This window comes from Phacochoerus africanus, chromosome 9 (assembly GCF_016906955.1).
Source record: "Phacochoerus africanus isolate WHEZ1 chromosome 9, ROS_Pafr_v1, whole genome shotgun sequence".
Classification (NCBI taxonomy): Eukaryota; Metazoa; Chordata; class Mammalia; order Artiodactyla; family Suidae; genus Phacochoerus; species Phacochoerus africanus.
In genome coordinates this window covers 32842742-33098960 of record NC_062552.1, presented here as the reverse complement: position 1 = coordinate 33098960, position 256219 = coordinate 32842742, and the positions used below count along the sequence as shown (strand labels likewise).

Genomic DNA, 256219 nt, shown 5'->3' with positions numbered 1-256219 from the left:
ACGACGGGAACTCCAGCATGACAAGTATATTTGAAGAGTCCTGGGGCTGCGTTATCTCCGGTGCAGACTACCAACAGCCCAGTGAGGTAGGGACTGTTGGTGCTTCCAGCCAAAGAGCCCCAGACACAGCTGTGGGTGAGCAAGCTGGGTTTGTCACTCTTGGCACCGAGGAAGAACAGGCATGTGGGGAGACATCTCAGGAAGAGGGTATTGAAAGGACCTAGTGTAAGGTTTGCAAGGTTCGGTGATTTGGTGGAGGGTATAAGGAAGCTGGACTTTGTTGTGCATTTAGTGCCATTGGCAAGTGGAGATGATTCTGTGATTAGGTATCTTCGTAAATCTTACCCGGAAGGAGGGCCAGCGAGAATGGGGAGAGGGCAGCTGTCTTCACGCAGAGTAGCTTTCAGATGGGGGTGTTTGGTCATGCTTGTGGTTAGGACGATATTTGTGTTTTATCTGTGCTCAGATGTGATTACAGAGTGTCTTGTTTTTGTCTTGATCCATTGTGGTCACAGATGGCCTTGTCTGCGTTCAACAGAGCACATCCAGATAAGCTGTGCCAGGCCAGCTTGGAGTGACGCCAAGGCCTGGCTGATGGGAGGTCCCAGATGTCAGGATAGCCTTATTCCATGAGTACAGCTGGAGAAACTGAGGCCCAGAGGCATTAAATAATTTGCCCAAGGTCGTATGACCGAGAAGGTGGTGGATGTGGTCTTGGAACCTGGTGTCCTGCTCCAGAATCTGCTCGTTTACCCACCACCCAGACTGCCCGGTGCCCAGCAAGTACCCGAGAAGTGCCTGTTCTTGTAGAGCTGTCTTCCTAGCAAGCCTGAGCCTCTGCGGGGCAGGGGCATAGGGTTTAGGAGCTTGCTGACTGGCTTCTTAGAAGCTGAGACAAAGCCCCATGTGATTAGGAGGCTGGCTGCCCATGTCGCCATCCTGGCCACCCAGGCGGCATCTTGCCTCAGAGATATGGCAGCTCCTTGAACGCTGAAGTCCTCTCTGTCCCAAATGGCAGAGCCAGCATTTCAAATTCTTGCTATGATTGGCTCTGAGATCTCTCCAAAAAGAGAGATCCCGACCTGCCTGGGGTCCCACAGGCATGAAACGGCAAGGGGGCCCTGAGCTCTGGCCCCAATTCTGAGAGGTTCTCGTGCTGCTTAGGGGCTTTCAAAATTCCACAGAAAATTTGAATTGCAAGGAGGTGGGACGGTGCCAAAGGAAGCCCTGCTGCACGTGGGGGCTGCTCTGTAGCTTAAGTTAGTTAACCACAGACAAGTTAGCCTAAGTCTTAGTTTCCTCATCTGTAAAATGGGAGTAACAATACCTACCCACCTCCTGGGGCCGTCATGAGGACTAAAAGAGATGACAGGAGAAGTGTCTAATCAGGTGTCTGGCACATAGTTCGTGCTTACCACTTGCTCCTTTCTCAGTGCTGTCCAGCTGGGCTCCCCAGCCCAGGTACCCCTGCTGCTTCACCCTCAGCCCAGCCCCTTTGCTGTGCAGCCCCTGTCACAGAAGCAGCTCCCTACTCGGCTCCAACTCACATCTCCTTTATCAAGTTTTCTGCCAAATACCAAGCCCGAGGATTCATTCACCCACTCATTCACCATTTACTGTGTGCCAGGGACAGACATAGGTGCTGGGGATGTAGCAGAAACACAACAGTGAAAAATCCCTGCCATGTGGAGCTGACGTTCTAGTGGGGGAGGCAGACGAGAAACCAATGAACAAATCGATGGTACTGGGTTGAACCACATGAAATGGCTGATATTTGACAATTTAATATGGTTCAACCAAATGTAAGGGCAGTTAGTGTTAAGCGCCAGGAAGAAGTGAGTGCCAAGTGAGGACTTAAAGAAGGATGGAGGGTCGGGGCGGCAGGGACACGACCTTGGGCAGCAGCCCAACGGGCAAGGGAGTGAGCCATGCGGATCTCTGGGGGAGGAGCCGGTGTCTGCCTTCCAGACTTTTCCACTCGGTTCTCACATCTGACCTGTGTCCAGCCTCATTCCCCCTGTGCCACCCCCATCCTAACAATCTCTGCTAGGACCTCCAGCTCAGAACACCTGGGACAGCTTACTGGCCTCCAGCTTACTGGGCCATCTTTCCCCAGTACCACTTCCCCGTTCAGGGGACTTAGGGCCTGAACAGAACATCCAACCCAAGAGCAGATTATCAGACACCTCTTTCTCACAGGCTCTCCTTAACTGTACCAGCTGTTCCCTCAGGCTCCCCGCCTCCACTGTGCTGCCCCAGCCTCACTCCCGCCTTCAGTGTTAGCTCCCCCTGGTGGATGACAGGGGTAGAGACCACTCTGCTGGAGAGGCTGCTCCCAGCCACAAAGTGGGCTTCCCCTCCTCACACCCTAAAGCGCCCGCGCCCTCAAGCCCCCCCTCTATTCCCCTCTATTCTCCCCCTCTATTCCCCCCCAAGACCCACCGCCCTTCACCCTACCTACAGGATGGGCCCTCCTGTGCTTGACTCTTTGAATACGTGGCCTGGGGTCTGTCTGGTGATATTCCAGGGACATTGAGGTCTCTGCTTTGAGCTCTGCATTGTCCTTTGTAGCCTTCATCACACTTCCCCCCCCCCCCACCAGCAGTTTGTGGAAGTTTGTGACCCAGGGATTGAGCCCATACTACAGATGTAACCAGAGCCACAGCAATGACAATGCTGGATCTTTAACCTGCTGAGCCACCAGGGAACTCCCATCACACTCTTAATTAATCTGCATTGTCCTCTGTGAGGTGTCCGTCTCCACCACTTGTCTATGAGGGCAATGACAGTGTCTTGGTCACTGCTGAGCCCTTGTGACCATGCTGGTCCCCCTGGGTACTCAGTAAATAATGAATGAATGAATGAATGAATGAACCAAAGATTTTTGGGTCTCTTGTGTGTACAAGAGGCAGTGAAAGGATATGGTTTGAAGACCTGGGTGGTGGGGCTGAGGGGGCATCAGTAGAGGGGCGTCCTTGGAATCCATGCACTGTGGGGCATCTGGGTGTGTAGTCGCTGTCAGCTGGGCCCCATCTGTCCTCGAAGTCTAGTTTTCACTGTTCTCTCCTTGTCCCCTGAGGCAAATGTGTTATGCTGTGTGTGCAGTGGTAAAAAGACTCTTAAAACCCGGGTATGCAAACTGAATATGGGGACTTCCTCTGTCCCCAAGAATTTGCATCAAACTTTATTCCAAAGCAGCACATCCCTGTTTCTAGCCCTCACTGCTCCCATTGAGCTTCTAGGTAAGCCAGACCCTCCACCCTCTGGAATTGCCCTTCCCTCCTGGTCTTTAAAGTTAGACTGTGAACTCATCTCTTCACTCCTGAGTGAACTGCATACCCACCCACCCCAAGACCCCACTCACCCTGTACACACCTTCCCGAACCCATGACCCTGGCTGCCCCTTGCCACGTACCCCAGGCTTCATGACACCCACATTCTTGGGTGAACTTGTACTCTTCTGAGCCAGTGGAGAGTAGCTGGGGACTGGGAGGCACAGCTGGATTTGAATCTCATGCCAACACAAAGAGCTGTGTGACCTTGAGCAGGTGAATGCTTGTCTCTGAGCCTCCTCCTCAGTACAATGGGAGAGCAACACCCACCTGAGAGGGGAATTTTTTTTTTTTTTTTTTTTCAGGTTTGCAGGCATGGCATATGGACGTTTCCAGGCTAGGGGGTGAATCAGAGCTGCAGCTGCCGGCCCAAGCCACAGCCACAGCCACACCAGATCCAAGCCAAGTCTGCAAACTACACCACAGCTCACAACAATGCCAGATCCTTAACCCACTGAGTGAGGCCAGGGATCAAACCCACGTCCTCATGGATGCTAGTTGAGCTCGTTACTGCTGAGCCACGAGAGGAACTTCCCTCCTTTCCCACTTTCCTTCAAGCCCTTATACATCCCTTATGTATATCATGTCTATGAAGGGAGGTGTTTTGTTTTGTTTGTTGCTGAATCTCAAGTTCCTGGCATACACTGGCTAAATGGCAGGTACACAGTAGGGGCTTTAGAAATGGGAGCTACTGTGATTACCAAACTTTTTTTTTTTTGGTCTTTTTGTCTTTTTAGGGCCGCACCCGCGGCACATGGAGGTTCCCAGGCTAGGAGTCCAGTCGGAGCTGTGGCTGCCGGCCTACACCACAGCCACAGCAACGCTGGATCCAAGCTGCGTCTGCGATCCAGCTGCGTCTGTAAGCTGGATCCACGACAGCTTACAGAAATGCTGGATCCTTTACCCACTGAGCAAGGCTAGGGTTCAGTGTCCTCATGCATGCTAGTCAGGTTTGTTAACTGCTGAACCATGATGGGAACTCTGACATTTGTTTTTTGTTTTGTCTTTAAGGGCTGCTCCCATGGCATATGGAGGTTTCCAGATTAGGGGTTAAATTGGAGATGCCAGCCTACACCACAACCACAGCAATGCAGGATCTGAGCCACCAATACCACAGCTCAAGGCAACGTCAGATCCTTAACCCACTCAGGGATCAAACCCGAATCTTCGTGGATATTAGTCAGGTTCATTACTGCTGAGCCACGATGGGAACTCCTATCTTATTTGTTTGCACGTTCACGCCTGGGGCAGCCCTGGCTCCAATGACCTGCCAAACTGCGGTAACAGTGCCACTGTGCTTCCTGGGCTGCTGTGTGACCTGCTCCAGGCAGAGGAGGCTGAGCACCTGAGGACACCTCAGCAGCCTGCCTTCTAGGCCAGAGGTCACTCCATAGGCCTGTTCCACCACTGCTGTATAAACAGCCAGGACAAGTGGATCATCCCCAAACTCCTCGTCAGCTAAAAAGAAAAAAAAAAAAAAAAGAATTCCAGAACAGACTAGGAGGGCTACTGCCTTGGCAAAGGCTTGGGCTCCGATTCCAACTCTGCCTCTAACTTGCCGTGTGACCTTAAGTAAGTCACACAGCCTCTCTGGGCACTTGGTTTCCTATTTCATGTATTTAACACATTCTGAAAGAACACTAATTTCTTGCTGAAAATTGTACTAAGAGTTTATGTACCTGTAACTCATTTAATTCTCTCAAGAACCCTATGGGATACGTTAATAACCTCCTCCATTTTGTGTACGACATAAGGCACAGAGAGATGAAGGTCGCATAGCTAATGAAAAAATAGCAGAGCCAGGATTCAAGCCCAGAAGTTTCACTGCAGAGTCCATGCTGGTACCCGCTCTGCTCAGCTGCACTGATGGTGCCTGTAAAGGGCCAGCCTTTGCCTGTTAGGAATCTGAATTCACTTCTGATGGTGCCTCTATTGTGTGACACACATTCATTTTCCTAAAGGCTCCATTTGCCATCCTTAAACAAGAATCTCCCTTCCTGCTCTTCTCCAAATCGAATAACTGCATCCCCCTTATTTCCAGAAGGAAACCGTCTGTGGTGGGTGGGGTAGGGGCCCCGAGGCCTTAGTGTTTGTTGATCTTCATGGTGTATATACCTCACCACAGCCAAGTTCACGTTACCAACCTGATGTCACTGAAAGAGTTGAGAGGAGGTGCACAATTTCAGCTCCCAAGAGCCACTGTGAGCAGCGCCAGGGCACCACTGTCAGCCCAAGCCAACGTGTGGTAACCGGGGTAAGGGACCTCTCACCTGCTTCCCAGGCTCTGCCTGGCCTCCACTCCCTCACACTTCCTAACCCAGAGGGCACTGGGGCTCCAACTCAGCGAGAAGGTGCACCAGCTGAGTAGGTGTGACTGGCGGACCAGCTGGGATTAACCATCCTGGCTAGAGCAGCCTTGCCTCCCTGTCACTCCCCACCCCTGGGACTCCCTGATGCCTTTGGGATTGAGTTTAAACATGTTTTTGTTTGTTTGTTGTTCTTGGGTTTTTGATTTTTTCTTTTTTTGCTTTTTGGGGCCATACCCATGCCATATGGAGGTTCCCAGGCTAGAGGTCCAATCGGAGCTGTAGCTGCCAGCCTACACCACAACCACAGCAATGTGGAATCTGAGGCTCATCTGTGTCCTACCCCACAGCTCATGGCAATGCTGGATCCTTAACCCACTGAGTGAGGCCAGGGATTGAACTCGCAACCTCATGGTTTATAGTTGGACTCCTTTCTGCTATACCGTGACAGGAATTCCTTGTTTTCGTTTTTGTTTTTGTTTTTCTTTTTAGGGCCACACCTGCAGGATATGGAAGTTCCCAGGCTAGGGGTCAAATCGGAGCTGCAGCCACCACGGCCACATTGATGCTGGATCCGGACCAGGTCTGTGACTTAGACCACAGATCACAGCAACTCCAGATCCTTAACCCACTGAGCGAGGCTGGGAATCAAACCAGCATCCTCATGGATACTAGTCAGGTTCTTAACCTGTTGAGCCATAACAGGAACTCCAAAACGTCTTAGCCTGTTGGATAAGGCTTGGCCCCATCTGAGTCCTGCCCTTCCTGTTAACTGGATCCTCCAAAGCGTCTATGCAGAAACGACCCCCCCCCCTTCTGATCCTGTCATGAGCATCTCCTTACTTGGCCCCATCACCACATCTTTGCTTGAGCTGTTGCCTGTTTGGAATGCCATTCCTCTGCTTTGCTAAGGAGGAGAGGACCTTCCTGCCTGGAGGCCTGGCTCAGCAGCACTTCCTGGGGCTGGCTTTGTAGCCACTCCACCCCATGGGCCCCTCAAGCCTTTGATTCCTGCAGGCTCCAGACTCAGTGGCCTCAGATCTGAGGTGACAGTTACCTTTCAGACACAACTAAACTGTACATATCTTGAGGGCTTAAGTGTCCTACTTCTTTCTGTCCTTGGTACCTGCTCAGCAGTGCGTTGTAAAGCCCTAATCCATCTGACCAGATTTTGCTGAACATTTGTCAGGACACTGAGGGTACATGGACAGATGTCCCATACCCCATCCTCGGGAAGCCCATTCCCTTGTGAGGGAGGCAAACAAGGAAGTGGCAATATGCTGTCACCTGCAGGTGGGGGCATAAACTGGCTACCAACTTATAGGAGATTTGGCAATTTGTTAGCAAAATGGTAAAAATACACATTTCTTTTTTCTTTTTCTTTTTTGCAACTGCACCTGCAGCATATGGAAGTTCCTGGGCCAGGGGTTGAATCCAAGCTGCAGCTGCGACCTACACCACAGCTCAGCAATGCCGAGCTCACTTTAACTCACTGTGCTGGGCGGGGGACTGAACCCATGCCTCTGCAGTGATTTGAGCTGCTGCAGCCAGTTTCTTAACCCAAGGGAGCACACACTATTGTTTATCTTCTATATCACTAAAGAGGTGTTTCCAGCATCCTGAGAAGAGTACAGAGAAAAAAAAAAAAAGCCTGGATGGCTTGTTCCAGATTTGGAAAGTTGGTGCTTATTATTCCCATATGTGCTTCTTACTTGTGCTATAGGTCCATGTATCTATAAATACATCAAACTAGATAATTCTGCAATTTCCTTTTTCTTTTGTTTTTTTTTGCTATTTCTTTGGGCTGCTCCCACGGCATATGGAGGTTCCCAGGCTAGGGGTCGAATTGGAGCTGTAGCCACTGGCCTACGCCAGAGCCACAGCAACGCAGGATCCGAGCTGCATCTGCAACCTACACCACAGCTCACGGCAACACCGGATCCTTAACCCACTGAGCAAGGGCAGGGACCGAACCCACAACCTCATGGTTCCTAGTCGGATTCGTTAACCACTGAGCCACGACAGGAACTCCGCAATTTCCTTTTTCATTCAAGATGGTTGGTGAGATCCGCCCATGTTGATTTACTCTAGGCCAGAATTCTCAACCTTGGCACCAGTGACTTACATTTGGGGCCTGATAATGCTAAGTTGTCATGGGGGTGAGGGGCTGTCCTGTGCATCATAGAAGCATCGCTGGTCTCTGCCCACTAGATGCCAGGAGCTCACTGTTCACTCTTCAGTGTCTCCAGACACTGCCAACTGTCCCTGGGCCACAGACAAAATCTGGTGGGTGGAGGGGGGCAAAGTCATGCTAGTTCATTTGTTCTCACTGCTGTGTGTCCTATTTCATCACAGGAATGCCTACAATTTGTTTTCCTATTCTCCCACTGATGGATTTTGAGGTTTGTTACAGTTTTTGTTTTTCGATTTTTTTTTTTCTCTGTTGAGTGAAAAGTCCCCACACCCATTTCCTTGAGCCCTAGGAGTTCCCAGGTGGTCTAAGTTAGGATTCAGTGCTTTCACTGCTGTGGCCCGGGTTCAATCCCTGGTCTGGGAACTGAGATCCCACATCAAGCTGCTGCACAACATGGCCACAAAAAACAAACAAACAAACAAACAAAAAAACATCCTCACTTCCTTGAGCCCATATGGGAAAGTTTCTCTGGAATAATTAACAAGAAGAAGCAGGGTCACAGGAATGTGTAGCATCCACTCTTACAAAATCCAGCCAAGGTGCTTCCAGTGTATGAAGTTTTGCAGTTTTTGTGTCATCAGAGTCATTAGCCTTTCCCTGATGATATCTGGGCTTTGTGATATGCTCCCAACACCTTCTCCATTTAAGTCTCTGATTTGCCTGGAAGTGAATGTGGCTAAAGGGAGGAAAGGGGTCCAGTTGTTTCAACACCATTTCTTGACACAGATGACTGAATACTATGCCTTTGTTTTATAAAAGTTACATATTTTTACAGATTCAGGACATTTTCTAAACCAACCTGCCAATTTTCTTTTACACCCACCTGCCATTTCTAGGTAGTGGGATAGCTAGTTAACATTAAAAATTTTTCAAAAATAAACATTTTACCTGTCATGAAAGATTAATAACTATATATAAAATAATGGGAGTTCCCGTCGTGGCGCAGTGGTTAACGAATCCGACTAGGAACCATGAGGTTGCGGGTTCGGTCCCTGCCCTTGCTCAGTGGGTTAAGGGTCCGGCGTTGCCGTGAGCTGTGGTGTAGGTCGCAGACGCGGCTCGGATCCCTCGTTGCTGTGGGTCTGGCATAGGCCAGTGGCTACAGTTCCGATTCGACCCCTAGTCTGGGAACCTCCATATGCCGCGGGAGCGGCCCAAGAAATGGCAAAAAAAAGACAAAAAAATAAAAAAAATAAAAAAATAATAAAATAATGAACAAGGACCTACTGTGTAGCACTGGGAACTCTACTCAATATTCTGTAGTAATCTATATGGGAAAATAATGAAAAAGAATGGCGATATATATATATATCTGACTCACTTTGCTATACATCCGAAAATAATACAAAAAAAAGAATAATAATATGTTGTTAGAAATATGTAGTAAAAATAATAATACGTAGTTAGAAAAAGTAACATGATTAGTGCTTTGACACCAGTAAGCCTAGTGCAAATCGCAAAAACCCATGGAGGGGGCCCCTGACTGCGGCTGAGGCTGGGTGGGGCTCATGGGGGTGTGGGTAGGACAGCCTCCAGACGGGGACACTCCCTACCACAGCACTTTGTCAGCAGCAAAAAGTCACCTCCTCTGGGCAGGGCCCAGACCATCAGCTGGCCACGCCTGCGCGAGGGCCAGGCGGAAATGGGCCTTCACGTAATGGCAGTGGACGGTGACTTCACACCTCCCACCAGGAAGCAGATGGCTCAGTCGGCAGCCCTGCAGGTGGAGCCGGCTGATCAGGAAGACACAGGCTTTGGAGTCCCACCAAGAAATCTCAGTCCCTGTCCCTGAGTGTGAGGGAGGTGAGTCAAAGATCCACCTGGCTCAGAAATGGCCACAAGCAACACGATCAGAGGCTCTGCTTTGTGGTATCGGCGGCGGGTGTTGGTGGGGCGGGGAGTGGTACCGTCATCATCTACAGCGTCTTCCCCCATTAGAACGTCAACGCTGACTTATTTTTTCCCATGTTCACAGTGCCTGAAGGTTCTCCAGTAGCTGTTTGTGGGATGGCTGAATGAGGTGCCTGTTACCTCAAGGACTTCCAATTCCACTGATATTTTCTTTTTTTGTCTTTTTTTTGGTCTTTTTTTGCTATTTCTTGGGCTGCTCCCTCGGCATATGGAGGTTCCCAGACTAGGGGTCGAATCGGAGCCGTAGCCACCAGCCTACGCCAGAGCCACAGCAACGCGGGATCCGAGCCGCATCTGCAACCTACACTACAGCTCACGGCAACGCTGGATCGTTAACCCACTGAGCAAGGGCAGGGACCGAACCCGCAACCTCATGGTTCCTAGTCGGATTTGTTAACCACTGCGCCACGATGGGAACTCCTCCACTGATATTTTCACTTTATTATTATTATTTTTTAGGGCCACACCTGCAGCATATGGAAGTTTCCAGGCTAGAGGTCAAATCAGAGTTGCACCTGCCAGCCTATACCACAGCCACAGCAACGAGGGATCTGGGTCACATCTGCATCCTAAGCCACAGCTCATGGCAATGCTGGATCCTTAGTTAACCCACTGAGTGAGGCCAGGGATTAAACTCAAATCCTCATGGATCCTAATCTGGTTCAAAACCCACTGAGCCATAATGGGAACTCTGGATATTTTCACTTTAAAGTGGCAGATGGTTGGGGAAACAAATTATCGGGATCATGGCCCTCAGCCACCTTCAATAATCTTTTTGATCTTGTTCCAACTCATTAAATTGCTGTGCATCCAGCTTGAATTACACAGCAAGATGGAGCCAAGAGAAGCAGAAACTAATTTTAACACTTATCTCTTTTTAAACTGGGAACTGCCACACAGAACTATTTCTTAGCTCGGGCAGATAATCTGTACGTATTTGGTTTCTTTCTTTAGATGGTCTCTGCTCTTAAAGATTGTCAATTGTGAAAACAGGAAGCAGAGAACAAGATGCTTTGCAAGTGATTAAAAGATGATGGATCCAATCTCAGTCAAAGATTGGATGCCTACTGTGTACAAGGTAGCTTGCTAGGTGATAGGGACACCGAGGTACACAAGCCTGTGCCCTTGAGGATATACACCCCTGAGCTAACATTTATCAATCACTTACTGTATGCCAAGCATTTTACATACTCATTTAATCCTGACAATGACCTGCGAAGTAAGTTCAAAGAGATAAATAAATTACCCAAGATTATACCACTAGGAGACAGACAGGCTGGTATTTGAACTTAGGCAGCCTGGCTCCAGACGGTGTTCATGTGTTTTTTCTCTTGAGCAAACACCAGACAGTGACAGAGCAATGTTATCAGTGCCACCACTGATCAATGTAGATAAGTACAAAAAAACTGCATAAAAGCCACGCCAAACCCAAGCTTGGGGAGGCTCCAGAAAGGTTTACAGAAGTTAGCCCAGAGGAGTGGGAAGGAGAGGGTGGGGTCCTAGGCGGAGGGAACATGGTGCACAAAGATCTGGATAGAGAGAAAATGTCGTGCATTTAGAACAGAGCCACCGTGGAGGAGAGGAGGTGACAGAGAAGCTGGGGAGTGAAGCACTGAAGGGAGGGAAGAAGGACGCAGCAGCCCCTCATTGCCTGCTTCTCTTCAGATGGGTGGAGGGGCATTTCTATCCCAGATGATAAGGAAGTGGGGCGGAGGCCGGGATGGGATGTGGGTGAATGAGATAAGGTACCACGTGCCCAGCAGCCAGCTGCCTCGGACGTTGGTGTCCTTTTGACTCCTCTCTTTCTCTGACAGCAGCAGCCAGCAAGCCCTTGGGGAAATGATGCAGAAAGAATATATTTTCCTTCAAAAACAAAGACAGGCATGTCTAGTGTCGATGCTATAAAACTCTCTGGAACTAGGGGTCCTGCAATGTTGGTACCAAGACAATGATTCCAGCCTCCATTGTAGCTGATGCTCGGTGAGACTTTGGAGATGTTACTTGTACAGCATATACAAGGATATAAGTCACCTAACATATAGTTGGGGCTCAATAAAATAACTCCTTTTTGACAAGGAAGGAGAGGAAGTCAAATGTGTCCTCCAAGGTGGAAGTGTCATATCTGAGGGCTCCATAGGCCTTGAGTCATTTTGTCCACGTCAGCCATTCTCAAAGGCTGTACGTGGCAAACCTGTGGGTCATTTCCAGTTGTCACATTGACCGGGGCTTTACTGATACTTAGCATGAAGGAGCCATCGTGCAGAGTGGGACTCTCAACAAAAACTGCTTCATTTCACAAACACACATCCCCCTGGACATTCATGTAGGTGGGAAAACCCATTTTCTTTTCCTTTTTTCTTTTTATGGCTGCACCTGCAGCATATGGAAATTCCCGGGCCAAGGGTCCATTGGAGCTGCAGCTGCTGGCCTACGCCATAGCTTATGACAATGCCAGATCCTTAACCCACTGAGCAAGGTCAGGGATCAAACCTGCATCCTCATGGATACTAGTCAGGTTCTTAACCTGCTGAGCCACAACGGGAACTCCTATGCCTGAGTCTTTAAAAAGACCTTTCATATTTGTACTTCCCCTTGAGATACCAAGGCACTTCTTTTGTAGGCATTAAACGTTAATTATTTCCTCAAGAAATGAGGCTTTGGTATTCTGCAAGATGGATGTCTCAAGATGGATGACCAGTGGTTATGAGCTGAGGATAAGCCCCCACCCTGTTGCCTCCTAAAGAATGTCAATGTCTGGAGATATTTGTGTCTGTCATAACTGGGAGAAGGGGTATGTGTGCTACTGCCGTCTTGTGAGTAGCAGTCAGGGATGCTGCTGAACATCCTACAATGCACAGGACACAGCAAAGAATTATCTGATCCAAGATGTCAACAGTGCCAAAGTGGAAAAATCCTGCTTCTGATCCTTAAAATACACTACTACTGGGGTACGGGAGTGGGGGGGACTACTAAGCCATCCCAGCAGCAGAGGGTTGGGAGAGAGAATCCTGCTACAAAATAGTGTGATACTGGGCTTGCCAGAGACCAACAGCTGGATGCAGCCCATTTCCAGCAAATGTTCTGTCTTGAAAAGTTGGGCTCTGGCAAAACAAACTGGGGAATGGTCCCTCAGGTCACACAGACTTTAAAAAGCTTTCTCATCAGTTTTATTTAATTAATTAATTTATTTATTTTTTGGTCTTCTAAGGGCTGCACCCCTGGTATATGGAGGTTCCAAGGCTAGGGGTTGAATTGCATCTGTAACCTATACTGCAGCTTGCGGCAATGCTGGATTCTTAACCCACCAAGCAAGGCCAGGGATCGAACCCCCGTTCTCATGGATATTAGTCAGGTTCTTAACCTGCTGAGCCACAATGGGAACTCCCAAAACTTTTTTTGAAAATGTCCTGATCACAAAAGAAATAGTGCAGTGTTTGAAAAAGAAAAAAAGGAAACCTACCAGAAATGGCACAAAAACTTCAGGCCTCTTGTAATCTCACTACCATGTACTATTACTTTTTTTTTTTTAAAGGACCACACCTGTGGCATATAGAAGTTCCCAGGCTAGTTATACATTCTACTCTATACAGTTTAATCATAAGATTTTAAACTCTTTCTCTTTCCTTTTTTTCTCCCTCCCTCCCTCCCTCTTTCCTTAGGGGTCAAACTGGAGCTGCAGCTAAGGTCTTGCCACAGCCACAGTAATGTGGGATCCGAACCACATCTGCAAGCTACACCACAGCTCCAGATCCTTAACCCACTGAGTGAGGCCAGGGATCGAACCTGCACCCTCACAGACACTGTCAGGTTTTTAACTTGTTGAGCCACAGAGGGAAATCCTGTACTATTTTTCTATCACTACAAGAAGGGTAGATAGATTGCCACTTACTTTTTCTCCTTTGCACACGTGTCCACGCCTAGCTGTTGGTATTCCCCTGTACAGGCGGCCACCTTATTCAATAAAGTCCTTGTTGACGAAGTTATGAGCTACTTCCAATGTTCCGTCATTACCAAGAACATGATACCAAATAATCTTTTGCTTTTTCATCTGTGCACTTGTGAGGCCTCTAAGTTCTGAGAAGTATAAATGCTAAGTTCAAAGGGTATGCATATTAAAACATATCTTAATTATAAGTAAGTCTTCACTACTTTCATATTCATTAGCCAAGTCCTATAGCTACCAGGCTGTATTAAGAAGTCGTCACATGAAATCCTTCATTAATAAACAGACTACTTATAAAATCAGCCCTCCTTGTTTAGTAAGTATCTGAACCCAGAATGTCTATCCTACCCCTTTTTCAGTCTCAAATTGATTCTCTGTAAGCATAGGACAAATGACACAAATATATAGCAGATTAACTGCAATAACTGCAAATCTTGCAAATGATAGTGGATTTAATGACCTTGACAAATAATGCTAGAGAACCTCAAATCTCAAGCAAAGCCACTGAGAAACGTGAATCTGGCAAACACTGACAACAAAGGGAGAGGTGGTAAGATGATCAGATCGCTTACAAGAAAGAACAATGTGAAAATCGAGAAATTGAGGTGCATAGGAAGATGTCAAATTTTTTTTGCAAAAATTCCCTTTATGATTACTCTGCAAAAATCAAATGGGAAGGATACTGTAGGATACTAAACATGGTTTCACTTGAAAAATAAACACTTGTTTCTTTGTTCATTATAAGACTACATTTGAAATTACTAGCTTTTATAATTTTTAGTTTCCACATTGAAAGTGTTCCCCCTCCACTGCCATTAGACTTCCTCTCTCCCCTAATCCCAATGAAATTTTAGTCCCCTTTTTTTTCCTTTGGCCACCCTGCAGCATATGGAGTTCCCAGGCCAGGGATCAGATCTAAGCTAGTTTCGACCTATGCAGCAGCGATGCCCGATCCTTAACTCACTGTGCTGGGATGGAACCTGGGTCCTGGTGCTGCAGAGATGCTGCTGATCCTGTTGTGCCATAGCAACAACTCCTTGGTCCCCACTTCAAGTGGGTTCACTTAAGGTGACCTTTTTTCTGGTGTCCACTTGCTCCTTGAGCTAAGCAGGCCCACTGCTCTTAGAAGCCTAGGAGGAAGTCTGCGTCCCACTGCTGATTCTGGAATGGAAGGCAAAGTATTTCCTACTACTGCCTGATCCTTACAAGGCTGATGCATCACATGGGACAATTGGGTCCCTTTTCTCTTACCCCCTTAAGAAGTCACTGAGGAGGGATCAAAGAAGGCTGTGCTTGGTTTGCCTTCCACCCCGGCCTTCATTCCCAGCTGCCAGCCAGGGACCAGACCCCAGCCGCACACTCCTGATACCCTGGCCGGCGGGGCCTCACAACCCACCCTGGGATACCTGTCAGCATTCCTGGACCAGCGGGAGAGGATGCACACCAACAAGGGCCCTGAAAACAGCTGGGAGATCTGTGGCTCGTCAATCTTGTGATGCAATGTGGTCATTCTGAAACATACTGTCAAGGGCCGTATAGCAAGAGTCATCAAATATATCTGCTCCAAAGTCTATAAACAATATACACATTCAACCTTCTCCCTACAATTTTAAAATAAAGTATACAACTTTCTACAGATAGTCTCAGACTGTCAAAGCTGAAAAGAACCCAAACATGTTTAAACAAATTTCATTTTTCAGATGAGGAAATTGAAACCCTAGGCCGGGGGTCAGCAAACTTTTTTCTGTACAAGCTCAGAGAGTATAGTTTAAGCTTGGAGGCCATAGGGTCTCTGTTGTAACCATTCAAGTCTGTTATAGCACAAAAGCAGCCACAGACAACACATAAACAAATGTGTGGTTGTGTTCTGATAAAACTTTATTTATGGACACTGAAATCTGAATTGTACATTACTCTTCACATGCTACAAAAACACTGTGCTTGATTTCAGCCACTTAAAAATGTGGAAACCACTTTTAGTGGGCTACACAAACAGGTGGCTAGCTGGATTTGGTTCCTGGGCCACAGAGTATGCTGACCCCTGTCTTAGGCCACTCTGATACCCAAGTGTAGAAACACCAGAGCCTATACTGTCATACCTTTTTTATTTGCTCCTTGCTCTTCTGCCTGTCCACATCAAAGACTCTGATCTGCTTCACCACAAAGTGTACTATTAAGGAGCTCTATAAATGTTTTGCACATTTTAGGAGCAATAGTAAGATCTATCAGAAACGTATGCCAGGCCACAGTTGAAAGATATATAATTTTATACAATATTATGATATATAATGCTATGTTGTGCATTACATAAAAACAACCAAGAGAAAACAGAATAAACTTGAGAAACTCACTAAATTTGAAAAATAGGTTTTATTTTAACCAGTGGTATTGTATGACATCCTATATGGCATAACTGATTACAGCCAAGATCATGAATACAAATAAAATAGCATATTCCCTCATTCTCTCTTTTGCTTTCTGTTCAGAGAAATCAGGAGATGGAGCATTATGCTCGGAAACCAAGGAGCTCTGGCGCAGGCTCCAGCTGAGTCCGGACTCCTGGAGCATTCAGCCTCTTAGCATGGATACGGTCCCCTGTGCAAAGACCTTTATGAAAAAATATTCAGAGTGGTATTTCTGTAGGAAATCACACTAGCATTTACAGCAGAACATGGCTGATAAAATTCATCTTGCTGTGTGGACTGTGAAGATCTGAAGTGCATACAGAGGAGATGAGGCCTTTGCATTCACTTTCCTTTAACGAGGGGGCAAATGCCAGGTGAGGCGCGATGGCCACTGGCTGCCTCCTTCCTTCTCGCTCCAGTTGACTTGGGGGTTCTACCCTGTCCTTCTGGAGTTCATGTATCACTGCACTGTGACAGAAATGGAGACACCTTGGCCCAAACACAAGATTCTGTCACCTGGTCAACACTGGAAATGGCTCTGCACTTCCTTCTTTCACAAAAGGTTTAAATACATGGGCCCTTATGTAGCACAAGATGCCTGAAATTCAGAAAATTATGAAAACAACTCTTCTCCACCCCTGAGGATATTTCATCTTTATAAAGTTGAAAATACAAAATATTAAAATAATTTTCCCTCTCTCCCCATCAAAAGGAATCACATTCTCAAAGGATTCCTGCAATATACAAAATTCTGAAACAAAATTTATTTCTCCTCAAACCAAGACCAAGAAGTCAATGTTAAGCTGCCAAGAAGACCCTTTTTCCAAAGGAGGGTGGAAAAGACACCTCATTACTTTTTTAAAAAATAACCATATTTAGACAAAGACAGGAAAAGGAGTTTCTGGCCTCATGAGCTTTTATTTTTCACGTTGATTTTCAGAATTTCTTAGCATTGGTTAATGGGAGTGAAGAGAACAACCTGTTTTCCAAAGTCCAAGATATTCCTGGGACAAGCCCTGATCTTTCCTGGTTGATGGCTCCCTCAAAGTCATTTGTTGAAAACCAGATGGCAAGAATGAAAATGCTATACATCCACCTGTTCTGTTTCTTCATAGTTTTCACATCAAAAGCACCTGGAGTATCAATTGTGTTCAACACAAAATAGCACTGGGGGCTGAAGAGAGGATGACATCACCTGCCCACAGCATCAGCTGAGGTGACACGTGTTCTGAACTACCCACAAAGTCTTCACTGGCAAATTGCCTGGCACCAAGGCCTCCCAAAGAGAACAGGACAAGCAGCAGTGCATGCTCAAAGCAAGACGTGCAAAACACATCACTCTGCTAGGAATAAAGAGCACACGGGAAGTACACGGACAGCAAGAACCAGCTTCTCACTACCCAGAACGGTACTTAAGAAACCTCTGCACTGAAGGTGGGGAAAGCAGAGCATGGCAACGACACCTGGTGGGGAGGTGGGGGAGGAGAGGGAAGCACACACACGCATGCTCACACATGCACACACGGTGCCTCTGAAGGCTCCCTTGTTACTTCGGGTTCACAACTGGCTGTCTGACAATCTGACTACTTGCCTGGCTCAGAACTTCATCCGTGGCACTCTTAACTACACGTTCTTCTCTCCTTTTAAGGCACAAACACATTTATAGTTTTAGGTACACCTGCTGAGTTCTGAGAATCATGCTAAGCAAGTTAGTCATAAATGAGCGCAGAGAAGCCAGGTGGTCCTTTTGGCTGATGTTTTGAAGGGACGGCTTCAGATGTGAAACGAACAGACGGTGCGAGCCTTCTCTCTGTGCCTCTGCGGGGTGTGGTCAAGCCAAACCCCTACCAACAAGGGTGGCCGCAGGAGAGGCCAAAATGGCAAAAGCATGACTGGGGGCTGGGATGTTTAACATTTTTCACTTTGCTTTTAAGAAGCCCTAACAAGATGGCAGCTCCTGCTGCCCAGCTGACTTTCACAAAGAACAAGCAGAGACTGCCACGGAGCAGGGGTCACTCCACGTAAAGTCACTGTGATCATAGTTAGCTCATAATCTCTTACCCTCCCACAAAGTCAGACAGACAGACAGACACACACACATGGGCACGCACACCCCCCCCTTCCACCACGGAGGAAATCTTTGCAACAAGAGGCACTTGAATGATATTCGGAGAGTTCCCATGAAAAGGCCTTCCCCTCACAGTGAAGTGGGATCAGCAGAACAGAAACCGGATTCTCAAGACTCCATCTCTTCTTGGTCGAGGGGTGGCGGCACAAAGCTGATGACTTCATCGTAGGTCAGGCCTAGAAATCAGGAAGGAAAAGGAGGACATGAAAGTTCGGACTATTCATTTTGTTGGCAAGCACCCTAACTTCTAAGCTCAAGATCCTTCCTCCCTGTCCAGACTAGTGGTTCCATGGGCCATTTCAAATAACTGCCTCACCGCTTGTGTGTGATATCCTGATGGAACATGTGATTCCACAGAAGTTCAAGGATACATACAAGAGAAGCATGCTTTATTGCTTCTTTAACCATCCAGTGCCTCCTCTTTAAAACTCTCTGAAGATGCTTGAGAATAACATAGTGATCCCATTTGCTGTAGCAACAGATAGTCCTGGCTTTTGAAATTTCACTGGAGTTTTCTGAATGTGTGTTTTATGGAGAGACTATGAAACTGAGCACAGGAGACCCGGGTTCTATTTCTGGCTGTGTCCCTAATTAGATCTAAGGTAACAGTTAAGATGTTAACTTTCTTCACCCAAGTTCTATCAATTATAAAACTGTAAATGCACCCTATCCCCTACTTAGCTGGGAAAGATGGTATAAATGCAAAAATTCTGAGAACCTCAAAGCTCTATGCAGACGTGAGGGGCTGTGCACAAAATCAGACCAGACAGAAGCATCTCAAAGGTCCAGAGTGTCATCATCTACAACAGACAGTTTCCATCAGAGGAACGTACTCATTCTACATTAGAGACCTAACGACAAGGTTTAACGAGTTGGATTTAACCAGGAGTCCACACCTCCACCCCCCACCCCCCTGCCCTCCCCCACTGACAGCTTTTGGTTTGTGGTTCACCTGGCAAAGATTTTTAAAGCTACGTGTTCATCATGCTCAGACTTACTTTTCCATTCATCTATAAGGAGGTCCCTGCTTTCAAAAGACTGATCGTAAGGATCAGCCACTGGTTCATCATCAGGATCATGGTACTGAGCAAAGTAGGCATGTGCAAGGGCTTGGGCTGCCGTAATTCTCTTATCTGAGTCCAAAACAAGCATCTTCTCCAGCAAGTCAACAGCTATCAGTGATGCAGATTGGAAGGAAAAAAGAGTTTTTAACACACTGCCAAAAATGTATGCTTTATTAAGCAAAACACAGTTTTGACCTTTTACACCAAAACAAAGAATTCTCCTTCAATTCTGGGATGTTATTCCTTTCCTCTTTTATTTATTTATTTATTTATTTTTTTGGTCTTTTTAGGGACACACCTGCAACACATGGAAGTTCCCAGGCTAGGAGTTGAATGGGAGCTGTAGCTGTCAGCCTAGGCCACAGCCACAGCAACGAGGGATCTGAGCTGGGTCTACAACCTACACCACGGCTCATGGCAACACTGGATCCTTAACCCACTGAGCAAGGCCAGGGATGGAACCTCGAACCTCGTGGATACTAGTCGGGTCCATTATCACTGAGCCACAATGAGAACTCCCCTTTCCTCTTTTATGTTTGTTTGTTTTTGTCTTTTTTGTCTTTTCTAGGGCTGCACCCGCAGCACATAGAGGTTCCCAGGCTAGGGGTCTAATCGGAGCTGTAGCCACTGGCCTACACCAGAGCCACGGCAACTCGGGATCTGAGCCGTGTCTGTGACTTATACCACAGCTCATCGCAATGCCCGATCCTTAACACACTGAGCAAGGCCAGGGATTGAACCCGTAACCTCATGGTTCCTAGTTGGATTCGTTAACCACTGAGCCATGACAAGAACTCCCCCTTTCCTCTTTTAAATATATGTGTGCATGTGCATGGATGGATGTTGTATTTTTTCTTTCTTTTCTTTTTTGGCTGCCCTGCAGCATGAGGAGTTCCTGGGCCAGGGATTGAATCTGAGCCAGAGTTGTGACCTATGCCACAGCTGCAGCAATGCTGGATCCCTAACCCACTGAGCCAGCCCAGGGATCACACCCATGTCCTCAGTGTGGCAGAGGCACCATCAATCCCATTGCATCACAGTGGGAACTCCGGATTTTATATTTTTTAAGAATACATTACTAGGAGTTCCTGTTGTAGTACATTGGAAATGAATCCAACTAGGAGCCATGAGGTTGCGGGTTCGATCCCTGGCCTTGTTCAGTGGGTTAAGGATCCGGCGTTTCTGTGAGCTGTGTGTAGGTTGCAGATGTGGCTCAGATCCTGCGTTGCTGTGGCTGTGGTGTAGGCCAGTGGCTATAGCTCCAATTGGACCCCTAGCATGGGTACCTCCATATGCTGAGCGTGTGGCCCTAAACAAACAAAAAAAAAGAATACATTACTAAAGAAGAATTTAAAAAAACAACAGATTATGTATGAGCAAACGTTTGTGGAATGTCAGTGTCGAACTGCTCCCACTGCCGTCAAACTATCAGAATGACAGTCTGTAACTGAAGTAATCCACAAGAGGTGAGTGGGGCTAGTATCACACTTTTTTGTCCCCTTTCACTGTTTATTTACTAACCTAAGGCAAATGAATATACATCAAATGGACTGCCAAATAATGAACAAACTGAGGATTTTATGTGGGTGTGTGGGTGAGACGTGGTATTTGGATAAAAGAAAATTTTGTTTTTAAAATTTTCACTATGAAAAATTTCAGTATACAAAATAATAGGACAGCCAGTACTCATATGCTCACACCCATATCCAACAATTATCCTTCTATATTTATCTATGTACACACATATTTTTTGCTGAACCATTTTAAAATAAAATTACAGACATGACATTCTACTTCTAAATATTTCAGCATACAGTTTCCTGTATAATCATAAAACTGTTATTATATCTGACAAATATATAATTCTCAAGTATCATCTAAAATCCAGTTCATGTTAAAGTTTCTCCAATTATCCCAAAGTTGTTTTTTATACCTAGTCTGTTCAAACCAGGATCCAATTAAGGGCCACGGATCACATCTGAGTGAGTTTCCTTAGTCCCTCTTAATTCTGGAACAATCCCTATTTTTCCCAGTTTTGACCTAAAAGACCCCACCCCATCTCACCCGTTTTCTTGTGCTATCATGTACTTACACCTTGTTTTTCTCTATCCCTTCTATTTCCTAAAAACCATGTTAGATCTAAAAATTTGCTAAGAATTGCTTACACGCTTTTGGCAAGAGTACTTCATGGGTGATGCTGTCTACTTGATGGCACATTAAGGTCATCCGTCCCATTAAAAATTAAATTTGATCACTAAGTTAAGAGATTTATTTTTTGCCCCAAGCAAGTAAATTGTGTGTAGGCAGCACCATGTGAATATTTTTTTCTTTCACTCACAGCTTTTAGCATCCACTGATTTTCCTTCCAAGCAACTATTTCATAAGGGGTTATACAATGGTGGACTTTTTCTAATTTTGTTTTACAAATGAGGATGTTTTGAGTTTCAGAAAGGTGGCACTTGGGAGGATAAATACTGACATAACCACAGTTGTCACTTTGGTGGAACAAAGGCATATGAGGAAAGGGGCAGGGACGGGCTATAAAGGGGATGGACCATTTCCTGAAGAGGTCTACACTGTGTACACTGGACGCTGTAAAGACCCCTGTCCTGCAGCCTGAATTCCAGGGTAGTCTAAAGGAGAAGTGTGGGTTTCAGAGGAAAACAGAAGCAAAGTGAATATTTATGTGTCACATTCATAGGTTTACACGTTTAAGCACTGGGAAAACTGCCTAGATATATATTCTTCTCACAAAAAAATAACTTATCAGGTGTTGTTTGGATCTTATGATGAGTCTTTGCCACCCAGGATGAAAAGTAACACATCATTATAACCAATACCTTGATAAGAAATAAGATCAAGGTTAAGAAAGATTCCTCTAAGATCTCGACAGATACAAATACACACCTTACATCAAAGGGCAATTTAAGTTCTGTTTCATGTTTTGAGAATAATGCTGAAACATGAAGTCAGTACAGACAGAAGAGAGTGGTCAGTGTTTACACTGTTGGTGCATTCCTACTCGGTTAACACGCTGGGCACAATTAAGTTCCTGGTCAGTAACATGCTCTGCCTGCAAGAAGAGACTATGACATCACTATTTGGCAGTGGGCTGACAGGTCTGTTCAAATTTGAGAAATGCAGTGCTGAGCAAGGGGTAGCCCACAGCCTCCCTCAATTTGCTCACACCTGTACTGCTGAGTGGTATCCAGTTCTCTTGAATGCTTCAGTGTCACAATTCCAGAAGAGGGGGACACACCTATAAGATTGGATGTGACCTAAATAAGCTTCGGGGACACACACATATCCCCTCTTCCCCCAAAAAATGAATTAAAAAATCTCAGTTGGCCATCAGGAAGTCAAGTGGTGAGCACTGCCATGTCTAACACATGAGCTGATGTGAAGAAAAAAATTCATAACAGAATGAAGCTACCAGGACACAGCATAATTTCCAACATCCTACCATACTTATGACTTAAAGGATCTCACAGATCCATGAACTAGATAACACGGTACAAATAAATCATACAAAGCCAGTGAGAGCACACCAGGGCAGAGGCAAACCCAACCAACCCTGGTAGAATTCTGTACACCCCTAATGAGTCTGCGGATTTCTTCTTCTTTTTTGGCTGTGCCTGTGGCATATGGAAGTTCCTGGGCCAGGGAGCGAACCTGAGCTGCTGCAGTGACAACACTGGATCCTTAACCTGCTGAGCCACCAGGCGCTCCCTGTGGATTTATTTATTCCTAGACACGAGAGTGCCCCAGCTGAGACCTGGCAGACTTGCCACCTCCAAGGTCAACATGGACACATCTCTAACTGCTGAACACTTCAAAGAGCACAAGCATCTCCGCCACTGTAAGAATTATCACAGTAACACTAAGCCACTCTCAAGCAACCACCATGGATGAAGTACTTAAAAAAGTAAAACCACTCAGCCTTCACTCCAACTTCTGAAGAGGCTGTCATGGCTGTCAGCTCTCAGAAGGATAAAACTAAGCCTGAGGCACAGCTGCTGGGACCTTTAAGCAGAGGGGTGACCCAAACTAAGATTTATAAATAGTGCTAAGATACAATCTTCAGAAAAGGATGAGGGTTGACTGTACTATTATCACAGCATTGCCCCACTCCCATCAGAGGGAGATCTTAGTCTGATTTTTGTGTGTCTGCCATTAAACAGCACTGTCTACTGGCTTCCGCTAGAGTCAGGAATTAAGGCCTCAGCAATATCACTCTGTGGGACCAAAAGAAGTATACATCAGCCCCCAGTTTTAAGGAATAAAGCAACTCCTCTTTTCAGCCAAGGCAGTACACGTCCTGCAGCTGCCACTGTCCTGCCCCTTTGCCAAAGATCCTGGAAGTGATGGTGGCAGGAATGCTATGGAGACATTCCTTACAGTCTTGGGTGGCAAACTACCTCCACAAGGAAGAGAGACTGGTTAAGTCTCTGAAGGGCAAAAGGAGAAGAGGACAAGGGAAGCAGGACCTAAAGCACTGGGAAGCTGTGGGCAGAGCAGGGACTGCAGGGAGCTCCTGGGCGGGTCTGCCAAACACCCTTGTGTTTCTGTTGTTTATATCCTCAGTGTGGACACCATAAAATGATGACAGCAGTGAAGGAGCCGCAGGCTTTCCTCCGTACCCTTTTCTGTCTGTGTCCCTCAACCTTTTCTCCTGACATTTTCATGACTTTCTCTTTTGTCACTGAACCAGCCTATTTCCCCATCAAATTCTGTGATCATATAAACACATAAGCATGGCGTGAGATTAAAAAAAAAAAAAAAACGAAACCTGACAATACAAACATGGATAACAGATGGCATTATTTACCACCTACCAGGTTTAATTAATGGTACTATATGTGGTCAAAAGGAAACCCTCTTCTTCAAATCCCTAGTTTATGTCATAACCAATATCCATGAGATGAGGATGTAGTCAACTTACCCAAGGGATTGGCACCAATAAATACATTTGCAAAGTTCATCTTCGGCATCTGGGTCAAAGACTGAATGTAGTTTCTTGCCTGCAAAACAGAGGTTTTCGAAATGGCTTTGTTCAGTATTGTTACCACTCTCAGAGTCCTGGTCCTGTCAAGTGTTAACTGACAAAGCCCTCGGTGTTGAGGAATGTGTCTGCTAATCATTAAAGACTTTCGGAGTTACCCATTGTGGCTCAGTGGAAGCAAACCTGACTAGTATCCAGGAAGATACAGGTTCGATCCCTAGACTCACTCACTGGGTCAAGGATCTGGTGTTGCCATGAGCTGTGGTGTAGGTTGTAGACTCGGCTCGGATCCTGCATTGCTGTGGCTCTGGCATAGGCTGGCAGCTACAGCTCTGATTTGACCCCTAGCCTGGGAACCTCCATATGCCGCGAGAGCGGCCCTAGAAAAGGCAAAAACAAACGAAAAAAACTTCTCTGAATCTATCTCTCTAAAAATTCCTGTTTTTTTTTTTTTTTTTTCTCTTCCAGCCACACTCACGGCCTATGGAAGTTCCCAGGCCAGGGATCAAATCTGAACTGTATTTGTGACCTACGCCACAGCTGCAGAAATGCTGGATCCTTAACCAACTGTGCCAGGCTGGGGATTGAACTGGCAACACCACAGAGACAAGCCAGATCATTAACCACTGCGCCACAATGGAACTCCTAAAATTCCTGTTTTTAACACAGCTCAACAGTAAGGGTATGTATGTATATATATTTATGTACATACGTATACACACACACACATAAGGTTAGAAAAAGCTCTAGCTGCTAAAATAACTTCACCTTCTTTTAAAAATTTATATATAATTTAAATTGACACAGCTGATTTATAATATTAGTTTCAGGTATAACAGTGATTCATTATTTGTACAGATTAAATTCCATTTAGAGTTATTTTTAAAATATTGGCTACATTTCCTGTGCTGTATAAACTATCCTTGTAGTTTATACATGGTAGCTTGTAGCTCTTATTAGCTTCACCTCCTTAGTCACTGCATGCAGAGGGAGCAGGGGAGGCCCACTTTGAAAATCAGCTGAGAATCTTTCTGATTTGAAAAGAAAGCTTTAGGAGTTGAGTATCGACATGCCTGTAATCCCTTCCTACTTGAGGGTGCAGACAAGAGACATAAGTGGTAAGAGAGACCCGTCTCATTCACAGAACAGCCTTCCCTCTAACAAGATAAATAAAGACTACTTGCATATAGCTGAAGTAGAAACAAAGCTGCTAAGAAGGGCCTCTGTGTTGCCAACATGATCCCCCATATGATTAAGGGCACTGTAGAAAGAAGTGCCCAATCATCTCTGATGATAAAACTAGAGTAAAGATTAAATAGCTAAGCACTGTTTTTTCTTTTTTTGCTTTTTTTTTTGTTGTTGTTTGTCTTTTTGCCATTTCTAGGGCTGCTCCTGAGGCATATGGAGGTTCCCAGGCAAGGGGTCTAATCAGAGCTGTAGCCGCCGGCCTACACCAGAGGCCACAGCAATATGGGATCTGAGCCGCGTCTGCAACCTACACCACAGCTCACTGCAACGCCGGATCTTTAACCCACTGAGCAAGGTCAGGGATTGAACCTGCAACCTCATGGTTCCTAGTCGGATTCGTTAACCACTGAGCCACAAAGGGAATTCAGCACCGTTTGTTTTTTTGTTTGTTTTTTTAAAAGCACTTAACCCTAACTGTTCATATTTATTTTATATTATTTGTATATTTTCTTTTAAATATAGTACTTATTAGCATTAGATATTTTGTTTATCTATTTACTTTCGGCTGTGCCATTGACATGCATAAGTTACTGGGTCAGGGATTGAACCTGCACCACAGGAGCAACCCGAGCTGCTGCAGTGACCTCGCTGGATCCTTAACACAGTGCACCACAAGGGAACTCCAAGATTTTTTGTTTCCTGTTTTTGTTTTTAATAATGAACTCTTCTTTTGGTCATTAAAAAAAATGAATGAACAGGAAAGCATACTAATGGCCTTCAGTTAATACACCTCCAGCTGAAAACCTTAGATGGCAGCGTACCCTAACTGCAGGCACAGAACCTTAGGAAAACACAAACCTCCTGAGCACTAAATTCACAAAACCCCAATATAAAAGTAACAGCATTTTCCATGTACCAGCCTATAAATTATATTCTCAATCCATAAGGACTGGATGACATTTTATCCCAAATGTCAACATCGGGCGATAGAATATAGGCAGTTACTGCCTTAGTAGCCCTCAAGGCACATGCAAGCATTCGGTGACATTAAAACTGTGCTGGTTATCCAGTGGCAATAAAGTGAGAAAGTGGCCTTCTCAATGAGATATCCTCGGATAGTCTATTTGCTCTCACCTCATGGCTTGGCATCCTGTTAATGAGATAAGCTGGGGGAGTCCCCGTCAGACGCATAATCTGCTGAAGCTGGTTAATATCTTAGATGCCGAGTCAAGGGCATTGTTAAACATCCAGTGTGAAAAATAATTTTCAACTCAAGTTTTTAAAAAGGCCAAAAAGCCGCCCCCCAAAGATAAAACCTACTCCCACCCATTCCACCCACCCCAGGCCAGCGCCTGAGGCTGCGTGTTAAAGCATGCTTCCATGAATGGCATGAGGGTTAGTGGGCATAGAGCCAGTGATGGGCCATGTGGAAAAGAGAAACTTCCTTTGGTTTTAGCATCATCTTTGACATTCAATATTTAGGCTCCCTGGAAAGAGACTGCCCCTCGATCCAGGATGCCAGCCAGAGAACTGTTTTTAAGTACCAATGGCCAAAACCTGTTTGCTTGTAGGATAAATGGAGATGACTTTGAGATAGATGGAGAAAATTCTGACTTGACTTTGGACAAAATAAAATGTCCGAGATATACATTTAAGGTAGAGGTTAAATTTTTGTGGCACAGGTTCTGGTGATTCTCCAAAACACCACCCCTTTTAATCTAAGACCAGGGTGGCTGTGTGGGGTGATAAGCAACGCCAAGTTTCAAAGACATTAGTAGTGATACATGTAAAATACATGCCACAAACACACAATGGTCAGTGAAGGGGAGATGGGAATAAAGTTAGAAGCTAAGGCAAAGTTACAAGCTGCTGACAGTATTACAGCACGCCACACGATTTCCCCACAAGTCTCTTTAACAGGTGAACAGACTGACTTCACTCACGAACAGTGGGAAGGAAGCTGGTCAACACTATGCAAGCATCTGACAAAGGTAGAACTATGAGGTTTTCCAAAGGTACAAGCCCATAGGTAAGTTGTAATCTAAACTTCCCTCTTTCAACTGTCCCATCGATTTTTTTTTTTTTTTGCTTTTTTTAGGGCCACACCCTCGGCATATGGAGGCTCCCAGGCTAGGGGTCGAATCGGAGCTACAGCTGCCAGACACCAGAGCCTCAGCAAAGCCAGATCCAAGCCGAGTCTGTGACCTACACCACAGCTCATGGCAACACCAGATCCTTAACCCAGGGATCAAAACCAGGGATCAAACTTGCATCCTCATGGATCCTAGTTGGGCCCGTTAACTGCTGAGCCACCTAGGGAACTCCAAGCTGTCTCATCAATCTTAACATTACAAGAATGCTTAGTTTACCACATGTTCCTAGAGCAGGGTGATGGGATTTTTAAAATCCTCAACACAATTCAATAAAAACCTTTTCATATTCCCTAACATCCCTTCTCTGTGGCTTCCCTCAATAATCTTTCCACTTTAGCTCATCCTCTGAACTAAATTCCCTAGTGGTTAGATTACTACGAACACATGTTTAAAGCTGGCTATTAGCAAGGAGCTGGGGCTGTGTGTTCCACCCTGCATTTAATGCTCCCTGGCCTGAAGAAGGGGCCGGCATTCTCACAATCAAGTTTAGATTTACCTCTAAATAAATTACATAACAAACAGTATCTCAGGTGCCAAGAGAAAGAACAAAAGGAGGTCCCTGAGTAGTAGTAGAATACCAGCTGAGTTTAAAATGTTAAAATCCTACCACTTCTCTCTTCTTTCCTATAAGCAATAACTTGGCCTATACATTTTCTGGTTTTGTCTCCTTGAGTTAAATAGGTTTTATATTCCTCCCTTTTTGTTGGGAGGTTAGGAAGACTATATTTCCAAAGAAAAATGTGAGAGTGAGCCAGTGAAAGGGCTTTTGCTTTTTTCATATGACTTTTTTTGTCCTTTCACTGATGACTGTAGGTACCAGGTCACTGACCAGAACAACCCTCTCTCCTTAGCCAACCACCATGACCCATTTATCCCCCTTCTCAAGACACATGCTAACTTGTTCTCAGTCAGCCATCTATCACTGCACTCTCTTACTCAGGATGTCCTATCATTTAGGGACTGAATTTCTATCAACCAATAAGTAATGGCATCACTTCTTCATTACTTTTCAGGAATAACAAAAATAGCTATTGCTTTTCTCTGTTTATTACATTCCTTCACTAATATATATATATATGTGTATATATATATATATACATATATATATATATATGTATATATATATATATATATCTTTTTTTTTTCTCTTTCCTAGGGCCACATCTGCGGCATATGGAGATTCCCAGGCTAGGGGTCTAATCAGAGCTGTAGCCACCAGCCTACGCCAGAGCCACAGCAACGTGGGATCTGAGCCATGTCTGCGACTTATACCACAGCTCATGGCAACGCCCGATCCTTAACCCACTGAGCAAGGCCAGGGATCGAACCCGCAACCTCATGGTTCCTAGCTGGATTTGTTAACCACTGAGTGACGGGAATTCCTAATATTTTTAAATTATGAAAATCTATAAACAATTTTACTCACTGGGCTTTGTTATTTATACATCGTGTGTTCCACACATCATGTGCTTCTATTTTTCTCTTTTTCTTTTTTTTTTTTTTGGCCTTTTCTGGGGCCGCTCCCGTGGTACATGGAGGTTCCCAGGTCTAATCGGAGCTGTAGCTGCTGGCCTTCACCACAGCCACAGCAATGTGGGATTCGAGCTGCGCCTGCGACCTATACCACAGCAACACCGGATCCTTAACCCACTGAGCAAGGTCAGGGATCGAACCCACAACCTCACGATTCCTAGTCAGATCCGTTAACCACTGAGCCACGACGGGAACTCCACATCATGTGCTTCTAAGATAAACTGCTACTTTGGCAATATCACTAATATCAAATTAATCTTGTCTACCCTTTGCAATGTTTAAGTTACTTTTATGCACTTGCCATAACTATGTAGGAGAAAAATTTTTTTCTTATTCCTATACTCAATATGATAATTATTTAAGTTCCCTATTCTGATACTCAATTTTATTACGACCAATTCTATACTAAAGTTGTTGAAAAGTAGGATGTGTGGTATTTCACACAAAATAAAGACATTACATTATTAGGCCAGGTACTTAGTGTTGTTTTTCTTTAAAAAAAAAAAAAAAAGGATTAATGATGGCTATAAGCTATCATTTTACCCACGCTTTTTCTTTTAGATATTCCTGTGACTAACAGCACATATCTACAGGGCATATTGTTGAGGGTGGGTGACAAGACTGAGCAAGAGCTGCTAGTAGCTATCCCCAGACAGGGAATTAATTTGCTCTCTCAGTCTCATTAGCACTAGTCATTAAAAAACCAAGCTCCTTCTCGACCCCACTCCCTTGCCCCTGAGTCCTCTCTATTGGCCAATCTTTCTAAGCAAATGCATTTTAAACAAAAAGCACCCCCCTCTCCAAGCATCCTTCCATATCTTCTTTGATTGACTCCAGGACGGCTTCTGCATTTGATAAAGCAAAAGAAAACACTCCTTCAGTGTGTTTTCTTCAGACACTGTGGCTGATAACTCTGACAATGACTTTTATTTTTTTAATTTTTATTGTTTTGTCTTTTTAGGATCGTACCCGAAGCATATGGAGATTCCCAGGCTAGGGGTCGAATCAGAGCTGTAGCCGACGGCCTATGCCACAGCCACAGCATCGCCAGATACAAGCCACGTCTGTGACCTATACCACGGCTCATGGCAACACCGGATCCTTAATCCACTGAACAAGGCCAGGGATCAAACCTGCATCCTCATGGATACTAGTCAGATTTGTTTCCAATGAGCCGTGATGGGAACTCCTGACAATGACTTTTAAAACAGCGTGCAACCACATGAGATTAAAGTTTAGATCATGTTATCAGAACATCTGGGATCTATGCTCAGTTCTGTCAAGTGACTCAGTGCGTGACTTCAGCAAGGCTCAGCCTTTCTGTGCTTTTGCTTCCTTCTCTTAAATAAATGAATGAAACAAATTAAAAGCCTGCATCTGGTACTCAGCAGTCTTTCCAAATGGGCAAAAGGACCCCTTCGGTCAGAAATGCTGGGAGGAGAATCCAGGAAGGCACAGCTGGATCTTGGCTCCAAGGCTCTTTTCTCCTTTTATCCAACTGCCTGGCAGCAGACAGAAGGGAAAAGGGAGAGAGACTGAGCTTACATGATTTCTCTCATGTCTATGGCCCAAGAAAATGACCACCAGTAGGAAGTCAGAACCAAAGTAAGCCAGAGTCACATTCCCATGGCTTCTCCTTGCTTAGAAGGAAAACATTAGTGCCAAAGCTTTTTCTCAGGTTAGTCAAACTTGTAATTACAAAGGCAGGTGGTGGGAGGAAAGATTTACAACCTATTCCTGTGAATCTGAGGTTTTAGGAGCAGGGCTGTTACCTCCGACAGTCTGGAGACAGGGGAGAGAGGGACCCCTGTTGGGAATAGACCTCCTTACACAGGAGGTGTGAGCTCTCTATTCTAAAACAAAGCAAGTAACTTCCGTAAAAGGGCAAGTCAGTGCAGATGATGCACATTTCATTCTTTTGGTGATAAAACTAGACTAATACATGGCAAAGCTCATGCTCTAAGAATAAACACTAACCAAAAGATGAAAAGAGCCCTTGAGTATATGTAAAACTTTGAGGAAGAGAAAGTCATGACTGGAGAATAGAAATAACACATTTTTCATTAATCTCTTGGAATGAATTAGAATCTCAAATCTCATTTACTGGGTGGGATACAACCGCCCAATACAAGCTCCCATGATCTAGAATTATATACCCAGATAGTGAGAAAATGAAACACACTCATGCATGTGCACAGCCAGGTACATGTATGTACACACACACACCACACACACACACACACCCACCCCAGAAATCAGCACACAAAGGGCACATGTGCTTACAAACACACCCGGGTCAAAGTACAGACTGATGGAAGGCAAGTGGCAGAGGCTCCCCACAGGGCAGATAATCACAATCAAAGCATCAACTCACAGACTCTGAGGAGATTTTCTTCAAAAGCTCAGCCCCTGGGGTTCCAACGAGTCTTAAAATGAGCTTCAACTGATCAATATCTAATGGTGGACTATAAAGGAAAATGTTGGGACAAAATAAAAATGAAAACAAACAAACAAACAACAAATAAAACAAACAAAATAACCCAATAACAAAAATTTAAACCCCAAACCAAGCCAAAACGGTGAATTCACTTAGGTCAAGGCTTCTGCAGGACGGTCACTTCAAGTAGAACATGCTCCTCCTGTACAAAGACTCAAAACACTACCACACCCGTATCCAACTTATATTCCTTTTGTGCATCTGTCAACATCCCCTATCAGGAAAGTGAGGCGACTTTAGCTGGGTACTTAGCTGCCAAAGGTAGCAAGTGAAAACACAAAAGCTGCACTTAGTCCACATGCTCAGACCACACCTGTCTCCTTACCTTCCACCAAAGCATCAGTGGCCAGTCAAGCATAGAGTGGTGGTCAGCAAAGCCACAGAGGAGAAGTAGAGAGCAGAGGAGCGAGGGATGCACGAGCCTACCTGGGAATGTTCCCCTAAGGCTTGACCTATGGAGCTTGTAATATGACAGGGGCCTGACCACTGGAGCACGTCCTCCAGAAAACCTCTCTGCGCATACTGGCTGTGGAGGCAGAGAACTGGGTGACAGGTGGCCAGCAGAGGGCTCCACGTTAATGCAGTACGCAGAGGCTTCACCCTTCTCAATGCATCAATAAACCTCACACCCCACAAAAGCTCCAAATGAGAGGTCACAATGCCCAAACCTTTATTGTGGCAGCCAACTCTTCTACGTATACTCACTACGTGTGTGCATGTATTAACCAGAAGACAAAACCCTTCCATGTGTTATTGCTTTTAGCCTTGCCTAAAAAGCTAAAAGGAGAGAAAAAAAAATCTTATAAAAATAGCTTTCAATATTCCCTATGAAACTAACACAACACATAAATCAACTCTAATGAAAAAAAAATAATATTCCCTATGAAAATGTGAGCAGTTTATCCACAGTCTATACTGGCATGAGGGGAAAAGAGGGAGAGGATGACTGTCCTCTTCTGTCAGGCTTTTCTGCATGATTAGCGCATTCTTAACTTCAGGCCTCGGCTTAAACTTCCTCTCCTCAGAGAGGCTTCCCCCAACACTCTATACAAAGAAACTCTGCCCACCCCCTTCCCTGTTGCCCCCCAGCACAACCTTGAGAACAGCACTGTGCTCAGCACAATCTGTTACTGTGTTTGCCTCCTGTGTCTGTCACCTCTAGGATCTGCAGCTCTGTGAGAGGGGCTGCCCTACCCGTTCACCTGCTGCATGGTGGGTCCTCAAAATAGATGAGAAGGTACAGCAGGATGGAGAGGAGAGAGAATGGAAGAAAATATTCCTGTTTATGACTATACATACTAAAACAGTATAGTGTGACTTAAAACCAATGACCTCTGCGAGCCACAGATGCCTGAGTTACAGGAATTAGTTATGCAATAATATCTTGCCCTGTTCTCCCCTTCACCCACCCACCCCCCGATATGAAACTGGCCTAAATGCAAGAAAATTCTAGACAGGAGTTAGCAAAGCCTAACCTGTTGCCTGCTTTGAAAATAAAGCTGTGTTGGAATACAGCTGGGCCATGGGTTCACATACTGTCTATGGCTTCTTTCACCATACACAGCAGAACAGACTGGTTACAACAGAAACTGTATAAAATATTTACCATCTGGTCCTTCAAGAAAGGTTTGCAGAACCCCATCCTAGACCCAAACAACTTACATTCTATAGGAAACAAGGATAATTAAAAGCAAGTCCACTCACAGAAGTTATTTCTGAATTAAGAATGGAGAACTTTGTTATCTGCGAACGGCAAAAATCAATGTGTTCTTAATGTTAAAATTTCAGTATTTCTTCAAGGTGTTGTCAAGAAAACAATCTTTTTTTTTCTTTTTGGCTTTTTAGGGCCATACCTGCGGCATATGGAGGAGGTTCCCAGGCTAGGCGATGAATCAGAGCTGCAGCCACCAGCCTACGCCAGAGCCACAGCAATGCAGGATCCGAGCCGCATCTGCAACCTATACCACAGCTCATGGCAGCATCGGATCCTTAACTCACTGAGCGAGGCCAGGGATCAAACCCACAACCTCACAGTTCCTAGTCAGATTTGTTTCCACTGTGCCACAATGAGAACTCCCAGAAAACAATCTTAAAGCGTACATTAACAGAGACTGAGCAGGGAACAGGGACAGATAACATCAAATTAACTGTACTACAATAATCTTAGTACAGGATCATCTTTGCTTATTTAAAATGATTCAGTTTATGAAAATTTAGTTCCCTCACATTCTTAAGGAACAAATTTAACTTGGTAGCTATCCCACAAAATAAAGTATATCACATAACGTGAAAAAAAATGGACTACTTAAATTCTCAAACAGGTAGTTTTACAATATACGCATCAAAATTAATCTCTAGAAATAACGCTGTGGAGACTGACACTCTTGTTTTAGACTTCTGACTACTGAAAATGAGTCAGGTTTCGCACTCCCTCTGAGGAAGACAGAAGACTCTGGGCTGTGTTTCTCAACTGCCTTAACTTCACCCCAACATACTTGAGACATATGCCACTCCCACTGGTCACATGGGACACTACAGCAATGACTTCAGGGACCCCATGTGTTTCTCTCACCTCAGCCAGTACAAAACAATCTCAGGCCTGAAAAATAACACTCTAGTTCCTAAGCCTCACATTCATGGCCTTCCCTAATTTGGCATCCAGCCTCTTTTCTGACTCTCTCTCAAATATTATTCCTAATGCACTCAATGTTTCAACTCATACCACATATTCCAGGCACGTTAAAGCTTCCAACTTCTTATTTATCCACATCATAAACATTCTCGCCTCCTACCCTACTTTTTCTCTCCCTATTTACTCTTCAAAAGTCCAAGAGTCCAAGAGCTCTGCCATAAAGTCTTTCTGGCTACCCTGAGTTTGAGTTAATCTCTGCTTCTTCTCAATAACTTATTTATACTTCTATTAAAGCATTTTTATCACTCTGTCTTGATTAGAGAGCAGACACTTGTTCAAGTGACTCCTGTCATTCACTTCCCGCTGACTATGATCATTCTGGCTTGGAAGACAGTGCCGTCTGCCATCTTATCTCCAGCACTTTCTGCTGAATAGCTCAATAAATACTAACTTGAAAAGATTTCCTGTAATGTGCTTTTCAACTCAGCTTCACCCCTCTGCCTTGCCCTCAAAAATCAAGAATGACCATACTCTAACGGACAGTCTATGTACAAAAAAGAAGTCAAGAAAAGTTGCTTCAGTTCATATGCAAACACTCCACCTGAAGTATTTACAACATAAAGAGTACACAAACAGAGTGCATGAAAGTTTAAGGGTGATGGAAAGGAGGGCTGGTACAGTATGACTGCCAATACTTAGGAGATTAGTAAACCCACAATGGAAAGTTAAAATCTACTTAGGAGCTAAAAGCACTTGCACAAAGGAAGTCAAAGCACGCAAACCTCAGAAGAAGCCACCATAGGTGCTCCAAGAGCTGGCAAATCCACTGAAATACAAGTCAGTCTTCCAATAATACCAGCTCCTGTATGATCACTACAATTTGTCCAGGCAATTAAGACCAAGGAGCTTCAAGTAGCTATATAAGCAGAGCAAAGCAAAATTTACCATATTATGACAATTAGTTATTTCCACAGCAAGCCATCCTTACTGATTAACAGGTTTGACACTCTCCCCCCAGATAGCAGATATTCTTACTGTTAGTGAAAAATGTGCTTTAATAGTAATGATCACAATGGCTAAATTTAAATCATAAGTCTTCCTAAATCAACAACTTAGGTCTAAGATTACGCTTTAGGAGTTCCTGTTGTGGCTCAGTGGTTAACGAACCTGACTAGCATCCATGAGGACGCAGGTTCAATCCCTGGCCTCGCTCAGTGCGTTAAGGATCTGGCGTTGCCGTGAGCTGTGGTGTAGATTGCAGACACGGCTCAGATCCAGAGTTGCTGTGGCTGTGGTGTAGGCCAGCAACTAGAGCTCCGATTGGACCCCTAGCTTGGGAACCTCCATGTGCTACAGGTGTGCCCCCCCCCCAAAATATTACTCTTTAAACTAGGTCCTTTGTAACAAAAGTAAAAGTCATCGAGAATGAATAGGTGTGGGAAAAAAAATAAAGGTAACAGGGTATTTAGAGGGAAAGTAAAAGAGGGATATTCTTTTCACTTCTAAGTGTTCTAGGCAACTCCTCAGAAACCTCTGCAGGTTGGAGAGTTGAAAATGAATAAAAGGACTATTTGTAGAACCTACCTGTGACTAAAAAAATTCAAATGGGGCAAAGCTGGAACGCTGACCAGTGGAGGGTAGGAACTCCTCCTAACCACAGGCGGGATGGACTAGAGTGGGACTTAGCCTGCTTCCTTCTCTGTGTGGGCATCAGAACAATCATTTACACTGTCACACAAAGACAATTTCTTAAGGTATTTAAGGTTGGTGGACAAACCTGAGAATTCTAGTCTTTTCTGGGGAAATAAAGTCTTAAGTTACAGAAGAAAAGGCAAATAACCTAATAAAATACTTTTCTTCTTCAACATTTATTAGGACCCTTGCTTTTAGTGTCTGAAGTACAACTTCTTTTAACATGAGAGGAGTTCCCTAGTGGCTCAGCAGGTTAAAGGATCTGATGTCACTGCTGTGGCTTGGGTTACAGATGTGAGATGGGTTCAATTCTTGACCTGGGGAATTTCCACATGCCATGGGCACAGCCAAGAAAAAAAAAAAAAAAAGAAAAAAAAAAGAAAGCTAGAATCTGAAACCAATGTTTGGAAGCGAGAGGTAGATGTGACAACAAGGGGTATACCAGAAGTTTTAACTCTACTGGCAAGCTTTTATCTCATAATCTGCGTCATATGAACATAGGTGTTCATTTACCATTCCTTATCCTTTTGTATGTCTGCAGTAGTTCATAAAATGTTTAAAGTAATCAAAAGAAGAAATAAATAAATTAGAATTAAGGAGCAAATATAATATACTAAGAAAATTCAGATAGAGTAGGGCAGCAAGCTGATGACAAGAGCCAGTTAATGGCTTAAGAGTAACATTTCTATTAAAATGAAAACGGGGAAAAAGTTTTACAGGTGAAGGGAGTTCATTTGATTACCTAGAAAGGGAAAACAACAGTAAGCCAAGGCCGTGATCTCTGGAAGAGAAAAGAGTGTTTAACATGTAATTGGGCTACAAAACTCATTTTCTCTCTTCCTTAGGTTGCAGACTGTTTAGCAATAGTAATAATGTTTTCTGACTGACTCACTCTTTTCAGAACCAATGGTTTTTGAAGTAACTTAGCCCTACACAGACCTGAAAAGACAGTGTGTATACTCACTTGCCTCTAATATAAAGTTGCCTCAGGTGCGTCCACCTGATATTTATACCCAATCAAGTAGACTTAGGAGGAAGGGGTCCATTCTTAAAAACAAAACAAAACAAAAATCCAATTTTTGAGCTAGGTAGAAGAGTTTTTGCAAAGTCGCAAACAAGAATAATTTCTAACCTAAAGATATAATTAGCTTTAACATAAAAATTAGTGTATCTTCTATCTTTAGGGGAACTCTAGGGATTAACAACTAGGAACAAAAGATTCTCTCAAGAAGATTAAATCACACAAAAAAATGAGATACAGAATAGGAGAATGCCTCAAAGAGATCTAAACCTGCACAGTCCAATACCAGTAATCACATGTGATTAAATTTATTTTTATTTATTTTTTTTGTCTTTTTTTGGGGGGGGCTGCCCCCGTGGCATATGGAGGTTTCCAGGCTAGGGGTCAAATTGGAGCTGCAGCTGCCAACCTACACCACAGACACAACAACACTCGATCCTTCACCCAACTGAGCAAGGCCAGGGATCGAACCTGTGTCCTCATGGATACCAGTCAGATCTATTTCCGCTGAGCCATGATGGGAACTCCCACATATGATTAAATTTAAATGCAATCTAATAAAATTTAAAATTCAGATAAACACACTTTTTTATAAAACTATGAACAGAAGAGAACTCCTTGACATGATAAAGAATATTTACAAAAAAGCAGAGCTAAAATTATACTCAATGGTGAAAGACAAAACTGCCTGCTTTCACCACTGCTATTCAACGCTGTACTGCAAGTTCTAGCCAGAGCAATCAGATAAGAGAAAAAAAAAAAAATAAAAGCATCTAACTGGAAAGGAAAACGTAAAATTATCTCTATTTGCAGATGGCATGACCCTATAGAAACAAAGAATCCCACAAGAAAGCTACTAGAGCCAATAAACAAACTGAGCAAAGTTGCAGGATCAACAAACAAAAAATCAACATATCAACAATGAACAAACTGAAAAGGAAATTAAGAAAGCATTTAAAATAGCATCTTAAGGGGAGTAGGGGAAGGATGGATTGGGAGTTTGGGATTAGCCAAAAAGAAGCTAGGAAAATTCCTAGAAATACATTCAATGAAGGAGGTGAAAAACTCATCTCCTAAAAGAAATTAAAGGAGACCCAAATAAAGGGAGAGATAGCTCATATTCAAGGGTACGGAGATGTCAACACTACCCAAAATATCTAAAAATTCAACAGAATCTTGATCAAAATTTGAATAGATTTCTTTGCAGAAATGGAAAACCCCATCCCCAAATTCACATGGAATTATAGAAGGGAGCCCAAAGGGCCAAAAAAAGCAAAGCAAAGCAAAGCAAACCAAAACTTGAAAATGAGAACAAAACTGAAGGACTTACATTTCATTATTTCAAACTTACTATAAAGCTACAGTATGGTACTGTTATAAAGATATATATATAGACCAAGGGAACAGAACTGATTTTTGACAAGAGTGCCAAGCTCACTCAATGTGAAAAGGATAGTCTCGCGCTCTCTCTCTCTTTTTTTTTTAGCACAAATAATATATTTTTATTTAAAATAACTATAATCTCAAAAGAAATTACAAGAAGAGCGGTATTGTTTTAGATTTTTGGTAAAATTTAAAAATGTGTGGCTGAAAAAAAAAAACCAAAAACCAAAAACCAAAAACACACCTAAGGAGTTTTAAAAGACTAGTATGAAAATTTTGAATCTTTTTTTTTTTTTTTTTTGCTTTTTAGGGTCGGATCCATGGCATACGGAGATTCCCAGGCTAGGGGTCAAATTGGAGTTGTAGCTGCTGGCCTACACCACAGCCACAGCAATCCAGGATCCGAGCCATGTCTGAGACCTACACCAGATCCTTAACCCACTGAGCAAGGTCAGGGATCAAACCTGCGTCCTCATGGATGCTAGTCAGATTCGTTAACCACTGAGTCAAGATGGGAGCTCCTGAAAAATTTTAAGAGAGAATGAAGGTGACACAAGCAGATGGAAAGATATACCATATTCATGGTTGGAACAATCAATATTGTTAAATGAGAATACTACTCAAGAAAATCTAGACTCATTGCAATCCCTATCAAAATACCAAGGGCATTTCTCACAGAACAAAAAGTTTAAAGTAAAATAAAATGTATGGCTCAAAAATCTATTTTGTGGCATAAGCCAGCAGCTGTAGTTCCAATTCGACCCTTAGCCTGGTTCAGCCCTAAAGAAAAGCAAAAAAAGAAAAAGAAAAAAGAGAATAGGACTCTGAGATATGTACCTGAAAAAAAGGAAAATCACAAACTTTCCCTAATTCTCTTTGTTTGGACTACAGGGCATAGACCACATTGCTAAGAAACAGGTATAAGGATAAAGGAGAAACACTAGGTATTAAACATTAGAGTCTGGGAACAAGGAGCAACATGGTGAGCTATAGAAAGAGATTATACCCGATATCAATTTAGTAATACTGAGGGAAATAAACAGCTTTACCTGAGGGGAGAGTTTTTTTTCAGTTCTCTAGGAAAGCACATTTTCTCTAGCAGAAGACACAATAAGTGGAGAGGTAACATGAATATCACAGTCGCCACATAAGTCATGTCCCAACTGCAAGCGAGTATGCCATTCTGGTTTAAAAACTCAGTGCATGTGCTTAGACAAAGGGCTGAAACAGCTTTTAGGGCTCCAACCATCACAGAACATAGCCCAACCAAACCTAGTGAGGGCTACTCAAATTTTACAAAAATCCTCAAACCTAATTCTACACAGGTATTTCAAAATTCGTTCTTGCTTAAACATATTGCCCAAGTGGAACTGACAGGAGTTACAACAACTCACAGGTGAAATGGGCATGCAGCAGATAGGAAAGGGCCTAAAATAAAGGGGCCATGATAAACCATAAACTAGACAATAAGTCTAGAAGTAAATTAAGGTTCAGCTACAATCTGAGATAAAAATAAAGTCGTGTTGAGGGGAAAAAAGGCACAAGGCAGGGTGACCTTATCACTTCTTGCTTTTATTATTTGTTGCTAAACAACAAAACAAGTCAGCAGGCGTATCATTACAAGGAGCCAATACAGCCTTTTTAATATGTAAACCAAACATAAAAGCAAGATACCCCTGACTTATAAATGGGTATCTTGTACTAACTGAGTGTTGGTGAAGTAGACTAAACTAGCCACTGAGTCTAGAACTTCTCACCAATACCCTCAGGTTGCAGGATGGCTGTGGGAAGATTAATATCATAAGGGACTTGCTGCAAAAGAGATGACATATGGAAGATTTAAAGCGTTTTCCAGATTATGAGGAATTTTTCCAACTCACAGAAGTAAACTGAAGCTTCTTTCTTGGCAAGGCAAGAATGTCAACAAGAGGGCAGATCTCACAAAGGACTATAAAAGCAAGTATGTGGAAGTCTTTCTTAGAGATAGGTAAAAACAATACACTTCTGTGATCACTAAAATACAGACAAGAAACAAGAACCCAAAACTTTTGAAAGGATACGGTCTGTACCAGGAAACAATGTTCTTCCAGTCAACAGCTCGGCCATTATGCATCCCACTGACCAAATATCAACTGGCAAAATTAAAGAGAAATAAAAGTGTGTACAATGTCACTATCATATACTTGGCTACAAATGGAACTATAACCAAGGGTGACATACTATAATTAATATTTAAGACATCTGAGGTTCAACAATCATACTGATTTTTATATAAATAAATAAGCCTATTTACTTATTAATTAATGACTTTCACAGCATTAAAAGGCTTCATAGGTGGACTATGTCAAAACATAATTATGGCAAGAAAAATAAGCTGTTCATAAAGGAGCAAAGGTTTCCTATTGGTATAAATGGTGAATTCTCAAAAGTAATAATACTTGGCAGTAATATTCTCCCAGGTAAAGGGGTTAAAATTATGAACCCAGTGTCTTCAGGTAGAATTACTCAGAGAATATGAGAGAAGATGTTGCAAATATAAATAAGCAAAAAGCTAACTGTTAAATCACCAAGTTTGAGAGCTGTACATAAAAACCCTCACTGTATCTGAGCAAGTGAAATATAGTTCTATCCATGGACTTTAAAGGATCGCTGAGGGAAGAATAAAAGTATCTCCTTCCACTCCTCTTGTTGATTTTAAAAACCCCAATACAACCAGCATGGTATTAACAAGGCCCTAAATAACCAATGCAAATTATACCTGTCTGGTTGTAATGCATCCAGTTCAGCATGATCTCAGGAGCCCTGTACCACCTAGTGGCCACATAGCCTGTCATTTCATCATCTGTGTGCCGGGCCAGTCCGAAATCCAAGATCTAAGGGAAAGAAGAGAAGTCAGGCACTGCAACAGTCTAACTCATAAGACTGGTAAAGCAGGACAAAAAAAAACCTGTAGTGCCTTATAAATAGCGAGAACAATACAGCACTTTCATAAACACATTTCCTGGCCCATGCTTAGCATGCATGGGGAACACAGCAAAAACTTAAAAAAATGAAATTACTAAAAGCAAAACAAAAATGCCACTAGGCATTTACTGAAGATCAATGAAAATATATGTTCCACACAAAGGTTTGCACATGAATATTCATAGTAGCTTCCCGTATCCCTGAATTGGAATTGAAGCACATGTCTACCAACAGGTGGATGGATAAACAAACTGTGGTATAGTCACAAAATGGGTCTACTCAGCAACAAAAAGGAATGAACTCTTGATACACATGATACAGATGGATCTCAGTAACAGTAAGCAAAAGTCATACACACACAAATACTGCATGATTCCACTTATATGGAAGTCCAGGAAAGACAAATCTACTCTATAGTGTCAGAAAGCAGATCAGTGGTTGTCTTAAGCCAGAGTCAGGGGTAGAGGGGTGGGGACTGGATAGGAAAGGGCACAAGGGGACTGTCGGGAGCGATGGAAATGTTCTTCACCATCATGTGGTGGTTACACAGATATATAAATTTGTCAAATATACACTTAAAATGATGCATTTTATTGTATGTAAGTTATGCTGCCAAAAAATTGAGTTAAAAAAAGAAATGGGAGTTCCCGTAGTGGCGCAGTGGTTAACGAATCCGATTAGGAACCATGAGGTTGCGGGTTCGGTCCCTGCCCTTGCTCAGTGGGTTAACGATCCAGCATTGCCGTGAGCTGTGGTGTAGGTTGCAGACGCGGCTCGGATCCCGCGTTGCTGTGGCTCTGGCGTAGGCCGGTGGCTACAGCTCCGATTCAACCCCTAGCCTGGGAACCTCCATATGCCGCGGGAGCGGCCCAAGAAATAGCAGCAACAACAACAACAACAAAAAAGACAAAAGACAAAAAAAATAAAAAATAAAAAATAAAAAATAAAAAGAAATGAAACAAAAAATTCCAGAGTTTCTTGCTCTTTATTGACAATTTATCTCTTATTTGAATTATTTTGAAATAGCTGGGTTTCTGCCATTTTTTCCTCTCAGAAATCGATTTAATCTAATAATTATCTCTTTCAGAGAATTGCTTACTTGATAGTCATACTATAATTTTCCTCTATTATAATGAATGTATTATTAAATTTCTAATTTAATTATTTTAGAATGAAAACAAGACACCTGATGCCACCTCCAATGTCACTTAAACTAAAGCTTATCAAATCTATGGTTTAAATTTCAAAGTCTGATGATGACATGCCTAAGGACAACATGAATTTTCAGATAAAGTCATGGATTTATAAACCCATTCCCTATATAAATTTGCCTGGTTGGTCACACATATAATTACAAGGTGAAACAAACAATTGCCACTGTCACTTCATCTTACCTTCAGCTCACAGTCTTCATTCACAGCTAGATTACTAGGTTTTAGGTCCTAGGAAGCAAGTTCAGAGAGGACAGGATCAACTCTATGACACAGAGTAAATTCTTTGCCTAAAGATGATGAAGATCTAAACATGAAAGTAAGACTTGATCCCACTCTCAAGACACAATCTCCATTCTATAGTCACTATCCAGTCATGATTAGCTTCAAGTAAGGAAAAATTATACATCTTTAATTTGTTTAAACCTAGGGCAAAGTTGCAATCAAAGTAAGCTTAGAGCAGGATCTTGCCAGTCTCCCCATGGCACTTCCCCCAAATAATTTAATCAAAACGTAATACATACCCTGTGAATTATGTCGGCTGAATGTATATACTGTGAAAAAGCAAAAGAAAAAAAAATGAGTTAGAGTTATCGTCAACCTTCTACTATTTGAAGTACATTTTCACGAGTCAGTAAGAAATGCTATTAACAGCAGAATTAGAAATCAGAACAGGTAATTGCTGTAGTCTGTACATTTTTTTTTGTCTTTTGTCTTTTTAGGGCCACGCCTGTGGCATGTGGACGTTGCCAGGCTAGGGGTCAAATCGGAGCTACAAGCTGCCAGCCTACACCACAGCCACAGCAACGCCGGATCCTTAACCCACTGAGCGAGGCCAGGGATCAAACCTGCAACCTCATGGTTCCTAGTTAGATTTGTTTCCGCTGCGCCACGATGGGAACTCCAGTAGTCTGTACATTTATGAAAACTATGATTTCCATACCATCAGCTCTATTCACAGAGCTGGAGCATGAGTGAAACAGAGCTCTCAACCTCCTCTCTGGTTGAGACAAGGACTCAAAGCTGCTAAATGTTAAAGGTGGCTTAACCTAAAAACACTGTTTATTCGCCCCAGCCACAAATAAATTGGCTCCTTTGAGGATGTTTTTAAAGTTTTACCATGACACTGACCAGATACTGGATTATACCAAGAACTTATCACTACTGTTTAGATGCGATAATGAAGAATCCTTAACTCTCAGACATGCCTACAGAAGTATCGATGGGTGGAATGATAGGATGTCTAGACTTTCCTTAAAATAATCCAGAGTTTAGGGGAATAAGATTAGCCATATATTGGTAATTGTGGTCACTTAGTAAACAAAGGGGTTCATTATACCATGATTGCACTTGTGATTTTATAAGTATTTGAAATTTTCTGTAAGAAAGGTTTTGTCTTCCCTTTAGCCCAAAACAGAAAGGAGAGGGGAAAGGGAGAATTCATTCTTCAAAATTACTACTAATTACTAGTTGTACCTTGAGACCTCGGAGAATCTGGTAGATAAGGAACTGAACGTGGTCATCCGTAAGCTTCTGACATTTCACAATGTTGTTCAGATCTGCCCCCATGAGATGGGTCACCAGGTACCTAGAAATTAATGGAGAGTTACACAATAATCCAGAACCCCTAAGAAAGCTCTGACCTTCATAAAGATTAGAAGTCCACTCAAAGTACCATACTGGCAGCTAAAAGCTTAACACCTACTGGGGGGGGGGTCATTTTCAACATCACTATTCTTTCTTTTTCTTGGCTGCCCTTGTAGCATGTGAAATTTCCCAGGCCAGGGATCGAACCCATGCTACAGCAGTGACAGTACTGGATCCTTAACCCTCTGAACCACCAAGGGAACTTCCTCAACATCACTATTCTAATTTTACCACCTATAGTGCATTTCTCTAAAAATTTTTATACTTGTTCCCACTTGACATTTTTTCCTAGGTTCTCTAAAGGGAAAAAGAGCAAAGACAGAGATTAGAATGATAGATGCATTAGTATCAGTTTTCTTAATTTTGTTATTACTGTATGAGAAATACACAGTATAACTAAATGTATGGGCATATTTTTAAATCCACCACTAATATTTTCACCTTACCCTCCAAGATGTAGATTCTAAACTAGGAGTATCTTCAAATGAACTTATTTACAAAACAGAAACATACTCACAAACATATAAAACAAGCTTATGGTTATCAAAGGAGAAAGGGAGGAGGGATAAATTAGGAGTCTGGGATTAGCAGATGCAAACTACTATATGTAGAATAGACAAACAACAAGAACAGGGAATTCTATTCAATATTCTATAATAAAGCATAATTGAAAAGAATACATATATGTATTTGTGTATATGTGTATATACATGTGTATATATGTATGTATATATATAAAACCGAATCACTTTGAAGTACACCAGAAACTTACACAACATTGTAAATCAACTTAAAATAGGAGTATCTTTAAATTTCCAAATTATAGCTCTCCTTCTTTTTCACAAATGACTGTTAAAAGGATATTGTTCACTGCAACATTCCTGCATTTACTTTAAAGCCCGGAGGAACACATTTTATCTGCAAGATGGGGCATTCTAGAACTCCTCCTCACAGATGTGCTGCTGGGTGTTTATACTGTCCTCACATTGCAAGATCAGGGAACGATTACATTCAAGTCCAAAAGGTTCACCACAAATATTCTAGATGCAATGCCTTACCCACTCATTACTGTATTACACGGCTATGGGAACATAAAAACCACAATCAAAGAGGCTGAAGTTTAAAAATTAGGTTAGGTTTTATCTACTGTGAGAATCATTATCCATTCCTAAAGCTGAATAATACTGTATATCAGTTGAGCTATAAAAAAATGCTGCTTTTACTTCACTTCTATTTTTACTTTTTTATAAATCTGGAAGAAACCAGGCCGGTAAATTTAAATATACTATTAGTGCCTTATATGACTATATATGTATATGACCTCTTTCTACACAGATACAGACACACACACACACAATTATATTTATTACTTTTCTCAAAAAAGAATTAAGTTTTTTGTTTCTTAATTTCTCTGTTTGACTGCTATGGTCAGTTCTCAGTTTCATGAAAAGCAACAGGACTTAGCATAGATGTAAACTTAAGTAAGACTTTAGCACTTCATATTTTTAAAACTTGCATGTTTATATTGCCTTGAGGAAAGGGTGGACTCTAAATGTCATTTAAAGAGTATATTGGACTTTTTGAAATGTTCTCATAAAGGTTCTGATTTAAGAGATGTTCCAAGCTCTGCATAATATAACCAAAGGCACTAGTGCTTATTCCGTGCCAAGCACCATTTATTATGCCATGTCTCATATACTCTTCCCAACAACTCTATAAGGTAAGTTCCACCAGTATTTCCATTTCGCTGAGGAGGAAACAGACAGAGCAAATATACATAACCTGCTCAAGGTTAAGAGTGGAAATGTCAGGGGCTGAATCCAAAACTTTTTGATCTCAGAGACCATGATTGTAAATCACAGCCCATACTGCCTCCAAATTCTTCCAGTTGACAGAATTTAAGTCAAGAGAATGACTGATTTTAAGTGTTATAAATGTTACAATATTCCATCCCAATCACAGTCACTGTATTTTCTAAACCCAAATTGATACATAATCTCATAAATATGAGGATGTTATGAATAACAGGTTAATATCATGAAATCAGGGCTTCCCCCACAGAAAATGGGATAATGGTTACCATATCCATAATACCAATTAAGACAATTTGTGAGGCTCAGGTTAAGGAAGAGGGAATCCAATTTTGTTTTCTAAGACTGCTTTGCAAATATATTTTATGACAATGAATAGTAAAAGGATTATCCCCTAAACTCTCAAAATTATTTTATTTATTTATTTATTTATTTATTTTAGGGCTGCATCACGGCACATGGAGGTTCCCAGACTAGGGAATAAATTGGAGCTGTAGCCCCCGGCCTATGCCACAGCCACAGCAATGCAGGATCCAAGACGAGTCTGCCACCTACACCACAGTTCACGGCAATGCCAAATCCTTAACCCACTAAGAGAGGCCAGGGATTGAACCTGCATCCTCATGGATGCTACTCAGATTCGTCATGAGCCATGACAGGAATTCCTCAAAATGATTTTTAAGGGGAAAAGATAAACAAAGGAAACATTGCTCTGGATGATTCCTACCTAAAAATCTATCTTAATCCATCTTGAAATAAAACAAAAAAATCTTAACTCTCTAATGTCTGTGCTCATTCACAAAGGTTTTAAGCAGTATCACCAAAGCAAACACAGTACTTTCAAGTCTAAGTTTTATGCCCAGTAACTTAAGAAATCCTATACGGCCATAAGACCACTGATTGCACAGCCTGAGAGAGAGCATGCTTACAGTTAGAACAGTCCACCACTGCGTAATTCCCTTCAAATCCCCTCTAAATCAGAGACCACAACCATTCTATCAGTAAGACTTCCAGACGTACAGAGAGACTGTCAAGACATTATGTAAGCATGTAAGATTAATCAGTCTACATAGTAATAACTATCAAGCATTGCTGCTAGGCTCCAATTAAATCAACTGAACCACATTGTTCACGGCAGATCTGTCTTGCAGGAACTAACCTAATCACTACATGTTGTATCCACAAAGCCCAAAGACCAATCTATGGCAGTCAATTGTCAAATTCCAACTCATCACATATGGAAAGGAAACGTTTTTCAAAATAAATCTTGCAACAGTGGACAAAAAGCAAGTGTCATGCAAAGTTACTGAATGCTTATGAAAGACATAGCAACTTTTAAAAGTAGTGAACAGGGGGTGGGAGGAAAATGTAGATGTGCACGTATTTTAAATAAGCCAGTCCCCAAAGGAAACATTAATAGATAGCCCCATATTAAGTCTCTAGAAAGTAATTCCATTTTAGTAAAGACATGCCTATTTGTCAGGGTTCATAACATCTCAAATAATCAAATCTGACCAACAGTTGGGAAGCTACCTAGTTCCCCCATCGTTAAAAAGGAATTAAGTAGGTAGGACTTTATTAGGCTGAAGGCTGAAAAGATGATTTCATAGCCTGGCAATGCAAATCTTTTCGTTTTTCTTTTTTTGGTCACATGGAAGTTCTCGGGCCAGGGACTGAATCCGAGCTACAGCTGTGGCTGTACCCACTGCACCAGGATGGGGATGGAACCTGCACCACCAGAGACAAGGTGAGATCCTTAACCCACTGTACCACAGTGGGAACTCCTGATGATATAAATTTTGTTTTTCACTTTTCTTGTGAATACGGGTCTCCTTTAAAATTAAATAAACTGGAGTTCCCATCGTGGCACAGCAGAAACGAATCTGACTAGGAACCATGAGGTTTCGGATTTGATTCCCTGGCCTTGCTCAGTGGATTAAGGATCCGGTGTTGCCATGAGCTGTGGTGTAGGTCTCAGACACGGCTCGGATCCTGGATTGCTGTGGCTTAGGTGTAGGCCGGCAGTTGTGGCTCCAATTAGACCCCTAGCCTGGGAACCTCCATATGCTGCAGGTGCGGCCCTAAAAAAAAGGACAAAAGACAAAAAAAAATTAAATTAAATTAAACATACTATAAAGAGCATAAATCATTTCTCAAAGTAAAATGTACTGTACCAGAAAAAAGGCAGTACTCTACAAGGGTTTTCAGTACTCTAGACAGCACCCTATTTAGAGCTTCATTTATTAAGTGCTTCTTGGGTAACAATTGTCAAAACTCCTACCTTACTGCCTTTTTTTCCCCCTAAAAAGCATAATACAATCAGAAAAAAACCTATGTAGAAAAAATCTCTATCTACAGCTTGTTGTCTCTATACCGTCATCCATATTTTATAAATCAATCATCAAAAAGGGCAAAAAAAATTTCCATATTTAAACAAAGCATTTTAAAACAATCACAGGGATGGACAATTTGTAACCACACACTTCTGAAATACATCCAATGATCCTTGGGACTCACTACAGCCTATTCTGAAAACACCAGTGATTCTGTAAAAATGAAAAACGGATCATGTTATTCCTTGTCAAAAGCCTTCTCATTTCACTTAAGACAAAAATCCCTCCAGGGCAGATAAAGCCCTAGGTAATCCAATACCCTGTCTCCAATCAGCTCTCTCACTTCTACTTCTCTCTTTGCTCTCACTTGGCTCTACACTAGCTTCCTTACTCCAGCCAGACAGCCCCGCCTTGCTGCAATTCCAACATAGGATGCAGTCTTCTGCCTCGGGACCTTTGCATTAGCTGTTCCTTCTGCCTGGAATGCTTTTCCCCCAGATAAGCACAAGTCCAATTCTTCTACTTCTTCAAATTTTTGCTCAAAATTCACCTTCTCAATAAGAGCTATCCTTACCACCCCATTTAAAATTGTATGTCTCAAAAAAAAAAAAAAAAGGGAGTTCCCATCGTGGCTCAGTGGTTAACGAATTCGACTAGGAACCATGAAGTTGTGGGTTCAATCCCTGCCCTCACTCAGTGGGTTGAGGATCCGGCATTGCCGTGAGCTGTGGTGCAGGTCGCAGACGCGGCCACAGCTCCGATTGGACCCCTAGCCTGGGAACCTCGATATGCGGCGGATACAGTCCTAAAAAGACACACACAAAAAAGATAAATAAAATAAAATTGTATCTCTCACACTCCCCATTCCCCTTCCCTGCTCTATCTTTTCTTCTTGTCCATAGCATTATTGCCTGCTAACATACTATCAGATTTCCTTTTTATATGCTCATTGTTTAATTGCTATCCATCTGTACAATGTTTAAGGAGGACGAGATTCCTTTTTGTTCTCTATAGTATTTAAAGTACCTAAAACACTGTTGAGGAAATACTAGGCACACAATTACCAGTGAATTGAATTGAATGACCCAGGACAACTCATATAGCATTACTAGTTAAGACCAGGCAATGGCATATCTTATGAAAATACTCATGCCAAAGATCTTATCTGGTAAGCAGATCACACTATTCTAATGTAAGTGGCAAAAGCATCATTCAGCAGCCAGGTAGGCAGTTTAGCCAGCTTATTTCACCACAAACTATTCACCTCATTTGAAATAAAGACTACTGAAAGGTGCCCTCTACATTACCAGCATCAAACAAACCAGATTCAGTATTCTACCGTATGATCTACATTACAGAATAAAAACAAAAAAACTAGTCAAAAGAGAATGCACTGGGCAAGCTATCAGACAACTAGATTGCTAACCAGTCATAAACAAGACAGCGCAAGGTTATTCATTCATTCAATCATTCCATCAACAAATATTTATTGTTGAGCACTGGGAGTACAATAATGGAAAAAAAGAGACACGGATTTTTTTTTTTTTGCCGCACCTACGGCATATGGATGTTCCCTGGGCAAGGATCGAATCTGAGCTGCAGTTGCAACCTATGCCACAGCTGCAGCAACATCAGATGCTTAATCAACTGCACTGGGCCAGGGATTGAATCCACACCTCAGTAACCCGAGCTGCTGCAGAGACAATGCCAGATCCCTAACCTGATATGCCATAGCGGGAACTCCAATAGATAAAGAATTTAGATGAGAGGAAGGCATATATAAACATATAACCATAACAGAGCATGATTAGAGCTATAAAAGGGAATGTCAAGGTGCTGGAGAACACATAGGAGAGGCTCCAACCCAGACTTAGGAAGGATTTAATCAGGGAAAGATTTCTTGAGGGACTCAAACTCAAAGCTAGATCTTGAAGCTTCTTTACCTTTTTTTTTACAATAGCTAATCTGAGAAAAAAGAGGGCATCTTATTGATGATGTCAGACAAAAAGGAATGCTATTTTCTTAAAGGATGTGTAATTTGCTTAGCTTTTGTATATGAGTCAGTGACAACATCTGTATGCTTTACCAACTCTCTATCCTCATTTCAGGAGACCTCTCTGATAAGGAAATAAACTACATTTATTAATACAGTTAACTCATTCATCTTTCTCTGAGACTTACTGCTTCTCTTCCTTATTACCTACCTTGAGCACTTGACTTATTTTTAAAGAATAAGTCTAAACAATGAGACTGGGAATTTCTTTCAGTGATGGAGAAAAGCATTATTTCCAAATAGATAATGCCTTTTAGCTATATCAGGAAAACAACTGTCCTCCGACACCCAAAAATAAATAAATAAATAAATAAAATCAGAATTTACTAACAAGTTTTATCCAGGTACAAAAGAAAAATCAAGTTATTCTCCATTCCATACAGATCTCTTTTTCTGTATACCTTTCAAATTTCCTTCATTTCTTTGACTATCTGGAATAGGTTTCAACCTCTACACTTCATCCTTATTTATTTGTTTCTTCAGAAACAGTCAATACCTTCTTTAGAGGCTTTCTCCACTAAGCTTCTCTCATATTTTTAATCACTTAATACCCTGCAGATTTGAGTTGGACCTTTAAGCTGTTTTAGGTAAGCATTTATACTTCATTTCATTAGTGAGACCGTGTGCAACTGAAGGCTCTTACAGTTCTGACATCTTATATAGAACCTATCACAGTATTTACCCTATAAGAAGGGTGAGCAAACTGAAATAATACTCACAGCTCTGTATCAATAAAAATGTGATTAGGAAGAAACTTAGAGCCCAAAAGACCTAAGATGTGTGCAATTTTATCTGTGGTATCATACAATTCAGTTCATCTCTCTCAAATTCTGAAAATCTCTAATTATTAAAGACTCAACAAGGAAGAAAAACTCCCTGCTGTAACAGGGCTTACAAACTAGAGAGGACAGACAACAGCAAATACACTTGCTGAATGAAGAAATAAATGCAACTTTAGTTCAGTGGGTATGTAATCAATGGGCTTTCAAATGGAAAAGGAGCCAAAGGCACTACAACAGGATAAAACCTAACCTCTGAAAGACACTTGCACATAGGAAAAACAGGTTCATAATCCAGTTCCATATGCCTGATTAAAACAAAATACAGGAGTTCCCGTCGTGGCTCAGTGGTTAACGAATCTGACTAGGAACCATGAGGTTGCGGGTTCGATCCCTGCCCTTGCTCAGTGGGTTAACGATCCGGCGTTGCCATGAGCTGTGGTGTAGGTTGCAGAAGGGGCTCGGATCCTGCGTTGCTGTGACTGTGGTGTAGGTTTGTGGCTACAGCTCTGATTAGACCCCTAGCCTGGGAACCTCCATATGCCACAGGAGCAGCCCAAGAAATGGCAAAAAAAACAAAACAAAACAAAACAAAATACAGTCCATGCCCAGGTCAGCAAATCATCAATCCCTTTCTTCAGTCAATCCTCATCACACCTGAAATTCCAAAGCTTAATTCTGATTCAAATATTTTCCAAAGTAATTCACAAACATTACTTCAGTATTTTTCCCTACATTTAGACAAAATATCAAAACCCGTCATTCTTACTGCAGTGAAAGTACACTGTACAATATTATAATGATATGTCATTACACATTTGTGTAAATCCATAGAATGTACAACACTAAGAGTGTATCCTAAAGTAAACTATGGGTGATTATGGTATGTCAATATAGGTTCATTCTTGGTTAAAAAAAAATATATAGCACTCTTGGTGACTGATGTTGATAATGAGGGAAGTTATGTGTGTGTAGGAGGTGGGGGCAGAGGGGCAAGAAGGAAACCTCTGTACTTCCCTCTCAATTTTGTTGTAAACCTAAGATGCTCAAAAAACAAAAAAACAAAAACAAAAAAAAAACCTCAAAAAAGTAAACAATAAATGAACTAAATTTAAGGGAAAAAGCCATCACTCTGCAGTACTCTCTTTCTAAGCACAGCCTACAGCAGGGCTCAACAACTTGCAAAAAACATAGCCCTGCCTGGGTGGCATCCAGGCAGTAATCTCTGGAAGCCTCCACGTCCTAATGCCAAGCAGGGCTCAAGAACCACAGCTGTTCTTAGTTATTGCTTTTTTTTCCTTTGCTTGATTCTTAAACTTTCATTAGCAGGAACAAGGTTAATGGGGGTGGGAGTTCTTACACTTAGATCCTTCCTCTCCCATCTTCTACTCTGTCATATTGTGTTTCAACTAAGTGCAGAGGGTGGGAAAAATTTTGCTACTTATCCTCCTTCCTTTTCCATTTGATATTTTTTTCTCCCATTTTTTTTCTTTTCCCCTTTCACTAGGCAGAGCACAGAAGCTCAAACATATCCCCCTGCTGTTCTCTGAGAAGTGAGCAAATGGTGCTTGTGCTCAGTCGAGGATAAGGATAGGAGACACTGAGCCCATGACAAGGTTGGGGAGAAACTGGTTAAGTTCAGCATTGGGGACAAAGGAGCATAGAGGTTAACGAAGAGCAGCCAAGATCTGCAATTTTGTTTGGACTTTCACAAGAGTAATCCTTCCACAACAGTCATCCTTTCCAGTTGGGAATGCCAAAATTTCAACAGGACAAAATGTAGAACTCTGAATTGATGGTGGTCTTTCTCCTTCACGGTATAGAATCTGTGAATTGGGGATGGAAGGCAGCTATGCTAATTCAGATACTGGGAAATTACATATGTGCAAGCTGGGCATACGAGGGCATTAACGCCCCATAGGGCAACCTTGCCAATGGAGTCAGGATAAATGCCAGTGGATAAAATGCTCCCCATCTCAGGTGCATCTGAACAGCCTCCTAGAAGATCCTGACAGTTTTCAGCCCAGCTGCCCAAATGGTGACCAACTCAATAATGTATCATCATCGCAACTTTCTCTCCCTTCCTGTTTCATTTTCCCTAGCCCCCAACTGCTGGTTCCTAAGAATCTCAGGCCCTGCCTTCTGGGAGGGTGGGGGTGTCACAGGCTAAAACACTAGAGATGGCCACAAAACTGGAAGAATTAGTACCAGTCATCAACTTTCTAAACATGTGAGGCCCGCCCCTTGCCCCAGTACAGAAATCCAGTGTTTCAAGGATCAGCACGCACTTCTAGCACTACTTCGTACACACAAGTGGGATGAAAGAAATGGAAGAACCTATATGCAACCAGGGCTCCATTTCCTTTCTTGATGTAAAGATGTCCCTTTAAAAGCTGGGGCAGACAATTTGATCTTTTTGCCTTTTCTTTTTTTTTTTTTCTTTTTTGGCTTTTTGCCATTTCTTGGGCTGCTCCTGTGGCATATGGAGGTTCCCAGGCTAGGGGTGTAATCGGAGCTGTAGCTGCCAGCCTATGCTAGAGCCAGAGCCACGCAGGATCCGAGCCATGTCTGCGACCTACACCACAGCTCAGGGCAATGCCAGTTCATTAACACACTGAGCGAGGCCAGGGATTGAACCCGCAACCTCATGGTTCCTAGTCGGATTCATTAACCACTGCGCCACGACGGGAACTCCTGGGGCAGACAATTTGAGAATAAAAAATCATGGTCAAAAATCCCTACGTTCTGAAGGCAAACAAAAGATTTACTCACACATCACTGAATTCCTCCAGAGACCTTGCAGGTGTGAAAACATCCAACAGACCAATCACCTATAAGAGAACATAAAAGTCCAACAGTAAGTAGGTACTGAACTAACCCATCAGGCCTTAGTCATTTTAATAGGAACTAATTCCAAACCCTGCTATCTCAGTTCAATAACATTATATCATCGTACACTTAACAACTCCAACTTAATTCCTACCCAAATTATGCTTTTGTTTTTTTTAACTTGATAAATATCACTTTTCATAATAACCTATTTTACTAGTAAAGTCTTCATGTCTTTAGAATTTGGTCACATATAGCCATTAGTTTATCAGGAAGCAAAAAGATTTAGGACTCTTGACTTAAAGAGGCACCAACAGTCAAAGGATTACAAAGAGAAAAAAATCATACTTCTATTGCTATTGTTAGAATACGACTTTTCTTTTTAAAACATATTATTACTCAATAAAAATTACTATGCAGTCTTCAAAACTGACATTTTAAAAGCCCCAGTATAGTCTCTCAGTAGGCTCTTATATACTATTCTTAATATTAAGATAATTTTCTTAATTATCAGATATTTAAATCAGACTATAAAAATGTGGGGAAAAGCTATCTTTATACAAGGATAAAGCAAAGAGCTAGTTAATACTCAGTAATCCATGGTCTTTAAGCAATTTTTCTGGCCATGGATTTACACTGATTAATCCACATTTACCACCCCCCTCTTCCCCAGTTCCTCCTAAAACCCAGACCACTCATTTCTACAAAGCTAGGCACTAAGAAGGCAAACAAGATATACAATTCCTGTGTAATATGCACAGTGAGATTTAAGGTTATCTTGAAATGCAACAAATGAAAGCAAATGACCTTCATGAAAACTGACCCACAACTGTGGCTTCATTAGCATGTTGCTCTAATAAATAAACAGCTCTACAAGTAAAATAAAACAACACTCAAAATATTATCATGAAAAAGAGCACTTCTAATTAGAATGTTACTCCACTCATCCAAATATCAACTTTTAAAAGTGAATTTCAATTAGACAGCCTGAACCCAAAAGGGAAACAAACTAAAAAATGGCCTTGGAATTCAAGGAGAATGGCTTTTAATAGCCTTTGCATCTTACTCCAAAGGAAAGGTACAGTCATCTACCACTTCTTTACCCAGACAACTGTATACAAGAAAACCAAAATTACCTAAAATTTTACACGTTATAATTATCGTTAACATTTTGAGATACTTCTCTTGATTTTTCTGATGTAAATAAATTAAATTGGAGTTATACAATGCCTTGTCCTTTATGATTATTTTCATATCCTTAAATGTTTTTCAATAGTACATTCTATCATCTGTATATACCATATTGTAACCAATTTCCATTTAAGGAACACTGCAAGCATATGTGCATATGCAAAATATGTGTGAGTGTGTTTTTCCCCACATCTTATTTTCTTCCAGAGAATAAACTTCAAGAAACAGAATTTATAGGTTCAAAGGACATCAGTTTATTTAAAGATCATAGTACTTGTCTGTCAAACTGTTCTCCATAAAGGTGAGGCCAACTTACATCCCATCAGTAGTGTATCTGTGACCTTATAATGGCTCTGAACAGTGCTTTAAATTAAGTCAAAGCATTTTCTTTTTCCTTTCCCATCTAAATCACAATTGTTTTCCTTGAGTTTGATACAGTCCTGGCAACCCAGGACGGTAATCCAGGAATTAAATATTTAGAAAAGATATTTATCATACAAATAATTAGCAAATATCTCTGATGACTGTTCCACAATGATCTAAAAGCTGACCCAAGTAATACATCTTTATTTAATTGGTACACACTCAAAAAAAAAAAAAAAAACCCAACACTTTAACTCAGTAACTAGAAGCAATATTTAGTGTATTTAACACAAGCACACCAAAATTACCATTTGTTCTATCATGGTAAGATTAAATCTAACGCTCCCCAATAAAATTTATGAAAGGATTCTCTTAATCATTTTTTTCCTTTAATAATTTTTTTTTCTTTTGTTTTTAGGGCCGCACCTAAGGCATATGGAAATTCCTGCGCTAGGGGTAGAATAAGAGCTGCATCTGCCAGCCTGTATCATAGCCACAGCAACATGGGATCCAAGCCACATCTGCGTCCTAGGCCACAGCTTGTGGCAATGCCAGATCCTTAACCCACTGAGCAAGGTGAGGGATCGAACCCACAACCTCATGGATACTGGTTGGGTTCTTAAGCCACTGAGCCACAATGGGAACTCCTCCCTTAATCATTTTTAAATTCTAAAATGGAGAGATCTCCAGACCCCTAACTGGGCAATCTTTATAGTACTGATCCAGACAGCAAAAGGATGCAACTGGCAAGCTGCTTCCCTTTAATCTCTTCTTAAGCCAGGTGTTAATGAGACCAAGCTCAAAAAGTTCAGTCAGGAATGGGCCAACTAACTTTGTTCAGAGAATAACTCATACAGAATATTTCCCAGCTCCTGTAACCCACATGAAAATTATATTCAGCCATTCACTAATAAAAGATGTAAGATGAACTATGGATTGAGAGCCAGAGGTATTTTTCTGTAAAAGATCACATGTACATTCTGGTATCTAAAAATTCTATGTGTTACTTAAGAGGTTTAAAGTGCTGCTGCTGTCTTTGGAGGCCTGGCAGCTGGCTAAAAATTAGTGGCCCAAAACAGTCATTTTAAAAAAAGAAAGGAAGGAAAAGGAAGATAAAGAAGAGAAATTCCTCTTAAAATCCCTGATTAAACTTATTTGGAAGTCTTGATTGTTCACTTGGTAAAAATAGTTTTACACTGTACATACCTAACAAGTGTTTGCAGAATAGACTGAAATTCCGGAATTTTTCCACATTAAGTCAAAGTCTTTTGGCCCCTTTCCATTCCCTCTTCAAACATGTGCCAACAGAATAGAGAACCATGAAACATTCAGCCATGTGCCTTCTTTTGTTCAAACGAATCACCAATATCTAAGTATAGGTGACCCTCTACATTGATAAAACCCAAACATCTTAATATAAAAAAGAAGGTCTGCTATTAAGGAAGCAGCTTATAAAACAAATTATATAAATTAAAATCTGATTTTTCTAATACTGTCAACCCTCTTTTTTTTTTTCTTTTTTCTTTTTCTTTTAGGTCTTATAGCCTTTTCTAAATTTGTTTGTTTGTTTGTTTTTTAGGGCCACTCCTGTGGCATATGGAGGTTCCTAGGCTAGGGGTTGAATCAGAGCTGCAGCTGCCGGGCTTCACCACAGCCACAGCAATGCAGGATCTGAGCCGCGTCTGTGACCTACACCACAGCTCATGGCAATGCTGGATCCTTAACCCACTGAGCAAGGCCAGGGATCAAACCTGCGTTCTCATGGATGCTAGTCAGATTTGTTAACCAGTGAGCCACAACAGGAACAGCCTTTCCTAAATTAAAACAATTGTACCCCATCATTCTGGGACTGTATAGCCTCTTCATTTCTACAAATACAGAATGGCCCAAATGTAACCAAGCCCAATATCATATAAGACATATTTCAAAGTATCACACTTCAGAAAATTAAAACTTAAAATACTAAATAAGGTTATTTCTTATGAGCACTAGAAAAGCTAAGGCATGGATTTAGATAACCCCAAATAATTTGTGCCCTAAATGTTGGCTTATACTTATGAAATAAAGCAGAACAATAAATTATAATGCTGGTAATCTTCTAAACTAGATGTTCTTAAATTAGCACAGACAACATCAGTGGGATCCTGGGGCCTCCTGGAGGTGCTTTGGGGTTCCATAAATGTTTGGCTTGCATCCCATTTTCAAAGTATTCTTTACATCTAAAAACCAGTGACAGGAGTTCCCATCATGGTGCGGTGGAAACGAATCTGACTAGGAACCATGAGGTTTCAGGTTCGATCCCTGGCGTTGCTCAGTGGGTTAAGGATCCGGCGTTGCCATGAGCTGTGGTGTAGGTTGCAGACTCGGCTCGGATCTGCCCTTGCTGTGGCTCTAGCGTAGGCCGGCAGCTGTGGCCCCGATTAGACCCCTAGCCTGGGAACCTCCATATACAGCGAGTGCAGCCCTAAAAAGACAAAAAAAAAATTAAAAAATAAATAAAAAGCTGTGACAATGTCTCTGTCATATGTATTAATGCATAATGAAAAACAGCCACACATTCAACTGTGTTAAAAACCAAATGTAAATGCATCAGTTAGTCTGCCAGGCCGCCTTGATTTTATGCAGACTTTGGAATAAAGCTTCTCCTGCCAGCTTTCTCCACATATCTCAACTTCTTATAAACATGTCACTGCTCTAAACTTTTAACTCAGATTTGCACATGTAAATAAAATTACACCTAGAAAACGGGACTTGCTCAATAGTGTGCAATTAAAACAGGAAAAGAAGAAGCTCCAGCTGTGATCGCAACAGCATCTATAATCCAATTCCAAATTTAAGCCAAAAGGATCTCAATTTAGAAGAAATTTGTACTTGTGAAACAAATTATAATAATACATTATTTTCTTACTATGAAGAAAAAAAATCAATTATTAAAACAGGAAATAGTCTGAATAGTAAGGTAATAAATTTACAGATTTTGCATTTTTTTTCTACACAGTAACCATCAACAGGGTAAAATGACTAAACTCTCCATGGCCTTGTTTGTAGAATGCTACGAATTTTACAGTTCCTTTCATACATACAAAATCACATGCATCCTTTTTAACTTGATCTTGAAATTAGGAAAAGAAGTGTCCTCAATCAATTGTTTTTTCACTCTCAGTTAACATTCCAACTACATCCATGTATTTATGCTTTTAGGATTTTTTAGCACTCCTTTGCAGAACAAGATTATTCTCAAATTTCCAAATTGATAGAAAAAAAAAAGCCATTATATTTAACTTAAACTATATCTTTGTCATATTTATTAGACTATCTGAATCTGGAAAAGCTGTCTTTTGAAGATTAAGAAGAAAAACTATAACATTAAATCAAACTCCAGGAAGATAATAGCTGTCTTTATTAAGACATTCAGCGAACCTATGGCACCCTTCCTCAAACTTCTCCACTGAAATAACCCATAACACAAAATGCCATGGATTCCCACATTCTGAGAGTATAGCCTTAAGTAAACCAGGTACAAAACAAAATTTCTTCATAATATTTTTGGCTAAAAATCCTTGTGAATTTTGTGTTTTATCTCCTAATATTTATTTTTATTTAAAAAAAATTTTATATGCTTTCAGTCTAAAAATGTAAAAATCAAACTCCAGGAAGATGCACCAATTTCATCCCAAGGCTTTAAGTAGTTATCTGACAAAACACAGAGGCCACTAACACCGCAGGATAAGAAGGATGGTCCAAAGTTGGATTTACTCTAATGCATTTCCATTTGCAGTGACTGAAACGCAATTCTTTCCAGTCCATTAAAGAGCAGAATTTATTCTTCCTTAAATTAATAACTTACATTTTCATGTTTCATATGTTTAAGTAACCGCAGTTCTCTGTAGGTCCTTTTGGCATGAATAATGGATTGAAATGGTCTGGATAGCTTCTTCACTGCGACACGTAACCCAGTTTTTGTGTCAAAGGCAGAACTAAGAAAAAAAAAAACACAAATAACTCATCATTAAATGTGCTCTAAATATATCAAAATTAGTACTTACAAGGCTATTTCTTTTCCAAATTAAATGGGTCTATAACAAAATACAAAAAAGTATAAAGATAACAAATAAAATGACCTATAATCCCATTCCCAAAGTAATCTGTTAATTATTTTTGGTGTTTTCCTTCTTATCTTTTTTTCTATGCATCTAAAACAAGGATCAGCAAACTTTTGCCAAGAAGGACTGGATAATATGCTTTTTAGATATTCTGGGGCTTAGAGTGTCTGTCTCAACTACTCAACTCTGTAGTTGGAACTGGAAAGCAGTGATATTACATTTTATTTTTATTTCTTATTTGGCGGCACCTGCAGCATGTGGAAGTTCCCAGGTCAGGGATCAAATCCGTGCCACGGCAGTGACAACGCCAGATCTTTAACTCACTGAGCCACCAGGGAACTCTGATAATAAATTTTTAAATGGGTGTGGCTATGACCCCATAACACAAGAACAGGAGCCACCTAATCCAGATGAGCGAATAGACTGGGACACAAAGAGCTGGATTCCGTCTGTCTTCTCAGACTAAGCCTCACTGCACCTCACCACCAAATGCTGCCTGATCAGAGCAGAGGCCTTAGACACCACCATGTTTTCAGGAGCAAAAATGAGCTGGAGCAAAAATTTCTTGAGCATCTACAAAGTATTTGTCACTGTCCAGAAGCTGAGATACAGCAGGAAATAAGTCAACATCCCCTGCCCTCAGGGGACTGGGGCAGAGGGGAAGAGCAGAATAATAAATAAATCTCAAATAGTGATTTTGATGAATGCTAGGACTAAATACAACAGAATAATGGGACAGAAAGCTGGTGGAGTAAAGCCACCTTAGTCAGGATGTCCAAGGAAGTGTATTTGAGCTGAGACAGCTGAAAGATAAAGTAGCGACCATCTAAAGATACTGGGGAAAAGAGCCTCAAGCAGAAGAAAAAATAGTATTAACATTTATTAAGTCTTTACTGTATACCAGGAACTGTTCTAAGCCCTTTATATTATTTTTTTAATTAACTTTTTCTCTCCAACACTCCTATGAAGTAATAAGTAATAATTACCATCCCCCTCATTTACAGATAAGGAAACGGAAACACAGTAACTTGCCCATGGTCGCAAAGCCAGAAAGTGACACAGCAGGAAGTCTGGATCCAGAGCTCATACTATCAACCACTTTGCTATGCTGTCTCTTAGAAGAGCAAGGGCAAACAAAGGAAGAAAGAAACAGACGTAGAAAAAACATTGCACGCTAGAGAAACAGAAGAAACACAGCCCGTGGAGGAAGAGCATGGAGAGCAAGGGGAGAGGAGAAAAGAATGAAGTTAGAGATACAGGCAGAGGCTGGATCACACAGGACATCTACAGCAAGAAACTTGATGTGAAAATTCCCCAGTGGCACAGTGGTCAAGGATCTGGCATTGTCACTGCTGTGGCATGGGTTCGATCCCTGGCCCAGGAACTTCCGCATGCCATGGGCATAGCCCCCGCAAAAAGGACACGATGTGCATTTAAATTATATTTAGAGACTGTTTGGGCTAATTCCATCCTACGTCATCCTATTTAGCCGTGTTTCTAGTTGGCACATCCAAGATTTTCTGGGCTATCTATTATAACCAAACTCTCTTTGCCATGTAACTCTGTACTTGCCCCAGATGTTCCCCTCAAATCCTTACACTACGTCTTTGCTTTCCAACTCCCAATTTGTAATAAACTGCTGGAAATCTTCAACTTCTGAACCTTTCATCCATCTCCTTGCTTTAACTGAAACTAGGTTGTACCTTGAAGACACTACTTCTCTTACAGTCCTGCCACTGGAGGGATTCTCTCTCATATCCCAGGTAGCTCACACTAGCAGCTGGAATAAACGTCCTCCATGGCAACTATTCCCACTTCCAGACCACAGCTTTCCCTTTGATTTACAAAAGCTCCTTGGAGTTCCCATCGTGGCGCAGTGGTTAACGAATCCGACTAGGAACCATGAGGTTGCAGGTTCAGTCCCTGCCCTCGCTCAGTGGGCTAACGATCTGGCGTTGCCATGAGCTGTGGTCTAGGTCACAGACGCGGCTCGGATCCCGCGTTGCTGTGGCTCTGGCGTAGGCCAGTGGCTACGGCTCCGATCGGACCCCTAGCCTGGGAATCTCCAAATGCCGAGGGAGCGGCCCAAGAAATAGCAAAAAGACAAAAAAATAATAATAATAATACAAAAGCTCCTGCTCACGACCATCTCTTGCTCTCTGTTGCTATTATCCACCATCTTGGAATAATAGTCCATTGTTCACCAAAAAGTTAGTTTATACCTCAAAGTTCTCTCTCCCCTTCCAACTTCTGTCATCATTCTTGGCAACTTCAGCATCCAGGTGGAGAGCACATTCAATTCCCTGGCCTCTCAGTTTTCTGACCTTTCCAGGAAACTCCACCTTATCCAACCACCTCCACGGTCTTACCCTGGGCCTCTATCACCACCAAAGCTGCCTGCCTGCCTGCCTATAAAATTGTGAATGCCATCATAGACCTCCTACGCCTAAAACTAGTTTACCCCTAATTACCTGTACCCTGACCACAACAATTCATTGACTGTTTCTATTCCTTTAGCCCCCGCCCCCCTCCCATCTTCATTCTCTTCTTGCCTGGCTTTGACTACATGCTCCCTTGTAATCCCACCTCCACCCCCCTCTGATGTTCTCACCCAGATAAGGTCTAACTTCAGATGATTTCAACTATTTATTCTCCTGGCCTAAATCCAAGAATTAACTGTGGTTGAAGGAAAAAGAATGCACAATCATACTGACTGGTTTCATTCTCAATCTCTGAACTTAACCTCAAATAAGGCTTTCAATACTGCCACTTTTTTTTTCTAGTCAATTCATTTTCCTACTCAAAGTCATCATTTGACATCATCTCTCTTCAACCTCCACTCACACTCCTCCCTTAGGAGCTGTCCTCGCCTTCACTGAGAAAACAGAAACCATCAAAAGGGAGCTCCATCTGCCCACCACTCTGTCTACAAACCCATCTGGCACTCGGACCCATCTTTTCTGCTTTCGATTTTGTTGTAACTAAAGACACACGCCCTGCCGCCCTTTTTTGCTTTTTAGGGCCAAACCCGTGGCATATGGAGGTTCCCAGCTAGGGGTCTAATCTGAGCCACAGCTGCCGGCCTACACCACAGCCACAGCAACACCAGATCCAAGCCGAGTCTGAGACCTACACCACAGCTCACAGCAATGCCGGATCCTTAACCCACTGAGCGAGGCCAAGGATCGAACCCACAACCTCCCGGTTCCTAGTTGGATTTATGTCTGCTGCGCCACAGCGGAAACTCCCACAGGCCCTTTCTTATAAAAATCTAAGACACAATACATGCCTCAGTGCCGTCCTTCCTCATCTTTTCAAGAACTTCACTCCTTCCTTTCCTTTCTCTCTTGTTTTCAGCTTCTCCCTATCTCCTGGATCACTCTGATCAGTGTAAGTATTCTCTAAATATTTCCCATTCTCTCTCTCTCTCTCTTTTTTTTTTGTCTTTTTGCCTTTTTCTAGGGCCACTCCTGAGGCATATGTAGGTTCCCAGGCTAGGGGTCCAATTGGAGCTGTAGCTGCCGGCCTGCACCAGAGCCACAGCAACGTGGGATCAGAGCCAGGTCTGAGACCCACACCACAGCTCATGGCAACGCCAGATCCCTAACCCACTGAGCAAGGCCAGGGATCAAACCTGCAACCTCATGGTTCCTAGTCAGATTCGTTAACCACCGAGCCATGACAGGAACTCCTCCCATTCTCAATAAACAAAATATTTCCCTTGAAAGCTCCCCATCACAGTTAAAATTCTCCAGTGGTTCGCACAGTGTGGTTCCTAGATCAGCAGCATCAATGTCACCGGGGAACTTATAAGAAATGCAAATTCTAAAGTGCCATCCTGGAGGTTTGAGAACAGAAACTCTTAACTCTGTATTTTATCAAGCCCACTACATAATTCCAACACACAGTGAAGTTTGAGGACCACTAATCTACATCTCTGCTACTCCATGGACCAGCAGCCTTGGCATTATCTGGGGGCTGTTTCGAAACAGACAATTTCAGGCTCTAAAGTAGACTCTACATTTTGACAAGATTTCCAGGCAATTCACACACACCTTAAGGTTTGAGAAGCACAGATCTACAAGATCTATACAACTGACTCACTTGTTCTGCTCCCATTCTTTCTTCAATTCAATCCATTGAAACTACTCATCTCAGGTTGTCACTGACCTCTATTACCAAATCTAGTGGGTACTTTTCTGGATTAGCAAGTGACAAGGTTAACACTTCTCCTTTCTCTAAACACCCTCCAACCTGGTGTCCCTATGCGCACATTCTATGAGTTTGCTATGACTTCCATGGCGGCTCCTTCTCTGTCCTGTACTCAAACTCTGTATGCTGGAGTTCTTCAGGACATGGTACTGGGCCCTCTTCTCTTCTCTCTCTTACATTCTTCTAGATGTTCTCATCTATACCCATGACTATTTACTTCTGTCTTTTTCAGCTGCAAATGGCATACATAAGTTTCCAGGCAAGGGATCAAATATAAACCACAGCTGCAACCGACAACACAATTGCAGCAACACCAGATTCTTAACCCACTGTGCCACTCCAGGAACTTCCACATGACTTTAAATTAAACACCATCTAGGAGTTCCCGCTCTGGCGCAGTGGATTAAGAATTTGACTGCAATGGCTTGGACTGCAGCAGAAGCACCGGTTCGATCTCTGGTCTGGCGCAGTGGGTTAAAAGGATCCTGTGTTGGAGTTCCCGTCGTGGCGCAGTGGTTAACAAATCCGACTAGGAACCATGAGGTTGCAGGTTCGGTCCCTGCCCTTGCTCAGTGGGTTAACGATCCGGCGTTGCCGTGAGCTGTGGTGTAGGTTGCAGACTCGGCTCGGATCCCGCGTTGCTGTGGCTCTGGCATAGGCCGGTGGCTACAGCTCCGATTCAACCCCTAGCCTGGGAACCTCCATATGCCATGGGAGCGGCCCAAGAAATAGCAACAACAACAACAAAAAGACAAAAGACAAAAAAAAAAAAAAAAGGATCCTGTGTTGCTACAGCTGTGGTTGGCTGGTTTTACTCCCTGGCCTGGGACCTTCTATATGCCGTGGATGTGGCCATAAAATTAAAAAAAAATTATGCACCATCTATATGTTGAAAACTCCCAAATCTATGTCTCTCACTGAAATCTCTCCTCAGAACCTGACTGCCTACTTGATATCTCCACATCAAAAATATATACGCAGCTTAAACTTAGCACCCAGAACTAATCTTCTCCCTGTCTTCTTTGTCTTAATAAGTGGACTTTCCATTGAGTTGCTCAAGCTAGAGACAATTGTCATCCTTTATTTCTCCTTTTCCTTCAACCTCCTGGTCCCCATCCAAATCTTCAGAAAGTCTTATGGTTTCCACCTCCAAAATACATCCCAAATTCAACTTCTCTTCACTTCACTGCTACCATAATAGTCCAGGCCACCCTCTTCACTAGCCTGTCTTCTAACACTTGTCTCCCTGCCTCTTGTTTTGTTCCCTTCTCATATACTCCCCACCATCATCCAATACAATCTTTTAAAAATATAAAGTAGATGACACTACTCCCCTGCTTCAAATCCTTCAAGAAATTTCCTCGGCATATAAAAATACACAGAATGTACATCTTCTATCACAGCCTACAAAAGCTCAGGTGATCTGACCACAATGACCCCTCCATCTTGCTCCTATGATACACTTTCCTTCCATTCAGCCACTATGTTCTGGACATGCTGGCTTCTTTCAGTTCCTTAAACTCTTCCAACAGGCTATCCCTGGTTCCTGAGATGCTCTTCTCCCAGACTTTCATCTCTACTCTACCTCACAGCTGAATCCTTATTCTTCAAGTCTTATCTCACATGTATCCAAGAGATGGAGCTAAGAGTTATCTTAACTGCCTCCGGCAGTCATCCTCTGTCACAACACCCTGTTTGTCTCCTTCCTTATTCTACATAAGGGGGGTGGGTAATCTTCTCTCCCGCACCCCTTGTTCCTACAAACCCATGAAAGAATAACTTCTCCCTTCTTGCAAATACCAAGTAAGCTTATACTCCTCTCTGAACCCCTCACTTGGCTCTAGAGAGGTTGGGACAGTGGTCATTGCTCCTGTGTGACCCATCCTCTTCGGCATTCCACCTCAGTCTGCCTGCCTACCTGCAGGCCGAGCACTTTCTCCTCTCCTCCACTGGCAAGCCTGCAGGAGCCTCCAGGAGCAAGGAATGCCATTGGGTTTCTAGCTGACCTGCCTGTGACTGAGTGTGCAGGCTCAAATCAGTGGGAAAGAAAGAAGTCCACTTGAGCCACCTGTCCAAGTTATTCTCCACACCAGCTTTACAGTAATAAAGTACATATTTCTCATCTCCATTTGACTGCTGTATCTATTCAGCAAAAGGCAGGCTAGAATTAATCAGTATCCTACAAACCCCAATAAACACAATTACCACCTGAAAGAGTGGTTAAATAAGGACTAGGGCTTTGATATTAGACTATCTGGATTTTACTTCCAGTTCTGCCTTTTTGTAGCTGTATAATCTTGAGGAAGTTAATTAAATTCTCTCAGCCTCATATATAAAATGAGGATAATATTTTTATCTAATCTGTAGGATGTTTGTTAGGACTAAATGTGATAACTTTTGTAGTAGGTTTAGCAAAGGGTCTGGCCCATGGTAAATATTAGATGTAATAATGTCTGGTTTTCCACTGATCATAAGCACCTTGAGGCAGGAAGTGTCTTCTGGGTTTTTTGTTTGGTTCCCAGGCCAGGGGTTGAATTGGAGCTGCAGCTGCTGGCCTACGCCACAGTCACCGCAACGCCAGATCTGAGCCGCACCTGTGACCTACACCACAGCTCAAGGCAACACCGGATCCTTAACCCACTGAGTAGGGCCGGGAATCAAACCCACATCCTCATGAATACTAGTTGCGTTGGTTCCTGCTAAGCCACAATGGGAACTGCCCCCTTAGTGTTTTATTTTTGTGTGTTTTGTTTTTGGGTGCACCTGTGACATACAGAAGTTCCTGGGGCCAGCCCCTCTGCCTAATTTAAATGCTCACTCTTTTTCCAGGTTGCCAAACTGCCTGGGATAAGGACAAGGCTGAGGTCAGCTACTGGCTTTGCCTTTATTATTATACTTATTAGTATTACTAGTTGGTAAGATTCCTTTTAATCACATTTTAAAAACTATAACTACAAGTAAAATTGTGTTTTCATGAACAACACCATAAAATACAATTATCTTTACGATGATCTTTATGATTCTCCAAATTAAAATCCAGGTCACATGGCTTAAGTTTTTCCCCCAATTGTAAATTCACAAAGTTATGAAATTAATTTGTGCTTTATAAAAACATTCCTATGATTTAAATTTTTTATTTATTTTTATTTTTAGGGCTGCACCTTTTGCGTATGGAAGTTCCCAGTCTAGGGGTTGATTTAAAAAATTAAACGGAGGAGTTCCCATCATGGCTCAGTGGTTAACGAATCTCACTAGGAACCATGAGGTTGTGGGTTCGATCCCTGGCCTTGCTCAGTGGGTTAAGGATCCAGCGTTGCTATGAGCTGTGGTGTAGGTCACAGATGCGGCTTGGATCTGGCATTGCCGTGGTTCTGGCATAAGCAGGTGGCTACAGCTCCGATTAGACCCCTAGCCTGGGAACCTCCACATGCCAGGGGTGCAGCCCTAGAAAAAGAAAAACCAAAAAAAAAAAAAAAAATTTAAAGGGAGAAATACAAAATTCATTAAAAGCCGATAGCACAATATCACACTGTCAGTGTCACTCATTTACAGCCAACTGTGAATCCAGGGTTTAGGATACAACAATATTCATTAAATAAAATTAAATGTTTTGTTACACATTCAATATTGCCTCTCCTCTCAGGGTGGGTGGGGGGGAGGGCGGGGGCTTTCTAGATTCTTAAATTTGAATTTTTCTAACTGTGTCTAATTTCTAAATTTACTTACATTTACCCTGCTTTATTTCACAATTGATTTTTTTTTTTTTTGGTCTTTTCTAGGGCCGCACCCACGGCATATGGAGGTTCCCAGGCTAGGGGTCGAATTGGAGCTGTAGCCGCTGGCCTATGCCACAGCCACAGCAATGCAAGATCAGAGCCCTGTCTGCAACCTACAGCATAGCTCACAGCAACACCAGATCCTTAACCCACTGAGAGAGGCCAGGGATTGAACTCACGTCCTCATGGATGCTAGTCAGGTTCGTTAACCACTGAGCCACAACGGGAACTCCTATTTCACAATGGATTTAAAGCAGCCGTGTGTTTGTGCATGTATGTGTGTGTGTGTGTGTGTGTGTGTGTGTGTAAAAGTAGGTGATTAGGGAAAAATAAACAAGATAAATAAGAAATTATGTATGAGTGAGGTTAGTACAAATGCACATCATGAGGTCCTTTCTAAATGCCCATTAGTGGTGGGCCTCAAATTTGGCTGTGAGCCCACTAAAGTCATCACAAAGAAAATATAATCAGTTAAGACATGAGTCACAGGAACCATATAATAAAAGCAAACCAGGTAGTCATAGAACTGAAGAGAAGCATAATTATTCCTGTAATAAAACCAGAGAAGAGTCCCTCCTGTGTATGTTTATGAAGGAGACACTAAATAATGTAGTAAAAATGTCCTAATCAACATCCTTACACAATGATAATAGTGGGTTTCAGACGGTTCTTTTCTTAGAGCATCCATCAGTGGAGACTGCTTTCATAAGGCCAAAATACAGTTGATTATTAGCAAAGGTAAGGAGGAGGAGACAAAAGAGCACGGCCTGCTGCTCTCCGACAGACTTAATCCAAGAGGAAATCTTAAGCATTTATTAGAAAAATTGGTAATAAGTTCCAAACTCCTCAGACAATCCTCCAAAGATGATGTCCATCAACTGAGGTTTTGAAAGGTAGAGACGTAGGAACTGTGTTTATACTCCATGACTGGCACCTGGCTTGGAGAGTGTCTATATTGCAAGGTAAAAGCAGATCAATAGGCTGAGTCAGCTCAGTAGAGGAAGAGTGACAACCTCTTAAGAAAGGTAAGGTGCTGCCTAACCAGGACTACAGCCCACATCCACAAAGCATGAGTACAAATGACTGCACCAGGATTTCCTCAAAAACCAATTTGGGTTTTCCCCCAAGAGAAGGAAGAATGAGCAATCATCTGGCAAGTATCTGAGTAATTTGTGGGGATCATAAGGATTTTACAATTTCTTTTAATGGTCACAGGTGACATCTCTAACCCCTGAATGATGTTAAGGAAAAATGAACCTTCAATAATGGTTAAGAAGACAACACAATTTTCTTTATTTTTGGAAATTAATGGAAATATTTAAAAATATTCAAATCTGTAGTTATGCTGAGTTGAATTCTCACTAATACATCAAATTCATTACAATACCTACATGGAGAGAAATAACTTGCAGAAAGATGACATCTCCATATAATTTGAGAATTTTTTCCAATTGAATTCAGGTTAGTCAATAAGTTTTCAAAATGTGCTATTTCAATAAGTAATTCAGATGACTAACTTGGAACTTTCTCTTCACATGTAACATTTGATATAAATTTCAATAAATGCCATATTGGAAATATTTTTTGGCATCTCTCTATCCACCCCCCAACTAAGAAACCTACTCTTTCTGCCTTCTAAATTCAGGCAAATGTGTAAGTATCACTGTAGTTTTCTTTTTCTTTCTTTCTTTCTTTTTTTTTTGTCTTTTTAGGGCTGCACCTGTGGCAAATGGAAGTTCCCAGGCTAGGGGGGTGAATCAGAGCTGTAGCTGTGGGCCTATGCCACAGCCACAGCAATACCAGAACCGAGCCATGTCTGCAACCTACATCACAGCTCACAGCAACACAGGATCCTTAACCCACTGGGCAAAGCCAGGGATTGAACCTGCATCCTCATGGATACTAGTTAGATTTGTTTCCACTGAGCCATGACGAGAACCCTGCTTTTTTTGTTGTTGTTTTCGACTGGACCCATGGCATGCGGAAGTTCCCAGGCCAGGGACTGATCCCAAGCCACAGCAGTAACAACTTGGAATCCTTAACCTGCTGAACTCCTGAGTATCACTGTAGTTTTTGTTTGTTTTGCTTTTTTTTTAGGGCCACGTGGCGGGATATGGAAGTTCCCAGGCTAGGGGTCTAACTGGAGCTACAGCTGTCAGCCTACACCACAGCCACATCAACACCACATATGAGCCATGTCTGTGACCTACACCACAGCTCATGGCAACACAGGATCCTTAACCCACTGAGAGAGGCCAGGGATCGAACCTGCAGCCTCATGGTTCCTAGTCAGATTCGTTTCCGTTGCACCACTACAGGAACTCCTCACTGTAGTGTTAATGCTTATGTTCTACCCCTCTGTTTTGAAAGTAATGTCATGAAAATAAATGCAACTTTATGCAAAAACTTGAACTCAAGTTTTGATTTGGGAATTTCAAAAAATATTCTTCAGAGTAGCAGGGGACTTAAAACTGACTTTAAAAAGCTTTTGACATTTGAAACATTGTTAGCTTTTCCCTTTTTGTTAGCTTTTCATCTTGTCTCTCTCTCTCCCTCTCTCTCTCTCTATATATATATTTTATACATCTCTTCACTAACTCTCCAATATCTTAATGCCTAACAGTTTGATTTTAAAGTAAATCATAAAATTATCTATTTGTACTACATATATAGTTTTTAAATGTAATTGTTTCTTACAACATTTTCATATTGATGAGAAGAATATCAGATGTTCTTAATACAACTACTACAAATATGTGCAATATGACTAATCTCCAGTTTTTCAGTTTCTAAAAATTCCTCTGAAAGAGGTTGAAACATACATGACACATGAAAAACCTTATCAACAGAAAAGTAGCCCAGGATGGAAAAAAACAGTCATTTAATTGATCACTCTTATCTTGCCTTGCAGAACTTAACAGTTCAAGAACTTTTAGGCAAATTCACTATTTTCATGCAAATCTCATTCAGAGAGAAAAATATATTTGTGATAGGATTTAGCAGGGACCTTAGTCTTAGGGCTGGGACTAAAGGAATGGCAACATATATGCTAATACTTGCCATTCCTAATCTGGTCCAATTCCTGCTGCAAAAGCTTCTAAACTATTGGAACAAAAATGTTTTTCACAACTGCTTCAATTTCAATATTACTACGCTGATAAAAACTAACATTCAAATAATGTATAGATTCACTTAGGCATGCAATCTAAAAATCCAAAACCACTTGTGATTAAATTGAATTTAACCTTCATTTGCTGAAAGCTCTGTCTGAAAAAAAAATGATTTTGCAAGATCATTATAGATTTAAAAGCTAGAGGTGTCAGTTAACATATACCTTTGATTGCAAATGTGTTGAATGTCGTATATATCTGAATCAAGAGCTAATAGTTATCCCATACTGAATGCAAAAATATTGCAGATTATTTTATTTCTTTTATCTTTATTTATTTATTTTATTTTTGTCTTTTTGCCTTTTCTAGGGCCGCTCCTGCGGCAATATGGAGGTTCCCAGGCTAGCGTCCAATCAGAGCTGTAGCCACCGGTCTACACCAGAGCCACAACACGGGATCCAAGCCTCGTCTGCAACCTACACCACAGCTCACGGCAATGCTGGATCCTTAACCCACTGAGCAAGGCCAGGAATCGAACCCACAACCTCATGGTTCCTAGTCGGATTTGTTAACCACTGAGCCACGACGGGAACTCCTATTTTATTTTTTTTAAAGGGGATTATTTTCCAAAGCCTCATTAGAATCTGCCACCATGGGTGTATCTTCTCTACTTTTGGAAGTTATCATTAGATAATTTCTATTTTCTTTCAGGCAAATCTGAATTATTAGACTAATCAGATATTACATTGTAATTACTTAGTATTACCATCAACTTTGCCTTGCTGCTACAATTAATAGCCTTGTACAACATGATGAAAAATAATGAGAAAAAGTATATATATGTATGATTGCATCACTTTGTTGTACAGTAGAAATTGGCACAACACTGTAAATCAACTATACTTTAATAAAAAATAAAAGTCTTATACAGTAATAATGTTCACAGGCTTCATAGCCACAAAAGCACCCTAGAAATATATGCTATGAATATTCCTACAGATGTACATAACAGGCATTAACATATTTTCACAACATTTGGGTTTTGCTCTGTTTGTGACTCCCCATTACAAAGACATACATAATTTATAGTAACACTTAGGAGTATTAGTTATCTATCACTAGATAATAAATTGCCCCCAAATTTGGTGGCTTAAATAAGATTTAGCATCTCAGTTGCTGCGAATCAGGAATTGGGGTGCAATTTAGCTGGGTGGTCCTGGCTCATGGCCTCTTGCAAAGTGGCAGTTAAGATGTTGGTTGCAGGGAGTTCCCGTCATGGCGCAGTGGAAACAAATCCGACTAGGAACCATGAGGTTGCAGGTTCCATCCCTGGCCTCGCTCAGTAGGTTAAGGATCTGGTGTTGCTGTGAGCTGTGGTGTAGGTTGCAGACATGGCTTGGGTCCTGCATCGCTGTGGCTGTGGCATAGGCTGGCAGCTGTAGCTCCGATTAGACCCCTAGCCTGGGAACCTTCGTATGCCGCAAGTGCAGCCCTAAAGAGACAAAAGACAAAAAAAAAAAAAAAAGATGTTGGCTGCAGCTAGAGTTATCTGAAGGCTTGACTGAGGCTGGAGAATCCACTTCCAAGATGATTTACTCACTTGGTGTTGGCAGGTCTCAGTTCTTTGCAATGTGGACCTCTCCACTGGACTGTGTCAGTGTCTTCTCAACGTAACAGCTGGCTTCCCCTAAAGCAGTGGTTCTCAACAGAGGGCAATTTTACCCCCCAGGGGACATCTGACAACGTCTAAGACATTTCTGGCTGTCACAGTGGAAAGTGTGTCTTGGGGAAGGGGCATGTACTACTGGAATTTAGTGGGTAAAGGCCAGGGATACTGCTAAATATCCTCCACAACAAATAATTATCTGGCCTAAAATGTCAAAATGAGGTTGAGAAACTGCCCTAGAGCAGAGAAAGACCAAGAGAGGAGCCACAATGTCTTTTATGACCTACCCTCAGAAGTCAACTCTATCACTCCTGCCACATTCCATACTCGAGAGAAGTGAGTCACTAAGCACAGTCTTTACTCGAGAGGAGGTGAATTAAGCACCACCTCTTCAAGGGAGGAGTATCAGATAACTGTTTCATCATTCACTCAGCAACTAGATTTTTTTAATCAAGATAACAGAATTTTCAAAATATCTTGCTTGCTTTTGGTAATACTAAGTTAAAAACCTATTTATTGCTGGGGGGGGGGGGGATCACTGAAATGCCATCCAACAAAGCTGCTTTTGGATCCTAGAGAATGGTCTCTGTTTGAAATATTTCAATGATCTGATCTCAAAAAATCCTGTTAAGCATAATCATAGGCAGTTTGATACAGAGAAGAGTTAACTAGTAGATAAAAGATTTCAGTTCTAGTTTAGGTCCCTGAAACTTCCTAGCAAGCAATCTTGGCCAAAGCTTTCTATGATCCTGTTTCCAAATCTATAAAATGGGGGTGTCACTAGCCCTGCTTATCTCACAATGCTGTTTGATGCTCACTTTAAGATAATTACACGTAGGAGTTCCCGTTGTGGCACAGTGGTTAACGAATCTGACTGGGAACCATGAGGTTGCGGGTTCGGTCCCTGCCCTTGCTCGGTGGGTTAACAATCTGGTGTTGCCGTGAGCTGTGGTGTAGGCCGCAGACGCGGCTTGCATCTGGTGTTGCTGTGGCTCTGGCGTAGGCCGGTGGCTGCAGCTCCGATTAGACCCCTAGCCTGGGAACCTCCATATGCCGTGAGAGCGGCCCAAGAAAACGGCAAAAAGGCAAAAAAAAAAAAAAAGATAATTACATGTAAGTGCTCGATGAACTATAAAAGACAGGCAGTAAGTGCTCCAAGTGGAAATGAACGTGCTATTATATAATAATTTCGTGATAAGCTTCCAGCATGGGGTTTATCACACAGAACTCTCAATATGTATCTTTAGATCTCTTACTCTCAAATTTGAGGTTAAGCATATCTCTGAAATAACAGTAAATTTGAGGGCAAATTATTAAAATATAACTGAGAGCCCAAATCCTTGACTGTTTTTTGTCATGCCACGGAAAACTAAAATATAGTTTCTGCAAGTTAAAATGCACATTTATTCAGCAATTATCGAATAGGATCTAAGAACTACCTATGTAGCCAATAATTAGATGCTAAACTGAAAAAAAAAAAAAAGGTATTCCTTCATATATTTTTTTCCCAATTTAGACTTTGACAGAGAGAAGATGCTATAGTTTATTTATCTATCTATCTTCAAAATCTAGCCCTGGAACATAATGCAAGATTACTAAATACATACCAAAGCAAATAGTTCCTGACCACAAAGAACTGAGAATCTAGCTAGAGAGTCAGATGAACACATATGCACATAAATTACTAAAGACTTTTATAAAGCAACATATTTGCTTCCTCCAATCCATCCTGTAACACTCCAGACAGAATAACTTTAAAATACTTTTCCTCCCTACTTTACAATTCAAGAAACTATAAGTAGCTCTCTATTGCCTAGAAAAATGCAGTTGCCTTAACCCTACTCCAGAACTAATTCTAAATTTCTGGGGGTAGGATAGAGACACTTGCATGTTGACAGTGTTTCTGAAGCACAACCAGAATGAAAACTACAATTGAGTTCACCCTATCTGAGCTATTCCTCCTGTCAGGCCAGTTCATTTCATATCTTAATTATTTTTGTCATGTTTTCTCCTGTTACTTAAAATGTTCTTTCTAAAAATGTTTCAAATACTACCCATCCTTCAAAATGATCTTCAAATCCTTCTTCCTCCATGAAACAATCCAACTATTCTAGCCCACAAGACACCCACATCTCTCTATATATATCAATACTTTTTATGTATTCACTAATATTTTATGTTTATTTCTCTTTGGGGGGGCTGCACCTGCAGCATATGTAAGTTCCCAGGCCAGGGATCAAAACTGAGCTACAACTGTGAACTACACCATAGCCATGGCAACACTGGATCCTTAACCCACTGCGCCACACCAGGGATGGAACCCATGCCTCAGCTGCAATCTGACTGGCTGCAGAGGCAATATCAGATCCTTAACTGGCTGTGCCACAGCAGGAATTCCTATGTCTGTTTCTTTTATACACTGTCTGACGGATGACCAACAGATGTTTTTCCCTTGATTCTTTCAACAAATCTAAAACATAAATATAAAAATACACACACATTTCAAACTTCCAAAATTATGTTGCCTTAATACCCAGAGTTATGGAAATCTTCACACAGTTGGCTCATTCCCTGATTGTCATTTTCATGATGACTGCCATTCATCAGTGCCAATGATAAGCTTCCTTCAAGTATCACCTCCATATAGCTAAGGCTGAACCACACAAGCTTATGACATGAATCCATTCCTAGGGTAGTTAGTGTGACATCTCTGAGATCGTTCTCAAGAAGTGCCCAGAAAAATAATTAAGGGAAAGTATGAAACATTACATTTCGACAGACTTGAAATCCAAAGAGTTAGACATTCTTGAGGTTAAATTTGTAAGTATAAATCCAGATGTACAGTTTAAGAACAAGGCCACTACTGCAACTGTATCAGATAATGAATTCAAAGGAAATATCCATAGAAAGTATAGTGTATCTTTTTACAGGTTCAAGTTATCCTATCTAGTTTTTACTCAGGACCAATCAATTCAATTTTACAGTTACCTAAGCAGTTCTCAACCAAAGGTGACTTTTCTACCAGGGGACATGTAGCAATGTCTAAAGACATTTTTGGGTGTCACAACTGAGGGCTGTGACTGGCATCTAGTGGGCAGGGTTTAGGGATGCTGCTAAATATCCTACAATGCACAAGACAGTCCCTACAATAAAACGTCCATAGGATGAGTACCCCAGTGTTTTATGACACTTGTACATTTAAACACAACTTGGTAGATGCTCACAATACTTACTGAATGTTCTCTTAATTTGCTATTTTTCCTTTTGTTTCCTTTAGCATCAATATCATTTAATTTATTGAGATTGCTAATTTCAAAGCAGATCATTCAAAGCATAAGGTATTTAGGACATTAACCTAAGAATCAGAAAATGAAGCAAGTCAAATGGGAAAATTTTTAAAAGTGTATCAGTATAAGATACCAACATCAATATTTCACTTCAATATAATACTAAAATCATTAAGGAGTTATAGTTTATTATAACCAGTGAGAAAGATAACTAAGATTTTCACCAGCATTTGGTAGCCTGGAGAAGAAAACACAAATACAAACTATTATTCAAAAGTCAAAGTTTAAGAAAGTTTTAGCCAGATAAAACCCTACATGCAGGATTTGATAGAAGGGAGAACAAAGACATAGCTACTAGAGTTCCCATTGTGGCTTGGTGGGTTAAGAATCTGACTAGTATCCATGAGGATGTAGGTTTGATCCCTGGCCTCACTCAGTGGGTTAAGGATCCAGTATTGCCACAAGCTGCAGTATAGGTCGCAAATCGGCTTGGGTCTGATGTTACTATGTTTGTGGTGTAGGCCGGTGGCTGTGGCTCCAATTCAACCCCTAGCCTGGGAACTTCCATATGCTAAGGGTGTGTCCCTAAAAAGAAAAAAAAGAAAGAAAGAAAGAAAGAAAGAAAGAGCTACTAGGAATATTAAGGATAAAGCAATTATTTCTGAGAATAAATTTATATCTACTACAGGAATAAGGAAATACAAGAATGAAGAGTTCAGGGGTTCCTTTGTGGTGTAGCAAGTTAAGACTCCAGTGTTGTCACTGCAGCAGCTCAGGTTTGCTTCTGTGGCATGGGTTTGATCCCTGACCCAGGAACTTCCACATGCCATGGGCACAGCCAAAAAAAAAAAAAAAAAGTGAAGCATTCAGGATACATTTGCATAAACCAGATACCTCAAGCTGAGTGTCACAGGACAAAGGGATGATTATTTGGGACACATAATTTGTAGGTGAGCAGATGGTCACAGCAGAGACACTACCCTCCCCACCCCACACATAGTAGAAGTATAGGGCTTGGTTAAGAATCTAAAGGATCCTTACCCTCACTGTCCCTTTCTTCCCCTAAAACAGAGCCTCCCTGAGCCCTTGGCAGATCAAAAGAAGAAGTTCAGACCTATTGTGGGCACATGCTGATGTCACCACTTTCCAGATTTGAATCAGATGGAAAGGTCTCTCTGACACAGATTTCAAGTACATATCCTTGCATCAAGTTGCCCTTGATGTAAAAAGTAACCAGTATGCCACTAGATTCAAAAGAGACACCGAAGAATCTAAAAGATTTCAAATAAGGCATTTGAAATATAAAGGTAGATTTGAGATGGCAACTTAAGCTGAAAGAATGCAGAAAAGAAAAGCTGCAGAGGATTTCCAAAGCAGTCTCTGAGAAAGCAACATAAATACGTCCCTTCCAGACTGATATTTTCAAAAGCAGGAATTCTTCTGATCTTTTATTTCTTTCAATCTTTATAAACATAACACCTACTACAGTGCCTAGCATTGGCCAATACTGGATTAACAAATTTAAGAAAACAAAGGAGAAATTGGTTTGGGTTTTTTGTGATTTTTTTTTTCCATAGTGATGTGTGATGCTTACAATCTGGACTGAAAGCTTGGGAAAGCAACCAATGCATACTTGTGGGTAGAATGACAGTAAGACACTCACACTTACATACTTCCTTCGTGTCACAGACATTGTGACAATACCACTAAGGCCTAAAAGGAGAAGGTTTTGAGGAAAACAAGGAAATCTGTAACACCATTCAAAGTAACAGGAGCCAACATGTTCAGGGTCTAAAGTTACTTAGACAGCAGGCCTAGACAAAATAAACATTTGTTCTATTACCTTTTTGTTATGTTGTCATGGGAATCTGTGTTTAGGAACACTTATTTTCTGCAACTAGATGATAGAGCAGTAAAAGGGGGAGTGCTTTCATAAAAGAAAGAAACTTGTGTCTGTAAGGCAGGAAAGAAAATAAATCCTATGGGGTTTTTTTTTTGTTTTTTTTTAATCTTTTTGTCTTTTTAGGGCCCCATCCGTGGTATATGGAAGTTCCCAGGCTAGGGGTCAAATAGGAGCTACAGCAACCAGCCTACACATCCACTCAGGATCCGAGCTCCTTTGAGACCTACACCACAGCTCACCACAATGCCGGATCCTTAACCCACTAAGCAAGGCCAGGGATCAAACCCATGTCCTCATGGATACCAGTCAGGTTCATTAACCTCTGAGCCATGACAGGAACTCCAATCCTACAGGTTTTTAGAGAGTCACATGCGTAGAATCTTTAAATCTATAAGATTTATTCAAGTTAATAGAGAAGTCACTGGGGGTGCAGCCAAAACATTATTAACAGGTAGCTATAATCCAACCTCTACTAAAATTATTTTAATGGGGGAAAGGCAGAGGAATGTAAAGCAGATACAGGGCCAAATAAAACAGAAAATAAATTAGATTTTAAATGTTGAAAGAAGGGAAAAAATGACTTTAAAAAAATGACCTAAGAAAAAAACCTAGAAGCCCAAAGAAGTTAGAAAACACTAAACCTGCCAGCAGGCTAATCTTCTTTTGTCAGCAGAAGTCTAGAGCTAATCTCTTTGCTCCCTTCCTTTTGGCAACAGAAACCTGAAAAGTGAAGTAAGCTTCACATATTATTTAAAGACCTGGACTGGAATACCCTAAATTTCTAGGGCCCATAAAAAGTACTGGCTCTGGTACTCTGGGCCTTCTAGAGCGAGAGTCGGGAACAGGGCTATGCACCAATTTGTCTGACTCCTCTATTCTACCCTGAACTATAATTAGTGCCTCTAATGGGTAAGGAACAGAAATGAAAAAAATAGGGATCCCAGAAGTTCCTGCTGTGGTCCAATGGGATCAGCAGCATCTTGGAAGCACTGGGATATAGGTTCAAACCTTGGCCGGGCACAGTAGGTTAAGGATCTGGCATTGCCATAGTGGTGGCTTAGGTTGCAACTATGGATAGGATATGACCCCTGGCCCAGGAACTCCTATGTCACAGGGTGGCCAAAAAGGAAAAAGAAAAGAAAGAAAAAGAAAAAAGAAGGATCCCAAAGCAGAGTGTTAAAATATAAGTAGGTCATGTCTCTTCTCCAATCACAACCATCCATACCTCCATGGCCTCTCCTCTCACTCAGAGTAAAAGGCACAATTCTTACAAAGGCAAATAAGACCCTTCATGATCCCAGCCCCTCCACCCTCTTCTCCTTCTATGATCTGGCTCCTGGTTTCTTCAGCTCAAGCTATACTGGGTCTTCTAGCTATGCTAGAGAATGAGGCCTTTGCATGTTCCTCAACATGGAATGTTATTCCCTCTCCCCTCAGATCCAATGTGTTGTATATCACTTCCTTCAGGTCTTTGCTCAATTGGCACCTTATCACTGAGGCCTACCCTGTCTATCCTGCTCAAAAGTGCAACATAGCCATTTAGTACGCGCCTTTCCTTCATTTATTTTCCCCACAGCACTTATCACCTGACACACTATAAATTTTAATTTGTTTATGGTCTACTTCTATTCCCTCGCCCTTAGAATATGGTTTGTTACTTTCTCTATCTCTCTTTTTTTTTTAAGGGCCACAGCTGTGGCATGTGGAAGTTCCTGGGCTAGGGGTTGAATAGGAGCTGCAGCTCACAGCCTACACCACAACCATAGCAACACCAGATCATTTAACTCACTGAGCAAGGCCAGGGATCAAACCCACATCCTCAGGGATACCAGTCAGGTTCTTAATCTGCTGAACCACAAGAGGAAATCCCAGAATATAGTATTTTATGAGCAAAAAATTTTTGTCTGTTCTGCTCATATTCCATCTCCAGCACCTAAGGAGTGACCCACACAGAACAGGCACTCAAAGGTATTAGTACAATACAAAGAGTACTGTCCTCAAGGAGATTATCATGAAACCCTCCTCCTCTCCCTTTGCCTCCACAATCGTGTACTCTGTCAGACCCCAAAGTTCAGATCCACCCATTTGTCGAAGGTCAAAATTTAGGGGTTATTCTGGACTCCTTTCTCTTCTCTACTTCTTTCTCCCCCAATTCAGCCTAGGAGCCAAGCATGTCAAAACCCAAGATCTCTTTGTCAAAAGTGCAGAACTGACAGACCACCACCTACTTCTTCCCTATAATAAATTATTAAAAGGCTAAAATGCTGGGAAATCAGTGAATTTTATAAGTTCTTTACATGTATACTTAATTTATGGAAGTACTATATAAAATCAAACTACTTCTAATAGTAAAAGTTTCATTTATTAGAAAAAAAATTCAAGTATAAAGAGGTTTTGATTTCATCTGTACTGAAGAAATATGTGTATCACTTCCAAGTACATGGCAACCAGGAAACAAGATTTCTAGGTTACAAAATCAGGGGAACTCACTTTATCATGGTTTTTTTGAGTACTACAGTAATTATACCTCTTGGATAGGAACAATCAATACCAAATTTCACAGCAAAGAGCAAAAATCCAATGTATTTTCAAAGGCCTTAGCAAGGCAGTTATTTCTATTTATATCCTATAACAGAAACATGTACAGATAGTCCCAACTTCACAAAATGTGCACTGAAGACTTTCAAACCAACAGGATTCATAAATTCAGGAATTAACTATTTGCACTGCCTGATAATTCCTTGGGAAAAAACTTAATCTGGGCAATGAGTCCATTTGGGGTCTACTGATTCTGAGGAAGAGATGTGACTTTATTAAGTAATTACCTCTTGGATTAGCTAGGATGACACTAGAGAGTTTCATACAGTCATAGCTCTATTATTAAGTGACCCAGCAACCTCTCTCTTCACAAACGGAGGGAGGAGAAAGGCAAACAGCACAAAAAAAGTGCCACATGTACAGGAAAGGAGAATTGTAGAGTGTTGAAACTCCAGGACTAAATTCAAAGTAGCATTAACAAGTAAGCCATTCCTTACATGAGTCCAGCTCATCACCTATATAACTAGGTTAATAATACAGCCTTCATAGAGCCAGTGGAATAATAATGCTTTGACTGCAAATACATCATAAAGTATAAAATCCCATAAAATGTCATTAATACTAAAGTCAGAGGGATGTAGCATAGTGAATTCTTCCACCTTGGAATCCTAAGCCCCAGGGGCTCAACATCATCTGCCCGGGAAAGGCGAAGTCAACACAGATCATCTCTGAGGCTGCTTTAGAGGGAAATCAAAAGCAGAGCAGTCTTCAGTTATCAAGAAACCAAACTGGCAGAATTGAAAAGCCAGAGGTTCAGGATACCCTTATTTTAAACTGGGAGCCAGTGGAAAAGTGTCATTGGAAAATAGGATCATTTAAGGATGACATTATAACCAACTTGACTGAATTCTTTCCTAAAAGTCTTTATATATCAATAACACAAATATTTGTCATTGTATTTAAATATTTATTGGTTGGTACTGGTAATGTGCAGCCAATCACCTTGCTTTTGGTTACAAAGAAAAGCAAATGGGAAGAAAGATAGTATGGGTCTATTATCACCACTAGAAAAATAAAGGGCACACCCCTCTTGCTGAGTCAGGTAGTCAACCCTGCATGCTCAATAATGACGTACTTTTATTTATTCATGCCCTGATTCATGCTAAAGAAAAAAAAAAGATTTAAAATGGTGAATGGCCACTAATACTAAAAAAATTTAGCTTCACTTATATTTACTGTATTTCTTTACATACAATCTTGTTCCACAAAGCATTTAGGAAGCTGGATTTGATTTCTTGGTAAATTATGCCATCCTCTTACTAAAACTCTTGTTATATACTTTATATACTGATGAAAAATATAAACTGCACAGCACAATGCCTGGAACATAGGAGGCAATGCATAAAATCCAGTTATTATTTGCATCAGGCTATAAACCCAGGGAAATGAGTGTCTTATTCTGCCTTGTTTAATACCCAATCTCAAGAAACAGTTCGTATTCAATAAATATTGTTTATAAATGATTGAATATGATTTAATAATAATTCTCAACTGTTACCTATTTTATGGTTATCAGGGTCCTACCTCCTGTAATCAAAGGCAAGGGTCTGGAAAACCCATACCCCAGAGGAAAGGCATTTAAGTTCCTGTTTCTGTTTCCTTAAACTCACCACAAAGATTCCTCCCCCCTTCTGTCCCAAAACCACAAAATCAATGCTTTGCAACAACGTGTTCTTAAACAATTTTGCTTCATTTCCCCTCACAGACAACACACAAAGTTCCTTAAATTGCAAGACTTACTTTAGTTCCCTTTACCCTTAAAAATGAAAGGCATATTTGTAAAACCCTATCAATTCCCAAATTTCAAGTCTGATTTTTTTTTCCCCCTTTGGTCTTTTTAGGGCTGCACCCACGGTATATGGAAGTTCCCAAGCTATGGGTCGAATGGGAGCTGTAGCTGCTGGCCTACACCACAGCTCAAGGCAATGTCAGATCCTTAATGCACTGAGTTCGAGGGATCGAATGGAAGCCTCCTGGATACTAGCCACAATGGGAACTCCTCAAGTCTGATTTCTTAATCTTTGATTCACAGTTGGTTATACAGGCTACTTACTGCATATTTGCTTTTTAACTATATACTTAGTACAAATTAAAACACTGAAATTTGATTTAATATTTTAAAAAATTTTTTAGGTTACACATCAGAATGTATGACACAGAGCAATCAAATTAGGAAAATGACACATTAATTATTTCAGTGATGTTGCATTCCTTGAAATACTCTCAGAGATTCCTTTTGGGAACAGACTTCAGATCCAGTTCTACAAGTCACACAAGAAATTCTGTGTTATTACTTTATGGTTACAACTCCTATTTGATCTTGAACAGTATCACCAACCTGACTGCCTAATCTTTTTCACCAGATCTGAGTCAAATTCTCTAAATTATTTGGATTCAATTTGATTTTGTTATTTTCTAAAATCAAATCTGCTCTCAAAAAAAATGAAGATAGTGAAAAATAACACAGATGACAAAGTGGATTCCAAGAGAAGCTAAAAAAATTTTTCTGCCATACCTGAAAGTTGCTAATTGAAAGAACAATTTCAGATAACTAATCTGAATGAGACAACACTTGTAAATATAAACTTTGACATTTTTAATCCAAAGTGAGTTACATTTGGAGTTCCTGTCGTGGCTCAGTGGTTAGCGAATTCGACTAGGAACCATGAGGCTGCGGGTTCGATCCCTGGCCTTGCTCAGTGGGTTAAGGATCCGGCGTTGCCGTGAGCTGTGGTATAGATTGCAGATGCAGCTTGGATCCTGCGTTGCTGTGGCTGTGGTGTAGGTTTGTGGCTACAGCTCCGATTAGACCCCTAGCCTAGGAACCTCCATATGCCGCAGGAGCAGCCCTAGAAATGGCAAAAAGACCAAAAAAAAAAAAAAGTGACTTACATTTGTTTATGGTCAATTGTCACATAATATTGGTTGTTTCTCTTCTTCCATCAATATGCTACATGTTATACCTTAAATACCCTTAGCAGTACTACTGCTAAAAACAAACTCTGCCTCCATGGAAAGACACACAAGGAACTTAAGAGTAATTGTCTCTGAGGAAAGGAATAGCATGATGGTAGAACAAGAAAGTAAAGGATACTTTCCACTATCCTTTTATAACTTTTGAATTTTATACAATGTGAATGTATCACCTACTTCTAAAAAACTGGGAGTTCCCTTCGTGGCTCAGGAGTTAAAACCCTGACTAGGAGCCATGAGGATGCAAGTTCGATCCCTGGCCTTGCTCAGTGGGTTAAGGATCTGGCATTGCCGTGAGCTGTGGTGTAGGTGGCAGACTCAGCTTGGATCCCATGTTGCCATGGCTGTGGTATAGGCCTGCAGCTGTATCTCAGATTCGACCCCTAACCTGTTAGCCTGGGAACTTCCATATGCCATGGGTGGGGCCCTAAAAAGCAAAAACAAACAAACAAACAAAAAACCTGTTTAACAAAATTACTTCCAAGTGTCACTTACTTATTTATGGCTTCTATAAACCAGAAAAGTATAGCACTGAAAAAATGTGAACTTCATTTTAACGGCACTTTGCTGTAAATCTGAATCTCCAGTGTCAAGACATAGCTAGTCACACCAAAGGCAGAGAAACCTTGCAAGCAGTTCTTAAACTCTTCATAACTGAGCTATTCTGCTGTATCACATCATTAAAGTTTAAACATTATTTGACAGAAAAACACAGTACTACAAAAATTAATGTGCCAAGTCAAGAATGAAAAATGGAGGTAAACTAATGAGCTACTAAAGGAGCAACGATCCAAAAACGTCTTCGAAAATTAGCAAATAAACAGCACACATATATGCATATGGTTAAATGCTGCAAATTCCCTTAAAATATAAACTGCCCTACTATAAAAATGGAAAAAAGATGTCAGGCATAGTGCCATCAGCAACATAACTCAAGCAGCCTGAACTAGAAAACGCAATATGATCTGTTGCTGGACACAATTGCACAATCTCAATTACCCAGAAGATTCTACCAAACAGGAAATTCATGCTGGGACTTTAAGAAACACAGGAATTATATTTAAAGATTAACGAGTCTAAAAGCCTGGAATTTGTGCCAAAACAAAAAATAATAAAAATAATCTTGTAGACCTCTTTTCAAATGATACATGCACAGGAATCACATGAATTAGCTCATGGTCAGGAGTTCTTACATTGCAGTAAATCTAAAATATAGTGTATAAAACCTGGGAAGTTAGAAAAGTTAGCGAAATAGTTCAGGTCCGGAAATGTTATGGTACCATTTAGTTTAAAACACATTCACAGAGTGAATTAAGGCTGAAAAGTGTCTCTTCCTTCTTTTGCGATACATTCCATATCCTTATGAAAACCGTGGTGTACCTCAGGCTCTAAGTGTAGATAAGTTCCCTGCAAACTCTCTAAGGGACTTAAAAAGCCCAGTATTTCACAAGAATTATCACAATTTAAAAATATTTAAAATACCTCCCAATATTGTTAGTAACTTTTTGATCTTGAGGGCGTCCAACGGATCTGAATCTCACTTGCTCCAAAGGCGAAAATTGTTTTGTCCAACAATACTTAAATGAGCAGTGGTATGTGACTAATCAGTGAAGCCGCCAGCTTCTCAAGCTGCAGGGTGTTTGCAGGCACTACCACCCACCCCCAACTCTGCGAAAAGGAAATACGCTTTCAACTGAATCGGAAACACACCACTCAAGTTGGCACCGTGCTCACCGCGATAAAGTCGGTATTTTAAGCTCTGTGGATAGCTGCTAATTCAAGTGCGAATTCAAAAAGAACGCTTCTCCAAATGGGATTTCGACAAAGGTTTGCAAAAAAAGCCGGGACGGAACGTCCTTCGTCCTCAGTTTTGTTCAGATGACCGCAGTCTCCCTGGCAAGCTTTGCCCTTCTGTTCCTCCCGGCAGCTCCCGGGCTTGTCTGATCCAAGGGCAAGCTACGGCGCCCACAGTGGGCGCCCCTCGGGAGAGCCCCTCTGTTCGATGACAGCAGGGAGACCGCCAAAGAGGGTCCCCCTGTTCCTGCCCCCAGAGCAGCAACCACCCCACCCCACCCCCGACAAGGGAACGCGCAGGGTGCGAGCCAGCGCCGGGCTCCCAACACCACCGGGTACTCACTGCGGACCTCGTCCTACACACAGCTGACTACCTACGCGGGTGTGCTGAGTGAGGGGTCCCAAGGGTACAGGGAGTCCAGGACAGGGATCAAAGGGGCAAGGATGGCTTCCCCCCAGGGAAAATTCCTGCCGCTTGGTGCATTGCTGAGCCGTGGGGGCAGGCCTGGCTCTGGGGCATGAAGGGCTACCCAGCCCACCAAGGCCCCAGGCCCAATGACACTTACCACACGGAGCCATAGGCGCCGGAGCCCACCGGGGACAGGTTCTGGTAACGCTCGGGTACCTCCCAGATTGTCTTGTTCAGCTCCTGCCGGTAGAACGTGGGCCTCTCCTGAGACATCTTCCAGCGGCGGCCGCGGGGCGAGGAGGTGGCCCTGCGGGGCCCCGCCTGCGCCCGCACCCGCTCCTCGGACCTCGGCGTCCGCCGGACCCTGCGGGGACCTAGAGCTGGCCACCCGCGCAGGTGCGGCTGCCGCGACCCTGACGACTCCCGCGCGCGCGGCCCCTGTCAGCCACAGCAGCTGGACGCGCCTCGGCGACTGAGGCGAGCCCTGCTATGGGCAGGGGCGCGCTCCAAGGCTCAAAGCTGCGCCCACCACACTCTCCCTGCACTCGCTTCAGCCCAGGCCGACTCCGGTTTGCGCCGCGGGACTACCGCTCCAGCTGCAGCGCCCGCAGAGGTTCCAGTGGTCGCCGTTCCAGAGCCAGCGAACAGAAGCCTCCTGCTTTACTCTCGCGAGAACAGATCCCGGGACTCTCCGCGAGCCGAGATTTTACCCAATATGGAACCTGCCTGTGGGCGGGGTTGCTGAGGGAAGAGGATGGGAGGAGAAATTCTCGCGAGAAGAGAGCAACAGCTGGTCACCAGAGGCAGGAACCCCGGGGAACTGCTCTTCTTGAGGGCGCGAAGGCGGACCCAGGCAAGAGGTGGTCAAGCGGCGAACATTTGCCGCGTGCGCCCCACCGTGGTCGGCGGGGCAAATGCCTAGTTCCCCGGTGGAAAGCGACAGTGACTAATAGGGTGTCGGGAAAGAGCCAAAGGATCTTTGAACTACCACAGCAGCCGAGCACCCGCTTAGCGGAACCTCCAATTTCCAAGAAATATTGCATAAAAAAGAGGTTCTGGCCAGAAAGCCGTTGCAGTCTCATCTGCTCAAGGACATATGGCTTACTCTTCGGAATTCTGACGAAATCTGCCCCGAAGGTAAATATTAGCCCTGCATTAAGTTTGAGGTTTTCCACCCAAACTCTACTAGTAGTTCTCAACTTTCTATGTGCGGAGGAATCACTTTGGGAGTTTAAAAATGAAGAGTCTATGGATCCACAGCGAGTTTAATTGGATAGGTCCGCGATGGGCACCAGGAATGTGCCTTTTTACAATATGCCCCAAGTAATTCAGATAAGTACCTGGTATCTCCGTTTGAAAAGAATTTTTAACACCATTACTCTGAAGGTTTGAAACTGACTCTTACCTTGAAGAGTTTTCCAGGGAAGAGGATTGTAAACATTTAAATCGTGCCTCTCAGAGTAAGGACAGTGCAGAGTGGTCTTCTGGCAGTGTCCGGTTAGGCAAGTCAATTGACCTTTCCTAGACTTTGGTTCCAGTTTATGCAAAAGAGAATTCCTGCCCTACATTCCCTACTTAAAGCTAAACACAATAATAAATGTGAATGGGCAGAGGATTATAATCCCATAACTTCCCCTACTGTTGGCCTATTCCTATGCTAAACCTTGTTACAATAAGCAGGAGAATTGGACCCTATCTATTCTTAGTCATTTCTTTTTAGAAATAACTGGGTTCAAGCCACTAACCATGATTATTCTCTTTTGTGTTATGCATCCTTGGAGTGCTCAGACTTTGTCTATCTTGCCCCAACATTTAGCACAGTGCCTAGAATGTAAAAGTTCCCCCATAAATATTTGTTGAACAAATTATGAATAATGACATGGTCTCAATTTAAGAAGCAGAGCAGGATCCTCAGTTCTCCTCAAGAAAAAATAAAACTAAGCCCAAAACCAGGGTCATGAGTGATTTGTAGAAAGTTTTCTTTGGATTCAACATGGTTTGGCTCAGGTTCTCTTGCCTGTGAAGACATGTTGCTTAAAAATGTTCCAAGCTTTCTAAGAAGTAATGCGAGTTGAAGGAGGAAATGAGAGCAAAAATGCAACTGTAAAGAAATGAAGGGTGGGAGTGGGGAACCAAGGTGATGCGTGCATGGGTACAAGGGAGGCAACGTGGGGGAAGTTGGCCTTTTAAGAAACTCATGTTTATATATTATACTGTCTCTGTTTGACACTTTTATTGTTGTATTTCCAGAGTCAAGCATTTACAAGAACTTTCATATATACCCTCCTGACTTAACTTCCATCTACCTTATTTTTGTTTTAATCAGGTCTCAAATTTTTTTTTTTCTTTTTGGCTGCCCTGGAACATATGGAGTTCCCTGACCAGATCCAGCTGCAGTTGTGACTTACACCGCAGCTGCAGCAAAACGGGATCCTTTAACCCACTGTGCCACTGGGGATGGAACCTGCGTCCTGGTTCTCCAGAGACACCACCCATCCTGTTGTGCCACAGCTGGAAATCTGAGAAACTCGTATATTTATTCAACAAATTGGAGTGATGAGAGTGACCAAGAGAGTAAAGTTAAGAAATTCAGTCATTCAGCAAATACATATCATTCAGCAAATACATTTTGAGTGCCTACTGGTACCAGGCACTTCCGTTGGAAAGGTATTTATTTATTGAAGCCTTTTTTTTTTTTTTTTTTTAGGGCCGCACCCATGGCATATGGATGTTCCCAGGCTAGGGGGTGGAATCGAACTACAGCTGTCATCCTACACAACAGCTCATGGCACCGCCAGATCCCCAACCCACTGAGTGAGGCCAGGGTTGGAACCCACATCCTCATGGATACTAGATTTGTTTCTGCTGAGCCACAGCTGGAACTCCTGGAAAGGTACTTAAAAAGCAGACAGTTGCCTACATGGAGCTTACAGTTAACAGCAGGGCAACCAGTCAGTTATTCAACACAAATTTATTGAGCACTTTATCTACCTCATTGCTTTGTGCACTAATAACACAACAGTCAATGAAAGAGAAAAATCCTTGCCGTTATGGGGATGAGACAAATTACAAAAACGAGAAGTAAGGCAAATAATAAATATATTAGACATTAATCCATTAATACTGTAATCCAATTAATACGGTAAACTTGCACCTGGGCCAAGTAGGACTAGGAGACAGAGTGAGAGACAGTGACAGGGACTGCGCTTCAGAAGGAGATTGAAGGTCCGGGGATGTGGGGCAGAGCAGGAAACCTGGGCTTTGAGTGGCCTTCAATAGGAGGAGCCAGGCTGGTGGGGCTGAAAGGTGGCGTTGGAGACCTCGGTGACCCTCTAGCCTCCCGTCTTCTCCCGAGTCTTCTGTCCCCACAGGGTCGTCGGGAGACTTTAGTGGATGACTTGGACGTGAAGTGCAGTGCGCGAGGCCTGGCCTCCAGCAGGCCTTCAGTCAAGAGTACTCAAGAGGTGCAGCTGGGTGACCCAGAGAAGGGGCCGGCGCGGCCCAGAGCCCCCGCTCTCCGCCCCCGGCTCAGCCGCCTGGACCTCTTCCTCGGCCCCGCTCCGGTCCCCCGCCCGCCCGAACGCCCGCGGGCTCCGCCGCAACGGCTCAGGAACCGCCGGCGTCCGCGTCCACAGCGTCGCCAGCCCGGCCGGAGCTGCGTCCGAGACCAGCGCCCGGCCCGGCGGGAGCCAGGTGAGCCGAGGAGCCGGCAGCCGCGCCCGGAGCCGCCCGGGGCGGGGGCTGCAGGAGAGGAGCGGCTCGGGCGGCGGCTGCGAGGCACCAGCCCCTGGTTACACTTGGAAGCCCCGGGGCGGAGCTGCAGCACGTCCCTCGGTCAGTGTTGCAGGAATGAATGAAGGACGGCGTTTCCGGGAGCCTCCCTCAGCTGTGCTCGCTCTACTTTTGAAAGGCAATGACCAGAGCTGGTTTGGCAGGCTGAATCTTTCCATGCTCCTCGGCCTGAGTTGTCAGAAGCCCCAGAGCTGGTCTGCTGCCCTAGCCTTCCCTGGCCACCCCAGCCATCTCTTACTGAGACCTGACTGTCCATCCTTCAGACCCCGCTGCTTTTGTTCATTTTGTACCTTCAGACCAAGCCCCCACTCCCTCTCCTCTTGGCCCCTTTCTTTTTCCTATCGAGTTCTGTTTACATATTAGTGTCCCCCTGCTAAGCCTACTCCGACCTCCCCACCCCAATAATGAGTTTCTCTCCAACACAACCCATTGGCAATACTCTCACCAGGTCACATGAAAGGTGGTTGCGTGGGTGCCAGGCAGTCACCTCATTGCCTGCTGTCATCTGATTATTCATCCCCAGCCACTAGACCAAGTGTCTGAAAGATACTGAAAGTAATGCTCTTTGCTTGTGCCTTTTCTTTTTCCACACATATTCCCACATAAAAGCATAGGTAGTAACTGGCAAATGGTTGTTGTTTCTGATGGAATACAAAGATTTATTCTGAAGCTTTTGGAATCTCATGATTCTAGAGAACATATGAAAGATGACCATGTGAGAGAAAAGATAGTTTTGAAACTGAACTAAGGTTCAGGGATTTCACATTTATTGGGTTAATAGTCAGAATATTAGGTTGTATTGAAATTTTTTATTCTTGGCTTTTAAAATGCCTTCAACACATTATGTAAATGAATCAGTGGATGGATGGGTAGATTGGGGTGGTATGGGGGATGAAGCAGCTAAAGTCAAAGTGCCCATACTAATGGTGCCCCCAAATTTAGCACTGAGAGACTGATTAAAGATGATTAGCTACAGTTGCAGTAGCCCTCACACTTCGTTGTATATCAGAATCACCTGGAGGGCTTCTTTTTTTCTTTTTTGGCTGCACCCTCCTGCATCGGCATAGGGAAGTCCTGGGCCAGGGATCAAATCCCAGCCGCCAGACCTCCAGCAATGCCAGACCCTTAACCCACTGCGCAGGCAGGGGATTGAACCTGCACCCCTACAGCAACCAAGTAACTGCAGTCAGATCCTTAACCCACTGCCCCAAAGCAGGAACTCCTGGAGGGCTTCTTAAAATATAGCTGGCCCATCTTCAGAGTTTCTGATAATTATGTCTTCCTAGGTGGAGCCTGATTATTTTCATTTCTAACAAGTTCCCAGATGATGCTGATGTTGTTTGTGGGGATCAAGTGTGGACCACAGAGATTCATTTCTATTAGTTAGTAGTGAATCCTGATACCCAACTTATGTCACATTTGTAGAATAAGAAAATGAAACCTTAAGTTGTTCAGACCATGACCCACTCACCTAAATATTTTGTCTGATGATAGGAAGCATCAGCGAATTGCAGGAGTAACAGAGATTCCCTTTTGTATCTCTGCTGAAAGGTCATTAACCCATCAGTGTAATTTGGATTACTTTTTTCTGAAGTGCATCAGCCTCTCCACATTAAAGTACATCTACCACTTGTCAGTTGCGGCTTATGATCAGCATACCTTATAGGGGAGGGTCCTGCTAGTGCATGAAAACAAGCTAGTAAGGTATTCTTTGAAGTCAAGAAAGACATAATGGAGCTGGAGAAATTCCAGAGACAACTACTAAAAACAAAACAAAACAGTAAGGAAATTATGTGTTGTTGCCTTTTAGCCAGTCATATGATGAGCCCTTTAGAAGCAACTTTCCACCTGCCCCTCCTAGCCATCCTCACTGTGGTCCCACAAGTTATAACTTGCTTGCCTCTCCCCTAGGTGACCATAATATAATGGGTTCCATCAGGTCTTTTTGCTTCAGCCTCTCCTATCTCCAACACTTTCCAATAGAACTTTCTGTGATAATGGAAATGTTTCATACCTGCCATGTCCGGTACAATAACCCCTGCCAACATGTGGGTGTTGAGCACGTAAAATATAGCTGTGTGACTAAGGAACTGAGTTTTTCATTTCATTTTATTTTATTTTTTGGGTTATTTTATTTTATCTTTTGGCCACACCCGTGGCATATGGAAGATCCCTAGCCAGGGATCAAATCTGAGCTGCAGCTGAAATCTATGCCACAGCTGCAGCAATGCAGGATCCTTAATCCACTGCACCAGGCCAGGGATAGAACACACACTGCTGTGGAGACAATGCCAAATCCTTAGCCTGCTCGGCCACAGCAGGAACTCCTTTCATTGTATTTTAATTAAGTTAAACAGCCACAGGTAGCCAGTGGCTGCTGTACTGGGCAGCACAGCTCTAGACCATACCACTGATGTGATTCATCTTCCCAGGGCACATCTCTCTGCATATTACTACTCCTTCTCGAACATTTTATTTTTTTTAATTAAAAAAAATTTTTTTGTCTTTTTAGGGCTGCACCTGCAGCATATGGAGGTTCACAGGCTAGGAATCAAATCAAATCGGAGCTACACCACAGCCACAGCAACGCAGGATCTGAGCCGCATCTTCGACCTACACCACAGCTCACGGCAACACTGGATCCTTAACCCACTGATCGAGGCCGGGGATCGAACCCACAACCTCATGGTTCCTTGTTAGATTCATTTCCGTTGTGCCACGATGGGAATTCCTCAAACATTTAAAATAGCTAAAAATATCTACATTCAACTGAAGATTCAAGACCCTCCAGAAATAGGCCTCAACTTACTTTTTCAGACTTGACACTGACTTTACATGGACCTATTGAATTACTTGTCTTGTATTATCTGTGTAATTTTATCCTGTTTTCTTCTTGAAATACCTTATTCTCCTCCCTGGCCCCAGTTTAGCCAGAGCAGAGTTTAAATCATATATCCTCCAAGAGGCGTTCCTCGTCCCTCTAGGTTGGGATTTTCTTTTTTTCTTTCATTCTTTAAAAAATTTATTATGGAGTTCCCATCGTGGTGCAGTGGTTAACGAATCCGACTAGGAACCATGAGGTTGTGGGTTCGATCCCTGCCCTTGCTCAGTGGGTTAACGACCTGGCGTTGCCATGAGCTGTGTTTTAGGTTGCAGACGCGGCTCAGATCCCGCGTTGCTGTGGCTCTGGCCTAGGCTGGTGGCTACGGCTCCGATTCGACCCCTAGCCTGGGAACCTCCGTATGCCGCAGGAGCAGCCCAAGAAATAGCAAAAAGAAAAAAAAATAAAAATTAAAAAAAATTTATTATTATTATTATTTTACTTTTTAGGGCCGCAACTGAAGCATATGGAAATTCCCAGGCCAGGGGTAGAATTGGAATTACAGCTGCTGACCTCCACCACAGCCACAGTAATGCAGGATCCGAGCCAATTCTGCAACCTACACCACAGCTCACGGCAACACTGGATCTCCCACCCACTGAGTGAGGCCAGGGATCGAACCCGAATTGTCATGAATATCAGTTGGATTCATTTCTGCTGTGCCACAACCGGAACTAAATTGAGATTATTAATCCCACTCTGTAGGAGATCACATGGCATTAGGATGAGGCATCTATTTTAGAATCAGAAAGATAGGGTTCAGGAGTTCCCTGGGGGCTCAGTGTGTTAGGGATCTGGTGTTGTCACTGCTGTGACTCGGGTCATTGCTCTGGTGCAGGTTCAACACCTGGCCCCAGAAATTCTGAATGCCACAAATGTGGCCAAAAAGAAAAAAGAAAGAAAGAAAAGAAAAGAAAGACCAAGTTCAGATTCTGGCTCTGCTATTTAATAGTTGTATAACTCAGAGGAACTCACTAAATTTACCAGTAAAATGAGTATAATCATTAGAAAAGTAATACGGGAGTTCCCGTCGTGGCGCAGTGGTTAACGAATACGACTAGGAACCATGAGGTTGCGGGTTCGGTCAGTGGGTTAACAATGGGGCGTTGCCATGAGCTGTGGTGTAGATTGCAGATGAGGCTCGGATCGAGCGTTGCTGTGGCTCTGACGTAGGCTGGTGGCTGCAGCTCCGATTAGACCCCTAGCCCGGGAACCTCCATATGCCACGGGAGTGGGCCAAGAAATAGTAAAAAGAGAAAAAAAAAAAGAAAAAAAGAAAAAGTAATACGTATCTCTTGAGATAATGTACGTGAAGAAGCTGGCATATGGCAGGCCAACAATAACTGTTAATTCCTGTCTTTCCCACCTCTAAACTAGTACGGTACCATATTTTGTTATTTTTTTTCTATTAAATTGTAGAGTCTATTCTTTTGTATCCTCAGAGCACCTAGCATTCAGCAAATATTTGTGGAACACTAAATTAAGTGACCAAAGGTAAAATAGCATTCTTCAATCAGAAATAAATGAAGGCCAAGAGTACATATGGTAGAAATTTATAATATTGTGAAAATAAAATAGGCAACCTTATCAAATCCTAGTCTAGTAGATGGTGGCCGCCTTGACATAGAAATGATGTAGACTGAAGACAATGCAATGAAATGCTTATTTTCCATAAGTGAACTGATGAGATATAATACCTCCAAAGGATACGACAACAGAAAATATACTCCAGCTTTGAACAAGAGAAATTCTTGGGGTATAAACTATGATTTTTGATGGGAGGAGATGAGGTTATTTTGCATCTTCAACCACAAGGCTCTTGGGACAGAGGTCATACTCGTGGTTCACAGACTGGATCTGGCCTGCAGAAGCATTTTGTTAGATGTGGACTGTGTAAAAACAAAAAATTTTAAAAAATGTATGTAAAGTAGGAGTTTCCTCTCGTGGCTCAGTGGTTAACGAATCTGACTAGGAACCATGAGGTTGCAGGTTCGATCCCTGGCCTTGCTCAGTGGGTTAAGGATCTGGCGTTGCCAAGAGCTGTGGTGTAGGTTGCAGAAGGGGCTCGGATCCTGTGTTGCTGTGGCTGTGGCATAGGCCAGCGGCTACAGCTGCGAGATCGACCCCTAGCCTGGGAACCTCCATATGCCGTGGGAGCGGCCCTAGAAAAGGCAAAAAGACAAAAAAAAAAGTAAAAAATTGACAACATTTAAAAAGTCAGAAGGTGTCACATAAAAATCTGGAATTATGACCTCTCTTGAACAAGATCAGATCTGGCTGTGCTGGGCACCCCACAACCTGTGGCACCAATTGCTGGAGCCGAGTCGCTGCAGCTGCCTTTCCAGGTGCACTGTTTCCATCACACCCTGATGTTAATATGTTACTGCTTCCTGCCAACCCTGCCTTCCTGCCACTTTCAGAAATGAAATGCTAGATTCTATACCCTGGATTTAACCCAGAATGACAGCTTTTATCATCTCGATATAATAAGCAGGTTAATTAGGCTCTTTGAGTTGCCAGGAACAGGGATATTCTAGTAATGGAAATTTATTGTAAGATTACAGGGAAAAAGTAAGGAAGACTGGATCAGTATTCCTATGGGAGGGGGAAAGAAAGTGAAAAATAGTACTTTGTTCAGCGGACAGTTCTGTTTTCTTTTTTTTCTTTTTTTTTGTCTTTTGCCATTTCTTGGGCCACTCCTGCGGCACATGGAGGTTCCCAGGCTAGGGGTCCAGTCGGAGCTATAGCCACCAGCCTACACCAGAGCCACAGCAACGCTGGATCCGAGCCGCATCTGCAACCTACACCACAGCTCACAGCAACGCCGGATCCTTAACCCACTGAGCTAGGCCAGGGATCGAACCCGCAACCTCATGGTTCCTAGTCAGATTCGTTAACCACTAAGCCACGACGGGAACTCCTCTTTTTCTTTTTCTTTTTTTTTTTTTTTGGCTACCCCCACAGCATGTGGAAGTTCCTGGGTCAGGGATGGTACTCACACTAGAGCAGTGACCCAAGCCACCAGCAGTGACAATGCTGGATCTTTAACCTGCTGAGCCACCAAGGACCTTTACCTCTTTTTTTTCTCTGTAAAACACATGAAGTACTAATTATCTCAAGTAAAACATTGTAAAATACCTCTTCCATCTTCTACTTTCCCCAACCACATTCTAACTTCTCTGCTGAATTTGTGGTCATTAGTTCATAAGTGTCACACAGCATACTCCTGCTGCCCAATACTTCGAGGATAAAATACATTATATAACTATGGCCCAGTTCCCTAACTTTTCTAAAACCTCAGTTTTATCACCTATAAAAAGAGGATAATAGTAGAAGGAGGATTGTTGTGGGAATTAAATAACTTTTGAAAAAAATCTAGTGCAGTGCTTGGTATATAGTAAGTGCTCTATGAATGTTCGTGATGATAATACTGTTGCTGCTGCTGATACATGATAATTCTGAAGGAAAACTATTGCTGATGCAGTAAATTTGTTTGCAGCCTCACCTATGCAAGAACTATTTGTGGGGAGTTTCTGCTGTGGCTCAGCAGTAACAAACCCAGCTAGTATCCATGAGGATGTGGGTTCGATCCCTGCCCTTGCTCAGTAGGTTAAGGATCCAGCGTTGCTGTGAGCTATGGTGTAGGTTGAAGATGTGACTCGGATCCCGAGTTGCTGTGACTGGCGTAGGCTGGCAGGTGCAGCTCTGATTCAACCCCTAGCTTGGGAACTTTCCATATGTCACAAATACAGCCCTAAAAAGCAAAAAACAAAACAATTTGTGTAATCTACATAATTTGAGTGTTTACCTGTTTCATAGCTATGCTATATATATATATATACATATATATACACATATACATATATATACTTTTTCATATTTTTGTGACAGAATATTAGGGTTCATGCCTTTTTATTATTCAGAAACACAGATGATCAAGAAAGGCTATTACTTTCTGGCAGAGATGGATTTATATCCATCCTCATTAACTCCTTCTCATTCACTTTATTCATGGCGAGATCCAAGCCGTGTCTGCGACATACACCACAGCTCATGGCAACCCGATCCTTAACCCAGTGAGTAACCCAGTGAGTCGAGCCTTCGTCCCCATGGGTACTAGTCACGTTTCCTCTGAGCCACGACGGGAACTCCCAGCTCCTTCTCGTTCACTTTAAAAGAGCAGTGTGATACCACAGATTTTTAAATCTTAATGTGACCCTTAGAGATAATACGGCCAAACCGTGTCATTTTTATGAACAAGGAAACAGAAACTTAGTTTCTAAGAAACTTACTCCAGTCATACAACTAGTTGGAAAAACAAGTGGGACTAGAACTCCAGAATCCTGATAGCCTGTGCAGTGTTTTTTTCTGCTACATCATGATGCCACTAACTGGATACTTGCCCATCATTCAATATTTGTTGAGGGCCTCCTAAGTGTTAGGCATTATTTTGAGCCTGGGGATACAGCCATGAGCAAAGTCCTGCTTCTTGGATGTACATTTTAGTGTAGGAAGCAGACAGTGAACAAATAGACAAATATTGCGTCAGGTGCTGACAAGTGCCATGAACAAAGGAAAAGGGGAAAGGGACAATGACGGATGCTATTTTAGAGAAGGAGTTAGAAGACACCATGTTGACTTAACCCTTAGCATTTTCAGTGCAAGTTGGTGGTTATACTTTTACCTCTTAATCCTTTCCCTGCAACATAACAACATAATTGAATGTAAAGAAAATTAGGCCTCCTGGCCAGACACTAGAGTTCTAGTCCTGACTGTAATTATTCAAACGCCAAGGCTGTTTGCATTTCTGGACTTTGGATTCTCCATTTGGAAAATGAGAATAATACACACCTTGCAGGAGTTCCCTTTGTGGCTCAGCAGTTAATGAACCCTACTAGGATCCGTGAGGATGCAGGTTCAATCCCTGGCCTCACTCAGTGGGTTAAGGATCCAGTGTTGCCATAAGCTGTGGTATAGGTCGCAGACACAGCTTGGATCCTGAGTTGCTGTGGCTGTGGCCGCAGCTGTAGCTCCAATTTGACCCCTAGCCTGGGAACTTCCACATGCCACAGATGCAGCCCTAAAAAGCAAACAAAACAAAACAAAACAAAACCCTTGCTTTCTTTATAGGGTTGTTTTGAGTATAAAATTGTGCGATAAATGAGAATGTTTTATAAAACTGCAATGTGTTATACAAATGTAAGGTACCATTATATGGAAATTGTATTTCCATGAAAATGTGCCAGAGTTCCTGCTGTGGCACAATGGGATCAGTAGCATCTCAGCAGCGCCAGGGCACAGGTTCGATCCCAGGCCTAGTGCAGTGGGTTAAAGGATCCAGTGCTGCCACAGATGCAGCATAGGTCGCAGCTATGGCTGGGATCTTATACCTGGCCCAGGAACTCCATACACCCTGGGGCAGCCAAAAAAAGATAAAGAAAAAGAGGGAGAAAATGTGCCAAGGATCTAGATTTTAAAAAAATCGTTTCTGTTTGATTTCTTTCTCTCATCCAGGCATGGTGCACCCAGAGAGGAGCTACCAGGGCTTTGGCTCTAGATATAGACAGAATTCCTTCACGTATGATGTGAAGCGGGACGTGTACAATGAGGAGACTTTTCATCAGGAACACAGAAGGAAGTCAGCTTCCTCTGGGAACGTGGACATCAACATCACCACCTTCAGTCACCATGTCCACTGCCGGTGCGTGTGTGCAGTCACTCGGCTGCTGCCCTAAAACTCTACTTGATGCCTCTAGTGCTGGCTTCTGTCTTGCTCCTCTGAACTCCTGTCATCAGGGCCCTTAGCTTATTGTGTAATTTCTCTTCGGTTGCTGTTCTTCTTGTTGTGTGTGTGTCTGTGGTTTGTCTTGCAGCACCTTCTTGATGGTAAACTCCTTGGGCTTAAAGACCTTGACTGTCCCCTACAGCATCTGGGGATGATATTTAATAAATACATTGTCTGATTAACCACCATGGCCAGTCTCCTAACAACAGCAAAAAGAGCAAATTAATGACAGTAGCATGACTATGTAGGGCCTATCCTTCAGGAGCTCTTAACCTGTTTCTGTGCTGTGGACCTTTTAGAAGTCTCTCAGAGCTTATGAACCTCTTTTCAGGATAAGTTTTTTAACTTTTGTATTATGGTAAAAGATATATATGTATATGTATATTTTATATATATACACAAATGTATATATACATGTGTATAAATATATATATTTGGTCATCTTAACCCCTTTAAAATATGCAGATCAGCAGCATCAATGGCATTCATGATGTTGTGCAACCCTTACCACTGTCTATTTCCAAACAAAACTGTACTTCAAACAGAAACTCTGTACCCATTAAGCAATAGCTCCCCATTGCCTCTTCCTTCTCCCCCCAGTAATCTCGCTTATACTTTGTCTCTACAAATTGCCTAGTCTAGGTATCTTATTTAAGTGGAATCATTTATTTATATTTATTTTATTTTATTTTATTAATTTTATTTTATTTTGCTTTTTAGGGCTGCGTCTGTGGCATATGGAGGTTCCCAGACCAGAGATCCAATCAGAGCTGCAGCTGCCAGCCTCCGCCACAGCCACAGCAACACGGGATCCGAGCCACATCTGCAACCTAGACCACAGCTCACAGGAATGTTAGATCCCTGACCCACTGAGCGAGGCCAGGGATCAAACCTGCAACCTCATGGATACCAGTCGGATTCGTTTCCACTGCACCACAACAGGAACTCTGGAATCATTTAATGTTTGTCTTTCATGTCTGGTTTACTTCACTTAACACAACGTGGCAAGGATCAGTACTTTGCTTCATTTTATGGCTGATGATATTCCTTTCTATGGATATACCATATTTTATTTTGTTTATTTGTTCATCTGTTAATGGACATTTGGGTTGTTTCCACTTTTTGGCTATTGTGGAGAATCCTGCCGTAAATATTGGTTTAGGGGTATTTGTTTGAGTCCCTGCTTGCATTTCTTTTAGGTATATACCTAAGAGTGGAATTGTTGGCTCATATGGTAATTCAGTGTTTAACCTTTTTGAAGAACTGGCAGCTGCACAGTTGTGCATTCATATCAGCAAGTATTCCAGTTTCTCCATATCCTCGCCAACATTTGTTTTTTTTCATTTTTTATTATAGCCACACTAGTAGATGTAAGTGATGAGCATCTTTTCATATTGCTTGTTGGTCACTTGTACATCTTTTTTGGAGAAATGTCTATTTATTTCCTTTGCCTTTAAAAAATTAGGTTGTTTGTCTTTTTGTTGTTCAATTATAGGAGTTCTTTATGCATTCTGGATATTAAACCTTTATCAGATATATGATCTGCAGATATTTTCTTCCACTCAGTAGGTTGTTGTTGATAGTGTTCTTTGGTGTATAGCAGTTTTTAATTTTAAAGGAAGTCTAATTTATCTGTTTTTTCTTATTTCTGATTTTTGTGTCATATTTAAGAGACTATTGTGAAATATAAGATTAGGAAGATTTCTCCCTATGCTTTCTTCTACGAGATTTAATAGTTTTATCTCTTAAATTTAGATCCTTGATCCATTCTGAGTTAATTTTGTATATGGTGTGAAGCAGGAGTCCAACTTCATTTTTTTCCATGTGGTTATCCCATTTTCCCAGCACTATTTGTCGAAGAGTTTGTTCTTTCCCCATTGAATGTTCTTGGCCAGAATATTTTATTTATTTATTTATTTAGTCTCTTAGGGCTGCACCTGCAGCATATGGAAGTTCCCAGGCTAGGGGTCCACTCAGAGCTATAGCCTCTGGCTTATGCCACAGCCACAGCACGTGGGATCTGAGCCGCATCTGTGACCTACACCACAGCTCACGGCAGTGCCAGATCCTTAACCCGCTGAGCAAGGCCAGGGATCGAACCTGAATCCTCATGGATGCTAGTCGGGTTCGTTAACCGCTGAGCCACAACGGGAACTCTCAGAATATTTTAGAAGGCATGAAATACATAGTATTATAAAGGAAACCAGTTATATTGAAATATATTTATCAAAATATGAAAAATCCCCAATTTCTGATATTTAATAATTGTGGGTATAATAACTGCCATCGTTTCTAAGTATCGATGAATATAAATGTATTTTAAGATATCTGCAGCAGTTTTAATGTAATGTGAAAATATTTGTGATTTCTATTGGTGACAAAGTCAAATTCTGCTGATACTGCTGTGGTTTGTCATCAACATTCATAACTGAAGGAAATGCTAACCTTCAGTAAGGAGATTAGTGGAAATAAAGATATAATTTTTCCCATAGAATTCCCATGAATTCTATCTAGAGACCCCTTGGTCATCCATAGACCTCAGGTTAAAAACCCTTTGTGACCTACTTTATGATTACTCAAACTGTCCTCTCTCACACTCTGGGTTTATGGGTCCCTCTTGTCCCTTGATTTATCACCTACAGTTGGCATGTGTTGAGTGACAAGTGAGGAAGGCCTCCACCCAGCCCTCCTGCAGACCTTCCTCTCAAGAGCCTTTTCCTTTGTCCATATCCTGCCTTTTGCAAGTTATGGTGTTGGATGTCCCTCCCCCAACCTTTATCACAACTCTCATTTTTTTCTGCTTTAGGTTGAGTTAGAGATCATGTATCAAAGAGGGCATTTGGGGGCTGCACTGGCTTTGTCTCAACCAAAGGATCATCTTTTCCTGATTTACACCTCATTATAAACAGGTGCTACCAAGAAATTCCAGCCTCACTCCCCTCCAACTGCCGTATCCTTAGACACTTAAATCTGATCAGTGCTGCCTCCCATGGGCTTATAGAGCAGTTCTGATTCCCTACTTCCAGAACATATCAGTTACATCCACTTCTGAATTTTAGCCTGAAGGGTAGCACACCGCTGTAGTTAAGAGCAAGACCCAGAAGCCAGATTAGCCAGATTGCCCGATTTTGTGTGTGTGTGTGTGTGTGTTTGCCTTTTCTAGGGCCGCTCCCGCGGCATATGGAGGTTCCCAGGCTAGGGGTCTAATCAGAGCTGTAGCCACCAGCCTACGCCACAGCCACAGCATTGCGGGATCCGAGCCACATCTGCAGCCTATATCACAGCTCACAGCAACACTGCATCCTTAACCCACTGAGCAACGCCAGGGATCAAACCCGAAACCTCATAGTTCCTAGTCAGATTCGTTAACCACTAGCCACAATGGGAACTCCCAGACTGCCTGATTTTGAATCCCATTTCTGCTCCTTCCCAACTGTATGACCTCAGGTAAGCTATCCAGCTCTACTGAGCCTCAGTTTCCTAATCTATAAAATGGGGATGATAAATGCATCTACTTTAGGAGTTCCCGTCATGGCTCAGCGGTTAACAAATCTGACTCGCACCCATGAGGACACAGGTTCGACCCCTGACCTTGCTCAGTGGGTTAAGGATCTGGCATTGCTATGGCTGTGGTGTAGGCCAGCAGCTGCAGTTCTCCGATGTGACCCCTAGCCTGGGAACCTCTATATGCCACGGGTGCGGGCCTAAAAAGCAAAAACAAACAAACAAAAAAGCATCTGTTTTATAAAGTGACTGTGAGGATTTAGAGAGTATTTGTAAAGCACCTAGAAATAGTTAAAAATGAAAAATCATAATCTTTTACCTTCACCTCTTCCTTTCTATGGAAACCCTCATTTTTTTCTTCATTTTCTCCCTTTTAGTTAGCAACTGCAAATACTCTCTTTCTTTTCAAAAATCTCCCCCGTGCTTCCACAGCAGCTCTTACATTCCTCACTTTCAAGATGCCTTAATGAAAGTCCAGATTCATGTTGAAGTGCTCATACTCTTCCTCCACCAGCTTCAATTTCTGTTCTTCTAACTCCTTCTTTAATTCCCTGCAGTCTCAGATCCTCATTATTCCATGTCCATTTTATTTATTTATTTATTTATTTATTGCCCTCCTGTTGAGTACTGATGACTCTCCCTAGGGTGGCTGGTCTTCCACCAAGTGGCACATGGAGAAGAAGGGACACTGGACCACATGCAGGGACAAATTGTGCCAGTGCCATGCTCTGCTGTCCCCATGGAGGGCCACACCTGCAGACAGCACAAACCCTACGCCTGTCTACCACCCAGGGGCTCTCCTAAAAATAGCAATTCGGTGTTCTTTCCAAACCCATGGTCTTGCTACTGGCTTCTGAGCCGAAGTTGACAGCTGTCAATAGGAATTATGGTGGTAATAGAGTGGATGGAACACTGAACCAAAAATCAGGAGAACTGGTTTCTAGTTCCAGTCTGCCCACACTTATTACTGTGACCTTGGCAAAGACGTTTGCATTTATCTGGCCTTCATTACTTTATGGATAGTAATGCTCATCATTGTGAGTGTCAAACTGAAATTACCTTTTTTTTTTACTTTATTTTTTTATTACTCAGATGAATTTATCACATCCATAATTGTATAATGATCATAACAATCCAATTTCACAGGATTTCCATCCCCTAACCCAAGCACATCCCCGCACCCCACAAACTGTCTTCTCCGGAGACCATAAGTTTTTCAGTGTTCGTGAGTCAGCATCTGTTCTGCAAAGAAGTTTAGTCTGTCCTTTTTTCAGATTCCACATGTCAGTGAAAGCATTTGATGTTGGTGTCTCATTGTATGGCTGACTTCACTTAGCATGATAATTTCTATGTCCATCCATGTTGCTAAAAATGCTGATATTTCATTCATTTTAATGGCTGAGTAATACCTTTTTTTTTTTTTTTTTAAAGGCCGCACCTACAGCATATGGAAGTTCCAAACTAGGGGTCGAATTGGGGCTGCAGCCACAGGCCTACACCACAGCTGTGGCAACACTAGATCCTTAACCCACAGAGCAGGGCCAGGGATCAAATCTGCATCCTCATGATGACTACGTTGTATTCTTAACTTGCTGAGCCACAACAGGAATTCCTGAAATTACTTCTTTTCTGAGCACACATTTTAGCTTTACAGACACTGAAGTTATATTTGTTGCTCTAGTCAAATCCCTATCATTCAACTACAGTTCATCCATGAAATATCTCCACACTCTTTGTTTGCAGCCCATCCTGGGATGTGAATAGCAAAAAACAATTTAAAACCAAATTAGTTTCACTGATGATGGATTGATTTACTGATTGATTGATTGGTTTACAAAGATTCTGAGGTTTTGGATGACCTAAAGATTTTTTTTTTTTTTTGACTTTTTGCCATTTCTTGGGCCGCTCCCGCGGCATATGGAGGTTCCCAGGCTAGGGGTGTAATCGGAGCTATAGCCACCAGCCTACGCCAGAGCCACAGCAACGCGGGATCTGAGCTGCGTCTGCAACCTAAACCACAGCTCATTGTAACGCCGGATCATTAACCCACTGAGCAAGGGCAGGGACCGAACCTGCAACCTCATGAATCCTAGTCGGATTCATTAACCACTGTGCCACGACGGGAACTCCTGGATGATCTAAAGATTTAAAATAGGTTTTCTCAATTTCAGTGCTGTGGGCATTGTGGACCATAAAATCATTTCTTGTGGAGAGCTGTCCTGTGCATTGTAGGATGTCTAGTGACATCTCTGGCCTCTACCCACCAGATGCCAGTCATGACAATCAAAAATTTCTCCAGACATTGCCACATGTCCTTTGGGGAACAAAATTGCTTCTGGCTGTTATCCACTGAGTTAAAGGACAATAAAGCCTTATTTTATTGCCTTTTCTTTACGTGGATAACTCCTTAAGCATGGAATTCCATATTCTATATTTTCTATAAATTTCTACGCATAACAGGTCAAAGCCATACAGAGTTAATGCTTGGTAAAAATGTTAGTATACAGGAATGATATGTGTTAACTTCCTGCCCTCCACCAATATCACATCTCAAAAACCTGTCCTTACCAAGAGGATGTAGTAACTGTCCATTTTGCTACTGGAAAATTTTTGTGGGTTGAATTCTTTTCAAACATTCTGTAAAAACACAGACCTGATTTGTATGCTGGACTTACAGGTCTGAGTTTTTGTCATGTTTATGGTACTGGTTCTCAGCCAGAGGTGGTAGTCTCCCCCAGAGAACATTTGGGAATGTCTGGGGACATTTTTGGTTGTCACAGCTGGTGGGGGGGGTGCTACTGGCACCTAGCAGGTAGAAACCAGAAATGCTGATAAAATATCTGCAATGCATAGGACAGCCCCACAACAAAGACTTTCCAGTCTAACATGTCTAAATGTCCATAGCGCTGACAAGAAACTCTGTGGCATGGGAAGAAATATGCACTGTGCCTTTTCCTGGCTATGTGGGCTTTTTCTTTGGAGAACCAAATCAAGTCTCTGTCCTTTCTTACAGCTGCTCATGGCACAAGTTCCAAAGATGCATGCTTACAGTATTTCCCTTCCTAGAGTGGATGTGTTTGTATCGATTCAAGGATTGGCTTCTTGGAGACTTACTTGCTGGTATAAATGTTGGCCTTGTGCAAATTCCCCAAGGTAAGTTAGATATGAAGGCTTTTCACCCTCAGACAAGACACCAGACCTAGTCCACTTGCCCAGAGTAAACAGACTACTTATGCTTAGATGAAAGGGGGAAAAAAATGTGAATTCCATTCACATCGTTAACCGTTTGTTTCCTTCTCTGCCAAATTTCTAACTCTTCTAGGGTGGTTCCAAAAGTCTCAGTTTAGACCCCTGAATATATTCGAGAGTTTTGTAATGCCCACTCATGGTTATTTTTCTTTTGCTTAACTAGTCACTTATGTAATCACATGACTGCAATAGACCCCACTTGGCATGAGTTTTACTTAGAAAGGTGAAGCTTGGAGTTCTCATTGTGGCTCAGTGGGTTAAGAACCTAGCTAGTATCCATGAGGATGTGGGGTGGATCCCTGGCCCTGCTCGGTGGGTTAAAGATCTGGTGTTGCCACAAGCTGCGGCATAGGTCACCAATGCAGCTTGCATCCTGCATTGCTGTGGCTGTGGTATAAGCTCTGGCTCCGATTTGACCGCTAGCCTGGCAATTTCCATATACCACAAGTATGGCTCTAAAAAGACAAAAAGAAGGAAGGAAAGAAGGAAGGGAGGAAGGGAAGAAGGAAGGAAAGAAGGAAGGGAAAGAAAAAGTTGAAGCTTTGGAAACACAGCGCACTAGCATCCCTCCAGCAAGTCACACACACAGCAGTTCAGAGGCTACTGTCTGTTCTTCCAAGTGGCAGTTCAAGTGTAAGACAGCAAGATAGCACAGACAGGTGGGAGCTCTCTGGGCTTTAGAAGCCTCATTTCCCAAATAGGAGCCAGCATCTCTTGTAATTCCTATAACTGTTGGGTCCAGGGGTCCCACAGCCCCGTTACAAGAGTCATTGTGCTCTGAGAAGCTCCAAGCTAGGGCTTCCCCCAGGATATTTATCTTTCATTCACAGTCCCTTTGGTGCAGATAGAGGATACTAATGGAGGCTCGTTTTACCATAATTCCTGTTGGCTGGTAACCCAGCTGACCTTCCACCATTCTCAGGTTTCCAAAGAAATAGAGCTAGAAAGTTAACCTGAGATCAAATTTATAAGAAGAGAAAAAAATTTGTATTCATCCTTTACTCAGAGTAGTTCACAATTCCCTGCATAGTCTTTAAACACCTCTAATTCACTATTCTTCTAGGGCCAACCAAGGAGAGTTGCAACTTGTGGCTGAACAGGTTGTATAAAGCACAAATGAAGCCAACCAAAGGAGCAAATGGCAGCTGAAATTCGTGTCTGGCTTAGGGCTGTTAGTTGGAAAAAAGGGATCCCCTTTAAGAAATTAATTATCATACAGTAAAATGGACTTCTTTCATATAGTTCTATGCATTTAAACACATGTGTGTATATTTGTATAACCACCACCGCAATCAAGCTGTGTAATGGTTTCATCAGCCCCAGAACTCTTGTGCCATCACTATTTAGTCACATCCTCTGCTCACCTCTAACCGCTGGCAACCACTGATCTGTTCTCAGTCACCATGGTTCTGTCTTTTGGCAAATGTCATATAAATGGTGTCATATAGTATGTAACTTTTGAATTCAGCATTATGTCTTTGAAATTAATGTGAACGTATACGCATCGACAGTTTACTCCTTGGAGTTCCCCTGTAGTGCAGCGGGTTAAGGATCCGGCATTGTCACTGCTGTGGCACAGGTTCAGTCCCTTGACCCAGGAACTGCCACATGCTGCTGGCACAGCCCCCCAAAAATTTTTTTAAATACTTTATTCCTTTTTATTGCACTATTCCATTGTATGGCTATAACACAGTTTGCTTATCCATTCACTTATTGATAGGCATTTTGTTTCCAGTTTTGTGCCTTCACAAATAAGGTTGCTGTTATCACTCAAGTATAGGTTCTTGTGTGGACATAGTTTTCATTTCTCTAAGGTAAATACCCAGAAGTTGGTATCATCGGTCCTATGAGAAGTGTATGTTTACCTATATAAGAAACTCCCAAGCTGTTTTTGCAGAGTGGCTGTACCCTCCCATTTTACATTCCCACTAACAATATATGAGAATTCAAGTTCCTCTCCACTCTTGTCAGCACTTGATATTGTCAGTATTTTTAAATTAAACCTTCTGTTTTGAGATAATTATAGAATCATGTGAATTTGTAAGAAACCACAGGGAGATCCCTTGTATCCTTTACCAACTTTCCTCAGTGGTAACATCTTACGAAACTACAGCCCAGCCTCACATCCAGGACGTTAACATTGATGCAGTCGAGATACAGACCATTTCTACCACCACGAGCCTCCCTCATCTCGCCCTTTATGGTCACGGCCCCCTGCTCCCTGCCTCATCCCCCCCTTCATACCCCACAGTCACTAATCTGTTCTTCATTTCTATAATGTTGTCATTTCAAGAAAGTTACAGAAATACCCTTTGGTATTGGCTTTTTTCACTCACTGTAATTCTCTGGAGATTTATCTAGGTTGTTGTGTATACCAATAGTTTATTCCTTTTTATTTCTGAGTAGTAGTACATGGTATGGCTATACCACAGTTTGTTTAAATGTTCACCCTTGAAAGACATCTGGATCATTTGTAGCTTTTGGCTATTACAAATACAGCTATCATGAAACATCTGTGGCATTCTCTTGTGGCACAGCAGGTTAAGGATCCAGCCTTGTCACTGCTGTTGTGTGGGTTTGATTCCTGGCCTGGGAACTTTCGTATGCTGTGGGTGTGGCAAAAAAAAAAAAAAAAAAAAGAAAAGAAACAAAAGAAAAAGGGTTTGTAGGTAATGAACATAGCTCTTCATTTCTCTGGAATAAATGTCCAGGAGTGCAGCTGTTGGATTATATAGTAGTGGCACGTTTAGTTTTTTTAGAAACTGCCAAGCTATTTTCTGAGCTGCAGCTGTGACTTACACCACAACTTTGGCCACAGTGGCTCCTTTAACTCACTGCACCAAGCCAGGGGTTGAACCCACGGCTCTGCAACAATCCGAGCTGCTGCACTTGGATTCTTTTTTTTAAGTTTTTTAAAATTTTAAGTGACTTTTATTTTTTCCATTATAGCTGGTTTACAGTGTCCTGTCAGTTTTCTACTGTACAGCACACATAGATATATACATTCTTTTTCTCACATTATCCTCTATCATGCTCCGTCATAAGTGGGACTAGATATAGTTTCCAGTGCTATACAGCAGGATCTCATTGCTTATCCGTTCCAAAGGCAATAGTTTGTGCATCTATTAACCTGAAATTCCCAGTCCATCCTACTCCCACCCCCTCCCCCTTAGCAACCACAAGTCTGTTCTCTAAGTCTATGATTTTCTTTTCTGTGGAAAGGTTCATTTGTGTCATATATTAGATTCCAGGTTTAAGTGATATCATATGGTATTTGTCATTCTCTTTCTGACTTATTTCACTTAGTTTTAGAGTCTCTAGTTCCATCCATGTTGCTACAAATGGCACGATTTTGTTCTTTTTTATGGCTGAGTAGTATTCCATTGTGTATATGTAGCACATCTTCTTAATCCATTCAGCTGTCAATGGACATTTAGGTTGTTTCCGTGTCTACGGGTACATGTGTCTTGCAGTCAGAGTCTTTTTCTTTTTTTTTTTGCTTTTTGCTTTTTAGGGCCGTACTTGTGGCATATGGAGGTTCCCAAGTTAGGAGTGGAATCAGAGCTGCAGCTGCCGGCCTACACCACAGCCCACAGCAACACCAGATCCTTAACCCACTGAGCAAGGCCAGGGATTGAACCTGTGTCCTCATGGATGTTAGATTCAGTAACTGCTGAGCCATGACGGGAACTCATATTCTTAACATACTGAGTCATAGCGGGAACTCCTCCATCTATACTTTTTTTTTTACTTTTTTTTAAATAATGATTTTTATTTTTTCCATTAATATATTTTAATGAAATAATTCTTATCTTTTGCTCATATCCTATTGGGTTGTTTACATTTTTACTTTTGAGTTTTGAGAGTTATTTATATTTCTGGATAGTGGTCCTTTGTCTTTTGTGTTTGGCAAATATGTTCTCATGGTCTGTAGCCTGTCTTTTATCCTCTTCACAGAATATTTCCAGAGCAAAATTTTTAACTTTGAGGAGGTGTAGTTTTTAGTATCTTTTATTTTAGCCATTCTAAGAGATATGGAGTTGTATCTCATTGTGTTTTTAATTTTCATTTCCCTCAAGGCTAATGGAGTTGAACATCTTTTCATGTTCTTATTTGCTATCCTCAGATCCCCTTTGGCAAAGTTCCTGTTCAAGTTTTTTGCCCATTTTTTTTTGTCTTTTGTTGTTGTTGTTATTGTTGTTGTTGTTGTTGTTGCTATTTCTTGGGCGGCTCCCTCGGCATATGGAGGTTCCCAGGCTAGGGGTTGAAGCGGAGCTGTAGCCACCGGCCTATGCCAGAGCCACAGCAACGTGGGATCCGAGCCGAGTCTGCAACCTACACCACAGCTCACGGCAACGCCGGATCGTTAACCCACTGAGCAAGGCCAGGGACCGAACCCGCAACCTCATGGTTCCTAGTTGGATTCGTTAACCACTGCGCCACGACGGGAACGCCTCATTTTTTAATTGGATTTTTTTTCTCTTGTTGTTATTAATTTTTCTGGGGGGTGGGGGGCACGTCTGAAGCATGTGAAAGTTCCTAGGACCAGGGATCAAACCTGAGCCACAGCAGTGACCCAAGCCACAGCAGTGGTAATGTCAGGTCCTTAACCATTAGGCTACAAGGGAACTCCTCTTATTGTTAATTTTTAAGAATTCTTTATATATCTGGGTACAAGTCCTTTGTCAGATATGTGATTTGCAAATATTTTTTCTCAGTCAGTAGCTCATCTTTTCATTCTCTTGACAGTGTCTTTGGCAGAGTAAAAGGTTTTAATTTTGATGAAGTCCAGTTTATCAACTTTTTTCCTTTTATGGATTGTGATTTTCCTGTACTATATAAGAACTCTTCATTTAACCCTCAGGTCACAAAGATTTTCTCCTGTGTGTTCTTCTACGGGTCTTATAGTTTTATGTTTTACATTTAGAATTAATCCATTTTGAGTTAATCTTTATAAAATGGGTGAAGTTTAGGTCACAGTTTATTTTTTGTTGCTTTTTTTTTTCTTTGTCTTTTTAGGGCTGCAGCATATGGAAGTTCCAAGACCCGGGCTGAATAGGAGCTGTAGCTGCCACCCTACGTCACAGCTACAGCAACAACAGATCTGAGCCACGTCTGCAACCTACACCACAGTTCATGGCAATGCTGGATCCTTAACCCACTGAGTGGGGCCAGGCATCAAACCCACATCCTCACAGATACCAGTTGGGTTCACAACCCACTGAGCCACATTGGGGAACTCCTATATGGATCATTTTTATTTTAAATATTCTTTACAGTTTTTACCTAAGATGACTTTTAAAAGCCAGGCTACCTTTGCTCATTTAAATCATCTTGCTTTTCAGGCCTGACGTTTAGTTTGCTGGCAAGGCAACTGGTTCCTCCTCTCAATGTTTCTTATTCAGCTTTCTGTTCTTCAGTAATTTATGTAATTTTTGGATCCTGCCATCAAATGTCCATTGGTGAGTTCAGTGCTGGAATCACAGGAAATGGTTCTCAATTGTTTACTTATTGCTAAGGAGTCCAAATTCAAGCTCCAAGATAGAAAGAAAGGAGGCAGAAGAAGGATATTCTATCCATAGGTTTAGTGTTCAGATTTTAGAAAGTGAACAATTTGTCTATGCTATTATTAATGTCACCACCAAACAGGCCAGCAAGCTGTTTCCCAAAGGAATGAAAAGGCAAGAGGTACTTTCCTTGGTGAAATTACTGCACCCTGGAATCTGACTATTCTCAATCTGCAAGGCCCAGAAATGATTTTGCCAAAACTCCTAGAATGGATCCACCTTTCAGCTATACCCATAATAACCAAACTCCAAGGGCCTGCTTTATAATAATCATGTCAGATTATTCATTTCCATTGAGAAAATGCTGTCTTAGTAACCAAAGCACTCACATTCACAGCATAAGCACTTTTCTTCCCTGAGTCAAAAGTCCATCTACTAATTTATAATTAGAAGAGAAAAGACTTACAGGGACCAGACCGGCTGAAAGTCATATAATCAGCTCAGTCCTCTCCCTGAGGTGAAACCGTGTAGAAGCCACAACACAGAATGCCCTGGGGTCCCATTCTCTCAGTTCAGTGCCTTCCTGAGCTTCTGCACGGCACCGCTGACCAAGCAACCAGCGCTGTTGTTCTGACTGGCATAGTATTTCTCCAGATAAGTCTGTATATTCCGTGTGTCCAGTTGCCATCCCATTCTGTGGAGCGCTCTGTGCCTTTTTTTTTTAAAGACAATATTGCCTATCTTTACTAAAATCTGTTATGCGTTGATTTATATTTGAACACTAAGAGAGCTATTTATTCTATTTCCAAGTTCCCAGAGCACATTACAATCATTTCCAAATCCTGATTATAGAGGTCTATTAGAGTTTTGTTTCTGTAAGGTAATTTAAAGGTAGGATTGGCTTTGCCTCCCACGTGTGAGTATGTCAGTATGAAAAATAAGTGAAATTATGTTTGACACAGGTTTAGCTCAGTGTCATTTTGCACCTGTTAAGTTCTTCATATGTGTTAGGTATTATTTTTCTTCGTATTTTATTTATTTATTTGCTTTTTTAAGGGCCACATCCACGGCATGTACAGGTTCCCAGGCGAGGGGTCAGATTGGAGCTACAGCTGCCGGCTTATGCCACAGCCACAGCAACTTGGAATCAGAGTCACATCTGCAACCTACAGCTCATGGCAACACTGGCTCCTTAACTCACTGAGCAAGGCCAGAGATCAAACCCACATCCTCATGGATACTAGTCAGATTCATTTTTGCTGTGCCACAACAGGAACTCCTTTCTTCTTATTTTTGATTAGCTTTGTTTTCTGATCCTCTCACCACCATCTCATTTTTCACCATTTCTTTTTTTATTTTATTTGTTATTTTTCACCCTTTCTAAGAGCGGGTACAGTGGCTGAGACTGATATACATTTCCAGGCAATTTCTCTTTAATCCCCTTCCATGTGCCCATGACACAAAGAGATTAATACTAGACCACCAAAATCTAAATTTTGTAAGGTGGTTACAGTTTGTGGAGCCCTGCTCTTTCTTACTTCTCAATGGCCACTTTCAAAGAAGACAAGTTTGTCAGATCAGGGGTAAAACATCAGACCATACCTTGCTTTGGTCAGTATCTGTCAGTTTCCCTGGACTTAAAACCTCACCCTTTGCCTAAACGTTTTCTTTCCTAGGTTCCTTCTTCCTTGTGAGTGCTCTGACCATCAATGTCCTGAGGATGTACCCATTCAACAGTGGCCGCCTCATACTGGGAACTTTCATCAAAGATGACTTTTCTGACATCTCTTTCTTTGAGAAATATAACAGGTCCCTGAGTGTGGTGGCATCCACAACTTTTCTGACTGGGATTATTCAGGTAGGACCCGAGTCTCTGAACCCCTGAAGAGGAAAATAAAGGGGCTACAAATGGACCCCTTCATTTAATTGTTCCTGTTATCCATTGTGATATATCTGGAACTTTGGGGATTTATTTTTCAAAAACTTTTGGGATGTGTGGATAGGCCATCTCCTGGGTGACAAAGCTTCTCCTCCTCGGAAATCCACTATCAGTGGTTTAGGACGAGATACTGAACATTCTCATTAATCCCTTCTACTCTGAGGCTAAAGAAGGATCCCACAGACTATAACCTAGAGTTCTACTCATGATTTCATGTTTAAAAAAAATTTTTTTTAATATTGTTTCAACAAGAATAGCACTCATGGGCTTGCATGTTGCATTTCTGGCTAGTGAGAATTAGAGTCAGACCTGGAATCCCTTTTCTGCAAGGACAGGCCCACTGCTAAAGGACAGTAATATCATTGACTTATAAAATATAAAAACTGTATAAAATATGAAAAATTACTTTGGGAGTTCCCATTGTGGCCCAGCCAGTTAAGAACCTGACTAGTATCCGTGAGGATACAGGTTTGATCCTTGGTCTCACTCAGTAGATTAAGTATCCAGCATTGCCGTAATCTGCGGCATAGGTCACAGAAGCGGCTCCAATCTGGTGTTGCTGTGGCTGTGGTGTAGGCCATCAGCTGCAGCTCCAATTTGACCCCTAGCCCAGGAAGTCTGATATGCCACAGGCTGTATCAGTGTTAAAATCCTGGTTGTGGCATTGTACTATAGTTGTGTGAGATGTTACCGTAGGGGGAAACTGGCCACACCAGATCTCTGTGTATCATGTTTTACAGCAGCATGTCAGCCCGAAGTTATTTAAAATAAAAAGTTTAAATTAAAAAAAGAAGTCTGGGGAGTTCCTGTCGTGGCTCAGTGGTTAACAAACCCGACTAGTGTCCGTGAGGATGCGGGTTCGATCCCTGGCCTTGCTCAGTGGGTTAAGGATCCAGTGTTGCTGTGAGCTGGGGCATGTGGAAGTTCCTGGGCTAGGGGTCAAATTGGAGATGCAGCTTCCAGCCTACACCACAGCCGTGGCAACACTCCATCCGAGCCCCATCTATGATCTACACTGCAGCTCAGGGCAACTCTGGGAGCAAGGCCAGGGATCGAACTCACATCCTCACAGACCCTATGTCAGGTTCTTAACCCTGCTGGGCCACAACAGGAACTCCTGTTAACACAGATTCTGACTGCACATCACAGCTGGGCAAGAAAGAGTTCGAAGGTCAGATATAGATATTTGCCATTTACCGGTGGAAGGAAGGAATGGCATGAGGAATGAATGATATATATTTGCATCTGTCGCTATTTTCAGACTTGGCTAAGTGGGGTTTTTTACATATATTATGTAATATAATCCATACAAAACACAGCATGTTGAGTATTATTCTTTTTTTTTTTTTTTGCCATTTCTTGGGCTGCTCCTGCGGCATATGGGAGGTTCCCAGGCTAGGGGTCGAATCGGAGCTGTAGCCACTGGCCTATGCCAGAGCCACAGCAACGCAGGATCCGAGCCACGTCTGCGACCTACACCACAGCTTTAACGCCGGATCCTTAACCCACTGAGCAAGGCCAGGGATCGAACCCGCAACCTCATGGTTCCTCATCGGATTCGTTAACCACTGCACCACAACGGGAACTCCCGAGTATTATTCATTTTAAAGGTGAGGAAGCTGAGGTTCAGAGAGTTTAGTAAACTTGTCCAAACTCACACAGCCAGTGAACGGCAGAGCCAGCCTTGAAGCCAAGTTCTCCGTCCCTAGGGATCATGCTCTCTTCACCTGGAGGAGGGAAGTTTTATTGGGCTCCTAAGAGAGATGATAAACATGGATTGCTGGAGATGGCCAAAAAAGAAGGAGGTCTGTGCAAAGCACAGAAGTAGAAATCAGCCAATCACACAAAAGCCAGGAAGCGGGTTGGCCTGAGTGAAAGAGCACACCGGGCAGTAATGACAGGAGAATAAGGGAGATGGAGTGCCCAGCTAACCGAAAGCTTGGAAACAAAAAGCTTTTAAAGCTAATAGGTTTATTCTTCCCAGTTTGTTCTTCTGATAACTCCTAGTATGGTGGAAGATGAAGCAGTGACAGTAGAAGGCTTCAAGACTCTTGTTTTTCTTTCCCCGTCTTCTTCATTTGGGCTGTGTCATTTTTCTTAACCCACTCTCGGAAGATTGAGACTCACCCTCTATCCATAATTTTCTAATTGTTTTCTATTATAAAATAGGAATGTATATATGGGGAAATCTCAAATAATAAAAAAGCAGATAAATTATAAAATCTTGCCCCAAACCTTTAATCCCGTTCCCCAAAGGTAATTTCTGTTAGTTGTTTGGTGGCTATCCTTTTAGATCCTTTGCTTGTTTATTACATAACATTAAAAAATATATTTACAGAAGTTCCCATTGTGGCTCAGCAGGTTAAGAACCTGACATAGTGTCTGTGAGGAAGGGGGTTCAGTCCCTGACCTTGCTTAGTGGGTTAAGGATCCAGCATTGCTGCAAGCTGCCGCATAGGTTGTAGATGAAGCTCAGATCTGGTGTTGCTGTGGCTGTGGCATAGACCAGCAGCTGCAGCTTCAATTTGACCCCTAACCTGGAAACTTCCATATGCCATATGTACAGCCATAAAAGACAAAATGTATATATATATATATATTTACATAGTACTTACACATATGTACATGTAAAGATATAGTCTTGAAGACATAAATTCAGTTTAATCATTCTTTGTAAAAAAACGTGTCAAAGGCCAAAAAGTTTAAGCTGGAATCCAGGTTGCTTTCATGTTTTTCCTTTGCGAAAAGCTGCATTCCTTGCAGGGACATTAACATTGCACAAAGAGAGCTATCAGAGGAGTTCCCATCGTGGCTCAGTAGTTAATGAATCCGACTAGGAACCATGAGGTTGCAGGTTTGATCCCTGGCCTTGCTCAGTGAGTTAAGGATCCGGCATTGCCATGAGCTGTGGTGTAGGTTGCAGACTCGGCTCGGATCCCGCATTGCTGTGGCTGTGGAGTAGGCCGGCGTCTACAGCTCTGATTAGAACCCCTGCCTGGGAACCTCCATATGCCTCGCGTGAGGTCCTAAAAAGACCAAAGACAGAAAAAAAAAAAAAAAAAAGAGAGAGAGAGAGCTATCAGAGCTTCTGTGAAAGGGCCTTTGAAAAGACTAAGTCTTGTTCTGATCACTTTGTCACCATAAGGCCACATCCACAAAGTTGGTAGATTCTAGGTCAGCGCATGTACTTGTGAAGAAAGAAAGAAGTATGGTCTCCTGTCTGTAGGGAGCCTCTAAATCAACACCAAGGACCTACCTTATCAATTTCGTTGATCAGGGAAAGAGAGACAAGAGTTACCCAACTGGCCTAACTAAACTTTTTTCTTGGAATCCCTCTGGAGAGTGCCTAATTGGTGCCATTGCTGGTTTGATGACATTCATCTTCACTCTGGTCTTCTTTTCCACCTGAACCCCCCTACAGCTATCAATGGGCCTGTTCGGTTTCGGCTTCATTGTCACTTACCTTCCGGAGGCTGCAATCAGTGCTTACCTGGCTGCCACGGCGCTGCACATTATGCTGTCCCAGTTGACATGCATCTTTGGGATTATGATTAGCTTCCACTCTGGTCCCATCTCCTTCTTCTATGTGAGTAGTTTCTGTCCTCACCCAGAGTTACAAATGCCCCTCCCCTTGCCTCCAAAATGAAGTGGACCTGAGTGCAGAGACTCCTGCATCGGCAGCTGGGTCAAAAGGGTCTGAGAAATCATTTCATATCTTCTAGATTTACAGTCTTGATTAACTGCAGGTGCAAGCTGGACCATGTTCTCAGTTGCATTAGCCATCTCACCCCAGCCTTTTACACTAACGTGATTAGGGCGTTCTCACTGCGGCTTATCAGTAATGAACCTGACTAGTATTCATGAGGACGTAGGTTCCATCCCTGGCCTCGCCCAGTGGGTTAAGGATTCAGCGTTGCCGTGAGTTGTAGTGTAGGTCTCAGACAAGGCTTGGACCTGGAGTTGCTGTGGCTGTGTTGTAGGCTGGGGGCTACACCTCCAATTTGACCCCTAGCCTGGGAACTTCCATATGTCTCCAGTGCGGCCCTAAAAAATAAGTAAATAAATACATAAACCAAAACTAAAAAATAAACTAACAAGATTGATGTTAAAATTTGGTCTTTAAGATACCGTATCATGACTCTTCCCATTGCTTGCCTTGTAAAAGTCATGCATTGTAGAACATCTAAAGAATATGAAATGCACAGTGGTCCCTGAATGCAAGAACATAGGAGCCAAGCTAAACTTATATGGTCTGGGAAAATTGATAAAGAATAGGCCAATAAACAGAATCCCTGGGTCCTGAATTCTGAACACTGAAACATATAAAGTATAGTCTCTTCTTACTGGACATTACGGTCTTTTAATATATTCTTTTCAACCTAAAAAAATATATATATCCACCTATTTTCTCTCACTGTTCTAATAAATCTCATAAAGATCTCTGTGCCCAGCACTACTGCCTAGGGATTTCTTTTTGAACTAATTTAGAAAGAGTGTCATTTTTCTAGATTTAGGCAATTGTTACATCCCTTTCTAAGCTTTTGTGATTTTGTTTTTTTTCAGAACATAATTAACTACTGTCTAGATCTCCCAAAAGCTAATTCCACCAGCATCCTACTATTTCTAACTTCTGTTGTTGCCATGAGAATCAACAAGTGTATAAGGATTTCCTTCAATCAGTACCCCATCGAATTTCCCATGGAAATTTTTCTGGTAGGTGTTTTGATACTTCAGACTCATAGTTCAAATAATCTAAAGTACTGACTTTAAAAAAAAATTAAATAGCAAGTAACCTAGGAAGGGAAAGGTTCATAGGAGAATTGTAAAAATAATAATATTTTTAAAACATATATTGAATTGTGACAAAGCTGAATACATATTTTAATTTTAAATGCTAGCTTATATTTGTAAAACATGCTTATTTTTCAAAAGACTTCTGTCTATTGCTTCTTTTGCCTCTCTCTCTCTCTCTCTCTTTTTTTTTTGTCTTTTGTCTTTTGTCTTTTTAGGGCCATACCTGCGGCATATGGAGGTTCCCAGGCTAGGGGTCTAATTGGAGCTGTAGCCGCCAGCCTACACCACAGTCACAGCAACGCCAGATCCGAGCCCATCTATGACTTACACCATAGCTCATGGCAACGTCAGATCCTTAACCCACTGAGCAAAGCCAGGGATTGAACCCACAACCTCATGATTCCTAGTTGGATTCGTTAACCACTGAGCCACGACGGGAACTCCTACTGCCTCTTTTTCATACTAGAAAAATAGGGTTTTTTTTTTTCCCTTATGAAAGTAATACAAGCTCATTCCAGCAATTTTGAAAAACTCTGAGAAAAAAAAGGTAAAGAAATTCCTTTAACAGCACTATCCTAAGTCAATTACAATTGAAACTTTTGTACTTTACACTTTTTTTCTTTCAAATATATAACAGGCCTATGCTCAGTGTTGGTGAAATTCTATATTCCTTCATGTAGAGGTTTCATTTTTATTTTATTTTATTTATGTTTTGGCCTTGCCTGTAGCATGTGGAAGTTACCAGGCCAGGGATCAAACCTGTGCCACAGTAGCAACCCAAGCTGGTGCAATGACAATGCCTAATCCTTAACCCACTGTGCTACAGGAGAACTCCTATTTTTATTTTTTATTTATTTTATATATTTATATATTTTTTTGGCCTCACCCATGGCATGTAGAAGTTCCTGGGCCAGGGATCAAACCATAGCCAAAAAAATAAATAATTTCCATAAATAAAGCTCAGGTTTTTAAAAGTCAGCATTTCTTTTTACCAGGATCACTGAATCTTTGGGTGTCCATGAGAATTGTTTTCCCTTTAAAAAGTGTTCTGTGGGAGTTCCCATCGTGGCTCAGCAGGTTAAGAACCCAACATGGTATCCACAAAGAGGTGGGTTCGATCCCTGGGTCTGCTCAGTGGGTCAAGTATCCAACATTGCTGCAAGTTGCAGTGTAGGTCACAGATGCAGCTCAGATCTGATGTTGGTGTGGCTGTGGCAAAGGTCAATTTGACCCCTGCCCTGGGAACTAACATATGCTGAAGGTGCAGCCCTAAAAAGAAATATAAGTAAGTAACGCTCTCATGGTTTGTATGTTGCCACAGGATAACCTATTCTATGCTGACTAATCTAGGTCCATACTCTTCAGGATTGAAGGCATGTTGTAGTTGCTCTGAATGAAACTGAGACCAAGCTCTGTCTCATAACTCTTGTCTGCTTCTGGTGGAGCAGACATGTCCTTTCTTCCTTGGAGTTGTTAAAAAGCTATCAATTCATCAAGGCCAGAAGCTGAAAGGCTGCTTTTACAAAAGACCTTCCAAAACACTGTACACAAATAGAGGGGCCCTAGGACCCAGGGGACAAGGTGCATGTGGAGTTTGGGGGATGGAGTCAGGGGCCCAAGTCCAGCTCTGGCATCTTAGGAAGCTGAGGCTTTGGAGTCACCAGCAGATGGCACCAGTGACACAGCCATCAGCCATCAGTGCACTCTGCCTTTTTTTAAATTTCAGCTTTATTCAGATATGAAATTGTAAGATTTTTTTTTTTGTCTTTTTGCCTTTTCTAGGGCCACACCAGCGGCATATGGAGGTTCCCAGGCTAGGGGTCTAATCGGAGCTGTAGCCTCCTGCCTACGCCAGAGCCACAGCCACGTGGGATCGGAGCCGCGTCTGCAACTTACACCACAGCTCATGGCAACACCAGATCCCTAACCCACTGAGCAAGGCCAAGGATTGAACCCTCAACCTCATGGTTCTTAGTCGGATTTGTTAACCACTGAGCCACAACGGGAACTCCAAAATTGTAAGATGTTTAAAATGTACATCATGTTGATTTGATGTATATATATATTGTGAAAGGATTTCTCCCATCTAGTTAATTAGCACATCCACCATCTCATGTATTTATCTTTTTTTTTTCTATGAGAACATGTAAGTTCTACTCTCTCTTAGCAAATTTTAAGGATATAATACAATGTTATCAATTATAGTCACCGTGTTTTACGTTAGCCCCTCCCTCAGCTCTTATTCATCTGATAGCTGAAAGCTTGCACTGTTTTACCAACTTTTTTCAACTCTCCACTTTCCAGTCCTTGGTAACTGATCACTTTTCTACTCTGTTTCTGTTAGTGCGACTGTTTTGCTTTTTGGGTTTAAGCTGTATAACCGACACCAAAAAGCAAGAATAGTAGTTGTCTTCAGGTGATTTATTTCTGCTTTTTAACATTTCATATTTTCTCTATTTTCATTTATGAGCAAGTGTAACCTTTATACTGGAAATCATAGTTTCTTGGCCACTTGCCACACTTCTCGTCCCTTACCTTCGTAAAGATCCATATACCTCATCAGTCCCCCAAAGGGTTTATTTAGAGTGGGAGAATGTACCTACATTTTAAAACTGAGGCCTTGGTACTGCTGTTATAAGAAAACATGTTTATATTTGGTCCAGATGTTTAAAGTTGGTGAGGAAAGAGAAGTCTGGGGCATCTATTCATTCCCATTGCTGTGTCAGAGACCAAGCCTGAAGTTGCTTTTCATTCTGGTTACGGTGCTAAAAAGACCCTAGGGAACCAAAAAGAGTCTGGGAGGGCTTCCATCTTTCTTGCTCTACTGAACTGGCCCTACCTCTTTATCCAACCTTCTGCCACATATTGCACTCCCTGTCCTGCCAGAGGCTGTGGGCACCTCTGCTCTTGGGAGCAATACATAATATTTAGATGATCACATGCCTTTTCTTTTTAAACCCCTACAGATTCTTGGCTTCACTGCAATTGCAAACAAGGTAAACATGGCCACAGAAAACAGCAAGATGCTCATTGATATGATGCCTTATAGGTTGGTAATTCCATGTTTCAAGACTACTTTTCCTCTGTTCTGTTACCTTCTCTTAGCCTCTTACCACGTAGCCTGATTGATATTGTTGACCAAAACAGATAGAGGGCCAGTTATTTCTCCAGCAAAGATGAGTTTATTTGGGATCAGCAGAGAATTGCAATTTGGGGTCTGCAACCATGGTGAGCCACATGCAAGAGAAGAAATTTCTATAGTGGGAAAAAGGAAACTGGGGAGAGGAGTAGCTGTAGTAGACAAAGAGTCCCTGGCTTTTCATTGGCTGAGCCCTTTGCCAGGAAAGAGGAGCCTTCCTCCTCTTGGGCTCTGCAATGGTCACAGGTGTGAGAGCTCCCCCTTCTAGTCTCCTGACTCTACTTAATTAAAATAAATTAATAATTTTATTATTCATTCATTCATTTTTACAATATTCTCTACTAACAGTCTCTGGCCACAGTCAAATTTGGGTCATGGGCTCAAATTCATTTCAGAAAAACAGAGGTTTTTTTTTTTTTTTCACTTTATAGGGCCACTCCTGTGGCATATGGAGGTTCCCAGGCTAGGGGTCGAATCGGAGCTTCAGCTGCCGGCCTACACCACAGCCACAGCAACATGGGATCCAAGTCCTGTCTGTGACCTGCTCCACAGCTCACAACAATGCCGGATCCTTAACCCACTGAGTGAGGCCAGGGATTGAACCCACAAGCTCATCGTTCCTAGTCGGATTCGTTTCTGCTGTGCCATGACAGTAACTCCCATTTCAGAACACTGAGGTTCTAAAGGACAAGGCCTAAGACAACCTCTTGTTTCTTCTCTGGTCAGCCTCTGACTCTCTTCCCCCGGTTGAGCCAGTCCCTTTACCCAAGGGGACAGCTGGATGCACTGAATACCTGCAGTTTCCTAACAGTACATTATGAGTCTTCTCATCCTCCATACCTGTCTGATCAGCTCTCAGGGATGGGACAAGAGAAAGACAATCTACCACAGTTTCCTGGCTCTCGTGAGCAGGGTTTGGAAGAGCATTGTTCATTTCCACATGCTCTTCAATAGGGAATATTGCAAAGAGTCAGTGACACTGGCTAACCCCTGGCATAACAAAACAGAGGCTACGTTGATACAACCACATCCCACCAGTTCTCAGCAAAATCTAATGATGATTAAATACATTTGAGATTCTGTTCAATGTTTTTTGGTCTTTTTTTTGGAGGGGGGTCACACCCATGGCATATGGAAGTTCCCAAGCCAGGGCTCAGATCGGAGCTGTAGCTACCAGTCTACACCACAGCCGCAGCAGCTCCAGATCCAAGCCACATTTGCGACCTACACCACAGTTCATGGAAATGCCAGATCCTTAACCCCCTGAGTGAGGGCAGCGATGGAACCCACGTGTTCATGGATACTAGTTGGGTTCGCTACCACTGAGCCACAATGGGAACTCCCCAATTTTTTTTTTTTTTGTCTTTTTGTTATTTCTTGGGCCGCTCCCACGGCATATGGAGTTTCCCAGGCTGGGGGTCTAATTGGAGCTGTAGCCACCTGCCTACGCCAGAGCCACAGCAACGCAGGATCCGAGCCGCGTCTGCAACCTACACCACAGCTCACAGCAACGCCGGATCGTTAACCTACCGAACAAGGGCAGGGACCGAACCCACAACCTCATGGTTCCTAGTCGGATTCGTTAACCACTGCGCCACGACAGGAACTCCCCCAATTTTTTTTTTAATATGCACAGACAAACTAGGTACCAGGACATGCAGTGGTAAACAAGACTTGGTCTTTGCCCTCAAAAAAAAAAAAAAAAAATGACAAGGGCAACAGTGGGATTAGTACTTTCCATAATTACTTTATTTCATTTGTTCCTCACAGTAATACTATAAGGTGGATATTATCTTCCTTTCATGATGGAGGAAACTAAGGCTTACCAAGCTTAAATTGTTTATCCAAGATCACACAGCTGGTCAGTGTCAGAGCTATTAGAATCCATTTCTATTTAATTCCAAAATATTTTATAACCTCCCTGTTATATTTACTCAATATGCTCCTGTTATTAATAACTTAAAAACCATATGGTCAACTTACTAGGGACTAAAAAAACTGAACAATTTAGCTTTGTTCTGTCCATGTTGCCCCACAGCAAGCCAGGGATCAAACCTGTGCCACAGCAGTGACTCGAGCTGCTGCAGTGACAATGCTGGATCTTTAACCCACTGCACCACAAGAGAACTCCTCCATGCCCCCTTTTAACTAAACTGTTAACAAATAACTGAATGTTACAGAGAAGTGCAGGAAGGAAAAAAACAGTCATTTGTGTTATTATCATAGTAAATATTTAAGGTTTACTCATATTGATTTTGGCAATAAATTTGATCAACTCTATACCTCTTTGGGACACCACATTCTTACCTAACGTCTTAAAAGGACAAAAAGAGGGAATTTAACAAAACATTAAATATCTGCCTTTGAGCCTCTAGTTATATTTCTATTCTAGCTCATTACCTGGTGCTTGTAAATGAGAAGTATATTACACATAAGGAATTAGATATAGTTGATGGTGAGGGAAAAGATACTCAAAAATAAATAATGATGAGAAATGGGAAGATAGGAGGAGACAGCACTTTGAGGTTCTGAAAGTGATGCTTCCTACTTTAAGGAATAGGAAATTTGAAATGTATGAACTAATAAATTTTGATAAAGATTAAAAATACATCACAAATTTAAAAAAATTATTTTCCCAAATGTAGTTACTATATTATTCATTTTACTGAATCTGGATTTTACACAAAATTTCAGAGGTAAATCAGTGATGGAGTATATCTGCGCCTTTTTTTTTTTCCTTAGGGCCGCACCCATGGCATATGGAGGTTCCCAGGCTAGGGGTTGAATCGGAGCTGTAGCCGCCAGCCTACGCCATATTTGATTTGCATTTCCCTAATAATTGATACTAAGTATCATTTCATTTGCTTACTGGTCATTTGTATATCTTTTTTTGGAGAAAATGTCTATTCAAGTCTTTTGACTATTTTTATCTGGGTTATTTCTCTTTTTAGTTGTTGAATTGTAGTTCTTTATATATTCTGGACACCAGACCCTTACCAGATATATGATTTGCAAGTATTTTCTCACATTATGTCAGTTGTCTTTTCACTTTCTTGGTAAATCCTTTGAAGCACAAAGATTTTTAATTTTGTTGAAATCCAACTTATTTTTTTCTTTTGTCATTTGTCCTTTGGGTGTTATATCTAAGAAACTATTTCCTAACTCAAGGTCATGAAGATTTATCCCTATGTTTTCTCCTAAGAGTTTTATAGTTTTTGGTCTTACATTTAGGTCTTTGATCCATTTTGACTTCATTGTTGGATATGTTGTAAGATAGGGGTCAGACTTCATTCTTTTGTATGTGAATATCCAGGTGTCCCAGCATCATTTGGTGAAGAGACTATTCTGGCTGCCGTGGTCTTTCTGGGCTGCAGTTAAAGATCAATCGACCATAAATGTTTGGTTTGATTTCTGAGCTCACAATCCTCTTCCATTGATCTGTATGTCTATCCTTATGCCAGTCTTAATTACTATAAATTTATAGTTAAGTTTTAAAATGGAGACGTTTATTCTTCTTTGGGGGGGTTGGGGGGGCGCTATTCAGGGTCCCATGAAATTCCCTATGAATTTTAGAATCAGCTTTTCCATTTCTACAAAAAGCTCCAAAGGAATTTTCATAAAGGTTGCGCTGAACCTATATATCGCTTTGAGGCTCTCACAGGCCAAAGATAAAATATGCTTAAGTCCATGGATATATAAAAATTTTAAAAGAATAAACTCATGTTCTCACCCTTGGAAAATGCTACAGAACCAACTTTTTATTTTGAAAATTGTTAACTAAGAGGAACAAATCAAGGATCTACCATGCCTTTCTTATAAGAACTTCTCTTTGGGGTATCCAAATAGCCCACAACAATACATTTAACTTTATAAAAACATTACAGCCAATAAAAGGAGAAGGAATTATAGAATTAGAATATCACCATTAAGGGAGTCCCATGGTGGCCTAGTGGTTAAGGATCTGGCATTGTCACTGCTGTGGCTCAGGTTCAATCCCAGCCCAGAAGTTCTGCATGCTGTGGGCACAGCCAAAAAAAAAAAAAAAAACTTTTTTTTAAAGGCATTCCCACTGTGGCACAGCGGGTTCAGGATCCAGTGTTGTCTCTGTGGCAGCATGAGTTCAACCCCCCGCCTAGCGCAGTGGGTTCAGGATACAGCATTGCCACAGCTGTGGCGTAGGTCACACCTGTGACTTGGATTTGATCCCTGGCCTGGGAACTTCTATATGCTTCGGTATGGCAAAAAAAAAAAAAAAAAAAGAGAGAGAGAGAATATCCCCAATTAAGGGATATTAACATATCATCTGTTAATATCATAAAAAGCAACAATAAATAATAAATAAACCATCAGAAATAGAAATTAAAGAGTTTCCATTGTGGCTCAGTGGGTTAAGAACCCGACTAGTGGAGTTTTCATTGTGGCTCAGTGGAAACAATTCTGACTAGCATCCATGAGGACGCAGGTTTGATCCCTGGCCTTGCTCAGTGGGTTAAGGATCTGGCATTGCCGTGAGCTCTGGTGTAGGTGTGGCTCGGATCCAGCGTTGCTGTGACCGTGGTGTAGGATGGCAGCTGTAGCTCTGATTTGACCCCTAGCCTGGGAACCCCCATATGCTGCAGGTGAGTCCCCTAAAAAAAAAAATCTGACTAGTATCCATGAGGATGTAGGTTCTATCCTCAGCCTCGCTCAGTGGGTTAAGGATCCAGCATTGCTGCAAGCTGCGTAGGTCACAGATGTGGTTCAGATCCTGTGTTGCTGTAGCTATGGTGTAGGCTGGCAGCTACAGCTCGGATTTGACCCTTAGCCTGGAAACTTCCATATGCCACAGGCTCTAAAAAGAAAAAAAAATAATGATAATAACTTTAAAAGGTCAGGCCTTTTGATACGGGTGATAAGGTATAAGGATGGAGTCGGGGAGGTGTTGATAAATGATTCCTGCTATCTACAAATAATCCCACCATTTTATTCCAGCTTCTTGTTTCCTGAAACGCCAGATTTTAGCATTCTTACTGAAGTTCTTTTAGAAGCATTCTCCTTAGCTATAGTGAGCGCCTCTCTGCTCGTATTTCTGGGCAAGAAAATTGCCAGTTTCCATAACTACGAAGTCAATTCCAACCAGGTGAGAGGACAGGCCTTTCTATTACTTTCTCTGACCCTTTAATCTTTGTTCTCTAATCCGAGCCTCCTGTTAACATGAAGACCAGACCCTTCTGTAACCAGAGAGTCACTTGGACCGTAATTTGAACTATGACTACCACAGGATATTTGAGAAGTGAAGTGTGGCACACTTAACTCTGAAGCCACTTGTATTGATGTGAATGTTGTTACGCCTGGCACAGACAGGGTGAAGGCAGGCAAGGAGATCACATATGGCATCATATTGTTAAGCTAGCAGGGCTCCTCTCCTCTCCTTTTATCTTCCTTTCCACCAACATCTTAGAAGTCAGTCACACACTGAGCTGCAAGAAGAAATGCAATGGAATATCAAAACTAGACTAATAATTAAGCTGGTTTCCCAGAAATAGTCTTTGTCATTAAACAAAACAAAACAAAAAAACTCCCACCATTCTGAGTTTGGTGCTTTCTCTAGAAATCAAAAAGGAAATGTGGAAGCAAGAAGCATCCCATTTTGACTTTAGGAGAGTATAGAAGGAAGTGAGAAAAACTACTGCTTTCCCCTTCGTCATCCTAAGTCCTGGAGATCAAGTGAAAGAGAATAATAAGGCAAAAGTCTCCTTGTCTCACTTCGAGGCCGTGCTTTCTTTATGGTCTCTAGCTAAAATGAAGAAATCAGATTTGCCATCCTTCAGTTCTTTCTAGTCATATTTCAGTGTTACTTAAAGCCATGTAAACAACCCTATCTTCATACGCAAGAAGTTACAATCCACCTTTAGTTCACATCTAAATCTCACATCAGCTGTCTTCAACAAAGAGTGGGCCTAACGTATTTGCCATTTCTTTACAGGATTTAATAGCCATTGGCCTTTGCAATGTCGCCAGTTCATTTTTCAGATCTTACGTCTTTACTGGTGCTATTATCAGGACTATTATCCAGGATAAATGTGGAGGAAGACAACAGGTGTGTGAAATAGCATTTGATCTCCAATATATAAAGACACTTAGGTCTGTTCATATGTATATTCAGAGAAGGTGATTATATTCGCTTAACCATGTTGCTATTATAATATTATGCTTGTTGGGAAAAATTTGAATTTCATGCTTGCCGTAACTTTTGCTTAGATTTTGTCTTAAAAGCTATATGGGAATGTGGAAATTGAAAGTCATTTCCTAAAGAAATACTATTCTGTTAGAGGCTTCTATAAGCCCACAAAAAGCTGCTTTCCATGTAACATACCTAAAAGATGATATTTCAGGTAAACTAGCCATGACCTATCAACATTTTTTTTAACGGGGAGATATATTCTCAGCCCTAGTCTGGGAAAACAATAACATAACTCTCTCTTTCCTGGCACCAGAACTAGAGACTTTCCTGTCTTCCTTAAAGGGCATGACAAGAGAAAAAAGTAAAGTCTTTTCTAGGTGAACTTAGGGAATTTATGGCCATTCTGCCTTTGTGTAAGAGAAATTGTCTAGGTCAGACACTCTTCAGGTATCTTGAATTAGTAAATTAAATATATAGGTGTATGTAAAGGAAGACGGAAAGGGAGAATGATGACACAGGAGGCTCTAAAGGCAAGCTCTCAGGAGTTCCTGTCGTGGCACAGTGGAAATGAGTCTGACTAGGAACCATGAGGTTGCAGGTTTAATTCCTGGCCTCGCTCAGTGGGTTAAGGATCTGGCGTTGCCATGATCTGTGGTGTAGGTTGCAGATATGCAGCTCAAATCTGGCGTTGCTTCGGCTGTGGCTGTGGTGTAGGCTGGAAGTGTAGCTCCAATTAGACCCCTAGCCTTGGAACCTCCATACACCGTGGTTGTGGCCCTAAAAAATCAATAAAATAAAGTAAAAATAAAAAAATAAAGGCAAGCTCTCTAACTGCAGGCATGAGATTTTGTTTTGTTTTGGTTTTTTTGATGCTCTGTGTGCATGTATGTTTATGGCCACACCAGTTTATGGCCATATGCTGCAGCTGGTGGCAATGCTGGATCCCTAACCCACTGAGAGAGGCCAGGGATTGAACCTGTGTCCTCCCGGACACTATATCAGGTTCTTAACCTGCTGAGCCACAATGAGAACTCCATGAGATTTTTAAGTCCAATGATCATGAGTTTTAAACTGACCAGATAAAAGTTGCAACTTTACAACACGAGACATGTCCTATCTCAGTTATGCGGCAAGAATAAGTGTCAAAAAACTATCAGAGGAGTTCCCGTCGTGGTGCAGTGGTTAACGAATCCAACTAGGAACCATGAGGTTGCGGGTTCGATCCCTGCTCTTGCTCAGTGGGTTAACGATCCGGCGTTGCCGTGAGCTGTGGTGTAGGTCGCAGACTCGGCTTGGATCCCGCGTTGCTGTGGCTCTGGTGTAGGCCGGCAGCTACAGCTCCAATTGGACCCCTAGCCTGGGAACCTCCATGTGCCGCAGGAGTGGCCCAAGAAATGGCAAAAAGACAAAAAAACAAAAACAAAACTATCAGAATTGACTCTGTTTGGGAAAAGCATCTTGTTTGGAAACCAGTGATTTCAGAACAGTTCACGAGCCATTCTACCTATCCTGGACTTGAGCCGCAACAGCCCCCAGCTAACCGGACTCGGACTGGCCCCCATCATCTTGAATCAGTTCTTTCCAATCCTGTTACTGTTGGTCCTGAAGTCTGTTTTTTGTAAACGGACAAGACTGCTTGGTGTGTCTTGTCCGAGGTCAGCAACCAAGGAACCGAGTACTGAGCTTTTATCCTACAGGGCTTGTCCCCATACTTCTGTACAGAGGTACAGTTACACTACCCCTTAAATTTTGTTATTATGTTATGCTGTTTCACCTTACACCCTTAAACCTCTTAGAATTTAGCATTGTCAGTGAATTTAATAAAAATAGTGTTAATAATAATAAAAAAAAACTATTAGAATTGAAACTGGGGTAAGCCCATGGAACAAGTCAGGTTCAGAAGGGAGAGAAACAGTGAGAGACATCAAAGATAAGCGAAGGCCACAGAAGCACCACAGGAAGGTATCACCACTGTCAAAAAGTAAAGTGTCGGGAGTTCCCGTCATGGCTCAGTGATAATGAACCCAACTAGTATCCATGAGGACTTGTGTTCAATCCCTGGCCTTGCTCAGTGGGCTAAGGATCCGGCATTGCCCTTAGCTGTGGTGTAGGTTGCAGATGCAGCTTGGATCTGGCATTGCTGTGGCTGTAGTGTAGGCCGGCATCTGCAGCTCTGAATTGACCCCTAGCCTGGGAACTTCCATATGCTCCAGGTTCAGCCCTAAAAAGCAAAATTAAAAAAAAAAAAATCAAAAACAGAAAGTAAGAGTTCCTGTTATGGTGCAGCGGAAACGAATCTGACTAGGAACCATGAGGTTTTGGGTTCAATATCGGGCCTTGCTCAGTGGGCTAAGGATCTGGCATTGCCCTGAGCTGTGGTGTAGGTCGCAGACGTGGCTCAGATCTGGCAATGCTGTGGTCGTGGCTGTAGCTGGCAGCAACAGCTCCAATTAGACCCCTAGCCTAGAAACCTCTATATGCCTCAGGTGCAGCCCTAAAAGGACAAAAGACAAAACAAACAAACAAAAAACATGGAAAGTAAAGTGTCATGGAATTCCCTGGGGGCCTAGAGGTTAAGGATCCAGCATTGCCACTGCTGTGGCTCTAGCTTGATCCCTGGCCAATGGGTGCAGCAAAAAAAAAAAAAAACAGTAAAGTGTCAGAAGAATGGACACTAAACTTGAATGGAGAAGGGAGGGAGGAGGGACTGGGAGGGACTGGGAGTTTGGGGTTAGTAGATGCAAACTATTACATTTAGAATGGATAAGCAGTGAGGTCCTGCTATATAGCACAGGGAACTATATCCAATCTCCTAGGATAGACCATGATGAAAAAGAAAATTTTAGAAAATGTGTAAAAAAAACTTGAGGCGTTCCCATCTTGGCTCAGCAATAATGACTGCTCAGTAGGTTAAGAATCCGGTGTTGCCGTGAGCTGCTGTGTAGATAGGATCTGGAGTTGCTGTGGCTGTGGTGTAGGCCAGCAGCTACAGCTCTGATTCGCCCCCTGGCCTGGGAACTTCATATACTTCCAGGATGGCCCTTAAAAAACAAACAAACAAAACTTGAATATGGAAAGATAAGGTGTTAAAACTCCTGGGTAAATATAAGTGAAATACATTAGGCGAGAGCTAATAGAGGTCAGAATATTAGGCGGGGTGAGAGCATGGGTCTAGAGTAAGACCATGGGTCTAGAGTAAGACCATATCATATCATTTTATGTGGACTGAGTTTTGTTGTCATAGAGCTTCTGCCAGACACTCTTTGACTTTTAAGATGTAGCTCTTTTGTACTATGTGGCAAAAAGAAGGAAGATGAGCTATATTAAAAGAAAGATGTTCTATGCAAGTGTGAAGAAACTCTGAAATCAAAATGTGATTTTTGTGGTAAGAAGAAATGTGATAAGAACTATTCCAGACATTAGTTCCCACTAACTTTTGACAACATACTTTATTTAGTATATAAGCATGACAAATCTGGGGAGAAAAGATACACAAGGTTGGGAGTTCCCCTGGCTTCACTCAGTGGGTTAAGGATACGGTATTGCCACAAGCTGTGGCATAGGTCACAGATATGACTCAGATCTGGTGTTGCTGTGACTGTGGTGTAGCTCTGGAGCTGCAACTCTTGTTTGACCCCTAGCCTGGGAACTTCCATATGCCATGGGTGCAGCCATAAAAACAAAACAAAACGAGTTATTTTTTTTGGGGGGGGAGGGGCCTTTTTGCTATTTCTTGGGCTGCTCCCGCGGCATATGGAGATTCCCAGGCTTGGGGTCTAATCGGAGCCGTAGCCACCAGCCTACACCAGAGCCACAGCAACGCAGGATCCGAGCTGAGTCTGCAACCTGCACCACAGCTCACGGCAACGCCGGACCCTTAACCCACTGAGCAAGGGCAGGGACCGAACCCTCAACCTCATGGTTCCTAGTCGGATTCGTTAACCACTGCGCCACGACGGGAACTCCCAAAACGAGTTATTATTAAAAAAAAAAAAAAAAAAAGACAGAGAGAGAGGAGTTCCCATTGTCACTCAGTGGTTAACTAACCTGACTAGCATCCATGAGGATGCGGGTTCAATCCCTGGCCTCACTCAGTGGGTTAACAATCCAGCGTTGTCATGAGCTGTAGTGAAGGTCAAAGACTCGGCTTGAATCCTGCATTACTGTGACTGTGGTGTAGGCTGGTGGCTACAGCTGTGATTGGACCCCTAGCTGCAGGCACGGCCCTAAAAAGACATAAATAAATAAATAAATAAGAAAGAAAAGAGAATAAATAAATTATAAAAGAAAGAGGAGTTCCCTGGTAGCTCAGCAGGTTAAAGATCTGGTGTTGTCACTGTCATGCCTCAGATCACTGCTGTGGCGCAGTTCGATTTCCGGCCTGGGAATGTCTGCATGCCATGGGCATGGCCCAAAAAATAAAAACTAAAAGAAAGAAATGAGTTGTGTTCTTTTTAAAGGAAGTAGATAGGTCAGTAGAGAGAGCCTGGATTTTGGAGTCAACCAGTCAAGTGGATTTAAACCTGACTCAGTGGTTCCTAGATGTGACCTTGAGCAGGTTACTTTCACTTTCTGAGGCTCTAGTACTCATCTGTAAAATGGGTATAAGGATAACCTCTTTTTTTTTGGCCACACCTGTGGCATATGGAAGTTCCCAGGCTAGGGATTGAATCTGAGCTGCAGCTGTGACCTATGCCACAGCAATGGCAGATCCTTAACCCACTTCGCCAGACTGGTGATTGAGTCTGTGCCTCAGCAGCAACCCAAGCTGCTGCAGAGACAACACCCGATCCTTAAAACCTGCTGTGCCACAGGATAACCTTTCAGTTGTGAGAATTAAACTGGATGATAATAGGGCCCATCATAGTGCCTGTCACTTAAGATGTTCAAAAATCAGAGCTTCTACCAGCTTCCTAGTGCCCCTGCTGGTGCTTGGTTATCTACTCTCCACTACTTGTGGAACAGTTGGTGTCTGAGAGTCTGCATGTTGACAGTGCCTGTGGTTTACAGGAACTCACATTGCCCTGAACCCCCAGAAAGAAGGTAGAGTCATAGCGGTTAACCAACCCGACTAGGATCCATGAGGATGCAGGTTCGATCCCTGGCCTCACTCAGTGGGTAAGGATTTGGCATTGCTGTGAGCTGTGGTGTAGGTCGCAGACATGGCTTGGATCCTGCGTTGTCGTGGCTGTGGTGTAAGCTGGCAGCTACAGCTCGGATTTGACCCCTAGCCTGGGAACTTCCATATGCTGCAGTTGCTGCCCTAAAAACCAAAAAGCCAAACAACCAAAAAAAAAAAAAAGAGAGAGAGAGAAGATACAGTCAGTCTTTGTTCAAGAAAGCTTGGAAAAGTGATGGAAAATCAGAGCAGAAAAGCCAAACATGCATGAGATATAGAGTTGTACTTGCCTGCTGTTTCTAGACCGTTTTCAGGCCCTGAGTCTGGATTTCTGAAAGCCATTGAGCAAACTCCTAAGGTACAGTGCCACCAAGGATGGCCCTCTGACCCCAAAGCCCATTCCCTTGCATGTGTAGCCATGGGAGACACACAATTATTGGCAGGCCTCCCAGAGCAGCAAGTTCATGGGATTCAGTGTCTCGTTTGTACTTATTTTAAACTCAGTTTTATACAGCTTATTTTGGCATCTGTATGTCTTTGTTTCCTTAAAAATAATCAGAAGAATTTTGGAGGAAAGGAGTGCCAATCAAAGCACTTTCCTCCTATGGGGCAAGACTGCCTGAAGGTAGACCCTAAAATTCAATGCAGGGAGTTCCACTGTCACTCAGCGGGTTAAGGACCCAGTGTAGTCTCTGTGAGGATGTGGGTTTGATCCCTGGCCTCGCTCAGTGGGTTAAAGAGCCAGCACTGCCACAGGCTGCAGCATAGGTTGCAGATCCAGTTTGGATCCAGTATTGCCATGGCTGTGGCTTAGCCCTCAGCTGCAGCTCCTATTTGACTCCTAGCCTGATAACTTTCATATGCTGTGAGTACAGCCATAAAAAGAAAAAAAACTGATGCGGTAACAGGCTGATACATACATTGGCTGGAGGAGCTTGTGGCCTCAGTTACCTGTTTCAGTTCCACAAGGTATAAAATGTTTGCCATGAGAATTTCCTGAGTTTGAGTTGTAGTCATTCATTTTCCTGAATCCTTCTTCCTACACTCTTCTCACAGGGTTCAACTTTTCCATGCTGGGTTGGTCCCATTAGCTGGGCATCAGCTGGGATGAGGCAAGAAGGAAGCAGGATGTTGATTTCATTGCTCTTATTTTCAGTGATGCATTTATATGGCAAATAGCAGCAAGTAATGTGAGGGGACCTTGTAGGAAGTTACTTTTCTTCACATTTAATAAGTAAAGAAAAAATTAGAATTAATTCTGAGTGGTCAGTTAATGGCTTAGATTGGAGGTTGCTTGTTCTAGCTTGTATATGCCATCGTTTTCATTCATGGTTACAGTTTGAGCCCCCCACCCCCACCCCCCATCACAGTTGGAAATTACTCTGCTTTATATTATTTTGTTCTTAGTCGGGGCTTAAACAATGGCAGTTTATCAGTAGAGGATATAATGAGTTCAGGATTATGTCCAGAGAGCCTTGGAATTGTAAAGGGAACTGCGCCTCTTAGCTTTCTACCACATAGTCCTGAGTCCAGAGTAGTCAACCCAGCTGGGATGGGATCCAGAGCTGCTATATACAGCCTGACTCGTGTTCCCAACTGTTTTTGACAGCAGTGAGGCAGAGGGAAACCAAAGTATGAAAATCAGAAGTGAATATCATGTTATTTTTAAGATGAAGCACCACTGAGGCCTTTCGATGGGAAGCTTTCCGAGCTCCAGAGGAGCAAGTTGGGGTGGTTGGGATTTTAGGGCTGACATTGATGAGTCTACCTTTTTCTTTCCTTTTTTTTTTAGGGCTGTACCTGTGCATATGGCAGTTCCCAGGCTAGGGGTTGAATCAGAACTACAGCTGCAAGCCTACACCACAGCCACAGCAACGAGGGATCTGAGCAGTATCTGAGACCTACGCCACAGCTCGAGGCAGTGCCAGATCCTTAACCCACTGAGTGAGGCCAGGGACGAACCCACATCTTCATGGATACTAGTCAGGTTCTTAACCCGCTGAGCCACAATGGGAACTACTACCAGGGCTTTTCTAAACTGTTCAGAGGGGTTAACATTGGGAGGAAATGCAGGCCAGATTTCAAGAGACTTCAGATCCATAGCACAAAGCTCTAACAAGATTCAAATATCCATGACAGTTTGGGACTTTTCAGAAAGCCTTAATGCATTGAATCAGCAGGCATTTAGTGAGTACCAGGTGTGTGTTTAGCACGTGACAAGACCTGAAAATGTTGGTTCACCAAAAATGCACTTATGCTGGATGATTATATTCAACCCCTTTTAAGAAAAAAATGACATGCTTCTTACCAAGCAGAAGGCGTCAGTTGCAGACAGGTACCGACACCTTCCTGATGGTCTTTCTCCACCTGGCTCTGTCTCCTCAGTTTGCATCTCTGGTAAGCGCAGGTGTGATGCTGCTCCTGATGTTGAAGGTGGGACGCTTTTTCTACCAACTGCCAAATGTAAGTAGAACTGGTCAGATAACTAAGTCAAGAAGGATGTGACCTCCAGATGATACCTTGGTGGGGCATCTCTGAGGAGAACTCCCTGCAGCTGGTCCCCAGTGGGGGGCCCCCACATATTTCTAGCTCCTTTCCTTGGAAATAACAGCATCTACTGCACAGGATTAGGATTTAACTAAGATAATATGTAAAATACAGAGAGAAGAGCTTTTTGAGCTAATAATAAACGCTCAGGAAACATTCTCATTCTTGGTAATCTTTCTTTCTTTCTTTCTTTCTTTCTTTTTTTTTTTTTTTTTTTTTGCTGTAGCTATAAAGTAAGCTTTAGAAGTAAAGATTCAGTTAAACATGACCAAAATAGACTTCAGATGCCAGAACACCCATTACCAGCACAGGCTTGGAAACTCATTGTGCATTCATGCCATCTGTTTCCCCCAAAACAGTTTCCAGAAGTCCCTGTTCTGCATGCCTGTGAACTCAATCCCCCTACCGCTGCTACACTGCCTCATGGTTAGCTCACAACACTTAAAGGCAGGATTGAAAAGTTGAGCTTTAGCTCTGTGCTCAGCTAGGATGCCTCTCTCTATTTACTTAGGTGTCATCTCTTCCCTTTGTGTGAGCCTGATGACCTTACACTTAGAGATGCCGGGTGCATTAATGAGTGGCTATGGTCAGTTTGTTCTATGTTACAATATAGATCAGTGCCCAGTGGCCACAATTTCCCTTTAAATTTCCTTAATGTTCCCTTTAGCCTTTTTTAGATAGTATTAAGGCGGGGGAAGGTTTTATTCTTAGTGCAGCACCTTCGTTACACACTGGGGTTGTACATATTATCCCCATTCTTTTGAACATATCTGTTCTACCTGGAGAATGTCAGGTTTCAGTAGTGCAGGACCATCTCCAGGCTGAGGCTGCCTCTGCTCTCATGATTCAGGGACCGTGGAAACCAGCCACAGAATATACGCATCATGGTGGGTGGGATTAAGCTTGTGTTTGTCACACAAACTGTCCTCTGATTCCCAGCAGAAGCCATCTCCAGAATTTAGTCCATGTAGCACCTTTGGTGCTATAATTCTGGGGAGTCTATTTTCAGAGGGCTAATTTACTTTGAACTAATTTACTTTGAACAATGAGTGATATTTTTCCTTTATAGCTAGAAGAATCAGAATTTCTTTTTCTTTTTTTTTTTTTTTGGTCTTTTGTCTTTTGTTGTTGTTGTTGTTGTTGCTGCTATTTCTTGGGCCGCTCCAGCGGCATATGGAGGTTCCCAGGCTAGGGGTCCAATCGCAGCTGTAGCCACCGGCCTACGCCAGAGCCACAGCAACTCGGGATCCGAGCCGCGTCTGCAACCTACACCACAGCTCACGGCAACGCCGGATCATTAACCCACTGAGCAAGGGCAGGGACCGAACCCGCAACCTCATGGTTCTTAGTGGGATTCGTTAACCACTGTGCCATGACGGGAACTCCCAGAATTTCTTAATATCTCAAATAAAAATCTGTCAGAATTTGGTGAAGGGTAATGATAGAAATAGGTAAGCACTCCCTTACTATAAATATGTCGGGGACAGAACAGCCCTTGCTTTGGCCTGACCATGTTATGGTGCATTATCTATGCAGCATCTAGTTAGGATGTTTCTGGATAAGAAAAGGTGAACACAATCTGGTCAGTGGAATGTCTGAATTGTTGCAACAATGGGGCTCTATGAGTGTTAAACTATGTGAATAATTCCTTCCTTCTTTGAACAACTATGGCTAGCTTGTTACAAAATCCTTAGGAGGATTGATGGAGCACCCTGGCTAAGATCTCAACTACTCAGCAAGGGAATTTCTCAACATAATTTTTTTTTTGGTCTTATGTCTTTTTAGGGTTGTACCCATGGCATATTGAGGTTCCCAGGCTAGGGGTCTAATTGGAGCTACACCTGCTGGCCTACACTACAGCCACAGCAACGTGAGATCCAAGTTGCATCTGCAACCTACACCACAGCTCACAGCAATGCCAGATCCTTAACCCACTGAGCAAGGCCAGGGATGGAACCTGCATCCTCATGGATGCTAGTCAGCTTTGTTAACCACTGAGCCACAATGGGAACTCTCAACATAAATTTTTTTAAAACATAATTCAAAGTGTCTATTCAATACTGTTGCGATTTTTTGTGAAAAAAAATAATAACATAGGGTATACCAAAATGTTAAGAATGGTTATCTCTTATGATGGAAATTACATATAACTTCAATTCTTCTTTACCCATGAGCATGTCTTATCTTCATATTCAGAAAGGTAAAATTTTATTGTATAGTGTTTCATGAAAAGATTTGTTTCTTCTTCATACTCCACACCTCAAGCCAAAAATCTTGTAAAAGCCATAGGAAGTTGAATATTTAGCTTTTCTACCACATCTCCCTGCAAACTGCAGATATTTTTGGAGATTCTTGACGGGAGAGAAGATGAAGATGGGAAAGAAGTAATTTCTGCTGACTTCATCTTTGTCCTTTCCTCCTCTGCCAACCGTTGAGTCCAAGTGGTCTCTGAGGAACCCCAGAAAATCAGAGTCAGCCTGGACCCAAGCCATGCCTGACCGGTAGGGTCAGTGCTAGTTCCCAGGCAGAGTGATATAGCAGAGAAGATGGCTAGGACAGGATGAGAAGTGTTTCTTAAATTAGGTTAGATTCTACTTTGAGGCCTGTTGAGTTTACATCCCTATGGGCATCAATCTTCATTTTCTCACATTTAAGAAACTTTCTTTCCATTAGAAAAGGAAACATGCTTACTTTTAAAACTTTGGAATATTCATAGTAGCTATAAATCTATTTTTTAGATGGAAGTCCCTGAAGTCACACTCACAAACTGCTATTAACATTTTGGCATATATCTAACCAATGCTATTTTCTAGGACTAGATGGTACTTTGCATAATTGTGGTCTAACTGTACACACAATCTTTAATTTAATATATAGCATGATACTCCATGCTATAGCTTAATCATTTTCCTATTATTGGATAATTATGCTGTCTGAATTTTTGTTATTATAGATAATGGTGAGCAACTTTGTCCATCTACCCTATTCTATATTTAAGGATAGATTTATAAGAGTAAAACAAAAGTGTGATATGAAAGCATATCAGGTTTTTTGTTGTTGTTGTTGTTTTGCTTTTTAGGGCCACACCCATGGCGTATGGAGGTTTGGAGACTGGGGGTCGAATCAGAGCTACAGCTGCTGGCCTATGCAACAGCCGTGGCAACACCGGATCTTTAACCCACTGAGCGAGGCCAAGGATTGAACCCGAGTCCTCATGGGTGCTAGTCAGATTCATTTCTGCTGCACCACAATGGGAACTTCCAGCATTTTTCCATATGTTGCCGAATTTTTCCCAAAAGAGCAATACTCAATGCTCATTGTTATGGGGTGTCTTCAATGTTTAAAATTTGCTAATTTGATGGACAAAAACCAGTATCCCATTGCTGAAATAATTATACTGCATAATCATTAGACTTGAAAAAAGCCCAATTGAAACTACTTAGAGTTTCTGTGAGTTTCCTTTAATTTGCCATCCCATCTGAGAATGGTTTGTAAGCAACACCGGTAACATAGACTATGTCAAGCAAACCAGGCAAAGCGAGGCCAGGTAGGCAGAAGTAAGACAAAGGGCAAGAGGTGCCAGTCTCCCTGTGGGTCTTGCCTCCTACCCCAAAAGTGATGACACTGAAACAGAAGGGGCTGGATGAATCAGAGCCTGTTTACTCTTCTTCTCACTGTCTGAGTGAGTAACCAATGATCTGAATTGACAAGGGGCTTGTGGTAGCTATATGGGTCCCATCAGTGCTTTGCCTTGTCTTGTGTGTTTGACTAATTATGGATATGAGCAGAGAAAAATTCGGAGAACACTTATTTGATTAGGCAATGAGTTGAAGCATGGGCATGGTATGAATGATCAATGCATAATCTCTCTCGAGTGGCAAGGCTGACTAACTCTGTGGTTCCTTTGTGGAAATTTGAGAGTTTTAGCCTGGAAAGGAGAATGAAGCAGGGTTTATCTTCTCCCCACAGGCTGTGCTGGCTGGTATTATTCTGAGCAACGTCCTACCCTACCTTGAAACCATGTACAACCTACCCACTCTGTGGAAGCAGAACCAGTGTGACTGTGTGAGTGTAGATGCACTGGCTGAGGTAGGGAAGGACAGAGGGGGAGGCTGCAGGAGGGGAAGAGGACGAACAAAAGAGATCGATATGAAGGACACTAGTGACCCTTTGATGCCTAGAACTCTACTTTAAAAAGGGCAGAGGGGAGTTCCCTTCGTGGCTCAGCAGAAACACATCTGACTAGTATCCAGATGTGGCTGGATCTGGCATTGCTGTGGCTGTGGTGTAGGCCGGCAGCTACAGCTCTGATTTGATCCCTAGCCTGGGAACCTCCATATGCTGCGGGTACAGCCCTAAAAAGACCGAAAAGGGGGAGGGGGGTCCAAGGTTATTGGTGCATGGAAATAGAGACCCCATTCCAACTATGCTGCAATTATATAAAGATCTAGTAAAAAGGGTTTATCATACATGGCATATGTAAATGATTTTTAATCCAATTAATAGAAATACACTCCAGGAGAGGAGACACAAATCCCAATGAGAGAAGGAGATTTCTAGCCGGGAAGAGTAACTGATGGAGCGCTCTCTTTGCGCACAAAACTGGGGGACATAAAGGTGAAACAGCAAAGAGTAAATGATGGGGGATGTAATACAATGAGGAGAAGGACCCAGTAGAGGCAAAGCAGTAGGAAAGGGGATCGTTTGGGGATCCCGGTCCTTTCGAAGTTAAGAGGGCACATGGTCCAATACACAAGCAGAGCTTTTAGTCTTAGGAGGAGGGCTGGCCTCCCAACAGAACTGGAGAGAATGAGGGCAGGCTGAGTGCAGACACTGACTAATAAGTGGCAGTTGGAAGGGGAGGCAAATATTTAATGGAGTTTCAGCCTAGCTTCTTTGTGAGAATGACCTGCTGGGGGCAATGGAGAAGGTGGTGGGACAGGAGCTTGAGAAGGATGTTTAAGATTCCTGATAACTATGATGGGTCTTAAAATAGCAACCACTAATTTGGCGAGCTTTCTGGGTTGCCTTGCAAATAGTATTTCTAGTCTCAAAAAATCCTATAAAGTAGATACTAATGTCCCTATTTTTTCACAGAAGGGAACTGAGGTTTTAAGAGAGAACTGGAGACGCAACCAAGGATGCATGAAAGAATCTCTAGGCAGCCTTGGGACCCAATCTTTTGTGAGGGCATCCATCCACAGGGCTGTGGAATTTGTCCTCTAAATCCCAGGTGTTGGGAGAGACAGGGTAAAGGTGCGGTGAGAAAAAAAGACCTGTGATTTTCTCCATGCTGTTTGTTACCGTGGTTTCCTTTTCCCTTCTCTCTTGCCCATAAGATCATTTGGGTGGTGACATTCACATCTGCAATTGCCCTGGGCCTGGACGTCGGACTACTTGTTGCAGTAGCTTTTACCTTCTTTATCATCACTGTTCAGTCACACAGGTACTCTGTCTCAGGTAACAGGAGGTGGGTTGTGGCAAGGTAAGGCAACCATGACCTAAAGGCAAGTAAATGCATTTTGCTTTTCAGAACTAAGATTCTCCTCCTGGGTCAGATCCCTAATACCAATATTTATAGAAGCATCCACGACTACCGGGAGGTGAGGATCCGAACCAGTCCCACTCTCTTTTGCCCCAAGGATAGGGTGGGCCGGGCATGCTGCTTAGTTTTTCCACAAAACCCCTTTGCTCTCGGGTCTGCTGCACTACAGATATGAATTTACAGAGGCGGGGAGAGTGACGAAGCCGGTTGAGGATAATTTTAAAATGTTCTTTAGCGGGAGGAAGGCCAAGTAAAAGAGAGGAGTAGGGAAATGGAGGGGGAAAACAGAAAGCAGGAAAAGCAGTAGGTGAAGATGGGAGGAAGGAACTTGCTAGTTCGTACCTCTTATAACGAATACAAAAGAAAGAGGAAGGAAGGAGGGCAGGAAGGGAGGGAGGAAGGGAGGAGTTCCCATTTTGACTCGGCGGGTTAAAAACCCAATTAGTATCCACAAGGATGAGGGTTTGATCCCTGGCCTCACTCAGTGGGTTAAGGATCTGGCGTTGCTGCAGGCTTTGGTGTAAGTCACAGACGCTGCTTAGATCTGGAATTGCTGCAGCTGTGGTGTAGGCCAGCAGCTGCAGCTCCGATTTGACCCCTAGCCTGGGAGCTTCTATATTGCCCTAAAAAGATGACAACAACAACAAAAATACAGATTCTCAGAGTTCCCTTTGTAGTGCATCGGGTTAAGGATCTGGCACTGGCACGGCTTTGGCTCAGGTAGCATTTGTGGCTCAGGTTTGATCCCTGGCCCCTAGAACTGCTGCTCACCGAGAGTGCAACCCATAAAAACAAAAACAAACAAAAATAATACAAATTCTCCAAGAATTTCTAAAGACTTCTTTTTTTTCTTACTCCACCAAAAAGCCGAGAAATGTCCCTCAAGTTTATATTTGTCCTGCAGGTTACTAACATTCCAGGAGTGAAGATCTTCCAGTGCTGCAACGCCATAACATTTGTCAATGTTTACTACCTAAAGCGCAAGCTGTTAGAGGAGGTGAGGGCTTTCCTCCTCTGCTTTCCTTTCCCTACCTGCTTCCCTCCCCCTCCCCAAGTCCTCTCCTCCCACCCCCCTCACCTACACAACCCTCTCGCTATCTTTCAGGTTGAAATGGTAATGGTGCCCCTTTCAGAAGAAGAAATGTACCGCCTGTTTAATAACGAAGAGGGCTCACAGCGTGGAAAGATGTGTCGGTGTTTCTGCAACTGTGATGAAGTGGAGCCACCACCCAGGGTGAGAAACACCTCTTTTTCTCTGCATTTTTCCCCACATTGTATAAAGAAGTGCCCTAGAAGAAGAAGAAGGAAAAGAAAATCTAAACCCACTCAGGAATTTTTAACTCTTAGATGGACCATTGGAAATCAAAGATTTCTACTCAGAAATGGAGACCCAGGTTCCTCTCTAAGGTTCAGATCCTGCCCTGAAAGTAGGTGAGAGACCTGACTCCTGTCTCCCTTCTCCCTGAACCGGCAGCAACTTAACTGAGCCCAGAGCACAGTTTGCCTGCTGGGATTGTACCTATTTCCCTGACTTTTATTTCAGCTGCCTGGCTATAGATGTCTGAAAGTGAGCGACTTAAAGACTGTTTTCTAATTGGAGTCAGTACAAGGTCAAGACGGCTGGGGTTCCCAAGGATCTGTCGGAGTCCCCTGCCTGTGACCAGGGAAACGATGATGGGAGGAGTGGAGGGCGGAGAAGCACAGATGGGGATTTGACAGCATCGGAAGATTATCTTAGCTGATGAGTTACAGTGCTCATTAATTTCAAACTCAGATTTGGTCTAAATATTCCCTTCCCTCCCAGCAGGGCTGTTCATTTCTAGCTTCAAGGCCTTTCACTCAGTCTTTGCCTACACCCTGGAGGAGCAGCTCTATCTACACACACACACACACACACACACACACACACATTCCCCACCAACAAACACCTCCCTTCCCCCTCCTCGCACGGTCCCTACAAACACCAGGCCACTCTCTCTCATTCCTATACATCCTACTGGAGCATAGCTTCTACTAAACTCCCAGAAAATAGTAACTTCCCTGCCAGGAGGACAGAATTAACACTATCTCTAATATTTATTTTGTATCCACACTGTGCTGAGTATTGTAGACGGTATTTGCAGAGTATCATAAAATACATTTTGAGGTGTTCTCATTGTGGCTCAGTGGGTTAAGGACCCAGTGTTGCCACAAGCTACAGTGTAGCCTGGGATCTGGTGTTGCCATGGCCACGGGGTAGGCCACAGATACAGCTCTGATTTTACCCCTGGACCAGGAACTTCCGTGTGCCACAAGTATGACCTTAAAAAGAAAAAGAGTACATTTCTGAGTAGAATATCATCTTCTAGTATTTATTGAGCTCATACTATGTGCCTAGAACTATGACGCTATGAAAAAGGAAAAAGAATTTGTAGGGACCTCTGTCTCCAGGTAGTTCTTTTTTCTTTTTAACTGTGATATAAAGCACATAACATAAAAGCTGCCATCTTAACCCTTTTTAAGTGTATGGTAGTGTTAAATATATTCTCATTGCTGTGCAATCCTTACTACAATCTATCTCCAGCACTTCTTCATCTTGCAAAACTGGAACTCAGACCCAGCCCCTGGCAACCACTGTTTTCCTTTCTGTTTCCATGATTTTTTTTTTTTTGTCTTTTGTCTCTTTTGGGCCGTACCCGTGGCATATGGAGGTTCCCAGGCTAGGTGTCTCATTGGAGCTGTAGCTGCCGGCCTGCGGCAGAGCCACAGCAACGCCAGATCTGAGCCGTATCTGTGACCAACACCACAGCTCACGGCAATGCCGGATCCTTAACCCACTGAGCGAGGCCAGGGATCGAACCCGCAACTTCGTGGTTCCTAGTTGGATTTGTTTCCACTGTGCCACATCGGGAACTCCTGTTTCTATGAATTTGACTACTCCAGATACCGCATCTAAGTGGAATCATACAGTATTTGTCTTTTTGCAACTGTCTTATTTTACTTTGCATGATGTCCTCCACATTCATCCAAATTGCTCTGTTTAAAAAAAAAAAAAAAGCTTTTTCATGGAAAACTTGAACATATAATAAAGTAGAAACAAGTATAATGAGCCACTATATACCCACCATATATTTTAAGATTTATCACCTCATAGCCCATCTGATTTCATCTATACCCCTATCCACCAGCAGCCCCTCAGAATTACAGGATTATTTTGAAGCAGTTCATGGAGTTTTAAATCAATCTAGGAAAACAACTCTGTATTAATGTGACATTTAAGGCTATCATTGTATTTTATCAATCCAAAAATGTAAATTTTTCCACATCTCTGAAATTTAGGTGCATTGTACAATTGACAGCAATATTATAGTTTGTTTCTTGATAGTACAAAAAGTAGTGGTGCATCTTAAAACTGATGAAATAGGATAGTACCATACTGTTATGTTCTAAAGTGTGTGTTTAGGAGCTCCTGCTGTCACAAACGGGATGGGCAGCGACTTGCGAGTGCTGGGACACAGGTTTTTTTCCCCGGCCTAGCACCATGGGTTAGGGATCCGGTGTTGCTGAAACCTCGGCTTGGTTCAAAGCTCAGCTCAGATCTGATTCCTGGCCCAAAGCTCAGCTCAGATCTGATTCCTGGCCCAGGAATTCCATATGCCTCAGAGCAGCCAAATTTATTTTTTTATTTTTTTATTTTTAGGGCCGTATCCATGGCATATGGAGGTTCCCAGGCTAGGGGTCTAATCGGAGCTACAGCTACCGGCCTACACCACAGTCACAGCAACATGGGATCCATGCTGTATCTGCGACCTCCACCACAGCTCATGGCAACGCCAGATCCTTAACCCACTGAGTAAGGCCAGGGATCAAATCCAAAACCTCATGGTTCCTAGTCGAATTCATTTCCACTGGGCCACAATGGGAACTCCCCCCATTTTTTTTTTTTTTAAGTGTATGTTTATACTCTAACAACCCCAAGACTTCGGGTAAAGAGAGATCTGGCATGAACTCAAAAAGGCAGGAAAACTTCATGGTAGTAATGGCCCTAAGCTGGGCAGGAGAGAAAAATTTGGATTCACATAAGGTAGGAAAAGGGAAGACTCCTGGTCCCTGAACCAGCTTGGACAGACACTCAGGCCAAAATAAGCACAGGGTCCTCAGAGGAAGAGGTGTGGTCTGGGCAGCAAGTTCAGGCAGACCCAGCGTGAGTGGACTGTGAAAGCCCTTGAAAGACAAGCGTGTAGAGTAGATGGAAAGAAGGGAGAGGCTTTCGGAGGTTTTCCTCTGCCCGGAGGACCCTGTACCTCTCAGGCCTGGCCTCAGTGACCTCTCGCCTTTGAAATGTGATATTATTTGTCCACACCATTTTTTTTTTTTTTTGCAATGCAAATACCTACTACCTTGTATAGTTTTTATCTTTACTTTTCCCCCTATTTTTATTACTTTTTTTTTTTAATTTTATTTATTTTTTTGACTTCTTTAGGGCCGCACCCATGGCAAATGGAAGTTCCCAGGCAAGGGGTCGAATCAGAGCTGTAGCCGCCAATCTACACCACAGCCACAGCAATGCCAGGTCCAAGCCACGTCTCTGATTGATACCACAGCTCATGGCAATGCTGGATCCTTAGCCCACTGAGCAGGGCTAGGGATCAAACCTGTGTCCTCATGGATACTAGTCTGGTTTGTTACTGCTAAGCTACAGTGGTAACTCCACCCCCCCACTCCCATTTTTAAAGTTTATTTTACAAGCAACATTATTAGAACAACAGATTTTTCTTAAAGAAACATCACCCCAAATTATACCACTCTAGCAAACAAACTCTTCATTTTTCCATGTGCCCTACAGTTCTTGTCCATAGAGGTTGTTATTCACACTTTATGGACATAGGCCCACTCCCCTGGTAGAATCTAATCCCTTTGACTGTAGAGGCAGCTCTCACATCCTTCACACTATTGTACTCCCTGTGCTTGGTACTGTCCGAAAGTGATGGCAGGTACTTCAGGCCTTTCAGGAGGATGGAAAGAGTGAAAGGCAAAGATAGTCATGCTCAACTTTTGGCTTCTTAAGGAAGTCTGACAGAAGACAGCCATACACTGATAAAAGATGTTGAGAAAAGAGACTGACGGAAGAAATTCTTCAAAGTAGTAGTAGGTGCTGGAGACTGATTAGAACCCATGGACAAGGAAAAGGAATAAATCAAAGATGATGTTAGAGAGAGTTCCTGTCGTGAACTGTGTTGTGAACAGCAGAAATGAATCTGACTACATCCATGAGGACGCAGGTTCGATCCCTGGCCTCCCTCAGTGGGTTAAGGATCCAGTGTTGCCCTGAGCTGGGGTGGAGGTGGCAGACGGGGCTCCGATCTGGCGTTGCTGTGGCTGTGGTGTAGGTCAGTGGCTACAGCTCCCTAGCCTGGGAACTTCCATATGCCTCAGGTGTGGCTCTAAAAAAAAAAAAGAAAAGAAAAAAGATGATATTGGAGTTCCTGTTGTGGCTTAGCGGGTTAAGAAACTGACTAGTATCCTTGAGGAAGTGGGTTTGATTCCTGGTCTCGCTCAGTGGGTTAGGATCCGGCGTTGCCGTGGGCTGTGGTGTAGGTCACAGACGCGGCTCAGATCTGGCGTGGCTGTGCCTGTGGTGTAGGTCAGCAGCTGCAGTTCTGATTGGACCCCTAGCCTGGAATTTCCATATGCCTCAGGTGCAGCCCTAAGAAAAAGAAAAAAGACGGCTCTTAAATCTTGCTCACTAGGACAATGGTTAAGCCCTTGATGCATGTGGGGACGTTGGGAGGGGTGTACTGTGAGTGGTGCGGATAAGGAAAGATGAAGTCATACGCTAGAAGTGACAGTGAGAGTGTCGTGCGTAGTCTGTGGAGAAGTTTCCTAAGAGAGAAGGGAGTGCGTTAGCAGACAGAAACAGCACAGTTGCAGGCACTTCCAGCCCTTGGCCGAGTCTTACCAGCGTCCCCCCCCCTAACTCTGTGTCCCAGTTTATTTACACAGAACGATATGAAAGTAAATGGGACCGGAACTCATCCTCCATTAACCTGATCCGCTGCTCACGCTTAGAGAGCATGGACACAAGCCAAAGTACATCCGATGACCAAGCACCGTATGTGATGTCTTCCACATCCCAGAGAAATAACAACTACGAGGAGGTGGAGAAAGCCTGGCCCTCTGTTGATCCCTCTAGAAGCATCTCGACACTCCCTGAGGTTTCTGAAAGTCAGCTGAGGGAAAGAACACTCCTGCCTTACTCGAGTATGTCCCTTCTACCTCCTCCACCTCTTCCACCCCAAATCCACACCATCATCCTGGACTTCTCCATGGTGCATCTTGTGGATGCACATGCGTCGGTCGTATTAAGACAGGTAGGTACTGAGGAGGCTTTTGCAAGAGCTCTGATCCCCTCCTACGCCCCCTCCCCGCCAGCCGCTAGCCTGAATCCAGCACTGATCCCCTGCTGTGTGACCCCTAGGCCACTAGAAACCTGAATCCTGAAGACAGTTTAAGGTCAACCAGAATAAAAAGAAAATGAAGCAATTCTGATTTATTAAACTGGGGTTGGTTGCCTAGGCATGGCATATTACCTCTCAAGGACTGAGAAACAGAAAGCTCTTAACACCATTGAAACATTGATCTGTGCCACACCCAGCAACTCCCAGCATATCCTGAAAGTTAGCTACAAACATTTTCAGGAAATAGTTCACATGCTACAGAAAAAAGCTCACCAAGAGTCCTCCACGACTCAGCTGCTCTAAGGCACTGAGGTTTAGAGTTCCCTGGTGGTTCAGTGGGTTAAGGATCCAGCTTTGTCATGGCTGTAGCACAGGTCACTGCTGTGCAGCAGGTTGATGCCCAGCCCAAGAACTTCCGTGTGCTTGCAGGCATGACCAAAAAGGAAGGCAAAGATGAAGAAGGAGAAGGGGAGGAAGGAAAGGCATTCATATTTGAAGAAGTTGTGACGAAATGACGCCCCAAGCCTGGGGCTGCCTGGTCCAGTACCTAGATGATCTTCCCCAGTTGCCTCTTCATTGACTGCATCTTTGGGTGAAAAGGGCAGCAAAGAGTTTTCTTTCCAAAGCTGTGTTCCCTGAGTTCTAGCTTCTCTCCCACTTTTTGCTTTCTCAGAATGTTTTCACTTCTCTTCTTGTACATATGGACAGTTTAGGTATACAACTAACCATATTGGTTTTATTGTTTAATGTCTGATAAGTACACTATCTTTTCTTCCAGCCGGCTTATCTCAGTGTTCAGTGCTCCATACACCCCTGTTCCCACTGGCCATGGCTTAGGTTCACACACCCCGAACCTGCTCACTTCCTGGCTCTGACTTCGCCCACTTATTTCTGAGATATGCTCCTTTGGCTGACTTTCCTCCTTTTATCCTCAGATCCTATTTTATCAAAATATTTATAAATATTTTATTCTATTTCTTATTCCTAAGGGAATACGATTCTGTCTTAAGTGAGTCCAGCTCCTTTTTGATCTAAGACAGTAGGAAGCTCCTCATAGTAGAAAGAACTCCGGGTGGCAGTCTGTGGCTCTGTGCTCTGTCCTGGCTTTACTACTGCTCGCTGTCTGTCGGACCCGAGGTAACTTAATTGCACTGAGCCTTGGTTTCCTCCTCTAGAAAATGAGAGGCTTGGAGGAGATTAATGTTAAGGGCTTTCCCATCCATGAGATCTTCTCCCCAGCAACCCTTCCACCCCATCTTCAGACTCAAATATACTTGATAATGTCTTGTCTTTGGGACTTTTCCAGCTTAGGTTGTACTGCTGGGCTGTGTTCTCTGAGGCTCACACTGTCGTTGCAACTTTAGATTTCGTTGACTCTGCATTGAATGCCTATGTGCTAGACTGACCTGGGCACATGATGCGTGCTATCTCATTTCGTTCTCACAACAGCCTTGAGAGACAAGCCTATTTCCCCTAAGAGTCCTGGGCTCACAGCTCACTCGTCCGCCTGCTCTGTAGCACATCTGTGCCACTCTCGCCACCTCTCCCTCCTCTCGTCCTCCATTTCTGCAGAGGCACCGTGTGTTCTGGTCCTTGGCATGACCCTTCCACCCCCAGCCTACGTTGATGACTCTCCACTCCAGCCCCGTCACTGAGGCAACGTCCGGCACCTTAACTTCACAGCCTTCAGGGAGTCGGTGCACTCTCGCACTTTAAAAATGCAGGCTCCTCCGCAGGTGTCTGCCCCCATGTGTGTTCTGGGTCCGAGGTCAGGGCATTTGAGAAGAGTGATTCTTCTGATGCTGGCATCACTGAGGCCCAGCTCGTCCTCACCCTCCACAGCGCTGTGCTCTTTGCTTTGTTTTGTACCACCGGGTGAGAGGAAATCATTCCATTTTGTTTACTTTACAACTGAAAACTTAAACCCACGAAGAAAAATCCCAATAGTCATTCTTATTAGAGACAACCACTCAACTTAAGCTTCTTAATTCATGAGATTTCAAGCTCCCACTGCTTGTCATTTAGAGTGTGTCTACAGTGGCTCCTCACCACATGACTTTCTGATTTACCATATGATCAAGAACAACTTTCTTTTCTTTTTTTTAAATAATGATTTTTATTTTTTCCATTATAGCTGATTTACAGTGTTCCGTCAATTTTCTGCTGCATAGCAAGGTGACCCAGTCACATACCTGTATACATTCTTTTTTCTCACATTATCATGCTCTATCACAAGTGACCAGACATAGTTCCCAGCACTATACAGTGGAAGAATGACTTTCTCATCTCGCCTTGGGAGTGAAAGAAATAGAGCCTGTCTGTTTCATCTGTTTCTTCTGACACTTTTAACTTAGTGTGGGTGGTTGGAATTTGTTCAGTCTCAAAGTATCAAAATTAATGGTGACTTGCTTTGAATGGAACATTAAGATTAAAAAAAAGATTTATAACCGCAAAGCATACACATATATTGACTGAGGTAAAGACTTGAGGTCAGTATCTGAGGTTTATTAACCTGATATTACATATCTGATGTTTTACTCAAGTCAAATACAACTTTGCAGAGAAGCTCTGAATGTGACCCTCAGTGCTCCTGAATCTATGCCCAGCTATATCACTTGACCACCTCTGGGCCACAGTTTTGCCACCTCTGCTCAGTGAGCTCCAGAGATGGGGGGGGGGGGTCATAGGCAAACACAAAACAATAATCCCAAAATGTGGTTGTTCATGGGGACCGTCCAGTGTGTTCCCACCAGCTTCTATCCCAGCACCGTCCTCACATGAACGTTATCTTTTCCTGTGAATTCTGTCCCCACTTGAGACCATGGGCAACCCCCTCTCACTCTGCACCCCACATGAGCCCGTCTGATTCTCTTTGGTTGTCCTGGCACCTTAGACATTTCCTGCCACATAGCCATTCACTCATCCAACATTTCCAGGGCTGAACAGAATGCAGAGGTAATATATAGCCCAGGAAAGTGAATGACCGAAGAGGTTTTAAAATTCAGCTAATGGGAGTTCCTGTCGTGGCACAGTGGTTAACGAATCCGTCTAGGAACCATGAGGTTGTGGGTTCGATCCCTGGCCTCGCTCCGGTGTTGCCGTGAGATGTGGTGTAGGCCGCAGACGAGGCTCGGATCCCGCGTTGCTGTGGCTCTGGCGTAGGCCGGTGGCTACAGCTCCGATTAGACCCCTAGCATGGGAACCTCCATATGCTGAGGGAGCGGCCCAAGAAATGGCAAAAAGACCAAAAAAAAAAAAAAAAAAGCCCCAAGAAAAGCCTACTCTCTCCTACCAAAGAGCTAAGAAGAGGCAGTCTCACATGACATAAACCTTTTCAAGAAGAAATGCCCTATTCCAACAAAACACCAAATGAAAAAATAAATAAATAAATAAATAAATAAAATTCAGCTAATGAGGGAGTTCCCATTGTGGTGCAGTGGTAATGAACCCAACTAGTATTCATGAGGATGCGGGTTTGATTCCTGGTCTCGCTCAGCGGGTTAAGGATCCGGCGTTGCCATGAGCTGTGGTGTAGGTCACAGATGCAGCTCGGATCTAGTATTGCTGTGGCTGTGGCTGTGGCCAGCAGCTGCAGCTCCAATTTGACACCTAGTCCGGGAACTTCCATATGCCATGGGTGCACCCCTAAAAAGGAAAACAATAAATAAATAAATAAAATGCACCTGATGAAAAGTCTCCTACTGAGTGTGAATATCTCTCACACTGATCCACTCTCTCCCCACAGATGTGCAATGCTTTCCAAAACATCAACCTTTTGGTGCTCATTGCGGGGTGTCACTGTGAGTAACCTTCATCCTAAGAAGAGGGCTGTGTTTTCTGCATCCTGGATGCTCTGTTCCCCAGGTTTCTGACCCTGTATGTGTTCCCCATTTGGTTTGTAGCGTCTGTGGTCAGGACATTTGAGAAGAATGATTTCTTTGACTCTGGCATCAGCAAGGCCCAGCTGTTCCTCACCCTCCATGACGCTGTGCTGTTTGCTTTGTCAAGGAAGTTGCCGGACTCCTCCGAGTTAAGTGTGGACGAATCTGAGACAGTGATCCAGGAAACCTACTCAGAAACAGAAAAGGTTGGATGATGTGAAGCATCGGGGCAGGGAGGGAGGCGAGGATGAGGAGGAGGGAGACACTGAATCCGACAGAGATGAGCGATGTCCAGGGACGGTTTCTCGTGTGTCTGTCCCAGGATTTGAGATGCTGAAAGGCTCCCCTACTGCCTGGTAAATAGCAGTAAACCTGAGTCCCAAGTTCCCACACTGTCATGGCATCTGGGTGCCATTCAGGATCCTTTCTCAACCAAAGACAGGGTTACCCACCCCAGCGGAGGCCTCAAGGATCCTTTAACATCAAGCGTGGTTAGTGCCACTGCCATACCAATTGATACTTTTTTTTTTTTTGCTTTTTTTAGGGTCTTACCCGAAGCATATGGAGGTTCCCAGGCTAGGGGTCAAATTGGAGTTGCAGTACTGGTCTACATCCCACCACCACAGCGTGGGATCTGAGCCACATCTGCGACCTACACCACAGCTCACGGCAACACCAGATCCTTATAACCCACTGAACAAGGCCAGGGATCAAACCTGCATCCTCATGGATGCTGGTCAGGTTCGTTACCACTGAGCCACGAAGGGAACTCCGATAAATATGTTTAAATATCTCCCTTAGCTATCCCTTTAGAATACCCCCTCCAACCTACCCTTGGGATGAATAATAAAACTGATAACTAGCAGAGATAAAGCTCTACCAGTCTAACTGCAGGGCTAGAGCAAAAGCTGAGGACCATAGATGGAGATAAAACCAAAGAAGACAGCAGGAAGCCAGGTCACGTAGGGCCTTATCTGCCAAGGATCACATTAGGGAGTTGAAAAACAAATAAAATCAAGAATATAAGATGTTCTGGAAAGCTGCCAAGACCATTGCTATTCAAATGGTTTAAATGAAATCCAGCCTGGGTAGAAAAACTAAAGACATCAAAAGTTACGGAGTGATTGAGCCTAAAGAGCAGTAAGTAACTGAGGAACCAGAGGGTGCAAAGAAGATGAAAACCAAATTAAGTCCAGAAATATTTTCTACTTTGCTAGGAACCCATGATTTCTGGTACCTGAAGTCCTTCTGTATCCTGAAATTCCTTGGCTGTTCAAAAATTAAATGTGATTGCGAAGTTTTAACCCGTCAACTATGTGTTATTTCAGAATGGAGAATCAAGACACAAAATGAAGAGCAGTCTCACAGGAATCCCTAGAAATAAAACTTCAGGCTTTGCTGCACAGCAGGACCCAGTCACAGAGGAATCAGAGCTGGACATGGATCTGTATCCCACGCTGGAGTCACAACAAGAGACTGGGCCAGATCTGGACCTAGGTCTGGATCACCAGATGGAGCCTGAGTCAGAACTGGAGCCAGAAACTGAACCCGAGCCCGAGACCGAGACGGAGACAGAGCCTGAGTCCAGGCCCAGGGCTCAGGCATATCGTCGGCAGCAGTACTGGCCTCTGTATCAGCCTCCATCCTCCAGATCTCCACCTCAGACATAGTCAGGAGAGAGGAGACATCAACATAGGAATTCTCATACACCCAAGGGCAACACCACTGGGATCCCTTGTCGATTAACTGGGAATAAGCAGACAGGTTCCCGCAGCAAATCCTCCCCACCCCAGGGGGCCACTTGGTCTGGAGGCCTGACTAGTGACAGACCAGCTGTACCTGCTTTGGGATTCTTCCACTTGCTGGCCTTTCTTGCTCAGTGAGCATTGGGATCTCACGCCCAGATCCCAATACTCAATACCAAGAATTATCTCTGAATTCCGTACTCAGTCTCACTTCATTTCACCTTCAACAGATATTCCACTGAAGGATTTCCTCCTTCACAACCCTCATCTCTGCATCCCCTACCCCCACCCTGGGCCTCTCTAACTTACTCATCTCTGTTCCCCTTTCTCCAAGGAGATGAACCTCAAATAAAAATATGTAAATCTAGTTACATTTGGATCCTTCCTGCATCTTCTCCCTTCTCTGTAATCTGTGTGCCGAAGGGAGTGTCGGGTAGAACAAGTGCCAGAAGTAGGTGGACATGGTGGGGGAAGAGATGAGCAAGGAAAAGAACAACTGGGTAGCATTTGTACGTTATATGCAGGTAATCTTCACTGAGCTGATGCAGTGGGAAATAGGTGGAAACAGGCAGGTTAAGTCAGGCCAGCCTGTGAAGGCTTATAGTACAAAGAACTGTTAGGCTGAAAGCACTTATGCCATCACTCCAAGGTCAGGATCTTATCCTGACAGTTTCAGAAGGCCAGTAAGCTGGACCAATTGATGATAACATCAGCTCTACAGAACTCCCCTGTCTTCAGATTCACATTCACCACTGCTTCTTTCTTAAAAGTTTTTTTTTTTTTTTTTGGTCTTTTTGTCTTTTTTAGGGTCGAACCTGCAGCATATGGAGGTTCCCAGGCTAGGGGTCTAATCAGAGCCACAGCTGCCGGCCTACACCACAGCCACAACAACGCCAGATCCGAGCTGCGTCTGTAGCCTACACAACAGCTCATGGCAATGCAGGATCCTTAACCCACTGAGCGAGGCCAGGGACCAAACCCACAACCTCATGGTTCCTTGTCGGATTCGTTTCTGCTGCTCTGTGACGGGAACTCTTCTTACAAGTTTTTAAGGATATGGGCAATCTAGAATCTGTAGTCTTGGTGGACCAAACTTAGTTAAAATCTGTGACAGACACAAGTCCCTTAGGAGCTAGAAAAGTCAATCATCACTAGTTTGGTCCAACTCCATAACTCCATTTAAAAAAATTTCCCCTCCTCCACTAAAAAAAATAAAAAGGAAAAAAAAATCTAGTATAAAGGTACAACCGAAAGAGAATATAAACCCCTGGGCAAAGGCACATGGAATCCTGAATTTTATTTCTCACTCAGTAAACAAGATTCCTCTTGCTTAGGTAATCACCTTTTCTCATCTGTTAGATGAAAGCAATCCTTATTAAAATATGTCTCTTGGAGTTCCTGTTGTAGCTCAGTGGTAATACAGAAGCTGGGCACCAGGGACACAGCTAGATGGAGCCTACAGGTTATTCCCATGGCATCAAGGGCTCTACAAGAAACTGAGTCAAGGGAGTTCCTGTCGTGGTGCAGTGGTTAACGAATCCCACTAGGAACCATGAGGTGGCGGGTTCGATCCCTGCCCTTGCTCTGTGGGTTAAGGATCAGGCATTGCCGTGAGCTGAGGTGTACGTTGCAGACGCGGCTTCGATCCCGAGTTGCTGTGGCGCCAGCGGCTACAGCTCCGATTCGACCCCTAGCCTGGGAACCTCCATGTGCCTTGGGAGCGGCCCAAAGAAACAGCAAAAAGACAAAAAAAAAAAAAGAAATTGAGCCAAACCAGGAATGAATTGTCAGCGTGGCCCAGAAATGTTTCAAAACAAGAAAATTTTCATATTTAAAACAGGAGACTAGGAAGTGCAGGCAGAGCCCAGTTTCTGCGGGCTGCCGTCCTCTTGCTCCAGCTCCCTTCCATTCCCACCAGAGGAAGGTCTTTAGGAATTCCTGTTATGGCTCGGCGGTAACGAGCCCTGCTAGTGTCCATGGGGATTTGGGTTCCATCTCTGGCCTTGATCGGTGGGTTAAGGATCCGGTGTTGCCATGAGCTGTGGTGTAGGTTGCAGACTTGGCTCAGATCCCGCATTGCTGTGGCTGTGGTGTAGGCTGGCAGCTGCAGCTCCGATTGGACCCCTAGCCTGGGAACTTCCATATGCCAACAGGTGTGGCCCTAAATTAAAAAAAAAAAAAAAAAAAAGAGGAAGGTCTTCAAAGAGATCCAATGGCTCTGACACGAGTCGAGTTTAGACTTTGGTCCTTTCTGTTACCCCGCAGCAGAGCTAAATCTTGGCTTTCAGGCATGACTTCAGAAAGACCAACCTGATGCTTGGACTACAGTCTATCCTTAAAGAATATTCTCTGTAAACCCATAACATCCATCCCCTCTGGAAATAATAAGATGAAGAAAAATGGTTAACTGATTATAAATAGGACAGCATTAAAGAAAGGGTAAAGTGAGTAATAATTCAAAGGCTGAGTCTTCTTCAAAATGCAGATCACCCGAAATTCTAAGACATTTCAAACTTTACAAAATGCTATGTTTTGGGTTGGCTAGCTCACTTTTCATTGCATGGTCATCCTGGCAGATTTTACCTCTAATGAGTAATTGGAGAAAAATTCTAAACACTAAAAAACTAGTACAGATTAGATCTGAAAAAGTAATTATCTTAGCACAAATTTTTCTCCATTACTGAAAAAAAAAACCCTCAAAGTAGCTTATGTTCTATAGTAAATGTGTTGTGGGGTATGATTTTTACATGTGAGGAACTAAATAGGATAGATACAACTGCAGAAGAGTAGTTTTGGAAAAGCGATTGATCAAAACAGGTGACCCTAGGTCGCTGTCTCTGAATACATTAAATATCACAAGGCCCAATGGATTGTAACTTGGTCATACCCTTATCTGATTTAGATGATTTTTTTTGGGCCACACCCACTGCATGCAGAAGTTCCTGGGCCAGGGATTGAAACTGAGCCATAGCAGTGACCCAAGCCACAGCAATGATAACACTGGATCCTTATCTGCTATGCCACAGCAAACTCTGATTTAGATGACATTTAGATGAAACTTTGGACTTAGACCTTTGAGTTGATGATATGTAAGAAGGACATGAAGTTTGGAGAGCCACAGCATTGCACATGCTATGATCTAAAGGTTTCTGTTGCCTCAGATTCATATGTTGAAATCCTAATCCCCAAGATAATGGTATTAGGAGCTGGTGCCTTTGGGAGGTAATCAGGTCACCCTTATAATTATTAATGGGATTAGTGCCCTTATAAAAGAGGCTTCAGAGAGATCCCTCCTCCATTCCACTCTATGAGGACAGAGCAAGGAGACAGCCATCTATGAAGCAGGAAGTGGATTCTCACCATACACCAAATCTGCCAGCATTTTGACCTTGTACTTCTCAGCTTCCAGAACTGTAAGAAATTTCTATTGTTGATGAGCCACCAAGTCTATGGTATTTTGCTATAGCAGCCCAAATGGACTAAGATGCCCAGGGACTTAACTATATCACATCGAGATTCAACTCTCATTTATCAGAAGAAATATAGGATATAATGGCATAATCCAAGGTTATTAATGATCTTAGGATCTCAGAATTTCAATGCTAAAAAAGACCACAAGGGTCATCAGACTATTACCCATTCAATCTCTTACGGTTAAATTTAATTCAATAAACGCTTATTGGAAGACATACCACATCCCAGATATTTTGGTGTTTCCATAATCTATTGCTGCATAACAATCCACCCAAAACTTAGTGGCTTAAAACAATGTAATGTATGTGCTTATGATTCTGCAAAATCTGGGCTGAGTTTAGCTGGGCCCATTCATGAGGTTGCAGCCACCTAGAGATACACCGGGGCTAGACACTGAAGATGACTTTACTCATAAGTCTCGACACCTCAGCTGGGATGGTTGGAAGAGCTGGAGGCTGGCCAGGCAGCCATGATCTCTCTCTGCACGTGGTCTCCCTGGGAGGGAACCTGGGCTTCACACAGAGGCTCAAGCCCCGGTATCACCTACCACATTCTGTTGATCAAAGTAAGTGACAATGCCAGCCTTGATAAAATGTGAAGGGAAATACACTCTACTGTTTTTTTTTTCTGGCCACACCCTAGCCATGTGGGAGTTCCTGGGTCAGGGATGGCACCCAGGTCACAGCATCAACCTGAGCTGCTGTAGTGACAATGCTGGGTCCTGATGAGCCATATGGGAACTGATGAGCCACATGGGAACTGCTTCTACACTGTACTTTTAGAAGGGCAAATACAATCCAGTTCTTGAAGGGAAAATAATTTATGGCCATCTCTCGCTCTCTCTCTCTCTTTTTTTTTTTTTTTTTGGCCGCACTTGCAGCATGCAGAAGCTTCCAGGCCAGGGTTAAATCTAAGCCACAGCTTCAACCTACACCACAGCTCTGGCAATGCCGGTTCCTTAACCCACTTTACTGGGCCAGGAATTGAATCCATGCTGCCACAGAGACAATATAGGATCTTAACCTGATGCACCACAGCAGGAGCTCCCAGTTTTTATTTTTATTTTGTTTTTAGGGCTGCACCTCGGCATATGGAAGTTCCCAGGCTAGTTGAATTGGAGCTGCAACCACAGGGCTATGCCACAGCCACATCTGCAACCTACACTGCAGCGTGCAGCAATGCCAGATCCTTAACCCACTGAGCAAGGCCAGGAATCAAACCTACATCCTCGCGGACACTATGTCTGTTTCTTAATCCACCGAGCCACAAAGGGAACTCCCACTATAGATGTTATCTTTTTTTTTTTTTTCCTTTTCGGGCCACCCTGTGGCATATGGAATTCCCAGGCCAGGGATCAGATCTGAGCCATAGTTGTGACCTAAACCACAGCTGCAGCAACTCTGGATCCTTAACTCACCGTGCTAGACTGAGAATTGAACCTGTGCCCAGTGCTCCTAAGATGCCGCCAATCCTGTTGTGCCACAACAGGAACTCCTATAGCTCTATCTTAAGGTTCTCTGATTTTTTTTTTTTTATCTGCTATGTGTGATCAACTGTTAATCCCATCCAGTGAATTTTTTCATCTCTGACCTTGTAATTTCTTTCCTAGAAGTTCAGTTTTGGCCTTATATCATACATACCTCTACTGAACATGTTCAAGATTTCCTCTAGTTTCTTAAACATGTGCAATACAGTTATAGTTGTTTTTAATGTTCTTTTCTGCAAATTCTTTTTTTCTTTTTCTTTTGTCTTTTTGCCATTTCTTGGGCCGCTCTCACAGCATATAGAGGTTCCCAGGCTAGGGGTCTAATTGGAGCTACAGCTGCCGGCCTACGCCAGAGCCACAGCAACGTGGGAGCTGAGCCGTGTCTGTGACCTACACCACAGCTCACAGCAATGCTGGATCCTTAACCCCCTGAGCAGGGGCAGGGATCAAACCCGCAACCTCATGGTTCCTAGTCGGATTCGTTAACCACTGCGCCACCACGGGAACTCCTTTTTTGCAAATACTAACATCAATGCCCATCCTGGGTCAGATTCAATTCGTTGATTTTTCTTCTCACTAGAGGTCATATTTTTATGCTTCTCCACATACCTGTTCACTTGTCTTGGACACTGGACCAATCTTGCTAGATGCTGTAAATTTTATCTTGTGTATGGGGTATATTTGTCTTCCTATAAATATTTCTGAGCTTTGTTCTGGGAAGTGGTTAAATTACTTGGAAACAGGTTGATCATTTCAAGCATTACTTTTATGCTTTGTTAGGTGAGTATCATTTAGTATAGGGCTAATTATTCCCCCAAACGGAGACAAAGACTTTCTTTCCTTCTTTCCTTCCTCCCTCCCTTCCTGCCTTCCTTTCGTCTTTTTAAGGTGGCACCCGCAGCATATGAAGGTTCCCAGGCTAGGGGTCCAATTGGAGCTGTAGCTGCTGGCCTATACCACAGCCACAGCAACTTGGGATCTGAGCCCTGTCTGCAACCTACACCACAGCTCACAGCAATGCTAGATCCGTAACCCACTGAGCAAGGCCAGGGACTGAACCCATGTCATCATAGATACCAGTTGGGTTCGTTACCCTGAGCCACGACAGGAACTCCTGACGAAGTCTTTCTAAAAACTTTCTTTATCCAGTGCTCTAAATATTGGACTTGACATAATGAAAGGAGCCTCATATTTTAATTCATTTTGTGTTATTTTATAAATCTGCTGATGGAGACTTTTTAAAGCTTGTGATATAGATTTGTTAAAATACAGCTTTTCATTATAAGAAAAATACTCTCTAATGAAAATCTATAAAAGCAGGGGAAAAAAAGAATCTTTTGTACTTCCCATTCCTTAAAGATAAATCCTGTTAACATTTTGAAGTGTTACTTTTGCTTTACTAAAAGCATAGTAAAGAAGGGATCTTCCCTTCCAAAGTTACAGAACTTGGCGTTCCTGTTGTGGCTCAGCGGGTTAAGAACCCAACATAGTGTCTGTGAGGATGTGGGTTCAATCATTGGCTTTACTCAGGGGGTTAAGTATCTGGTGTTGCCACAAGCTGCAGTGTAGGTTACAGATGCAGCTTGGATCTGGCATTGCTGTGGTTGTGGTGTAGGCCAGCAGCTGTAGCTGATTCGACCCTAGCCCAGGAACTTCCATATGGTACAGGTGTAGCTGTAAAAAGAAAAAGCAAAGTTACAGAACTTTTTAAATCTTCATCAAATTAGGGGATTCTCTGATTAAATCTAAAATGGCCCATCCTAACATGAATTTCTTGCTCTCAAGGACTAACATAAACAACCCTGCAGGATGTTCACATCTGACCCCAGTCCTTTTAGGCAGCTCCAGGTCTGCAAGTTTGGTTCCAGCACACTTTCTTCAGATTTAATAAATTCAAGGAAATGCCAGGGAGTAGACAGAAACTATGGCCATTCCCTCATGCTGTCTAATTTTTTAGGAAGCCATGGTTTGCAGCTGCCCCTCTAGTCTCAGGGCAGGCTGTCCTTGACCAAGCTGTGAAGGCATCAGTTTACCTCGAGATTTTTTTCACTGAAGGGACACAGGTGGTAGCTATGAGCTGAGCCTTATGTTTGTCTGGGGTTTTAAAATGTCTTCCTGCTCTGCAAAAGATCCCAGGCTGGAGGGGAGACTGCATATTACTCAGGGACTGCAGTGCTGAGTACACTCATCCCTGTGTTTTAAGATTCAGCAGGGCTATGAGGGCAAGGAGGGAGGCAGGATTCTACATCGCCCTCTGCTGGGGGCCACAGGAGAGGTTTTTGGTTTTGTTTCTTTTGGGGTTATCTTTTTTGGGGGGGGGTTTGCCTTTTCTAGGGCCACTCCTGCAGCACATGGAGGTTCCCAGGCTAGGGGTCTAATCGGAGCTGTAGCTGCTGGCCTATACTACAGCCACAGTAACGAGGGATCCGAGCCACATCCTCGACCTACCCCACTGCTCACAGCAACGCCGGATCCTTAACCCACTGAGCAAGGGCAGGGACCAAACCCGAAAACTCATGGTTCCTAGTTGGATTCGTTTCCACTGCGCCACGACGGGATCTCCGGGGTTATCTTTTTTTTTGGTTTTTCTTTTTATGGCTGTACCTTCTGTATATGGAAGTTCCCAGGCTAGGGGTGGAATTGGAGCTGCAGCTGAGGCCTACACCTAATGACAACACCAGATCCGAGCCATATCTGTGAACTATGCTGCAGCTTGTGGCAACACCACATCCTTAATCCATTGAGAGAGACCATGGATCAAACCCACAACCTCATGGAGACTACATCGGGTTCTTAACCTGATGAGCCACAATGGGAACATCTGGTTTTGTTTGTTTTTATTTTTACAAGGAGAACATTAAACATACTTTATTAGCACCAAAAAAATCATCCATAACATGGCAGAGCAAGCAGAAACACACTTAGCAGTCAAAGGGTTAGTGTTGCAGACAATTTGGCTTTTTTGTAGCCTTGGCAATAGCTATCAGGCTGTAAAACACTATGCTGTAGCAGCAGGTCAGGAGGCTAGGAGCACTCACCAGTGGTACGGAGCACACTAACAAAACGACACAAGAATGGGAGTTCCCGGCATGGCTCAGTGGTTAACGAACCCAACTAGCATCCATGAGGATGAGGGTTAGATCCCTGGCCTTGCTCAGTGGGTTAAGGGTCTGACATTTCAGTGAGCTGTGGTGCAGGTTGCAGACACGGCTAGGATCTGGTGTTGCTGTGGCTGTTGCATGGGCCAGCAGCTACAGCTCTGATTGGACCCCTAGCCTAGGAACCTCTATATGCCATAGGTGCAGCCCTAAAAAAAAAAGACACAAGAATGGATTTGATTACTTTAGTGCAAAATGTCTAGGACAAACTGTAAATTCAGTTCAATACTAGAAGCAAACACTAGAATTTGAGATTACTTCCAAAATACTGCCTACTATTCTAAGTGACAGAGAGGTGCTCATTAAAGTTATTTACAGAGAAAACGGTTATACAGCACCTTTTAAATATGCAATTTAGGTTTCATATTTTCCATTAAAGTGCAACTGCACCGAGATTCTGTAAATCGTATTTAAGCAATTCAGCTATGAGTTCACAACAAAGAGATACACACTGCTATGCAAATTATGAATTATAGCTTACCAATAATCTCAGCATCAGCAACCACTATAGTTACTGCTATCTGCCTTGCTTGGATATCTTTTATTTTCGTTTTCTTTATTTTTCTTTTTCTTTTTTTTTTGTCTTTTTTGGGGCTGCACCCACAGCATATGGAGGTTCCCAGGCTAGGGGTTGAATCAGAGCTGCAGCTGCTAGCAGAGCTACAGCTGCCAGCCTACACCACAGCCACAGCAACGCCAGATCCGAGCCTCGTCCGGGACCTATGCCACGGCTCATGGCAACGCCAGATCCTTAACCCACTGAGCAAGACCAGGGATGGAACCCACAACCTCATGGTTCCTAGTTGGATTCATTAACCACTGAGCCACAACGGGAACTCCTATTTTCATTTACTTCGTGGTTCACAAACTCACTACAGACACAGTAAAAGATCCAACTTTAAGGAATCAGTGCACATGTCAACTTTAAAAATCACACACAGGGCTATATTGCAGCAGCTATTCCAAATGTCTGTTCATTTTTTGTTTGTTTGAATTGTGCCATCCTTTTTTTTTCTTTTTCTTTTTTATTTTTTAGTGCCATATCTGCAGTATATGCAATTTCCCAGGCTAGGGGTCCAATTGGAGCTGCAGCTGCCAGCCTATACCACAGCCACAGCAACGTGGGATCAGAGCCATGTCTGCAACACATCACAGCTCACAGCAATACCAGATCCTTAACCCACTGAGTGAGGCTAGGGATCAAACCTGCATCCTCATGTATACTAGTTGGATTCGTTTCTGCTGCACCACAATGGGAACTCCCCCAAAAATCTGTTTTAAGTTATAGCATTTGTTAAAAAAATTAACCCCTGAGGCCTATAAATAAAACTCCACTATCAACTTTATAAATCTGAAATTTTAATACATTTAGAAAATCCAACTTATTTAGCAGTACCTTTTGTGAAAGAGACAAGGAGACTGAGTCTAAACTATAGCAACACTTAAGTGTAATGCACTATCCTTGCACTAGAAAATTGCATTTTTTTTTCCTAAAAGGAAAACAGTTCTTATTTTGAGGGTTTCCAAAGCTTGATTTATAATAACTGCAAATATTTTACTTTTGAAAGTTTATAGAAAAATTATTAGAAAAAATGGTAATTCCAAACATTGATCACACTGTTGAAATACTCATCCAATATTAATACTTTGTGCTTCAGGAGTTCCCGTAGTGGCGCAGTGGTTGACGAATCCGACTAGGAACCATGAGGTTGAGGGTTCGGTCCCTGCCCTTGCTCAGTGGGTTGACGATCCGGCGTTGCCGTGAGCTGTGGTGTAGGTTGCAGACGCGGCTCGGATCCCACGTTGCTGTGGCTCTGGCGTAGGCCGGAGGATACAGCTCCTGTTTGACCCCTAGCCTGGGAACCTCCATATGCCGCAGGAGCAGCCCAAGAAATAGCAAAAAAAAAAAAATAATAATAATAATAATAATTTGTTCTTCAATAAGAAATAGAATTTTTTTAAAAAGTTATGGCCTCACCTGCAGCATATGGAAGTTCCTGGGCCAGAGACTGAATCTGAGCTGCAGCTGTGAACTATATTGTAGCTGTGAACTCCACTGTAGCCGCAGCCACGTTGGATCCTTTAACCCACTACACCAGGATGGGGATCGAACCCACACCTCCAAAGCAACCCAAGCTACTGCAGTTGGATTCTTAACCCACTGTGCCACAGTGGGAACTCCAGAAATAGAATTCTTCATAGCACATGCCCCAGTGTGGCCTCACTCAATTACTACAGCCATTAAAAACCAACTGTTAACTAAGTTGGCTAAATGTTTTTGTAGCTTTACTGCACACATGAAGCTCTATTCTCTGTCATCTCAGTAGGCACCACGTCTATTGAAGTAACAGATCACATGTGACAGATACTCACACTAAGCTTACCTCACTGAAGAACCTAACTCTATATGTGAGCTTGCTCTAGGTGTACGGGATGATGAACATAAAGCAGATCTAGGTAACGCCCTTTGAGGATGGGAGGGTTTACTTTGTCTTGACTGGTTCTCATTCTAACCAGTGAACTCATTGTTTTTAATGACACTCCTTTTAAAAAAAAAAAATCACTGATGGTAAAGAGAGCCCACCAATTCCGTCAGAGGCGCTGCATCTGCAGATGACTGCGTGGCAGATAAACTGCAGGCTAAAAGGGCAGGTTCTTTTTAGTGATAGAATAAGCAGTTTTTTAAAAACATGCAAGAACTGGGATCTTTACAATGTTCCAAAAGTGCTAAGGCAGTGGAGGAGGGAATTGCATAAGGGTCGTGAGCATCTAAATCTAAACTCGTGATTCCACAGTTGTTTCAGGGAGGCAGGGATCTGCTGTTGTGACAGAAGCTTGCAGAGAAGAGGACTCTTGCACAGAGTCCTTAGGCAGAAATGTGCCTTCAGGTTTTCTCTTCAAGAATAGCTTCTACTTAGTAACAGTCCTTCACTCACCAGTGACAGGGATTACCTGTAATCTGAAGCCAATCGGGCATGAGGCAGTGTATGTAAGCAACCTGCTTATGGACTTTCTAAGCTCCTTGTCTGCTAACATGGGCATGGCTCTCTCCAGATTCCTGATGTTGCTTCTGCCCACATAACTGCAAACACAAGGTGGTTGTGTCCTCTTCCGAGTCACAATTAGCTTGTGAAATTGCAGAATTGTCCCAGTTTATTTCAATCACTCCAGGAGCTAACTTTGGTTCTAGTTTATGCAACAAATATATAACAAACCTGGGCGGTGTCTTCAAATGTCAATACTTGCACATTGGGAAGGGGATCAACCTCGTTTGCAATACTAAGCTGTCTTCTCTAAACTTATATTCCTCATCCTCTCTAGAAGCCAAGGATAGATCAACTCTATCAAAAAATGTTGAATGTGGAATTCCCATCGTGGCGCAGCGGAAACGAATCCAACTAGGAACCATGAAGTTGCAGGTTTGATCCCTGGCCTTGCTCAGTGGGTTAAGGATCTGGTGTTGCTGCAAGCTGCAGTGTAGGTCACAGATGTGGTTCGGATCTGGCGTTGCTGTGGCTGTGGTGTAGGCCGGCAGCTGCGGCTCTGATTAGACCCCTAGCCTGGGAACCTCCATATGCCGTGGATGCAGCCATAAAAAGACAAAACACAACAACAACAACAAAAAATGTTGAGTGTGGGCTCAGTGACACATTTGAGGGGCTAAATCTGAGCCAGCCGGGAAAGGACATTTCTCAAGCATTTAATTCAGAAAGCTGTATTTTTCTTTTATTGGAAAAGAGGAGCTTTGATGGCTCCTTTTTAAGTTTTCATGGGAAGGCACAAGCCCACAGCATCCTGCACCCTCTGTCTCAGAGAGCAACTTCCTGCATTGCTGCCAGAAGGATGTTCACATCATGTGCAGAGCTGAAGCCAAATTGCCTCTCTCTCTTTTGAAGTCCATTTGAGGTCCATTAAACTTTTTATCAGTATCCGAGGACTCCATGTCTTTGTAGACCAGGAATGTTTTTCCTTTACACCTCATGGAGCAGGCCAATAATAGGAATCTCCTTGCAAGTCTCCTTCTGAGATGACTCACAAATTATGATCCATTTCAATGCATGTTTCAACCATCTGAGGAGTTTCAGTAGCACAATTTTGGTTTCTCCTTGAAGAATTCATTGATGCGCTTAATCCCAGTTGTAAGGCAACTTTTCCTCTTATGGGACTGCTCTGCTGCTGGGGAGCTCTCTCTGATATTGTTTTTTTTGTTTTTGTTTTTGTTTTTTTATCTTTTTGCTATTTCTTGGGCTGCTCCCGCGGCATATGGAGGTTCCCAGGCTAGGGGTCCAATCGGAGCTGTAGCCACCAGCCTACGCCAGAGCCACGGCGGGATCTGAGCTGTGTCTGCAACCTACACCACAGCTCACGGCAACGCCAGATCCTTAACCCACTGAGCAAGGGCAGGGACCGAACCCGCAACCTCATGGTTCCTAGTCGGATTCTTTAGCCACTGCGCCACGACGGGAACTCCTGTTTTATTTTTTCTATTTTATTTTATTTCATTTTTCTTTTTAGGGCCGCACCTGTGGCATATGGAATTTCCCAACCTACACTGCAGCTCACAGCAACGCCAGATCCTTAACCCACTGAGTGCAGCCAGGGATCGAATCCAAGTCCTCAAGGATTCTAGTTGAGTTTGTAACCTGCTGAGTCACAATGGGAACTCCTGATTTCTTTTTCTCTTTGACAGACAAACACCTGTTGGCATTCATGCCCCTGTTTTCACTAGGCCTTCCTCCTTTGTGGCTGAAGAGATTTCTGACACCTTTGAAGATATTGTGTATTTCCCCCACTGATTATAAGATGGTGACCAATAGCAGGCAGGGCTTTGGAGAAGCGGTAGCCGTGAAGGAAATATGTTGTTCCTCTGACCACAGATACACAGGTGCCCTTAACCTGCTACACCCACTGGTGTTCATTCCTCCAGAGAACCTGTCTGTCTCTGTGACATCCTGATGCATCTTATAAACGGGGTGTGGGAGTCAGAGCAACTTGTAGGAGCCCCACTTTCCCATTCCGCTATTACCAGGGTGGGGGTGGGGTCCCTTCTCTTCCAGGTGGCACTCATTTATTAACCCTTTACTGTGTGTCAGGCTCTGTTCTAAGCACTTCATGGAAGTTCACATATGGTTCTGCACAACCACCCTATGAGGTAGGGCTGTTATTACTCCAGATTCCCAGATGAGGAAACGGAGGTCCCGGAGGTCCCACTCCCTGGATTCCACCGAGGCCCCTAATGCCACCCTTCTGATGACAGCTCGGTATGGCAAAGGTTCAGAGTAAGTCCAAGAGTGCAAATTTCTGACCTAGTAGAGGGAAAGGTGGTGCCGCCAAAAGGAAAAGAAGCAGGGTTTAAATGGAAGACAATTCATACTTAACTGAGTACATGCGATGGTGCAGGTACTTTATGGGTATTATCATGTATAACTATTACTTCCTCCAATGCCTCTCCTTGAGAGGGGGACACTTTTTTTATCCAGGGTATGACTCTAAGACCAAGGGTTTGCCTAAAGTCACAGCTATTCAACGTCAGTGTCAAAATTCAAACCCAGGTTCGATGCCAAAGATTAGGCCTTTTTTTTTACTTGGTGCTACTTCAATTTGGGGAAAGGTGGCTTTTTGGTGCCTCTGAACTGGAAAACTCAAATCAGTGCACTGGGGGCCTCTGTGTCTCTGCCTCCTCTCCCTGCTCCCTTCTACACACACCCAGACACCCCTGGTTCTTACATTCTTTTGTAACATCCCACAGATGTACAGAGTATCTACTATACATCTGCCACTTCTCTTTTAGGGCCTGGAGGTAGAGCAGTGAACAAAAGTCGCAATCATTCCAAGGAGTGGTAGGACAATCAAAACAAGCAAAAACAAAGGCCTTTCCTCCCGGAAATATCATTCTCATGTGCACCGCCAGGGTGTGTATAAACTCTCAGGGTTTCAAACAAAGGAACGTACTGAAATACTGGGGTCTGGATTGATAATAAATAACTTTAATGACTGGGCAACACATCTTTTCACAAGTCGGATGGTTTCCAATTATTTGCTTTCAGCAAAATTGAATGAGGACCTCCTGGAAGTGTCATCAAAATAAGTTTTGATTATTACTACATGAGGTTTGGCACATTTGGAAAGAGTTTTAAAAAAAACAATGATATTGCTATGCCAAACCCTTTCCCTTCCCATGTATTTTCTTTTAGCCACACCCATGGCTTGCAGAAGTTCCTGTGCCAGGGATCAAACTTGTGCCACAGCAGTGACCAGACCACATCAGTGATGATGCCGGATCCTTAACTACTAGGCTACAAGGGAACTCCCCCACATATTTATGTTATGTGACCAAGTTTTCATAGCCAAAGACATGAATAGAATGACTCAGGACTCATTAAGAAAAATCATCTACCTCTGCAAGGAGATACATTTGCAATAAGATTTCATCTATCACACAGTGATCCTATACTTTACTTTAATTGTGTAATAAAAAAACACTCGTGATAATAGGTAAGAAAGTTTTTAGAGGATTATGATCTCAGGAAATGTTTTTATTTTTATTATTTACTCATTTTTGTCTTCTTAGGGCGCACCTGAAGCATATGGAGGTTCCCAGGCTAGGGGCCGGATCGGAGCTGTAGCTGCTGGCCTACACCACAGCCACAGCAACGTGCGATCTGAGCCGTGTCTGCAAACTACACCACAGCTCATGGCAATTCGGGATCCTTAACCCACTGAGCAAGGCCAGGGATCAAACCCACGTCCTCATGGATACTAGTCAGATTCGTTTTCACTGAGCCATGATGAGAACTACAGGAAATGCTTTTACAAATTAAAATATAATGCACATTTCTGTGGTGAAGTATGATGGAAGGATCAATACAAAACTTTTAAGCCTAAAATTTTATTAGCTGAGGATAAACTTCTGTGAGAGTAAAATGAAATAGAAATACAAGCTCAAAGAGAAAAGGGGGTAATGCAAAATTTCTTATAATTAACAAAGTGATTTTGTCGTTTTACATATAAAAATGGATGCCAGTGGGTAGCAAATTGCTACTGTATTTAAATCCCATGGGATGACATTCAAAACTGTGATTTAACACTTTTAAAGTGTCAATTTCCTTCCCAATTTGTATGCCTTTTATTTAATTTTCTTGCCTAGTGACCCTGGCTAGAACCTCCCATACAGACGGAACATAAGCGGTGAAAGTGAACATCCTTGTCTTGTCCCTGATCTTAGAAAAGAAAGCTTCCAGTCTTTCATCATCAAATATGATACAGCTGTGGGTTTTTCCTCAGCCTTTACCAGGGTAGGGAAATTCCCTTCTACTTCTAGTTCACTGAGTGTTTTGCACAGGGGTAGTCTCAAAAAGGTATTGTAGTGAGTAAGGGAGCAAAATGTTTGAAAGCTCAAATTCAAGTTCCTTAGAGGCTGCGTCCCTGCTATATCCCCAGCATCAAGCATAGTTCGTGAAGCTGGTAGGGGCCCAATAAGCACTTATGGAGCAAACTATCTCCCACCTTCCTCCTTGCATTTTGTTTGTCTGTTTAGGGCCACACCCTCAGCATATGGAGTTCCCAGGCTAGGAGCTGAATCAGAGCTGTAGCTGCCAGCCTACACCACAGCTCACAGCAATGCTGGATCCTTAACCCACTGAGTGAGGCCAGGGATCAAACCTGCATCCTCATGGATGCTAGTCAGATTCGTTTTGGCAGAGCCACGACAGGCACTCCCCCCCTTGCATTTTAAACTCCAGTGATACGACACTCTTTATGCTCCCCCCGCCCCCAGACCATGCTGTATTCTCTGGCTGGAGTTTTCGCCTTCCCTTCTGTTCCCAGCTGACCCCTATTCAATGCTCTCCACAGCTGCCCAGGCGTCATCTCACTCAGGAGATGCCTCTCTCCACCCTCCTTCTCAAATCCTGAGCTGAGGGGGGCCTCTTTTTGTGCACCTCCTGACTAAACTAGACAGGTGATATAGTGGGTGGTTAAGAGTATGAATTTGAGGACCCAGCTGCTCAGATTCAGATTTTGTTTTTGTCATTAAAAAAAATTTTTTTAGGCCCACACGAGTGGCATATGGAAGTTCCCGGGCTAGGGGTCCAATTGGAGTGCAGCTGCCAGCCTACACCACAGCCACGACACCAGATTCTATCCACTGATGGAGGCCAGGGATCAAACCCGGGTCTTCATGGATACTATTCAGGTTTGTTACCACTGAGCCGCAACCGGAACTCCTATCTTTCTCTTTTTTAAAAAAAATTAAAATAATTGATTTACAGTGCTGTGCCAGTTTCTGCTGTGCAGCAAAGTGACTCAGCCATACATACATACACTTTTTTTCTTGCTTTTTAGAGCTATACCTGCCACATGGAATTTCCCAGGCTAAAGGTCTAATTGGAGTGGTAGCTGCAGACCTACCCCACAGCCACAACAATGCCAGATCCGAGCCGCGTCTGCGAACTACACCACAACTCACAGCTATGCCAGATCCTTAACCCACTGCGTGGGGCCAGGGATCAAACCCACATCCTCATGGATACCAGCTGGGTTTGTTTCTGCTGATCCACAACAGGAACCCCCCCCCCTTTTTTTTTGTCTTTTTAGGGCTGCACCCATGGCATGTGGTCCCCAGGCTAGGGGTCTAATCAGAGCTGTTGCCGCCAGCCTACGCCACAGCCACAGCAACTTGGGACCCTTAACCCACTGAGCGAGGCCAGGGATTGAACCTGCAACCTCATGGTTCCTAGTCGGATCCATTTCCGCTGCGCCATGATGGGAACTCATGGCTTTTATTCTTTCACCTCCTCCACCTACTCCCTTCAACCCTTCATTCTGGCACCATTTCCGTGTTAAGTTTATTTTTATAGAAGTCAGTCAGAAAGGAGGTTATCTCCGAGCAGCTTCTGTTCTTGAGCCTTTTCAGGAATCAGGGAGCCCAAAAGGCTGACTTAACTTGCTTGGAAAGTGCTAGCTGCTTTGGGTGTATCCTACAGACTGCCCAAACAGGCTGTGCTGGATACTTTCCATTTGCCCCTCCAGATTCCCCCTCCACCCTTCTCCACCCTGCTCTGTGCCCTAGGAAGCTGGCTGGCATGGACTGCATCACACGGCACCCTTGCCCTCTAATTTCCAGTTGGGTTTTGTCAATGGGGGGAGGCATTTGCCTAAGAGGATGATTGGAGAAAGAAGTTGGGTATATATTTCCCTACTGGGCCATGGTCACATCCCTTTATCAAAGGGCACAGCTGTAATCAGGCAGCCCTTTTTTATTTTTTTGTCTTTTTAGGGTCACACCTGCGGCATCCCAGGCTAGGGGTTGAATCGGAGCTGTAGCCGCCGGGCTAGGCCACAGCCACAGCAACGTGGGATCCGAGCCATGTCTGCGACCTACATCACAGCTCATGACAATGCCGGATCCTTAACCCACTGAGTAAGGCCAGGGATCGAAACCCATGTCCTCTTGGATACTAGTCGAGTTTGCTAACTGCTGAGCCACAACAGGAATGCCACGCAGCCCTCTCTTACCCATACAGCTCTGTTATGGGTTGAAGTCTATCTCCCCTCCTCAAAAGGTCTACTGGAGTCCTAACCCCCAGGACCTCAGAAGGTGACCTTTTGGAGATAGGGTCTTTACAGAGCTAATCAAGTTCAATGAGATCCTGAGGATGGGCCCTAATCCAATATGACTGATGTCCTCATGAAAAGGGGAAACTTGGACATAGACATGCAGGGACAGGAAGAAGAAAGGTGTCTATAGGCCAAGGAAAGAGGACAAATCCTTCCCTCACAATCCTCAGAAGGAACCAGCCCTGCTGACACCTTGATTTCGGACTACTAGGCTCCAGAGCTGTGAGGCAATACATTTCTGTTGTTTAAGCCACCCAGTTGGTGGTACTTTGTTATGGCAGCCCTAGCAGACTAACACAAGCTCTCACTGGGTTCTGGCAACACCTCCACCCCCTTGTCCCTTCAGGCCTGGGAAGTGGTAAAAACTCCCACTGTTCTGGTCCCTGGATGCCTCACCATCCCTCGTTGGTTTCCCTTCACCCCACTGACATCTCAATCCCCTTATTCAATTCTCTTCGGTTATTCTGTTGAGTGTGCCATGGTTCCTGCTACTTGAGTCTAAAATATTATTACATTTTCCCCAAATACTTCACAAACCTATCGCCAAGGCACAATAAAGTTCCGTGGGGGGTTTCCAGTCCTGCAGACATTTACGGGGAATCTTAGTCAAGATAAAGCATCGGATATATGTTCTTCTGTTGTCCATTACATCTTACAGGACACAGGGGAAGCCTCAAGAGGAAGTGATACTTTGGACTTAATTCAGATCGAAACTCTGGACACAGTGTGCGAGTTTGTTGTAATCAAGGCAGGGAATATTGGGTGTGATGAAACATATATCCTACACTTTAGGTGCTCATATTTCAAAAATTCCAAAGAAGCATTAGGGAAGATCCCAGGGTAGTCTTAAAAAGTAAGTTAGCTCAAAAGGAATGGGATCTTTGCAGAAATTAAATTCTGACACTACCCATGGGCAGCAAAAACACAATGACTCATGTTCTCCGAATAATTCTACTTTTAAAAGGACTTGCAGAAAAACAGTTGTGGGAGAGGGATATGCATGTAGTTGAGAATGATACCAAAAAATAGTCACCACTTTTAAAACTAACTTCTGGAAGGGTAAAATCCAAAATAAGACAAGCCCTGTGAAATTAGGGGGGAAAGTGATTTTGTAAAGTTATAAAGCAAAAAGCACACAAAAAAGTATAGGCTTTAGAACAGTAGAAAAAAACTAGGTTATATGAACAATTACAGAAATGACAGAAAAAGGTGTGAAGAACTGAAGCATGCTGGGAGAATGGGGGGAAACATATGAAAGAAAAGGGAGAAATGGTCAATTCTGGGAACTCAGTTCAGTGAACTTGACCCTGACTCTGGAAAAGTTCTCCAACAAGTTGTTAAACAGATGTCTGCTAGGCTCCTACAGGGAGAAGCAACAGTCACTCAGAGTCAGAATAGATGTGACTGATTCGTACCAAGCTAAATATATGTCCTTTTTGATGGATCTGCACTAACCCTCCAGGATTTTACCACAGCTCTCCTGTTGTTCCTCTTAGTGTTTTCTCTCTCCTCCAGACCTTTCTCATAAACCACATATCATTTACTCTTTGATGAGACACATATTTGAGAATCTACTAAGTGCCAGACACTGTGCTAGGCGCTGAAGACACAGTGAGGAAAACCCAAACACGGTCCCTATCCTCAAAGAGTTCACTTTCTGGTAGGGAGTAATTTTCCCATTCTGGGACTTTTCCTTAACCACCAGCTCTCTCCTGACTTTTCTAAACCACATGTGGTTTTCCTGAGCTGGCAGAATCCTCAGACTCCAGGCCTTCACTGGCTGCCCCAACTCTCGTTTTGTTTTTAAGGACCGTCAGGAGGGATCTATCTGGGTTGCAGTTTTCCTTGGCCAACAGGTCCTCTTTTGCAATATGCCCAGAAATGCTATCATTCAGGTTCCATGCACCAGATATTAATTATCTAAATTTCAAATTTGGCAAACCTACATTTCCAGCCTCACACTCCACTTCGTTCCTTTAGCCACTACCAGCCCCAGCCCCCGCCTATAAGTTTCTAAACCTGTGCCTTTTTGCTCAATTGATTTTCTCATTCAGGAATGCCTGACAACTTCTCCACCTTTGGAAATCCTACGCATTTCCCAAGATCCAACTCTAAAGATGCCTCCTCCCTGGTGGGTGTAATGATCTGCTTAGGGCAATAAAATCCCACCCAAGACCCCATGCTTGACTTATGAGACACTATTGTACTTTCATCTTCCTTTCTCAATTAATTACTTGTTTGTCTTCCCCACTAGAGCCTTTAAGGGCAAAGGTCTGCTGAGCTTTACAAAGGGGTTGGCAAACTAAGGCCTGAGCCAAGGATGCTTGAAATAGAGGAAAAAAGATCAACAGAAGAATAGTTCATGATTCATGAAAATTACATGAAATTCAAATTTCAAGGATAATAAATAAGGCATTCGGAGAACACTGACAGCTTCTGAGTTCCACTTGCAGAGCTGAATTGCTAAGAGACTTTACGACCCACAAGCTTTAATATTTACTATGTGGCCCCTTACAGAAAAACTTTGTTAATACTACTTTACAACAAGGATTTGATAATTCAATCAATGCTTCAGGACACCAAAATTCTGAGTACATATCGCCTCCAAGTTTTTGTTTCTACAGTGGAAGTAATAACTATCTTGCCTTTAAGCTGTCATGAACATCAAATGTATTATCAAAGATAATGCACCTAGAAAAGTATAAAAATATTCTTTAAAAAAAGACAAGTGCATTTATCTGTGGAAAGATGATGAAGTGCTAAATTAAGAAAACACTATAAGTTTTTATTCTCCCGCTTCCTTTAATACCTTCATTTAAACCTGAAATTTTAAAAGAAAACTCACTTTTCGACTTTTAAAAAAAAAAAGACGATAACATCACAGGTTCCTTCCAGTCTTTTTTTGTGTGTTGCTCCCACTTCCTTTTCTTTCTCCCATTTTTTTCCCCTGTCTTTTCTAGGGCCACACCCACGGCATATGGAGGTTCCCAGGCTAGGGATAGGAGCTGTAGCCGCCAGCCTACGCCACAGCCACAGCAACGCCAGATCCCAGCCTCATCTGCGACCTACACTACATTTCAGGGCAACGCCGGATCCTTAACCCACTGAGCAAGGTCATGGATCGAACCGAAAGCTCATGGTTCCTAGGCGGATTCCTTAACCACTGAGCCACCTGGGGAACTCCAAAAAAAATTTTTTTAATAAATTTTATTGGTGTATAGGCGACTTACAATGCTGTGTTAGTTTCAGGTGTATAGCAAAGTGAATCAGCCATACATGTACATATATACCCATTTTCTTAATATAGTATCTCATTTGGCCCTCAGAAGAACTCTCTGGACTAACTAGGACACACCTGGGATTATTCCATACAGACCAGGAAACGGAGGCAGTTTACAGTTGGCTGCGGAGCTCTGACTCAGCACGCAGGGAACCCTCAATGGCCACGCTCTTCGCCATTCCTCAGAAGCAACCGCTCGAAAATAGAACAAAGCTGATCTTCCCAGGCTTCCAAGTTTGGTTCTCAAACACCCCGGGAACATTCACCCTAGGCGTTCTTTCCTCCCCTTCCTCCCCTATTCTCTACGGCCCCCCCCCGCCGTCTCGGGAGCAGGTGGTAGGCTCCGAGCTCAACGCGCAGGCGCGCGCCGTCGTGGGCGGGGGCGGGGCGGGAACTGGGGGGCGGGGTGTGCGCGGGCTTGGTTTGGGGCCGCGGCGGGAGCGGGAGTCACCGCCACTCCAGTGCGCAGGCGCCTGGCGGTTACCGGTCTCGCCATGGAGCGGAAAGGTGAGCGGTGGAGCGGCCTCCGCCACGAGGGGCAACGGCCGCCGGGGCGAGGCCCGGGTCAACGCCGGGAATTTGGCCTAACCGCCGCCGTCCGGTCCCCGGGTGTGCGGCGGTCCTCCGCCGAGGTGGCGCCGCCCCGCAACCCCCGCCTTTGGGCTGCGGGTCCGCGCCCCTCAGCCCGGGCGTCCTTCCGCGCCGGCAGGCATCGCCCCTTGTTCCTTGCCCCGCCGGCCCACGCCTCGCGGCCACTCCAGGGCCCGGCCCTCGACGGCCGAGGCCGACCCCCGCCAGCCAGCCCCTTGACACGGCCCGAGCCCCCTCGGGCGCGCCCCGCCTGGACGCTTCTCTGCGCAGGGTGGGCCCCCAGCCCCCTGAGCGGCCGCCCGGCCGGCTTCGCGGCACTCGCCCCGGAGCCGATCCTCAGGCAGGCCCCGCATCCGGGCCTCGATCCCCAGCTGGGTCTCCACCCTTACCTTGGCCGCCTCCTTTCCTCCCCACTCGCCCTTCATCCATCCCTCTCTCCTGCAGTGCTTGCGCTCCAGGCCCGAAAGAAAAGGACCAAGGCCAAGAAGGACAAAGCCCAAAGGAAGTGAGTCTCGAACCCCAACGTCCCATTCTTTGGGTCCCCCCCCCCGCACCTCTTCTCCTCCGGTTTCACGCCTTGAACATGCAGCGGGTGTGGGGACCCTGCGGCCCCAGCCACATGGCCTCGAGGCGGCTGAAGGAGGGTCGCGCCCCCCCCCGCAACCATGTGGAACAGAGCTTCTGTTGCTGAAGGCCAGGTCTGGGTCTGAGCAGCCCCACGCCTGCAGGAAAGGGCTTTTGGGGGAGGACCAGAGCCCGACCTGTCCATTTACCTTCCCAACGCCAGAGAGGAGGCCCAAGATCCCCGAATTTGGGCCTCCCCACGGAGCTGGTAGATCATTATCAGCTTGTGAACTCTGCTCCCTTTTCCACACCTGCTTCCCAGCGTCTTCACTTGCCTGCTACATCTGAGGTTAGGCAGTCAGGGAATTCGTGAATGAATGTTCCGTAATTTGGTCTGCTTTTTATAGGAGAGGGCATGGAGCTTCCCCTCGGGTCAGGCAACTTGCTGAGCCTGCCAGGCGCATCGCTTTCCTTGCCGAGTGCAGGCAGACCACTGGGTCTCTTCTTCCTGAACCTCAAGTCCTCGCCCTGAATGCTCATACCTTCTGTAGTGGGCATCACAGAGGTGCCAGGGAGCTTCTTTAGTCAGTGCTATTGGTGATTATGGTTTGGTGTATGTCCTTTTTTATCAGCAGGATGCATAATCGTGGTTTAGTGCTATTGTGGGAAACACAAAAGTTGGCCAGAGCTTCTTAGAAACGCCCAGTAGAGGGCTTCTGCAAGTCTTCTTAGTCTGAAGAACTTTTATGTTGTACTCACGTTTAATTGCAGAGGGTTTTGGAAATTGTCTTCTAGAAAAATATGCATTTTTTCCCTGATAGGTTTTCATTCCATTTATTTGGATTTACATGGAGTAGTACACCATCTAAGTCTTTCTGAGCAATAAAACTTACTTCACAGGCTTTCCTGGATTTCCTTTCTGAATGGCAATGCCAAATGGGGGGGGGGGGCTGTGTGTGTGTGTGTTGTTTTTGGTGGCTACCTAATGTTTCCAGAGAGCAAAAATGACATAAATAGAGCTAAACTGGTAGGTGATCTCACCTCTTGCTTCATTTCTATGCAGTGTCTTATTAAACTTACTTTGTAAAGTGCTTGGTAACTTTAATGCATTTAAATGTGAGTTTATCTATATATGTTTGTGTACTTATTTGCTTCTTGATTATGCAGGTATGGATGATTCAAAAACCAATTTTTACTCTCAGATTGGTTTAATGGAAACAGCGAGGAGCTAACCTCATTCTTCTATGCATTGGAATTTAAATGTTACTCTGTGCATGTGTGTGCACCCCACTGGCAGGGCATGTAGTTACCTTCTTCCCTGTGGAGTTGATATGAATGTGTTATAAAACAATAGGTTTTCTGCTGATGTAAGGAGCTGGTGATTTTTATTGTTCACTGTATCATTTAGAATTCATCTGTCTGATCTCTCTCCAGAGAAATTAACCTTGATATTAGCTTGAGTCCACCTGTAACTGGAGAAATATACTTTATTTTTAACACCAGATATTTATTACTTTGGATTATCTATTTAGACCATATACTTTATTTCTAAAGCTGAATATATGTCCTTTGGATTATCTGTTATTCCTCCATTTCACTACTGTGGATAACTAAGAGTTACTTCTGTTCTTAATTATTTATGTACTTGCGCAAAAGCGAGTGAATAGTATAGATAATTAGCAGCTATTTTACTGAATATTTCATCTTGTACAACTTTGACTCCTTGAATCATCCCCATTTACTTGTAGTTTCAGAAGTGCTTTTTTTCTTCAATTAATAGTGTTTCTTGATAATTTTACCTTTTGTTTGTTTCTCCAGCTTCCTATTAAGCAGCTGAAATGTCTAATTAATTAACTTGGTTAGAGAGTACTATGTCAGAAGTTCAAGCCCTGCCTGGCTCAGGTAACTTGATTCTATTCCATGACTCCTGACTGCACTCCTGACTTCCAGTCCCTTTGCAAAGACAAGCTGCTAGTTACCAGATTAGTTAGGGTAGAAAGTGAGGAAGAAGCATGCCATAGATTGGTCTTTGGAGTGAGTCAGATCTGGTTGGAATTCTGACTTTGCTACTTTTTAGCAGTTGACTTAGTTAAGAAAATAGTTTTTTATGTTGTGACTCAACATAATGAAATGGTAATGAAAACTGGATCAGGACTTGAAATTTTAAAAAACAATCATTTAAATGAAAAACCTTAGAAACTTGTGGAGGTACAACTAGCATCCTGATAGTTTAGTCATGGTGTGGTATAGGTGTAAAGGATTTTCATTCCCCTGACTTTGTAGTCCTTGAAACTAGAATCTCCATACTTTAAATAATGTGCCCATGGAGTCTGAGCTGCTTGCATTAGGGTCAAAACTGAAATCCAGGGCTCCTTTTTCCAGTGCAATTTAGGATTTGCTGTCTTTGGGTTCTTTTACTATGCTGAAAGATCTGACTTTGGGGATTTTTAGTTGTCGTATTTCTAGACTTTCTTTCTCAATCTTACTTTTTCAGGCATTGTGCTTTAACTAGTTGGTGATAATCTATGTTTTACTTTACAGATAAGAAAATTGGGATTTGCCAAATTACTACCCTAGAAAATTAAATTACTACCCTAGTATTCTAACCCAGATCTAACATCCCCAAAGCCCTGGGTTCACTGCTGTTTCCAAGAGACAATTACTTTGGTGTATCTGAAGGCAAATAAGGTAGGGGTTGAGTGAACAGAGGCTTCTGAGTAAGGGACCTCAGGATGCCTCCGTATTTAGGTACACTTTCATAGCCCATTGTGTGCTTCTCTTAAAGGTACAATGTTCTATCTCCCTTTGAACATTCAGTTTTCAACATGTACATCAAGAACTGTGCCTTTATCTGTTTGTCATAAGCTTTTATAATTTAACACAATTTATGTCTGCTTTTGAAATTGTTTCTATGGAAGATAATTCCAGAATTGATTTCGTATCTAATAATTTTATTACTTAGCTTGGGAAATTTGTTAGTAATTTTCACTTTATTTGTAGATAAAGAACTTTTTGGGCTAGTATGAATTTGGTAGTAAAATTATTTGAGCTAGAAAAGTGCTTTTGTTCATTCCAGCACTCACTCACCTATGGAGTCAGAGGGGAGATGGTTTTATTTCTTTAATTTTCCAAAAATGTAGTTGTTAAGTTGAAAACTTAGGAGGGGAGTTCCCGTCATGGCTCAGTGGTTAACGAGAACCCATCTATCCATGAGGATGTGGGTTCCATCCTGGGCCTTGCTCAGTGGGTTAAGGACCTGACGTTGCTGTGAGCTGTGGTGAAGGTTGCAGATGCAGCTTGGAGCGTTGCTACGGCTGTGATGTAGGCTGGCAACTACAGCTCCGATTCAGCCCCTAGCCTGGGAACCTGCATATGCTCCTGGTTCGGCTCTAAAAAGACAAAAAAAGAAAAAAAACTTGGAAGAATACTTAAAAATTTCCAACATTTGTATCCAGTGAAGAGTAGAGTACACAGAGTTTCCTGGTGGTCTGGTGGCTAGTACTCAGTGCTTTCAGTGCTGCAGCCTGAGTTTAGTCCCTGGTCTGGGAACTGATCCCACATCAAGCCACTGTGTGCCAGGGTCGAAAAAAAAAAAAAAGTGCATGAACTTGAAACAGTTTTTAAAAAATTAAATGATATTGCATGTTTTTTACACTTAACAGTGTACCTTGGAAATTGGTTCTATATTAGTTCCATATAGTGTGGCCTTACTGATTTTTCACTAGTAATGGTTCCATATCAAGGCAGAGAGTAAGCTTCATCTAGCATTCCATTAAATAGATGAACTGAAATTTATTTCAGTTCCTATTAAAAAACATATATATACTTTTAAGACAAAAATAGAATCATTGGTCTTCTTTTCCCTAGTTAATATTACCAGGAACATTTTTCATAGCATTAAATATTTCATGTTATTTTAAGTATTCCACTGTAGGGTGTTTACAGTTTTTCATGTTTCACAGCTAAGATAAATAATCTTTTGGATAACCATTGTTCACATCAGTGATTATTTCTTTAGGATAAGTTCTTAGAAGTGATATTTCTAGCAATGTACATTTTCAAGATTATTAATTCATATGGTCAGTTTTCTCCAGAAAGAGCTAACCAGTTTAACTCCTGCTCATTAAACACCTACAAGCAGTTATTTATTTTAATGCTGGGAGATGGAATAAACAATAGACATCATAAATAAGTTACATAGTATGTTAGGTGGTAAGAAAGAAAAATAGAGGAAGATAAACTGAATTGAGAAGTGGGGATGGGAGTGTAATTTTACCTTTGAAATTTTTGGTGTCAGCTGTCCTGTGGTTAAAAATGCAACTGTTTTTTGTTATTGTAAAGTATGTACTTGCAAAATTGCACATGTAGAATTGCCAGAAATATATTTTTGTCCTTTTCTTCTTCAGTAAGTTTATATATGTTAGTAAATTTTATTTGCATTAATGTTTCTATTACAGTGAGGCCCAGAATCTTGTCACATTTACTGTGTTCCTTTAGGTTACTTGAAACAAGCAACTTGTTGATGTGCTAAAGTGGTGGGTCCATAGGAACTCCTTTATTAAAAATGAAAAGACAGGCTGGTCAACTAGAATTCTTACTTACTATGTTTTTTTGACCTGGTAGAATAACTGCAGCAAGATTTTTTTGTTTTTTATTGTTTGTTTGTTTTTCCACGTTAGATAAATTTTTGCCCAGCGTGCTCCAGATCCATGCAACCACTAATGCTGGTTTGGAGACCAAGTACATTTTTACATAGGCTGAAGTTTGGTTTGTTTGGTTTTGTTTTTCAGCCGCCTTGTGGCACTCAGGAGTTCCCAGGCCAGGGATTAAACCTATGCCACAGCAGCAACACAAGCCACTGTAGTGACAGGGCCAGATACTTAACCTGCTGAGCCACATGGGAATTTGATAGGCTAAATTTGGGTTTTGGGTTTTTTTTTTTCCGCCTTTTCTTTTTTTGCCGCACCGGCAGCATATCGAAGTTCCCAGGCCACGGGTCCAATCGGAGTTGCAGCTAACTTACACCACAGCCCACTGAGTGAGGCCAGGGATTAAACATGCATCTTCATGGATATTAGTCAGGTTCATTACCACTGAGCCACAATGGGAACTCCTTTATACTTTTTTTCTTTGAATTTAAGATGCTGTCAGTTTTTAAATTCACCATTTTATGTACCACTAAGAAAAAAAATACTACCAGTTAACCTAATAACACCGTTCACTGTAAGATGTGTCTTGATTTCAGAGATGTGAAATGGTGGGAGACATGTTCACGTTTGAATTTGTGAAATGCATTAATTCTGAGGATGTGCAGAGTGGAAGCATGATTGTCTTTTTAAAAGCTTTGTTGTGGAGGAGTTCCCATCGTGGCTCAGCAGTTAATGAACCCGACTAGTGTCCTTGAGGACGTGGGTTCGATCCTTGGCCGCACTCAGTGGGTTAAGGATCTGGCATTGCTGTGAGCTGTGGTGTAGGTCACAGACACGGCTCAGATCCCAAGTTGCTGTGGCTCTGGCGTAGGCTGGCAGCTACAGCTCCGGATTAGACCCCTAGCCAGGGAACCTCCATATGCTGTGGGAGTGGCCCAAGAAATGGCAAAAAGACCAAAAAAAAAGGCTTTGTTGTGGAAATTTTCAAATATATGTGAAATGAGAGGAAATGGCAAAATAAACTTTCATATACCCCTCTCAACTTCAGCAGTTATCAACTAGGGCTAATGTTGTTTCATCTTTATCTTCTGCTTCCCTCTATTTTATTTTAAAGTAAACCCCAGACATTGTATCATTTTGTAAGATATAGGCTCTTAATTTTTAACAACATAACTACAGTACTGTTATCACACCTAAAATTTCTTAAAACAAGTTCTTAATATCAGAGATCCATTAGTATTCAAATTTTCCTGCCAATTTTGAGTCCTTACATTGTCCTTGCTTTAGAAATCTCTCTAGGGAGTTCCTGTCGTGGCTCAGCAAAAGTGAATCTGACTAGCATCCATGAGGACACAGGTTCGATCCCTGGCCTTGCTCAGTGTGTTAAGGATCCAGCATTGCTGTGAGCTGTGGTGTAGGTCACAGACAAGGCTTGGATCTTAACTCTGCTGTGGCTGAGGTGTAGGCCGGCAGCTACAGCGCTGATTCCACCCTTAGCCTGGGAACTTCCATATGCCATGGGTGCAGCCCTAAAAAAAAGAAAGACACAAAGAAATCTCTAGTCTTTTACCTGTAGGCTCTCTACGTTTTGAATTTTCTTTGCAAATTTGTTTTTGGTAGATTGCTTCATGCTGATGTTGTATACATCTATCAGATGGCACTTACTGTCTGGTTGACTCTTTTTTAGTATGTTAGTAGCCTTTGATCACTGCCTAGATCCAATAATTTATTTAGGGTTGCAACATGGTAATATTCTACTATAATTTATTAATTGTAATACTTACATAAAGAGAAACCTTACTTCATCTCTTTGGTTACCCAGAGAGACACCCAGAGAGACACCTCATATATATGACAGACTGGATAAATACTTGATACTTCCCAGTTTTCAAACTAATAATGAGTTGGATTTCTAGCATCCTCCAGAATGATCAATAAAGATTTATTTGATTATGAGTTCACAGATATTTGTGGTTCAATCCATTGTAGTTTTGTATTGCTTTATGGAAGTATAGTTTATATACCATAAAATTCACCTGTTTGAAGTATACAGTTCATTGGTTTTCAGCATGTTCACAAAGTCATGCAAGCAATCACCACAATCTAGTGAGTTTGAAATGTTTCCATCACCCCAAAAAGAAACCATGTATCCATTAGCCATTACTCCTTATTACCCTTCATGCTACCTGACCCCCAGCCATAGGCAGCCACTAATCTACTTTCTGTCTCCATGGATTTGCCTAAATAAATATTGTATTGAAATGATAGAATATGTGGTCTTTTGTGACAGGCCTATTAGCTTTTTTTTCTTCATTTTTTTAAAAAAAATTATTGAAGTATAGTTGATTTACAAGGTTGTGGTAATTTCTGCTGTGCAACAAAGAGATTCAGTTATACATGTACACACATCTGTTCTCTTTCACATTCTTTTCCCACATAGATTATCACAGAATATTTTTTTTTACAGAATGAAATACATATATTTAAACACAATTACATTCAGACAGATTATTATATCATGGATTTTAAACAGATTAAGTGTCTCCCTCTGGAGAAGTGGAATGGAAAATATGCTGAGACAAATGGGAAATTTATTCTATGCTTTATCCCATTTTGTATGGCTTTCATCCTTACTATTTAGTATTATCTATTAGATTTCAATTTTTCTTTAAAAATTGGCATTATATTAAAACGGTGTATATTATGCAACTAAAATTTATAAAGAAGAAAGCCTTGTATACCATTAAATATTTTATATAGCGTAATAAAAAGAATAACTTCACTGGTAAGAATAACAAATAATACACCCTCTGAAAATAAGTAAAATATAAAATGCATAAATTGGTTAAAAAACAGTGTAACTATATAAATATGTTTTCACAATTTGTTACATCTTATTGATTCTTCAGTATAGGCATTATACCATTCTAGGTGATGTGATAAACAAGACATTATAGACTTTACATTGTACCATGGAGAGAAATGGTTATTAATGATACAATTGTAGAACTTATTTAATTGTACAGTTGCATTATTTAATTATAATTACCATAAATCTTTGATGGAGAGGAAATCAGAATCAGATGTAAGAAGACTTCAGCATTCCAAGAATGATGTCAAATGACCCCCTTCATGGTAGATTATGCACTTATTTACTATGAGATATATTTCTTCTCCAGAGATTCCTTGTTAGTGTATCAATTGTAGATTTTTGGTTTGCAGTTATTCTGAAGTTTTGATACAAGAGTCTATATGTATATGAGATTGTTTTAAGTTGTTATTCTCTTAATTGCAAGTTCATTTCCAGTGTCCTGCATTTGTACCCACCTCTTCTCATGATTGCTGATTTGGGTGGTATAATTGTGCATGGATGATTTCATATCTTTACTGTATATATACCTTTACTGGTGAGCCTTGTCATTTGTGGAATTTTTTTTTCCTGTTGCTGTCTTGCCTTTTCTTCCTAGAGAAGTTCCTTTAGTATTTGTTGTAAGGCTAGTTTAGTATTGCTGAATTCTCTCAACTTTTACTTATCTGTGAAGGTTTCAATTTCTCCTTCAAATCTGAATGAGAGCCTTGCTGGGTAGAGTAATCTTGGTTGGAGGTTTTTTCCTTTCATTGCATTAAATATATCATGCCACTCCCTTCTGGCCTGCAGAGTTTCTGCTGAAAAATCTGCCCATAACTTTATTGGGGTTCCCTTGTATGTTACTTGTTTCTTTTCCCTAGCTGCTTTCAAGATTTTCTCTTTGTCTTTAATTTTGATCAGTTTAATTAATGTGTCTCGGTGTATTCCTCCTTGGGTTTATTTTATATGGTACTCGTTGTGCTTCCTGGATTTGAGTGAGTGGTTCCTTTCCCATGTTTGGGAAGTTTTTGGCTCTTATCTCTTGGAATATTTGTTCTGTCCCCTTCTCTCTCTCTTCTCCTTCTGGCACCTCTGTAATATGGATGTTGCTGCGTTTAACATTGTCCCAGAGTTCTCTGAGACTCTCTTCATTTGTTTTCAATCTTTTTTTCTCTTCTGCATCCGTAATTTCCACTAATCTGTCCTCCACCTCGCTTATTCGTTCTTCTGCCTCCTGTATTCTGCTGTTAGCTGCTTCTAGTGAATTTTTTATTTCAGTTATTGTATTTTGCATCTCTTCTTGTTTAAGTTTTATATCTTGTATCTCTTTGGTCAGTGTTTCCTGTAAGTTATCCATCTTTGCCTCCAGTTTATTTCCAATGTCTTGCATCGTCTTCAGCATCAACAATCTAAAGTCTTTTTCCTGGAGGCTAAGAATCTCCTCATTGCTTAGCTGATTTTCTGGGGTTTTTCCTTTATCCCTCATCTGAGTTATAGTTCTCTGTCTTTTCATTTTTATAGGTTTTTGGTGTGGTGACCTTTTTACAGATACTAGAGTTGTAGTCTCTCTTACTTCTGGTGTCTGCCCCCCTTGTGGCTGAAGTCTGTTTGCGGACTTGCTGTAGGCTTCCTGATGGGAGGGGCTGATGCCTGCCCACTGGTAGGTGGAGCTGATTCTAATCCCTCTGGTGGGTGGGGCTTAGTCTCTGGATGGGATTAGAGGCATCTGTGTGCCTGAAGGGTCTTTAGGTAGCCTGTTTACTGAGGGGTGGGGCTGTGATCCCACCTGGATTGTTGTTTGCCCTGGGGCTTCTCAGCAGTGACCGTCGGGTGGGGCCAGATCTTCCCAAAATGGCCACCTCCAGAGAAAGGCAGCTGCTGAATATTCCCGAGAGCTTTGCCTTCAATGTCCCTCCCTCACAACAAGCCACATTCACCCCTATTTTCCCAGGATGACCTCCAAGAACTGCAGTCAGGTTTGACCCAGATTCCTATGGAGACCTCGCTCTGCCCTGGGATCCAGTGCACGTGAAAGTCCGTGTGCACCTTTAAAAATGGGGTCTCTGGGAGTTCCCGTCGTGGCGCAGTGGTTAATGAATCCGACTAGGAACCATGAGGTTGCGGGTTCGATCCCTGCCCTTGCTCAGTGGGTTAACGATCCGGCGTTGCCGTGAGCTGTGGTGTGGGTTGCAGACACGGCTCGGATCCCGCGTTGCTGTGGCTCTGGCATAGGCCGGTGGCTACAGCTCCGATTCAACCCCTAGCCTGGGAACCTCCATATGCCGCGAGAGCGGCCCAAGAAGTAGCAAAAAAGACAAAAAAATTTAAAAAAAAATGGGGTCTCTGTTTCCCCCAGTCCTGTGGAGCTCCTGCGCACAAGCCCCACTGGCCATCAATGCCAGATGCTCCAGGGGCTCTTTCTCCCAGTGCCAGATCCCCACATGTGAGGGTTTGATGTGGGGCTCAGAACTCTCACTCCTGTAAGTGAGTCTCTGTGAACCAGTTAGTTTTCAGTCTGTGGAGCTTCCCACCCAGCAGGTATGGGGTTGTTTATTAGTGAAATCGCCCCTTCTACCTCTTGATGTGTCCTCTTTTTCTTCCGGAGTAGGGTATCTTTTTTAAGGTTTCAGGTCCATTTGGGTGGAGGTTGCGAATTTTGTTGTTTTTAGGAGAGAAATTGATCTCCAGTCCTTCTATTCTGCCCTCTTAATCCTCTCCTCTTCTTAGCTTATTTTTAATGTTCATGCATTTTGTAGCATGTTTTGTGTGTGTGTGTGTGTGTGTGTGTGTCTGCATCTGCATCATGCATAAGTTCTTGGGCCAGGGATCGAATCTGAGCCACAGCTGTAACCAGAGCCACAGAAGGCCTGATCCTTAACCCACTGAGCGATGAGGGAACTCCTGTAGCATGTATTTTTTTTGGTTGTCCTTTCTTTGGCCAATTGGAATCCTTTCGTGGCCCCTGAGTCCTTTTGACTCAACATAGGGCATCTTTTTTTTTTTTAATTTTAGTATTACTCAATGAATTTATTACATTTATAGTTGTACAAGGATCATCACAATCCAATTTTATAGGATTTCCATCCCACAACTCAACATGGGGCATCTTTGATAGCTTTTTGCTATATTATGGTTTGACAGTTTGTCCACGCTTGCACATTTTCAGCCCTAGAGCAGGAAATAGCTTTTTCTCTAAGAAGCTTTTTATTTGGAAATGGCATTTGGAGATCACAATCTGGGCATTTAAGGTGCTTATTTCTACTGAGTTAGTCATTGTTTCTAGGCCTTTTCTGTGATTAGAGTTAGGAAATAAGTTATGTTTTTTTTTTCTCTCAAAAAAAATTGTGAGTTCATGTTATACTTAAAAATCAAGTTAGGAGTTCCTGCTGTGTTGCAGTGGGATTGGTGGCATCTCTGCAGCTCCATGACACAGGTTCAGTCCCTGGCCCAGCACAGTGGGTTAAGGATCTGACGTTGCCACAGGTGCAGCTCGAATCTGGCTCAGGAACTCCATATGCTACAGGGGTGGACAGAATAAGTGAATGTGTAAATACATAAATAAAAGTTAAATGACCAAGGGACTTTCCTAATCTTTGTTTTTACATCTCTGTCTCCCTTCTCACATGTTGAAAACCCCAGTTCTCAACAGTACCAACATGGTTATTCATTTTCTTTTCCCACGGCGTAGATGCAGAATAGTCTCAGAATGAAAATCTCCACTACTGTTAACAATATGATAACTGAAGAAAGCTAATGATTTCTTCGCATTGTTATTAGGGGGTTGTTCAGTAGGGATATAGTCAAATTACTGAGTTTTAAAGTTATGTGGCCTAGTTCTTTGCTGTGTGATTGATTATGTTACCACCTGGTACACAGATGGATTTGTTTCATTTTTGGTTTCATTTTATATCATCTTTGGCTTTTTTTAATCTTGCAGAATGTGGGTCATCTGTGTTCTTAGTTTAAAATGAATATTACATGTGCAGTAAATTATTACTGTATTGATTTACTTTTAGAATATGGCTTCTGAAGCCTACTATCCATAAGCCAAAAGGGAATGGGGATTATTAGAATGTATGGAGAAGGCTTCCTCCTTTGTCCTGTGAGATGAGTTGTGTTACTAGGTCTTCAGATTTTTCGAGAGACCCTAGAAATCTGTTTCCATGTGTTTCTCTCACCTATTTTGATTTTTTAAAAAACATTATAAACAAAAGTTTAGGGGCAGGATTTTATAGCCTGCAGTTTGCAATCTCTATTGTAGAGTGTTTAGGCTAAGGGTTAGTCATTAATTGGCCTAGTTAATAGGCCTAATACTATCTCTAGCACTATCTCCTAAAGTTACTGTAAGCACAGTTGTGGAAGAGCCCTGTGGTTCTGTGTGCCATTTACTCGAGGATTAACTTGGAGAATTTGAAAAAGATCCATGAGATCAGCTGTGAAGACCAGAATATTTAGTTTTTCAATTACTTTAGCAAAAAATGGCTTCAGAAACCACGAAATAAGTTAAACATAGGTTTAATATAAGTTAAATAAACAAAGGTTTGTTTTTAGAGAAGTATAGTAGAAGCACTGGACAGTTAGTTGTCAAGAGCTAACTAAATAAAAATCATGTTCATTTGTACCATAATGAGCCTTTGGTTATATAGATGAAGGTTAAGACCAGGTATAATTCATTGTTACTGGGTAGTAAATTTATTGGTGGCTTAAATGCCTTGTATAATATTCGTAAGTATTTTTTGGATTGCTTAGCAAAAAGTTTGAGAACATTTGATATATATTTTAGCCACCATATGAAAATTGTCACAGTAGTGGTGAATAGTCATCAATGGCATGAGGTTTGGTATTGGTATCATGGATTGCGTTGATGACTTTTTTTTTTTTTTTTCCTGTCTTTTTAGGGCCATACTCACAGCATATGGAAGTTCCCCGGCTATGGGGTCCGATCAGAGCTGTAGCTGCTGGCCTGCACCACAGCCATAGCTACGTGGGATCCGGGATCCAAGCTGCCTCTGCAACCACAGCTCACAGCAGTGCCAGATCCTTAACCCTTTTGTCTCCTGACATACTAAGCTAGTCTTATTTTCTAATAATTATAAATGTAATTTATAAGCAACTGTATCATTGATTTTGCTCTTGATTGTGGTGCTGCCCTTCAATCTCAAATGTCCTTTCAAACAATCAGTTTGATCAAAGATGTCAGATTCTGTCTACATATGAGCTTGATGGCATTCTCCCTTGACTTTCTTTTCTCTTCTATGACTGTCTGTGCCTTTGAGAATAGATTTTGCAGGAATTGTATTTTGCATATTTCTTTGCTAATATTAATAATATAATGGGATAGATTAGGAAGCTTACGCTCATGTTCTAGGTGGAAGGATAATATAGATATGTACTCAAATACTACAGAAAGCTTGTCTTTTTATGTTTTGAACTAATTTACCTATTGGGTATGTGTGTTTATGTATCAGGTCTAGTTTGGAATAGAGTTGCCTAAAGATTAGAGATAGTTTATATTTAATTATGTGTATTTATCATCTGATAAATTTAGGCACTCAAATTATTGTTTCAGTGTTGCCAAACTCTAGCTCCATTTTAGGATTACTAAACTGTGATTGGTACTTGAGTATGTCTTAGAAATTAAATTCAGTTTGTCAGTTTGCAAAAGAAAGAAATTATCTGTCAGGAAAAATACATGTGGAAAAGGTTATAGGAGAGATTTAGCATTTATTGAGCTTTACTGCATGTAGATGCTATAACTTAAAACAGCATCTAATTAAATTTAAATTCATATTACATACTCCAGATGGGATACAAAGATGACTTAGAGTGAGCCCGGAGTTCTCTTATGCTGCAGCAGGTTAAGGGTCAGGCATTGTCACTGCAGTGGCTTAAGTTGCTGCTGTGGTGTGGGTTTGATCCCTGGCCAGGAACTTCTGCATGCCATGGGTGCAGCCAAAAAAACCCCAAAAACAACACAGTGAGCCCTTCCCCTCAGGACCTTTTAAGGGAGATAAGTACACAAATATAATTATCTTCCAGTCTCTATTAGTTTGCTAGGGTTACCAAACAAAGTACCACAATCTGGATGACTTAAACAGTAGAAATTTATTGTCGGTCAGTTCTGGAACCTAGAAGTCTGAAATGAAGGTGTCTGCAGCGTTGGTTTCATTCTGAGGACTGAGGGAAAGATCTCCTTGAGGCCTCTCCCCTGGCTTGTGTCTCTGCATCGTTTTTCTTCTGTGTGTTTCTCAATCTGTGTCCACATTTCCTCTTTTATAAAGACACTAGTCATATTGGGTTAGGGCTCATCCTAATGACCTCATCGTAGCTTGATTACCTCTATGAAGATCCTATCTCCAAATAGTTACATTCTGAAATACTGGAGGTTAGGACTCCAATGTATGTTTTGTGGGGGACACAACCCATAACACAGTCTCTAGAAGATAGTTCTGTGATTAGAACAGTTCTTCATTTCCCAAGGCAGAAAGAAGTAGAAGACTGAAGTTTACATGTTAAGTAAACTATAGTTTCTAAGATGGTTTTTTTCAGCCAGATTTTAGTTGGTCTTTTGAAGCCAGAGTTAAAAATTTATTTCTAAGACCCAAACGTATCACTTTCAAATAAGTTCTTCCTCATGACTTTCAGTTTTATTTTTAAATCATTCCAGATAAAATTCTAGCACTCTCACCTCTTTAACTCATGTGTCACAACCCTGTTTAAAATTGTGTTAACATACTCTGTCCTCTTACCCTACTTAATTTTTCTTTATAGCCTTTCTCATAGCCTGACGTTACAGAACATGTGGCTCCCTGAGAGACATTGAGATAGGACTTTGATGGGACTTTGCTGTCCCAACTTAGCTATTCACCAGCAGAAACTCAAGGACCACGTAGATTCAGGTAAATTAGGGCTATTTTTTGTCACCTCGTGCTAGCATGTCATCATCTTACCCTCACTAATAGTGACTTTTTTTTCTCAAAATTTCTTCCTTTTTTTTTTTTGTTTTTGGTTTTGGTTTTGGTTTTTGGTTTTTGTCTTTTTCTGACAGACATTTTTCATTTGTCTGATGTTCATTGATGGACATAATGTGTAAAAGCGTGGCGTTAGTAAAATGGGCAGTTAGAGAAAGCCAAGACAATGCAACAATCAAAAGGAAACTTAAAACTATAAATGGTGGTAGTTCCCGTCGTGGCGCAGTGGTTAACGAATCCGACTAGGAACCATGAGGTTGCGGGTTCGGTCCCTGCCCTTGCTCAGTGGGTTAAGGATCCGGCGTTGCCGTGAGCTGTGGTGTAGGTTGCAGACGCGGCTTGGATCCCGCGTTGCTGTGGCTCTGGCATAGGCCGGTGGCTACAGCTCCGATTCAACCCCTAGCCTGGGAACCTCCATATGCTGCGGGAGCCGCCCAAGAAATAGCAACAACAACAACAACAAAAAAGACAAAAGACAAAAAAAAAACTATAAAAGGTGTCCTTAAAAGAAGGTAGTACATCATCGAAACAATGCAGAGGTCTAAGAAAGGAACGTTCAAGGACAAAAAAAAAAAAAAAAAGGTATGGGAAATAACAGTAGAAACTTAAAAGAATGCAAGTTAGGAAGATTAATCTAGAGAGTAGGCCAGTGGACCTAGTATGGGGGGAGGGGTCTGTTCTAGAGTAGACAATATGAAGAGGATTGAATTTTCAGTGACGTATAGGAAATTTTCTCAACTGAATAAATCTCTAGTTTGCATGTACATAGAAAGTATTTAGCAAGGTAGAGTTTTGGGGGGGGTTTTTGTTTGTTTATTTTTTGTCTTTTTACCTTTTCTAGGGCTGCTCCTGAGGCATTTGGAGGTTCCCAGGCAAGGGGTCTAATCAGAACTATAGCCACTGGCCTACACCACAGCCACAGCAACGCCAGATCCTTAACCCACTGAGCAAGGCCAGGGATCGAAGCCGCAACCTCATGGTTCCTAGTCGGATTCGTTAACCACTACACCATGACAGGAACTCCTAGCAAGGTAGAGTCTTAAAATTCTGGAAATTCCAGAATGTGGGAATTCAAGAGAAGTTCCTTTAAAACAAAAAAAACACCTTCCAGAGAGAAAAACAAGCCTTATTTCAAGGCACAGAAGACATTGAGGGACTGAGCCATTAACCCAGACTGGCAGTCAAGGATGGGATAAAATAAAGATATAGGGGATCTTAATAAATTTACCTACCATGCACTGATGCTCCAGAAGTTACTGATAAATGTGCACTATGAAAATGGAGTAAATCAATAGAGGAGAACTATGAGATTGAGGAAAGAGGACATCCAACAAGAAGATGACAGAACACTGAAGACATTATGAATATACTTAAAATTAATACTTAAATATAAATTAAGTACATTTTAAAATGAAGTTTAAAAGTTAAAGTTTTTTCTACTTATTTGATCTATTTCTCTATTGAGTTAGAATAAGATGAGCTTTTCTTCTGTACCAGCCATGGTCAGAATAGACACTTATAATTTACATTGTGACTTGGAATTTATAATTCAGTTTTGAATCCTTGACCTGGGAATGATACTTAATAATATTGTTTTATAACTAAAAACAATTCTTCAAAAATATATGTTCTTCCAAAAATGTTTTGAATGTCTAAAAATTTAATTTTTAACTTTTCTTCTCCCATAGTGCTTATGGAATTGTAATAATCCAACATTTTCATGTCTGGTTTTTGCTCCTTTTATCTTTCTGCTTTTCAAAATTTTCACAATTGCAGTTCTTATCAAATTTTAATTGTAAAAAGCAACACGTTTGAAATCAGAGAATTTGTTTTAGAAACCTGTCTTAATCATAAATTTGGAAATGTTCATTTGGACTCATTATTCCCACTTAGGAAATTAGACCAAGCAGTCCTATACCAAATACATTTTCCAAAGACTTGTTTTCACTAGTAATGAACACATCGAATTATGCAGTTTTGTAGCCTCTTTTGTATCCTCTGGGGAACAAAAAAGTACTGAGAATTGAGGCAGGTTAAAATGGCAACCAGAGGAGTTCCCGTCGCGGCGCAGTGGTTAACGAATCCGACTAGGAACCATGAGGTTGCGGGTTCGGTCCCTGCCCTCGAGTTAACGATCCGGTGTTGCTGTGAGCTGTGGTGTAGGTTGCGGCTCGGATCCCATGTTGCTGTGGCTCTGGCGTAGGCCAGCGGCTACAGCTCTGATTCGACCTGGGAACCTCCATATGCCGCGGAAGCAGCCCAAAGAAATAGCAAAAAGACAAAAAAAAAAAAGGGCAACCAGAAATCTAAATTTGAATCATAAGTCATGCTTAACAAGGTATATCTTATGTCTCAATAGCCCATGTAACTGGTTTTGCTGTAACATTTCTTGTTAAGTTGAATCTTTGAAAAACAAACAAACCTGGGGAGTTCCAATTGTGACTCAGAGGGTTTTAGGAACCCAACATAGTGTCCCTGAGGACACAGGTTTGATCCGTGGCCTTGTTCAAGGGGTGAGGGATCCAGTGTTGCTGCAAGCTGTGGCATAGGGCACAGATGGTAGCTTGAATCTGGCATTGCTGTGGCTGTGTCATAGGCCAGTAGCAGCAGCTCCATTTCGACCCCTAGCCCAGGAACCTCAAATGCTGCAGGTGCAATCTTTAAAAAAAAAAAAAAAAAAATCCAAAAAAAAAATCTGAAACAAGTTGATGAAAATGCAAATAAAATACTGAAAAATAGGAATTAAAATTCCTTTTCCTACAACTACTGAGTTCTGTGTAACCCTGCTTCTTTTGTTTAAAGCTTTATGAAGGAGGCAGCTTCAAGTGTCTGAACCTGAGTGCAAAGGCAAGTTTCTGCCTACTGAATTTCTCAGTGCTCAGAATTTTTTTTTAACTAAGTGATGGCCTGTAGAGAAAGAAACTAATTTAAAAGTTTTTAATGCATTATAAAGTGAGATAACATTTTTACCTGTCAAATTAGCTAAGTTTTGTGAATTTAGTAATATTTAATACTGGAAGACCACACGTGGCTGGAGACTGTAATTCATTCCAACTGTTTCAGAAAAGCCATATGTGTAATCCCACCTTCATGAGCACAGACCAGAGAGGAAATAGTCTAGAGTGTTAATATGTTCAAAGTAGAGGTATTTTATTTATTTATTTTTTAGGGCCACACTTGTGGCATATGGAAGTTCCCAGGTTAGGGGTCGAATTGGAGCCCTAGCTGCCAGCCTGCATCACAGCCACAGCAATGCCAGATCCGAGCCTCGTCTGCAACCTACATCACAGGTCATGGCAATGCCGGATCCATAATCCACTGAATAAGGCCAGGGATTGAACCCTCTTGGAAACTGAATCCTCTTGTTTTTTTGTTTTTTGTTTTTTTGTTTTTTTATTGACTACTGCTTTTGGAAACTGAATCCTCTTGGAAACTAGCCAGATCCTTAACCCGCTGAACCACAAAGGGAACTCCAGAGTAGAGGTATTTTAAAACAAAAAAATTATTTTCAAAATTTCCTCCACTTAACTTTTTTTTTTCTTTTAGGGCCACACCTGCAGCATATGGAGGTTCCCAGGACAGGGGTCAGATCGGAGCTGAAGCCACAGCTGAAGCTGTGAAGCCACAGCTCACAGTAATGCCGCATCCTTAACCCCCTGAGCAAGGCCAGGGATTGAACCTGCCTCCTCATGGGAACCAGTCAGATGCATTTCTGCTGCACCGCGATGGGAACTTCTAACATGTTATTTTTATAAGTAGGGGAAAATGTTTGTAAATACAGAATAAAGAATATCCAGAGTTCCTGTCGTGGTGCAGCAGAAACGAATCCAACTAGGAACCATGAGGTTTCAGGTTAGATCCCTGGCCTCGCTCAGTGGGTTAAGGATCTGGCGGTGCCGTGAGCTGTGGTATAGGTCGAAGACAAGGCTCAGATCTCCCATTGCTGTGGCTGTGGTGTAGGCCGGCAGCTGTAGCTCTGATTAGACCCCTAGCCTGGTAATCTCCGTATGCTGCGGGAGGGGACCTGAGAAGACAAAAGACAAAAAAATAAATAAATAGCAAGAAATAAAGAATATCCAAAAATACTCCACAAGAGTTCTTATCGTGGGTCAGCAGTAACGAACCTGACTAGTATCTGTGAGGACACAGGTTCGATCCTTGGTCTTAATCAGTGGTTTAAGGATCCGGTGCTGCTGTGAGCTGTGGTGTAGGCCAGCAGTTGCAGCTCCAGTTCCACCCCCTAGCCTGGGAACTTCCATATGATGCACTTATGGCCCAAAAAAAAAAAGAAAAAAACTAATAAAATAACTAATGTTTCCCTAGGCTACCACTTAGGTAACACTCTATATTATCTATTAATTGGTGTTACTTTCTTCTGTTCGTATAGGATAAACATGTTTGTATTATTTCTTAGATCTGAAACTCAGCACCGAGGCTCTGCTCCCCACTCTGAAAGTGATCTACCAGAGCAGGAAGAGGAGATTCTGGGATCTGATGATGATGAGCAGGAAGATCCCAATGATTACTGTAAAGGTAAGGTTTTCTGTGAGGAGATACTAAGACGTGATCCATTTATTGCAGTTTTTCATTTGACTTTAGTGTTAGCATAAACAGTGTGTCTGGTTTCCCCCACCCCACCTCCCTACACCTGCCCCCATGGCATTTGGAAGTTCCTGGGCTAGGGGTCAAATTGGAGCTGCAGCTACCAGCCTGTACCACAGCCACAGCAACACCAGATCCGAGCCACATCTGCAGCCTACCCACGGCAACACCAGATCCATAACCCACTGGGTAAGGCCAAGCATCAAACCCACATCCTCATGGACGCTGTGTTGGGTTCTTAACCCCCTGAGCCACAACAGGAACTCAGGCATAAACAGGGGTGTTTTTTTTTTGTTTGGTTGATTGGGGTTTTTTTTTTGTTTTTCTGTTATTGTTTTTGCATTTTTAGGGCCGCACCCATAGCGTATGGAGGTTCCTAGGCTAGGTGTCAAATCAGAGGTACAGCTGCTGGCCTGCACAACAGCCACAGCAACACAGGATCTGGACCTTGTCTGCAACCTACACCACGACTTATGGCAACACTGGATCCTTAACCCACTGAGCGAGGCCAGGGATGGAACCTGCAATCTCATGGTTCCTAGTTGAATTCGTTTCCACTGTGCCACAGCAGGAATTCCCAGCATAAACAGTTTTAATGCTTTTTGTTTATTGTATCCTTTTCTCTAAGTACAGGAATTAGTATTCCCTTTTAGTAATTAAAACTTTGTTTTATATTAAATCTGTTTCTATTCCTTTTCTCCTTAAATATGGTAGTGCATATTTACCTTAGAAATTTCAAAAATATATCCAACAAAAAGAAAATAAAGGCTATCTGTAGTGCTGTCATCCAGAAGTAACCAGCGATAAGATTGGATATACAGACTTGGAAAACACTTGCTTTTTCATTATTTTTTTCTTAAAGTGTTGATTGCTAACATATGTTAACTGGAATTACAGATACTTAAACTGTTTTAGAAGATTACCTGATATGTTTCCTTATGAAACTTTCCAGTATTCTTGGGTAGCTCTTAAAACAGAGTGTATATTACCATCGAGGAGAACCTGGTTGTTCTTAGCAGCAGAGATGTTAAAATCCCTTGATTCCTGCCCCTGTTGGCAGCCTCTTTAGGCCTTCCTGGTTTTTTTTCTGTTGTATTATTGTGTTTTAGAAAAGCAGTTCCTTTTTTTATTTTAAGTTAAGTAAATAGAACTCATTAATTTCTCTCCTAAAAAATATCCCGAGGGAGTTCCCTGGTGGTCTTGTGGTTAGGGCTCTGTTTTCACCTCTGTGGCCTGGGTTCAATCCCTGGTCTGGGAACTGAGATCCCACATCAAGTTGCAGCATGCTGCAGCCAAAAAAAATTTTTTTTAATTCTGAGACTACAACCATAAATGGATTTTATAGTTTAGATAAATCTGTTGGATTATTGAGGGGCAAGAATGGTGTGATACATAACCTTACTCTTGTTTGAGGCTGACTTTATTTTTTTAGGTAACTAAAGCATCACTTGCTCACTCTTATTAATCATTACTCTTATTCTCTAAGATATTTTTTTGTAGCATGAGCTCAACACTATTGTGTGGCTGACTTTGTTGAATTGACTGTATTAGAAGAAACCAATTTGGGAGTTCCTGTTGTGGCTCAGAATCTGACATAGTGTCAGTGAGGATGCAGGTTCCATCCCTGCCCTCTATCAGTGGGTTAAGGATCTGGTGTGGCTGTGGCTGTGGCTGTGGCATAGGCACAATTTCGTAGGCCTTAGCTGCAGCTCCTATTCAGCCCCTAGCCTAGAAACTTCCATATGCCCAGGTGTGGCCCCCCAAAAAAAATGTATTTGATAAAAGGTGTATTGATGTTGAAAAATGGGTTGTAAGATACCCTTTCTTACGTTAAGTGACTGTTTCCTTCCTGTTGTTCTTCCAGGAGGCTACCATCTTGTGAAAATCGGAGATCTATTCAATGGGAGATATCATGTGATCCGAAAATTGGGCTGGGGACACTTTTCAACAGTATGGTTATCATGGGATATTCAGTAAGTTATAATGGTCCTGCAAGTGAATTAGGTCGTTTTTAAATGTTTTGCCTGGTTTTCCACCTTCAGTCTAACTCTAGATTGATTTCTTGATCAGAATCTTAACTGTTGATAATCTTTATGTTCTTGGCCAAATGACTTCACTCTGAAGCACCTTAGAGAAACAAGATTGATTAAATTAGTATCAGTAAGGTGCTTGAAACTCCCAAATTCGCAGTATGGGATGTAACCTTTCAGTTTTTCTCACAGAAAGGAGTAGAGTAAAATTTTTTTATTGTGTCCTTTAGTTTCACCTATGTGAAATTATTTTTGTGTGTGTGGTTTCTTTTGCTGACAGATTTGCTCAGCCATGCAATCTAAAACCTCTCTATGTAAAAATCACAGGCAGTTAACATTGGGTGTTTACCTAAAAGTATCTGATGAGACAGCAATTGCTGTCTGTGCACTTAGGTTATAAACAGTTTTTCACCCATGTATTCTGGCTTCTTAGAGGAAAGTGTTAATAGCATTTAACCTTTTCTTTTTTTGTTTTGTTTTTTCTCTTTTTTAATCATTTATATATATATATATATTTTTTTGTTTCCTACTGTACAGCATGGTGACCCAGTTACATATACATGTATGCATTCTTTTTTCTTGCATTAAGTGTTCCATCATAACCTTTTCGCTTTACCCTGGATACTTTTAGTTTGATGGAGTTTTCCCTTTTATCTCTATTTCATGGTTTTACTTTGATTCACAGAGACATTCGGAGGGGTAGATTTTAACTTAGAGAAAATGTTTGGTGTCTGACATTATCCTAGAACAGATTTTTTTACTTTTTGTAAGTTAAATTTGGCCAGTTAGTGCCACTAACAGATATAGACAGCCCCATTGAAGTAGAAGTTTGTATCTGAGCACAGGACAAAATGAAATCAACATTTGTAGTTTTGTCACCATTTCCCAGTTACAGTTAAATCTTAGCTTCCTAAGTAGGGGTAGGACATTTAGTCTTAATTGCCTGTGTTTGTTTCTTAGGGGGAAGAAATTTGTGGCAATGAAAGTCGTTAAAAGTGCTGAACATTATACTGAAACAGCACTCGATGAAATCCGGTTGCTAAAATCCGTAAGTATTTGATTATGAGCTGCAAAGTTTTATTAAAAAAGCATTGTCTTTTCAGTTGAGACACACCAAGTGTATACTCTTGCATGGCTGGTATTTACTGTAAAGCTCCAATATCCTTAAAGAAAAGAAGACAGTATTTGTTTTAAAATGTAGTAAAAATATATAAGATAAAAATAAGCACTATATTCTCTTTATTATCTGGAGACTTTGGTAAAATGTATCAAAAACTTATTTTTGATTTTGTTATAAATTAGGAAATGTCAGTGTAGCAAAAGGAGCTTAAACTCAAAGTTAGAAAACATGAGTTTTAGGACCATCACTCTCCCAGTATGTCCTCATCATTACTCATTTCTTCTGAGCCTTGGATTTTTCATTTATTAAGTGAGGCTGTTGAACCAGGAGAGCTCCTGGGAAGTACTTTTCAGAGTGCCAGTCTGTGACAAAATAAGGAGCTCAGGCCCAAAAGTAAATCAGTGAACTGCTTCCTTCCCTGAGAAAGTTTTTCTGTGAAAAAAATGAAGGCTGAATAAACAATGTGGTTAGTTGCTTTAGTTGACTTGCATCCTACAAAAGGAATTATTTCTCCTGGCCCGGTAACTAGCAGTTAATTTGGGAGCTGCACTTTGAATAGCAAAACGGTGGAATTAGAATAGTCATTGTTGGTTGTATTTTCTTTTGTGAACTGCTGTAATAGTAAGTTCTTTCTCTACTTGAGCTATTAAAATTTTGTATGTTTTTCTCATAGATTGGTATGAGCTCTTTCTTGTTTTTTGGTTTCTTTTTATGCTTTTATTAAATTTTATTAAAATTTTATTAAAATTTATTAAAATTTTATTAAAATTTATTAAAATTTAATTAAAATTTTGTATGTTTTTCTCATAGATTGGTATGAGCTCTTTCTTGTTGTTTTTTGGTTTCTTTTTATACTTTCCTTTTGCTAAATATCGCCTCTTCTCTGTTTGTAGGTTCGCAATTCAGATCCTAATGATCCAAATAGAGAAATGGTTGTTCAACTACTAGATGATTTTAAAATATCAGGAGTTAATGGAACACGTATCCTTTTTAGAATATATTTGAAAACAAATCATGAAATAACTATCCCAAAGAAAGGAACAAGATTTGTGCAGATAGCATTGATTTCTGCTTTCAAAACATTATAATCCGATTATTTTATTGTAAACTTTTAAACTCATGTAAATCATGCCTATCTTTGTATGTTGTGATTTTTTTTTCAGGCTAATATTGCTTTATACTTCTCCTTTTTAGGCAAATTAAAACCAAAGTCAAAAGAAGTGTTTTTAGAAAATAGCCTTGTATTAAATAAAGTTTCTATAGTTCTTAGCAATTAGCACAGAAACATTAATGGGATTAATTTTTCATGATAAATACTGGGTATATAAGAATTTTTTTTTGTCTTTTGTCTTTTTTGTTGTTGTTGTTGTTGTTATTTCTTGGGCCGCTCCCGCGGCATATGGAGGTTCCCAGGCTAGGGGTCGAATCGGAGCTGTAGCCACCGGCCTACACCAGAGCCACAGCAACGCAGGATCCGAGCCGCATCTGCAACCTACACCACAGCTCACGGCAACGCCGGATCGTTAACCCACTGAGCAAGGGCAGGGACCGAACCCGAAACCTCATGGTTCCTAGTCGGATTCGCCATCCACTGCGCCACGACGGGAGCTCCTGGGTATATAAGAATTTAATGCATTTACTATCTCAACATTGAAGAGGCCATGAGTATAGGTTATGCTTAGAATCTAAACAAGTACGATTGTTCATATTCTGTTGTAATGCAAACAGTTATTGTATGTTTTTACCTGGAATTTTTACGGTGTTTTGTTTGTTTTGCTTTTTAGGGCCATACCCATGGCATAAGGAAATTCCCAGGCTAGGGTTCGAATCAGAGCTGCAGCTGCCAGCTGACACCATAGCCACAGCAATGCCAGATCCCCAACCCACTGAGTGAGGCTGGGGATCGAACCCGCATCCTCATGGATACTAGTTGGATTCGTTACCACTGTGCCACATCAGGAACTCCTGATGTGGAATTTTTAGAATTTTAAAGTTGGAAGGAATGTTAGCTTTTTTTTTTTTTTCTTTCCCCACAAGTTAATATTAGAATGACATGCAGTGAGCTAACTGAAAGGTAGTTGCAACAGGCATGCTTATAAAGACCTATCAGAGAGTTCCTGTTGTGGGCGCAGTGGTTAACGAATCCGACTAGGAACCATGAGGTTGCGATTCGATCCCTGGCCTTGCTCAGTGGTTTAAGGATCTGGCGTTGCCGTGAGCTGTGGTGTAGGTTGCAGACGCGGCTCGGATCCCACGTTGCTGTGGCTCTGGTGTAGGCCAGTGGCTATAGCTCTGATTAGACCCCTAGCCTGGGAACCTCCATATGCCACAGGAGTGGCCCAAGAAATGGCAAAAAGACAAAAAAAAAAAAACCTATCAGATTTTTCAGAATAAAAGATGAAGAATCTCACTTGGATTGGAGTTTATAAACTGTTTTAAAATGTATAAGGAAAGGCATTTCATATGTCATTCTACTTTCTCTGCATGTTTAGTTTTCTCTTAACACACATTCCTAATTGCTGGTGATGATCATTGAGGGGGTGGGGGAGGTGGTTGTTTGTTTGCTTGGTTTGGCTACTCCCTGGCATGCGGAAGTTCCTGGGCCCAGGGATCAAACCTGCACCACAGCAGTGACAGTGCCAATGCCAAATCCTTAACCTGCTGAGCCACCAGGGGACTACATTGGTCATCTTTTTTTTAAGGAGGTGGGCTATATGTAAGACTGTAATTTCATGTGGACTGTGGTTAGAGATTTGAACAGAGAATCAAGGAGAGAGAATGAATCAGTGATAACATGTAGATGGTATCTATTATTATGAAGTTAGCTGTTGGTTTTTTCTTTAGTGAAGTACAAATCATATCTCCCCAATCTCTAAGGAAAACTGCTACGAGAATCATCCCATATGAATCATCATTTTCTGTATATTGTGGTCATTTTATAGATGACATACTCTGTGTGTATGTGGTATGTCCGTTTTCAAAGGATTAAGTAGGCTAACCAAGAAATAAAAACATTCAGGATGCCTTAATGGCCATTAGGTTCTATATTTTATTTATTTGTTTATTTTTAAGGACCACATTCATGGCATGTGAAAGTTCCCAGGCTAAGGGTCAAATTGGAGCCGCAGTTGCCGGCTGACACCACAGCCACAGCAACACCAGATCTGAGCCACGTTTGTGACCTATACTGCTGCTTGCAGCAACATCAGATCCTTAACCCACTGAGTGAGGTCCGGGGTCAAGCCCACATCCACATGGACACTAGTTGGGTTCCTAACCCACACTGAGTTACAGTAGGAACTCACCAAGACTTTTTTTTAAAACATTACCAGGTGGTTTCTCTGTAGTTTCTATCCACTGAGTTCCTGTTTTACTCATTTCTTCCTTTATCCTTAGCCATTTCTCTTTGCCCTTCCTCCTACGTATTTCCCAGCTGTTTGGGTTACCGCATTACTTGCTGCTTGTAGAGATTGAAAAGGCTAAAGCTTAGACTCTAAGCACTGATTTAAGGTTTAATGGATTATGTTATTCTTCTGCCCCCCATCTCTTTTTACACAGGCATACCTGTGTGGGGTGTTTATCTGTATTTTTCTTTGTACCTGGGCAAACTGTTTCTTCTCTTGGAGCACCGTTCTTTCTCAATATTGAAGTATCACAAGGATCCTGAACTAGAAAGTTAGTTCTGTAGACTTCAGCATAGATTGGTTCATTCTGCTATTTAAGAAGGGACAGCTGGAGTTCTAAAAAATTAGAGACCAGTTTCTTAGTCCCTGTATCTAGTCAGTGTTTTAGTCGCTCCAAATAAATGTTTTATACCGTTTTTTTCCTTTCAGTTTTTTAAAATTCTTATTTCCATTAGGAACAGCATAGGATCTTCAACAGATCCTTAATTGACACATCAAGATGTTCCAGGCTCAACTTACACGTTTCCTGTCCCAAACCTGGGGTCAGCCATTTCTCTAAGAAGCCCTAATTCCTTTTAGTAGGAAATGGCAAACAGAATCTAAGCACTAGATGTACACTTTGCTACCGAGTTGATTATCGCCATCACTTTTATGATTTGTTATTCCATTTCAGGGAGCAGATACCTTCATTCCCTTCTTCTTCTGTCTTCTGCAGCTTAGTTTTGTGGGTGGGTGGGTTTATTTGTTTGGATTATTTTCTTTATTTCATTTTGGATATTTTCTATGTGAATATATTTCACTAATCTTATTCTGCACAGTGCCTATTCTGCCATTTATTCCATCAAGGGTATTTTTCATCTCATGTTCTGCTTTTCATCTCAGAAGTTCAATTTGGGTCTGTTCTTTTTTTTTTTTTCTCCCAGTTTTGTTGGGATATAATTGATATACAACACAGTATAAGGTTTTGGGGTTTTTTTTTTTTTTGGTGTTTATTTGTTTTTAATGGCCACACTTGGCAGCATATGGGAGTTCCCGGACCGGAAATTGAATTCTAGCCGTAGCTGCATCCTATGCCAGCAACACTAGATCCTTAACCTCTGTGCCAGGCCGGGGATTGAACCTCCATCCCAATACTCCCAAGACACCACTGATCCCATTGTGCCACAGGGGGAACTCTTATCTTTTTTATAATAGCTGTTCTAACAAATGTGAAGTGGTATGTCATTGTGATTTTGATTTGCAATTCCTTGACGATTAGTGATGTTGAACCTTTTCATGTACCTGTTGGCCGTACGTATGTCTTTGGAAAAAAATATTTGATTATTTTCTCATGATTAAGTTCATTAATCATTTTTGTCAAGTTAAACTACATAGGTGATGTTTTATTTTTCTCAGTATATTACATCAGCAGGCACATGATGTGAATTTGTGTTTATCACTTGGTTAAGGCAATGTCTTTTAGATTTCCCTGTTTAAAAGTGCCTTTTTCCTTTTATAATTAAAAGCAGACTGTAATGTAGTGTGATGCCGTGATAATTCTTTTTCCCAGTAATTTTATTTTATTTTATTTTTTGTCTTTTTAGGGCCACACCTACAGCATATGGAGGTTCCCAAGATAGAGGTTGAATTGGAGCTGTAGTCCCTGGCCTGTGCCCAGCCACAGCCATAGCAATGTCAGATCTGAGCCACATCTGCGACCTATACCACAGTTCATGGCAACACCAGATCCTTAACCCACTGACCAAAGCCAGGGATTGAACCTGCACATGGGTGCTAGTCAGATTCATTTCTGCTGAGCCACGATGGGAACTCTTTTTCCCAGTAATTTTCATTCAGTAGTTTTAGTATTCATTGACTCTTAACTGAATCAGTTATTTATTACTATAATGTTGTAAAGTAGTGATTTTTTATTTTTGTCATACTTCGTATATTTATTTGTTGACATTTTCTCTAAAGAAGACATTTTCCTACCCAGACACACACTTGTTGTAGTATCCATTTGGACTCATTCTATTTTTAATTTAAAGATAATTCATAACTCTTTAAATGTTCTCACTTGGGCTGGTAGCGTCTTTAAGCAGGTCCATATTGCAGTTCCCGTCGTGGCACAGTGGTTAACGAATCCAACTAGGAACCATGAGGTTATGGGTTCGATCCCTGGCCTCGCTCAGTGGGTTAAGGATCCGGCGTTGCTGTGCGCTGTGGTGTAGGTCGCAGACGTGGCTCTGATCCCGCGTTGCTGTGGCTCTGGCGCTGTGGCTCTGGTGTAGGCCAGCGGCTACAGCTCCGATTAGACCCCTAGCCTGGGAACCTCCATATCCCACAGGAGCGGCCCAAGAAATGGCAAAAAGACCAAAAAAAAAAAAAAGGGCTGGTCCATATTTCCAAAGTATTCTAGTTTTGCCCTGAATTGGCCATTTCTTCAAGGAGTTTAGGTTATCCTTTACTGGAAAATCTTATTTAAAACGAGGGTCTGAGTATAAGATCGTTACTACATACATGTGACTTTCCAATTTATGTAGAAACTTTTAGAGATCCAAAATACTGCTGTCTTCCCACTAAACCCCTGCAGTACAGTACTTATTTAGCACACTACTAGGATTCCTTTTAGGTGTGACTAGGGTGTTCATACATCAAGAGAACACATGGTGGCAGTAGAATCAAGGTGATTTTGTAAACTATGGACAGTAAAACAAATCAGTTTCCTTTTTTTTTTTTAATGTCGGCATTTGCCTTTTTAGGTTACATTTTGATACTGTCTTCTACACCTAAAGCGGAATTTATTTTTCCTTGTTTTGATACTTTTGAGAGAGAGAGTTGTTACCCTGGACATTAGGGGTTTGGGTATTTTTTAAATTTTTTTATTTTATTGACATATGGTTGATTTATAGTGTTGTGTTTATTTCTCCTGTATTCTGGAGTGACTCAGTTATTTATACATATGTATTCTTATCCATTATGATTTATCATAGGACATTGAATATAGTTTCCTGTGGTACACAGTCGAACCTTGTTGTTTGTCCATCCTATATATTACAGTTCTCCTTTTCTAATCCCTAACTCTCAGTCCTTCCCAACCCTACCCTCCCTCCTCCTCGGCAACCACAGGCCTGTTCTCCTTATCTGTGAGTCTGTTTTTGTTCTGTAGATATGTTGGTTTGTGTCCGTATTTTAGATTCCATATATATATAAGTGATACGTGTCTTTTTCTTTCTGTCTGACTTCACCTGGTATAATTTCTGGGTCCATCCATGTTGCTACAAGTGGCATTATTTCATTCTTTTTAAATATGGCTGAGTGATATTCCACTGTGTATACATACTGCATCTTTGAACCTTAGTTTTGATATCAGGGAGAGACTAATAAAAAACTTAAGCTTTGTGCTTTCAGTAATTGCATGTGTATGTTTCACTTTTGTTTTTGTCACGGAGTGTTTTAGTGTGCATAGTTGCACTAATTAATCTTTGGAATTTCAGAATATTGACAGCTAAATTCAAGCTATGTGACTTTATACTGAAAGGATACATAGTAATTTCCTTGGAGTGGAACACAGCTTGCCTTGCCCCCCCCTTTCTTGTGTTTCCCTTTTCCTCCTTGACAAACTCCTAGATATCTGCATGGTGTTTGAAGTTTTGGGCCATCATCTGCTCAAGTGGATCATCAAGTCCAATTATCAAGGGCTTCCTCTGCCTTGTGTCAAAAAAATTATTCAGCAAGTATGTATCTTAGTACTTTCTATGTGGTAATTTTTTTAAGGTTATACTCCATTTATAGTCATTATAAAATATTGGTGATATTCCCTGTGTTGTACAGCATATCCTTGTAGCTTATTTATTTTTTTTATACATGATAGTTTGTATGTGGTAGTTTTTTTAGATTCTTAAAGTGTCAGGAGTTTCCTATTGTGAATAGAATTTTTATTTTTAAAACTCATTTTTTTTTAATTGCTGAAATTGTTTATTTACCTACTAGGGTTTATTGTGTTTATTCTGTCTTTAAATGTTTTAGCATAATCTTTTTTCCCTAGATTCATCTTCTGTAATGATTATTTAGATAGGAAGCTGTGTGGAATGCTTGATTTTGGAAATTTGGAGCCCTCATCCAAAAGTTCTGGATAGCAAAAATTGACTGTATATTAATAGAGAGTTGTGCTGTCAAATTATTACTTCGTCTTTATATAGTATTTATGGGGATTTTTTCTAGTCAAAACCACTTTCAATATAACGGTAAAAAAGTTTACCATCAGAAAAATAGTAAAACTTCAAGGGCAAATAATTTGTTTAACTAATGTGTTTTGTTGGACTGAAGACCAAGCTAGGAAGCAGAAAACCTTAGTTCTTCATCAACAAGGAAATTTGAATTTAAAGACCCAAATCTGGAGTTCCCACCATGGCAAAGCGGAAATGAATCTGACTAGGAACTGTGAGGTTGTGGGTTCAATCCATGGCCTCACTCAGTGGGTTAAGGATTCGGCGTTGCCGTGAGCTGTGGTGTAGGTTGCAGACGAGGCTTGGATCCCGAGTTGCTGTGGCTGTGGTGTAGGCCAGCGGCTACAGCTCCGATTCGACCCCTAGCCTGGGAACCTCCATATGCTGCAGGAGCAGCCCAAGAAATGGCAAAAAAGGAGTTCCTGTCGTGGCGCAGTGGTTAACGAATCCGACTAGGAACCATGAGGTTTCGGGTTCGGTCCCTGCCCTTGCTCAGTGGGTTAACGATCCGGCGTTGCCGTGAGCTGTGGTGTAGGTTGCAGACGCGGCTCGGATCCCACGTTGCTGTGGCTCTGGCATAGGCCGGTGGCTACAGCTCCGATTCAACCCCTAGCCTGGGAGCCTCCATATGCCGCGGGAGCGGCCCAAGAAATAGCAACAACAACAACAAAAAAGACAAAAGACAAAAAAAAAAGACAAAAAGATCAAAAAATAAAATAAGGCGTTCCCGTCGTGGCGCAGTGGTTAGCGAATCCGACTAGGAACCATGAGGTTTCGGGTTCGGTCCCTGCCCTTGCTCAGTGGGTTAACGATCCGGCGTTGCCGTGAGCTGTGGTGTAGGTTGCAGACGTGGCTCGGATCCCACGTTGCTATGGCTCTGGCGTAGGCCAGTGGCTACAGCTCCGATTCGACCCCTAGCCTGGGAACCTCCATATGCCGAGGGAGCGGCCCAAAGAGATAGCAAAAAAAAAAAAAAAAGACAAAAAAAATAAAATAAAATAGCTAAAATGTATAGTGCATAAATGTAAAATAAATAAAGACCCAAATCTTTCAACACCTACATTTGAGTAATTAAAGGACATGTCAGCTGTTTATTCTCAAGATCTATAATGTACATGGTTAAAGAATATCTCCAAATAGGATTAGCTTTGTAGAATTTTCTTAGTTTGGAAGAACTTTTTATTATAAATCAACTTTTGCCTTTGTTTATGGTTTACAGTTAATCTTTCTGGGGAAGTTTCTTGTCTTTAAAAAAGAAATGCCTTCTCTGTAGAAAACTACCATATCATTTTTATATGTTTATTTTTTTAAATATTCTATTATGATTTCTTCCTTCTCCAGAAAAACTTGTATTCTGTTTTTGCAAGTCTACTGCTCTATTCCTATTCAGGTGTTACAGGGTCTGGATTATTTACACACCAAGTGCCGTATCATCCACACTGACATTAAACCAGAAAACATCTTACTGTCAGTGAATGAGCAGTACATCCGGAGGCTGGCCGCAGAAGCAACAGAATGGCAGCGATCTGGAGCACCTCCACCTTCTGGATCTGCAGGTATATTTGGGGGCGGGGGGGCTTTGCTTTCATTAGAAGTTGGAAGAAGTTCCTGTTTTTATTACCTGACAGTTAAGTAAAACACCACTAATTTATTTAACAATAAAATACAGTTAAGTATGTATGTGTAAGAAGTAGCCCCAGCCTTCAAAAGGCTTATTTTAATTAAGGTTTTTTTTTTTTTTTTTAATGGAATAGAGTTGCCTTACAAAGTTGTGGTAGTTTCAGGTATCCAGCAAAGTGAATCAATTATACATATATATTATATCTATTCCCAGAACGCTTTTTTTTTTTCTTTTCTTTTTAGGGCCACACCCACAGCATATGGAGCTAGGGGTCTAATCGGAGCTACAGCTGCTGGCCTACAGTACAGCCACAGCAACGCCATATCCGAGCTGCATTTGTGACCTACACCACAGCTTACGGCAATACCGAATCCTTACTTAACCCATTGAGCAAGGCCAGGGATCAGACCCGCAACCTCATGGTTCCTAGTCAGATTCGTTTCCACTGTGCCACGATGGGAACTCCGCAGAAGGCTTTTTTATACTCAGTATTGTTCCCAAAGGGGAAGAAGACTGTCTTTAAGTACAGATATGTTGTGTATTATAAAAGCTGATTCATGTTGTTAAAATCTTTTGTGATTTTTCTTTTTTTTCTCTCTTTGTGCTCGTTTTTGATGTATTTACCTCTTACTATGATCACACATGTGCATCTGTGTGAATCAGTGATCCTTGTGCTGGGGCAAGATAACATTGCTATTAAAAGCTTAGGTTTAAGGAGTTCCTGGTGTGGCACAGCTGAAACAAACCTGACTAGTATCCATGAGGATACAGGTTCAATCCTTGGCCTTGCTTAGTGGATCAGCGATCCTGCGTTGCTCTGAGCTGTGGTGTGGGTTATAGACAAGGCTCAGATCCTGCAGTGTTGTGGCTGTGGCGTAGGCTGGAAGCTGTAGCTCCGATTCAACCCCTATTCTGGGAACTTTCATATGCCGTGCGTGAGGCCCTAAAAGTTGGGGGGGAAAAAAAGAAGGCTCAGGTTTAGATACTGTAGTGGACATACTTATTTTGGGTTTTTTTGTTTGGTTTTCTTTTTATGGCCACACCCACAGCAAAAGGAAGTTCCTGGGCTAGAGGTCAAGTCACAGACAACACCAGATCTAAGCCACATCTGCGACCTATGCCACAGGTTGCAGCAGCACCAGATCCTTAACCCCCTGTGCAAGACCTGGGATTGAGCCCAAATCCTTACACTCTGTTGGGTTCTTAACCTGCTGAGCCACAAAGCCAACTCCAGATATTACTTATTTTGACTCCTCACTTCACTGGTTGATTGACCTTGGGCTAGTGACTTGACTTCATTTTTCCTCATGCAGGAGTTATTGGGATTAAAATTCATGTGGGAGTTCCCGTCATGGCGCAGTGGTTAACGAATCCGACTAGGAACCATGAGGTTGCGGGTTCAGTCCCTGCCCTTGCTCAGTGGGTTAACGATCCGGCGTTGCCGTGAGCTGTGGTGTAGGTTGCAGACGTGGCTCGGATCCTGCGTTGCTGTGGCTCTGGCGTAGGCTGGTGGCTACAGCTCCGATTTGACCCCTAGCCTGGGAACCTCCATATGCCGCAGGAGCAGCCCAAGAAATAGCAAAAAAAAAAAAAAAAAAATTCATGTGACAGCAGTTAGTAATGCTACACAGCATGATGTGCTAAGTAAATGGTGGCTACTATTATTATGATGACCTTTTTCCATTTGCAGTTCACACTTTAATTTTAGTAGTTTAATTGTATTGAGGAACTCTTGAACCTCAAGCTTGAAGTATCAATTATCCATAGACTTCCTTTAAAAAGGAAGAATATGGGATTAGCAATGAGATCCTGCTGTGTAGCACTGGAGATTATGTCTGGTCACTTACGATGGAGCATGATAATGTGAGAAAAAAGAATGTATACATGTATGTGTAACTGGGTCACCATGCTCTACAGTAGAAAATTGAAAGAACACTATAAAAAATATAATGGAGAAAAAATAAAAATCGTAGAAATAGAAAAAAAAGGAAGACTATGCCTGAGCGGGGTAAAGAGGCAGTTGTTCAATGGACATAGAGTTTCTTTTTTGCAAAACAAAAGAGTTCTGGAAATGTTACACAACTGTGAAATTAACACTGCTAAACTATATGCTTAAGAATGATTAAGAAGGAAATTTTGATTTTTTTACCACAGTTAAAAAAATTTTTGTTAAGGAAGACCTGAAGATTCTCTCACCTAAGCTAAACTAATATCCATAACATACTGTGTAACAACTCACTGTAGCTATTGATGCCACTCTCTTTTTTTAAAACTGCCAAGTGCCAGGGGAAGAATTAGTCCTGGGTGGGGATGAGGGGGTCATTGCCTATCATTTTCTATTTTAATCAATACGTGGGAATGGGATTTTAGCGGCATTAACAGTGGAAATCAGAAATGTGGCTTGGTTCTTTGCATATATTGATGATATCTGGAAAAGAGTTTAAACTTTGTTGACTTTTTTTGTGCGTTGTTTATTCTTTCTTTTTAAGAAGAATAATGTTCCTTGTACCTAAATTGCTTAAAAATAGTAGCTCTTTCTACAATATAAACTGTATATAAGAAAGACATTCTGGTAGGGTGTCTTAATTTATATTGTCTGCCAAATGCCAAGATTCTTACTTGCTTTTCTTTTCTTTTCAGTGAGTACTGCGCCCCAGCCTAAACCAGTAAGTATGTAGTGTTTCTGTATTTAATTCTAATTTATGGGCAATGGGAAGGTGTTCCTCTTTTAAGGTTCAGTTTGTTTAGAGTTTGGAAACCAAAGAAAAAATATTCCTGCGCTTCTGTAATTTTCCCCAATAAATTCCCATGCATTTTCGACAAGTTTGTATTGGTGAGGCTCCTATAAATTTGAGCATGTTTGAGAGCAGACCAGCCCCACAGACTGCTCAGAGAACCAAGATTTGTTGTTGATTTTGTTTTTATTTGGTTTCATAAGAGTATCTGCATTTTTTTAAGTTAATGAAACTCAAGTGCTGTGTTAGGGAAAGAGTGGGAATTTAATTAGGAAGTAATTAAATGACAGTTGTCTCCAACTAGAGGTAATGGATTAGCCACCTGAAGGCTTTATCTGTTTGTAATCTCCGCCCAGGCTGACAAAATGTCAAAGAATAAGAAGAAGAAATTGAAGAAGAAGCAGAAGCGCCAGGCAGAATTACTAGAGAAGCGAATGCAGGAAATTGAGGAAATGGAGAAAGAGTCGGGCCCTGGGCAAAAAAGACCAAACAAGCAAGAAGAATCAGAGAGTCCTGTTGAAAGACCCTTGAAAGAGAACCCACCTAATAAAATGACCCAAGAAAAACTTGGTATAAATAGAGCATCACAAAAATTACTTTATAGCAAATTTTAACATTAATTTATGATTGTTATATAATATAGTGATTTCATGCATACAAAACATCTCTGGGGGTGTCCTTATGCAGTAAGAATAAAGAACCTGTCATAATTAGGTAGGTAATATTCAAATGTAATTTCTGGCTTTCTCAGGAAATGCGACACAGACTTCATTTAATATTTGGGCAAAGGATAAGAAGATCTCTGTCCTTCCATAAATAGGTTTTAGATGTGCAGTGACATTTTTATGTTACCCTGTATAAGTTCAAGAAAATGTTTTAATCTTGTGGAGAAATGTTTTTGTTCTTTCATTTTTTATGCATACACATACATCCCTTTTGTCTGTTTGTTCCTTAGAAGAGTCAAGTACCATTCACCAGGATCAGACACTTACGGAACGTGGTGTAGAGGGTGGTGCAGCAGAAATTAATTGCAATGGAGTAATTGAAATTGTTAATTATACTGAGAACAGTAATAAAGAGACATTGAGACTTAAAGAGGATCTACATAATGCTAATGACTGTGATGTCCAAAATTTGAAGCAGGAACCTAGTTTACTAAATTCCCAAAATGGAGATAGCAGCACATCTCAAGAAACAGACTCTTGTACACCTGTAACCTCTGAGGTGTCAGATACCATGATGTGCCAGTCTTCATCAAATGTAGACCAGTCGTTCAGTGAACAGGACATCAGCCAACTTCAAGAAAGCATTCGGGCCGAGATACCCTGTGAAGATGAGCAAGAGCAAGAACATAATGGACCACTAGACAACAAAGGTACCTATGCAGATGCCCCTCCCCAATATGCCTTCCCTCATAACCTTCTAATAAGTCAACAAAGACAAATGACATATGTTATCACTTACATGTAGAATCTCAGAAATAAACAAATGAATATAGCAGAACAGAACCAGCCTCCCAGGTATAGAGGGCAGATGGGTGGTTACCAGTTGGGGGGTGGGAGAGGAGGAGAAGAGAGGGATAGGGGAGTCAGAGGTACAGACTAACTATACTATGTATGCTACAGGGATGTATTATATACAACACAGGGAAATATAGCTATTATTTTGTAGTGATTTTAATGGACTGTAATCTATAAAATGTTGAGTTGCTGTATTGTATACTTGAAACTAATGCTATGTTGTAAATTATAATTTTTTTTGTCTTTTGTTTTTTTTTGTCTTTTTGTCTTTTTAGGGCCACACCTGTGGCATACAAAGGTTACCAGGCTAGGGGCCGGCCTACGCCACAGCCACAGCAACACCAGATCTGAGCCGCATCTGTGACCTATACCACAGCTCATGGCAACGTCAGATCCTTAACCCACTGAGCGAGGCCAGAGATCAAACCCGAAACTTCATGGTTCCTAGTCAGATTCATTTCCGCTGCGCCATGACAGGAACTCCAATAAACTACAATTTTTTAAAAATCACCACAGGAGGTCCCTAGCAGCCTAGTGGTAAAGGATTTGGTATTGTCACTGCAGTTTCTGGGGTCATTGCTGTGGTGTGAGCACTTATGCCATGGCCACCGCCGAATAAAAAATAAATCACCACATAAATTTATAAAAATAAAAAATCACCACTTAGAAGAAAACTTTGTCCAAGTTACCTAAAAATACCATTGTTTGTCCAAGTTACCTTCAGTGTGTAACTAGCTCTCTGATTTTTATTGGTGTTATAGTGAGTGCACAGCATTTCATGTATTGCTGTGAAGCAGAGGTTTTAATTCTGGAAAACCAAGGTGTAGATTGACTCATCTTTATCTTAGAAATTTTATTGTAGGTTGCCATTTGGGGCCTGGGTGTATTACCTCCCAGAATTTTATTTTATTTTATTTTATTTATTTTTGTCTTTTGAGGGTCACACCCACAGCATATGGAGGTTCCCAGGCTAGGGGTCTAATCAGAGCTGTTGCTGTCACCCTACACCACAGCCACAGCAATGCCAAATCTGAGCCATGTCTGCGACCTACACCACAGCTTTTATTCCAGATCCTTAAGCCATTGAGCGAGGCCAGAGATCAAACCCACAACCTTATGGTTCCTAGTAGGATTCGCTTCTCTGAGTCATGACAGGAACTTTGCTCCCAGAATTTTATTAACCTTTAAGTATTTCTGTGTTCATTGGACTATGTTACTGATGATAACCTGTTGTCTGTAGGAAAATCCACTGCTGGAAATTTTCTTATTAATCCCCTTGAGCCAAAAAACGCAGAAAAGCTCCAAGTGAAGATTGCTGATCTTGGAAATGCCTGTTGGGTGGTAAGTTAAATTTGTCTCAGTGCTATGTTTTGAAGTAACTGAGAATGATAGAGAATTTGGATTTAATTATTCTAAAAGGAGCAAGCATCCTCAGTTCTGTAATCAGATTACCAGCTAATATTTTGTTTACTTTTAACCATATGCATAAGTAGAACTATATTCAGTATCCTGTGATAAACCATAATGGGAAAGAATATGAAAAAGAATATACATATAACTGAATCACTTCGCTATACAGCAGAAATTAACATTGTTAATCAGCTATACTTCAATTTTTTTTAAAGTTGGGGTTTTTTTAAGGGAGGGTATTGACATATAATGTCATGTTAATACTGTTTACCTAGTTAAGAATGTTTTTTGTGCAGTTTTTAATGTCTTTTAAAAATCTGCAGTAGAACGGAGCTCCCACTGTGGCTCAAGAGGATTGGCGGCCCTGGGACATGGGTTCAATCCCTGGCCTGGCACAGTGGGCATTGTCGCCATTGCAGCTTAGGTCACAAGTTTGGCTCAGATCTGGTCCCTGGGCGGGCGTATCCACAGTAGAATGATTTGCACATAAATGACACTCCTCGAAGAGCCATGTGCTTTGTAAAAAGATGTAGGAGACTTTTGAGGCAAAATTCACTTTAATAGATCTTATGTTTACTTTTATACTTCACATTCCCTATTCCACATGAAATCCTATACTTAATGGGTTCATAACTTAAACGGTTCTCACTTTCATATTGATTCTAGACTATTGTGATCACTGGTTTTGTTGTTGTTGTTTTTTTTTTTTTGGTCTTTTTGTAGGGCCCCACCCATGGCATATGATGATTCCCAGGCTAAAGGTCTAATTGGAGTTGTAGCCGCCAGCCTACGCCACAGCCACAGCAACACAAGATCCAAGCCACATCTGTGACCTACACCACAGCTCACAGCAACGCTGGATCCTTAACCCACTGAGCAAGGCCAGGGATGGAACCTGTAACCTCATGGTTCCTAGTCGGATTCATTAACCACTGAGCCATGACGGGAACTCCTATTGTGATCACTTTATAGAAAAGAATGAAGAGCTTATAGGAACGTGGAAAAACTTTTCAAGTAATTGGAACTATTCTGTCGTGCCACCAGATGGTCTGGGTAAAAACACACTGTCCACACACAATGGCCTGGATACTAGTCAGGTTCTTAACGTGCTGAGCCACAAACGGAACTCCAACACCTTCTTTATGTGGTGTCTCTTGCCTCCTTGCTTAGGATCACTAAAGTCTGTCTGACCATATGAATGGAGTACCAGAAAGCTGTTTGGAAACTCTGTGCTTGGGTGGGTCTTGTTGACTGTTATTCACTATAACATGATCGTCTAAGCTGGTTCATTTCATCCTCCGATGTCTGGTCTTTGGATCTTTCCTCTTGGATTGGTCTTTTTTCCCACGGAAGACTGAACAGTCTTTCTCAGATCTTTTACCCAGAGAGCAAATGCCTTGCTACTAGTGTTCTGGGAGCTGAATTAAGCAAGAAAACTGGGGATTCAACATACAGTTGCATATAGTCACTTAATTTCCCTGTTTTCAGGATAGTACTCCCCCCCTTAACCATGCAGGAACATCCTCTGGAAACTGTTTCATCTACTCCATAGAAAACCTCTAAGTGTCTGTCAGGCCAGGGAACGGCTGTTGGACTGTATCTTGCCCTGTGTTCTGGAACTCTCTTTCTCTAAAAGAGGTTTTAAAACAGTTTTCACTTCGTTGGACCCCACCCTCCCGCCTGCTTCCAGAGATACCTGCCACCACCCAGTCCTGAGCCTTGGGAGAAGGAAACCTGTGGTGTGCATCACACTGCTTCTCAGCTTTCACCAGCAGCTTATTAGTCAGCTTTCTTAGAGCCATTAAGACACTTCCAGGTGATCTTTCTCTCTCTGCTTTCCAACTTCTAAATTTTATTATTCTGACTTTGCCATTCTCTTTGACAGGTTATGCTTTAAAAATTAATACTGGGGGAGTTCCCATCAAGGCTCAGTGAAAATGAATCTGACTAGCATCCATGAGGATGCAGGTTCAATCCTCGGCCTAGCTCAGTGGGTTAAGGATTTGGTGTTGCCGTGAGCTGTGGTGTAGGTCGCAGACATGGCTCAGATCTGGCATTGTTGTGACTGTGGTGTAGGCTGGTGGCTACAGCTCCGATTTGACCCCTAGCCTAGGAACCTCCATATGCCGTTGGTGCAGCCCTAAAAAGCAAAAAAAAAAATTAATGCTGGGTTTTCTACTGAAATGAAGTTTCAGGAGTAAGTGGATGTGTACGTATCCAACATACCATCTTTACTTTTGCTGATTCTTGACCTCGTTTATCATTTACATGTCTGTAAGGCAGTAGTGGCACAATGACTAAAAACAACTCCCTTGAACAGCACGTCCATTTTTCTAAATATTCTCACCTGTAGTACATTTCCACTTCAAGCTCATTATCTGAACCCATTGTTTTCCTTCTCTTAAGTCTCTCCATCCCTGTCAGTAGCCTCTATCACACAGTTCCTTTTGACTCTTCCTACTGTCTCCCACTCATAGCCAATGAATTTTTAAATTGTGCTTATTCTTTCTGTGAATATCCTTGGTTTTAACTTTTCGCTCTCCTATTTCCACAGCCATTGTTCATGTGCACATTACTAAGCCTAAATCTGGCCAGACACCGGAAGATGTTCTCAGATGTCCTGTTGTCTCCTACATGCTCTCCTGTTCACGAACATGCAGTGTTGCTCTCTTGTGTGTCGCATAAATCTAAACTCTTCCACCTAGCAGTTGGCTTTAGCAGATGTCATTCTGTACCTTTATATATGATGTTCCCTCTACCTGGAATCCTTTTTGCTCTTTTGGTCAAACTTAGTCCAGTTCCCTTTGAAGCTCTGGTCAATGCTGTTTCCTACCTGAAGCTTTCTCTGCCTAATTTCCCCTCTTCACAAGTGCTGTTCCTTGTTTTTGAATTTTCATGGGATTAGAAAACTGTCTTTCATGCTTGTACGTGTTATATTGAGTTTTGTTTCCTGTGTTTGATTCATTTGAAGCTTCCTTTTTCTATATAATTTTTTATTGTAGAAAATTTCAAACCTATACAAAAGTAGAGAGAATAGAATGATCATCCATACCATTATACTACTGTCACCCAGCAATTATCAACCCATTTCCTGTCTATTTTCATGTATATCTCCGCCCTGCCACCCACTGCAGATTATTTTGAAGTATATCCCAGGCATCTTATTTTCATATGTAAACATGGCTTTCTAAAAAAATGATCCTTTTAGGTAACCATTGTTATACCTAAAAAGGTTGACAGTTCGCTAATATCAAATACTCAGTCACCTTTGCCAATTGTCTCATAAACATTCTTCTGATTTTATTTTAGACAAAATCTAAATAAAATCATGGATTTTCATGAATGCAAAATTGGGTACTGTCTCTCTTAAATTGCTTTTATATAGAGGTTTTCCCTTTTCCCCCCATACAGTTTAGGTGTTTTAAAGAAAAAACAAAACTGGTTGCTTAGGAGTTCCCCTGTGGCTCAGTGGGTTAAGGATCTGGCATTGTCACTGCAGCAGCTTGGGTCACTCCTGTAGTGCAGGTTCAGTCCCTGCCTCCGGAATTTCCACATGCTGCAGGCACAGCCAAAAAACCAACTCTAGTTGTTTTGCTGATTGTACTCCCATGGTGCCTAACATGGCTCTGTTTCCCCAAGGTTCACATTTGATATTTTTGGAGGGATGAGGGAAGCAGAGGAGAAGGAGGGCAAGACGTCTCTATCGGTGTTTATAAAACTTAAAACTTAAAACCTACATCTTTTATTTTCTCGTAATGAGCACACAGCAAGGAAAAGTTTGAATTGACCCTAAATTGATGTTATTTATTTGTTGAAATCCAGGTTATTAATTTTAGGCAAATGAAAAATTTAGTTTTTGTTTGGGATGATAGTTTTCCATTTCTTAAAAATCAATTTGGGGAGTTCCCATCATGGCTCAGTGGGTTAAGGATCCAGTGTTGTCATGAGCTATGGTATAGGTTGCAGATGTGGCTCGGCTTTGGTGTTGCTGTGGCTCTGGCGTAGGCCAGTGGCTATAGTTCTGATTGGATCCCTAGCCTGGGAACCTCCATGTGCTGCAGGTGCAGCCCTAAAAGACAAAACAAAAAACAAAAACGAAAAAGCAAATTTGGAATTCTCCTGTGGTGCAGCAGGTTAAGGTTCCAGTGTTGCCACTGAAGCAGCTTTGGTCTTTGTGTGGCATAGGTTCGATCCCTCCTGGCCTGGAAACTTTCACATGCCTTGGGAGCAGCCAAAAAAAGGGCAATTGTTGTTCCCTAATCTGTGTTTCTGTATTAACTTAAAACTTATATGTTGGCAGAAATAATTTGGAATAAATGGTGTATAAAGAAAAGTACTCTTTGGAGCTAATAGCATCAAAATGATACTTAAGAAATTAGTTAAATGAAAACTTTTGTTTGGAGAAAACTTGGATGAATTTATTTTAATCTCCATTATTAAGTAGTCATGACCTATTACTTTTTAGAATAAATGAATCTTAAAATACTGTTACTTTCTTCATTTACTCAGCACAAACATTTCACTGAAGATATTCAAACAAGGCAGTATCGCTCCTTGGAAGTACTGATAGGATCTGGTTATAATACCCCTGCTGACATTTGGAGCACAGCATGCATGGTAATGTTTTTCCTGTTGACTTTAATTATTATATGGTAGTTACTTACCTTGCCCCGTTTGCTAATTTCAGTAGACCAGCAAATTAAGAGAAAAGGAATATTTTTGTGACTAATCACTGCTACTCTGAATCCTGTGTCTGGACAGGTCTGAATTCAAAAGCTTAGTTATAAACATCTGGTATTCCATTTGGTTCCTGCCAAATTCCTGTTAGGTGAAGGAACCAAATGTTTCTTAACTACAGATGGGGGTGGGGGTTGTAAAAAAACAACTGCTCAAAGGTGATGTTGCTTTTAATTAGGAGGTTGCAGGTGCCCTTGCCCTTTTAGATCTGAATTATTTTCAGATTAGGGAAAACCCTGGAAACTGCTTCATTCTGTACAGTTCAGCAGTTCCCCAGACATCTTTGCTCCTCACAAGATGTGAAGCTCAGTCATCCATGGATTCCTAAGTTGCTGCTTTGTCCTTGGCAAGCAAGTACTCAAGTGGTCAGGCTTAGCTGATATTAAATAACTTCCCACAAATACCCTCGTGTTGGAACATATTATTATTGTTTTCTGAATGAGTACTTACAGTGCACTTCTGATGCTAAATAACTACACAGAGTTATCATAGACTTCACAGATTAAAGGCATAGTTTCCCACAAGACTACCCTTTCTTCAGACACCAGCTGCAACTCTGGGGTCCATAGGCCACCTGCACTTCTGATCAACTGAGTTGGGGATTTCCACTATTGTTTCAGAGTCAGTAGTTTATTAGAATGACTCACAGCACTCAGGAAAGTGCTGAAATATTACAGTTTTGTTACAAAGGATCCAAATCAGGACCAACCAAACCGAGACATGCATGCAGCAAGGCCTGAGGGGGACCAGGGGTGAAGCTTCTGTGTCCTCAGGATCACATCATTTTCCTGGCACATCATTATTTATCACCAACCAGGGGAGTTCACCTAAGCTTTAAGTGCCCAGAGTTTTTAATTGAGATTTCATTACTTAGGCATGATTTATGAATCATCAGTCATGTGGCTGAGCTCAGTCTCCAGCCTCCTTCCCTTCCCAGGAGTTTGGGAGGTCAGGCTGACAACACTGAGCTCAAAGCCTCAACCCTCTAATTGTATGGTTTGTCTTTTCCAACTTGGGGACATGTCCCACCCCACCCCCCTCAAAATTTTCTGGGGGCCTAGCATGAATAACAAAAGGTGCTTTTATCACTTAGGAATTCCAAGAGTTTAGAGGGTCCCCCCTCACCCAGGAAATAGAAACAAGATCAAACAAATTCTTTAGTATTCAATAGTACTTAGTAAATATTTGTGGACCGTCAAATGAGTGAACTAAACCAGAAACATATTAAACTATCATCTCAATTAACATTTAGTATTTACAGTCAACTTTGGAGAAAAACTTGAAGGAGAAAGGACAGACTAGAATCCCCAACCTGTTGGGGATCATAGATTTCTTGACACTCACATTCCTGGAAAAACTTTGTCTTCCAAAGGTAATAAACTTAAAACCATGTAGTTAATATGGCATGACCTTATAAATCATTTTGTTACAGCACATCATTCATTGGTCTTTTAAGGTGGAGAGCTATCCTAAATGAATATGGTTTGATACCATATGCATAAGATGAAAGAAAATTGGGATAAAATCATTCTTCTTTCTTGCCATACTTTAAAGCTTTGTGATGAGGAATTGATTTGAATTGATTTGGTAGAGAAAATAACTGATAGAGATGCCACCAACTATAAAATACAGCTAGTTTGTAGGTGGCATCTGATTTCTTAGGATGTGGTTCTCAGTAGTGGGTTAATTGAGGGCAGTAGGTCCTGCTTGCTATTTAACATAGTGTTTACAATGTTATGCTTAAGAAGTAAGGCCAAAAGATGAAAGGTGGGGGAATTAACCTAGCCCCTTGTTTGGACCAGCTCATGTGCAGGAATTTTCTTGACCAAGAGAGGGAAAACACTTACCTGACTTGAGACAGTACCACAAAAACTTGAACCCCATTTTCCCCCCAAATTTCTCTCATTTTGCTAATAGAAATATTGCTTAAAATGTTGCCATACTCAGAGTAAAAGTAAATTTTGGAATATCAAAAGTTTCTAAAGAGATGGATTATCCTTCATCCAGTGCAATTAATTGATGGAAAGATTGAAACCCTTTCTGAAAAGTAAAAAGGCAAGTCATGGAGTTCCCTTCATGGCGCAGCAGAAATGAATCTGACTAGGAACCATGAGGTTGCGGGTTCGATCTCTGGTCTCACTCAGTAGCTTAAGGAACTGGCGTTGCTGTGAGCTGTGGTATAGGTTGCAGAGGTGGCTTAGGTCTGGCATTGCTAAGGCTCTGGTGTTGGCTGGCAGCCACAGCTCTGATTGGACCCCTAGCCTGGGAACCTCCATATGCCACAGGTGCGGCCCTAAAAAAGAAGAAAAAACAAACAAAAAAAAAGGCAAGTCGTGAGATGGCCTACCACATTATTGATTGAAACTACAAAGTTATAAAGGCGGTATAAGAAGGGAATGTTCTGAGAAGAATATTAAGAATTAATAAAGAGTATATGTTTTCCAATTCTTCAAATGTTCTGTGGATTTTGACAAATGTGTTAAGACATGTAGCTGCCATTGTACTGTCATATAGCATGGTTTCACTGTAGTCCTCTGTGCTCTGCCTCTTCATCCATCCCCCCAACCCCTGGCCACCACTGATCTTTTTATTGTCTCCATAGTTTTGACTTTTCCAGAACGTCATATAGTTGGAATCGTACTGTATGATTCAGGTTAGCTTTTTTCACTTTGTAATACTCATTTAAGGATCTTTCATGTCTTTTCATGACTTCATAGCTCATTCCTTTTTAGCACTGAATAACATTCCATTATCCGGATGTACCAGCACAGTGGATCTAATAACTAACAGATTTGGCCTGTGTCTGTTAGCGTGACCCTGGCTAACATCAGTGAGACAAGCAGGGGAGTGGGCATCAGGAGCCCTGGATTCTAGGGTGGGTTTTGCCTTTCCTTTAGGTCAGTTTTCTCATCCTAGGCATTTTGTAACCTAGAGTTGCTGCTACTATTTTTCAGTTCTGATGTTGTGATCATTTGATTTGGTTTGGGTTTTTGGTTTTTGTTTTTTGTTGTTGTTTGTTTTTTTCCGTTACTTTATTTATAAAATTGTAACTACTAGCAAGTGCCTTGTGTTCCACAAATAAAGTTCTCTTGGAAAACTATAGGTTACTAGTTGTAAATATTTAGGTGGAAAATTTTAGAATATTTTAAAATTTTAGAAAATTTTGTATATCTTTTTAAACTTTAATATCTTCACTGAATCTCCACTATGATACTGAAAAATTAAAGTACTGGTTTCAGATTTGATGAATGAGATCACAGATTATTTCTGTTCTGCTTTGGGACCTTAAACCTCAGGACAATTAGAGGGTAAAACAGGTATCTGCTCTATCGGTGTGGTTCAGTTTCATGATGAACTGCTGGCCTGTAAAACAGGCAATCCTGAAACTTCCCTTCTCTGGCCTTGCTCTGGATGGTAGTATAGCCCACGTGATACATTTTTGAGAAAGATTGTTCTGTTGTAACATTGACAAGCCACCAAGACCTAGACCTGGGTCTAAATTGAGAATGTACCCCAACTCAGTCCAACCCAGAGTTACTCAGATTGTCTGGGCTACTTGGTACCATTGCATTAACCAAAATTGACCCATGGCTAGTATATCAATGAGGTTCTTTTTAAAACTGCTGTTAAATTACTTCCTCTATTTTTAATCAGTGAAAAATTAATGTAGCCCCACAAATCAAATGCTGTGCTATACTGATTGACATTTATTGGTAAGGAAATCCCTTTTTCAGACTCTCTGAAACACTATTTACAAGAGGTTTTCTTGTTTTAGGAGATTCAGGCCTTTCTTTCCTGGTTGCTGAATACAAACCTGCTGTCAATATGACTAGTTCCTGTCTCCATGTACAGTTAACCTTTTTCTATTTTCTGTAGACCTAGAAATTGGAGACTCTCTATCTAGGACAGTGTAGCAAAAATTTTTTAATGTACTTTTTGACAAACACTGAAGAGTCATAGGTAGAAAATGTCAATTTTTTTGGTTTTTATTATGAGTACAAAATCTAACTGTGAAATTATAAGAATATAAGACCTACTTATTTTATGGATAATTTAGAATCACCTGAGATATGTCCCTCTCTGAGCAGAAAGAGAAACTCAAGCAGAATCGCTCATCAAGAGATTAGGGTGTAGGGAGCTTTGAATAATCCGCATATTGATATTAACTGAGTTTTTGAAATTTTCCTAATTCCATTTTATTGCAGTACTGGTATGGAAGAAAAGCTCTTTAGGAGTAATCTTAGATGATTTTTTATGTGATTATTTGCGGGTTTTTCCAAGAGGAAAAAATTAGTTAATATTGAACCAAATAGCTTTAAACTTCCCAAAGGCCTTTTTTTAACACTATCATAAACTTTCTTCTTTTTCTTAGGCCTTTGAACTGGCCACAGGCGACTATTTATTTGAACCTCATTCAGGGGAAGAGTACACTCGAGATGAAGGTAAGTCCCCTTAACCAAATAGGTCTGTTCATGGTGTTTTATATTAAGTATTAGGTAGACTAGATATTTTATAGTAGATATTAAAGAATTCTATATGAAGATTAGAGAAAAGACCACAGTTGATCAAACTTGAACTTGTATTTGCTAGATTTCTTCTAAAATGTCTAGTTAGCGTCCTTCCTCTGTAAATCAGTGATAGATTTTTTTGCTTAGTTTGGATCCACCTGTTGATTAGCTTGTTGCTCAGTTATACTTCCAACTTTATTTGGAAGTCAGTAATTTTAACATGCACACACACTACTTGAATGCAGAGACTATATATCCTATTTGTCTACGTAAATTCTACAATATTTAGCATTCTTTTTTTCTCCTTTTGAAAATTAAAGCCATGTTTTTTTTCTTTTTAAATAGTACTAACACTTAGAATTCCATTTTATTTTATTTATTTTTTTGTCTTTTTTTGCTATTTCCAGGGCCACTCCTGCGGCATATGGAGGTTCCCAGGCTAGGGGTCCAATCGGAGCTGTAGCCGCTGGCCTACACCACAACTCATGGCAGCGCCAGATCCTTAACCCACTGAGCAAGGCCAGGGATCAAACCCGAAACCTCATGGTTCCTAGTAGGATTTGTTAACCACTGCACCACAATGGGAACTCCCTTAGAATTCCATTTTAAAACAAAAAATTTTTTTTTCTTTTTTCGCCACCCAATGGCATATGGAGATCCTGGGCCAGGAATCAGATCCAAGCCACAGTTGTGACCTATGCTGTAGCTGCAGCAACGCTGGATCCTTAACCCACTATGCCAGGCCGGGGGTTGAATCTGCATCCCAGGGCTCCACTAATTCCATTGCACTACAGCGGGAACTCCATAAAACAAAATATTACTCATTTACATTTTGCAATAGCCAGTGGGAAAAACCCAATCTGTCAGTTACTGTATCTGAGAGATTGTGAAAGCAGACAACTAAATGTGTAATGAGGGAATTCCCTTGTGGTACAGCAGGTTAAGGATCTGGCGTTGTCACTGCAGTGGCTCGGGTCACTGCTGTGATGTGAGTTCAATCCCTAGCCTGGAAACCACCAGCACAGCCAAAAAAAAGTGTGCGCATCTGTGAGATGATGAGCTTTGGGGGGTTTTTTGTTGTTGTTTTTTGTTTTTAATCATGGTGGCATCCAAGTAACTTAGAAGAGATAATAATGTGAATGAAAAAAAATTATTAAAGAAACATTTTGCCTTCTTTTTTATGCAGTTTCAGTGCTATTTTCAGGATTAATGGGAATTACTTTAAGAGCACTAGCAATGGAGTTCTCGTCGTGGCTCAGTGGTTAACAAATCTGACTAGGAACCATGAGGTTACGGGTTTGATCCCTGGCCTTGCTCAGTGGGTTGAGGATCTGGCACTGCCATGAGCTGTGGTGTAGGTTGCAGATGTGGCTGGCATCCCGTGTTGCTATGACTGTGGTGTAAGCCGGCGGCTACAGCTCCCATTCGACCCCTAGCCTGGGAACCTCCATATGCCGCAGGAGCAGCCCTAGAAAAGACAAAAAAAAAAAAAGAGCACTAACAATGTACTCTCCCAATGTGAAAAATATGTCTTTTACTCTCTGTACTTTACTTGATTCTTTGGGATATCAGGTTTTGTGCTCCATAGAACCAACAATGCTGTTTCTCAAACTGGTCCCCTGGGATGTTAATAGGCAATGTTAGTAAGGCCTGCTGATATTCCTGATAATAGTAGTGTTTGGAAAATGTTCTGATAACTAAGTCCTGTAGCCAAATGCCTGTTTTAGTAGGTATGGTTTGGATGTTTTTCTGTACTTAAGCCTCTTTCAAGAACATACTATAATTGAATTGCCACCTGTCACCTGTCACCCTGTTTTCCCTGCTATATGCTTGGCTTTTTCCTGTATTACAAATTTGGGCCTACAGACTTAAATATTGTTTTAGAAAATGCCCTACTATATCTGTTTGCAAGGGTGATTAATTTTTTTCTCTTCTTTTCCCAAGACTCTATGAATAGTGTGTTGTACAGGACTCAGTGGCTAGAATTATATTGTGTAGGATCTTATGCTACCAAACCTGAAAATTGCAGTGTATATTAAAAGTCCCAAGTAAGGGACAAGGGAGAACCATCTACCCTAGATATTTAGATCCTAATGTATTCCCTCCTGTGCCAGTCAGTACTAGTACTCTTTAGATAAAACCTCAGACTACTATTATTTCACTCATAAGTGCAGGAAAAAACAAACCCTTATCCCCTGGCTTGTGTATGCATAGTGTGTTACAAGTCATGGTAGGACTGGGGCCCAAGTAGCAGGTCCTCTGTTATTACTGACATTCCACAGCCCTGAAGCTTGGAATAATACTTGATAATTTTACTTGGCAGACATATTAATCCTGTTATTAATTGATAAGTCATAGATAGTTTGTTGGAATTAAATGTAATATAATCATTTTAAGGGGAAAATAATTCCTTGGTAGAGGAAAAATATTAAAAGAACCAGTACCTCACTTGGAAGTTTACAGTAAGACAAATTATGGTTTCATTTATAATTAATTTATCAAAGATATTTATTTGCAAGTTCTGTCTAGAATTGGCATAAATATCTTGGCAACCAGACTTGTTATCAAACCATAAATTCAATCAAAACTCCCAAAGGTTATACTGAATTCGTGAATATAAATCCCTCTTAAAATGATACCACTGGGGAGAGTTCCCGTCGTGGCACAGTGGTTAACAAATCCAACTGGGAACCATGAGGTTGCGGGTTCGATCCCTGGCCTTGCTCAGTGGGTTGAGGATCTGGCGTTGCCATGAGCTGTGGTGTGGGTTGCAAACGCAGCTCAGATCCCGCGTTGCTCTGGCTGTGGTATAGGCCATCGGCAACAGCTCCAATTCGACCCCTAGCCTGGGAACCTCCATATGCCTCGGGAGCAGCTCTAGAAAAGGCAAAAAGACAAAATAAAATAAAATAAAATAAAATGATACCACTGGGGAGTTCCCATCGTGGCGCAGCAGAAACGAATCCGACTGGGAACCATGAGGTTGCGGGTTCGATCCCTGGCCTCACTCAGTGGGTTAAGGATCCGGCGTTGCCATGAGCTGTGATATAGGTCACAGACGCAGCTTGGATCTGGCATGGCTGTAACTCTGGTGTAGGCTGGTGGCTACAGCTCTGATTAGACCCCTAACCTGGGACCCTCTATATACCACGGGTACAGCCCTAAAATGACAAAAGAAAAAAATATTTGGGCTGATTTTTAGTTTAAGTTGTGGTTTATTAAATTAAAAATAAACACTCTGGGAGTTGTAGCCTGGAAACCTCCATATACTGCAGGTATGGCCCTAAAAAGACGAAATAAACACTCTGGACTAGATATAATAAGACAGAGGTTTTCAGAGTTCCTTGGTGGCTCAACAGGTGAAGGATCCAGCGTGGTCGTTGCTGTGGCTCTGGTTACCTCTGTGGCACAGGTTCAATCCCTAGCCAGGGAACCTTCTGCATGTCTCTGATGCAACCAAAAATATATAAATGGATATATATGGATTTTATATATATATATATGTATATATAAACAAATGGATTATATATATGGATTTTCATTTGAGTTCTAGTTCTTATTAGCTCTATAATTTCAAGTAGCCCACTCTCTAAGGTTCCATTTTCTCACCTTTAAAATAGGGTATAGGGAGTTCCTGTCGCGGCACAGCAGAAACGAATCCGACTAGGAACCATGAGGTTTCGGGTTCGATCCATCCCTGGCCTCACTTAGTGGGTTAAAGATCCGGCATTGCCGTGAGCTATGGTGTAGGCCGGTAGCTGTAGCTCCCATTAAACCCCTGGGAACCTCCATAGGCCATGGGTGCAGCCCTCAAAAGACAAAAGACAAAAAATAAATAAGTAAAATGGAGTATAAATCTTTGGCCTGTTTTACAGGATGATTGTGAAAACTTGATGGTTTGTGAATGTTTTAATTGTTGTGAACATTCTTTTTTTTTTTCTTTTTTTTCTTTTTTTTTTAAAGGACCGTACACTCAGCATATGAAAGTTCCCAGACTAGGGGTCAAATCAGAGCTGTAGCTGCCAGCCTACCCCCCAGCCACAGCAACACCAGATCCAAGCTGCATCTGCAACCTATGCTGCAGCTCACAGCAATGCAGCTGATCCTTAACGCACTGAGCAAGGCCGGGGATTGAACCCAAGTCCTCGTGGATACTAGTCAGATTTGTTACCCCTGAGCTACAATGGGAACTCCTGTCATGAACATTCTTAAATAAAGTGATGTTATTACTGCCTGAGGCCCAGAGCAGTATTATAAATAAATAACTGTCCTAGAATGTCTAAAACATATTGGTAGTTTTTCACCTTACCTGAAAAACTCACCTGAACCTAGATATGTAGACAAATAGAAGTAAAATGTAGGTGAGCCTCTGAACTCCAGAATGGGACTTGCCAACTGTTATCATGCAACCAACCACCTGAAATGATTCTTGGCCTTCTCAGTCATGCCTTGAGTATCCCTGGTTTTATTTGTAGTTACTTCTAAATAGCTAGTCCTTGAAAAAGCTTTTCAAGAAAAGCCTCTCTTACAGCTTGTCCTTGATCCTGTTCTTCTTCCCCTTCTATTTTAGACCACATTGCGCATATTATAGAGCTGATAGGCAGAATTCCAAGACGCTTTGCCCTCAGTGGGAAATATTCACAGGACTTCTTCAATCGCAGAGGTAGTATTGTTAACATGAGTTTTCATCTAGACCCCAGGGACGCAACTTCAGGAAGCAGAGCATTCACACCAAGATTGTTTTCAGTTATCACTCAAGTCCCACTGGAGTGGGCACCTGATTTTTAATTGTTTTCAGGATTCTCCATTAAATGGATAGAGTCCTCTTCTTCCCATTTAGGACAGAAAGCAAGCTGAAATGCTTTACAAAGAGGTGTGCATGCTACTCTTTCTGCCAATGTCTAGAACCGCATTTGTTACTCCTGTTATGTATGTCTTCTTTTTCCCCCCTCTTGAAATGTTTGAAACATACAGATCACATTGCATTGATCATAGAACTTCTGGGGAAGGTGCCTCGCAAGCTCATTGTGGCAGGAAAATATTCCAAGGAATTTTTCACCAAAAAAGGTAAAATTAATGTGTTTGTTCCCAGTCATTAAGGGGACAAAAGTGTTTCACAATGAAGAGGTAAGTACAGCTGAGTACATGTTTCCAGCACCTACAGAGGGTTGGTCCTACCTTGAATGCTAAGCAGTCATTTAGCAGAGAAGTGAAATCATGTGATTAAGAGCAGAGACTGGAGCCAGACTAAGTTCAAATCCTAACTTCTCCACTACTTTTGTGGCCTTTGACACAACCATTTCTAAATGAGGATTACTTCTTTTTTTTTTTTTTTTGCCATTTCTTGGGCCGCTCCTGCGGCATATGGAGTTTCCCAGGCTAGGGGTCGAATGGGAGCTGTAGCCGCCAGCCTACGCCACAGCCACAGCAACGTGAGATCCGAGCCACGTCTGCAACCTACACCACAGCTCACAGCAACACCGGATCCTTTAACCCACTGAGCAAGGCCAGGGACCGAACCAGCAACCTCATCGTTCCCAGTCGGATTCGTTAACCACTGAGCCACGACGGGAACTCCGGATTACTTCATTTTAAATTAGTTACTGTGTGTATAGTAGCTAGTACATAGTTGGTTGATTACTCCTACTGAAGCACTTCTGAAAAACAGATTTTACTGAGGCAGTTCTGTCAAAGGGCATCTGGTCTTTTTTCCTTTTTCGTCACAACCTCTACACTAGTGCTGAGAAAAGTCATTTTAGACAACACTTGACAGCAAGCAGAAACATTTCTTAATGTTTCTTTTTGAGGCAGGAAGATGGTGAAGTGCTTGATAAGAGTTCTTCCTTGTGTACAAAGTCAAATTAATAGCAGGCACGTACAAAGTAGATAATTAAACAGGCACTCACTGCCCATAGAAGAGACTTCAAATAAGTGTCATGTAAGAAGAAATTTTAAAGCGGCATTTACTTTACCACTGATAATTGACTATCTTTTTTTTTCAAAACTGTCACTTCAAGGAGGCAAAAATTAGGTTGATGTTCCAGAATAGTACAATGTATGATGCAGCTGTATCTGAAAATTTGTTTTTTTATTTTCTTGCTTTTATACATGTGTGTTACGGTTTTAGCCCGTTATTTTTAAATCACTACCTTATTTTGAAGTAACATTTACTAGACTATTGAGCCAAAAAAAGAGGACAATCAAATTATTCTTGGTGAGACCATGCTGAGTATATAGGCATTTAATACTCATTTTAATAATACCTAGTTCATTAAAAGCCCTTCCCAGTTTGATTGGGACAGAAAATTCTGGATGGTGGAGTAAAAAATTACTTAAATTTTTAGGTCCTCATAAATAATGCAGACAGTTCTTTCTAAGGAGTGCATTAAAGAGAGGTACTTTTTGAATGGAGAAGCATTAGATTCTGATGGTAAAATTTGATTCTTTATAGACTGATTTCCTGGATTAGTTCCCGGATTTCCACAAAAGGATCTTGTCATTTGTCAGTGTTGGTCAGTTTCTTTTGTACTGTCTTTACCGTAGGTGACCTGAAACATATCACGAAGCTGAAACCTTGGGGCCTTTTTGAGGTTCTAGTGGAGAAGTATGAGTGGTCTCAGGAAGAGGCAGCTGGTTTCACAGATTTCTTATTACCCATGTTGGAGCTGATCCCCGAGAAGAGAGCCACTGCCGCCGACTGTCTCCGGCACCCTTGGCTCAACTCGTAAGCCCCAGCCCAGCACTGCAGCAGAGACCACATGCTGGCCCTCCGACCCCTCCCTTTCAAGCATTTCCCTCTTCTATTTCAGGATGAAGCTCTTCTTTCAAGGGTTTCTAGGGTTTGTTTTGTTTTTTTGTTTTTTAATCCAACATGTTCATTTGGGTTTGCTTACTTGACCCTGTGGAGATCCCACCACGGCTTTTGGGCATCCAAGGTGAATTTGGCCTTGATTGGGCTCTGCCAAAGACTTAACGGACTAAAACGTGAAACAGCCTCTTGCCCTGTACCTTTTTCTTTCCATTAGGACATCGTTTAAATTATAAGCATCCTTTTCAAAAGAGCTTTGAAGATGTATGAGCTCATCCTTTTATTCACTGACTCTAAGAGTCAAATTTTCTAGTGCATATCCTATTGCCAGCATAAGGATGAGAAGGGGAAAGGATGTTCCTTCTGTGTACAGCAGAGACATTAAACTTGCTGTATCCAGGCTGCATCATCTTCCTGGATTGTTTCTGTTGTTCTCTTCACATTTTTTTTCCCTGTGTTTTTTAAGCTACTGTCTTTTTAAATGAGCTGTATAAACACCAAATTTGGGTACTATTTTATCACTGTTTAAAGCACTGTCAAATTCCTTTCATCCTTTAATAACTCTGGAGTCCTCAAATCTTCAATCTGATTTTTGATGGAAACAAAAATAGAACCATTGGGTAGTAATTTCTTACTGCATATATTCTGCAAACTGTCCTTTCCTGCGTATCTTCTGTACCCTAACAGCAGAGTTACGTTGATTGGCTGTTTGGTTTATTTGTTTTTTTTTAATCTTTGGCTGGCACTTTACTCATTGCACTTGAGTTTATTGCCTCATAACTAAAGAATTCGGAATGACTCTAGAAGGGAGATCTGGGTTGCAGAAATTTCCCATCTGAGAAGAAACTGTCCTAGAGTTTTTGATTCTTTTATATTATAAACAGTCTCCAACTTTTATTTATAGCTTTTAGCAGTTTTCCCCTGTGGCTTTGCCTTTCTTATTTTCTCAGAGGCTTCAGGTCTTAAATGAAATCCCAGGATACAAGAACCAAGGGGAGGGGGTGGGATGGCACTTTTTTCATTGTTTATTTTGAGGGTTGGTGGGTGTTTGTCTTTGATTGGTTTAAGATTAGCCATTCTCTGCTGCTATTTCCTTGTATAATGTAAGTTTTTAACTGCAATTTTGAGATGACTGAAATGTACTTGAGGCTTTTTTTTTTTTTTCTTTTTTTTAAATGAGAAAAGGTTTTGTGAATTTTACTTTAGGATGACCCTAGACATTACATATTCCTCGGGTCATATTGAAAAGCAAAAGAGGGGCAGGATTGGGGTCACAGCTACCTGTTCAGCATGGACCAAGTGGGCCTTGGGGATCACAGCATTCTCCAGGAGCGGCTACAGGACTCTGATTTACAGAAAGCCAAGGAGGTGCAACTCGAGGCTCTACTAGCAAAGCACCGATGAGACTTGGGCAGCCAGCTTTCTGTATAGGAGATTGGGATCTAGGTTCTGTCATTTGTCAACCAACAATGACGATTATGCAACTCATAAACACATTACCCTGAATAACTGGCCAGCCGTTCGAATCCTTGATGGGTAGTCCTGAAATCAGACACGTTCCTGTAGAAGGAATTTTAAGTGAGGCTGTCTATCTATCTATGCACCTCTCAAGAATAAAGAGAATAGATTATATCAAACAACGGCAGGGAAAATCAAAATCCTTCAGCAATTCTCAGCCACTTTGGGTTTTCAGCAGTAAGATACATCTAAAGCAATATCAGACTAGAACTGAATTCTTTTCTATGCTGTAAAATCAAAATTGTGGAATTACAGGAATTCTGGTGATGATATTAAGGTGAAATAACCAAAACACACAAAAATAGAAGGCCCTATTTTAACAGCTGATATGAAAAGAAATTGTAATAAGAGAGATCCTGTAACTTCACTTTGGAAATGTTTTCCCACCAAATAAGGGCTTTTCCCTCCTATTACTTAAGGAGCCAGATGAATTAAAAGCCGTAGAAAGAGGCAGCTGTAGAATTTGATCTTCTAAGTACCCCATGTACCTTTACTGAACTTAATCATAATGTTGTCAGATTGCCACGATCTCACTGAAGAATTTCTATTTGCTGTCAGTAAAAAATAAAACCCTGGATACATTTTTATTCTTTCTACTGAGTGCATTGTCTTGTTTTCTTTGTAAATGCAGTACAATAAACAAATTATTTAATAACCTACATGTTTCCAGAAGGCTTCTGTTCATTTTTGGCCAAAGTTGATCTAATCTAGCTTCAGAATGGAGGTAAGTATGGGTTGAGTTGCTTTTTGAACTTAAATATGCCATGAAACTGTGTAACACATGCTGTTTTGTGGGGTTGGTAGCTTTACTTCTGACTTTAAGTTGGGGGCAGGGTGGGATTAAAGTACATTTTGCACAGTTCCTGTCGTGGCGCAGTGGTTAACGAATCCGACTAGGAACCACTAGGTTGCGGGTTCGGTCCCTGCCCTTGCTCAGTGGGTTAACGATCCGGCGTTACCGAGAGCTGTGGTGTAGGTTGCAGATGCGACTCGGATGCCTTGTTGCTGTGGCTCTGGCGTAGGCCGGTGGCTACAGCTCTGATTCAACCCCTAGCCTGGGAACCTCCATATGCCGCGGGAGCGGCCCAAGAAATAGCAACAACAAAAGACAAAAAAATAAAATAAAATAAAAATAAAGTACATTTTGCAAAGTCTAAAATTGTTATTCCCTACATCCGGTACCATTTTCCCTGAATATTTGTGGGAGTTTTTCTCCCCACAGATCACAAAGTGCAAAACATCAAAGATTTGTGAACTCTAAGGCCTTAGCATGATGAAATGGGCCTTTGTAGTGTCATTCATTTTATTCCTAATAGCCAGTTTTATTGCCAAAAAGAGTATCTTGTTTTAATTTGCATATTGGATAAGTAGTAAAGTCAGAAGCTTGTTTCATGGGTTTTTCTGGCTATGTGTATGTTTTGACTATTTGTCTACATTACTCAGCTTTTTTTTGGCATGTTTCCCTTTGTGATGATTCAGTCAGGTTGTGTTATGTATTTAAAGTGTTTTTGTCATTTTTCCATCACATAGTTTTCCAGTTTTTAATTTACCTTTTATTTTTTATTTGTGGTATTTTTAATGTTACTCATAGAAAGTCCTTCCCTACCCCATAATTACATAAACTGTTTTAGTTATTTCAATTGAGCCATGCTTAAAATGGAGGTAGTGAGTTCCTGCTGTGGTGCAGGGGTTTAAGGATCTGGCATTGCTATAGCTGTGTAGGTCGCAGCTGCAGCTCAGATTCTCCCCTTGACGTGGGAACCTTCCTATGCTTCCAAGTGCAGCCAAAAACAAAACAAAACAAAAAAACATAGGTAATGTGTTCATATTGTAGTGTAGACCAGAATGTAACCTGTTTAAAAAACAGCCAAAAAAAGTTGAATTGGAGGGATTTCCCCTTGTGGCTCATCAGAAAGGAATCCAGCTAGTATCTGTGAGGACGCAGGTTCAACCCCTGGCCTTGCTCAGTGGGTTAATGATCCGGCATTGCTGTGAGCTGTATAGGTCTCAGGCGCAACTCAGATCTGGCGTTGCTGTGGCTGTGGTGTAGGCGCTAAAAAAAGAAAAAACAGTCATCAAACGAGTGTGTTCACCAGATTGATGAGTCTAGGCAGAAGCCTTGTGTTAAAGTATAGACCTAGAACTCAAAAAAGTTTTGGAACACTTAGGATCTAAGGGAGCTTGTAGCTATCTCAACCATCAAACTGAGGTGGAATTATATACAGCCCTTAGTGTCCACAGGGAAAACCACTGCATTGTTCCAGAGGAGGCCCATACTATAAATTCATTATTGCTCATTCTTTTGAGGCCTGTATTCAATTCAAGGTGAGGGAATTTGCTCTTAGACTCAAAAAATTTATTGATAACAGAATCTGAACTTCTGTTTATTCCAAAAGTAAACAGAAGATTGAATAGTCCTTTGTGCTTTGCTGTCCAATTTGATCCCTTTAGGAGTTTCTGTGTGGCTCAATGGGTTATGGATCTGGCACTGTCACTACAGTGGTTTTGAGTACCGTGGCAATGTCCTGGGAACTTCTGCATGCTGTTGGTGTAGCCAAAAAAAATGATGCCTTTGGAGTTAGCAAGGCATTGATAACTTAAAGTTAGAATTTAATAACTAGCTGAATGATATCCATTTGTATTTTTTTGCTTTTATTATTAAGATTTTAATTTTTTCCATTGTAAGTTATTGTACAAATACTAATCCATACCAAGTCCTTGTAATATCAGAAGTATCTCATTTTAAAAAATGAGAAATTTGAGATCATGTCGTGTTTAGAAGTCTTAACTAAGTAAGTTTACATTAGTGCCTAAGTCGTTACTAACTGCACCATTCCTTGTTAAAGCGATGAGGGTTTTTAATACAGATGATCGATCTGATTTTGTATCCTCCCAAGCTTGCATTTTGTATCATCATCTCTTTTGTTCTTAATTCAGATCTAGTTTTTGCCCATTTTAAGACTTGCCCTCCAACTGGCAGAACTGGATGATGTTACAGAAGTACATCAGCGGCCTGCAGTTTCAGCTGTGTTCTTAGCAATTGTGCCCTTAAAACACTGCATTGGTTGCTTTGGATTGACTAAATATAGAGGTAAGTATGGTCAGTGTTGAAGATGAGTGGACCCTACTATAAATTGTTGAGGTTAGAAGACAAAAGTGGGAAGTTCCCATCGTGGCTCAGTGGTTAACAAGTCCGACTAGGAACCATGAGGTTGCGGGTTCCATCCCTGCCCTTGCTCAGTGGGTTGAGGATCCGGCGTTTCCGTGGGCTGTGGTTAGGTTGCAGACACGGCTTGGATCCCGAGTTGCAGTGGCTGTGGCGTAGGCCAGCGGCTGCAGCTCCAGTTAGACCCCTAGCTTGGGAACCTCCACATGCCACTGAAGCAGCCCTAGAAATGACAGACAAAAAAAAAAAAAGTGGGATAGGGCCCTTCCTCTTCAGTTTAATTTGTTAAAAATAAATGTACCCATCAATATATAAGGTTATTAGATTCTTATCTTTGTTCCAAGAAAGTGTTCTGGTAAATACCTATCTCCGCAGGAAATTAATTAGGAAATAACTATGAAAAACCATTTTAAAGGACCCCAGTGATTCCCCCTTCCTGATGTTTTTCACACACTTATGCAATTCCCTCACCTTGAATGTGGGCTGGACATGGTGATGGTTCTAACAGATGAAGGCAAAAGTAACAAGATGTCACCTAGTTTTGGTTACAGGGCAGCCGGGGCTTCTATCTGTGCACCTTCTCTTGCTCTGTCTTAGAATCCTTGCTTTGAGTAGGCAAGCTGCCATGTAAATAGCCCTTTGGAGAGGCCCTCAGCCAGCAAGGAACTTGGGCCTTCAACAGCCTGTGAGAATTTTGAGTCCTAACTGACTTCACTGAGCTTGAAGCAGATCCAACACTTTTATTGCAGCCTTGTGAGAAACCTTGAGGCGGACACACTTGGTTGAGTGTTGGTGATTCCTAACCTATAGAAACTAAAATGTTTTAAGCCACTGAGTCCTGGGGTAACTTGTTATGCAGCAGCAGGGATGTAAGACAGTGAAAGCATTTAGGAAGGACGTCTTTCTGGCTAACATTTCAAGTATAAATGACAAGGCCTTCCTCTTGACCTGCTCAGGGCTAGTCTTTGGTAAACCTTGGGCATCACAACCATCCCTATGCCCCAGTCCAAGGCAGAGGAAGGGTTACATCAGCTTGGTTAGAGTGCTGATTTGATTTTCTGTATACTTTCAAAGATGAAATTTGAGGTGCCTGTAAGAATTTAAAAGCCACTTGAAAAGAGCTGATGAGCAGTTACTAAGTATTAACCAAAATCATTATTGGAGAGGTTGAATTCTGAGTTTCCTTGAAGATAAAGCAAAAGGTGAAATGCTGAATCGTATGACTCAGATTTGCAGATCTTCCCCAGTACTGGTCATTAGTAAACATCCACTCCTGCCTCAGACAACTGTTGTTGGTGAGAGCAAGTTGTAAGCTATTGGCAGATGCACCTTGAGCCCCCCCAGCCCCCGAAGCTTCCGCAGACCACCAGGATTGCCATATTTTGAAGGTAGGGAGACTTTTAGAAATTTTTATTTTGCCTTTTATAAAAAGTAAGATTATAAGAAATAACAAATCTAGCTAGAAAAGTTACTAAGCTACAGAATTAGCCAAATTCTGTCATTCACTAAGCTTGCATAAAGCAGGTGCCTGACTCTGAAATAATCTTATTAGCACAAGAAAATATGAATGTGATCATTCTTTTTGTTGTTGTTGTTGTTGTTGTTGCTATTTCTTGGGCCGCTCCCGCGGCATATGGAGGTTCCCAGGCTAGGGGTCGAATCGGAGCTGTAGCCACCGGCCTACGCCCGAGCCACAGCAACGTGGGATCCGAGCCGAGTCTGCAACCTACACCACAGCTCATGGCAACGCCAGATCGTCAACCCACTGAGCAAGGGCAGGGACCGAACCCGCAACCTCATGGTTCCTAGTCGGATTCATTAACCACTGCGCCACGACGGGAACTCCTGAATGTGATCATTCTTAAATCCCATTCTGATAGTTCCCATCACCAACAACTGGGACGATGCTGGATGCTCATTCATAGCTCATCTGAACTGAAGAAGAAATACCACTGACAGGTTGTCAGTGCATTGAGTAAAAAGCAAACCCTGCAGCCCAGAATAAAAGGTTACTTGTCCAGGTCACTGCTCCTTGGTCAAGCAATGGCAAGATCCATGACAGTTTTTTTTTCAGCATTTACCCCCTTTCCACCTGTGAGAACAGCATGCACATTTTCCCTTTGCTGGGAAAACAGATAAAGACTGGGGAAAAAACATTGTTATTCCAGGATCAGTCACTCCATATAATCATCAAAACCCTGTTTCTGTGTACCATCCTTCAGTCAGGGAACACCCTAAAGCATCAGTCTTTGTCTTGGCATCTGTAGCAGTGAGGTTATTACCTGAACTGAGTTCCCCTTTGGAGGCTGGTGAAAGATTCACCATTTAATGTACCAGATCCAAAGGTGGTGTTTACTGTTACTATAACAAATTACTTGGCCACAGGTAACATTTCTGAAGCTGTTAGCATTTTGATTGGGTCAGTGTGGGCACTAAAAAGAAATGTGATTATTCCAAAGGAGAAAAAGTCAATTTAGTCTCATAACTTTTTAGGTCCTAAAGTCACCCAGTCTTCTAAGACTTTCTGATGAATTCAGGTTCCAGTGGCCTCTCCATTCTTTATGCACCTCTGAGCATCAATAAGAAAAAAAAGAAGCAGCAAAGTGAGTTGCCATTTTGGCTCAGCAGGTTAAGAACCCGACATAGTGTCCCTGATGCAGGTTCGCTCAGTGGATTAAAGATCCAGCATTCTTGGCATTCCCATCGTGGTGCAGTGGTTAACGAATCCAACTAGGAACCATGAGGTTGCGGGTTCGATCCCTGCCTTTGCTCAGCGGGTTAGGGACCCAGCGTTGCCGTGAACTGTGGTGTAGGTTGCAGATGCGGCTCGGATCCCATGTTGCTGTGGCTCTGGCGTAGGTCTGTGGCTACAGCTCCGATTAGACCCCTGGCCTGGGAACCTCCATATACCGAGGGAGCAGCCCTAGAAAAGGCAAAAAGACCGGGGAAAAAAAAAAAAAAAAAGATCCACCATTCTCACAAGCTGTAGCTTAGGTCACAGATGCGGCTCAGATCCAGTGTTGCTGTGGCTGTGGTGTAGGCTGGCAGCTGCAGCTCCAAATCAACCCCAGCCTAAGAACTTCCATATGCTGCAGATGCAGCCTAAAAAGAGAACAAAAAAAAATGTTTAAAAAAAAAAGCAGCAAAGGATCTCTTGAACCTGAACCTGAAATGATCAGTGTGTGTGTGGCCACCTCTTCCTGGGGCTGGATAGCAGTTTCTGGTGCCTTCAAATGAGTATCCTAAGTGAATTAGGCACAGGGTCCTCACCTGGGAGGCCCCACGACTCGACTCATTGTCCCATTTTATCGAGAGGGTAAAGCAGTTGGCTGGTGTGAAGGGACAGGGAGAGAGTTAACACACATGTCTCTGAAGGTCTTGGATGTAGTCACTGCAGTTCTGCTTGACTGGGTTTTCTGGATAGGATGAGAGAGGTCTTGTCTCAAGAGATGGTCAGGTTCTATCCTGTGATGAAAGTCTTCAGGACCTCAGGCTTAGAGCAGCAGACACAAGGCAACTTGGAAGGAACAAGTTTTTATTTCTGAAGGATTTGATTCCCATTTTCCTTTGTCAGGGAAGTAGATGAACTGTGGTATTAAGGGGGAAAAAAAGGTGGCAAGATTATAGAATTGGACATTTTTTTAAGCCAATAAAAACACAAAACTTGCCCACATGCATGCTCACATTTTGATTCATTTCTACCTCAGACATGCAAACTTCCTCATTAGTGTACGAGATAGTTTCAGTGTCTCTCAAAAACTCATAAATGTCTTTTAAGATATAAATAAAATGTAGTGCAAGAAAAAGTAAAAAGCAGACAGTTGTAGTTACCTTTGGTTCAGGAATTCCACTCCAGAATTTATCAACAGAAGCAAAGTTATCTATGAGAGGAGTCCTAAATGGCTAACTACAGTCTGATTCAGCAATGAAATGGTACAACAGTGCTGTGGAGTTTGTGGCTTTGAAAGACTTTAATAACGAACCTTGCAGAAACATAAGGACATGTCTTTACTAGTTTGCTACTCGAAGTGTAACCCCTATCCAGCAGGCCATCACTAGGGAGCTGGTTAAAAATGGCAGTGTTTGGTCCCACTTCAAATGAATCAGTCTGAATTTTAACCCCCTAGCTGACTTACCCATATTAATGTTTGAGAACCATCTAATAAATGTGGGGGAGGCAGTGCTAACTTATAATTATTCAAAAAGTATGTCTAGGAGTTCCCGTCGTGGCGCAGTGGTTAACGAATCCGACTACGAACCATGAGGTTGCGGGTTCGGTCCCTGCCCTTGCTCAGTGGGTTAACGATCCGGCGTTGCCGTGAGCTGTGGTGTAGGTTGCAGACGCGGCTCGGATCCCGCGTTGCTGTGGCTCTGGCGTAGGCCGGTGGCTACAGCTCCGATTCAACCCCTAGCCTGGGAACCTCCATATGCCGTGGGAGCGGCCCAAGAAATAGCAACAACAACAACAACAAGAAAGACAAAAGACAAAAAAAAAAGTATGTCTAGAAGTTCCCTTCTGGCTCAGCAGGTTAAGGATCCAGCATTGCCACTGCTCTAACTCTGATTACAGCTGTGGCATGAGTTCCATCCCTAAGTCTACATGGTCAAGTGTTGAAAGATTCTTAGCAAAAATTAAAATAGTTTAAATGGAGTGTAAATTGAGATAATCACTTCTACTCACACAAAGCGCCTGACCTGATATAAATCCTCAATAAATGGCAGCTGTTGGGGAGGTGATACTATTGTGAGCTAGTCCTTCTCATGCTCTTCTTTCCTCCTTTCCTCCTTCCCTTCCTCCCTTGTTCTTTATTTATTTGGCCGTGCCTTCAGCGTGCAGAAGTTCCTGGGCCAGGGATCAAACCTGTGCCACAACAGCAACAACGCTTAACCCACTGAGCCACCAAGGAACCCGTCTTATATTTTATGGCTGTCATTCTCATGGACACCATGTCGGGTTCTTATCCCTCTGAGCCACAACAGGAACTCCCCTCTTTCTTTGTAAATGCTTTCCTTCATGTTCTTGTTAAATCATATTTTGGGAACTTAAAAGACAATAAAGAAATTAATATGTTGTGTTTCCTTTTTAACCAGACATTAAAACTGGCTAAATCATGTTTTGCTTTTTTGCTTTGGCTGTCAGGAAGCAAGGAGCTAAATTTAATGCTCAATACACTAATTCTATTAGCCTAGCTTTCTGGAATATTTGTTTTCCTCTCTATGACTTTTATTTTCTATCATATTAGGTTTTCTAGTATGTTTCTTACAAATCACTTAAAATTCATTCTGAAAATAAGGTTCCAAATTACAATAATGACTTCTACAGTCTCTTCTTGTTTGCCAAGCTCCACAAAAAAAATGAGTTTATGAAACTACCTGCCTATTTTAAATTATTTCTTCTCTCCCTTTGCTTTTTGCACTTCTCCAGACACAAGTAAAACTAAAAGGTTCTTGTTTGCCCCTCAGTGAAGGTCTCAGATGCCAGCTAGCTGCTGCCCCCATCCCCATACCCCCAACCCTTCTCTCCCCAGGCCCTACAGCCCAGCCCCCTGAGTCATTCCACCTGCCACCTGATGATTCAATAAGGAAACAGAGGCCACAGCCCTAACAAAGAATTACTCACCAACACTCCAGCTGCTTCAGACTTCCTCTGCAATGATAAAGAACAGTATTTGTTTAACAACCAAGCCTTCTTTCAGGTTTAATTCCCTAACACGATTCCCTCTCCAAACTAGTTCAATCCATTCCTCTTAGTCACTCACAAGAAAGCTTTCACTTCTTGTTCACAATGTTTATCAGCTTGTGATTCCATATTGCATGAGCACCTCCCTTTTCAGCCTTAAGGTCCAAATGCAGACTTTCCTTCTTCACTGAACGCCCTGGGCCTAAAAGTATCGGTAGGCAACTGGAGCACAAGAGCTACTATTGGCTGAGCAGATGGATGATACAAAGAGTGGAGGTACTGGAAAGACAAGGTGGAGAGAACGAACAGGTATTCATCACCTACAATATGCAGGCATTGTTAGTGCTTTATGTACACTAGCTGATCCTCAGCACAATATTTTTTTTATTGAAGTATAATTCATTAACATAAAATTTACTCATTTAAAAATGTTCAACTCATTGGTTTCTAGTATGTTCACTAAGTTGTGCAACCATCACCTGCTACCTAATTCTAGAACTTGTTCATCACCCCAAAACAAACCCTATGATCTTTAGTGATCACTCCCAATCTGCCCCTCTTCCCAGCCCCAGGGAACTACTAAAATCTACTCTGCATCTCTATGGATTTGCCTATTCTGAACACTTTATATAAAAGGGATCTTTTATATGGTCTTTTGTGTAATAAGGAGGAACAATAATGAATGCTGATGCCACTTAGTCCACATGCTCATCAGCACTCATTATGGTTCGTCTTTTTTATTACAGCCATCCTTGTATCTCATTGCGATTTTAATTTGCATTTTCCTAATGACCAATAATATTGAGTACCTTTTTATGTGGCCATTTGTATATCTTCTTTGAAGAAAAGTCTATTCAAATCCTTTGCCCATGTAAAAGATTGGGTTATTCTGGAGTTCCTGTCGTGGCGCAGTGGTTAACGAATCCGACTAGGAACAATGAGGTTGCGGGTTCGGTCCCTGCCCTTGCTCAGTGGGTTAATGATCCGGCGTTGCCGTGAGCTGTGGCGTAGGTTGCAGACGCAGCTCGGATCCCATGTTGCTATGGCTCTGGTGTAGGCCGGTGGCTACAGCTCCGATTCGACCCCTAGCCTGGGAACCTCCATATGCCGCAGAAGCGGTCCAAAGAATTAGCAAAAAGACCAAAAAAAATAAATAAATAAAAATAAAAGATTGGGTTATTTTAATTATTGTTGTTTAATTGTAGGAGTCTTTTTTTTTTTTTTTTTTTTTTAAGCCCACGGCATGTGGAAGTTCCCAGACTAGGGATTGAAACAGAGCTGCAGCTGTTGGCCTACACCACAGCCACAGCAACACGGGTGTGAGCCACATCTGTGACCTACACCACAGCTCACAGCAATGCCAGATGCTTAACCCACTGAGCAGGGCCAGGGACCGAACCTGCATCCTCATGGGTAGGAGTCGGGTTCTTAATCCACTGAGCCACAGCAGGAAGTCCTGGTTTTCACTTTTAACCACCTAACTTAAGTGTATAAATCTCTCTTGTCTCACCTCTAGAGACAGGCGACATGTTTCCAGTTGCTTCCCTGCACAGAAGTGGGCCCCAGGCTGAGCCAGCAAAGACCTGAGCCTCTCTGCTACCACCTTTCTGGACACCTGTGGGTGGGTCTCCCTTCTGGGCTGCAGGTTCCTCTTCCAGGAAGGGTCCACAGTCATAGGTGAAAAGGGACTTTGGCTGTTCCAGTTCTGGTCCGGGGATGATATGAAGGCAATTGTGGGGAAGGAGGCAGGAGAGGTCTCTTGGGTGCAAGAGGCCCCTCATAATGGCCACCTGCTGGGAGTAGGCATCTGGGGAGTCCCAAGGATGTGAGACAGGGTTTGACCTCAGACTATGCACTGAAAAACCCATTAAGACTGGGAAGAGCTGAAAAAGCAGGAGAAAGGGAGGTCAAGGGGATTCAGGGAGAGGAGGCTTCCTGAAGGGCCTCCCTGGGCCTGGGGGGTCAGCCACAAGTGACCTTTATGACTTAGGGGCAGGATGGATATACGGAGAACCCCAAGGCTACCCTAATCCAAGGGAGCTCAGGTTCCCACCATCCATCCTCTAGGAGCTGTCACATCTGTCCCCTCACCTGCCTTTCTCCTCCTTCCCCAACAAGCCTTCCCTTTGCCTCCCCTGCTATCCCACCTCCACCAAGCAAATGCCCAAGACCCCACCTCAGCAGTTCATGCTGTGGCACAGTGAGGTAAGAACACAACATAGTATCCATGAGGATGTGGTTCAATCCCTGGCCTCACTCAGTGGGTTAAGGATCCATCATCCCAGGTTCACAAGGATGGTTCAACATATGGAAATCAATCAACATTTGACACCACATGATCATCTCAATAGATACAGAAAAAGCATTTGACAAAGTCCAACATCCATTCATGATAAAAACTCTTACCAAAGTGGGTATAGAGGGAACATACCTTAACATAATAAAAGCCATTTACGACAAACCCACAGCCCATATAATACTCAATGGAGAAAATCTGAAAGCCTTCCCACTAAAATCTGGAACAAGACAAGGTTGCCCACTCTCACTGCTGTTATTCAACATAGTATTGGAAGTCCTAGCCACAGCAATCAGACAAACAAAAGAAAGAAAAAGTATCCAGAGGAGTTCCCATCGTGGCGCAGTGGTTAACGAATCCGACTAGGAACCATGAGGTTGCGGGTTCGGTCCCTGCCCTTGCTCAGTGGGTTGACGATCTGGCGTTGCTGTGAGCTGTGGTGTAGGTTGCAGACGCAGCTCGGATCCCGCGTTGCTGTGGCTCTGGCGTAGGCTGGTGGCTACAGCTCTACAGCTCCGATTGGACCCCTAGCCTGGGAACCTCCATATGCTGAGGGAGCGGCCCAAAGAAATAGCAAAAAGACAAAAAAAAAGAAAAGAAAAAGTATCCAGAAGTAAAAATGTCACTGAGTGCAGATGGCATGATACTATATATAGGAAACCCTAAGGACTCAACCCAAAAACTACTTGAACAAATTCAGCAAAGTAGCAGGATATAAGATTAACATTCAGAAATCAGTTGCATTTCTGTATACTAACAATGAAATATTAGAAAAGGAATACAAAAGTACAATAGCTTTTAAAATTGCACCCAAAAAAAATCAAATACCTGGGAATAGACCTGACCACGGAGGTGAAAGACTTAGATGCTAAGAACTATAAAATATTAATCAAGGAAATTAAAGAGGATTCAAAGAAATGGAAAGATATTCCATGCTCCTTGGTTGGAAAAATTAATATTGTAAAAATGGCCATACCACCCAAAGCAATCTACAGATTCAATGTAATCCCTATCAAATTATCCATGATATTTTTCACAAAACTAGAACAAACAATCCAAAATTTTATATGGAACCATAAAAGACCCAGATTTGCCAAAGCAATCCTGAGGAACAAAAACCAAGCAGGAGGCATAACTCTCCTAGACTTCAGGCAATATTACAAAGCCATAGTAATCAAGACAGTGTTGCCGGAGTTCCCGTCGTGGCGCAGTGGTTAACGAATCCGACTAGGAACCATGAGGTTGCGGGTTCGGTCCCTGCCCTTGCTCAGTGGGTTAATGATCCGGCGTTGCCGTGAGCTGTGGTGTAGGTTGCAGACGTGGCTCGGATCCCATGTTGCTGTGGCTCTGGCGTAGGTCTGTGGCTACAGCTCCGATTAGACCCCTGGCCTAGGAACCTCCATATGCCGCAGAAGCGGCCCAAGAAATAGCAAAAAGACAAAAAAAAAAAAAAAAAGACAGTGTTGTACTGGTACAAAAAACAGACATACAGACCAATGGAACAGAATAGAGAGCCCAGAAATAAACCCAGACACCTATGGTCAATTAATCATCAACAATGGAGGCACGAATATAAAATGGGAAAAAAAAGAGTCTTTTCAGCAAGTAGTGCTGGGAAAACTGGACAGCCTCATGTAAATCAGTGACACTGGAACAAACCTTCACACCATGCATAAAAATAAACTCAAAATGGCTTAAAAGCTTAAATGTAAGGAATTCCCGTCATGGCGCAGTGGAAATGAATCCAACTAGGAACGAAGAGGTTGCGGGTTTGATCCCTGGCCCCGCTCAGTGAGTTAAGGATCCGGCATTGCCATGAGCTGTGGTACAGGCCACAGATGCGGCTCGAATCTGGCATTGCTGTGGCTGTGGCATTGGCCGGCAGCAACAGCTCCAATTAGACCCCTAGCCTGGGAACCTCCATATGCCGTTGGTGTGGCCCTAAAGGACAAAAAGACAAAAAAAAAAAAAAAGACTTAAATGTCAGACAAGACACCATCAAACTCCTGGAAGAGAACATGGGCAAAACATTCTCTGATGTCAACCTTACAAATGTTTTCTCAGGTCAGTCTCCCAAAGCAACTGAAATAAAAGCAAAAATAAACCAATGGGACCTAATCAAACTGACAAGCTTTTGCACAGAAAAGGAAACCATAAAAAAAAAAAAGACAACTTAAAGAATGGGAGAAAATAGTTTCAGATGATGCAACTGACAAGGGCTTAATCTCTAAAATATACAAACAACTTACGCAACTCAACAGCAAAAAAGCCAACAACTCAACTGAAAAAATGGGCAAAAGACCTGAACAGAAATTTCTCCAAAGAAGATATGCAAGTGACCAACAAGCACATGAAAAAATGCTCAACATCATTGATTATTAGAGAAATGCAAATCAAAACTACTATGAGATACTACCTCACACCAGTCAGAATGGCCATCATTAATAAGTCCACAAGCAACAAATGCTAGAGGGGGTGTGGAGAAAGAGAACCCTCCTGCACTGTTGGGAATGTAAACTGGTACAACCACTATGGAAAACAATATGGAGGTCCCTCAGAAAACTAAATATACAACTTACCCTATGACCCAGCAATCCCACTCTTGGGCATATATCTGGACAGAACTTTCCTTGAAAAAGACACATGCACGTGTTCACTGCAGCACTACTCACAATAACCAAGACATGGAAACAACCTAAATGTCCACTGACAGATGATTGGATTAAGATGTGTCATATATACAGAATGGAATACTACTTAGCCATAAAAAAGAATGAAACAATGCCATTTGCAGCAACATGGATGAAACCAGAGACTCTCATACTAAGTGAAATAAGTCAGAAAGAGAAAGACAAATACCATATGATATCACTTATATCTGGAATCTAATATATGGCATAACTGAACCTTTCCACAGAAAAGAAAAGAAAATGGACATGGAGAATAGACTTGTGGTTGCCAAGGGGGAGGGGGGAGGGAGTGGGATGGATTGGAAATTTGGGGTTAATAGATGCAAATTATTGCCTTTGGAATGGATAGGCAATGAGATCCTATTGTATAGCACTGGGAACGATATCTAGTCACTTATGATGGAGCATGATAATGTGAGAAAAAGAATGTACATATATACGTGTGACTGGGTCACTTTGCTCTACATTAGAAAACTGACAGAACACTGTAAACCAGCTATAATGGAAAAAATAAAAGATCATTATAAAATGCAGGAAAAAATTAATTAAAAAAAAAAGGATCCAGCGTTGCCATAAGCTGTGGTGTAGATCACAGACTCGGCTTGGCTCCAGCCTTGCTGTGGCTGTGGTGTAGGCCAGTGGTTACAGCTCTGATTTGACCCCTAGTCTGAGAACTTCCATGTACCGTGGGTATGGCCTTAAAAAAGATAAAAAATAAAAAGGGACCCCTACCTTAGTGCTGCCCCCTTTGAGAGGCCATGTCTAGCTCCCCAGGCTGAACCAGGACTCTCAGAGACAGAGGACACCCTTCTATCATGGACATCCTCCACCACATAGGTGTCATCACCTGATCAAATGCCAGCCTGCAACCGTCCTTAGGCTTCTGGGACAAGGGCTGTGTCTGATTGGAATCCGTGTCCCCACACCCCCAAACCTCAGGCAACCTCCCTGGGAGAAAGAGAGGTACCTTTTCCGTCAGCTTTGTAGTCGTCAGGCAGCAGCTTGTCCTGCCGGTAGCCCAGCACAAAGGCCAGGAAGGAGAGGATGAGGGCGTCTCCAATGCTGAGGATGGCCAGCATGAAGGCCCAGCGGATGGTGCAGTGGCCCAGGGTGTATTTGCCCGTCTGCTCCCCACACATGCGTCGCACCTCACTCGAGTCCCAGCCGTCTGGGTAGACCAGGCAGCCGATCATCAGGCCTGTGGCTGAGGGGGCAGGAGCAGGGCAGACGCATCAGGCTGGGGGTGCTTGGCCTGCTATCTCCCACCTGGCTCTGCTGTCACCTGGACATCTCCCTTCTTCCTGCGTTAACAGCCTTGAGAGACACGGGGGGCAGTGCCTGAGCATTTTTGGAACAAAAGGGAGAAAGCTGAGACCCCAAGAGCTAAAGCGATTTGCCCCTGGGAGCCAGTGGTCAGGGGCAGAGGCTGGGTTTTGCCATAGCATGAGGTGCTTCTACCAAGCCCTCAGCCAGGCCCTTTGGACTGGACATGGCACTGCCTACCCTGGCTTCAGACTCCTCGGAGAACTCATCATTCCTGAGATGTACATTTGTTCCTACTCCAACATCTCTGAAATAAGTGTAGTAACGAAGCTTTAGGCCATAATTTAATTAGAGGTTTTTTTTTTTTTTCTTTTCACAGCACATAGAATAAGGGCGTGTCCAGAGTTCCCATGGTGGCTCAGCTGGTTAAGAACCTGACACAATGTCCATGAGGATGTGAGTTACAATCCCTGGCCTCACTCAGCGGGTTACAGGTCTGACATTGCCACAAACTGTGGTGAGGGCACAGATGCAGCCCAGATCCTGCATTGCTGTGTCTGTGGTGTAGGCTGGCAGCTGCGGTTCTGATTCAACCCCCAGCCCAGGAACTTCTATATGCCACAGGCATGGCCCTAAAAAGGAAAAAAGAACGGTATGTCCTACAAATCAGGTATCTTAGATTCAATGAATACCGGAAGTTTTCCAGCCCCATCTCTGGCTGATTCCTTCGTGAACCTTCCATTCAAGCAAACAGGCCTCCACAGCCTTACCCACTATGGCATAGTGCAATTGTCCACACTTCCCTGAATGTGTTTAAAATGCTGATTCCCGGGTCAGGGTCGGGCTCAGGAAACTCTGTCTTTATTTTTTTTTTATTTTTTATTTTATTTTTTTGTCTTTTCTAGGGCCGTACCTGCGGCCTATGGAGGTTCCCAGGCTAGGGGTCTAATCAGAGCTGTAGCCTCTGGCCTACACCACAGCCATAGCCATGCAGCATCTGAGCCGCGTCTGCAACCTATACCACAGCTCACAGCAACGCCAGATCCTTAACCCACTGAGTGAGGCCAGGGATCGAACTGGAAATCTCATGGTTCCTAGTCAGATTCGTTAACCACTGCACCACAACAGGAACTCCAGGAAAGCCTGTCTTTAAAAGCACTCTTTTAGGAGTCCCCTTCATGGCTCAGTTAACAAACCTGACTGGGAACCATGAGGATGCAGGTTCGATCCCTGCCCTCGCTCCATGGGTTAAGGAACCGGTGTTGCCATGAGCTGTGGTATAGGTCAGACATGGGTTGGATTCTGAGTGCTGTGGCTGTGGCGTAGGCTGGTGGCTTTAGCTTCCATCTGACCCCTGGCCCAGGAACTTCAACATGCCTCAGATATGGCCCTAAAGAAAAAAAAAAAAAAAAAAAACTCTTTCGGGTAATTTTCTCTACAGGAAAAACTGGTAAACACTAGAGCAGGCTGCCTAGATCTCAAGCCTGGCTCTTTGCTAACTAACTGTGTGCTTTGGAGCAAGCTACTTAAGCTTTTTTTTTTTTTTTTTGCCTTAGTTTCCTCATCTGTAAAATGGGGAAATAATTATGTTTGGATTGCAATGAGGTTCAAATGAGTTAGTATTTGTTTTTGTTTTGTTTTGCTTTTTTAGGGCCACACCTGCGCCATGTAGAAGTTCCTGGGCTAGGGGTCAAGTCAGAGCTGCAGCTGCCGGCTTGCACCACAGCTCATGGTAACACCAGATCAGAGCCACATCTGTGACCTGCACCACAGCTTACAGCAATGCCAGATCCTTAACCAAACTGAGCGAGGCCAGGAATCGAACCCGAATCCTCACAGACATTGTGTCAGGGCCTAACCTGCTGAGCCACAGTAGGAACTTCCAAATGAGTTACTATTGGAAAAGTGCCTGACGTAGTTGGCATTTCCTGAGTGCTGGCTGTCATCCCACACTGTTCTTTTACTGATTTAGTATTTACAGCCCAAAACGTCATCTTCCCCACCTTCCATCCTCTGCTCCCATACCCTCCCACCAAACTTCCACCCCACCTTAGCTGCCTGGACAGGTACCTATTCCTGGGGTGTGACTGGGGCAACCCCAAGGACAACCACCAGGCAGGCAGGGGGCGCCTTCCCTTTATTTGTGCCGCTTTCCCGTCCCTCGTTCTCCTTTCACAGGCCTGGAGGCTCTTCAGCTCCCAGGCTGTGCCCTATGCAGGAGCCCCATGGAGAAGCACCTTGCCGGACCCAAAGTCACTGACTGGGGCTCAGCTCATTCTTGCAAGAAGGGTCAGCAGATCAAACAAAAGCACAGCAAAGGGTAAAGGTCGGGGTCCCACCTCCCCACCTAAGTGTATCAATCCTCTTTTGTTTTTTTCTAGGAGGAGCACATTTACATACTTCCCTTCCAGACCAAATTTTCTCTCAATCTTGACAACAGTTCTGTTAAGGAGGCTGTGTATTAAAATCCCATTTTACAGAATAGAAAACCGAGGACTCAGAGAACCCAAGTGAACTGCCCAGTCATTTAGCTGTGGCAGGGCCAAGACCTGCACTCACAGCTCCTGACTTTCCTGACTTCAACGTTAATTCCCCCAAGATCCCAGACTGACGTCTCTCCAAGGAGCTGAAGGTATTTAGTGGTGACATGTCAGACGTAGGGACAAGTGGGAAGATGCTTGTGGGGGGAGGGGCCTTCCCCACGTGCTGTGTGGCAAGTCCTCTGCTGCCTGGCCTGGTTCCCTTCTTCTATGGCACCTCCCTGCGGGGCTTCAAGAAAGAGCCCCCCGGCCTCTGACGTGCAAACAGGTTGTTACTGTGGGTGCCACAGCCCTCTGTGAGCACCCTACCCACCCACCGTGCACAGTGGGGGTCCACCCCATTGTGGTGTCTAAGCAAAGGCCACATGGTATTCTCAGGCAAGTTCACTTAACCGTTTCTGACTTCCATTCTCTCATCTGGAAAATAAGGATAATAATACCTGACTCATCACACTGACATGAGGATTAAGTGTGATCACGTATAGAAAATGCTTACTGCAGTGTCTGGTACATTGTAAGCGGCCAATTAATATTAGCTGTTGCTATTATTATTGGCACTGAAGATAGATGGATGTGGGTGTCATTAGAGCCGTTCACCAATACTCCAGGTACATAACAGGATTATACTTCCTTACCCCTCCCTTGAAGTTAGGCAAGGTCATAAAAATTCCTTCAGCCAATAAAATGTGAGCGGAAATGCCGTGTGCTTTTCCAGATCAGAGAATTTAACTGCTGATGGAGACTTTCCAGAGCTCTCTTTCCCTCTGCAATGACAGCCAGATGACAGCTGATGCTCCATCAGTCTGGGGTCCAGAAAATAGTGAGAGTAGAGACCTGCACTGATCTCCAGTGAGCCATGATCAAGAAATAAACTTTTGGGAGTTTCCGTCATGGCGCGGTGGTTAACAAATTCGACTAGGAACCATGAGGTTGCAGGTTCCATCCCTGGCCTCGCTCAGTGGGTTAAGGATCTGCTGCTGTGAACTGTGGTGTAGGTCACAGACACGGCTCGGGTCTGGCGTTGCTGTGGCTCTGGTTCAGGCCGGCAGCTACAGCTCTGATTAGACCCCTAGCCTGGGAACCTCCTTGTGCCATGGGTGCAGCCCTAGAAAAGACAAAAAAAAAAAAAAGAAAAGAAAAAAACTTTTGTTTTAATCCACTAAGATTCGGGACTTGTTACTGTGGCATCATCCCATCCACCCTGGCTGATAAAGTTGTTTGGTGTTTTTCACATTGACTGAGCACCTACCATGTGTCAGGCACTGTGTGGGGTGTTCTGCATGCATCATAAGATCCCATCCTCCCAAGAATCCTGTGACACGGGTACTGTTGCTACCTTCCACGGATGATATTACCAAGAATATGTGAGACAAACAACCTGCCCTACTTGGGTTTCTAGGAGCTGGGACCTCATTCAGCCCCCACCTGGCATCCAGAAGCTCAATTTTTTTTTTTTTGTCTTTTTGCTATTTCTTTGGGCCGCTCCTGCGGCATATGGAGGTTCCCAGGCTAGGGGTCCAATCAGAGCTGTAGCCCCCCGCCTATGCCAGAGCCACAGCAACGCGGGATCCGAGCCGCGTCTGCAACCTACACCACAGCTCACGGCAACGCCGAATCGTTAACCCACTGAGCAAGGCCAGAGATCGAACCCGCAACCTCATGGTTCCTAGTCAGATTCGTTAACCACTGCGCCACAACGGGAACTCCCCAGAAGCTCAATTAACATTGTTAACTAAAACCCCACGCTTCCCCAGCCATCAGTCCTCTTTCTCTTCTCCTGCACCCTTCCCTGGTCCCAGGCTTCTTGGCAAGGTTAAGCTAACTGGTTTAGGACCCTTTGAGTGGATTTATCTCCCAAGTGCTGTTGGGGGGGCACACTTCCTCCTTCTGCCCCTTCCTTTGGCTCATCTTTCTGTCCCCAGTACCCAAGGATGGAACATGACACCACCTTTGCTCACTCCCAACATAAATATTTCATAGGATGGCACCTGGCCACCTCTTCTATCCATGTGTTTAGCTCCATGACCCAGACAGCATCTGACTCAAATGGCCTGGTGACCCCTCCCCCACCCAGGCCCTCCCAGTACCGCCTGTTCAGCAAATGGCACATGTTGCAGGAGGTCGGAGGAGTGGAAGGGTGTAGAGAATGAGGGAGGAAGGGTTATGTTTCCAGTATCCCATAACTCTGATATGTAGGGCCAGTAACAGGCCTGCCAGGGTCCATTCTACTCCTTTTTATAACAAAACTGCTAAATCTTCATTCCCCCTTCTTTTTTTCCCTGCTGCCCACCAAGACTTGCCTCACTGCCCCCAGACTCTCCCTCATCCTATGAAGAGACCACAGGCTTCCCTGGTGGCTCATCGGGTTAAAAATCCTGCATTGTCACTGCTGTGGTTTGGGTTCGATCCCTGGCCCGGGAACTTCTGCATGCCCTGGGGGCAGCCCAATAAATAAATAAGTAAATGAAAGAGACTACAGAAAGAGGGAGATGGCTGGGGGTGGGAGTGGGGAGGCAACTCTGGAGCCAGGTGAGTAGCCTCAGTATAAGATTTGGAGTCAAAGGTTCTGTCTCTCCCTACCTGTGTGCTAAAAGACAAGTTACCCACTAGGAGCCTTATCTATAAAATGGGAAGAAAACATACCTTCCTGGGTCATGATGATGAGGCCGCTCTAGATGCATGTGAAAGAATTTTACAAATCTTTATACTTCTGGGAATGTCCGCCTTAATTAAATTGTCTCTGGAATACATCTAGTTCTTGGGACCCACTATCTTAATTCTCCTGCTTACTAGGTTGCCAGTTGACCTGCTACAGCCTTGGCCGGGTCTTATCTTCTCCCTCAGCCCTAGATTTCTCATCTAGAGTTGGAGGGGGGCAGCACTACAGCTTTCTGGGGTGCCTTTCAACTTTGACTGTCCTCTTTTTTGGCCGAGCCCGCAACCCACAGAAGTTCCCAAGCCAGGGATCAAACCTGAGCCACAGCAGGGACCAGACCCGCAGAAGTGACAATGCCAGATCCTTAACCACTAGGCCACCGAGGACCCCTTCAACTCTGACAGTCTTGAGTATGGGATTCTGATCCCTGTTCCCTTCTCTCTGTTAAGGATAATACTGCTTTCTCTCTTTCTCTCGCTCTCGCTCGCTCTCGCTCGCTCTCGCTCACTCTCACTCTCGCTCTCTCTCTCTCTTTTTTTTTTTTAATCTTTTTAGGGCTGCGCCCGTGCCATATGGAGGTTCCCAGGCTAAAGGTCAAATTGGAGCTGTAGTTGCCAGCCTACACCACAGCCACAGCAACACCAGATCTGAACCACGTCTACAACCTACACCACAGCTCATGGCAATGCTGGATCCTTAACCCACTGAGCGAGGCTAGAGAATCAAACCTGCCTCCTCATGGATGCTAGTCAGATTCGTTTCTGCTGAGCCATGAAGGGAACTCCAATACTGCTTCTCATTGTAACCAATGATATCAAGATGATTTTACTCTAGTTTGCAGTCCCCAACAAGGCTCCTGGACATCTCCATAGTAAGGACAGTCTGTGTGTGGTCCTCTGGATGGGAAGGGACCAAGGGCTGCAGGACAGGTTCTTAGGCATCCCTTTCTGGGCTCTAGAGGAGAGCAGGACCGGCTGGCCCAAGGACCCAGAGGCCTGCCTGAGGCCAGAAGCAGGAAAAAGGGGCCGGGGAGGCCTTGCCTCTGAGCACCACAAGTAGCCACCTACCCTATATAGTTTTTTGTTTGTTTGTTTGTTTTTGTCTCTTTGTTGTTGTTGTTGTTGTTGCTATTTCTTGGGCCGCTCCCGCGGCATATGGAGGTTCCCAGGCTAGGGGTTGAATCGGAGCTGTAGCCACCGGCCTACGCCAGAGCCACAGCAACGAGGCATCCGAGCCGCGTCTGCAACCTACACCACAGCTCACGGCAACGCCGGGTCGTTAACCCACTGAGCAAGGGCAGGGACCGAACCCGCAACCTCATGGTTCCTAGTCGGATTCGTTAACCACTGCGCCACGACGGGAACTCCCTACCCTACATAGTTTTAAAATACCCCAGTCTCCTCCCCTCAAAACAAAATGTCACTTCCACAAAATTTCTCTGCCTTGTGTGCTCATGCTTGCTACATCAAGTATGGAACCCTATAATTAGGGAATGAAGACCTTCACTTTACCACAAGTGACTTGCTCCTGGACAAGTCACTTCAACTCTTTGGACCTCAGTTCCTCATTTACAAGATGAGAGGGTGGAACGATTTTTTTTTTTTTTTTCGGTCTTGTTAGGTCTGCACCCGTAGCATATGGAGGTTTCCAGGCTAGGGGGTCAAACTGGAGCTACAACTGCTAGCCAATGCCACAGCCACAGCAACACTGGATCTACGTGTCTGCGACCTACACCACAGCTCATGACAACGCCGGATCCTTAACTCACTGAGCAAGGCCAGGAATCAAACCCATGTCCTCATGGATGCTAGTTGGGTTCATTAACCGCTGAGCCATGACAGGAACTCCAAGAGAGTGGAACAATTTGATCTCTGAGGTCTTTTTGGTCTCAGCCATCTCAAGATTCTCAATTCCTCAGAAGAATCTGCAGAGCATTGAGTACAGCTGGGCCAAAGGGGAACACCTGAGTAGAAGACAGAGCCTCCACAGAGGGTGGGATTGTGCAGCTGCCCTTGTGGTCTGGGGTGGGCCCCCGCCCTCCCACTACCCCTGCTCACCAGCAGCCAGCTGCATCCATGCACAGATCTTGTAGACAGTGGCGGTGTTGCAGACAAAGAACAGGCTAAAGCAGATGATGGAGCCAATGATGAGGAACATGGCTAAGGCCACAAAGAACATGGCGGTCTTGAAGGCTCTAGAGGGGATGGAGGAGAAGTCCAGTGGCCCACCCTTGCAGATGAGCTCCGATGACAGCACGTTGCCTACGCAGTAGGAGAAAAGGCCGAAGTAGCCTGCCTGGGGTGTGTTGACGCTGTCACCGATCCAGTAGGGCTGGATGAAGAGCGCCATGACCAGCACGGAGAAGCAGATGGTGAGCGTGCCCCACATCACACCCACGGCCCTCGCGTTCCTCACGTAGTTGGTGTGGTAGATCTTGGCTGCCTCCTGTGCGGGCAGCAACTTCACCATGGTGAAGGCACTGGGTCCTGGGCTGGGAATTTGTGGACTGGAAGTGGCTTTACAGACTGATGGAGGAGGCCCAGAAATGGGTCACTTCTCAGCCAGGTTTGGGGAGGAGTCTGAGGTCAGGGCACAGGTGAGGCTTCCCCCCCCAAGGCAGAGGAAAGAAAATTAATAGGACAGGGAAAGATGACCTTGCCTTCTTCAGGGGAAGCTTGTCCAGGTGCCTGTGTCCGCTCTGCTCTAGCCACGCTGTCTCCCTTCTGCCTCTGCTCAAACCTTCCAGGGTCTCGGCCTGCTGGCGCCGCCCGGCCCCTCCCCCACATGCAGCTCAGAGCATCAGAGAGCTCCGCCCCCTTCTCTGGGCCCGGCTCCTCCTCCCTCCCTCCGAGAGCGCTGCTTTCAGCACCGTGGCCAGCGCCCCGGGATGCCCGGACACAGGCGTGTGCAGGGCGGCCGACCCGCCCACTGCACATCCGCGCCACGGGGAATCAGAACCCCCTTCACCCTCCCGAGCGGGAATGACAAAAATTGGAAGGGTGGGGCTGCAGCTGTCACCTTCCTCTCGCTCCACTTCCTGCAGCAAAACCGCTTCTTGAGAGCAGTCCCTGTCCCACCCCACCCTTCTCTAGCTCCCTACTTATCCTGCCAACCTCCATTTCCCCAGAGGCCCGCAAAGCCTTCCGGATCACTGGTTCCTTGTCCCTATTACTGAATCGACAATTACTAAGAGCCTTCTAGATACTTAGTCCTATGTTGGAGGCTATCTTCCCTAAGCAAGGACCACAGAGTAAAAACGACAGGGCTCCTGCCCTCAACAACAGAGATATTTACATATACGTAAATATATATTTGCAATGCAAATGATAGCATGGTAATAGAAGCAACTACAAAGTACAGTAAAGACTGTTCCTTATAAGCCTTCTCAGACCTTAGTATACGCTTTTTATTCAATTCAAATGTCTTTCTCTTGTTTATATTTTGTTGAATATTTTTCCCCTTATCTCCAAAATATCTATACTTTTCTTGAATTTATAGGTAAATACATGATTAGTGTACATATATAGAAAAATTCAAGATTTTTACATAAACAGTTCCCGGTGGCTCAGCAGGTTAAGGATATGGTGTTGTTACTGCTGTGGCTTGGGTCCCTGCTGTGGTGCGTGTTTGACCCCTAGCCTGGGAACTTCTGCATGCAAGGGGTGTGAGAAAAAAAAAAAGATAAAATTAAATTTTTTAAAAAGAAAATTACATAAAATAATGGGAGTTCCCATCGTGACTCAGCGGTAAATAACCTGACTTGTTTCCATGAGGACTCGGGTTTGATCCCCGGCCTCGCTCAGTGGGTTATGGGTCTGGCTTGCCATGAACTGTGGTGTAGGTTGCAGAGTGGCTTGGATCCTCCACTGGTGTGGCTGTGGGGTGGGCCGGCAGCTGTAGCTCCAATTCGCCCCCTGGCCTGTGAACTTCCATATGCCACAGGTGCAGACTTAAAAAGGGAAAAAAAAAGAAAGAGCTCCTCCAGTTCCAGTTCCCTCCACGCCTCATAGTCTTCAGTGGTGAGAAGGGAACCATAATTGCCCTCCGTGTACTGGGGCTCTGCTCACAGGTGTCCTGGGGCCAGGGGCGGCGGGAGGGGGGGAGTAGCTAGGGCCAGGATGAACTCACAGGGGAAAGTGGGGTTTTCTCTTTCCTTTTTTTTTTTTTTCCCCATGCCCATGGCATGCAGAAGTTCCTGGGCCAGGGATCAGACCTGAGCCAAAGCAGTGACACCTTAGCTGCTAGGCCACCAGGGAATTCCAAAAAGTGGTTTCAGGAGTTCCCGTCGTGGCGCAGTGGTTAACGAATCCAACTAGGAACCATGAGGTTGCGGGTTCGGTCCCTGCCCTTGCTCAGTGGGTTAACGATACGGCGTTGCCGTGAGCTGTGGTGTAGGTTGCAGACGTGGCTCGGATCCTACGTTGCTGTGGCTCTGGCGTAGGCCGGTGGCTACAGCTCCGATTCAACCCCTAGCCTGGGAACCTCCATATGCCGCGGGAGCGGCCCAAGAAATAGCAACAACAACAACAACAACAAAAAAAGACAAAAAAAAAGTGGTTTCAAAAAGTGAGGATAGTGTTCCTTTAATCAATGGCATTTCCATGTCTCTGGAATTGGGTGGGTTCCTCTCATTTCGAGGGTCTCCTAGCTGCTTCCTCCAGCTGTTCCCATATATCACCACCCTCCAGTGGTACAAGGGGGTGGTTACTCGGGCTGAGGTCATGTGCAAGGCACATCCATGGGATTGCCATGCATTGTCTTATTCAATCCTGACCTTCATCCTCCTTGGGTAGATGAGGAAGAAGGCTCAGGAAGCTCGCCAGTTTAAATAACCTGTCCAGTGTTGTGGAGCTAATTATGACGAGTTCGGAAGACAGGTTCAATGTCTGGATGAAGCCAGAAGTCTGGGGCCTTCACAGTGGGGGCCTCTTCCACCTCCTGGGATTGGGGTGGGTGGTGCTTGGCTGCAGCAATCAGTCCCTTAGGGAAAGCTGCTCTGGCCCACACCTGAGCACACTCCGGCAGCTGCGCCCTTCCCAGCCGTCAGCCCTGTGCCATCAGCGGCTCAGGAGACTGATAACTGTTCCTGCTCACACATGGCCTTGGGTAGGGGACTGAGGGAGTGGAAGCCTTAACTAAAGCAGTGAGTGTTTAATGCTGGACTTGTAGATATTAAGTGAAGTGGAAAGAAAATGGGAGAGGATGGCTGGAGAAGCACCTCCTAAGGGCCCCTAAATCACCCCTGCAGGTGCCCCCCTGTTGGGAGGCTTGGAGGATGGTATATCAGGCAGGAGAACCACATTCCCTGGTCAGGGGCCCAGGGACTTGGGCCTGCCCTAAACTCCCCAAGAGAGCCTGGGAAGATTGAGGTGTCAGGAGGCTGGGATCACTCCTCACCTGCACCTGATACTGCCAGATACCTGGGTTTAGGTGAGGTCAAAAGAGGGCCCAGGAGTTCCTGTTATGGCTCAAGGGTTAAGAACCCGACATAGTCTCCATGAGGATACAGATTTGATCCCTGGCCTCACTCAGGGGGTTAAAGATCTGGCTTTGCTACAAACTGTGGCATAGGTCACAGACGCTGCTCAGATCTGGCATTACTACAGCTGAGCATAGGCCTGCAGCTCCCATTTGACCCCTAGCTTGGGAACTTCCATATGCTGCAGGTACAGCCTTGATAAGAAAAAAAAAAAGAGGGCCCAGACTGGGGTGAAAAAAGAGCGGCACCTAGGAGGCAAAATTTAAGGAGGTGCTCATACCCTAGGTGTCTCCCTTGCCTCACCCTGGAAGCTCAGGGTGCCAGGGGTGAATAACAGCAATAACAGCAGCTCGCATGTACTGCTCATGTGTGCCAAGCCCTGTTCTAGGCCACATATGTTATGTGTATAACATATGAATTCATTAAACCCTTGCAACTCTTTTATCAGTTGACAGATAAGGTGACAGACTCAGAACAGATAACTCCCCCAGCTAATAACTTGTACAGGTAAAAGAGTCCCTGAGTCCCCACTCAACCATGCTGTGTCACCCCACCCCCAACACACACATAAGACACCAGGTGCCAGGTGGCACCCAGCTACCTTATCAGGACCCTACCCCCAGCAGACTGGCCACAGCTGGGCCTCTGCTCACGGCAGGCCCTGTGGGGAATGGGAAGGTGGGTGGGTCATATGTGGTCCCTTTTATAGCCCCACTACCCCCTCTGGGTCTGTCTTTTGCCACCTGACCTGACCTTCCAGCTGCTACTTACACCAGCTGTGCTCATTCATCATGGAGAAGGTCCTTGCCTTTCTGCTTGTGACCCTCGCGGTAGCCTATGCTGTTCCAGACCCCCGCGGAATCATTATCAACCTGGTAAGAGGGTCTTCAGGGGAGAAGTCCTCTGAATCCCCAGGTGGGGACTTTTTTTTAAGCTTGGCGCTTGACCTCTGTGTGGCTCAAGTTGTCCCTAGCCCTAACCTGGGGCTGCCTGAGGGCTGGGAGGTGAGGCGCCCCTTCCCCAGAGACCCCAGAGAAGGCAGCACGGCGCATGCTCAGAGAAGTGCATCAACCTGGCTGAAGGAACTTGATAAAAATCCAGAGCCTTGGGCTCCCACCCGGGAGACTCTAACTCAGGAGGTCCAGTAGTTTAAAAAAAGCTTCCCAGTGGTTCTGGCTTCTGACCTAGAGTAGTTTCTTCTCTGTGTGCCAGACACAGTCCTAAATGCCTCGGGAAAACTTAAATATTCAGTCCTCATAAGAACCACATGAGATAGGTACTATTATTATCAGCCCTGTTTGCAACTGGAAAACTGAAATAGAGAAAGGTTAAGTCAGCTGCCTGAGGTCACACAGTGCGAAGTCTTGGGCAGGGGCAGGCGCCCTGCCATCAGCTCCAGAGCCAAGCTCCCAGCACTGGCCCACACTGCCTCTCCACCAAGGGCAGAAGGGGGAAGGCCCTTTGGGTTAACAACTCTGTTCAGAGGTTCTTAACTCAGGGCCACATATGGGCTTGGAGGGTCCAGGATCCTCTGAGATTATGTGTAAGAGTCTGGGGTGGGGAGGCGTTTTCCAGGGAGGTGGTCCCCAACTTTCTCAGGGTCCTCGAAGGATTGGGGGACCCAGAAAGGTTTGGAGACCTTGCTTGGGGGTTTTGGAGACCCTGAATGGGTGACCATTCCAGGTGAGAACACTTAGGCACAGGGTGGGGCAGTGACTTGCCCAGGGTCACCCCGGCAGTTGGTGGTGCAGCCAGGACTAGAACCCAGGTATCCTGTCCCCAACTCAGGCTGCCTCTCTGGCTCTGCACTGCCAGCTTCTCACATGGTGGGGGGTGGGAGGTGGGCAGAGAGGCCGCCTGCTCCAAGGTTAGATTCTTTCACAGCGCCCCTCCACCAGGGAAGGCCAGGCCAGCAGAAGTAGGTGGTGAGGTGGGGGTCTGGGTGGAGAAGGGACCAAGGGGAGGGCGGGAGTGTCTGGGTTAACCGGCTGCCCCCCTCGCAGGATGAGGGCGAGCTCTGCCTGAACAGTGCCCAGTGCAAGAGCAACTGCTGCCAGCATGACACAATCCTGAACCTGTCCCGCTGCGCGCTCAAGGCCAGAGAGAACAGCGAGTGTTCTGCCTCCGTGAGTGCCAGTGGCGGGGGCGGGGAGGGGGCTGTGAGAA

At 42.7% G+C, this 256219-nt stretch overlaps 5 protein-coding genes and 1 pseudogene across 12 annotated transcripts in view; 3 read left to right on the top strand and 3 right to left on the bottom strand.

Moving 5' to 3' along the window:
- Positions 1-16037: 16037 nt before the first annotated feature.
- MAPK14 (mitogen-activated protein kinase 14) lies at positions 16038-85676 on the bottom strand. 5 transcript variants are annotated; one of them, XR_007137037.1, is made up of 13 exons: positions 85554-85676; positions 59413-59542; positions 53955-54013; positions 44036-44147; positions 43084-43113; positions 42743-42790; positions 41143-41257; positions 40445-40516; positions 31534-31613; positions 24226-24304; positions 19218-19391; positions 18938-19019; positions 16038-18395 (listed from the first exon to the last, which is right to left on the bottom strand). XR_007137037.1 is itself a non-coding variant. In XM_047796085.1 (12 exons), exons 1-12 carry the CDS (start codon positions 85667-85669, stop codon positions 18328-18330), a joined length of 1083 nt encoding a protein of 360 aa, XP_047652041.1. In that variant the 5' UTR covers positions 85670-85676; the 3' UTR covers positions 16038-18327. The 5 variants fall into 5 exon arrangements, 4 of the variants coding, with proteins under 4 accessions (XP_047652041.1, XP_047652042.1, XP_047652044.1 ...); XM_047796085.1 differs by lacking the exon at positions 18938-19019; XM_047796086.1 differs by lacking the exons at positions 18938-19019; positions 31534-31613 and adding an exon at positions 26608-26687.
- A 209-nt stretch (positions 85677-85885) lies between these two features.
- Positions 85886-151790, top strand: SLC26A8 (solute carrier family 26 member 8). The gene is made up of 20 exons (XM_047796080.1): positions 85886-86533; positions 88768-89089; positions 97584-97770; positions 104372-104511; positions 111791-111972; positions 115475-115639; positions 116617-116766; positions 119814-119896; positions 124958-125105; positions 125952-126065; positions 133654-133731; positions 137785-137880; positions 139155-139261; positions 139349-139418; positions 140265-140357; positions 140466-140594; positions 145330-145710; positions 149543-149597; positions 149700-149884; positions 151007-151790. The coding sequence occupies exons 1-20, from the start codon at positions 85886-85888 to the stop codon at positions 151346-151348; spliced, it is 3675 nt and encodes a 1224-aa protein (XP_047652036.1). The 3' UTR covers positions 151349-151790.
- Positions 151791-162024: 10234 nt separating this feature from the next.
- On the bottom strand, positions 162025-165899 carry LOC125135712 (suppressor of cytokine signaling 5-like; annotated as a pseudogene).
- Positions 165900-172603: 6704 nt separating this feature from the next.
- On the top strand, positions 172604-228875 carry SRPK1 (SRSF protein kinase 1). 3 transcript variants are annotated; one of them, XM_047796083.1, is made up of 16 exons: positions 172604-172946; positions 173475-173535; positions 192477-192595; positions 194529-194637; positions 195655-195742; positions 196708-196795; positions 202828-202934; positions 204817-204982; positions 207688-207713; positions 208139-208352; positions 208738-209157; positions 210543-210643; positions 215222-215329; positions 219822-219891; positions 224932-225024; positions 226501-228875. In XM_047796083.1, the coding sequence occupies exons 1-16, from the start codon at positions 172934-172936 to the stop codon at positions 226683-226685; spliced, it is 1968 nt and encodes a 655-aa protein (XP_047652039.1). In that variant the 5' UTR covers positions 172604-172933; the 3' UTR covers positions 226686-228875. The 3 variants fall into 3 exon arrangements, with proteins under 3 accessions (XP_047652039.1, XP_047652040.1, XP_047652038.1); XM_047796084.1 differs by lacking the exon at positions 224932-225024 and having other exon boundaries at positions 172849-172946; XM_047796082.1 differs by having other exon boundaries at positions 172849-173535.
- An 8194-nt stretch (positions 228876-237069) lies between these two features.
- Positions 237070-251358, bottom strand: LHFPL5 (LHFPL tetraspan subfamily member 5). The gene is made up of 3 exons (XM_047797260.1): positions 250632-251358; positions 243083-243319; positions 237070-237096 (listed from the first exon to the last, which is right to left on the bottom strand). The coding sequence occupies exons 1-3, from the start codon at positions 251041-251043 to the stop codon at positions 237086-237088; spliced, it is 660 nt and encodes a 219-aa protein (XP_047653216.1). The 5' UTR covers positions 251044-251358; the 3' UTR covers positions 237070-237085.
- Positions 251359-254806: 3448 nt separating this feature from the next.
- CLPS (colipase) overlaps positions 254807-256219 on the top strand; it is a 2514-nt gene continuing 1101 nt past the window's right edge. The window contains exons 1-2 of one of the 2 annotated variants that reach the window (XM_047797694.1): positions 254807-254928; positions 256057-256179. In XM_047797694.1, the coding sequence (XP_047653650.1) occupies positions 254845-254928; positions 256057-256179 (207 nt within the window). In that variant the 5' untranslated portion in view covers positions 254807-254844. The remainder of the gene's footprint in view (positions 254929-256056; positions 256180-256219) is intronic. The other variant, XM_047797695.1, reaches the window with a different exon arrangement.

Excerpts from the sequence above, each read along its gene's own strand:
- LHFPL5 (XM_047797260.1), bottom strand. The coding sequence starts at position 251,043 with ATGGTGAAGTTGCTGCCCGCACAGGAGGCAGCCAAGATCTACCACACC. Across the intron at positions 243,320-250,631 it reads ATGGATGCAGCTGGCTGCTG|CCACAGGCCTGATGATCGGC; the intron begins GTGAGCAGGGGT and ends CTGCCCCCTCAG.
- SRPK1 (XM_047796082.1), top strand. The coding sequence starts at position 172,934 with ATGGAGCGGAAAGGTGAGCGGTGGAGCGGCCTCCGCCACGAGGGGCAA. Across the intron at positions 173,536-192,476 it reads AAGGACAAAGCCCAAAGGAA|ATCTGAAACTCAGCACCGAG; the intron begins GTGAGTCTCGAA and ends ATTATTTCTTAG. Across the intron at positions 196,796-202,827 it reads ATCAGGAGTTAATGGAACAC|ATATCTGCATGGTGTTTGAA; the intron begins GTATCCTTTTTA and ends ACAAACTCCTAG.
- MAPK14 (XM_047796085.1), bottom strand. The coding sequence starts at position 85,669 with ATGTCTCAGGAGAGGCCCACGTTCTACCGGCAGGAGCTGAACAAGACA. Across the intron at positions 43,114-44,035 it reads AGATTCTCCGAGGTCTCAAG|TATATACATTCAGCCGACAT; the intron begins GTACAACTAGTA and ends GCTTTTTCACAG. Across the intron at positions 40,517-41,142 it reads GATGCATTACAACCAGACAG|TTGATATTTGGTCAGTGGGA; the intron begins GTATAATTTGCA and ends TAATTTTGCCAG.
- SLC26A8 (XM_047796080.1), top strand. The coding sequence starts at position 85,886 with ATGGGCAGGGGCGCGCTCCAAGGCTCAAAGCTGCGCCCACCACACTCT. Across the intron at positions 125,106-125,951 it reads ACGAAGTCAATTCCAACCAG|GATTTAATAGCCATTGGCCT; the intron begins GTGAGAGGACAG and ends ATTTCTTTACAG. Across the intron at positions 126,066-133,653 it reads AATGTGGAGGAAGACAACAG|TTTGCATCTCTGGTAAGCGC; the intron begins GTGTGTGAAATA and ends CTGTCTCCTCAG.